The 288,358-nt window shown below is 44.8% G+C and overlaps 1 protein-coding gene and 1 pseudogene across 3 annotated transcripts; one reads left to right on the top strand and one right to left on the bottom strand.

The window, feature by feature from the left end:
• The first annotated feature begins 111,614 nt into the window (after positions 1-111,614).
• LOC144690806 (equilibrative nucleoside transporter 4-like) lies at positions 111,615-267,823 on the top strand. 3 transcript variants are annotated; one of them, XM_078558631.1, is made up of 12 exons: positions 111,615-111,734; positions 207,904-208,106; positions 214,150-214,278; positions 216,219-216,332; positions 221,559-221,687; positions 224,732-224,806; positions 229,216-229,487; positions 233,024-233,147; positions 251,243-251,430; positions 256,747-256,987; positions 264,350-264,522; positions 267,352-267,823. In XM_078558631.1, the coding sequence occupies exons 2-11, from the start codon at positions 207,938-207,940 to the stop codon at positions 264,490-264,492; spliced, it is 1,584 nt and encodes a 527-aa protein (XP_078414757.1). In that variant the 5' UTR covers positions 111,615-111,734; positions 207,904-207,937; the 3' UTR covers positions 264,493-264,522; positions 267,352-267,823. The 3 variants fall into 3 exon arrangements, with proteins under 3 accessions (XP_078414757.1, XP_078414758.1, XP_078414759.1); XM_078558632.1 differs by having other exon boundaries at positions 111,625-111,734; positions 229,216-229,478; XM_078558633.1 differs by having other exon boundaries at positions 111,625-111,734; positions 264,350-264,427.
• On the bottom strand, positions 131,521-131,667 carry LOC144691305 (U11 spliceosomal RNA; annotated as a pseudogene).
• Positions 267,824-288,358: the final 20,535 nt, after the last annotated feature.

The raw sequence follows: 288,358 nt of genomic DNA, 5'->3' as shown, positions 1-288,358 counted from the left end.
ATTCATATAGTGCCTTTAACTTAATAAAACACCCCAAGGCAATTTGCAGCAGCAAATTTTGACACCAAGCCACGTAATTTGATATTATGTCAGGTGACCGAAAGGTGGTCAAAATGATGGTTGATATGAAAGATGATCAGTCAGGGAAATACACCAGTGTCACATCCCTGATCAGAGATTTGGAATGGGAATTACTACAGCAAAGGAGGGACTGATCATGTTCTATAAAATATGGAATAGACTGGTGGGAATTGATAGAAACCTGTACCTGGTGCTCTCTGGCAATGACGAAACATGAGGTAGCCATCCACACAAACTACAAAGACCATTTGTTTCCAGGTCAATTTATTAACAATCTTTCTTCCCAAGGACAATTCCACAATGGAACAAGCTGCCAAAGGAAATAGTCACAGCCCCATCACTTGAAATCTTTAAGACACATCTTTAGGTTATTTCCATTTAAAAGGTTTCATTATCAGGACTATCATTTCAGCAGGTCATGCCTGATTTAGCCAGTGCTACCAATATAACTGTTGGTGGAACACAGATACTAGCCTGTGATGCCGACACAACTAAAGCAGAAGCAGAAGGGAATACGATATCGAGTGTGAAAATCAGAAGAAGCTTCAGCATGTCTGTCTGTGGTACTTTGAAAGCAACATCTTCTAATGTTGCTGCAGCTTTGGTGTTAAATTTATGGCAGTGGGCATGGTGCAGAGCTGCATGATGCAATCTCCATTGGAGTATTTAAAAGGACAATCCAAAGATGTGAAACTTGGAGGAGTTAGGCAATTACACCAAGCCTCAACATGGATCCAGGTCAAAGGCTGCACTTCAGTTTAATAATGTATGGATTGCTGCACTGAAGCATACAATGAGGAGTCAGAGAGAGATACTCTTCCACAACAGTGGAAGGAAGAAACCCGCTGCTGCAGCACGAGGCTGGAGGTGATTAAAAAGATCAGCAGCAGGAGTATTGTGACATGCTCCTGGATTCTGTGCATAAAGCACTTTGATCAGCTAACCAGTTCAGGAAAACTGAGCGCAGTTGCACATTCATCTACATCTTGCCATGCACATCAGCACCCTCCCAGCCCCAGGCTATCACTCTGCCTTCAAGCCTCCTCATCACATCACTTCTCACACTCACCTACCCAGCACACCAATTGTTCTCCCTCACAGCCCCAGATATCTGTCTACCACTGCCATTCACCCTGATCCTTATGCAGTTTCAGGCCTCTGGACCTGGAGTATTGTGTAACATTCTGGTCTCCTTACCGCAGGAGGGATAGACTTGCCATAGAGATAGTGCAATGATGGTTCACCAGACTGATTCCTGGGATGGCAGGATTGTCCTATGAGGAGAGATTGAGGAGACTGGGCTTGCGTTCACTAGAGTTTAGAAGAATGAGAGGTGACCTCACTGAAGCTCACAAAATTCTTACAGGGCTCAATAAGGTAGATGCAGGGAGGATGTTTCTTCCGGCTGGGCGTTCTAGAACCAGGGGACACTGTCTCAGAATAAGAGGTAGGCCATTTAGGACTGAGATGTGGAGGGACTTTTCACTCAGAGGGCTGTGGAGGCTCAGACATTGAGTATATTCAAGAAGGCGGTCAATAGATTTATGGGTATTAAAGATATCAAGGGCTATGGGGATAATGTGGGAAAATGGCAAGGAGGTAAGAGATCAGCCATGATCTAGTTGAATGACAGAGCAGATTCGAGGGGTCAAATGGCCTCTCCTGGTCCTACTTCTTATGCTCCTATGTTCTCCCTGATAGTTGCCCTCATCATTGCATCCATCATGTGAACACATGCCATCACACTCAGTCATAGGTCTGTTCATTCTTCCATTGCAGAAGGGGAGGGGAGAGGAAGAGAACAGAAAGTAGCCCTCCACAGATTTCAGAGCTGCAGAGGAGGAAGTGCTGTGGTGTTTCTGCATCCCTTACTATCAGAGATGGAGAGATTGGGACCTTTCAATTGCCTGGTGACAGACTTAAACATCAGCAGCCCACATGTCACACAACAATCAGTGATGTTCTCTTCTCTTCCGCAGTGGATGAAAGATGGTCATCTTCATAATGCAAAGTGGCAACGTGCTTACCTTGCTCGGACTAGTTTATAAGTGAATAATAGCAGACCGTGGTGGCTGGGACAGATGTAGAGAGCCTGTGTCGGAAGGCACAGCGCTCCCTGACCTCTGCTCAGCGAGGCACAGATTCCGTACCCTTGAGCCATCAATGAAAAGGAGACTCATTGAGGGGCAGCAGAAAATCTGCAGCACGCTAACAGCCTTGCACACACACTGACCATGACTGCAGGAGTCCGACTCAAGCACCAGTGGGTTGATGTCACGGGAGACCGTGAAGAGCTCTTCTTCCGTGGTTAGATTGGTCAATTCTGTGGACCATCAACTGCCGCATCAAATAGTTCTGTGCACTTCTTGACCACAGTTGTGCAGACTCCAAATGCCAACGTGCCTGGTGGGTTACATAGTACGACAGATACCTTAGCTGTGGCCTTACAGCACATCACTGATCTACACTGAGATACCAGCAGAGCGGTAGGACTGAAGTGCGACTGGCCCATGAGAGGGATGATAGCAAAAGGAGGTGGAAGTGTGAACTCCACTCAAAGTGCTGTGCTTCTCACCTCTTCTTTCCCCCGGCCCCTCAGCTAGTATCCGACATGCTGCTTCCTGGCCTGAGTCTGCCCCTGCACAAGAGCAGGAGGAGTAGACTTTGGCAGCACTCTCAAGGACTCTAAAACCCAGAGACCATTGGTCTAGAGCATCCCAGCAGTCACAGCAGGGATTTGAGCAGCCTCGCTGGACCCCTGGTCCGACCATAGGTTTTATACCACATAGGAACTGTAGGGAAAAGGAAGACGAAAGTAGTCCCATAAGAGTATATAAGTGGGTGATTGAAAAATTGCTGAGTTGTTAAGTTTCCGTTCTTTAATAGAATTATCTCAATTTTATTATTTTGCACCACTTCCCGTCTTATCCAGTCTTGGGTGCTGGGGGCTGGTGACCTTTTCATCCTTTACTTGCTTGATGACACATAGGGAGACGTGGATTGACAGTGACCAATAGGCAAATGTGCAATGGGTGGTTGGTTGGTTAGAGACCTGCTTTGTCTCAATGGAATTGGGGCAGCGTGGGGGGTGTGAGAGGACCCACTGGGTGTGAATGTTGCATCAGTCCTGTGGTGGTAACTAACTGAATCGTAAGGTAACCCCTGGCAGCCCGCGTGGCAAAATGAGCAGCTGGTGCTGCACTGCACTGCTCCTTCTGCTTCTCCTCCTCTGCAATGGATTTGTTAACAGATCATGTGTGCTCAGCGTCCATTTTTCCTGCAGCTCCAATCCTTGTTGCTGTACCTTATCCTGCAGAGTGCCGCACACCACAACCATTCCGTAGACTCTGGCTGATGGGTATCAAAGAGCATCTCCAGATCTGTCCAGATACCTGACAGGCATCTTCACCATGCCCATTACTTGCTCACTGACACAACTGGTGGTCATTTGGCTTCTGTTGTACTGCCCTTAGGCTTCATTGGTGGGGTTGCTCATGAGTGTCATCAACCATTATATCCTTTATCTCCTAGCAGCCAGCCTGTAAGTTTGTTTGACGGTCCAAGAGGTTGGGAAGCTTGGACTGCCCCATAATGAAAGCATCATGGTAGCTCCCTGGGATCTGGTGTACAGCTGAACACACATTTTCTTGAGGTTGCACATCAACTGACCGTGGATGGAATGGAAGCTTTTCAGTTTACAAATACGCTGTAATTTCTGACACTGATTGACCAGGTTCTAGAGGCGGATATACGTGTGCACTCAGTTCATACTGAGATCAAGGGCGTGCACCCGTTAGCTGATGCCAGTATCAGTTTGTGCCTGCCCCAGTGCTCATTTAGCCACTCTCTCCATCGTGTCCTGTCCATCATTGACCATCCCAAACCCTCTCCAGCCCTCTCCTGAACCCTCTCCCACGCCCTCACTGCGTCTTCCCCAAACCCTCCCTAGCCCTCTCCCAAAACTCCCTGGGGTCTCTCCCAAGCCATCGATGGCCCTCTCCTGAACCCACACTGACCCTCTCCCAAAACTCCCTGGGGTCTCTCCCAAGCCATCGATGGCCCTCTCCTGAACCCACACTGACCTTCTCCCAAAACTCCCTGGTGTCTCTCCCAAGCCATCAATGGCCCTCTCCCGAATCTCCACACTCAACCTCTCCAGAGCCTTGCCCCAAGTCCTCACCATGTGGTGCTCCCGTCTCTGGCCGTTGCAAGCTGTGGTCTATCTGCAGTGATGACGACCAGTTATTTCAGGATGCCAAAATAACACTGCATGGCGACCTCGATATCATTCATGCCACAATCAGGTTTTGCAAAATTGTAATGCAGGGAATTATATTGCATTAGCATATGTGAGCATGTTTGCAGGCTGGGAAATAATTTACAGCAAAGTGTAACCTTGTAAACATAGTTTACTAACTTGCATTTCTACTGGAGTTAAAATTTCACTCTAATCCAGAGTGAAATCCATAAGTCTGTTTAATCTTTTCTACAAATCTGCTGTACTTTAACAATCAGAGCTCTTCAGCTGCTGGCTTTGACATTACAGGCAGGGCAACGACATAAGCAGGAAGTGCGCCCTCTGCAGTTACACATCAACAAACTCAGCCTTACAAACACTCCTGGTTGATATGGGGTGGAGTGCACCGGGGTGGGGGTGTTGGTATGGATTATTTTTTATTCATTCATGAGATGTGGGCATCACTGGCTAGGCCAACATTTATTGCCCTTCCCTAATTGCCCGTGAGAAGTTGGTGGTGAGCTGCCTTCTTGAACCATTGCAGGCTGTGTGGTGTAGGTACACCCACAGTGCTGTTAGGAAGGGAGTTCCAGGATTTTGACCCAGCGGCAGTGAAGGAACAGCGATATATTTCCAAGTCAGGGTGGTGAGTGACTTAAAGAGGAATTTCCAGGTGGTGGTGTTCCCATGTGTCTGCTGCCCTTGTCCTTCTAGATGGTAGTGGTCGTGAGTTTGGAAGGTGCTGTCTATGGAGCCTTGGTGAGTTCTTGCAGTGCATCTTGTAGATGGCCTGCTCTGCTGCCACTCTGTGTTGATGGTGGAGGGAGTGAGTGTTTGTGGTTGGGTTTCCAATCAAGGAAGTTGCTTTGTCCTGGTTGGTGTCAAGTTTCTTGAGTGTTTTTGGAGCTGCACTCATCCAGGCAAGTGGAGAGTATTCCATCACACTCCTGACTTGTACCTTGTGGATGGTGGACAGGCTTTGGGGAGTCAGGAAGTGAGTTACTCGTCGCAGGATTTCTAGCCTCTGACCTACTCTTGTAACCATAGTGTTTTTATGGTTAGTCCAGTTCAGTTTCTGGTCAATGGTAATCCTCATTGAATGTCAAGGAGTGATGGTTAGGTTCTCTCTTGTTGGGGATGGTCATTGCCTGGCACTTATGTGGCCCGAATGTTACTTGCCACTTGTCAGCCCAAGCCTGGATATTGTCCAGGCCTTGCTGCATTCGGACATGGACTGCTTCAGCATCTGAGGATTGCCATATGTGTGACATCCTGCACCTGTGGAAAATCACCCAGAGTTGCAAGCCTGAATACCTGCTCAATCTGGCTAGTGCCAGCACAGGCAGATACGGGGACCTAGAAGCAGCGCTTGTCCAACAGGCCTAAGGTGCTTGCAGCCTGTGTGATTGTGAACAGGGACTGCAGGGTGGATGAGCAAACTGACCATGGCACCATGGTACAGGGGAACATTCAAGTTGGGGGAGTGAAAAGGAATGCATCAGTAGTAGGGGACAGTATAGCTAGAGGGATAGATGTTCTTTGCAACCGAAAACATGTCTCGAAGGCTAGGATTAAGGATACCTCCTAAGAGGGTCTTGGAGTGGGGGTAAGGGGAAGGACCCAGTATTTGTGGCCTATGTGGCTACCAATGACACAGGAAGGACCAAGACACAGGTTCTATAGAGTAAGTATGAGCAGCTAAGGCCTAAGTTAAAAAGCAGAATCACAAAGGTAATAACATCTGGATTACTACCTGAGCCTTGAGCAAACTGACATTGGGCAAATAAGATCAAAGAGTTCAATGTGTGGCTCAAAGACTGGTGTGGAAGAAATGGGCTTCTATTCATGGGGCACTGACACCAGTCTGGGGAAAGAGGGAGCTGTACTTTGGGACAGGCTTCACTTGAACCATGCTGGGATTAGTATCCTGTTGAATCAAATAACTGGAGCTGTAGAGAGGGCTTTAAACTGAATAGTGGGGGATGAAGGTTCAGGTATGGGGAGATTTAGAAAGCTAATGAGAAAGGACAAGACAATAGTGCAGGGCAACAATATGGGTAATGATAACCAGACAGGACAGGAAGGCACAGAGCATGCAAACATAAGAGTGCACCAGAAGATACGGTCAGAGTAGGGAATAAAGTAAAAAGACAGAATTAGAGGCTTTTTATCTGAAAGCATGAAGCATTTGTAATAAGATGGATGAATCAAACGCACAAATAGAAATAAATGAGTATGATATGACAGCCATTACAGAGATGTGGTTATAAAGTGACCAAAGCTGGGAATTGAATATTCAAGGGTTTTTGACATTTTGGAAGAATGAGAAAAAAGAAAAAAGAGGTGGGGGTGGCTCTGTTAATGAAGGATAAGATCAGGATCATGGTGAGAAATGATCTTGGTTTGGAAATCAAGATGTAGAATCAGTTTGGAAAGAATAGGAAATAAATAGGAAATAGCAAGGGAAAGGTTGGTGGGAATGGTTTATGGGCCTCTAACAGTAGCTACACTGTAAGACAGAATATAAATCAATAAATAAAGGGACTTGTAAGAAAGGTGCTACAATAAATGTGGGTGATTTTAATCTTCATATAGATGGGACAAATCAAATTGGCAAAGGTAGCCTTGAGGACGAGTTCATAGACTGTACTCAGGACAGTTTCTTAGAACAATGCTTTGTAGAACCAATCAGGGAACGGGCTATTTTAAACCTGGTATTTTGTAATGACACAGGATTAATTAATTAACTCGTAGTAAAGGATCCTGTAGGCAAGAGTGATCATAACATGTTGGAATTTCAAATCCATTTTGAGGGTGAGAAACTTGGGTCTGAAACTAGTAACTTAAACTTAAATAAAGGCAATTAAAAGGATGAAGACAGAGCTGGTTAAAGTAGACTGGGAAGATGAGTCAAATGGTAAGGTGGTAGAAAAGAAATGACAGACATTTAAGGAAATATTTCATAACTGTCAGTAAATGTATATGGCATTGAGAAAGAAAGACTCGATGAAAAGTATAAACCATCTGTGGCTAACGAAGGAAGTTATGGATGGTATCAAATTGAAAGAAAAGGCATACTGTGCTGTGGAGATTAGTGGTAGGCCAAAAGATTGGGAACATTTTAGAAACCAGCAAAGAATGACTAAAAAACAACAATAAAGTGGGAGAAATTATGATATGATAATAAACTAGCAAGAAATATAAAAACAGACAGTAAAAGCTTCTACAAGTTCTACAAGTATATAAAAAGGAAAAGAGTAGCTAACCAAAATGTTGGTCCTATAGAGGGTGAGACTGGGAAATTAATAATGGGAAAAAAGGAAATGGCAGAACATAAGAACACAATAACACAAGGATTAAGAGCAGGAGTAGGCCATTTGGTACCTCAAGCCTGCACTGCCATTCGATAAGATCATGACTGATCTGATCGTGGCCTCAGCTTCACTTTTCTGTCTGGCCCCCATAACCCTTGAGTGCTTTGATGATCAAAAATCAGCTATGAGTATATTCAATGACCCAGCCTCCACTGCTGTCTATGGAAGAGAACTCCATGGACTAATGACCCTCTGAGAGAAAAGATTTCTCTTTATCTTAGGCTTAAATGGGAGACCCCTATTGTTAAATTGTGTCTCCTAGTTCTAGGCTCCCTCACAAGGGGAAACATCCTCTCAGCATCCACCCTGTCAAGTCTCCTCAGAATCTTTTTATGTTACAATAAGGTCTCTCATTCTTCTAAACTCCAGTGGGTATGAGCCCAATGTGTTCAACCTTTCCTTAAAGGATAATCCCTTCATCCAAATAATCAGTTGCGTGAACCTTCTCTGAAGCATACACAGTACACCAGATGTGGTCTGACTAAGGCCCTGTACAGCTGCGGCAATACTTCCCTACTTTTATACTTGATTCCCTTTGCAATAAATACCAACATTCCATTTACCTTCCTAATCACTTGCTGTACTTGCATACTAACTTCTTGTGATTCATGTACCAGGCCTCCCAGATCCCTTTATACTGTGAAGTTCTGAAGTCTCTGTCTTAAATAGTATACTGTTTTTCTATTCTTCCTGGCAAGTGGACATGTTCACATTTTCCCACATTATATTCCATCGGCCAATTTTTTGCCCACTCACTCGATCTATCTAAATCCTTTTGTAGACTCTTCATGTCCTCTTGACAACTTACTTTCCTACCTATTTTTGTGTTGTTACGGCCAGGTGAGGATGGGCGAAAAAAACTTCCCTTCTTTTCCCTACTCCTCAGTTGATTGTAAGAGGTTTTGAAATCTATAAGGATGAGTTTGCCAATTCAATGTATGTACTGAACTGTTTACATGCAAAGAACTCAGTCAGACAGGTTTTCTTGAGCTCAAACAAGTAAGGGTTAGTTTTTATTGTACTAAAAACCCCCCAGGTAAATATATTTAAAAATATTAAAGTCCCGACTGCCACAACACACACAAATGCAAAAATGCAAGTTAATAAATAAAGGATGTTAATTTTTTGCTAAATTAAGATACAGAAAAGACTAATATATAAAGAGGTCACTTGTTGTAAGTGGCTGGCAGGTCTGATTGCAGCATTCCAAAAGCTTTGGTTGGCTAAGTTTAAAACTTTAGCTGTTGTTCCTTCTTTCCTGGAATGCTGCTGTGGAGATGAATATCTTCTTTAGAATTTCTCTCTCTGCTTCCCACAGTCTGATATAAGCAAATGGATGTCCATACTTAATTGAGATGGGGAGATGAGGCAAGAAGCTTTCTACCCTGTTGCTGGCCTAATCTGATAGAAAACAAACAGTGTCTTTCTTAAAAAGATATCTAAAGGTAGTGAGCAGCTTCAGTCACATTATGAGCGTCCACTGATACACAATGGAAGGCAATTAACAGTTTGTTTGTGGTGACGACATAGATTCCACCAGACATCCAAAACCATTGAAAATCAATAGAGGGCAATAAAGTGCTGGAAAAACTCAGCAAGTCTGGCAGCATCTGTGGAGAGAGAAACAGAGTTAACGTTTCAAGTCCAGTATGTCTCTTCTTTGGAACGGCATAATCGAGGGTATTAGTTGCTTTTAGCACTCTATTGTTCATTAACCAGTTTTGATAGCTCTCTTTGGTTACTGAACTTATTGTTCTTGTGTCCTTGAAGAAATCCTTGACATTAGCAGGTGTGAAGTTCCCCAGGAGGGTTGTCTAGGCCTGTCCATTTGTAATCCTCTTTAGAAGCTCCTGAAGCCTGACCAACTTGCAGCTGCAGAATGGTTAGGTGACCTCTCCTAAACATCTTAAGTCAGTGTCGTTGTTTCAACAGTTGAAACTGCCTTTTAAGAAAATTTCCATAAAGAATTCCAGCAATGGAATTAAAATTTAAAATTTGACATCAAAGCACCTCCATAACAGTGTCAAATCAGCAAATTTAGCTACCGTAAACTAGGTCCCTTCATCCAAGACATTGATACAGATCGTAGATAGTTGAGGCCTCAGCACTGATCCCTGTGGCACTCCAGTAGTAACAGCTTGCCTACCCAAAAATGACCCACTTATACCTACTCTCTGGTCCCTGTGAGCTAACCAATCCTCTATCCATTTTAATATGTTGCCCCCTACACCATGGGGCAGTATCTTCAGTTCGGTGAGCGGGGGTGGGGCCCGCTCACCAACACGTAAAATGACAAGTGGTGACATCGGGCGTGCGTCCCGACCTCACCACGCGTCATTCAGATCTTGAGTTTGGCGGGCACGCAGCCGGCTCCGGTGCACGCCCGCTGAACTGTCAAAGGCCTATTAAGGCCATTTAAATTCCAATTCAAATAATTAACATGGCTGCCCATCCAACCTTAAGGTTGGGGGGGCAGGCAAAGAGCCCAGGCAGCCTTCACATTTATCATGAAACCTCATTCACGGGCGGGATGAGGTTTCATGAAGGATTTTTAAACTTCCATAAAATTTTTCAAAAAAATTCATAGTCATGTCCCAGCTCATGTGACACTGTCACATGAGGGGACATGTCTTAAAAAATTTTTTCTTCCTTTATTTAAATTTTTACATGTTAAACTGATCTCCCTGAGGCAGCTCTGTGCCTCAGGGAGATTTCTGCGCTCTTTTGCGTGCATGCATGAAAGAGCGCAGGCCCTGACTCTGCCTACTCCCCCCACCCGCACAGGGAGTGCTCAGCGTTTCTGGGTGCGCATCACGCTGGACGGGCCTTAGTTGGCCCACCCACGCAAAATGGCTACGCGTGGCCAATCGCGGGCGGCAATTCTCCACCATGAGCTCGCATTTTGTGTATTAACCTTTGATATGGTCCCTTGTCAAATGCCTTTTGGAAATCCAAGTACACCACATCTACAGGTTCTTCTTTACCCACCTTGCTTTTTACTTCTTCAAAGAACTCTAATAAATTAGTCAAACACAATTTCCCATTCACAAAACCATGTGGACTCTGCCTAATCGTATTGCGATTTTTGAAATGTCCTGCTATTATTTCATTAATAATGGGTTCCAGCATTTTCCCTATGACAGACGTTAGGCTAACTGGCCTATAGCTTCCTATTTCCTATCTCCCCCCTTTCTTGAATAGAATTGTTACATTAACGATTTTCCAATCCACTGAGACCTTTCCAGAATCTGAGGAATGTTGGAAGATTACAACCAATGTATCTACACTCTCTACAGCCACTTCTTTTAAGACCCTAGGATGAAAGCTATCATGTCCTGGGGGCTTGTCAACCTTTAGTTCTAATAGTTTTTCCCATACATTTTCACTCGTGATTGTGATATAGTCCTCCCTCCCTTTTATCTCTTGATTTTCAAGTTTTCTATGTCTTCTACAGTGAGGACAGACGCAAAATACCTATTCAATGCTTCCACTATTTCATTGTTTCCTATTATTATTTCTCTAGTCTCGCCCTCTGAAAGGGACCAATACTCACTTTAGTTACTCCTTTACTTTTTAAATACTTGTTGAAACTCTTACTATCTGTTTTTATATTTCCAGCAGAGACTTTGAACAAGTATTTTGTACTTGTCTTCATGGTAAAGGACACAAAAACACCACAAGAATAGTAGAAAATCAAAGGTTAAAAGGGAAGGAGGGAGGAACTTAAAGTAATCATAATCACTAGCAAAAAATTACTAAGAAAGCTAATGGGACTAAAGGCTGACAAGTCTGCTGGACCTGATGATCTGCATCCTAGGGTCTTAAAAGAAGTGGCTGCAAAGAGAGTGGATGCTTTGATTGCAATCTTCCAAAATTCCCTAGACTCTGGAAGAGTCCCAGTGGATTGGAAAACTGCAAATGTAACATCTGTATTCAAGAAAGGAGGGAACCAGAAACTGTAGGCTAGTTAGCTTAACCTCTTTTCATTGCCAAGATGCTGAAATTCATTATTAAAGAAGTAGTAACAGGACATCTAGAAAATCATAAGATAATCAAGCAGAATCAACATGGTTTTATGAAAGGGAAATTGTGTTTGACAAATTTATTAGAGTTCTTTGAGGATGCAACAAGCAGGGTGGATAACGGGGAACCTGTAGATGTAGTATATTTGGATTTCCGAAAGGTATTTGATAAGGTGCCAGATAACAGCTCATTGCTCAGTATAAGAGCTCATGCTGTTGAGGGTAATATATTAGTATGGATGGAGGATTGGCTAACAGGAAGCGGAGAGTCAGCATAAATGTTTCATTTTCAGGTTGGTGACTTGTAACTCGTGGAGTGTCACAGGGATCAGTGCTGGGGTCTCAACTATTTGCAATCTATGTTAATGACTTGGGTAAAGTGGCAGAGTGTATTGTAGCCAAAAGGTAAGTAGGAAAGCAAGTTGTGAGGAGGACATAAAGGGTAATATTTTATGCTCTCCCCCACGGCTAGTCTAGTGGTGGGGAGGACACTTAATCGGGTGGGATGGTGGTGGGTGGGAATGCCGACACCTTCTCACCTCCATCCCAATTAAGTCCACAGTGGGAAGGTCCATGGGCAGCTTTCCCACCCCACAGTTAATTGATAAGACCATAAGACCATAAGACGTAGAAACAGAAGTAGGCCATTTCGCCCATTGAGTCTGCTCCGCCATTCAATGAGATCATGGCTGATCTCATAATGTTCAACTCCACTTTCCTGCCTTTTCTCCGCAACCCTTGTTTCCCTTACTGATTAAAAATCTGTCTATCTCAGCCTTGAATATACTTAACGACCCAGCCTCTACAGCCCTCTGTGGTAAAGATTCCACAGATTCACTACCCCCTGAGAGAAGAAATTCCTTCTCATATCTGTCTTAAATGGGCCACCCCTTACTCTGAGATTATACCCTCTGGTCCTTGACTGTCCGACAAGGGGAAACAACCTCTCAGCATCTACCCTCTCAAGCCCCCTAAGAATCTTATATGTTTCAATAAGGTCGCTTCTCATCCTTCTAAACTCCAGTGAGTACAGGCCCAACCTACCCAACCTCTCCTCATAAGAAAATCCCTCCATACCTGGGATCAACCTACTGAACCTTCTCTGGACTGCCTCCAATGCCAGTATATTTTTTCTTAGATAAGGGGACCAAAACTGTTCACAGTATTCTAGGTGTGGTCTAACCAGTGCCTTGTATAGTCTTAGCAAGACTTTCCTATTTTTATATTCCATTCCCTTTGAAATAAAGGTCAACATTTCATTTGCCTTCCTTATCACCTGCTGAACTTGTATGTTAGCTTTTTGTGATTCATGCACGAGGACCCCCAAATCCCTCTATGCTGCAGCTTTCTGCAGTCTTTCTCCATTTAAATAATATTCAGCTCTTCTATTCTTCCTGCCAAAGTGCATAACCTCACATTTTCCCACATTATATTCCATCTGCCAAGTTTTTGCCCATTCACTTAACCTGTCTACATCCTACTGTAGACTCTTTGTATCATCCTCTCCACTTGCCTTCCCACCTATTTTTGTGTCACCTGCAAACTTGACGATAGCACATTCACTTCCCTCATCCAAATCATTAATATATATTGTAAATAATTGTGGCCTCAGCACTGATTCCTGTGGCACTCCACTACTTACAGGTTGCCATCCTGAAAATGCCCCTCTTATCCCAACACTCTCTCTTCTATTAGTTAGCCAGCTCTCTATCCATGCTAATATACTACCCCCAACACAATGGGCTCTTATCTTATTAAGTAGCCTTATGTGCGGTACCATATTGAACGCCTTTTGTAAATCCAAATATATTACATCTTCTGGTTTCTTCCTTTATCTATCCTGCTTGCTGCCTCGTCAAAGAATTCTAATAAATTTGTCAGGCATAATTTCCCCTTCATGAAGCCATGCTGACTCTGCTTGATTATATTATGTATTTCTAAATGTTCTGCTATTACATCCTTTATAATAGACTCTAACATTTTCCCAATGACGCAAACTGGCCTTTGGTTAACTGTTTTTCACCTCCCTCCCTTTTTGAATAAGGGTGTTACATTGGGAGTTTTCCAATCCTCTGGGACTTTTCCAGGATCTAAGGATTCTTGGAAGATTACTGCCAGTGTATCCACTATCGCTGCAGCTACTTCCTTTAATATCCTCGGATGCAGCCCATCAGGTCCAGGGGACTCATCGGCCTTTGGCCCCATTAGTTTCCCTAGTGATTTTTCTCTAGTGATAGTTATTGTATTTATTTCCTCCCCACTTTTGCCCTTGATTATTTAGTATTTTTGAAATGTTATTAGTGTCTTCTACCGTGAAGACTGAAGCAGAGTAATTATTCAACTCCTTCTTTCATTTCCTGGTTCCCCATTATTATTTCCTCAGCCTCATTCTCTAAGGGGCCTCTGTTCACTTTGGCCTCTCGCTTCCTTTTTATATAATTAAAGAAGCTCTTACTGTCCATTTTTATATTACTTGCTAGTTTACCCTCAAAGTTTATTTTCTCTTTCTTTTTTCTTTTTTTGGTCATTTCTTGTTGGTTTTTAAAACTTTCCTGATCCTCTAGGTTACCACTAAACTTTGCCATATTGTATGTTTTTTTCTTTCAATTTGATACTACCCTCAACTTCCTTGGTTAACCGTGGTTAGTTTATCCCCTTCCTAGAACCCTTCTTCCTCACTGGGATATAAGTGCCCAATGAATGACTTCACCGTCACTGGTATTAAACCAATGGCAGGCAGGCCTGTCGCCACATGGGGCACATGACAAGCAAATCTGTGTGGGTTGTTTGATGTCTTCTGGGAGGTGAGGGTTGGGGGGCGAGGAGGAGAGCGGGGAAATTCCTCATTCAAAGGCACTCAATGTCTGACTGAGGGACCAGCAACGGGAAGGGGGAGCCACTGAGAATCACCTTGCTGCCAAACTCCCTACGCCTCATGACTACCCCGCAGAGCCTTCCTACCATGACTCCGCTGAGTCCCGGGATCCAGTGTTGATCTTGGCCTCAGGTGGGTATCTTTTCTGCAGCACCCATTGCTGCACTGGTGGCATAGCTGAGCAAAAGAGCTGCTGGCCTCTGATTGGCCGGCAGCTCGCGTGGGCGAGACACCCTGCCCCTGGGGTCCTAATCCCGTGGAAGACCTGCTGATGACCTCTCGGCTCCTGAGTGGCACATAATACTGGTGGGCCTTCCCAGGAGGAGGCAACATGGGTCCCTTGTCAGCTCTCCAGCTGGCAGCCGAAACCCCCATTGCCTCCATAAAATTCCCCCAAAGAATCTGCACAGGGATAAAGATAGGTTGAGTGAGTGGCCAAAATTTTGGCAGATGGAGTAAAATGTGGGAAAATGTTAGGTTGTTCACTTTGGTAGGAAGAATAGAAAAGCAGAATATTTTTTAAATAGAGAAGACTGCAGAATATTGCGATACACTGGGACCTGGGTCTTCAACAGGTATTTAGGGAGGAAAATGGAATGTTAGCCTTTATTGCAAGGGGAACGGAGTATAAAAGCAGGGAAGTCTTGCTACAACTGTATGGGGCTTTGGTGAGACTGCACTTGGAATAGTGTACATTTTTGGTCTCCTTATTTAAAGGGGGATATAATTGAATTGGAAACAGTTCAGAGACGATTCACTAGGTTGATTCCTGGCATGAAGAGGTTATCTTATGAAGAATGGTTGAGCAGGTTGGGCCTAGACTCATTGGAGTTTAGAAGAATGAGTGGTGAGATTACTGAAACATATAAGATACTGAGGGGACTTGACAGGGTAGATTCTGGGACGATATTTCCCATTGTGGGGTAATCTAGAGCTAGAAGGCATCATTTCAGAATAAGGCCTCCCCCCCATTTAAGATGGAGATGAGGAGGGATTTCTTCTTTCAGAGAGTTATTAATCTCTGGAATTCTCTACCCCAGAGAGCAGTGAAGACTGGAACATTGAGTAGTACTCAAGGCTGAGTAATTAGACAATTTTTTGATCTACAAGGGAGCCAAGGGTTATGGGGGCCAGGCAGGAAAGTGGAGTTAAGGCCACAATCAAATCAACCATAATCTTAATGGCTGGTGGAGCAGGCTTGAGGGGCTGTTTGGGTTTTGAAATGCAATAATTACTACATATCCTATTTGGCTTGCCATAGTCATGTGACCTCTGCCATGAGTGACTCCCTGCAGGCAGCCATCTTACATTCAGTTCAATAAGGACATTACACTAGAAAGACTGTAGTCTTTGAGCTCACGACATGGTGTCAGGAGTGGAGCTGCGATTGAGTTTTGAAAAGCTGGAAGAGAAGCCATAGCTACTGAAAGAGGAACACTTAAATGTTTCAACATGCTAAAGGCTGCTGAAAAAAGCACAAACAAGGAAAAGCTAACACAAGCTGAAGGCCACAAGTAAATTACTGGGTTAGACAAAAATGACCTTAAATTTTTCACTCCCAGCTCCTGTCAAAATAAAAGGAGATATGTGGAAAAACTGGCAATTTTTCCACTTGCAGTGGCAAAACTACGAGATTGCAATAGATCTAATTCACAAGTCAGAGCTGATATGAGTTGCAACACTTTTAACACTGCTGGGGAGAAACTGTTACAAATTGTATTCCACCCTAAATCTATCCAAAAAACAGACTGCAGAAATTTCGAAAGCTTTGAAGGCACGCTTTGGATGCCAAGTGAATGTAACTTATGAACAGTATTTGTTCAATATTAGGGCTCAAGGTGAAAAATAGTCCATTGATTAGTATGTGGCTGCAATAACACAGCTTGCAGAACCATGTGAATTTGGCAACTACAAGATGGCCTCATTAAAGATAGAATTTTCTTAGGCATAAGAGACCTAACAGCGAGAGCAAGTTTACTGAGATAGGAGAAACTTACTCTTAAGAAAGCGATAGACATGTACAGAAATGTGAAGGTTGTAAAATGTCAGCTAGAGTACATGTGTGGCAGAACAGATCAGGAGACACGTTATGCTGAGAGACATTCCAGGCCAAAAGAGCAGAACAATTGCAGACAGAAGGCAGGATGCAAATACTGCGGAGGACAGCGTACAAAGGAAAAGAAGGATTGTCCAGAATGAAGAAAGCAATGTTTTAACTGCAAGAAGCTGAATCATTTCGCACACAAATGTTTGGCTAGAAAGAAGAAAAGCAAGCTTATACAGATGGCCACTGGAGAAGTGTCAGAAGAAGAGTCTGATGAAGCTGCCATAAAACTATCATATTTTTCATAATATTAGTGGGGAATATTGTAAAGTAGGCTTACGATTATGTGTGTGGATGGTTCTGTCGGTGTGGCTGATTTAATTAAGTTAGAGAGGGATAGGCTGCAAGGTTGAAATTATCAAAAGAGTTAGGTGTAAAAGGGCATATGAAATGCTAATGAGTGAACCAGGGTAAAGTCTCAGCAGATAGGGTGTGAATGAAATTTGCATTTTAAGACAAATGAAGAGGTGTTTGATTTTCAAAGGGATGATATGATGTTTACAACTAACAAGATAAATAAGGCAGGTTATTACATTGATTTTTCCCAAAAGTGCTGGCCATAATGACAGCATAAAAGACTTTTATATTATGGAAACAGTAAATTCCAAAGACATTTGGGAACAATGGGATTTACAGATTAAAGAGGAAAAAATATATATTTAAAGAAGGATAGAAGGCCGTGTGTGGTGTGGCTGTGTAATGTCTGAAAGGTACACCATGTGAAACAGACTTGGGGAAAAGCCTTGAGCCGCTTTGCAGAAGTCTGCTGTTACAGTAACCAAAGTTGTGTTAAAAGTCTTTGGAATTCCACTGTTGAATGGGTGCTTGTGGTAACCTTGCTGGATTGTCTATATATTAAGATCTATTTTGGATTGTTGCCTTAAAGGAGGTGCATTGTTGGGAATCTGGTTAACTAGGAATTTTGGGAATTGTTATAATAGTAAGTAGCCATGTAAACTTGTGTATGTGTTTTATTCTTTTCTTTTGTTAATAAATGTTTTAGCTTAATGTTTAAAATCTCTAAAGGTGTTATTGGACTCCTTACTTCTGAATTCAGTGCACAAATCTTCTTGTTAGAAATATAAATTACTGTTATGATAGTGTGGCCAAGTTTCCCTTGTGGATTTGGTCAGCCTGGCAAATACCACCTGTTGTATCATAACAAAGCGTTATACAACATATAACAGGTTGGCTCCGTCAGGTCTTTCGGTGATAGATAGTTTGTGACTGTTACAATGATGACCACAGAAGGAGAGTTTCGAGCAAACAAGAAGGGTCAGACAGACAGTGGTGCATCGAGCAACATCATGGCCTTCACAGACCTGTGTGAAGTGGCTCAACATGGCGATCCAAAGATGAAGCCCTCGAAAGTAAGGTTGAGTCTATATGATATTGCGATACTCATACCGAGAGGACAAATTAGCCTGAGAGCCCAATGCAATGGCAAGACTGAAGACCTGGAGTTCCAGATCATAGATTGGATGCAACAGCCACTCATCTCAGCTGGAGCAAGTCTAAAGCTTGGGCTGGTAACCCTAAATGTGTCAATGGAGGTTCACAATATGTCACAGCACACAAAACCACTGGCTGCCGAACAGGTCCTGGAGAAGTACAAAGATGTGTTTAAAGGGTTGGGATATCTACCAAGAGAATATCATCTAGAAGTAAGTGAGAATGTAAGACTAATTCAGTATCTGCCAAGAAGAGTTCCAGCTGCCCACAGGTCAAGCTTAAAAGAAAAAATAGAAGAGCTGGAAAAGAAGGAAGTAATCAAGAAAGTGACAGCTCCTACAGACTGGATTAGCAGCATGGTAGCAGTGAAACAACCTGGACAGCTGAGAGCATGCTTAGACCCAAAGAATCTAAATAATGCCTGAAGAGATCTCACTACCCCATGCCAACCATCGAAGGTGGATGTAAAGAATGGTTACTGGCAAGTGAAGCTGGATGAAAGCAGCAGCTTTCTAATTACATTTTGGACGCTGTTCAGGAGATACAGGGAGTTGCACGAGCTGTTTGGCATTTCCACCGCTCCAGAAGAGTATCAACGCAGACAGCATGAGATAGTCAGTGATCTTCCTGGAGTGGGAGCCATAGTGGATGATCTGCTAGTCCATGAATGTGGAGACACGATCGAAGAAGCTATTGCTGACCATAGTCTGAATTTAATACGACTACTGAAGCTGAACAAGAAAAAAATTGAAATCGAAGATGCCTGAAGTCAAGTACATAGGTCACCTGGATCCTGACAAGGTGAGAACTTTAGCAACGATGCGGTGATCAACAGAGGTGAAAGCAATGCCACAATTTGTTGGATTCATGAACTATTTAGCAAAACTTTGTTGTCAGAGTGTGAGCCATTAAGCTAGCTCACTGCCAAAGAGGTGCAGTGGTATTGGGGTACAGAACAAGAAGCAGCATTCACTAAAATCAAACAACTAGTGATGACAATGCCAGTGCTGAAGTACTATGACGTTAATGTTGCAGTGTGACGCCAGCGGGACAGGTCTTGGCGCAACCCTAAAGCAGCAAGGACAACCAGTCGCATTTGCATCCAGGGTATTAATGCAAACTGAATGACGCTACGCTCAGATCGAGAAAGAGTGCCTGAATATTGTTTTTGCTTGTGAGCATTTTCGTCAATACCTGCTTGGAAGAGACAGAGTAACAGTGGAGTCCGACCACAAGCCCTTCAAAGCATTTTTCTCAAACCGCTTCCTATCTGCTCCAAAGTGTCTACAAAGAATGCTACTTTCTTTACAGAGATATCGAGCTGAATTTTCCCAGAATTGCACTAGGTGCAGTAGTGGGTGGGTAAAATGGAGTCCTACCTGCCAATGAAAATGGCGGGTTTTCACGCCATATCTTCCCGAGCCCAGCTCATTATATATTCACTACCGCGAAACACGCAGTTTCCATGGCGGGCGGGGTCTCATTCGCCCGCTCACCATCACCCCGCTGTTGTATCATACCGGCTGCCATCTTTAAAAGGCAGCCGCCAGCAAAGCACTCATCGCCACCAGCTCACCACCGCTGCCTGGGAGACTTGGTCAGCAAAGGCAAAAAGACTGCAGACCCTGCTTCAATGACGGGTCCCTTGAGCGACTGTCGAATGCCGTGAAGGCCCAACAAGATGTGCTCTACCCCTGCTCTGGCCGCAGGATGGGTGGCAATGTCACCAACCCGGCTTGGGAGGCAGTGGCAGCGGTGGTTTGCGCGAACCCCCTGCAGAGGAGGACAGCCACCCAGTGCCACAAAAGGATGAATGATCTCCTTTCGTTCGCCAGGGTAAGTCACTCTTTTCATCACTCCCAACTCACACACTCACAAACCCAACACACATCCACAGGGCCCTCGCTCACTGCCAGTGCAAGAGACATCACCATTTACTCTCTCACACTCACCGTCATTGTCCTCATCCCATCCATGGGATCACTCACCACCCACACAGGCCAGGCATACTCATCATCTGGCCCGGCAGGTGTCCTGATACACACTCCCCATCTTTATCCATGCAGGACAAGCTGGCTCACAACAGGAGAGAAAGGTCGCTGACAGGTGGAGGGATTCTGGGATTCAAAATTCTCACAGAATTTGAAAACAGAACCATCCAGCTGGCCGGCGATGACCGGGACTGGTCCTGTGCTAATGGTGAGGCCGGTGCTGCTCCACCAAGTGAGGATCCAGCAGTGCAACATCCATCAGATAACCATGCTGTGAGTGATGTGTCCTCTTTCACAGGCCACTGCCATGCGCTAATTATCTCCCCTTGCTTTTGCAGGCACATCTGGGAAGCAGCAGACGGAGTCCATGACCCAGAGCCTCCAACCAAACTCCGAAGAAACCTCCAAAGAGGAATCTGAAGGCACCCTCCCTGAAGTCCCGTCACAGCGCTCACCCACACCCTCCACCAGCGCAGAGACACACACCACGGTGGGACCTACTTTTACTCAGGACCACAATCTGGTGAGCACATCACACTTTCTGATCCACAAAAGGCAGAGGCAGGGACTTCCCAGGCCCCTGGCACTCGGAGGACTGCTGGAGGCCAGAACGTTGCTGAGTCCGAGTCAGATGACGAGCCTCTGGACTCGGTCATGTCACAGTTGCTGGAGCTGCAAAGGCAAGCTCGGGAACATCAGGAAGGGATGTCCGCTGCACTCTTCAGATTGTAAGGCACAATGGAGGAGTCCACCCACCTTCAGGCTGAGGTGATAGCGCCGGCATTGCAACGCACCGAGGTCAACACTGGCAGGATGGCGGCTGCCATGAAGACCTTGGTCCAGGACGTCGCTCCTGCACTGCTGCGTGGGCTCAACTTCATCGCTAATGCCATAGTTGCACGGTCCGGGGGCATCCACCCAGGTGACTCTGGGAGTGACCGGCCCATCTGCATCCCTGTGACCTCCGCAGATCTAGCTTCACAGGCCAAAGAGGGTGCCACTGCCACACAGCAGGACCCTGAAAGCAGGCCGGGGCCCTTCAAGTCTTGGCCCTCCAGAAGACGCCTGCCAAAGTCATCATAGACAGGGCGTCACAGTCAGCAGGCTGCCACCACCCCCGCTGTGGATGTCTGGGGAGCACCAAGATGTAATGGCAAAGTTAGGACTGTTGAGGAGCATTAGTTGCACAGCCTGGGCACGGGTGTTAATCACTTGTACATAATGTTCACTATTGTCAATAAACTCCCAAGAATGTCTCCCTGTCTATGGCTCCTTGTTCTGATGAGCAGTGCTCTTGTCACTCAGATGTGAAACCTTTCTGCACAAGATACAAGACAGGTGTCTCAGTCCAGGGCCTCTTCCCTGTGCTCTGTGCAGCCTTCAGACCAAAGTGATGGTCCGGCCTCACACTCCCTGGAAACATTACTGATGCCTGCACCACGGTGGCACTGGTCATTGCTGCCAGAATGCAGCGGGCAGGTGTCACAGAGTTCCCTCATTCTCTCTGTGTGCTCTCAGCACCTTTAAGATGGGGCTGGCCCCCATCTCAGTAGCATCTGCGACCAGTGATGCTGTGCACCAGCTCCTGAAGTGCTGAGGTGCTGAAGGTGGACACAGCATCAGGTGCATCTTAAGTTTCATGGTTGCGTCAATGAGATGACCCTGATCATGGAGCGTAAGTAAGCTGTCCTCGGCCAGACAGGAGCCAGATGTTCTCAGAGGCTGTGTGAAAATCTATAGATCTATATCTATCACTGCATGTTGTCATCATCCTCCTACAATCAAGCAACTATTATGGCCTCCGCTGCATCTCCATGACAGGAGCATTCTCTCAGAGGGTATTGGCGCTGAGATAAGCCAGACTGGAGTCAAACATTCACAACTGTGATGTGAGGATCTACGGAGACACCTCACTGCATATCGTCATCATCCTCCGCAAATCTGGCAGCTATGAGGGCCTCCTGAGTGCGCCTGCCTCATCTAGTCAGTGTGAGAGCCTCATCCCCGTCGTCGTCACCACCGAGGACCCCCTCATCCTCACCCCCATTGGCATCCTCCTCATCGGAGGAGACCTGCAGCTCCCCCATTTCCTCATCAGCCAGCTCCTCTCCCCGTTACAGCCCCAGTTTGTAAAGGGCGCAGCAGACGACGATGATGCATGACACCCTCTGCGTGACTGTATTGCAGGGCTCCACCAGACCAGTCCAGGCACTGGAACCGCTTCTTCAGCATCCCGATGGTCTACTCCACCAAGCTGCGAGCTGCTGCATGAGCCTCATTATACCATTGCTCTGCTGCAGTCTGAGGCCGCTGCACGGGTGTCATCAGCCACGGCCTCTATGGGTAGCCCTTGTCCCCGAGGAGCCAACCCTGCAGCCTCTGTGGACCTTGGAAGACAGCAGGAATCTGCGAGCAACTCAGGATGTAGGCATCATGTACACTCCATGGAAACCATGCGCACCCCTGCAGGGTGCGTTTCTGGTGGTCACACACCAGCTGCACATTCACTGAGTGGAAGCCCTTGCGGTTGATGAAGTCCACTGAGTGTAGCGATAGAGACCTGAGTGTCACATGAGTGCAGTCAAGCACACCCTGCTCCTGTAGGAATCCCGAGATCAGGGTGAATCCAATGTCCCTTGCATCCTGGCTGTCCCGGTCCTGGGCAAAATGCACAGAGCTGTGTGTCATGGAGAAGATGGTATCCGTGACCTCATGGATGCATTTGTGAGTGGTGGATTGTGAAGTCCCACAGAGGTCACCTGTGGAGCCCTGAAAGAAGCCACTGGCATAGAAATTGAGCGATGCAGTCACTTTCACAGCCACTGGCAGTGGATGCCCTCCATGTCCCCTTGGCACCAAGTCCTGCAGTAAGTGGCAGATGTGAGCCACCAGGTCCCTAGACATGCGCAGTCGTCGGCGACACTGGTTCTCAGTCGTCTGCAGGAATGGCAGACAGTGTCTATAGACCCTGGGTGTTGCTAGGCGGCGAGCAGCCACGGCTCACTGTCGCTCCTGGGCAGAGTGGGCGGGACCCCTGCTGCCCCTTCTTCATAAGGTTGCTGCTCCTGCCTTTGCGCGGCCAGGTGCCTAAGTCGTTCTCTCCTCCGTCTTCTATGGTCTCTGTAGGCCATCAGGCATTCAGCTAGGTCACCAGGATCCATGATCCTGACGTGGTCCTCCTGCAGCATGGAAGAGAGAGAGGCGTGGTTATCATGGCTGTACTCAGCACCTTTCCTGGCCCTGTGTGACCGCCCCTTAACGCTTCCCGGAGAGTGCTCGGATGACCAGAGATGAGTGCGCTGCATGGCTGCCCTGTCAACCTGTGACTTGGGGGACACCGGTCCAAACCAAGATGCTGAGGTTGCAGAGGACTGTGAGCACCTCCAGCAGTGACTGCTACATGGCCAGTGTTGGCCAGGAGATTGGACAATGTGTGCAGTCCAACTGCTCCACGGTCCAATAAAGTGGTGGCGGACTCAAAGTCTGTGCTGGGGAGTGGGGGGACGGTGGGGTGGGGGTTAGGGTATGGAGCGCTTGGTGGCCCTGTGGTGCCACCGCGTTGCTTGCATGGGCGGGCAGGCTAGGAGGCTGACCCCAATCATATCACTGTGGCTGTGCCTGATCTGTCTTAGTTGCAGAGGCCTGGTCAGTTTATACAGGTGCCCCTAATGCGTGGCCACTTCCCTCGCTCACCCTGCCACCCACCTCGATTGCCTGTGTGCGGGATGCAGCGCCAGGGCAGCACTTGCCCCCCCCCACTCTCTCCCCATCAGCAGTCGCCTCCAAGGTTGGCCAGCACTTGCCCCCAGACACACCCCCCCACCCCTCAGCAGTCACCTCCGGGGCCAGGCATCAGTTCCGCCCACCCCCCCGGTGCCCCTGAGGCCTGTAAACAACGGGCGAGCTGTGGAGAACACTGCTGCTCACTCACCTCCGTTCCCCCAAAGTGAAGGCCGGGTTCCAAAAGCCTGGTGGGATGGCCTTTTAATTATATGCTAGTGTTTTACAATTAGCTCCCCGCTGACCGATGGCGGGAAACGCGGCTCGCCATTGGCAGGCTGAGTGGAAGATCACGACCTGCCTTCACGCCGTTGTGAAGTGGGTCCCGCCATATTTTCCGTGCATGCCACCTATCATGCCCACCGCCAGCAGCGGGCTTGGAAAATTCTGCCCATCATCTGGACTTGACATACAAGCAAGGGAAGCAGGCGTACATTGCTGACATGCTGTTGAGAGCAGTCATCCCCATGAAGAAAGTTGAGGATGCTACAACAGGATGTGAAATCTTCCAGATTCAATGTGAAGAAGCAACTCAACATGCTCTGAAAGTCATCAATGCATACATTGAATCTGACAGTCAAGCTCCTTGTTCAAATCAAGTGAACTACCCAATAAAATGCAGCTCTCCAAGTGCTGAAAGCAGTGGTGATAAAAGGATGGCCTGAGAGCATGAAGGGCATGCCTGTTGTCACAAGACCATATTGGGCATAGTGAGATGAACCGAGAGCCCAAGATGGCATCTTGTATAAAGGGAATAGAGGAGAGATGCTGAAGCACATCCCTGCAAGCCATCAAGGAGTTGAATTGAGTTTGAGAAAGGCAAGAGAAGTGCTCTACTGGCCAAACATGAGCATTGAAATTAAAGATATTGGACAGTGCAATGCTTGTAATGAGTACCAAGCTAAACAAGCTGGAGAACTGTTGATGACACATGACATCCCAGACAGACTGTGGTGAAGCTGGGAGTAGACCTCTTTACAACATCAGGAACTGATTATCTTATCACTGTCGACTACTATTCTGACTACTGGGAGGTAGACCAGCTGAATTCAACAATGACAGGAGAAATAGCAGAATGCTTGAAAGCACACTTCAGTTGTTACGGCATTCCAGACATTGTGATGAGTGACAATGGCCCTCAGTTCACGAGTGAAGAATTCAGCCGTTTCACAAGGGATTGGGAAATTCAACGCTATACATCATCTCCACACTATCTCCAGTTGAATGGAAAGGCTGAGGCAGCAAAGTTGCCAAGGGAATCATCAAGAAATCAAGCGAATCTAGTACAGATGTATACAAGGCAATCCTTGAGTGGAGAAACACACTGACTGAAGGCATGGAAAGTTGTCCCGTCCAAAGACTGATGTCACGCTGCACCCAAACTACTCTTCCAATAGCAAAAAAATTACTGAAACAAGAAGTAGTAACAGGCGTGAGTGAAAAAATCAAGCTGAAACTGCAGAAAGGCAAATTTCATTTTGACAAGACTGCCAAACGATTACCAGAGTTGAGCATCGGAGAGCCAGTCAGAGTGCAAACCTTCAACACTCTCAATAGGAGTCAGCCCACCTGGCAACTTGGGATATGTGTAGAGCAGGTGTCACCTCAATCGTACATGGTGGAAGTGAACAACCAAAGATACTGATGCAACCGCAGGCAAATGTGAACAACTAGAGAAGCTGTTCCTTCATTGCAGGTGGCCAAACAGGAAGATGGAATCTCACCAGTTGCACAGAGTACAGAATGACCTTCACCCCCAATAACAGAAATGGAACAACAGCAACAGTTACCATGGCAACAAGTGCATGGGAATGACGCTTCCTGGAGGAGGAACATCACCCAGACAAACAGCCAATGACAATGCGCATGCATACTATTAGGAGACCTGCATGATTCAACAACTATGCATGCAATGCATGTGCAGTGACTGACGAGAATAACAAACAATTTGTTAATGCATGAGAACAATTGAGGTATAGTGGGTGACTTGGGTAACTCACAGTTACTCTTGATAGTGCATGCAAATTTGTCTTTTGTTTGTTAGGAAAGATGAGTGTTTGTGTCTTTTGTTCGTTATGAAAAGGGGGATGTTTGAGTTTTGAAACACAATCATTACTACATGACCCATCTGGCTTAACATAGTCATATGGCCTCTGCCATGAGGGACTTCCTGCAGGCAGCCATCTTATACTCAGTTCGATAAAGACATTACACTAGAAAGCCTTTGCCTTTGAGGTTGTAACAGGGGCCAAGTGGCCTACTCCTGCTTCGATTTCTTATGTTCTTATTGGAAGTTGACATAATTTCCTGGCAAATTACCAGCCTACACATTTAAGTGCAGCTGACTAGGAAATCCTGGATGATCTGGTAAACCCTAAAGGATGTGGAGGCAAAAATGACGAGAGCAGTGTTGACTTCCACAGCCACTATTAACGTGTGGCCCCTGGGCCCAGCACAGGGCAGGTCTTCTTCTAGGAAGCTGCAGATGTTTGCCACCAGCTGACGTGACAATTGGAGCCTGTAGATGCACTACTCTCCTGAGAGGTCAAGGAAGTCGACCCCATCTCTGTACATGCTGTCCTGTGCTTGTTGCCTCCTGCAAACCCGACCACTCAGCAGCTCCCCTCTCTGCTGACCACCTGCAGGTCTCTCCACAGTTGACTGCAGCTGCTGACGGTCATTTTGCTCCTCGTCCAAGCTCCAATCTAAGCCAGCCAAAGGCACCGTCCATCCTGATCTCGAGTTTCAATACTTTCAAAGTGGAGAAATCAGCCTGTCATGAGAAGTAGTGTCCTCTCTATGACTCCTTTCCTAGTGGGAGGGATGAGAGCAGCTTTGAGGATTGAGTATTTATTGCTGCCTTAGGCCCGGCCAATAAGCCACTTGTATTTCACCTTGGTGTCAATGGTGAGTTTCAGGAAGCCCAGGAAACCCATTCCTGTTAAAATATTGTTGAAATACACTCAATTAAATCGCTAGCCCATCTCCCTGTGGGGGCTATGCAAATGCAGCCAAGCTTGCCTGAGTTCAACCCGGATGTTCCCATACTGGAGCTGGCGCCCGGGCCCACTGACCATTTTTGCTGAATCGCCCACCCCAGCACTCTCACCCGCAACCAAACACACAGACTGTTCGACGTTAAAACTTCCTCCATGGGTTTCAAGACCTCAAGTAATGTTTAAGAGTTGAAGCTATCTGTTAGGTTTTGTGGGGGAACCAGGTTGCCATTTACATTAACAAGTTATTCTGTTGGTTAGAGAGGCTGGGAATTTCTGAAGCTGCTGTATTTCATTGTAATGAGCGAGATATTTAATAGAGTGCAGCTAAATCTAAGAATACGTTTACATACTATCTGAAAATCTGAATGTTCACTTGTCTGATGACTACTCCATTTGTACTGAACACATTACAAAAGCAGATGGCTTTCCATGGGCTCATTATCACTTCATTTTCACTTGTAATCACCTTTCCACTTGTGCGATTTTATGTGCTTTCCCATTTCCACAACCCTGCTGACTTTTCAAATTTTTCTTTCTCACATTAATTCTGTGTTTATGGGATTTGTCGAACTGCCATGTTAAAAGCTGAAGTATTCTAGTTCACCTTGGACAATACAGCCAGCCCTAACACCCACATTATTCAATGCCATTTAATCAGCTACAACCAGTGGCTTTTTCTGCTGATATTGAAAAGCTGCAGGAAACTAATTTCACTTGACATTGTGCAATGTTGCTATTTTCGTGCTGCCTCTTTTTTTGTAAACATTTTAAGGATGATTAAAGAAAATTATTCATGTGAGGGATATTAATATTAATTTCCAGTAAATTGATGCATAAATTATCCCATATATTTTGCTCAACTGGTTTGCTCGATGACTCTCTCATTTCCATTTTTGATGCCAATGTTGCCATCAGAAAAAAACGACCCTTTAATCTCTCTCATCTGGTTGTCACAATGGTCTGGCCCCATCTTTACTTCCTCAAACCCAGCAGGCATTGGCCTGAATTTTTCGGATGGCGGGCCTTGTTTCCTGCCATCCGAGGAGTTGGCAGGGAGCACATCGCCTCCGACTCTGACTGCCCCGCAGCCAATTTATACTCCAACAAGCATTAATTGGCTGCGGGCAGGACTTCTGCCTCACTCGGGAGGAAGCCCCACCTTAGAGAGCCTCCGGCCAATCCAATTGGCCAGCAGCTTACCAGTGCCTGCAGCGACAGTTCTGCAGTGGACAGAAGGGGAAGGAGGAGGCGATGGTGTAGTGGTATTGTCACTGGACTAGTATTCCAGAGACCTAGGATAATGCTCTGGCCCAGGTTCAAATCCCACCACGGCAGATGGTGAAATCTGAATCCAGTAAAAACCTAGAGTTAAAAGTATGCCAATTGTCATAAAAACCCATCTGGTTCACTGATGTCTTTTAGGGAAGGAAATCTGCTGTCCTTACCTGGACCGGCCTACATGTGACTCCAGACCCACAGCAATGTAGTTGACTCTTAAATGCCCTCTGAACAAGGGCAATTAGTGGGGGCAATAAATACTGGCCCAGTCAGTGATGCCCACATCCCATGAACTAATAAAACCAGAGGCCCAGGTAAATTCAGGGAGCCCGAGAGTGGGGAGGGTAGAGAAGGCCTGTGGGGGGTGGGGGGGGTGATCGGAGTCTCGGGGGTGAGGCTGGGGGAGACAGAGTTTTGGAGGCCACCGGACCTTAAGTGGGGAGGGGGCACCTGATTTCAGAAGAGGAACCCACCCTTCCCGCCTGAGATGTAACTTCATTGTATTTTGGGCTTCCCCTATGGGGGTTCAATCCTCCTGCCTAAAAATTGAGGCCACTTAAGGGCATCAATTAGGGCAAAGGCGGGATTCCCATCCCAGGCCTTGCCCACTCCAGTGTAAAGTTGCTGTGTGGTTGGGGCAGGTGGGAACCAGGAATTCCATCCTTTCAATTTCAGGCTTCCCCCGACACCCCCCTGCTTAAAAACCCACCAATGGGGGAGGGTGTAAAATTCTGGCCATTACCTTGTATAATTTTGGTACACACATTGATCACATTGTAATCTTTTATGCCTCACGTTCCTCTGCTAAAGCCATCCACTAATTTAGGTTCATCCTGCCGAGTAAAGATAACTTTCAATTTCTTTTCACACTATCAATCAGATCCTTAATCCCTCTTCCCCTCCCCAGATCCCTGCAGCTTAATCTCCAACATCAAGTGTGAGGGGCTCATGGACATTTTTTGAGATCATACTTTGAGCTGCTGCCACATTCTCCTCTTCCCCCTTGCTCTCCAAGGCAAACCCTTCCCCCAGGCACCTGCCTGCTCCAGCCCTGAACCCATGTCTCTCTTTAGCTTCTCTCCTATCTCCTCCCATCCTTCACTCCCTTGATCCCATTCCCTCTAAACTGCTTGCCACCCAACTTGACTTCCTGGCCCCATGCTACCTGATATGGTAAATGGTTGTTTTTTTTCCTTAGGTCATGTCACCCTCCCTCTAAAAATTCCTCTCATTAGCCCCATTCTCAAAAAGTCCTTTTTGGCCCCTAATATATCCCCCATTTCCCTTTCCTTTCCAAAGTTCTTGAACATGCTGTTGCCTCCCAAATCCATGTTCATCTTTCTCACTTTTCTCCAATATCATTTTCACCCCTGCAACAGCACCAACGTGGCCCTAATTAAAGTGACAAATAACATTTTATGTGACTGTAACTATGGTGCATTATCTGTTCTCCTGGCTTTGAGATGGTTGACTGCATTTGTCCTCATCCTTCAATGCCTCTCTGTTGTCTAGCTCAGTGGGACTGCCCTTGCTCGTTCCACTTTACCCAGCTGATCCTAGCTAAAGCATCTTTCATTAATAGTTTCTCTTCCAAGTTTGTACCATTACCTCCAGATCTCCCAAGGAATATCCCCCAATGTTTTCCTCCCCTTCATGTTGACCCTTGGTGACATGATCTGCAGGCATTGGATCAACTTCCATATTGATGGCATCCAGCTCTATCTTTTCACAGCTTCTCTGGACACCTCCATTGTCTTTATATACCTCCAGTCTTGGATATGCTGCAATTTCCTCCATACAATCTCCACCCTTGGCAATGATTCCGATCCCCTTCTCACTATCTCAGAGTGTCTCAGATCGAATCAAACTGTTTGCAACCTTGACATCCAATTAAATATCAACCTGAGCTCCTGACCCCATATCCTTTCCACAACAAAGGCTGCCCACTGTCGCCTCCATAACATTACCTGCTTCTGCCGCACCCTCATTATATCTGCTGCTGAAACCCTCATCTATGTCTTTGTCACTGCCAGACATAACTATAAAGGCCATTGACCTGAAACGTTGACTCTGTTTCTCTCTTCACAGACGTTGCCAAACCTGCTGAATATTTCCAGCATTTTCAGTTTTTATTTCAGATTTCCAGCATCTGTAGTGTTTTGCTTTTGCTGACTATCCCATTGTTCTCCTGAAAGACCTTGCATCCTCTGCCCACTGTAAACATCCACTCATCCAAAACACTCATCCAAATCCACAGCCTGCCCTTCTCCAACTTCCACGCGCCCTTCAGCCCTCATTGACCTACACCGCCTCCTTGGTCCCATCCCTATCTCTGTAGCCTCTTCCAGGGATACAATTGCACTCTCCAACTCTGTCTTTTTCTACCTCTGGCATCTTATAAATCTCACTCCCCACACATTCACCTCACCACCGGGAGCTACACATCTGTGAGATTTCCTATACTGAAGATGCATTGAAGATGCACGTTGCGGTTATAATACTAAAATGCAGTGCAAATGGCACAAATACATTTGTGAATATTACTCGAGGACTTGTGATTATGTTTATTTACCACTTCTGCATTCTAGTATATTATGAATTAGAAGAGAACATTTGTTAAAATCCAAAGCTTCCAGTCGGGGTCAATATGTTCCCAACTTTATCAACACAGCAAAATTGGGAAATTAACGAAATGCCAACAAGGTTTTGGATAGGATTGTCAAGGTGAACCCCGCCACTGTTCTCATCATCCAGATATCCCAGAAGCAATTTTAGAAAAACTGGGTAGGTGGGCAATTAAACTCACTCAAGCTCTTATCCAATGTGGAATTGCCAGGAGTTGAACAATTGCAATTTTAACCTGCTTGGCTGAGCAGGCGACAAGGACACCTGCCTAAAGCTGCCGGTGTCCTTTTTCACACATACATGTCGCTTTCTGAAGACGTCATTGAGTCTTAATGATGTCACTGAGACCTGACTGCAATTTTGACTTGGTGGCCTGAGTGGGAACAGCAGCGAATTTCCTGCCAGGGCAACCAAGGAAATCAGGGCCAGCCAACGCCCAATAAAGAACATAAGAACTAAGAGCAGGAGTAGACAATTCAGCCCCTCAAGTCTGCCCTGCCATTCAATACAATCAGGGCTGATCTCATTTTGGCCTCAACTCCAATTTCCCCGCCTCTCCCCATAACCTCTCAACCCGTTACTAATTAAAAATCTGTCTATCTCCTCCTTAAATTTATTCAGCGTTCCAGCATCTGAGGTAGTGAATTCCACAGATTCACGACCCTTTGGGAAAAGTAATTCCTCCTCATTTCTGATTTAAATCTACCACCCCTTAGCCTAAAACTATGACCTTTCATTCTAGAATGCCCCACAAGGGGAAACATCTGCTCCACGTCTACTTTGTCTATCCCCTTTAGCATCTTATATACCTCAATTAGATCTCCTCTCATTCTTCTAAACTCCAGCAAGTATAGGCCTAAACTGTTCAATCTGTCCTCATAAGACAAGCCTCGCATCTCTGGAATCAATCTAGCGAACCTCCTCTGAACCAACTATATCCAACGCAACTATATCCTTCCTCAAGTAAGGGGACCAAAACTGTGCACAGTACTCCAGGTGTACTGGAGTTGCAACAACACTTCCCTATTTTTATACTCTATTCCTTTAGCAATAAATGCCAAAATTCCATTTGCCTTCCTTATTACCTGCTGTACCTGCATACTAGCTTTCAGCGATTCATGCACGAGGACACCCAGATCCCTCCGCACTGAAGCATTCTGAAGTTTCTCTCCATTTAAATAATAAGTCGCCTTTTTATTCTTCCGACCAAAATGGATAATCTCACACTTATCCACGTTAAACGCCATCTGCCAAATTTTGGCCCATTCACCTAACCTGTCCATATCCATTTGTAAATTTCTCATTTCTTCATTGCAACTTCCTTTTATTTTACTCTCCTGGAGTGTTCCCCCAGCCCTACAAGGAAATCTTAGGCTCTCCCTGCCATAGATTGTCCCTTCTGAGCAGGGGACATCCTCCATGGGACAGCCTCAGAATCTGATCCTGCCACTCACCTGGCCTTGGCTGGCACTCCATGGGCTGCATGAATTCTTTTAAAAACCCTGAATGGTCCCGTAACCAGAAAGGCTCCTGCACTTAAAATGTTGGCACTTCTGTCAAATACAGTTTGCGGCATTATTTAAGCAATGTGCAATTCATAGAATTCAAATATTTTTCTATTGATAGTAGACGTTCACTAAATATGGCCTGAATGTTATCCTTGGCGGGTGCACATGATCAGCAGGCCTGCAACCAGTCAGGAAACCGGCCATTGCCTGCGATTGGCCCACGACTGCGATTTCACGTTGGCTGGCCAATTAAGGCCCACCCAGTGTGAAATGTATCTTCCTGATGGTTGGGAAGGGCTGGGCAGGGGTGGGTCCTATTGGCCACTGGGTCCAATGACGACCCGACGGGTGGTTTAAAAATGGCACAGGCAGCTCCTTGATAGCTGCCAGGGAAGAACGTGTCTTCTGTGTTCTGAAGGCCGAAGCCATGGCCTCAAATGTGGCTGGCGATGCCAGGTGGGACGGCAGGTCGGGTGGGCACTCGGCCCCCCCCCAGTTTTCGGACGAGTTCCTCACGGTCTTCCTGGAGGAGGTGGCTGCCAGGAGGGATGCCCATGTCCCCACATCTGAAAGAGGAGGCCACTGCACCTGACAAAAAGAGTTTGGGAGGAGTTGGCAACTCAGGTCAGCAGCCACGATGTTGTGCGGCGCAGGGTACAGTGCCACAAAAGGTTTAACAACCTGCTGTGCTTGGCAAGGGTGAGTACCGTGTTGGCATGGATCAGTGTGTTGAAGCATTAAGGGCTGGCCGGTCCCCCCGTGGAGTTCAGGGGTGTTAGAGTCTGAGTGCCAACTGTCAATGATGCCGGAGCTGGCCAAGGGGGTGAGCCCTGGCTGCTTGGGCTGAGTGCATTGTGGCTCGAGGGCCATGACTCGGATGAGACCTGCGAGGTGTTCCTCAGGCGGGGCTGGTCAGGCTGCAATGGCGCTGCATGTTATGTTGTTATGGCTCATCTTCACTTGAAAGGACTAATCCATGCTCTCGGTCCCCCCAAACCCCCTAATCCTAACCAGATATGAGTAGGATGCCTTGGAGCTGGAGAGGCGCCATGCACCTCGATCAGCCGCTCGCGGAGAGGCTGGGGTGTCAGACGAAGGTGAGAGTGCAGTGCATTGAAGTGAGAGTTTCAGATGGTGCAAACATTCTTGCGTAGTCTCATCGTTGATGGGAGCCTCAAAACTGGATTCCCCATTGATCATTGAAAGATGATGGCACCATGATACAAATCTGCATTGTCTCACCAGGGTGCCTGGCATGCACCTGCATCACACCCGCTCTCTGAACCAGGCACCAGTGCAGACACCAGCACCTCGGTGGGTGTTAGATCTTCAGCTAGAATGTCGGAGCACAGCGGTGAGGGCACTTCACACTCGCTTGAGGAGCAGGAGAAGACAGATAGTGCACAGGGCACCGGCAGTCGGAGGACTGCTGGAGACCAGGATGATGAGTTGAAGGCTGATGATGGGCCTCTGGAGTTGTCTATTAGGCGGCAGATGCTGGATGTCCAGCAGGATGTGCGGGAGGATCTGGCGGAGATCCATGAGGGTATGCATACCAAGGTCTCTGTTGTGGAGGAGTCCATAGGTTGACCCTCATGGCCGAGCACACTGCCTCCTCCATTGAGAGAGTGGTGACCCTCATGGAGAGGCAACCCCAGGGACAGAATCAGTGTGGTCAATGCCAGTGTGGGAGATAGATGAGGCACCCAGTATCCCAGCTAGGTGCCCATCCATCAATGGCGAGTAGGGAGGTCCAGAGCAACCTCATGTTGGTGCACGAGCTGCCTGTCGTTTCTGCAGGCTCTTCTCAGGTTGCTCTGGATGACGGCAGCAGCTCCTCCGCCCCTCTGCCAGTGACCTGATGAGGCTGTGATGACTGGGGAGATGCCAGCCGTGGTACTGGCCGCTCCCTCCCAGGCGGGGCCAGCACAGGCTCCACTGGCCAGAGGACAACCGCCAAGGTCATCAAGGCCAACAAGACACCCGAGACAGCAGGCTGTCTCCAATGCCAGTGAGGGAGAGCACCTAGACGTAGCACTTGCAAATGTAAGTTTAAGGCATCATGAGCATAGGATGGACTGGTCACGGGTGATCTTCTGTTCTGTAATGTTTTGCTTATGTTTACTGGTCTGGGAATGAAGACCAGAGAGGGTTATGTTAATTTTTTTGGAATGTGAAAATGATGTAAATTTTGTTTTTGTTGAAATGGCTTGAATATGCTTCATCTTTTTTTTTGGTGCAGGGTACGTCAGTATGTAATACTGGACTTGAATGACTCTAAACTTCATTGCGCAGGCACTGAATGGACTTTGGGTTCAAATGAAAGGATCATTTCCGACATCCGGGATGGAGGCAGCAGCCCTGGCATGAGGTGGAAGTGGATCTTTGGCAGCCTAGTTGGAGGAGGGTTGGATCAAGGCATCTCTGGTGTCCCTGCCTCCCTGGAGGTTACCAGGGTGTGCCTCAACGTCTCAACATTCTCCTCACCGTGCTCCTCTTCTGACTCACTACTGGATCTATCCTCTGTGGCCTGTGGAGCTGCGTCAAGATCCTCTTCCTCCAGTGGGTCCCCCCTTGCCAGTGCCAGATTGTGGAGAGCGCAGCATGCAACCACTATCAGTGACGCACGATCTGGGGGGTATTGCAGTGCGCCCCCTGAGCAGTCCATGTATCGGAAGTGCAGCTTCAGAAGGTTTATGGTTTTCTCTACCACTGCCCTTGTGGAGGCATGACTTCTATTATAACACTGCTCTGCTTCTGTTCTTGGGTGGCGGAGAGGTATCATAAGCCACCTTTTCAACAGATAGCCCTTGTCACCCAGCAGCCAACCATCCAGTCAGGATGGAGCACTGAAGAGTCATGGCACCTGGGGGTGACTCAAGATGTATGCATCATGGGAGCTATCTGCATGTTCATGGGGTGGACTCCCTTCCTGTTGATGAAGGCACCCGGCTGACCCACTGGCACCTTGATGGCCACATGTGTGCAGTTGATGGCACCCTGGAGGCGGGGGAAGCCAGCAATCACTGCAAACCCTCTGGCTCGCTCAGTCAGGCTGGCCTTGTCCGTACGGCCCGATGTCTTCTTGCACTATTTTACGCACGATCGGGTTGGGCGCGGCCTGCCCACGAGGCATAAAATTCTGGCCTATGTTGCAGTGGAAAGTTTACCCTGCTTGCGGCTATTTTGTTGCTGAGTCTCTGCCGGTTAGCAAACAAGTAATATTCATAAACTTGGCAGACCAACAAACTGGCAGTTAATAAGTAATCCAAATACATGAGGCTTCAGCTACTGTACATTACTCACTACAACAAACACACATTGATGATACTGATTGCAATACATACCACGCATTGCAGCACAAAGTGGTAGGCAACATTTCTTTCCTTTATATTTTCCTGGGATGTGGGTGTCACTGGCAAGACCAGAATTTGTTGCCCATCTCTAATTGCCCTTGAACTGAGTGGCTTGCTCTGCCTTTTCAGAGGACAGTTAAGAGTCACCGCATTACTGTGGGTCTGGAGTCACATGTAGTCCAAATCAAGTAAGGATGGCATATTTCCTTCCCTAAGGGACATTAGTGAACCAGATGGGTTTTTATAACAATCAATGATAGTTTCATGCTCTTCATTACTGAGACTAGCATTATATTCCAGATTTATTAATTGAATTTAAATTCCACCAGCTGCCATGGTGGGATTTGAACCCAGAGTATCCCCAGAGTATTTGCCTGGGCCTCTGGATAACTAGTCTAGTGACATTACCACTATACTGCTGTCTCCCCTCAACCTTGATAACTGTGAATTAGTTCCTCTTCACTCCTGAAGATATTATTGATGCTTTGACTAGATACAGTTCCACAAGCATGCACTGTCTCAGGTAGCCCACCAATATGGGCATTCTTCATTTGTGTGAGCTTCTACAATGAGGGCAGGCAGGTGGCATCACAGTCAAACCCCATCCTGTCCTTACCCACAGTCCTCACAAACAGAAGGACAGTAGGGGGTCGAAAGAATCAGGTAGTAGCTGCCACTTTGATGTAATAGCCATGAATATTACATTACAGCATTCAAACTTTCAAACAAATTGCAGCAGTAATAATGGTCTAAAACTTTCTGAGGTGGTTATTGCAGTTTGCATTCAGGACAAATACTTAAGCTTCCAAGTTTTACTGTGGGAAAGCTTGCTCAAATAAAGACACATTACCAGGGACTCTGTCCTAACTGCTGAAAGGCTGTGAGCAGAATTTTACATTCCGTGGGCGGGCACATGCCCAACCCGAACGGGCGTAACATTGCACAAGATGACGTCGGACGAGTATCTCAATGTCATTGTGCACTCGCGCAATATTTCGCTCGGTGTGCGAACACGGCAGTTGGAAGTGTGCCCGCCGACAATTAAGCGGGCAATCCAGCCCTTTAACGGTGCAATTGCCAGTGATTTTTCTTGGCCAGTCCAACCTTACGGTCAGCGGACGGGCAAATTGACCAGGCAGCCTTTACATTTTTGATGAAACCTCATCCAAGGGCGGGATGAAACCTCCATTAGGAAATAAAATTAAAATAAATACCTGGGGACAGCATTTTTATGAGATATGTTTTCAGGTGCTTGATTGTGCTGCATGGACATTTTTTTGCAGCTTTTTTGTGCTTTACTTCATTATTCACAGGCCTGCAGCTCCCTGAGGCAGCCATCCTCCTTCAGGAGGCTCGCTCGCAGCGCTCACCCGCGCCCGTGGTGACATCGTTGCCCACCCTCTTCCCGCCCCCACCCCAGCAGCGCTGAGCTTTACAGCGCATGTTTCGTGCTGGCCAGACGTTAATTGGCCAACCAGCGTGAAATCGTGTTTGGGGGCTGATTGGGGTCGGGGGCCTGTTTACCGCTCCCGGGCCCACGCGCTCGCCCAACGAGAGAAAAATTCAGGCCTGTGGTTAATGTTACAGCCAAAAGTATTTTCTAACATTAGTGTACAGCACTGTAACAGAAATAACGTGCAGGCACACACATAACTACAGAAGGATGCAGAAGCCCAAGGATCTCACAGGCTCACTGGGAACCCAGAACAACATTTCTGGGGATCAGTGGGCCCACTTTGAAAACCTATGGTGTTGGAAGGAGAACAGAAACTAGGTGAAAACCTGAAATCTCCCAAATTGAGTTATGCACCATAATGAAGGGTAACCCCTCTCCCAATGGGTTGGTGGAGCTGGCCAGATAATTGAAACTCCCCAAATATTGGTCTTATATATTTGGCACGGCAGCATGGACATGGATGTGACATAAACTGAATTTAACCTTTATTGGCTTTTGAGGCTGATTCATGTCAGACGGAAGGAGATCTTTGTCGGTGGGCTATACAATGAGGCAGCGAGGGTATGCTTATCAGTTTATGAAGTTAGTGGAAGCATCATCCATTGGTAGAGGTGAGCATAGTCTTGTTAAAGGACCTCTTATAACTGTCTTTTGTACTGTTTCATCCCACAAAAATTGGAGGGGATCTGACAGAAGTTTGACTGAGCTTTCATTTGACCAGCTGAGATTTTGCATTTGGCATTGGCACTCCTCAAATGATCCTCTTCCCATACTCATCACCATTGTCACTGGACTTCAACTAATCATCTGTTTTCATGGTGGTGGCTAGGGCAGCAATAAGATATTGGAGCAGCTATAATCTGGACCTTCACCCTGAGCTAACAGGTCCCTTACCTTCATCACCAGTACCTGGTTCCTCACTTTATGTATCCTAGGGCAGGATTTTTTGGCCCAGCCGGGGGTGGGAACGGAGGCTGAGGGGCCCTAAAGTGCCAGTGCTGGCCTGCATGCCAGTTTCCCAATGCCATTCCCAGTTCCAGCCATTTTAGAAGAGGATAGCCAATTGGGTTCAGTAGGAGCCTAGTTAAGGTCAATTAAATGAGTTTGGCTTGCATGTTCTGGTCAGCCTCCAGTTTCATGCACCAGTGGGAACCAGCTTAGGTGCCTGGAGGTGGGCACCTGGCAGCAGGCCTGGGAGCTTCACTCCCCTAGCAGGCCTAGAGGCCCACGCTAGCTGGGTGGTGGTGCAGCCACAGTCTGCCCTGTAGGGACCTCCAACATCCCCAAACAGTGATGGCCTGGCTTGTTTTTTTTAAATTTTGAAAGCAGTTGTGAGAGGGCAGCTCCATGGGCAGCATTCTCTCAGTTACCCACCATTCATTGCAGACAACTGATCCTTTCAAGCTGGAAGGCTCTGATTGCCCCTCCAGATTCAAGAGCCTGCCTGATATCCTTAATTGGACAGAGGGTTTGTCTCCATGCCGATTAAAGGTGTGGGGTGGGGGGGCATTGTGAAAATCCCACCGAGTGACTGTTTTATCCTGGGAGTAAGTTTGGGACATTAAACAGCCATGACCTTTGTTTCTTCTCCACCTCCATAGGGAAAATCCAGCCGCCTGTTCACAACACTATAATATTCTTCTACGACTGAATTAAATTGATAGTAAGAGTTGATGCTCAAGTAAATCGGGATGTTTAGGGAAGACAAAACAATCTTGTTCTGCAAAGAGAGCAGAGAGTATATTTTCAGAATTAACAAATTTGTATACCTGAAATGATCTATGAGTGTGTAGGACACATTGATGTACCATTTGTAAATCACAACATCAATATCATTTTAAATTTTATATTTAGCCCATGGCCATTGGGTCACAACAGTTTTCAAGCACTTCAGAGCATTGCTTCTCCAAAATGTCACATGCCTACAGAACAAAAATCAATTAGCTTAAATGACCAATTATCTGTTGTTACTAATCAAATGTCCGATTGACTAAAGGTCAGCAAATTAAAAGGTGGTTAAAAAATAACAATGAAAAATGAGTGCAAACTCCGCTGAGTGAATTCCTTAATTTTGCACCATTTATTAGCTGCTTGAAAAAGATAAAACAACGTTCTTGTAGGTGCTACATGGTTGACGTTTAGTTTTGCTCCAAACATTCAAAAGGAGGTTGGGGGCTGTTTCAACAACTAGAAGGCATCTCATATTACAGAAGATTAAGTGGGTTAATGGTTTGGTGAGTGCAAGACCTGGAGTGGGATATTAATCCATAACCTTCTCACATTGTTGCAAAGGTGCTGCCAATCAAGCCAGCCTGACACACACAAGCCATTGGACAGCAATTCTGTTGAAGGGTCACGAGGACTCGAAACGTCAACTGTGCTCTTCTCCGCCGATGCTGCCAGACCTGCTGAGTTTTTCCAGGTATTTCTGTTTTTGTTTTTGTTTTGGATTTCCAGCATCCGCAGTTCTTTGCTTTTACCCAAATAGGAAGTCTGACTCATATTTTTTCCTGCCAGCCAAATACGAGGAAGAAAAGATTGTACATATAACGAGAGTAATTTTGGCAAGTTGCGTATTAGGAATTCAGCACAATTTTCCACGATGGAAAACTATGAGGAGTGCATGCCTGAAATCCAGATATGTGCTCTTGGTGGGTGAAGCACTGCGCTGCAAGCGTGACTTCAGAAAATGATCCCTAATGATCCTGTTTACATAATATGCCATTTTCTGTTATCATTGTTTTTCTTTGTGGTATTTAAATACCAAGTGCCAATTGCTGTCGTGATGCAGGAGAATGCTCAGTTAATGCCTTATTGTATTTATAGAAAACATCCTCATTTAAATTATTTTTATTGATACCTATGTAGACATTGCACAATCACTGCTATTGTGAAGAAAATAAAAGCAGTTTTGTGACAACCCTCGGCAGCCTGTTGTTGCTAGGCAGCAGGCTGCTTATCTTTTGGTTTCCACAGCTACTCAAACAACAAAATATGGAGGACTGCATGCATATAAGGGAGCTGCATAATAATTGTGTACAAGGAGATTGTTTTTAACTGTCACATAGCCTAAAGAGAGGCACTGGTTTTCTTTTTATATTAAGGAGCAGCTGGGTCCGGGTGTTCAAACAGCAACAATCAGATGTCGTGCTGTTTTCTTGGAGTAGGACAATATGAATGCTCTTTACATGGCTCATTGGGAAACTCTGGTCTCAATTTATTGCTGCCTCCATTTATATGTCATGTTTTCTCCCCTGCACAGTACACTGGTGTCAGCCATGGCTCAGAGGGGTAGCACACTTGTCTTTTTGTCAGAAAGCAATGTATTCAAGTTCTATTCTAGAGACTCAAGTCCAAATTTGAGGCTGACCCACTTAGTGCAGTGCTGAATCACTAAAACAGACCACCTGACCATTATCACATTGCTCTTTGTGCAACCTTGCTGTGAATAAATTAACTGCCATATTTCCTACATTACGTGAGTGACTATGGCTTCAATTTTAATTCTGTTTTGCACTGGGTGGTTGGGTTCTGGTAGCACATAGCAAACCCAGATGTAAGTGCAATGTGCATGTCAGTGGCTTTTTAACCCAGCCATCTCATTATAATGATATTTCCAGTTTTCTAGTCCAATGAGCAACAGCGGGCGTGATGTGTGTTTGAGTATTGAAATGCAATCATTACTACATGTCCTATCTGGCTTGCTGTAGTCATGTGACTTCTGCCCTGCAGGCAGCCATCTTACAGTCAGTTCAATAAAGTCACTACACCAGAAAGACTCTAGTCTTTGAGCTCATAATAATGTGGTCTTAATTCCAGTATTTAAAGGGACAATCCTAACATACCATTTGAAGGAGTTTGAAGTTGGGAAGAATATGGATGTGACTGACAGAATGGAATTCAGATGGGCAAAGGCTGCTGATTTTAGTGATGCCTCACTGAGTGAGTTACTGGGGACTGTGAGGAGTTGGAGAGACATGCTGTTCCCTACCAATGGCAGGAAGGAGCTGCAGCTAAGACCAAAAATTTGTGGGACCATGTTCCTGTATTCAGTACAGAAACCTAATGACCTAAGTAGGTCAGGAAATGTGAGTACAAAGGTGGCACATTAATATACATTGAGCTGTACTCAAGAGCCCAACCTCTCAGTCTGCCTTGTCATGCCTATCTTGTCAAGCCATCACTCCGCACACCCACTGACCTTACAGGGATTTTTCAATCACTTCCTCACATCTCCATCTACTCATCCACCACTCACCCTCACCACAATATGCAATGTCAAAACCTCTTGCTCATGCCACCCTACCAAAATGCACTCTATCCATTGGATGAACACATACCATTACCCTCACTCCTAGGTCTCTTCTTTCTCACCTTGCAGGAAAGAGAATACAGAGTAGCAGGGAGTGTGAGAGAACAGGAGAGGTCCCTCCAAACATCATACTACTTACAAGTGGAAGCTTTGGAGATCAGTACAGATTCAGCATGCCAGGCTGTCCGAGATGGGGGGGACAGAGAGTTTCCATCTACCAGGTGATACAATTAAATAAGAAGCACTCACATGTCACTCAGTGCTCAGTCATGTTGACTTGATTTCAACAATGAGTGAAATATGATCATCTTCATGATACCTTGCAACTCATTCTTACCTTGCCAGGACTAATTCATGTCTTTTATCTCCCTCAGGGCCTTCACGTGTGCAGCAGAACTCAGTGGAGGTCACTGATGACAGTTCCTCAGAGGAGCTGAGTCCTTTTGAGGGTGTACAGTCACAGGACTCATGCAGATCTTGCAGCAGCTCTGATAATCACACTTCTGCGGGACCAGCAAGGCAGATAATTGGGTTTTCATCTGGTGACTCGCACTTCGGAGGAGATGGTGGAAACAGGGACAGTGGTGAAGAGTCCATGTCTAAGGGTTCAGACTTCTCTGAGCTCTGTTCAGCTAGACACAGATGCTGTACCTTGAGGGTCTTCAATGAAGAGGAGAATTATTGAACAGCAGCAGAGAATGTGTATTGCACTAACAGGCATTCAAAGTGCAATCAGCACTATTGTAGAGAGAACGGAGGAGTCCACATCAAGCATTAGAGAGGTGATGTCACAAGTCATTAACATTATATCTTCTTCCGTGGATAGAGCGGCCAGCGACATAGACCATCATTGCTCCAATCAAACAGTCCATGCACTTCTTGAACACAAGCGTGCAGATTCTGGATGCCAATATGTCTGCCACTTAGGCTGACAGATACTTTAGCCTGGGATTCACAGTGCCACACTGATCTGCAGCTCAGTGGTAGCAGTGAAGTGTGGCTGGGCCATGAGAAGGATGATGTTGAAAGGGATCATGGAAGTGGGGGGCTCTACTCAAAATGTTTTCACTTCTCACCCAAAGCCCACCTCAGTCAGTACCCGACTTGCTGCCTTATCTCCCAAGAGCCAATTCTACCCCTGCACAGATGGAGGTGGGACAGTCTTTGGCAGGGCCTTCACAGGCTCCAAAACCCAAAGGGTGTTGGTCAAGAGCATCTGAGCAGTCAGGCTAGGACCTGAACAGCCTGTCTCTAGCTCTGCTGAATCCACAGAGGTTGCACCATGTAGGAGTGGCAGGAAAAGGAAAATAAGACTTTCTAGTTACATAGGAGTACGTACATGGGCGTCTGCGAAAATGCATTTTGATAAGTTTTTGTTCTTTATTTAGCTTACATAAATATTATCCTTTTTCACCCCCTTCCTGTCTTTTCTACTCTTGGCTGCTTAATGGTTAGTAGCTTTCTAACTTGTTTGATGATGAATGTGAGGACTGAATTGATGGGGAGCAATGTGGGATTTTGAAGGGGTGGGTGGGTGGGTGGTTGCAGGATGAGTTTATGTCAGTGGTCAGGGGGGGTTGAGGTGGGGCGATGAGTGTATTTTCTGCTGACATGGGTCCAATGGTACAACCTAAGCGACCCTTGCATAAGGAAGGGCCTCTCTAACATTCCAGGCAACAATATGAGCTACTGGGAGGTGCATTGCCCTCATCATCACCCTCAAGCTCTTTTACTTCCTTCTCCCCCTCTGAAACATCTGAAGAAGATCTGAGCTTTTTGCCATGTTCCTCTTGCAGGTCCAAGCTTCGCTGTCATTCAGTGTTGTGCAGAGCACTGCAAACAACGACCATTCTGGAGACCCTGCATTATGATGGATGCCTCTAGACCTGTCCAGGCAGCTGAAGCACATTTTTAGCATCCTGATGGATTGTTTGATCAGACATCTGGGTGGCGATATGACATTCATTGTAGTTCTGTTAACTTACTGATCTCGGGTTTCTGATGGGTGTCCCTTAGCAACCAACTGGTAAGTCTGCTTCAAGTTGTGGAGAGATAAGAGAGAGTGGACTAGCGCAGAATGAAAGTATCATGATAGCTGCCTCGGAATCTTGCACACGCCTGCCCAAACATCTCTTTGTGCTTTCCGTGTGTACACCCTACACCTGTGGGAAACCAGCCAGAGGTACAAAGCCATGTTCTCACTCAACCTGACTGACATCATCTCGGCAAAGTTGACAGAATTTCTGGCCCTACCAAGGAACCCATCAGTCACCTGTCTTATGCATTTGTGCATAGCTGACTGGGAGGTGCTGAATATATCTGTGGTGCAGCCATGGAAGAATCTGGAGGCAAAAAGATAGAGGGTGGTGATGATTTTGACAGCCACTGGTAATTGATGGCCATCGGGTCCAGTTAGTATCAGGTCTTTTACCAGATTTCAGATTCCTACCACCACCACATCCTAAGATGACTGACTATGGTGTTCAGACATGTAAAGGAAACTGATCCCCTACTTGTAGACCCTGTTTCGTGGATATTGCCTCCTACGAGCTGCACCTTTCTGCTGGTTCCCTCTCTGCTGGTTCCGACTCTGTTGGTCTGCCCTGTTGGTCACCTCTCTGCTGCTCCTCTCTCTGTTGGTCTTCTCTCTTCTGGTGTGTAGCTACAGATCTGTGACCAGTAGACTGCAGGTGCTCTTGTTGGTGCTGTTGCTGGTCATCTTGCTCCTTGTCTGTAGTTTAATCTAAGGCAGCTTAAACAAATGCCGACATGATGTGATAGGACAAAACATCCAAAGTGTAAAAGGTAACTTCAAATTGTACAAAATAGCCTCTCAGCAAAAGCACTGTGAAAAAACCCTTTCCCACCAGCAGGTAAGAAAGCAGCTCTGAATACAGAGCATTCATTGACACCTATGCATTAGATTGTTTTTGCCCCTCAGTTGTCACTGTGTACTCTTGGCTTGGATTCACTTGGCTAAACTCTAAAAAGAGTGTCAATATCACTTTAATTGAGCAATTAGCATATGGAAATTGAAATCCAGAAGGGCTTGCACGTATGCGGCCTGTTGCTGTCCAGTTAAATGTGGGAATTGTCAGCTTCGAGCTGGCTTCCTGACACTGTCAGTTTTATAGTTTTAACCTCCCCACCCACTCTCAAACCCACACACCCTTCCATTTTAAAATTTAGCCCTACGTTTCAAAAAGTACTTTATTGACAGTAAAGCACTTTGAGCATCATATAAATACAAGTCTCTCTTTCTTACTTTGTTCATTAACAGCTGCCAAGGAAATATCCTTCTTCTGTGCTTTACAAGGCAGATGTACAGAGAGAGTGTGCTCTCAGATTTTCCTGCTCCCTTGGGGACAGACATATGAGAGCTAATCTTCTCTCCACATTCCCCAGTCCAAACAGCAGAGCAAAGCCAAAGTGTCATTTTGATTTCCTGCCTTTACAAACTCCTGGCCGAACGAGTAAATGTTACAATATTTTTTTTTAATTCATACGTGGGATGTGGGCATCGCTGGCTAGGCCTACACTTATTGCCCATCCCTAATTGCCCTTGAGAAAGTGGTGGTGAGCTGCCTTCTTGAACCGCTGCAGTCCATGTGGTGTAGGTACACCCACATTGCTGTTAGGGAGGGAGTTCCAGGATTTTGACCCAGCGATGGTGAAGGAACGACGATATATTGCCAAGATAGGATGGTGAGTGACTTGGAGAGAAACTTCCGGGTGATGGCATTCCCATAGGCAGAATTTTGCCCTCGTTGGGCGGGTGTGGCGGGTGGGTCCAGGAGCGGTGGAAAAAGCGACTGCCGCCCGCGATCGGGGCCCGACTGTGATTTTACGTTGGCAGGCCAATTAAGGCCCACCCAGCGTGAAACGCGCACTGCAGCGCTCAGCACTTAGTGCTGCCTGTGCTGGGGGAGGAGGGCAAGCGGAGAAGTTTGCGTGTGCATGTGGGTGTATGCAGGAAAAGTCCCTGAGGCACAGAGCTGCGTCAGGGAGATGAAGATTTTTGAAAATAAAAAAGAAAGATTTTAAAAATGTTCATAACATGGCCCTCATGTGACTCTGTCACATGAGCAGGGACATGTTAGAAATTACTTTGAAAATTTTTAAATTACTTTTTAATGGCTGATCCCGCCCGTGGATGAGGTTTCACAAAAAATCCAAAGACCGCTTGGCCATTTTGCCTGCCTGCCAACCGTAAGGTAGGACGGGCAATGAAAATTTTAATTTAATTAGAACTTTAATGGCATTAATAGGCCTGTTAATTGTCAGCGGGTGCGCTGCTGACTCCCACACGTGCCTGCCGATCAAAATATTGCGTGAGTGCGCGATGACGTCTGGATGTTGATAGTGGGGGATTCAGCGATGGTAATGCCATTGAATGTCAAGGGGTGATGGTTAGATTGTCTCCTGTTTGAGATGGTCATTGCCTGGTGCTTGTGTGGCACACATGTTACTTGTCACTTGTCAACCCAAGTTGCACTATCCTTTCAAGCCTTTTAATCTCTGGTTATTCTGAGCCTCAGAGTACAGTGTGATTTGTTGCTTATGGAAATAATCTGAATTTTGGAACAGTTTCCAAGTTTTGGTGTAAACCATTTTTAGCTGGTGACATTGGGGAGGTTGCTAACAAGCCTCCTTCTAGAAAGACTATCGTTGCTTTACCACTGATGTCGATTCTGAACTAAATTCAGATATGGTTCATTGACAATTTTAATTTCATAATTCCTGGTATATTTATTGACATGTTAGTTCTCAAAATGTAAAACTGACAGAACCCGGCTGCAACAGTTACATCAGGATAGTGAGATGCAAGGGGGTGGAGGGACTGTTATTCTTTTAATGTCTTTTTATATTGGGGATAATCTGGAATTGACAACTGTTCATTCTGATAGCTGTAGATTTCAATGTCTCGGTTGAGTGGACATATGGTATTAAAATAGGAATAGGGATAGGCATTGAGTTCTTTAAGTCTGTTCTACCAGACATGATGGTTTATCTGTACCTCAACTCCATTTACCCACCTTTGTTCCATATCCATTGATAACCATATCTAATAAAACTCTATCAACCTCAGTCTTGAAAATTTCAGTTTTGGTGGGAAGGAGTTCCAGATTTCTGCTAACCTCTGTATGGAAAAGACCTTCCAAACCCCATTCCCACCAAGGAGATTTGAGGGGGCATGGGGGGGGTGGGTGGGGTTGAGGTTTCAGGGGGTCATAAGAACAATATTGAGATCTGGGCTGGTGCCCCTGAGAACCCTGGTGGGCCTTCTAACCAGTCCATACACACTCCTCCTGCGCTGCATCACAGCTTGCAAAACCCGAGCCCTCCATGCCCACATCTCTCAGAGACAGAAATATTGGCGGGAATGGGGTTTGGAGTTGGGCTCGGGTTCTGGAAGTCGCAAAGGACCCGACTCACATTTCTAAAGATTGTGCCCCACACAAGGGGAAATAGTTTGACTGTATTTACTTTACCAAAGCCCTTTATTATTTTAAAGACCTTGGTTAGATCATCCTTCAACCTTCTAAAGCCAATGGAATGAAAAATAAGTTTATGCAACCTCTCCTCATACTTTAACCCTTTTATGCCCTGGTATCATTCTGGTGAATCTGTGCTGTGCTCCTTCCAAGGCCTATACACTTCACCCAGTGTACGGTGCCCAAAACTGAATAAAGTACTCCAGAAGGGATCAGAAGCTCTGTACAACTGAAGCATCATTTTCTCACTTTGGAATTCCTGCTCCCTTGTGACAAAGGCCAATATATGATGAGCCTTTTAATTGCCTTTATTTTGTACCTGAACACGAGTTTGAATCATTGCATATTAAATGAAACCGAGGGGTGGCGTGGCCGGGAGGTGACATTCTTCCTGTTGTTAGTTCCATTTCGTACTCAGGCTGAGCTTTTCTTTTCAGAGGACTTCCAACAGACGCAGACACAATCCCTTAGTCCAATATTGTAGTCAGACTGGGAGCAAGCTGTAGGTGTTCAGTGGAACTCACTGACTCTGCGGATCATAGACAGGTCTTCAACTCCTGCACAAAACATGTTGGAGAGGATGACTAGTATCATACTGTATACATCCTCACTATCATTCAGATGAAGCAACGGAATTATCGAATCATTTGAAACAAAAGAAAAAAGTGGAGAATTTTGTAGGAACACCAAATGTAAATTATTACTGCTGAAAGCAGAAAGTTAGAAGAAATGTTTTCATTCGGAGGGTTATGAAAATGTTAAAATATGTGGGGACAGTAAAAGGAAATGGAATTGTGGTAGATAGCTCCAGTCAGAGGGCTAGCAGCCGCACGTTGGGTTGAATAGCCTCCTGTGCTCGAAAGTTCTGCTTCCACGAATATTGTTTTTTGTCTGACAGCTGCAGGCTGAAAAAGAAATACATACAAATTACTAACCTTTCTGCCTTATATGAGAATAGAGATTGGGTCTTACTGGAGAGGTAGAGCTACTGAGGTTAAACTAATTGCTTTTAGCCCAAGTTACTGCATTACATAGGTCCAACACTGACTACACTTCAAGATTATTCATTGGCCATAATTTCATTGGATCTCCTGAGGTCGTGAAAGGCGCCTGTATAAATACAAGTCTTTCTTTTTTCTTCCTCAGACGAGGTGCAATGGAAGAATCCCTGGGGGGGCTTCTGTATTATTGTATACTAACAAAGAGAGACTTGCAAAATATTTGAGCTTAAATTAGTGTCTTTATTACAACTGTACTTCTTTAAATACAGGATTTCTAGTTATACTTTTACCAAAGACTTTAATAGACTCAAAACTTCTCACTCTGGAAAAAGCTACATAAAGTTGTCCAAGGGCTGAGTTTTCCCCCCATCGGAGCGGTTGTGTGGGGAGAGCGTGAACCTGATCGGCGCCCCCGATTGGGTGCACGCCGCCATTTTACGTGAGTGGGTCAATTAAGGCCCGCCCAGCTGTGCGCTCACTGTGCGGGTGGGGGTGATTCCCTGAGTCGGGGCCAGCGCCCTTTAGCGCATGCGTGCGAAAGAGCACAGAAATCTCCCTGAGGCACCTCCTTAGCTTAAGTTCTGAAAAATTTAATAAAGGTAAAAAAAAATTTTAAGGACATGTCCCCTCATGTGAAACTGTCACATGAGCTGGAACATGTCCATTAATTTTTTTCAAAAAATTTTAATTAATTAATAAATCCTTCATGAAACCTCATCCCACCCGTGGATGAGGTTTCATGAAAAATGTGAAGGCCGCCTGGGCTCTTCGCCTGCCCCCCAACCTTAAGGTTAGATGGGCAACATTCCTAACAGCTTTAATTACTTTGTTAATGGTCTTAATGGGCCTTTGGCAGTTCGGCGGGCATGCAGCTGATGCGGCTGCGCATCCGCCGAACTGACAATCTAAATGACGCACAGTGACATTGGGACATTCGCCCATCTTCACCGTGCATCATTTTACGTGCCGGTGAGCAGGCTCTGCCCCTGCTCGCCAACAGGAAAATTCTTCCCCCATGTGTAAAACAGGCCTGGAAATATAAGTGCAAATGCTGTCAGGAGTCTGGCTTTGTCACTTGTTTATAGTCGTAGAATGTGAAAGTCTAATTGGGAATTGTTTTCTCCTGAGTTGGAAAGGCAGGTTTACATCTGATGGGCTCAACATTATTTGAGGAATAAGCATTCTATGTCCTTGAAATCTGGTTGTTATAATTACAGCATCTAACACCGACAAAAACAGCTTCTCAACCATCAGTCTTTTTCCTTGACAAAGTCTTGTTTAGGAGTTTTGTAGCAGCATTACAACTGCTTCTTCCTTGAGTCTAAGTTTGTGTGATGGCATGCCCAGTGATGTTAGACTGTGTATAAACTCTGGAGGATACAGATTGTTATCATCTCCTTTATCTATAGAATCAATTTTTTTAATTAATTTAATTTATGGGGAGGTGCTGGTGTATTGGTATTGTCACTGGATTAGTAACCCAGAGACCCAGGGTAATGTTCTGAGGACCTGGGTTCAAATCCCATCATGGCAGAGATGGAATTTGAATTCAATAAAAATCTGGAATTAAAAGTCTGATGATGACCATTGTTGATCATTGATAAAAACCCATCTGGTTTGCTTATGTCCTTTAGGGAAGGAAATCTGTCATCCCTACCTGGTCTGGCCTACATGTGACTCCAGACCCACAGCAACAAGGGCAATTAGGGATTGGCAATAAATGCTGCCTTACCTTGTGATGCTGACATCCTGTGAATGAATTTTTAAAAAAAAAATCACCTGATAGCTTTTCCAAAACGTTTTCATTCAAATCTGGCGAATCTTCAATTTTAGCACAAAAAGTAGCTTTTGAATAATGAATTGTATCAATAAATTGTTGCTGCCACTTTACCACACTTAACCAATTCCATCATCCCATCTAGCCCTCTCCTATACCATCCCTATACAATTGCCATTCTCTTCAACTCCATACCTAACCCATCATTCCCATTAATTCCATCCCTCCCCTCACAGAAGCAATCTCCACAGTCGGGGTAACTTTGTCGTTGGGCTCCCTTTACCTTCTGCTGTTTTTGTTCTCCACCAACACCCCCCACTCCACCCTGTTGTTGCCACCAACCATTGAGAGCTACATGTGCTTCACGCCTCTAGTTCTCTGCGTGCCCCATGTGCCTCTGCATGCACCACGCACCATCCATCATAAAAACCCACCATCAGACAGCACCCCTTAAATTGGCCAATCAAAACAATCAGGACAGATACAAATTGAATATTATTCTTATGGATTTGTTGACATACAGGGATATTATTGCTGTTCCTGTAACCTAAGAAGAAATATTTTCAATGATGATAACACTAAGTTTATTTGGGTAGCTGAAGTTGTCTTTTACACAAGGGTCCCAGAAGATGACAACACTGGCTGGGAGTGGAAAATCCACTCTCTAAACCATTGAAATCCACTGCCATATTGTAGTTTTAAGTCGAACAGTAGCACCTTTTCGACTCTTCTGCACATTTTCCTGAAAGTGATCAATAAAGTTTGTTAAAATGTGGAGTCATTCATATGGTAATTCAACCTGTGACTGGCCTAGTGTGCTCTCAGATCCCATATAACGAATATGTAACTAATCCATAATTCCAAGAGGTCTTTCATCATTATGGGTGATTGCTTAATGCTAGCATTCAAACTGGGAGATAAATAGGGATAACATAAATTGGTGGATAGATGATAAACAATCAGGCAGTAATCTGATTCCTGATTAGGTAACAAAACAAAATATTTGCATTTTGCTGAGCCTTTTTCTTAAATTACCACTTTTCACATCCAGTATCCCTGCATAACGTGCTGGGTTCTTGAGCTGACTGGCTGACAATTACCTCATGCAATGCTAAATACACACAAAACTGTATGAACCGGATGTAGATCTATGGGGAAAGATTTTTCCTCTTCACTATTAGCAGTGCAATTGCAAACAGCACCTTCTAATTTTTTAATGTAACTACTGGACAACAGAGAAAACCTCTCCAGTTATAAAGCAATGGTTCTCACCTTCCACACCAGGTAACCAAGAATAGAAATACAATAATATACCTAATGTCAATTCAAAGAGTGCTGATATTTCTGTACCAAAACATCCAATAAAGACAACACAGAAATACAAAATTAGTAATTGGCCATCTCTTCATTTTTTTAAGTATGCAGTTGAAACATCTTGTTGCTGCACGGAAACAGACCCTGTCCTTACTGTTGGCCCAGAGTTAACTTGACAAAAGCCAGACCTCAGTCACAGTGGCAAGATGTGGGGAATTTAATGAGATTTGAAGTGAGTTCTGTTCTCTGTCTGTTGCTGCCCGGAGCTCATTATTCCTTTCTGGTTGAGACCTTTTCACAGAATTAAGCCTCATCAGTTTAGAGTCACCTCAATGTTCATGGCTGACACTCCAGTTAACATCTATTTTACTGCTTCTGAACAAGAATGATTCGTGGAGATTTGACTGACCCACAATTGATTATTTATTTTTCTCCCCACCACTCCCCCTGCCCACCCATCTTCCTCTCCTCAAAGAGGTGCCTTAGCTCCATGAGCACTGGCAAGCAAGTGTTACTTTATTCATGTAGTCATTCTTCCTGTCTTGAGTGTTCCCAGGCTGTTGAATCACCGATGCATCACAATCAAGTCTGGCTTTGTCCTCAATCGACATCCAAATTCGTCCTTTCCAGCTGGAATCACTGGATAGCAATCAGGAATAGGAGCTGTGGCTAATTGTTCCCTCCCTAGTCTGGTGCTGTGCCCAGTGGTGCCCTGAGACTTGCAAAGTCGACACAGATTGCAGACAAACTCGGGATATTGCTCATCTCTGTGTGGTGAGTTTAATCCTCAACGATCAGGAACCTGTTTCCGAAAAATACTTTAAAAAAATTCATCCACGGGATGTGGGCTTCGCTGGCTGGGCCAGCATGTATTTCCCATCCCTGGTTGGCCTTGAGAAGGTGGTGGTGAGCTGCCTTCTTGAACCGCTGCAGTCCATGTGGTGTAGGTACACCCACAGTACTGTTAGGAAGGGAGTTCCAGGACTTTGACCCAGTGACAGTGAAGGAACGGTGATATATTTTCAAGTCAGGATGGTGAGTGACCTGGAGGGGAACTTCCAGGTGGTGGTGTCTCCATCTATCTGCTGCCCTTGTCCTTCTAGATGGTAGTGGTCATGGGCATGTTTTCCCTAAAAGAATAATAATCTTTATTTCAGCTGTTTTTAGTCAGATAAACGCTGAAGTACTCTTATGCCTCTGGGTGCTAATCTTGAAGTGTGCTTTGAAGACTCCAGGTGTCTTACTTTCTTCTAGACTTCTTCCCTCGCTTGGCCTGAAAGAGACAGTGGTTTGTGAAGGTGAAGATTTGTATTCTGCATTGACAGATTCTGGGCTCCTCTGAAGTTGAAGTTCCACTTCAAATCTGTAGGGATGAAAAATGAAGAAGGTTGTAATAAATCATTCCTTGGTAGTACAGAACTTAAGTATTACTGAAAAAAGAGAGCTGCTATCATAGCTTTTCATCTTGTACTCATCACAAGTTGCAAAAATGCCAAATTTCAAAGGGGTAACAATTTAGATAGCATGAGAAAAGTGTGCTAATTGGTTGGCAAGTAGACTCTGATTGGTTGAGGTATTCCCATGGCAAATGCACCAGGGAACTCTTATGTTTAGTTCAAAAAGGTGCAAGCCTGGACATGTTCCTTTTGTCTGCAGATGACAGGTCCTTGTGTATGAATATATGCAGCTTCGAGCAAGTGTAAGTAAGTGGGTTACATTGCAAGCTCAACTGATAATCTTAAATTGGTTGTTAGTATAATTCTTAGCATAGTCAGGATTGTTCAGCAAGTGCTGTCCAATAGCAGAATCATATCTAATGTTGGACACTATGTTCTGAGTTTTGCAAGCATAGGCTGGTTGAGTGCGATCAGTATTCTGCCTATTGTGACCAGCCGAAGGGATGTGCTGTTTGATAGGATCCATCAGTCATTGGGATGTACCTAGGTACCTGGCATCACACCAACACCGAAATTCATATACCACATTACTCATTTGTGTGGTAGGCAGAACATCTTTTTGGCTTGACGGCATCATCCTGTTCGTGGAAAATACCACCTGTGTTGCTAACAATCAATTTAAGATTATCAGTTGGGCTCACAATATGACTCACTTCCCATTGACTTTAATTTTGCTAGGGGTCCTTGATGCCACGCTTGGTCAAATGCTTCCTTGATGTCAAGTGCAGTCACTCTCACCTCACTTCTGGAATTCAGCTTGTTTTGGCCAAGGCTGAAATAAGATCTGGAGCCAAGCGGCCCTGGCAGGATCCAAGCAAAACATCAGTGAGCAGGTTGTCGTTGGGTAAGTGCTGCTTGATGGCATTGTCAATGGCACCGCCCATCACTTTGCTGATAATTGACAGCAGACTGATGGGGTGGGAATTGGCCATATTGGATTGTGCTTTTTTTTGTGGACAGGACATACCTGGGAATTTTGCCACATTTTCAGGCGACTGCCTGTGTTATAGTTGTACTGGGGCAGCTTAGCTAACAGTGTGGTTAGTTCTGGGACACAAGTCTTCATTACTACAGCCGGGACATTGTCAGGGCCTATAGCCTTTGCTGTATTTGTGCCTTCAGCTTTCCCTTGATATCATATGGGCTGAATTGTACTGGCTGAAGGCTAGCATCTATAATGTAGGGGGCCTTAGGAGGAGGCTGAGATAAGAACATAAGAACATAAGAACTAGGAACAGGAGTAGGCAATTCAGGCCCTCGAGCCTGCCCCGCCATTCATTACGATCATGGTTGATCTCATTTCGGCCTCAAATCCAATTTCCCGCCCTCTCCCCATAACCTTTCAACCCATTACTAATTAAAAATCTATCTATCTCCTCCTTAAATTTATTCAGCGTCCCGGCATCCACTGCACTCTGAGGTAGTGAATTCCACAGATTCATGACCCTTTGAGAAAAGTAATTCCTCCTCATCTCTGATTTAAATCTACCACCCCTTGGCCTAAAACTATGGCCTCTTGTTCTAGAATGCTCCACAAGGGGAAACATCCGCTCCACGTCTACTTTGTCTATCCCCTTTACCATCTTATATACCTCAATTAGATCTCTTCTCATCCTTCTAAGCTCTAGCGAGTATAGGCCTAAACTGCTCAATCTCTCCTCATAATACAAGCCCCGCATCTCTGGAATCAATCTAGTGAACCTCCTCTGAACTGCCTCCAGTGCAACTACATCCTTCCTCAAGTAAGGGGACTAAAACTGTGCACAGTACCCCCAGGTGCGGTCTCACCAATGCCTTGTACAGTTGCAACAACACTTCCCTATTTTTATACTCTATTCCTTTAGCAATAAATGCCAAAATTCCATTTGCGTTCCTTATTACCTGCTGTACCTGCATACTAGCTTTCAGCGATTCATGCACGAGGACACCCAGATCCCTCTGCATTGAAGCATTCTGAAGTTTCTCTCCATTTAAGTAATAAGTCGCCTTTTTATTCTTCCGACCAAAATGGATAACCTCACACTTATCCACATTAAACTCCATCTGCCAAATTTTGGCCCATTCACCTAACCTGTCCATATCCATTTGTAAATTTCTCATTTCTTCATTGCAACTTCCTTTCCCACCTATTTTGGTGTCATCTGCAAATTTAGCTATAGTACCTTCTATTCCCGAATCCAAGTCATTAATATAGATTGTAAATAGTTGGGGCCCGAGGACTAAACCCTGTGGTACTCCATTAGTTACAGCTTGCCATCCAGAAAAAGACCCATTTATCCTGACTCTCTGCTTTCTGTTGGTTAGCCAATCCTCTATCCAAGCTAATATATTACCCCTAACTCCGTGTGATCTTATCTTGTGTATTAATCTTTTGTGTGGCACCTTATCAAAGGCCTTCTGGAAGTCCAGATATACCTCATCTACAGGATCCCCATTATCCACTTTGCTTGTCACATCTTCAAAGAACTCTAGCAAATTAGTCAAACATGATTTGCTCTTCATGCTGAATCTGATGGATTGCATTTTGACTTTCCAAATGGCCCATTACTACTTCCTTAACAATGGATTCCAACAATTTCCCAACGATAGACGTTAAACTAACTGGTCTATAGTTTCCTACTTTCTGCCTCCCCCCCTTTTTGAATAAGGGCGTTATATTACCATTTTTCCAATGCACTAAAACCTTTCCAGAATCCAGGGAATTTTGGAATATTATAGCCAATGCATCCACTATCTCCGCTGCCACTTCCTTTAAGACCCTGGGATGTAGGCCATCAGGTCCTGGGGACTTGTCACCCTTTAATCCCAATAGTTTGCTCAGTACTTTTTCTGTAGTGATGGTGATTGTTCTAAGTTCCTCCTTCTCTGTTTCCTCTGCACTAGCTGTTACTATTGGGGTGGTACCAGTGTCCTCCACTGTGAAAACTGAGGCAAAATATTGATTAAGCATCTGCCATTTCTGCGTTCCCCACTATTAACTCCCCAGTCTCATCCTCCAAGTGACCAACATTCACTTTAGCTACTCTCTTTCCTTTTATATACTTGTAGAAGCTTTTGCTATCAGTTTTTACATTTTGCGCTAGTTTTCTTTCATAATTTACCTTTGCTCTTTTTATTATGTTTTTAGTAACCCTTTGTTGATCTTTAAAAGTTTCCCAATCTTCCAGCCTGCCACTGACCTTTGCAATTTGGTATGCCTTAGTTTTTGCCTTTAAGTTATCTTTATCTTTCTTGCTTAGCCATGGATGGTTTTTCCCCCTCTTACCATCTTTCTTCCTCATTGGGATATATTTTACTTGGGAGGAATTGAATATCTCCTTAAATATCTGCCACCGTTCATCAACTGTCCTATCTTGTAGTCTTCCTGCCCAGTCCACTAGGGCCAAATCTGCCCTCATGCCTATGTAGTTACCTTTGTTTAACTCCAGAACACTGGTGTGGGACTCAAGTTTCTCGCTCTCAAACTGAACTTGAAATTCTATCAAGCTATGATCACTCTTCCCTAGAGGATCCTTTACTATGAGATCATTAATTAATCCCATCTCATTACACAAAACCAAATCCAGAATAGCCTGCTCCCTGCTTGGTTCCACAACATATTGCTCCAAGAAACAATCTCTAATACACTCTATGGACTCTCCCTCAAGGCTACCCTTGCCAATTTGATTAGTCCAGTCTATATGCATATTAAAATCACCCATGATTATTGCCGTGCATTTCTTACATGCTCCCAGTATTTCCTGGTTTATACTGTGCCCTACTGCTAAACTACTGTTTGGGGACCTATAGATTACTCCCACCAGGGACTTCTTTCCCTTGCTATTTCTTATTTCTACCCAGACTGACTCTACGTCTTGCCCTCCAGTACCTATATCATCCCTCACTATAGCACTGATCTCTTCCTTTACTAACAAAAATACACCACCTCTTTTTCCTTCCTGCCTATCCTTCTGAAACACTGAGTACCCTTGGACATTCAACTCCCAAACCTGTTCTCCCTGTAACCATGTGTCTGTAATCGCCACCAAATCGCACCTATTTATCTCTATTTGCGCTGTTAACTCACTAGTTTTGTTTCGAATGCTATGCACATTCAGATACAAAGCCTTTAAGTTTGCCCTATGGTCAATTTTCCCTACTCTGATATGATTCTTTGGTGCAATATGGCGTTCACACACTCTGTCCCTTCCTTTCACTTTTTGATAGCAATCAGCCTCGTCACTAACCTGCACTCTTACCCTCTCCTTAAACTTTGATTTTTTATATTTCCATGCAACTGAACCCCCCCCCCCCCCCCCACCCCCCTCCACTATTTAGTTTAAAGCCCTGTCTACTACCCTAGTTATGCGATTCGCCAGGACACTGGTCCCAGCTTGATTCAAGTGGAGCCCGTCCGAACGGAATAGCTCCCTCTTTCCCCAGCCAATGTCCCATGAATTCAAACTCACTTCTCCCACACAAATCTTTGAGCCACGCCTTTACCTCTTTAATCTTATTGACCCTGTGCCAATTAACTTGTGGCTGAGGTAGTAATTTGGAGATTATTACCTTTTTGGTTCTGCTTTTTAATTTAGCCCCTAGCTGCTCGTATTCCCTCAGCAGAACCTTTGTCCTTCTACCTATATCGTTGGTACCTATGTGGACCACGACAACTGGATCTTTCCCCTCCAACTCCAAGTTCCTCTGCAGCCCAGATGAGATCTCCTTAACCCTGGCATCAGGTAGGCAACACAGCCTTCGGGACTCTCGATCTTGGCTACAGAGAATAGCATCTATTCCCCTAACTATACTATCCCCGATTACAACTACATTTCTCTTTTCTCCCCCCACTTGAATGGCTCCCTGTACCACGGTGCTGTGGTCGGTTTGTTCACCCTCCCTACAGTCCCCGCTCTCGTCCACACAGGGAGCAAGAATCTCAAACCTGTCGGATAAGTGCAAGGGCTGAGACTCCTGCAGTGCTACTTCCTGGATCCCTCTACCTGCCTCACTCATAGCCTCGCCCTCCTGTCCCTGACCACTGGCCGAATTTAAGGTAGTTAATCTAAGGGGTGTGACTATCTCCTGAAACATAACGTCCAGGTAACTCTCCCCCTCCCTGATGTGTCGCAGTGTCCAAAGCTCAGACTCCAGCTCATCAACTCTAAGCCGGAGTTCCTCTAGCAACCAACATTTGCTATAGGCGTGGTCACTAGGAACCACAGTGGGGTCCACCAGCTCCCACATCATGCAGCTACAACACATCGCCTGGCCCTGCATCTCTATTTTATTTAATGACTTTTAAAATTTGTTTTTAAATTTCCTACTGGTCTTTAGTTTATCAATCTGTAAAATATTTCTCCTATTTACCTTTAATCTGAAAGCAAATTAGAATAGAGATTCAAAATACACTTTTTAAAATCAACTGGAACTCGCTCTCTCTGCTGAGCTGAAGCTGAAGTGTTAGGCCTCCGACCATGGGCCCCAGTAGTCACCCTTAATCTGAAATCAACTTAGAATAGGTAGTTCAAACTAGCAGTTACTTACCAACCAATGAACTTACGATTTTCCTGTGATGTCACTTTTTTTTCCACTCAGCGACGGTGACTGCAGAGGACACTCCTCTCGCAATCACCTCTAGCTGCTGCTGACTGCCTGTACCAGGGTCCTCCTCTCGCACTCTCCTCTAGGTGAAGCTGACTGCCTGTCCCAGAGTCCTCCTCTCGCACACTCCCCTAGGTGTTACTGACTGCCTGTCCCAGGGTCCTCCTCTCTCATCCAATTAGTATTTCAGGCTGAAGATGGTTGCAAATGTGTCAGTCTTATCTTTTGCACAGATGTGGTGGGCTCCCCCATCATTGAGGGAGGAGATGCTTTGGAGCCTTCTCCTCCCATTAGTTGATTAATTACTCACCACATTCATGACTAGATGTTGTAGTACTGCAGGACTTTGATCTGATGCATTAGTTACAGGATCGCTTATCTTTGTCTTCATACTTTTGCAGTTGTCTTTATTTATGTTTAAGACACTAGATTCAGACCACATTTCTCACTCTCAAATAGAATGTGAAATTCTATCATGTTATGGTCACTCTTCCCTAGAGGATCCTTTACTATAATCTCATTATAAATGACCAGATGCAAAGCAGCCTGTTCCTAGGTTGGTTCCACAACATATTGGTTTAGAAAATTGTCCCTGAATTCACTCTATGAACTCAACCTCAAGTTTGCCTATGCTATTTTGATTCATCCAATCTATATGAAAATTAAAGTCGCTCATGGATTGTAGTACCTTTCTTCCAAGCCCCATTATTTCTTGACTGATACATGGTCCAACAGTGGAGCTACAGTTAAGGAGCCCATAAACTAATCCCTTACTATTTCTTATCTCCACCCAAACTGATTCTACATCTTGATCTTCTAAGCCAAGATCATTCTCAGTATTGGACTGATCTCATCCTTCATTAACAGAGCTATCCCACCTCCTTTTCCATTCTTCCCATCCTTCCGAAATGTAAAGCACCCCTGAACATTCAGTTCTCAGCTATGGTCACCTTGCAACCATGGACGGAAATTCATGCCCTCCCCAGAGGTGAGTTTGGTGGTGGGGCGTATTTAATTGGGTGGATGGGGACCCAGCTGCCTTCCTGCCTCTGACCTGATTAAATCTGGTGTGGGGAAACTCATAGTGTTCATCCAGCGGCAGGCGGGGGAGTTGCCATATTGGAAGCCTAGAACGCGAACATTGTGGGGGTTTCTTGTGGGTTTTGGCCGGGAGGAGAGGGGGTGGGGGTGCTCGTTCAAAGGCAGTCAGTGCCAGATCAAGAGACCCGGCATTGGGAAAAGGTGGGGGACTGCTGAGAGCTAACCCCCTGCTCTTGTGGCTGAACAATCTCCCTTCCCATGGCCCCAACCCTGCAACTCCCATCCCACCATCAAGCACCTGTGGCCCGGGTCCCTTGGTGATTTTGGGTCTCTGGTAGGTGCATTACCAGCAGCAGCCATTGCTGCTAAGCAATGCACAGCTGCCATCCTCCGATTGGCAGGCAGCTCTCATAGGACGAGTTTTCACCTACAAGGTCCTTAATCCCAGGGAAGGCTCACTGCTGCCCAGTTAAGCGTCTGATTGGCACTTAATTCACTGGGCCTTCCCAAAATGAGGCGACACAGGGCTCTCACTTTCTCTCCAACTGACGGCAAACCCCCCTATCTCCTCTATTAAGTATTGCCGCATGTCTCTGTAATAGCTGTCAGATCACACCAGTTTATTTCTGTTGGTGCCATCATTTCCTCTACCTTGTTAGAAATGCTGGGCTGGATTGAACGCAACCTCCCTGACGGGTTTGAGCATGGCGGGGTGGGGGGGGGTTGGTGCTTGATAAATCCAGTGGGCAGCTCGTACCTGCCTCTATTGCAATTATACTGGTGGCAGGGATGACATTGGGCAGCCTGCCTGCCAGTGGGCCAATTGAGGTCCTTAAGTGGATAATTAATGCCCGCTTAATTGCCTCATTCTGCTGCCACTGGGATTTAATTGGTGGCAAGAGAGCCCACGCCAAGCGGCCAGCCTGACAGGTTTCCCTGTGGGGGCTTGTGGCTGGTGGGAGCTCTTAATTGGGCCCCCTGGGTTCATTTGAGGGCCCAGTAAGGTTTTACCACCCCCTCAAGGTTGCCCTCCCCCATGGCCTCTCAACCTCTAGCCCCTAACCCCTTCCCAGCTTGGTACTTGGCAAGAAGCCCTGACATACCTACATGTTCCAGCGCCACATGCCCAAAGTGCGGGAAACCTGCCAGCTTTTGATTGGCTGTCAGCTCTCTGAGGCGGGATTTCCCGATTGAGGAGTGTGGTAGTCCTGACTCCAGTATATTGAAGGCTGCTAAATGGCTGCTGTGTTCCTCTTGATGGGCTTCCCCTACTCCAACATTTTAGTTAGGGGGTGGAGGGGGTGGGTGTGGTTGGGGAATCTGGCACTTCATACAATTCGGCTCACTGTGTGCTTTCAGAAAGAGCCTTTAATTTAAACTATTAACATTTTTCCCTTCTCTGAAGGAGTTTGATTTTAACCTTTGTCGACTATTGCAGTACTCTTTTTTTTGCTGCAGCACAGGTGAAATGTATACAACTGAAGACAATTTTTCACCTCCTTAAAGAACAGTTTATCTAAGAAAAGCTCTGGACTCCCTCTAATTTTCATAGGCTATGGTACTAAAGTTACACAGAAAATTATTTATAGGTGCTATAAAGCAGCAGATGAGCATTCCTAAAACTTGCAATGGGAATCTTCCATAAACATGCATTTTCCAAACAAATGAAATTGATGATAGGGAAAAGAGCAGCTTGTCCCACACTCATGATTTCTAGGATGCCATAACCAAACAGTCCCCCCGCCCCCCCAACCCCCACACTCACACCCTGACCTCCCTTCAGCCATGTAATCCTCTGGGAAAGTCGGAATTTCTAAATGATGTAATCTCTGCCCCAGTCAAGGTCCAAAACAAAAGCAACGACAACTTACATTTATATAGCACCTTCAATGTCATCAGGAGTTTCAGAGCATCGTTATCAGACAAAGGCTGACATCAAGCCGTATGAGGAGATATTAAGCCAGGTGGCACAGAGGTAGGTTTAAGGAACACCTTCAAGGAGGGCAGCTCAGTAGAGATGTGGAGATGTTTAGGGAGGGAATTCTAGATCTCAGGATCAAGCAGCTGAAGACACGGTCACCAATGCTGGAATTAAGGAAATTGGGGATGTGCAAGAGACAGAATTGGAGGAACATAGCATTCCCTGAGAGTTGTAGGGCTGGAGGAGATTGCAAAGAGAGGGAGAGGCAACGCCATTGAGATATCTGAATGTAAGGTGAGAATTTCAAATTTAAGGCGATGCTAGACTTGAAGTCACTGTAAGTCAACCAGCAAAGGGTAATGAGTGAATGGGGCTTGTTGCAAATTAGGATACTGGCAGCAAAGAGTCACATCAGTAAGACACGAAGGAAATTAAAACTGTATATCAGACTTTATTCATTTTTTGCTATTTTTAAAATGGACTTTCTGCTGAACCAAAAAGATGGCTGCTACAAGTCACATGACCACAGGATTGGCTTTTTGCTCTGGAAGTTACCAAACAGGAGTGACAAGCACAAAAGAATCCTCCTCTCATCATTGTGGAATCTCACACCCAATTGAAAGGACATTATAATTACGAAACCAGGGAACCTGCAGATTGAAACTTGCTTTTCCTGCAGAATTGTCAACAGACTCATCTCACACCTGGGACTGTCCAGGTCCATTTCAAAAGGGAACCATTGAGGGGACAATGGACGTCATTTGCATCTTGATAAGCTTACCCCTGTAGCGGAGTAAGAGGGTCTGCCCAGAAAATGCCTGGCACAATATGGATGGTAACTCTTCAAAAGTTAATTGCTGGAACATTATCAGTCCTGAAACCAAAGCCAGTGCCAGACAATAGATAAATATCCCTTTTGGAATCATTGTGGAAGAAGAATGTCACATGACTCGAGTGACCATTTTCAAATCTCCATGGCCGAGATTTTAGGCCTGGTGGGGAAGCGCAATCGGTGTGAATGGAAGTGGATGTGAAATCCGCTCCCACCCACAGTCAGCTCCCAACAATCAAATACATGCTGGCTGGCCAATTAACTGCCGGCTAGCATGAAACATGTGCTGAGACAGGCCCAGTGCTGCTGGCGGGGGTGGGAAGAGGACAGGTGCCGCGAGGAATAAGGGTGCAGGTGGGGGATTTAAATGAGGCTCCCTGAAGGCTGACAATCATTGTTCAGCAGCCTTAGGGAGCTGCTTTGAATTTCCAGGGGTCTGACCAATTTTTTCAGTCATTGTGCTGTTAGTGTCTGCAATATGTCATCTGCACCCGGAGCCCATGCCAGGTGGGATGGAAATGCCCGGAGCCAGTCTGCCACTTGATTCTCTGATGCACACCTGTAGGTTCTGCTGGAGGCAGTTAATGCCCAAAGCAACATCTTGCTGACGTGAGGTGGAAAGAGGAGGCCATCTCACTTAACAAAGAAGGCCTAGACCTGGACCTGGAGGTGGTAGGTCAGTTCAGCGGACATAAATGCGAAGGACCTGGATCCAGTGCAGGAAAAGATCCAATGACCTTCTGCACTCTGCCAGGGCGAGTACTGAATCCAGCTGGAACCTTGGATAGATGTCTTTGTCGGTGACACTTGTTGGTGCTCACGGGTGTGAAATGCAGAGCATAAGTTGGCACATATTCCTGTGCCTTGTAGGACTACATGTGATTAGACTGGATGGCTGGCATGTATGTAAGGGTGAGGTGTAGCAATGTGAAGGGGACCTGAACCTTTGTCTTTCGGGGGAAGGCTGGTATGTTCTGGCAGATAGAGGGGGTGCTGATGAAAGCACCATTATCCTTACAGGAGAAGAAGAGTCACAATATGCAGGAGTGAACACAGGCAGGTGGTGATGTCCCAAACCTTCTGCTCTTATGCCAGGTGGAGGAGCAAATATTGGAGGTGACATGCGAACATGGAGCTAGGTCCACTATTCGTGGAGAGGCAGGGGTCTTGGAGGAGGATAAGAGTCCAGTTGATAGGGAAGAGACTGGTGGAAGGTATGAGAGATGTAGGGCAGTGGTTGTAAGATTGACATGTGAAATCCACTAATCCCCGTTGCTTGTCCATCCAAACGTCTTTGCTCAGGCAGATGTCCATTCTGAGAAGCAACCAGAATGCATGTACCCTGAGTTTGTAATGCTGTTTGAGACTGACATTTTTTCTTCCTCTCTCAGATGGAGCGTCCTCATTCCCCCAGTTGGTTTGGACGATCTGCAGCTCCATACATCTGGGGGCTCCTGATGGCAGCTGCTCCTCTGCCCCTCTGCCAGTGACCTTCACATCAGAGGACACTGCGATGACTGAGGAATGCCCAGCCATGGCGCTCGACTCTCCCACCCAGTTGGTGCCCACACAGACCCTGGCGACCAGAGAACGGTGGCCAAGGTCATCAAGCTCATCGACTTTGGAACTCTGCCTCAGGAGGTGGTGGAGGCGGGGTCATTGAATATTTTTAAGGCGGAGGTAGATAGATCCTTGTTAGGGAAGGGAATCAAAGGTTATCGGGGGTAGATGGGAATGTGGAAATCGAAATACAAGAAGATCAACCGTGATCTTATTGAATGGCGGAGCAGGCTCGAGGGGCCTAATGGTCTACTCCTGTTCCTATTTCTTATGTTCTAAGGCTGACAGGGCATCAGAGTCAGCAGTCTGCCTCCAATCCAGCTGCCAGCGAGGTGAAAGAAGCGAGACATAGCATTCACAAGCAGAAATTCACATAAGAGGTCTCACAGGAGATTATTTTTTCCTTGTCACGTGGGTAATGGTGAATGTATACCTCTCCCTTCAATAATTAAATGTTAGATCATCTGCAATGGCCTCAGTGTGCTTCATGCAATTGTTCGGGAAGAGGTCTGGGAGTCGTGTGTCACACGTATAATGGGCTGCAAAGTTTACTTCAGAGATCGAGACTTGAGTGGAAGGTGACAGGAGGGCCTCATCAGCAGTTTCCCTTGCCAACACCTTGACTCTTTGTTTTGGAGTGCTAACTGAAAGTCTTTTGAATCAAGGCCTCCCATTAGCACCCTCAGTTTGGAATCTTGCTCCTCACCCTAGGGCTATTCAGGCTTCTCCTCAAACTCAGCACTGGACTCGTCCTCTGCAGCCTCTGGAAGAGCATCACTGCCTTCATTCTCCAAAGGTTCCCCCTCGCCCTTGAGAGAGACAGATTGTGCAGGACACAGCAGACTGCTCCAGTAAGGGAGGCATGTTCCAAAGAATGGTACAATGATTGCCCTGAGTGGTCCAGACAACAAAATTTCACCTTGAATGGGCCTATGGTCCTCTCAATTATTGCCCTTGTGGAGGCAGCTCTCCTCGCCTGCAGTGCTTGGGTGTCTTAGCGGTGTCATCAGCCAAATTTTCAGTGAATAGCCTTTGTCTCCCAGTAGCCAGCCATCCAATTGTGCTGGAGCAATGAACAGCCTTGGCACCTGGGAGTTTCGCAGGATGTAGGCATCATGGCAGCTTTCTGAATAGCTGGCAGTATCTTAGTCGTGGTCACACACAATCTGGATATTTAGAGAGTAGAAGCCCTTTCTACTGACAAAGGTACCTGGCTCCTCTGCTGGTGCCTTTATGGGCACATGGGTGTTGTCAGTGCCTCCCTGAATTTGGGGGCATCCTGCAATTGCAGCAAATCCTCTGGCTCACTCTGCCTGGCTGGCCTTGTCTATCCTGAAGTGAATGAAGGTGGTGACTCTTCAGAACAGTGCATCTGTAACCAACTTGATGCAGCTGTGGGCAGCTGTTTGTGAGACTCCCCAGAGATCTCCCACTGACCTCTGGAACGGGCCTGAGGCATAAAAGTTCAGGGCCACTGTCACCTTCAAGAGCCATTGGCACAGTGTGGTCGCTTACACAGTTTGAGGCTATTTCGGGGCCAATGATCTCACAGATAAAGGTGACTGTTTCCCTGGAGAGGCAGAGCCTTCTTTGGCACTGAACCTCTGTAATGCCCAGGTGGCATGATTGCTGCCCGTACAGTCTGCATGCTGGGTAACAGTGCATACTCCAGACCCTTCTGTCTTGCAAATCCTGTGGCTCTCCACCCCTTCTGGCTGTGCCTCTCGGTCCATAGGGCAGACTTTGGGGAGGTGCTTTCAGGCAGCTCACCTTCTCTCCCTTCTGGTCCTCTCCAGCTGAGCACTCAATCCCAGTGTTTGTCCAGATGGTTGCACAGGTTTCTGCACTGAAGGGGTCTTTCTGCAGAAAGATTCTGCAAATGTTTAGCAATTAGAGAAAATGCCAAAATACCCCAAAAATGCCAGAAACGATCTCTAAACCAACTACAAACAACTCACAGCTAAACTCCAAATTCACCTTGCCAACACCCTGTGGGCCTTTTATCCCACCCTGTATGTATAAAGAATTAAAAACGTGAAGGCTACCTGGTCGATTGGCCTGTGCGCCAAGTGTAAAAGCACACGGGCTACTCAAAATTGCTGTCAATTGCTCTTTTAATGGCCTTAATTGGCCCTATAACTATCGGCGGGCGCTTGTCCAACTTCCGTACACGCCTGCTGACTGAAATATCACAAGGCAGCACGATGACATTGGGATGGTCTTCCAACATCATCGTGCCCCATTTCATGAACTTTTGTGTCTACCTTGCACCCACTCGGCAAACAAAAAATTCTGACATATATTCTATTGAGAACTGAGAAACCCCCTGTCTGCTGATTTAACACCAATCAAAAAGACATCCAGATCTCCTGGCTGACCAAGCAGCTAACAACCATCTTTCAACTCCTCAAACCTGCCTGATTTTTAAAAACCTCTTATCTTTTCCTGCCAAGCGGTCTAAGTACAGAAATCCCATCGTGCTGTGTCATCATTCATTTTAAGGACTTTTGTACTTCTGTCTCCAGCAAGGGACTCATCTGTATTGAACTCTGCCACAAAGGAAACACCCTTTCTGGACTGTGGAAATCACACGAACTAATGTTTATTTATGTGGTTCTTTTGCTGTTGTTACCCATAGTTGTAAAACTCCCTCTTTTCCATCTCCCTTACTCTGTGTGTTTTTGTGTATATGTGCGTGTGTGTGTGTGTGTGTGTGTGGTTGTGAACATCCTCCCAACACCCATGCATACCACCTCCCCCACCCCACCCTAGGTTTGAATATGAAGTAAACTAACCTTTTGAGTTAATCCTAAAGAGAGTTTGCTCTGTGGTACTCAGGCAGACTCTTTCCAAAACTCCCCCCAAAATCACTGGAAAGAGAGGAAGGGTGTCATGGATAGGAACTGGGCTACACCCAGAAAGGAAAATACAAATGAGGAGGTGAGAAGCCTTCCTCAAGCTCGAAAAGAGAACGCCTGGAGAACGGCGTGTTCCCACTGTAACAAGATAGGACACTCCAGACCTGAATGCTGGAGGTTAAAAGAGAAGCCTGTGGGTCTTCTAGGGCTCCATAAGAGCAGTCCTCAGAAAGATGTCCCAGTAGGTAGCGCAGCAGAGCAGGCAGGGACCCTCGCTCCAGAAACATGTTCCCTTGATGGCCTGACCCTATCTGTGGTTGATCCAGGACAAACTCACAGAGAGCTTTCAGAGTTTTGTCCTTCCGGGAACCGTGTCCCCAAACCCGTCCCAGGATGTGAGCAAACCCGTTGTACTGCTCTGTGATACAGGGGCCACTCAGTCCTTAATGTTGGAGGGAAACATAAGCCTACACACAAGTCCACCCTGAAAGTCAAGGCACTTATCAACGGAGTGGGAGGAGGGTTCACGTCTGTCCCCCTCCATCGGCTTCACCTGCAGTGTGACCTAGTCTCAGGGCTAGTGATGGTAGGAATTGTCCCTGAGCTGCTGGTAGCAGGGATAGATTTCCTACTCAGAAATGATTTGGCATGCAGTGAAGTGTTTCACAACTGTACATAAAGGACGTGCACCTGGTGAGCTGTGCTTCAAGGTTTGTTTGTCTACCTTGCTTTGGGGAGCACTCGTGGTCATCAGTGCCAGACTTTGCAGGCAGCGCCACATCACTTTTAGGGGGGCTCTGGGCAGGTCTCTATCTACCAGACCAGCCGTAAGGTAGGGCTGGCTTTTCAACAGTTTTTGGGCTAGGGCTTGCTTGAGAAAGGGGGAGAAGAGGCCTCAGGCAAGAGAAGAGGGTGCTGGGCAAGGGCTCTATGGGTATCCCAGGGTGTGTGTGGGGACACATGTTGATCTGTGCAAGTGGCCTCAAGATAGTGAGGGCTGAGGAGGCAGCTTCCAGAGGATGGAGATGGAGATGTGAGGTTGTGTGTGAGAGAGTGAGTGGTGATGTCCCTTGAGCTGGCAGTGAGTCAGATGCCAGTGAATGTGGGATGGACTTGCGAATGATGCATTTTGAGAAAGCTTTTAGGGAGGATTAGAGCCAAGGCAGTTGAATCCTTTGCAAATTAAAAGTGGACAGTTGAAAATATAATGAAAAGAACAATATATCATATAATGCACCGTGTTTGATAGGAAGTTCCAAGGCATGAGTGAGGTTGAATACTTTATGAATGTTAGCTGGATCCTAGGATTCATTTATTGCCATTAACTCTTGACGAGAAATGTATTTGACTTTGTAATTCATAGTTAATAGTTTATTTTAAAATAAGTACTGATCTCCCATAATGTTGCTCATAGTGAATCAGAATTCACTCAGCTTGATCTTGTGTAACTATAGATATTCAGGGCCATTTAGGTGACTGAATAAGTAAAATAACATTTTATTATAGTGTTAATGAAGTGTCAGTAATATATTTGCATTCAAATTATATGCCAATATCCACATTTTCAAAAACTGTAAATCAACGGCCTTGATTATGGTTATCATTTTGTGTTTTTGTTTTGCACTCAATTTTACATCATGCTTTATTTTAAAGGTCATTGATCAAGGGAAAAGTGGTTTGGGATGCAGGTAGGCAGGAGGAGTGTAGTAGCTTACAGGGGGTGGTCTAGGGCAGGGGACCAATGGGTTGCGAAGCATGGAAGGATATTGGCTGGAATCATTAGGCACGAAATTGGCCTCTGTAGTGCCCGTTGTTTGGGTGCTACAGCTGTTTTTGGGGACCAAAATGGCATCTGATGCGCATACCCATTCTTTTGCTATGAATCGTGCCCGATGCCAACCAAGTGAGGAGATTATCATGCACAGTGAATGCCCCACCAGAAATATTCAGAGCAGACAGATGGTGATGTTAACCAGCATTATAATTCTGATTTGAGCAGCGGTGACATTTGGGACCTCCACTCTCATGGCCAATGCCCTCTGTTAATCTTAAGGACCCTCACCTGCTCTATTTAAAAGGATCATCAATGTTATGACATGGCAGATGACCAATTCCACAAGAAAAATCTGGTTATGCTATCACAATGGTTTTGCAATTTGTATTTATTACAAGAAAATGTGTGTACTGAATTTCAGAAGTAATGAATCCACCAAGGCTTTTAGAGATTTTTAAAAAATTAAACTAAAATATTTATTAACAAAATAAAAGATTTCAAGCACATATATACGACTACAATTACTTGTTACTATAACTGACCTGACTCCAAGTTGTACTCCAAGATTTTAGATTTAAAACAAAATCAGCAAGTTAACACAATACCCACTTGACAGTGGAATTCAAAATGGCTTTCCCAAGTTCAGTTGCTTTGCATAGCAGACGTATACACAAATGGCTTTCTGAAGGCTGTTTCACACATTCCTGTTTGATCTTACTTGGCCTTCCCCCACATAGCCTCTCATTCTCCTTTATATATGTTTTTCTCTTTTTAATATGTAAATTATATTGTTCCATATGTCTCTGAAACCGTACCTTCCTCATAACATAAAAACTTTCATGTTGCCAATATTATCGGTAACTTTTGGGAAAAATAAACACACTCCTTAGCCTTGCTTATCTGGTTGTTGTAAACAGACTAGGACCCCTTTGAAATCCAACAATCCCTTCATTTGTCTAAAAATGCAAATTCCCTTCACACCTTACATGCTAAGCCAACATCCATGTTTACTCATTAGCATGTCAAGCGTTTTTCTACACCTAGCTTCTTTTGATGATTTCAAGCTTGCAGTTTACTTGACTCCAAACGTAATTAAATCACACAGGCAGACCCAACTATAATCACACCCATAAAACTACTTCACATTAAACCAGAAAAATATTATGAAAATTATTACACTTTCATCACATCAATTACTTGCAGATTAGGTACTAATTGATTTCTTCTGGCTGTTGCTATGATTGCAAAAAGGTTTGGTGATTTGCATAGTTCCTTCAAGTTGCAATAGTCTACAGGGTGTTGCCTGGCAGGTAGTGAAGGATTTTTTTCCTGGTCTTCAAGGCTTCTGCACAACCCAGTTGCTCCCAGACATGGCTGCAGTATTCCTCTTGGAATACAGGGGAGGAAAATTGAGGTGAAAGCAAAGAGTTGGCAGTCAGCCTTACTGCCCTGTTTTCTTGCTGCTATTCCATCTCTTTGCTGGAGGGTGGTGGGTATCGTGGAGGAAAGTTATCTCTACAGATGTGTGTTTAGAATATTATTCTGCCCTCACACCCAAAATTTTTTTACCACATGAAAACTAGCTTTTAGTTTCCGGGAATCCAAATTTAGATTTGTCATCATTTTACTGCAAGCCCCTTCTCATCGTGACCCCAGCCAGGAACGGCTGGAGCTTGGCACCAGAGTGATTGACAGGTTTGAGTGACAGGGACCACTGTAATTCAAACCCATTGGCACGAGATAGTGGAACAAGTTCAACTGTAGGGCCAAAAATAGACTTACAGTAAGTCAAGCAATCATGTGCAAAGAGCAGCCACGTATAATATTACAGCCAGACCCCAGGAAGAGTTGACCTGTTTTCAGTCAATAGGATCAAGCAATGATTGCTGGATGAGGCTTGCCAAGTACAGCAATAAATTGTCCATGTAAACCAAATAATGAGATAGCAGCTTGGTTCCATCTGATCAGCTGCTGTGATACAATCCTTCTGTTTGATTTAAAATCCAGAGAGCAGCTTTTAGATTCTATTCAATTGTCTTATGGTGTTCAAAGTTATGAGAGGTTTTGATAGATTGTACAATGAGAAAATGTTTCCATCGACAGGAGGGCCAGTAACCAGAGGAAATGGTTTTACAGGAATTGGTAAAGGAACTGCAGAGGGGTGGTGGTAGGGACAGGTGAGGGGAGATGAGATAAAGTTTATTTACGCGGTGAGTTGATATGATCTACAATGCACTGCCTGAAGGGGCGATGGAAGAAGATGCAATGTTAACTTTCGAAAGGAAATTAGATAAAAACTTGAAAAGGAAAAATTTGCAGGGCTATAGGGACAAAGGGAGTGGTACTAAGTGGATAGCTCTTTCAAAGGACCAGCACAGGCATGATGGGCTGAATGGACTCCTTCTGTGTTGTATGATTTGTATAATGGCCTTAAATTCTCCTAAGTGATGGGGTTTGACAGTTCAGTGGCAGATTGACCAGTAAATTTGGATCTTTTACATCTCAAAAGATTTGTGGAATATAGTTCACCTGTAGCTTCCTTTTATTTGGACACTTCTGTCCTCACTTCCAATTCACTAAGCATCAAGTATCAATATTTGCTTAGGCGAGAACACGTGTACAATAGTAACAAAACCAGGAAATGTAATTATATGCGGCTGCAAGTCACTTAACAAGTGACTATTTTATGCCTTTAACTTATTGAATAGATTGCCACTGGGCATACTGAATGGAGGCTCCAATGGAAAAATTCAGCAAAGGGATGGGCATGTTCTCGACTCAGCAGGGAAGACAGAGGTTCAGGCTCAATTTCAAAGCATGGGGGACATACCCTTGTCAATTGCATAGGTTACAGGGCAACCAAGATGATCGATTGGTCTTTTCTTTTGTTACTTTGATTCTGCATTAGATATCTTGATCTCTCACTCACCCACTCACTTTTCCAGAATCGCTTCATCCAATTCAGCGTCGCGGGGAGTTGGAGCCTATCCCGACAGGGAATGGGCGCTAGGTGGGGTACACCCAGGATGGGATGCTAGTCCATCGATATCTTGATCTTTATAAGCAAATACAGAAGGACTATGATGTGGGCAACAGCAGGATACTTCACTTGTACAAAAGAATGCCGAGAAAATAGTTCATAACCCACAAATGATATTCAGAAGAAATGAAAAGGTTGGTATAACACCTACTTTGTGCCAACTGACATTGTGCAGGAGTACCTTCCTGAGCAACTGTCTCTTTATGTCAGGAGTCAACATTCCTAACTTTTTATTGCTAATTAGTTGTTCAATCGCCGGGACAGATGCTCAACATTCAGCCCTAAACAGGGGATTACTTATCTTCCCAATCCCAGTTCCTTGCAGGGGATCTACACCAGGATTGTTAACCTAAATTTTGCACTTTTCAGATACTGCAAGAGCTACTGTGCGTTGGCAGGATTGTCTGAGGTACCTTTAGTCTCCATAGACAGTAATTACTTCAGTTTTTAATAAAATGTTAGGTTTCTCTCATTCTCCCCTGACTGACCTTGAGAGCATGGACCCTGTCCGCAATCCTCACCATGTATTGCGCACATTAGCTTTTTTTCCCTAAACTGCTTGCCCAGTTGTCCAAAGATCATTTCAAAGAAACACTCCTTTAGTTAACATGAATGCTGCTCTTGTACATGGCCAGCCTGCAAAAGATAAGTGAATAAGTGAACCTTTGCCACTCTGAAACGTTCTAGCTGAAGAAATGCCCTACTGATTGGAATGGGATCCCAGAAGCATTCGGGGCTGATGGTAAAATGTTCACAATAGGGACACGACAGAAACCTTTTTCCAGTAATGGAAATTTCAGAACCTTTCCATTAAAGCAGACCGTGGGATTGCAGGTTAAAGTTCTGATGTTTTACTGTAAAGGAAAATGTACAATACATTACCAATGCCTGAAGCAGTAGATCTGGAAGCTGTTTCATAAGCAGTATTCTGCATCTGGTATTGTGGGCATAAAACAGCAGATGTTCGATAATGCATTTACTTACTATTTATGGGACGGTTTTTCTATGGTAGCGAGCATTTTCCTAGCAATTTAAATGCTCAAAAGATAGGTAATAGTGAAGCAAATGCATGTGACCTGTCATACAAGTCCATGTGACGCCCAAGGCAATGCTTTTGCCAAAAATGAAAAATGAGCAATAGTTAAAATCTCTACTGCTATCAAATGTAAAACCAACCCTCCATCTTGATTTTAATTGCCTTTGGTGAGCACTCGTTTGAGCCAGGGTGCCTGGCTGCTTTTATTTGCTTCTTTGTTTTATTCCCTCTCAGGCCATGACCATTCATCTCGACATAACGTTCCTTCTGGCGGGTTGGGTTTGTCAGAGTTTATGATTTGTAACACCAAGGCACATTTTGTCCTTTGATGTGGGAGGTTGCCGTGGAGAGTTGATTTTGTTTTCCTCTGATGCTCTGATTATTTTGAACTTTAGCACCCAGGGGCTCTGCTTACAGCTGTCCGAGACAACAACAACTTGCATTTGAATAGCACCTATGGTGCCGTAAAATGTCCCAAGGTGCTTCACAGGAGCCTTATCAAATAAAACTTAACACTGTGGCCAAAAGCTTGGACAGAGAACTATGCTTTAAGAACTGTCTTAAAGGTGGGGAGCGAGGTTGAAAGTGGAGAGATTTAGTTCCAGAACTTCAGAGCTAAATTCCAAAGGAGAGTCATATTGGACTCGAAACGTTAACTCTGTTTTTCCTCTGTCCAAAGATGCTGCCAGGCCTGCTCAGTTTTTCCACTGCTTTCTGTTTTTATTCTAGAGCTCGGGCCAAGGCAGCTAAAAGCACAGCCACCAATGTCAGATGATGAAAATCAGGGATGTGCAAATGGCCAGAATTAGAGACCCACATGTCTCAGAGGGATGTAGTTCTAGGGAGGAGGTTATAAATAAGCCATTCCACTCACTTTGCACCTCCATGTCTGTCTGTTCCAACCTCCAAACTGTTGAAGGAGTTGGCCCCTATGCTCATTGTGGTCCTTGAACCAACATAATTTATTTATTAAGTCTACAATTTTGTTAGCTAATACCCTCCATGGGCAATAGACAGGGTGCCAATCCTGCCACATTGCCCAGAGGTCTCCAGAAATGAAAGACTAACTTCCAGGACGCTTTTGCGACTTTCACAGGAGAAAAACTGGAGAGACATTAAAACATTTTTTGTGTGTCCTTTTCATTTTAAATTATCAGTTATAAAGATAGTGTAGAAGGATAAAATAAAACAGGCTTTTTAACTGGGTGGGGCAGTTGGAGGCGGGAGGCCATATGATGAAACCTCCTGGAATAGGCCCAGCCAGGGTTGGCAAGCTTTGGCTTAAATGGCCTCTCATATTTTTCCTCGCTCTCTCTTCTCATTGGCAGCTACCCCAAAACTTGATGGCAGCGTAGGGGACGGTGAGCTTATGCCCATCTCTTCAAAATATAATACCACCTGTGCAATGTGCTGCTGACTTTATACTATTTTCTTATCATTAATGTGATTCTTTGATATCTATCTATACATATATATATATATATAGGGGGGAAAACACTTGAAGAAAGTCTCATGAAGTGAAATTATTTCCCTGACTGCACAGAGACAAGCAGAAACCATAAAAACTTCATTGACAGTAAAAGACTTGTTTGAACTAGTGACGTATGAATCCCCTTGCTGCATGTTTTACATGAGGAGTGAAGTGTAGCTGACCTGGAAAAAATATTCTTCGCAAATTATTTTGTTTAATGTCACAGAACTGAAAACTGCTTTTTTAAACTTAATTAAATAGCAAGCTGTGAGCTCTTTTAAGGTCAAAGATCAAAGTGGTTTTATTCCTTGATTGGTTGATTCAGCGGAGACATGGGAATCGCTTTCACCTCTTCACAGGCTGGCGTGTGGAATTTGCCATATTGTTTGAATTCTAGCTGGCTGCATTCTGATTAAATGTATTTGGTTTCCCATTATTTTAGAAACAGGCCTGGAAACCTGGGATCTCCTCTCCGGGCAAAGCCCGGAAATTCGACCTGAGCATTATTGTGCTTGAATTTCCTGCCAGTTTTACCAGAATACGCTCAAATATACAATGGGTGCAAATCAGTAGAAGCAATCAGGGCCCAAGGGGAAGTAGCAAACTCATGGAATATTCTAATTAAAGTATAGAAATTAAAGTTTCAACACATTCACCCAGCATTCTTACACATTTCAAATCTGCAATTGAGGGAGGTTTTCAATTTTTGATGTGATTTATACTTAAGCCATATACCGAAAATACAGAGCTTGCAGGTTTCAGTGAGGATAATGTTTCTTTTTAAAAATACCTCAAAAGACTGCAATGGAACACCAGCAAAATGACTTTTCTTGTTCCTTCATCTGAAAAACTAGTTGTAATTTGAGAAGAGCAATTGCTGGAAACTGTGTATGAGACTCTGCAACGTGTAGTGGTGGAGGGGGGTGGTTGGGGTGAGGGGAGTGACACCCCTTTCATGCGTTGATATGCACTTGGGCAGAGCGATGACGAGATGGCCATGAAGTATTGAAGTATTCACTGACATCCAAAATTCATCAATCTTTTAAGCTGTATATTTAATTTGCACCTGGATTGCACACGGAACTGGCCACAACTACAGGGGAAATTCAGGGTCAGAATATCTACACTATTTACAGTGTAATTTACAGGAAATTCAGTTGGGACAGGTGTCTTTTTTGGGTGGTAAAATGGAATGGGAGCCATTTCCACAGGTTAGCCACCCCAAAGTCAATATCCCAAATTTCCTTCTTCAGTTCTGCCCACTGACTCTCAGGGCAGCACATTCACATATATTTTAATGAGGGTCAGAGTGCTGCAAGTTTCCAGCTTTTACATTCACAAAGCACTTGGGGCCAGTTAGACTATAGAGATCATCTGAGACAGGCTGAAGTGAAACATTTTTGAGTCCAAATAATATGGGGGGGCTGGTTTCAGCAGCAAGACTTGCAGCAATTTCCTTTTGCCTATATAGACCTGGTCTAGCCTTCCATAGCTTCTGATTGTGTGAGATCAGTGGGAAATATTGGAGCAAAGAACAGTCAGGCAGCATTTAAAGAGGATGGACCCTACTAGATATTATTCCCCCCCACTAGAGCATTTAGGTGACAATGTTCAATACCATTCCCAACTCTGCAGATACTGAAGCCATTCGGTTGTGCAAGATTTGGGCAATATTCAAGCTTGGGCTGATAAGTGGCAAGTAAGATTTGTGCCACACAAGTGCCAGCTCGCCAACAATCCAATCCAACAAGACAGAATCTAACCATCTCCCTTTGGCATTCAGTGTTGTTACCATCATTTAAAACCCCACATCAACATCCTAGGGGTCACCATTGACTAGAAACTTAACTTTCCCAGACGTAGAACAAATCCACAAGAACAGATCAGAGGCAGGGAATTCTGCGGTGAGTAACTCGCCTCCTGGCTCCACAGAATCTGTCCATCTACAAGACACAAGTCAGGAGTGTGATGGAATACTCTCCACTTGCCTGGATGAATGCAGCTTCAACAACACTCAAGAAACTCGACACCATCCAGGACAAAGCAGCCTGTTTGATTGGCGCCCCATCCACCACCTTAAACATTCAATCCCTCCGCCACTGACATTAGTGGCAGCCAGTGCCTGCCATCTACAAGAAGCATTGCAACAACTCACCAAGGCTTCCTTGGCAGGAGTTCCCAAACCTGTGACCTCCACTACCTAGAAGGACAAGGACAATAAGTGCATGGGAACATCACCATCTGTTCTCCTCCAAGTCACTCACCATCCTGACTTGGAAATATATCTCTGTTCTTTCACTGTTGCTGGGTCAAAATCCTGGAACTTCCTTCCTAAAAGCACCATGGGTGTACCAACACCACATGGACTGCAGTGGTTCAAGAAGGTGTCTCACATCTTCTCAACGCCAATGAGGAATGGTCAATGAATGCTGGCCTTGCCAGCAATGCCCACATTCTGTGAATTAATAGAAAAAAAGATGAGATTTATCTTTAAAAAATTAGAATGATGTAATTGGTGGCAACTTATGCATTTGGATAGGAAATTGTTTAGGAGGTAGAAGACTGAGTAGACATAATAGTTATGTACTGAAACGGGCAAGATGTGACTAGTGGGCTCTCCCAGGGATCTGTACTAGCACCTCATCTTTCTACTAGGTTTAAATTATGAGGACAGGTTTCGTAGACTAGTCTTATATTCTCTTTAGGTTAAATTGTTACCTAAATGAGGTGTTTAAGATGATTAGAGAAGTTGATAGAAATCATTTCCTTTGGTGCGGGAGTTCAGAACAAGGGCATTTCCTCTTCTTCAGTTCTCTGCTCACAGGCAGCTCTGACTCACAGTGCTACAACCTCCACCATGAGTGGGGACAAGGAGGCAGGTCCTGAATCCACCCCAGCCAGGACAGGGATTGAACCCCGTGCTGTTGGCTGATGGAAGACTCCAGGGATCTGTGACCGACTGAGGATGTAGGCGTTGTGCACACTCCCTGGAAACGATGTGCAGACCTGCAGGATGCGTTTCTAGTGGTCACATACCAGCTGCACATTTACTGAGTGGAAGCCCTTGCTGTTGATGAAGTCCACCGAGTGTAGCAATGGAGACCTGAGAACCACATGAGTGCAGTCAATTGCACCCCGCACCTATGGGAATCCCAAAATCAGGGTGAATCCAATGGCTCTTGCATCCTGGCTGTCCCAGTCCTGGGCGAAATGCACAAAGTTGGGTGCCATGGAGAAGGTGGCATCCATGACCTCATGGATGCATTTGTGGGAGGCGGATTGTGAAATCCCACAGAGGTCACCTGTGGAGCCCTGAAAGGAGCCACTGGCATAGAAATTGAGCACTGCGGTCACTTTAACAGCCACTGGCAGTGGATGCCCTCCATTGGCGTCAAGTCCTGCAGTAAGTGGCAGATGTGAACCACCAGGTCCCTAGACATGCGCAGTTGTTGGCGACACTGGTTCTCAGTCATCTGCAGGAATGACAGTCAGCATCTAAAGACCCTGGGTGTCTCTAGGCGCTGGCCAGCCATGGCTCGCTGTTGCTCCTGGGCAGCATGTGCGGGACTCCTGCTGCACCCTCTTCATTGTTGCTCCTGCCTTTGTGCAGCCAGGAGCCTCAGTCACTCTCTCCCCCATCTTCTACGGTCTCTGTAGGCCATCAGACATACAGCTAGGTCACCAGGATCCATGATCCTGATGTGGTCCTCCTGCAGCGTGAAAGAGAGAGAGAGATGTGGTTATCATGGCTGTACTCAGCACCTTTCCTGGCCCTGTGTGACCGCCCCTTAACGCTTCCCGGAGAGTGCTGGTCACCCCTCGGATGGCCAGAGATGAGTGCGCTGCATGGCTGCCCTGTCAACCTGCAACATGGGGGACACTGGTCCAGACCAGGATGCTGAGATTGCAAGGGGCTTGAGCACCTCCAGCAGTGACTGCTACATGGCCACGGTCGGTGAGGAGATTGGACAACGTGTGCAGTCTAACTGATCCACGGCCCAATAAAGTGGTGGCAGACTCGAATTCTGTGCTGGGGAGTGGGGGGATGGTGGGGTGGGGGTTAGGGTATGGAGCGCTTGGTGGCCCTGTGGTGCCACCGCGTTGCTTGCATGGGTGGGCAGGCTAGGAGCCTGACCCCAATCATATCACTGTGGCTGCGCCTGATCTGTCTTAGCTGCAGAGGCCTGGTCATTTTATGCAGGTGTCCCTAATGCGTGGCCACTCCCCTCGCTTACCCTGCCCCCCAACTCAATTGCCTGTGTGCGGGATGCAGCGCCAGGGCAGCACTTGACTTCCTCCGATATCGACAATGGACACTCTCCCACCAACCCCTGCCCCGAGCAGTCAGCTCCGAGGCTGGCCAGCACTTAGCCCCGGACATCCCCACCACCTCCCCCCTCAGCAGTCGCCTCTGGGGCCAGGCCCCTGCCCCTGAGGCCTGTAAACAATGGGTGAGCAGTGGTGAATGCTGCTGCTCACTCACCTCAGTTCCCCCGAAGTGAAGGACGCCAAGTGCGCGTCGCTGGAGTGCTGCTGTGAAACACATCAGCGTGCTTTCCCGCCAACGTGGACGGACGATACGAGGGGTTCCGAGAGCCTGGTGGGATGGCCTTTTAATTATATGCTAATGTATTACAATTAGCTCCCCGCCGACCGATGGCGGGAAACGCGGCTCGCCATCGGCAGGCGGAGCAGAAGATCGCGACCCGCCTTCACGCCGTCGTGCCATACTTTCCACGCATGCCACCTATCACAGCCGCTACCAGCGGGCTTGGAAAACTCAGCCCCTGGAGTGGGACTTGAACTCAGAGCTTCTGGCTCAGAGGCAGGGACACTGTCCACTGTGTCACGAGACCTCCAAAAAACGGACATTATCTTAAAATTAGTGCTAGACAATTCAGAGCTAATGTCTGAAAGCACTACTTTACACATAGGGAACTGAAAATCTAGAATTCTCTCTCCTCCCCGCAAAAAAAACTGTTGAGGCTGGGGTTCAATTGAAAGTTTCAAAACTGAGATTGATAGATTGATAGATTTTTTGCTCGGAAAGAGAATTAGAGATTACAAAACCAGCCAGGGTAGATGGAGTTAAGATACAGATCTGCAATGATCTAATTGAATCGTGGAACAGGCTCAAGAGCTGAATGGCTTACTACTGTTTCCAAGTAAGTGCTTTTATTATTTCTCGCTCGGTTGTTGCTACTGGTTGTTGTAGTACTGTACCATATGTACCAGGAGTGTCCTGAGTTTCAATCCTGTTCTGTACTGTTTTGTGTTGGGGAAGTAGTAGTAGCTCCAAAGTGTGCCTCAGTATCTTTAGGCTGGACGGGGGAGTAAGCCTGTGTTTCTGCTCTTGCTCGCTCTGCAGTAATTAGTGACCTCTACTGGGAAGCTTTTTTTTATTCATTCATGGGACATGGGCGTCGCTGGCTGGACCAGCATTTATCACCCATCCCTAATTGCCCTTGAGAAGGTGGTGAGTTGCCTTCTTGAACCGCTGCAGTCCATGTTGTGTAGGTACACCCACAGTGCTGTCAGGGAGGGAGTTCCAGGATTTTGACCCGGCGACGGTGAAGTGTATAGGGACATTAAATGAAGGTTGCACTGGGTTTGACTGCAATGCTCACCAAAATGCATAGCCAATGATGCTCATTCTCTGTCTAGGCTCACATATGTGGAACTAAGGTACCAAAAGATGGCCAATGCTTGTGCAATGTACTTCAACTGGAGAGAAGTACAGGACAAAATTGGAATATGGCGGGGAAGTGGATAATTGAAGAAATGAATTTCTCTTCTGAGTGAAAGGATAAGTGGATGAGTTTGGACAATTCTGGCTTCCTTCTCAGTGAATTTGGATTAACAAGACAAAATGGCCATAAATTCTTACAAGTGTTGTCAACTTGTCTAGTGTGTGTGTCTACTATGTTTTATATCATGATATACTTGTCAGATTTATGTATAATCCAGGAATGCCACTCTGCCAATTCAGCCCTTCCAAATGTATTTGGTTAGCTAGCCACAGTGTTTAAATAATTGAATGGATTCACACACCATGAGGTACTTACTGATTCCTTTGACATTTCTGTTTCCTTCTGAGCTATCAATTTCTGCCAGTCTGATTGATGTTGTACTGCATATTGGGTTGTGAAGGATTTCATTGACTATACAATGAACAGTGATTGAAATTGGCATTTGTAATACAGCAAGTACATGCTGTGCATCCCTGAGGAGCCTGCAATTAAATGACTGTTGACGATGGAACCACTAGCCTATAGATACTTTGTATACTGTCAGGCAGGGGCTGAATGCCTCTATTCAGAGCATTGTCAGGAGATTGTTTGTTCTGTAAAACAGGTTTATTGTTCTGAACTTTTTTATGGGTGATGGGAGGCAGGAATGAGGGAAGTAAGATGAAAAAGAGCAGCTCAATTTGGAATAGATAACATTAAACAGATTGCTTAAGAATAATGAAATATAAACAGAAAATGGTGGAAATACTCAGCGAATGCAGGCAGCATCTGTGGAGCAAGAAGCAGAGTTGACGGGTTGGATTTTACCAGCAGCATCGTGGTCCGCTAAGAACCATCCCCATGTCCCAACCCCACTCAAGGTCATTGTGCAACATCTGGCAAAATTTTGCAGGAGGCGGCCAATTAGTGGCTTGCCTCCATGGTTGCCGTCCAATTAGGGACAGTGGGTGTGTACAGCAGTGGGAGATAGGTGTTGTGGGTTCCATTTGAAAGATGCCCATCAGCCACCCATGTGTCAGCAGCCAGACAGTATCCTTACAGAGTGTGTAAGAGTTCAGTGCAGCAACCTGGAAGGCAGTTATGGAAGGGGTGGCCCCATGATTCAGCGACGTTTCCCTGGAGACTCTGATAGAGATAGTGAGAGCCTCGAGGAAAGTTATATTTCCTGAGAGTGGCAGGAGGAGACCTGCCAGCAAGACTGAGCAGGCATAGCTGGCGGCCACTCAGGAGGTCAACATCCACAGTGTGGTGAGCAGGACATGGGTCCAGTGCAGGAAGTGCTACAATGATCTTCTGAGGTCTGGCAAGGTGAGTAAGAGGCAACGCCAAGCTGACAGGCATGAAGTAGGTCCATGATGAGCCCACCTCTGAGCAGAACAGCCTCAATGCAGGCATCACCCAGGGAAACTAAGGACATGTGTGCTCATGTTGACCTGATACATTACAGTATTTGAGCAATAGTTTACAAGGTGCAATAATGAGTTATATTACCTCTCATGTCCTGGGGAAAAGATTGTGGTCTTCAAGCTGGTCTATGCTCTAGGCGACTTCATTTGGTTAATGTGATGCATGTAGGATAGCTCTGGAAGCCTGTTCCTTCCTTGGATTCTGCTGAATGGTCCCAGACCCCTGGCCAAATGCCTCTACAGCCTCTGTGCTAGGGGAGTTCCTTCTTATACTTGCTTTGCAAAGCAAGGACTACAGAGATCAGTTTACCCCAATCATCGCTGTACACTATGACTTAACCTAACCAACTACAAAGCCATGTACTCATCACTGTCCACTCAGGCCAGGTCAGTCTCTCAAGAGCCCTTGTTTCTTGTACACTCCCGGACTGTTATCAGTACAGCAATTGCAATACAAAATGAACTTTTTCCCAAAAATTTGCTTGTAATAATACATTACAAAACATTTCAAATTGAAAATTACAGAAAGTGCAATAAAATTCAACTTTTCTCCACACAGCACGTTCCACTCTGAGATGTTTCAATACAATTACAATACTGTTGATATTAACAATATATATTCCATATCAGGCATACAACCCAAGGTGCTCTATACAGTTTCCAACCCCTCAGTGTACTATGGCTGTAAGGCCTCAGACAGTGACCTTTGCCTCTTTTACATTATAGACATGCAGTGTCCTTGACAGCCTGAATGATTCCTTTGAGGGGTTCCCTCCCTTTACTGATAATCACATTTCAATTATGCTGCCTAGTCTTTGCTCTATGGGAACATAGCTGCCTTTGCTTGCTGCTCTATTTCTGCTGTCCTTTTAATTTAATTTGATCAGTCATATTACTCGTTACTTCTCTTCTTTTTGTCCCACTCTCCTATTACTCCTTGCCTAATGTTATTCACACCTTCAAGGGTTTCTTAGGTTAATGCAAGGATAAAACAAAACATATACATGTGTATAGATATTCTTGGGATTACATGATAGTTAACAGTCCTTTTTGCTGATGAGGGCTTTTAGCAAAGCAGGTGAACCTTGCAATTTTTGAGTATTGGTCCCAGCCAGTTTTACTTATACCTCTTCTGCATGGTTCTTAAATTTGCAGGTCCCAATTTAAAAGGATTTCCTGAAGTTGTTTATCTTGGAGGTCATTTTGAATGATTTTTTTTCTTCCATTTTCTGTTTTGAACCATGGTTTCTGTAATGTCAGCAGCAGCAGAAGAATTGATATCTACATAACCAAGAAACGGACAGAAACATAAGAGTCCAGCAGACCAGGAAGATCTTCAAAGAAGATGGGATCTATAAGCTGTCTCCTACAATCCATGCTTTTGTTCCATACCACAGTTTCTAACTGGAAGAGACTAAGTCTAGGGCTCTTTGGCAAGTATTTACCTTAATGTTGCAGGTTGCTAAGAGTTGAGGTACTTTGCTGGGGCCAACTTAACGGGAACTCTGCAGTGCAACTCAACTGACCAGTGCCTAATGTGTGAGTGGATGTGAAGAGATTGCTATTCCTCACCTTGGTGAGCACAGGTCAAAATCAAAATACTTACCCAGGCCAACCATGCAAATGGAAGTTGTGAAACCTAAAGGATAAGAACATGACATATCTGGGTGGCTTCAGTTGTTGGCCACTTTGCTTACCATTTAGGTAATGCAGCTTAATCTCCCTTCTCAACACTGTCGAAGGGGTTAAGCACTGAAGCATATTCTAAATATGAATTTGGCCCTATTTCGGCAAACATCTGGATATTAGTAAATATCAAACTTTGGCCCAACTTGTGTCACTTGGGTTTCATATTTCCCAATGGTACACGTTATATGGGTTAATCCTTAGACGTGAGAGGTGAAAAAGGGGACAATTATATTAATGGGGTTAAAATATAGGCTTCCTAACTGTAGGTCGGAAAGAGATGAAAAAAAATCTATAGATAAATTACAGTAAATGGAGAAAAGGTAATGGTGTTTAATTTTTAAAAATTCATTCATGGGATGTGGGCTTCGCTGGCTGGGCCAGCATTTATTGCTCATCCCTAACTGCCCTTGGGAAGGTAGTGTTGAGCTGCCTTCTTGAACTGCTGCAGTCTATGTGGTATAGGTACACCCACAGTGCTGTTAGGGAGGGAGTTGTGGGATTTTGACCCAGCGACAGTGAACAGGATGGTGTGTGGCTTAAAGGGGAATTTGCAGGTGGTGGTGCTCCCATGTGTCTGCTGCCCTTGTCCTTCTAGATGGTAGCAGTCGTGCTGTCTAAGGAACCTTGGTAAGTTCCTACACTGCATCTTGTAGATGATACATGCTGGTGCTACTGTGAGTCGATCGTGGAGGGAGTGAATGGAAGAGAATGGGGTGCCAATCAAGCGAGTTGCTTTGTCCTGGATGATGTCGACTTCTTGACTATTGCTGGAGCTGCACTCATCCAGGCCAGTGGGGAGTATTCCATTACACTCCTGACTTGTGCCTTGTAGATGGTGGACAGGCTTTGGGGAGTCAGGAGGTAAGTTATTCACTGCCGGATTCCTAGCCTCTGACCTGCTCTTGTAGCCACAGTATTTATATGGTTAGTCCAGTTCAGTTTCTGGACAATGTTAACCCCCAGGATGTTGAAAGTGGGGGATTCAGCGATGGCAATGCCATTGAATGTCAAGGGGCAATGGTTAGATTCTCTCTTGTGGGAGATGGGCATTGCCTGGCACTTGTGTGGCATGAATGTTACTTACCACTTGTCAGCCCAAGCCTGGATATTGTCCAGGCCTTCTGCATTTGGACATGGACTGCTTCAGTATCTGAGAAATCACAAATGGTGCTGAACATTGTGTAATCATCAGCGAACATCCCTACTTCTGACCTTATGATGGAAGGAAGGCCATTGATGAAGCAGCTGAAGATGGTTGGGCCGAGGACACTACCCTGGGAACTCCTGCAGTGATGTCCTGGTGCCGAGATGACTGACGTCCAACAATCACAACCATCTTCCTCTGTGCTAGTTATGACTTCAACCAGCAGAGAGTTTTTCCCCTGCTCGCATTGACTCCAATTTTGCTAGGGCTCCTTGATGCCACACTTAGTCAAATGCTGCCTTGATGTCAAGGCCGGTCACTCTCACCTCACCTCAGGAGTTCAGCTCTTTTGTCCATGTTTGAACCAAGGCTGTAATGTGGTCAGGAGCTGAGTGTCTCTGGCGGAACCCAAACTGAGCATCAGTGAGCAGGTTATTGCTAAGCTAGTGCTGCTTGATAGCACTGTTGTTGACCCCTTCCATCACTTTACTGAGCATCGAGAGTAGACTGATGAAATGGTAATTGGGCAGGGTTGGATTTGTCCTGCTTTTCATGTATAGGGCATACCTGGGCAATTTTCCACATTGCTGGGTGGATGCCAGTGTTGTAGCTGTATTGGAACAGCTTGGCTAGTGGCGCAGCAAGTTCTGGAGCACAAGCCTCCAGTACTATTGCTGGAATATTGTCAGGGCCCATAGCCTTTGCAGTATCCAGTGCCTCCAGCCGCTTCTGGGTATCACTGTAGAGTGAATTGAATTGGCTGAAGACTGGCATCTGTGATGCTGGGGACCTCCGGAGGATGCATGCAAGATATCTTCACTATGCACTATGTAGAATATCAATGAAGGGAGAGGTATTGTTGGATCTAGTTATACCCAATGAAATGGATATGAATCAAGTGTGGGTAAGCATCTCAGGAGTAGCGACCATAATATTCTGTGGGTAAGTAACAATGTTAGAAACATCGAAGAAGACGGCTTCTGGAACTTACAGGCGTGATAGAAATAAGAGAAAACAAAATAAAAGAAGTTAAGGGAAGGATAGGGAAAGCAAGGAGGGAGTATGAGGAGACAATCTCAAAAATAAATTAATAAGAACAGAAAAGTATTCTACAAATATCTCAGTTAAAAAAAGAATTGTTCAATGTGAGCTCGGACCTCTGAGAGGAGAGAGCAATCAGAAATTTGCCAGAACTTCATTTCAGTGCTAATAAGAGAGGGAGGAATTCTGAATTGGTTAAAAATGAAATGACAGAAATTAGGGTAAATGAGAGTATTGGAGAAGTTAGTTAAGCTAAAGAAAGACAAAATACCATTCTACACTGTTTCATGTATAATAACAGCAGTCATCTTCAGTGTCTGTCTCAGTGACAGGTTTATTGTACTGACCTAGGATGTCTGCCTCTAGCGGCTGTCTCATGACTTAGTCACATGACTATGGAAATCCAGATGTGACAATCACATTGGTTACATTTCAAAACCCAAACCTCCTCCTTTTCATATCGGACAAAAGATACAAGCATCCCCTTTTTCCTGGCGAACAAAAGATACCTTTGCGTATACAATCTCTGTGTGAGTTACCCAAGTTACCCACTATACTCCCACTGTTCTCAAGCATTAACCACTGTTTGTTCTCTTTGTTGGTCATTGCACACAAAGGACAGGATTTTACTTTTTGTCTGGAGGGCGCCCACCCAACCTGATCGGGCGCAAAATCACACGCAATATGTCGGGCGAACATCCCGACGTCATCACGCATTCAAGATCATTTGGTCGGTGGGCACGCATGAGAGTCAACAGCGCGCCCGCTGACAATTAAGAGGCCTACCTTAAGCAGGTAATTAATTTGTATTTTTCACTGCCCGCTCAACTGTTCGGTTGCCGGGTGGGCGAATAGGCCAGGCAGCCTTTACATTTTTGACGAAATCTCATCCACGGGCGGGATGATGTTTCCAATGGCAAATAAAAAAGTGGGAAAAAATTTTCTACTTCATTTCAAACATATCCCTTTTCATGTGACTGATTCACACGTGGGGACATATTTATATCATCTTTTAAATCATATTTCTCCAATTACTCAGCTCCCTGAGGCAGCTCTGTGCCCTCAGGGAGCTTTCAGCGTTCGCTCCGATGTGCATGCGCAGGCTTTTGCGTTCGTCCTCCTCCCCCGCCCCCATCCCAGCAGCGTTGAGTGTAGCAGCGCGCGCTTCACACTGGCTGGCTGTTAATTGGCCAGCCAGCATGAATTTGCAGTCGGGGGCCGATCGCTGGCAGCAGACCTTTTCCCGGTTGCTCCCGGGCCCGCCCACCGTGCCCAGCCAACGAACGGAAAATCCTGGCCATAGTCTTTAAACTGTGCAGGTCTCTTAATGGTGCATGTGTGCGTTAACATTGGCTGTTTGTCTGGGTAATGTTCTTTGTTCGGACAGTGTTGTTCCCATGGCCCTTGTTGCCTTGGTGACTGCTGTTGTTCCAATGGGGTTGTTGGGGACATGGGGACCTCTGGGATTGATGGCAGTTCTGTACTCAGTACAGCTGGTGAAATCCCTTCTCCCTGACTGGCTGATTGCGGTGAAGGAATATCTTCACTCCCAAGTTTACATGTGGGCTGACTCCTGTGGAGAGCTTTGAGGATTTGTACCCTGACTGGCTCCTCGTGTTTTCCTGTGGCTACATATTGATTCTTCAAGGGGTCTTTCAAGGTCGTAACTTCTTTGCGTGCCTTTCCTGCCTGCTGTTTTGCCTGGCTGCATATCTGGTTGAGTTTTTTCAACTCACGCTTTGAGTTGCCAACTGTGGAATTGTGGGTCATTTTCTTCTCCTAGAACCTTTGTGTTGTCTCTGAAATGTGTTTGTTCTGATCTTGCACAGCTTTGTTCATTGTAGACTTCAATTTATCAGCTAGAATCTTGTCCTTCCAATCTCCCTCTATGGTGTACATTTTCCTGTAGAACTGCTTCACTTACCTTCTGCTCATGCATTTCATTGCACTGACCTGGTTAGCAACAATCTTGTGGTTTACTTAAATATTGTTTCTCTCACTCTGGAATATTTTGTTTCCCTTTCTCTGGCATGTTTAGGGTTATCAGTCCAAGCTTTAGACTTGCTTCAGCTGAGATGGGTGGCTGTTATGCCCATCTATGATTTGGAACTCCAGATCTTCCTTCTTGCCATTGTATTAGTTTGTCAAACTAATTCATTCTCTCGGTATGAGCATCATGCCATCACATAGCCTCAATCTTACTTTTAAGGGCTTCATTTTTGGACTGACAAGTTGAGCCACTTCACACAGATCGTGAAGATCATTATGTTGTATGACACACCCGTGTCTACCTGACACTTCTTGTTCACCTGATACTCTCTCTTTGTGGTTATCATGGTAACAGTCACGAACCATTTGTTGCCTATAGATTTGACTGAACCAATATGTTTTATGGAATATAGTTCTTCATCAGACTCATCTTCTGATATCTCTCCAGTGACCATCTGTATAGGCTTGTGTTGCTTCTTTCTGGTCAAGCACTTGTGTGTGAAATGATTCTGCTTCTTGCAGTTAAAATGCTGATTTCCCCATGCTGGACAATCTTTCTTTTCTTGTGCATGCGTCCTCCACATATTTGCATCCTGCCCTTTGTCCGCGAATGCTCTGCTCTTTTGGCTTGGACTGTCTCTCAGCATAACGTATCTCCAGGTCTGCTCTGCCATACATATGCTCTATCTGACGTTTCACAACTTCCGCATTTTGACACACATCTATCGTCTTCTTTAGCATCAGTTTCTCATCTTTCAATCGACTTTGATTGTGCTTCAGGGCAATCCACCTGAAACAGGCATAACCACTGCAAAATTCTGCGGAATTTTAAGTGCAAATTGCATTAGCTGGGAAGAGTTTCCTGCAGTCAGCATTGTGGTGAAGCAGCCTGGGAAGAGTGTCCTGCAGTCAGCATCGCAGTGAAGCAGCCTGGGAAAAGTGTCCTGCAGTCAGCATCGTGGTGAAGCAGCCTGGGAAGAGTGTCCTGCAGACAGCATCACGGTGAAGCAGTCTGGGAAGAGTGTCTAGCAGTCAGCATCGCGGTGAAGCAGCCTGGGAAGAGTGTCCTACAGTCAGCATCGCAGTGAAGCAGCCTGGGAAGAGTGTCCTGCAGTTAGCATCGCGGTGAAGCAGTCACTTCAAAAATTGACGTCAGCACAAAGGTGAGAGCTGATTGGTGAGTAGTAGGTAAGTGTTTTTCAGCAGTTTTTTTCTCCAGTTTTTCTCTAGTTTAAAAGGATTAAGCGAAGGAAAGGTAAGGGTTCTAGTTTTTATTTAAAGTACATAAATAATTTAACTTTTTTTTACTGTATTTAACTTAAAGTAAGGGTTTTTTTTCAACGAGAGGCATGGTAGGGCAGCTCAGTCCCGTGTTATGTGTCTGCAACATGTGGGAGGCCGTAGGTGCTCCTTGCGCTCTGACCGACCATGTGTGCAGGAAGTGCCATCAGCTGAAGCTACTTGAGCTCCGAGTTTTGGAGCTTGAGCGGCAGCTGGAGTCACTGAGGCGCATTCATGGGGCTGAGAGTTTCGTGGATAGCATGTTTTTAGACGTGGTCACCCCACTGCTTACGGAAGTGCAGACAGAGAGGGAATGGGTGACCATCAGTCAGAAGAAAGGTATCAGGCAGGTAGTCAGGAAATCCCCAGGGTGCATCTCTCTCGAGATGTGTTGGAAAACGGTGAGAGTGACAGTTCCTCTGGGGAGTGCAGCCACGTGCATGGCACTGTGAGTGGCTCAGCTGCACGGGGGGAGGGAGGAAAAAGAGAGGAAGAGCAATAATGGTAGGAGACGTGATAGTAAGGGGAACAGACAGGTGTTTCTGTGGCCGTAGATGTGACTCCAGGATAATATGTTGCCTCCTTGGTGCCAGGGTCAAGGATGTCACTGAATGCAGGGCATTCTAAAGGGGGAGGGCAAATAGACAGAGATCGTGGTACATATTGGTACCAACAACATAGGTAGAAAGAGGGATGAGGTCCTGCAAGCAGAATTTAGGGAGCTAGGAAACAGATTACAAAACAGGACCTCAAAGGTAGTAATCTCTGGATTACTTCCAGTGCCACACGCTAGTGAGTATAGATATAGGAGGTTAGTCCAGATGAATGTGTGGCTGGACAGATGGTGCAAGTGGGCGGGCTTTAGATTTCTGGGACATTGGGACCATTTCTGGGAGTGATGGGACCTGTACAAGGTGAATGGGTTGCACCTGAACTGGAACGGGACCAATATCCTTGCAAGGAGGTTTGTTAATGCTGTTGGGGAGGGTTTAAACTGACTTGGCAGGGGGATGGGATCCTGAGAAGAGGTTCAGCAGGGGGAGATGCACAGCCAAAATTAGAAGAGAGAGCAAGTGAGTCTGGAGGGCATAGAAATTTTAGGCCAGTTAAGGCACAAGGGAAACAGAATTACCTGGAAAAACTCAGCAGATCTGGCAGCATCGGCGGAGAAGAAAAGAGTTGACATTTCAAGTCCTCATGACCCTTCAGCAGAACTGAGTAAAGTTAGGAGAGGGGTGAAATATAAGCTGGTTTAAGGTGGGGGGGAGGGAGAGAGAAGTTGGGGGGCTGGGTGGTTGTAGGGACAAGCAAGCAGTGATAGGAGCAGATAATCAAAAGATGTCACAGACAAAAGAACAAAGACGTGTAAAAGATGGTGATATTATCTAAGAGAATGTGCTAATTAAGAATGGATGGCAGGACACTCAAGGTACAGCTCTAGTGGGGGTGGGGTGGAAAGACTGACAGGGCATTACAGTTATAGATTTAAAAATAATGGAAATAGGTGGGAAAAGAAAAATCTATATAAATTATTGGAAAAAACAAAAGGGAGGGGGAAGAAACGGAAATGGGGGTGGGGATGGGGGAGGGAGTTCAAGATCTAAAGTTGTTGAATTCTATATTCAGTCCGGAAGGCTGTAAAGTGCCTAGTCGGAAGATGAGGTGCTGTTCCTCCAGTTTGCGTTGGGCTTCACTGGAACAATGCAGCAAGCCCAGGACAGACATGTGGGCAAGAGAGCAGGGTGGAGTGTTAAAATGGCAAGCGACAGGGAGGTTTGGATCTTTCTTGCGGACAGACCGCAGGTGTTCTGCAAAGCGGTTGCCCAGTTTACGTTTGGTCTCTCCAATATAGAGGAGACCGCATTGGGAGCAACGAATGCAGTAGACTAAGTTGAAGGAAATGCAAGTGAAATGCTGCTTCACTTGAAAGGAGTGTTTGGGCCCTTGGACGGTGAGGAGAGAGGAAGTGAAGGGGCAGGTGTTGCATCTTCTGCGTGGGCATGGGGAGGTGCCATAGGTGGGGGTTGAGGAGTAGGGGGTGATGGAGGAGTGGACCAGGGTGTCCCGGAGGGAACGATCCCTACGGAATGCCGCCGGGGGGGTGAAGGGAAGATGTGTTTGGTGGTGGCATCATGCTGGAGTTGGCGGAAATGGCGGAGGATGATCCTTTGAATGCGGAGGCTGGTGGGGTGATAAGTGAGGACAAGGGGGACCCTATCATGTTTCTGGGAGGGAGGAGAAGGCGTGAGGGTGGATGCGTGGGAGATGGGCTGGACACGGTTGAGGGCCCTATCAACGACCGTGGGTGGAAAACCTCGGTTAAGGAAGAAGGAGGACATGTCAGAGGAACTGTTTATGAAGGTAGCATCCCTCCCTCCCCCATCCCCACCCCCTTTCCGTTTCTTCCCCCTCCCTTTTGTTTTTTCCAATAATTTATATAAATTTTTCTTTTCCCACCTATTTCCATTATTTTTAAATCTATAACTGTAATGCCCTGTCAGTCTTTCCACCCCACCCCCACTAGAGCTGTACTTTGAGTGTCCTGCCATCCATTCTTAATTAGCACATTCTCTTAGATAATATCACCACCTTTTACATGTCTTTGTTCTTTTGTCTGTGACATCTTTTGATTATCTGCTCCTATCACTGCTTGCTTGTCCCTACAACCACCCACCCCCCCAACTTCTCTCCCCCCACCAACCCCCCCCCCCCCACCTTAAACCAGCTTATATTTCACCCCTCTCTTAACTTTACTCAGTTCTGCTGAAGGGTCATGAGGACTTGAAATGTCAACTCTTTTCTTCTCCGCCGATGCTGCCAGACCTGCTGAGTTCTTCCAGGTAATTCTGTTTTTATTTTGGATTTCCAGCATCCGCAGTAGTTTTTTGTTTTTAAGGCACAAGGGAGTTTGGCAAGGTTGGATGGTATTTATTTTAATGCAAGGAATCTGATGAATAAGGCAGATGAGTTGAGGGCACAAATTAACACATGGAAGTATAATGTAATTGCTGTCACAGAGACATGGTTGACAGAGGGGCAGGATTGATAGCTCAATATTCCAGGATATAGGGTCTTCGGGAGAGACAGGGAAGGAGGTAAAAGATGAGACGGTATCGCAATATTGATCAAGGAATCAATTACAGCAGTAAGGAGGGATGATATCTTAGAAGACTCCTCAAATGAAGCCATATGGGTAGAACTGAAAAACAAAAAAGGAGCAATCACATTGCTGGGAGTGTACTATAGGCCCCCAAACAGTCAAGGAGAAATAAAAGAGCAGATATATAGGCAAATTTCAGAGAAGTGTAAAAATAATAGGGTAGTAATAGTGGGGGATTTCAGCTTCCTCAACATTAACTGGGTAAGTCATAGTGTGATAGGTTTAGAGGGAGCGCAATTCTTAAAATGCATCCAGGAGAGCTTTTTAAGCCAGTATGTAGAAAGAGTGGGGGCGGCCCTGGACTTAATTTTAGGGAATGAAGCCAGGCAAATGGTAGAGGTATCAGTGGGGGAGCATTTTGCAGATAGTGATCATAACTCCGTTAGATTCAAGATCTCTCAAGATTTTAAGAGCCCATGAGTTCCAAGGCAATTTGGCAAAGTGGATCCAGAATTGACTGAGTGGCAGGAAGCAGTGGGTGATGGCCGAGGGGTGTCTTTGTGACTGGATGCCTGTGTCCGGTGGGGTTCCACAGGGATCGGTCTTGGGTCCCTTGCTGTTTGTGGTATATATAAACGATGTGGACTTGAATGTAGGAGGGTTGATCAGTAAGTTCGCGGATGACACGAAAATTGGTGGGGTGGTAAGTAGTGAGGAGGGTAGCCTTAGATTACAGGAGGATATAGATGGGCTGGTCAGATGGGCTGATCAGTGGCAAATGGAATCTAATCTGGATAAGTGTGAGGTGATGCACTTGGGCAGGACAAACAAAGCACGGGAATACATGATGAATGGTAGGACCCTGGGAAGTACCGAGGATCAGAGGGACCTTGGTGTGCATGTCCACTGGTCCCTCAAGGTAGCGGGACAGGTAGGTAAGGTGGTTAAGAAGGCATATGGGATACTTGCCTTTATTAGCTGAGGCATAGAATATAAAAGCAGGGAGGTTATGCTGGAACTGTATAAAACGCTGCTTAGGCCACAGCTAGAACATTGCGTGCAGTTCTGGAATCTGCATTATAGGAAGGATGTGATTGCACTAGAGAGAATGCAGAGGAGATTTACCAGGATGTTGCCTGGGCTAGAGAGTTTAGTTATGAGGAGAGATTGGATAGACTGGGGTTATTTTCCCTGGAGCAGAGGAGATTGAGGGAGGACATGATTGAGGTGTATAAAATTATGAGGGGCATAGATAGGGTAGACAGGAGGGAACTTTTCCCCTCGGTGGAGGGATTAATAACCAGGGGGCATAGATTCAAGGTAAGGGACAGGAGGTTCAGAGGGGATGTGAAGAAAAATTTTTTCACCCAGAGGGTGGTGGGAATTTGGAACTCACTGCCTGAAAGGGGGGTAGAGGCAGAAACCCTCATAGCATTTAAGAAGTATTTGGATGTGCATTTGTGATGCCATGGAATACAAGGCTATGGGCCTAGTGCTGGAAAATGGGATTAGAATAGTTAGGTACTTGTTTGACCGGCACAGACTCGATGGGTCGAAGGGCCTTTTTCTGTGCTGTAGACCTCTATGACTCTATGACTCTCTGACATTCAGTGCGAATAAAATTTATGCGACCTTTTTGTCCCTTTGGGTTTTGCTTATCTAATGTCCCCATGTTGAAGAGTAGAATAGTCTTGTACTAGATCTATAGGTACAGATGTAAGAACAGCGATGTTTCTGCTAGATTTGGATGGTCACCAAAAGTATCTAATTACTACTTTACAGCGGCAAAAAATCAAGCAAGGTTGACCAGCTTTGGAAAATATTTTCACAGGCATTCATTTGACAAATAAAATGGGATAGACATCGTCTAGGCCTGTATTCATGCCCAGATTTGACTGTGTTCAAACAGCAAGTGCCCCATTTGGATCAAAATTGGGCCTTGGGCCCAGTTAACATTTTGTGGAGGCATTGAAGGTGCCAAATGTCAGCCAGCTTGCATTACTGGCAGCAGTCTGAAGTCCCAGGATGGGGGGTTGATGCAGACAAAAATGGCAGGGGGGGGGGGGGGGGGCTGCAGGAGGGGGTTGCAACAACTGTGTAGTTGGGGGCTTCACGCTTCATTTTATTTTCACAGGGAGTCACACTGAAGAACGCTGAGCAGAGCAAAGCCAGCCCTGGAATCTGTTCTGTTCATCGATAATAACATTTCTCAGTTTCTGCAGTCAGGTGTCAGGTATGCAAAGGGCCTAATGCATGTTTTAGGCAGCTACCCGTGACTCTGAAAATATAAGTCTGATGAATTTAGCAGCGGTCCAAAAAACAGAGGTAATGCACAGCAATTTTCAGCCCTAAGCTTTTTGCTACGACTTTGTAGAATGAAAGTGAACATGCTGTAGGGCGAAAGATGTAAGCTGGAAAGTTTGGTAAGGAAAGTGACTGAAGAAAATGACACTGTAATGGCAGGATGTTGCATTAACCTCAAGGTCGCTTAGCTATTTCTCTAGCCCATGTCCCAGGGTTATATTACCTTGTGAATCTTATGATGTATGACATTGTAGATGGGATCAATATCTGCAAACTGTATGCCCGAGAAGAAGCAATGTAAAGCCCTTTTGGAGTTAATTTGGAGTGAGCAGTATTATTGAGCAGTGAGACAGGAGTGCACTGCGGCCATCCGATGGAATTGTTATGGGATCAGTGTCTTTTTGTGACAAACCTAATTTAAATCAATTCGGCAAGCTGGCAGCCCAGAATGTACTCCCTAAAAGCTGCTCACCAACGGGGAAAGGAATCTGGTGAAGCTGCTGAACTTGACAGGCTTAAAAGTATATGTCAACAATGATAGGCACCAGGAAAACTCTTTGCAGTAGCTACAAGAGCAAGGACATTAAATGTGCAAGCCTTTAAGCCTCAAAATCCATGGGCAACTGGCATAAAATGTTATAGCTTTCGCTGGCTCCAGTTGACCAACCCTTTAACGGACACTCAAAATGGCCACCCACTGTCTGCAGGCAGGCGGGCACAGGAAGTGGCAGCGACCTGGCGTAAAAGAAAATGGCATTTGTGGTCATAACTATGTAATCTTTCCCTTTAAGCATATATTCATGAGATTCCTTCCTGTTTTGAGGGAGGTGGAGCTGCCTGGATTCCCAAAGTTAGAATGAGTTTAGGAATTCGGCAATAAGCTGGCATTTCCTTTTCATCCTCTATTTTGTTCCCAGTTTTTAGGTTCAATGGAGCCAGTAGAGACATGAAAATGATTCACTTAGAGCTTGAAATTCAAATTCTTAAAAAGAATTATGAATAACTTTGACATTTTTTCTCCCTGGATATTATTGGTTTCCTTTTTGCAAACTATCTACTCCTCTTTAATTGAAAGTCAGTTAAGCCAAATTATCTGATCAGTCAAATGTATTTTTGTGCTCAATTCACACCTTTTCAGTATTTCAGCAACTAAATTTAAATTATTCGATAATTAGATTTTTTTTTATTGTAACAAAACAGCCTTGAATTTATCAGGAGTGGACTGTATTATTCTTTAAAATAGTGCTGATTACATTGAAGGATTGACAATGGAGTTGAATTAAATCTTGTGAAGCTATCAGTGTCAGCTATTGAATCATTCCATTTCTGATTCTCCAGTCAACCGACTGCTAGAGTTGGATTCAGTGACTTCCCCCAGTTAGACCAATATCACTCTTTAAAGCCAATGAAAACACACAGTAAACAAAACAAACTAAACATATACTAAAGTTATTGGAAACATTGTCTTTCCCATTACTTTTTTTTGTTGCACTTTCCTCAGCAATTTTCAGTATTTGCTTAAAGGGCACTTTTTTATTTGTTTTTTTCTTCCTCAAGATCTTCCTTCTTTCCTGAGTTATTTAGCTGATTCTAAAGGGTTTGATTTTTCCTCATTTTCTCTTGGTGGTTGGGTACTTCTTGATCATTGATTTAGCATTAGCAGTGGCAAGGGAGGTTCTGGGGTGTCGGTTGGCTAGATGGCTAGTGTGTGGTGTAGGATAACACAATAGTGTGGGTTCAATCTCCATACTGGCTGAGGTAGTTCTTGGCGCTTGCCTCCTTGCCTTGACCCATAGTGATATCTTGGCATGAGCCATGAGTAGCAACTCTCAAAAAACAAGGATACTGTGATGACTGTCACTTTAAGATCAGGTCAATTGAATAAGGGGCACGTGATTTGTTCAACCAATGTGCGATTAGCGCAGGGGGAATAACTTCTAGGGAGGGGTTTCCTAGGAAAAGAAGATGGATGTATGAAGTGCTGGCTGGATACAAGCAGCCACAGAAGCTCTCGTGCAAATAAAATCTGTTTTGTTTTGTTTGATTAAGAGTACTCCCAGAGTGTGTTTCTACAGATACTATAAAGAGGGAGAAGGAAGGTTACTCCCACTGCTAAAGGCTCAAATGCATAGTCCCAAACCAGGATATAGTCTTTCAAGGAAGGGCTTGGCCTTGAGTAGGGTTGGAAACTCTAGTTGGATGTATTCTTGGAGGTTTCATAATGTGACCTCACGTCATCCACAGCCCCATCCCACACTTTCACCATTGGTTGTCTAAAAGATCAATCCTAATGTCATATCACTTTCCCATTGGAAGGCAAATGGATTCTTATAGAACAGACTATGAGACAGCCCACTCCCCTCCTTTATAAAGCTCATAAATAGTATGTAGATGATTGAGAATTTAATAAACTCAACCAGGTAACATATGATTTATGGACTTTAATACGAAATGCAGAGTGCAGTAGGTCTTCTGTAAATTAAGGAGACATGCATTTTGCAATGTATTACAATTATTTGTATAGTTAAATGTTCATAAATGTGTAATCCTTTTAATATTTTAGACTTTTAAGAAATAATTGTCTCGAACTATGTTATGAATAATGGTTACTTGTTATATTTGTATCATCATCACAATTTGGCACCTGCCACCATGATGGTTTTTTCAATAAACCAATTCTCTATCTCTACTGTCTGCCAAATTACCTTTGTTCCAGTCTCCAATATTTTTATAATAAATAAATTCAACTCTTCAAAGAAACAATCCTGCTTTTTCAAAACTCCAGTATCGAAGCAAATTCCTGGATATCCACAATAGTCCTACAGAGGTTTTTTTCAGTCCATTCCTGGGATGTGAGCATCGTTAGGCCAGAATTTATTGCCCATCCCTAATTTCCCTTGAGGAGTTGGTGATGCCTTCTTGAACCGTTGCAGTCCAACTGGTGTAGGTACCCCCACAATGCAGTTAGGGAGGGAGTTCCAGGATTTTGACCCAGCGACAGTGAAGGATCAGTGATATATTCCCAAATCAGGATGGTGAATGGCTTGGAGAAGAACTTCCAGGTGGTGGTGTTCCCATTGCTAATTGGCAACGCTAGTCTTTTTTGGGGGGTGGAGAGGACTCCCTGTTGCCTCAACACTAATTCCAAACCCTCGCAGCAACAGAAATACATTTCATACAAACACCATTTTTAACTCAGACGTTTTATGTAAAAGCTGAAAACAGGGAACTATTTTAATTCAAAACAAAAACAGAATTACCTGGAAAAACTCAGCAGGTCTGGCAGCATCGGCGGAGAAGAAAAGAGTTGACGTTTCGAGTCCTCATGACCCTTCAGCAGAACTGAGTGAAGTTAGGAGAGGGGTGAAATATAAGCTGGTTTAAGGTGGGAGGTGGGGGGGGGGGGGGGGGGGGTTAGAAGTTGATGGGGGGGTGGTTGTAGGGACAAGCAAGCAGTGATAGGAGCAGATAATCAAAAGATGTTACAGACAAAGGAACAGAGAGGTGTTAAAGGTGGTGATTTTATCTAAGAGAATGTGTTAATTAAGAATGGATGGCAGGACACTCAAGGTACAGCTCTAGTGGTGGTGGGGTGGAAAGACTGAAAGGGTATTATAGTTATAGATTTAAAAATAATGGAAATAGATGGGAAAAGAAAAATCTATATAAATTATTGGAAAAAACAAAAGGGAGGGGGAAGAAATGGAAATGGGGGTGGGGATGGGGGAGGGAGTTTAAGATCTAAAGTTGTTGAATTCAATATTCAGCCCGGAATGCTGTAAAGTGCCTAGTCGGAAGATGAGGTGCTGTTCCTCCAGTTTGCGTTGGGCTTCACTGGAACAATGCAGCAAGCCAAGGACAGACATGTGGGCAAGAGAGCAGGGTGGAGTGTTAAAATGGCAAGTGACAGGGAGGTTTGGGTCTTTCTTGCGGACAGACCGCAGGTGTTCTGCAAAGCGGTTGCCCAGTTTGTGTTTGGTCTCTCCAATGTAGAGGAGACCGCATTGGGAGCAACGAATGCAGTAGACTAAGTTAGGGGAAATGCAAGTGAAATGCTGCTTCACTTGAAAGGAGTGTTTGGGCCCTTGTTTTTGTTTTGGATTTCCAGCATCCGCAGTAGTTTTTTGTTTTTATAACTATTTTAATTCCATCCCCCATTAATGTCTCAAATTGGTTACTTGTAAATTTTCTGGTTGGTCATAGTAAACTGTGGGTATTGTGGGAGCAAAGAGGTGAGAGCGTAATTCCCATCATCCCTCTCAATTTCTCTCTCCTATGCACATGACAGATAAAATGCTCCGCTTCAAGCTGTATGGGATATGGCTTGTCCTGGTGCACTGTGGGTTTTGTAGTTCTACAGGGGCAAAGTGAAAATAACTCCTTGGATGTATTTTAATGTTGTATACATGCATTCTGCTAATAGTAAGTGGAACTCTCGAATGAAATTTTCAGCTCAAGTCCAAATGAAAATTCCCCCAACATCTAGCAGATTGTCCGTCTTGAGGGAAACTGGTTGCAGGCATGTCTCACATAGTTACTCAATATCATGCATTTTTTATTTGGAGCAAAACAAATGTTCTTATGTGATTAGAGCAAAACTGTAGGAAAAGTTATTTGGGCAAAGTGATTGATTACTGCTGAAGGAATGGTACCTTTTGGGAGAAAATAACGATTTTAATTGCTCAGTTTTCTCTTGTTAACTTGTTCGTTGTTGATAGTTACTGACTTAATTGAACTGCTTTTTATTCATTTGCGTTTAGTCAATTGGATATTTAATTGCCAATTTAGCAGATAAGCAGCTGTGGAAACGTGACACCTGAAGTATGACACTTTGGAAATGTGACATTCTGGATGTAGGGCTTAATTAGAGAGATGGATTTGGCACAAAGAAGGAATTAACACGCCAATTCATAAAAACATGTAGGTTAACATATTTCTTAGGAAATTAACATTCCACAAATGTAATGGAAATTAATGGTATCTATTTAATATTTATGAAACATTATCCTGTCCTGACCCAAGCTTTCCGATTTAAGTCTTATTTTTTAAGCAGTCATATAAGAGCAAATTATGCAAAACAATTAGGGAGTCACTGAGTTCTGAACATTGGGTGACATTAATGAATGTATCATGGAAATGGCCAACACAGTCATGATGGAGCACTCAGTCTTTCTGCTCTGTTCCTCAGACCCTTCCTTATAGAACAACTGACATAAAGAAGACACTGGAGTAAGTCTTTGGATTAATAAATAGGCAAATAGTGTGCATTGGATTCAAAATCATGACATTGTTCCTTACTGGCTCAGTTAATGCACTAGCCAATGTGGAATTGAGGCAAATAAGCCAAGTTAAATTGCTGTTTAGCATCCATGTATGAATGTCAAGTGAGGATAGTGGGCTCAGCCCATGTAACCCCCACATGGTCATTGTCTAACCTTAAAACGGAAGAATAGCCACATGAGTGAAATATTGGGCAGCTGACAATCTTCTGTCTGCCCCCAAGAAAAAGTCAAGGCTTCAAATGAGGAGTGAAAAGAATTAGATGAATAAGGCGAGATGCTCATTAATGATTAGCTAAATTAAACCCTGGTAACAATTGAGGACTAATGGGTTTGAGATGAATTCAGGAGGGGAAAACAGGATTTGGAATTGGGAGGAAAGGGAGGCAGGATGGCTGAGTGGGTCAGTATACTGTTTTTTCCTGGGACTTATGGTTAAATTAGTGTGATAGATTCTGTAAGGCCCTTTGTGAAATGGGGTTTAGACAGCAGTCTCAGTCCAGCTGTCAAGAACAGGAATCAGTTCTAATTAGGCAATGAATTAAAAATCACATTCAAACAGACCACATTAATGGCTGGGAAATGAGAAAATGTTACACAGGTGCAGGCGGAGCTGCTCAGGAAATTTGGGATAGGGTGGGGAGAACTTTACTGCATGCTAGGGGTGTCCAATCTCTGTGTTAGGCGTGACCAATCGCCATGCTAGGAGTGACCAATCTCTGTGCTGGGAGTGCCCAATGCCTGAACGTGAGCTACACAATTCCCTCGCACTAATATTGTCACTCACTCTGATGAACAGAAACAATTTACCGCAGTATAGAAGGTTAGAAGTTGGTCCTCATTGCACCCATTTTCCAGGCAAAAAGCGGGACAAAAATTTCGGGATGCTATGCCAGGCAACCATTCAGTGACTGCATTACAGGTGTCGCCATATTGGTAAAGGCAGCTTTGCACGCTTTAAACAGGTGTCAGACTTCTTAACCATGTAAATGAGGGGCCTATTGCCTGGTTCAGGACCCCAGGCAAACAGTGGATTGGAATTAACTGGAGGAGTAGCCTCTACCTGGGATTCTTAAACAATCACAAAAGCCTAGACAGCATTCACCGCCAAACATTGTGCATTTTTTTTCAGGAGGAGTGTCCTGATTGCATGTCCCACCTCCCTGACTGCTGCTTCATCCTGCCTCCTGGAACATATCATTGGGACGCACCCCCCTCCAGAGAGTCAAGCGGGATGACTTTCATCTTTGGAGAAGGGGGTGAGCTGCCTGTGGCGATGTGACAGGTAGACCTGGCTCTCCCCCAGAATGACCAAGAAAATGAGGCCTCAAGCAGGGCTAATTTAGGGACAGCACTGGGGCTCCCACTTGTATGGCGCGCTGTAGGTGTACTGTAGGCTGCCAACTGAAAAACAATCCATGGCCAATTTCCATCCTGTGATGTAAAGAGAAAATAGGGAGCGAAAATACTTTCCAGTGAATCAATATCATATATTAGATCAGTACAACTTCATCACATGTTATAAGTACAATAAATCACAGTAAGCCATGATAAATCTCTCCACTCGCAAGTTATCTAGCCAGCCTCACTTGTGTAGATATTTATCATACATCATGTCATAATATGTGGGAAAAGACAACAACTGTTCACAGAATAGATTTATTTATACAGCTATCGTACCTCTATTTATCTGGTTGTGGTAGGTAAGGAAAACAGGACCTCCCTGAAATTCCAGGGACCGGAGAGTATGGGGAGTTAGTGCATCGCCTCGTGGGGGTTGGGATTTGAGATGGAGCCAGATCCACTGGGAGGCTCCCACTTGTAACCAGTAAATTCCAGTGGGAGGAGCGAGAGAATTTTCACTCACCCGTGAAGGGGAACTGCTGTTGGGTTCTCAAGATGTCCTGGACCTCCCACTCATGGCATCTCTTCAAGCACTAACAAAAAGGCTCAGATTTGGTGCAACTTCTATTGAAGGCCTTAAGGCACCAGCGCTGATCTTCAGTTTTTTCCTGGGCCTCAGGTCTACACCCTCCAATGTGGTTTAACTATAGAAACAGTGCTTGATGGATGCCTTTGAGATTTGTAGGGGAAATGCCCTCAAATATATGTTAGCTTGAAAACTGTCCACACAAAATAGAGCTCAGCTATTAGACTGATGGTGGATAAAGGCCTTTTTTCTAAACACAAGGAGCAAGAAATTGGGCTTGGTAACATTCATTTTTTCGGTGCTACGAGTCCCATTAGGGACACCCAAAATGGAGTCTGCAGCACTGGCACATTTCTGGTATGATGTGCAATGGATACCATCTTGGTAAAGGTGTTAGCGCAAAGTCAAGCAGCCGGAAGTATAGAGAGCAGACAGATCATGATGTCAATTGCCAGTACTGCCATTTTGAACCTCCACAGTTGAGTTGATGCCCTCAATCTTGTACAGTTAAACAGGGCTTAGCAGCAAGAAGGGCTCACCACAAACGCTATTTGATGGGATCAGAAACTGCTTATAGGTTAGTTGTTGTTTGATTTCCAGGATTGCAGACATTTTTGGTGCTTACTATAGTTGGCTCCTTCCAGGTTGGAGCTGCCGATATTGGCAATATCTTGCAGTTTGCATAAGGGAGGTCACTGGGCTACCTAGGAAAAGAGATATAACTTCATTTAATTCCCTCTCACCAGAGAAAAGCAGGCAGTGAGTGAGCTCAATGATTTGTAAGAATTACAGGCTTCCCCATGGTGCAGGGTGCTATTGACTAGCTGCACACATATATAAGCTGTCCACATGAAATGGGGTTCAACTATTAGACCGATGGTGGATAAAGGCCTTCTTTTCTAAACACAAGGAGGAAGTTGGTGGCGTAGTGGTAATGTCACTGGGCTAGTAATCCCGAGACCCAAGCTAATGCTCTGGGGACATGGGTTCTAATCCTGCCACAGCAGCTGGTGGATCTAAATTCAATTAATACAAAAAGCTGGAGTTGAAACTAGCCTCAGTAATGGTGACTATGTAATCATTGTTGACAGTCATAAAAACCCATCTGGTTCACTAATGTCCTTTAGGGAAGAAAATCTGCTGTCCTTACCTGGTCTAGCCTACATGTGACTCCAGACCCACAGCAATACAGTTGACTCTTAACTGCCCTTTGAAATGGCTGAGCAAGCCATTCAGCTCAATGGGAAATTAGGGATGAGCAACAAATTCTGGCGTTGACTGCCAGCCACACCCACACTGCATAGAAGAATTTGTAAAAAATGGTTATACAGGCACCACATGTCACATAATAGGACAAAAAAGATTCCACTTCCTCAACCTCCAGCTGGCGCGTGACCCCGAGGTAACAGATCATGCAGCTCAATACCCATGATCCTTGGCAACAGTTATAATGCCTTCATTCTGAAGCAGTTGACTGTGCCAGCTCTATTTCAGCCACCACAGCAAGTCAAAGGATGATGACTGGAGGATCTGCTGACGACATGACTCGATTTCAGTTCACAACGCACAGGCATGTGCGCAGCAATGGGTACAGTGAAAGCCGCGTTGCTGCAAGAAACGTGATGGGACAGACCACTTGGTGCTGACACAATTATTCTGCTGTCTAGGCTACACTGGAGGAGCTCCGCAGTACTCAGTTGATCAGGTCTCAAGATTAATGGTGGTCTGCTGCATGCTGCGCAAGCTTTCCATCATGAGGGAACAGCCTTTGCCGTCTCCAATCAGGTGAGAAGCTGAGGAGCAGGAAGAGGAGGAGGCGGAAGGGAAACCCAGGTTGTACAGAAAGAGCTAATTCAAGGGTGATGCCAGTAACCACAACCCTAATTCCCCATTCACCAACAACCCTACACTAACTTCCCTCTGTTACTGACCATCATGTCATTCCCTGGAATACAAAGCAAAAAAAAAAGCACAAAACAAATACTCCAAATCAAATTTTGGAGATTTGGAGAGAACGCTTTGGAAAGAGTGCAGAAAAGATTCACAAGAATGGTTCCAGGGATGATGAACTTTAGCTACATATTGGAGAGGTTGGGACTGTTTTCTTCGGAGAAGAGAAAGCTGAGAGGAGGTTTGATAGAGGAATTCAAAATCGTGAGGGGTCTGGACAGAGTAATTAAGGAGAACCTGTTCCCACTGGTGGTAGGATTGAGAATGAGGGGGCACAGATTTAAAGTAATTGGTTAAAAAAAGGCAAAAACGGCATGAGAAAAATCTTTTTCACACAGTGAGTGGTTAGAGTTTGGAATACACTGTCAGAAGTGTGGTGGAGGCAGGTTCAGGTTGAAGCATTCAAAAGGGAATTAGACGGTTATCTGAAAGGGAAGAATGTGCAGGGTTATGGGGAGAAGGCAGGAAAATAGTGCAAAGTGGAATGCTCATTTGGAGAGCTGGTGCAGACATGATGGGCCAAATAGCTTCATTCTGGATCCAAACAATTCTGTGATTCTATGAAATTTAAATGAAATCATGATAAATATGCAATCCAATTACCCTTGTACATTCCCTGAAGTGTCTGTCCTGTGCAGTGTTCTATGCAGTGCTACCCCAGTCGCTGCAGCATGACCGATTCAAGGCTGTTGGATTTCCATGGAGGAGACTGCAGAAGACCTCAGAGGATGGCCTTGAGCAGCTCATGGCTTGAGCAGCAGTCTGGGCTGGAAGGCTGACAGGCAACAGCAAGGGCACTGGTGGAGCAGCAGGGCAGGGATGACTAATGCTGACTTACTGCGACAGGACAGCAGGTTCCTGCTGCATGGAGCCACTGCCACTCTCCTGCGATGGCACCTCAGCAAGCCTAGTAATCAGTTGGAGCATGGATTGCTGAACCTCTGGGGGGCTCTACAACACCCCTTTCAACACTGGTATTCACAGCCACGTTGGCAGCAGTCTGCAGCCCTCAGTTTTTTGTTGGAATGGAAGCTGAGATGAGGTTGGGTCCTTGAGTGGGCTGATGGAGTTGGCCATCACTTCCACACTTGAAAGGATGGGCTTCAACCTTTGCCCAAAGCTCCATGCTAAATTGATGCTGGACTCTTCCATGTTCCTTGACATTTAACACAGGCATTTTGGTTAGGCTTCCCAAATTACCAAACACCTATCCGTCTTCTTCTGTAGCCTGGTCCTTTGCCTTCTCACTGTGTATCTGGACAACCACCTGGCCCCCTGTGGATATAGGACATATCTTCCATCCACCTCCTTCACCAAGACCTCAAGTGAAATGTCCAAAAACCGTTGGTGCACATTCTGTCCCATGGTCAGCCATTGTTTTTTTGCCATTCTTAGGACTATTCAGCAGCCACATTCACTTTCCTTTTAAGATATGCAGCCAATAACCATATAGTGCAGCCAATGAACAGCATGGTTAGTGTTGGCTGCGCACAAATCTTAATAACCAGCAGGCAGCATTAAAATGCAATGCTGCCTGTGATATATTGAAAGGGCGCAGGATAATCATGCATTGTAACCCCTATGCCATCCAATTTAGCTTCCAAGTCTTTAGCTAGTTCAAACCATGGAATAGCCATAAACTAATTAAAGCCAAAGAACCTCCGTTAAATGCTCCAGAAATGATTGTGTTTATACTACAGGCATTCATTACTATTAATGGCCATCCTTCCTTCAAGTCACTTATGAAATATAAAGATGTCATACCTCTCCATTTGTATGAAAAGCCCTAGAGAAATGCAAGACTGTTAGGGAAAAAAACCCATAAAATTGCAGCTACAAAGTTGGTGGCACTAAGGTTAAAGCCATGTCCAAGTGAACTCAATGACTATTACAGAACCTTTTAGCTATCATGTCTGATTGACAGAAAGGGTTATGGAGAACTTCTGGCACATGTATCACTCTGATTGGTTAATGGAATATAGGGAAACCTTACTTTGAAATTAAGAGATACAAATAAGAAAGTTCTGCATTGCTCACAAAATCAACATCAGTAGACAGTATGTAGCCATCTTTCCTAGTAGTTCAGTGGCTGAGAGAACAAGCTGTTTCTCTATTTGGGCCGAATCCTCTGAGGAGTAGCAATCACCTTCAGATTGCCACTCTGCTCCTACTTACCTGCCTTGCACTGGAGCTCCAAATTTCTCACCTGGACTTCCGAATCGGAAATGTGCAGCGTTCCTCCTGGAGTCCTTCCTTCATAGTGCAGGATCATTGGGGGAAACCAAGCCACGCGCCCGGGACTAGCTGCTGTATTCTGGTAAGTTTAGTTGTCCCAAGGCCACTTTAACAATCTATGGAGAGAAAGTAAGTGCGTGAGGTGGGTGAGGGGGTAGGGTGGGTCAGGGTGGTGGGCATTAGAGGGGGTAGTCAGGGGTCCAGCTGGGGAGTTTGGGAGGTCGGGTGGTATAGTTACCTAGGAGTTAGAACTGGTTTTAATCCTTCTAACTTTTCCAGGGTAACTATTCTGCTAAGTGAGTCAGAACCATCCGAAGCCTCCGACTTTAACTCAGAGGTTTGGAGGGTTCCAGATGCAAGGGAATTGCCCAATGGAAGTTGAAACTTCCCGGGCAATTCCAGTGTTGTCAGTGCATGGGGGCTTCCAAGAGGTCCCCCAGCGCATCTCCCAGGGTTGCTCCAAGGTACAACCATCCGGAGACTGAAAAACCTGGGCCAATGTCTTTGTAGAAGTAGCAGTCTGTTAGTTCACCCAGGCTCTCTTGGTTCTGCAGGGGGCCTTTAGAGGCAGTGCTTATTAGTACAGAGGGTAAAATGGAGATTTAGTTTATGAGGCTGTACCACCATTTACAGGTGGAGAAAAGTGTCACTTGACTTTATAAGCATCCAAGATCAGAGAAAGGTGTGGTTAAAGCCAGCTCAAATATCATCACTCATGCATAAGGCAGGTTCAGCCTGAACTAGAGAACAAATTGGAACAGATACTGTAATTCCCTCGTCAACTGGGGCTTATTGACTCAACACTCCAGGAACGAATGTCTGTATCCGAGGGAAAGAAGGAGATTGACTCAACTACATTATTCATAAAGATGAGGTTATGTAAGCTCTGATGCATTGCTAACCACCAGTATCTAATTGATAATCTGTTCAATAAATTGGCTATCAATGCTGTTAACTTGTCAACTCTCTAAGGTTTTAACCCCAACATAACTTCACCAATTTCAATTATCTCAAGCCCTGATCACTGCTGAAGTTAATACTCGGCACTCTTTAATGCTGATTTATAGTGATACTCTGAATTGCCTCTGTAATGTTAGCTACCCATTATATTAAGTAACTCTGTACAATAGAGATCTGCTATTCAGACTGCTAGATAACTATTCGCAAAATTCACAAAATTTTAACAGCACAGAAGGAGGCCATTTGGCCCATCGTGTCTGCACTGGCTCTCCTAATGAGCATTATGACCTAGTGCCATTGCCCTGCCTTTTCCCCACACCCCTGCACATTGTTTCTATTGAAATAGTCATCTAATGCCCTCTTGAATGCCTTGAGTGAACCTGCCTCCAGCACACTTCCAGGCAGTGCATTCCAGACTTGAACCACTCGCTGTGTGAAAAAGTTCTTTTCACTAATTTAACTAATTAATTTATTACCTCACTAATTTATTTAACTAATTTATCTAATAATTAAAAACTAAGAATAATGAAGACTTCAACCAGTTATACACAATAAGACTTTCTATTGATCACAAAATCACAACTGAAAGTTGAATGTACAAGCAAATGATAAATATGTATAACTGGTTGTCTGACGTCTTCCTTGTTGATATGATAAGATAGGGTTAATTCATTATCTGAGTAGCTTGCGTGTATCCTAATTGAGCATTTGGCTAAAATTTAAATTTAATCTGAACTGGTTAATATAAAGACACCATGGTGAGCTGTCTCATGTATTGCCCCTACACCAAGAGTTAAACCCCAAACAATTCCTAGTGAGGGTGTTATGGATTAAACTAGACTGGCTCCTCATCTTATTCAGTGCATTAGCTCAATTTGTAGCATTTTTGCCTCAGAGACAATATGTTGAAGTTGCTAATCCCATTCCAGAACTTAACCTAGGGTGACACTTCATTACAGTACTGGAACTTTGGAGGTGATGTCACTTGTTATTCGTTTGAACTGTCTGTCTTGGTGGTTTGGTAGATTCAAAAGATCCCATGGCGCTTTTTCAAGAAAGCCTGGAGTTCATGCGATGTCCTGGTCAAAGTTTCTTCCTTTGTGCAACACTCCTGGAAACAGATTAACTGATATTTTATTTAATTGCTGTTTGTGAGACTTTGCTATGTGAACATTGCGTTCCACATTTTTCGACATAATAACGATTGGTCTTCAAAACAATTTCATTGGATGTGGAGTATTTTGGGACATCCTGGTTTAGGATCAAAATCCCCTCCAACTGGGAAATTTATGGAACTGTAAATTTCAAAAAAAGATAAGCTTCAGTCAGCAGTACAGTGTTGGGCAGCAAGGGGGTTAATTCGGACATTTAGTGAAAACACAGTGACTCATCAAAAGGGTTTGGACATTGACTGACTGCTATCAGGGAACAATGGTACCAGGTAAATGCCATTACCTGCCATCAACTAATACAATGAAGAAGCCTGATTACCCAATACAATGGCACAAAGAACATATCATCAATACAATACACTCAAGGAATTATTCAACCACCACAGACAATAGTACTGGAACAGGGTCATTCAAACCCTCATTAACTTAGGAGCCAGCTGCTGTTACTGTGCCCCCTCAAACAGCAGGAGAATTGCTCATACAATTACAACTGATAATATTTGTCTGGATACATCTTCCATAGAAAATCGTGTATTGTTTCAACCAGCAGGAGCTGATGACATTTGTCTGGACTTTGCGTGGAATCAACTAAATGGACATTGGAACAAAAGGAAATATGTTTTGACATTTCTGAGTTAAATTATTATAAAAGCAGAGCAGATCTGAGCATTTGGGCTGCAGTCAAGAAGGAGGGTCAGGAAGGGTCAACCTGGCTCACGGATCTACAGTTCTCACCAGAGGGACCATCCGTGTTGGGGATTGTAAGTGTTTTCAGCCATATCGTGGTGATACTGGCCTGAAGGTTTTGGGCTGCAGTCGGAAGAAGGGTTGAGTTTGGTCACCTTGACCCAGGCCTACAGTCAACACTGGACAAGCCAGCCTTGTTGGGGATTGTGAGTTTCAGCCAAATCATAGTGATATTGGTCTGAGGGTTTTGTGAAGGTTTGGGGTGAAAACTTGGTGTTTTTTTGCCGGTGCCTTGTAACTTGTTTCAGCCATACCTGGGTGATATTGGACTGAGGGATTTTTTTCTTAAGGTTTCAGGACTGGACGCAGCATTTTGCCTGTGTTTTTTGTAAGTTTTAACCAAGTCGTGACTTTGTGTCGGGTACTGGGAACAGGTTGTTTTAAATTTTGGGGTTTTGTACTGTGGGGTTGTGGGTGATTCAATAAAGCGATTGTGAATTATCAGAAGAAACTTGTCTCGCTGGTCATTCTCTTCAAGTCATATACATGTGAATCTGGTGTCATGAACTTGAGTGCGGGGAGGGTCTCTGAGGGAAAAGGGGAGCCCCCTACACTGGGAACATGATACAAAGGTTCTTTCTTTCTATGAGTAAAAGAGCAAAATAATAATCAAACACACTAATTTCCAACTTTCACTGTAAAATAAACACCTCTATGGAACTTTATCTCCAAAAGATCAGCAAGAATCCTGGAATATCCTGGAATAATAATGATGATAATGATTGTACTGGAGAACGTACAAAGGAGATTTACATGGATGTTGCCAGGAATGGAGAAGTTCAGCTCAGAGGGAAAAATGGATAAACTGGGTTGCTTTCTTTGGAACAGAGGAAGCTAGGGGCTGAGGTAGAGTAGATAGAAAGGACTTATTTCCCTTAGCAGAGAGGTCAATAACCAGGGGGCATAGATTGAAAGTAATTGGTAAAGGATTAGAGGGGAGTTGAGGAGAATTTTTTTTCACCCAGACAGCATTGGTCTGGAACTCAACCTGAGTTGGGCCAAATGTCCTCCTTCTGTGCCATAAATTTTCTGTATTTCTATGTTTTTATACTTTTATAAAGGTGCAATTTGAATTTTCCAGTCATCCTAAATTTACTAGTGCTGATAATAGTGTCTGCCCCGTGTCCTGTTATAATTGAGTACATCCTCCAATTCACTCTTGCCAATGCCATGGGAAAGCTGTTGCTCTATAACTAATGGAATAAAAAGAAAGAGTTGCATTTATGTAGTGCCTTTCACAACAATCAGGTGCCTCAAAACGCTTTACAGCCAATGAAGTACTTTTTTGTGTGAAGTGTAGTCACATGTTGGGAGGTCTTGTGGTGCAGTTGTGGTGTCCCTAACCCTGGGTTCAAGTCTCACTTCAGGACTTGATGGCCATGGAAGGTGTGTTCATAATATGGTTAAACAGGTTGATTCTCAGCCTGTAAATCCATCCAATACATCTGATGGCAGGCAGTAAGAGCGGGAGAGTTTCCTGTCAGCCATACCTCAGAAGGCAACAGAAGATCACTGCAGTAATTTGCCAAGCATCATCATGGACCAATCTAATGGAAGCCCATGGTTGCCAACGCCATCTTAGGGAATGGTACCTGAAGGAGGAGGAGTCAAAAGTTGTAATGTAGGAAACACGGCAGCCAATTTGTGCACAGCAATCGCTCACACACAGGAATATGATAATCTGTTTTTCTGTGACATTGATTGAGGGATAAATTTTGGCCAGGACACTGGGAATAACTCCCCTGATCTTCCTTGAAACAGTGCCTTAGGATCACCTACATCCACCTGGGGGGGCAGACAGTGCCTCAGCTTAATGTCTCAACCAAAAGATGGCACCTCTGACAGAGCAGGACTCCCCCAGTACTGCACTGGAATGTCAGCCTAGATTGTGCTCAAGCACTGGAGTGGTTTTGATTGCACAGCATGTCTGTCACACTCCATATATCACACTTAGTTACAGGTGCTAAGCAATCTTTTAAAAGAGGAAACAAAAACAAAGCACTTCATTGAGGGGCTTGAAATTATAATGAAATGTACTGATCCCTAATTGAGCGGAGATCTGTGCACACACTTATAATTACCTGCAATCTCACAGGGAGCACTTGCACACTAGCCTTAAAGGAACTGGCCTGGTTAGCAACTAAGCTTCACCCCTGAGCTTCAAGCAGAAGACTACCCAGGAGCAGTTTCATTAATAAATCTCCAATTCTCTTCCTCTTATTTATAATACTAGTTCATTTTATTAGATTGTTTTGAAACTGCCTTTACAATATTATTCTATTATTGTGTGGTGATGTGCCCTGCCACAAAGCTCATGCAATGGACATTTTCTGTACATTGGTGTGATGGTGGTTGAAGAACTCAGTAATGAGACAGCCTGGCTGATTTACATGGTCCCTTCATCCCTGCTTGACATCACGTTTGCTAGCTTCAGGTAGCAATGAGGATGCTACAATTCTCTATGTTAGAGGGAAAAAAAATCAATTTGGACTCCAATTCCTGATTACTATCCACTAAGTCTTGCTGGAAAATGCATGTGCGTTGGCAGGGTCAAGCTTTACTGACAAGCCTGTGTAGTGAATAGCACCCCTGGCACTCATTAGTCAAGGTGATGTGCTGGAGGACTGTCAGGCATTTGTGGATCTGTATCCCAGCGCAAGTCAACACTTTCATGAGAGGGATAAGGAGAATCAGTGAGAGCAAGGAGAAACCTACCACTCTCGTATGCCCGTGCCACAGTATTGTAGTAATTCTTGAAATGTTACAATGCCTTATATTTGCCAAAACTACATGTCAGGTGAATTTACTTTTTCGGGTACATTGACATATTATGAAGTCTGCAGACATTCTGAAGGAGGGCTTGCTAATTGTTTTTTTTGGTAGTATTGGTTGGGGGAGAATTGCTGGCTATGGTAGTCGTGAGACAAAATCCATGGGATCTTTAACATTCATCTACACCATCAAAGCAGGCTGGGGGGGTGTTGATATGGGTTCACTCGATACGGCAAGCCTGAAGAAAAGGAGCCCTGCATTGGATGCCAGTCTAGATTAGGTTTGGCTGTAAGATTCCATAAAGATTCGGAGTCAGAACACTGCAAATAAACCATTGGTATCCAAGGCACGTGTGTGGCTTATTCTGTCTAAATATTCCTTCCACTAAACAAAGTAAATACTGTCCTGAATATACTTCTAACCTCTGATGCTCCCTCTTTTATGAAGACTTGAATGTTTATTTAAACATCATTGACAGAATATCTGAGGGGATAAAAGTAGGCAACTGGTCGACCCTTTGTTAACAGTTCATTTGGTTTTAACTGGTCTGGGTTATTACCATCGGCTGGGTCCTTCTATGGGCATCAAGCATGTCACTATGAAACGTGCAGCCAATAAAGGGTCAAGCACTTTGGAAAGTAGCTGCGTTCCCACAGTCTATTGCTAACACAGCTCACAATCCAACCTTTTCTTGAACTTTAGTATTCTGCTGCAGTTAAAAACAATCGATTTTCCTCATCTCTCGAAACGGGTGTCTTTATTTTGAAAACCTCCCTTCATTCAGGGTCCAGCAACTCGAATTAGGAAAAATACAATTGTGGCCTGAAGGTTTTAAGGGACACCACCCCATCCCCATCCCCTCCCCCAATACAACCAGCACGGATTTGTGATAATTCGATTGTTATATTTAAGGGATGGTAAAATATGTAACGGGCAAATTAGTTTTAGGCACATTTTTTTTTTGTTGCTTACAGTCACCTGCTGGCACACATGATCCCTGCTTTATTGGGAAGGAGGGGGGTTTTTGTGAGCGGAATAGCTCGCGGTGGGAGAGACTGTCTTCATCCGTGTCCAGATCCCATTCTGGAGGCTATGACAGGAGAAGCTGGAAGGCGGCAGCCTGCCTGGGAATGAGGCAACAATGAGAGTGAGCGCCTTGCTTTGCGAGGGAGGGCAAAACACAAACAAAAAAGGTGGAAGCTGAAAGAAGGGTCTCCCCCCCCCCCCCCTCCCTTTTTGTTACTGTATCAGTGCTGCAGAGTGAGGTGAGCAACCTGTTGTTATATTAGGTCGGCTGACTAGGTAAAGAAAGCTACAGAGAGACACATTCACACGGGACAGGCGGAGAGGGCAGATGGATGAACCGAGATAGAAGGTAAGGTTTTATTGGGGGGTGAGCTGTCCCGAGCGGGCGACCGATTAAACAGAGGGGAGTGCAATATCAGGCAAATGCAACATCTTAAACGATACATCAAGCAGAGTAGGAATGGGCAAACAAGGAGGCAAGCACACTGACATTTTGAGACGCTGACATTTTGTTTCCAGCATTTCTTTTTGTATTTCGGTGGCAACATTTAACAAACTGCCCTGGACACCACCTTGCAATGGATGTATCAATCACCACATCGGATTTAATGAAGTGTTTCATATTCATTTGTTTGTTGCACTTTGCACTCCCCAAACCTCGGCATCCTCTGATTTATAATAAATATTATCGCGGAATAAGTATTTTGTAAGAGAAAAAAAAACTCAGTGTAGAACATTTTAATAGCAATTGCATTGAGTTATGGGCAGGTTGGCGATGTGCTAAGGGAAATACACTTTCCAACAATTTGGAACGTATCTTTCCCATAAATCAAACATTTATTTTGAACATACCTCTGAATATAAAACAGAGATGGGTGGAATTATTTTTTCTGCAAATAATAGAAGTTAAACCTTTATATGTTTGATTCATTTTCTGATTTTACTATTCTTTTGGGGATGTTAGTTACGTAGAAGGGGCCCCAAAGACCATGTAACAGTGACACCTGCTGTCTGTCTCTGGGATCAGCCTCTGTCGCTTTTATCGGCTGCTCTTAGATGGGCAAGGGGTTCAAAACAGCAACTTTTCCATTCCCTTCCTCCCTTCCCACGCAGTGAAGAGACCAGTGATCCCTTCAGAGTTATAATGGTGCAGATAAAGTTAAATGCAATGCGAGAAGATTGAGAAAACACGCATATGGAAAGGTTCACTGAATGAGTTTCAAGGTACAGTTTAAGAACAGAAGGAACCAGCTTTTGTGGTCGATGTCAGTGGGGATGGGATGTCGTAAATTCGTTTTTATTTCCTGAGGGCAGGCGTTTTGTAAAGAATAATGGGAGGTGGTCATAACTCCACCTCCCTCTTCCTCTCCCTCTTCCCTTGACCCCCATCCCGTTCTTGCCTGTTTGTTCACTGCAGTTTCTCCCTGAACCTCTTCATTGAGAATGTGTTCAGGCTCCGTCCCATCCCCATCCCCATTCCCATCCCAGTCCAGTCCAGCTGGAACATTGGCGGTGAGAAGTTTAAGAGGAAGACTAGGAAATGTGATTCGGGTAAACCCTGGTTCGAATGGACCTGGCAGCAAACATTAGCGAAGTTCCAGCAGCAACAACAGAAAGAGTACAATGTTTGTATTTCTGGAGCTGTGAGTTTTGTCTCCAGCTGACAGCTTCCAGGCTGAAATAACTGCAGAGAGGTAGCGCGGTGCTTGCAAATACTGTAAACCTTTTTTTTCAAAAGCCACAGTAACAGCTAACAAAATATATAATGGCAAAGACGCCCTCTAGCCACTTGGAATAATCATGGCAAGAAATGTTGAAGCCTCGCTATATTTCTCTTTTAAATTGGTACTAAAATATTCTATTAAAGGGAGTGAGGCTCAGGTTTTACAAATGAAGCTTGAGATGAGGCAAGCGGCGAATGTCATATTGTTTACGGGAGAGACTCTATGGATCAGCTTCTTGGGGCAGTTAGGAAAATCGAGGCCACTCAAAATTGTCGACATTATCAAGGATAGTCAGAGTACAGTGTAGGGGCTTCCAACACGTTTGATTTAGAAAGCCTTGTGTTTTTCACATTGTCACTTTTAATCTCTGTCTTTGTGGACATTTCCAGACCTGTTGAGTATGTTTAAATTATATCACTGCATATCTGTTTTACTATTCCTGGCCAATATTTATCCTTCGACCAACATAACTAAAACAGAACAAAAACAGAATTACCTGGAAAAACTCAGCAAGTCTGGCAGCATCGGCGGAGAAGAAATCAGTTAACGTTTCGAGCCTTCATGGCCCTTCGGCAGAACTGCAGCATAGTTTCAACAAGGGAGAAATATAAATTGGTTTAAGGTGGGTGGGGGGAGGGGAAGAGACACATTGAGGGTGTGGTGTGAGCAGATAATCAAAAGATGTCACAGACAAAAGGGTCAAAGAGGTGTTGAAGGTGGTGGTCTTTGTCTGAGAAAAGTGCTAATTAAGAATGGAAAACAGGATATTCAAAGTACAGCTCTAGTGGGGGTGGGGTGGAAAGACTAAAGGTTTTAGTTTTAGATTTAAAAATAATGGAAATAGGTGGGGAAAGAAGAATCTATATAAATTATTGAAAAAAAAGCGGGTGGGGGGGGAAAAGAAACGGGTGGGGATGGGGGGAGGGGGAGTTTAAGATCTAAAGTTGTTGAATTCAATATTCAGCCCAGAGGGCTGTAAAGTGCCTAGTCGGAAGATGAGGTGCTGTTCCTCCAGTTTGCATTGGGCTTCACTGGAACAATGCAGCAAGCCAAGGACAGACATGTTGGCAAGAGAACAGGGTGGAGTGTTAAAATGGCAAGCGACAGGGAGGTTTGGGTCTTTCTTGCGGACAGACCGCAGGTGTTCCGCAAAACGGTCGCCCAGTTTGCGTTTGGTCTCTCCAATGTAGAGGAGACCGCATTGGGAGCAACGAATGCAGTAGACTAAGTTAGGGGAAATGCAAGTGAAATGCTGCTTCACTTGAAAGGAGTGTTTGGGCCCTTGGACGGTGAGGAGAGAGGAAGTGAAGGGGCAGGTGTTGCATCTTCTGCGTGGGCAGAAGAATAACTAAAACAGATTATCCGGTCATTATCACTTTGCTGTTTGTGGGAGCTTGCAGTGTGAAAATTGGATGTTGTTTATATTACAACAGTGGCTACACTTCAAAAGTACTTCATTTGCTGTAAAATGTTTTGGGACTTCCTGCGGTCATGAAAGACATTGTATAAATGCACATTCTTTCTTCAGTGATTACTCTGCTTAGAAGTGAGCTAAGATGGGTTCTTTGGGATAAAGTTAGTTCCAAGGTGACATCATGGTTGACTTAAAAACAGAAGGTGCCGGAGGGGCCCGGCAGCTCTGGCAGCACCAGTAAAGAGCGAAACAGAGTTGATATTTCGAGTCCAACGTGACTTTTTCAGAGCTTGGTATGAACTCATATTGGACTCGATGTTAACTCTGTTTCTCTCTCTCTCCATAGGCGCTGCCAGACCTGCTGAGTTTTTCCAGCATCTTTTGTTTCTGTTTCACATTTCCAGCGTCTGCAGCGTTTTTCTTTTATCCAAGCCTATGTTATGTCTGTTTAGGTAAGTGGAGTATGTCTTCACAGTAGTGACTTTCAAACCTTTTTTCTTATGGGGGCTCGCGTTCGTATCGACATTAACAGGGACCACTTTCCTAACTTTTGAGAGTATGTGTGAGGTCCCCAATGGAAAATGGTGCTGTTGTTGCATAAAACGTTTTTAATTAGCTGCCAGAGTCAGAGACAACCTGTTGGTCAACAAACAGAGAACAATAAAGAAATCTGACAAGGGGCATTAACATTGCTATCCAGGGATCCAGTTTGAAAAACAGTGCCCTACAGAGGGAAAATGGAGACTCCTATTAGGGAAAGATCAGATTGACTTGGGCAGAAAGATGCTGAGGAAGGTTCACCGTGTGTGTCAGGCAGCCACTGACCAACCAGAGAAAAGGAAATCTGTTAGCCTTTATATTCTTCTGGAGCTGTGGGGAGGCAGAAAATGATTAGTGTAACTGTACTACTGCCCAATAAATGCAATGAGTTCAGAGAAGCTCCAGGAAGGGGAAATTAAACAAGTTAATCGTACAGCAGCTCAGTAAATACAGGACCAAAATGAACTGTTCCAAATCAGCAATAAAACCAGCAAATGCTGGAGACACGAAACAGGTTCATTGACACCAGTAAAGGGGAAAGATGGATTAATGTATTGGCTGGAGCCTCTTCATCAGAGTGGGCAGATAGTTACTGCTTTATACGGCTGGAGGGGAATGGCTGGACTGAGCAGTCAAAGACAGCGTTCATCCTGACACAGGAGGAGTTATTGGCCAACAAACAGGTCTTATAAAAAGACAGAGGCTTAGGGTCATGAGGACTCGAAACGTCAACTCTTTTCTTCTCCGCCGATGCTGCCAGACCTGCTGAGTTTTTCCAGGTAATTCTGTTTTTGCTTAAACAGCTGCTTGGCTTAAAAAGGATCACCTTTGTGATGTTATCTAATGTTTTTGAAAGTAAATTGAACAAAGTAAGGCAGTGAGAAGTTATAGGATCAGCACAGCACAAGTAACCTCCAGGATGGGGTGGGGGGGTTGGGGGAAGGGGGGTGGTGCAGGTGGTAGTGTGAATTGGCAGGTAGGTGAGAGAAAATCTAAGGTTGGTTGCTAAAGTTGCTGTTCAGATTTGAAGGCAGCAGAGCAGTTAGGAGAAAGATCTCATGCCACTTCTGAAGTTTGAGTGAGCTTTGTTGGACCAATGGAGAGGCTATAATGGAAGAGAGGAGAGTTGAAGTTGTGATAAAATGTCAGTCAGTGAGGTCACCCAGTCTATGCTCTGTCTCATCAATGTGAAGGACGCTGCACCAGCTATACTAGGCTGGATTTATGACAGTACATGCAAGTTACTGTGTCAGATGGAGTGCTCAGGACCCAAGGTTAGAGTGTGGCAAGAGGTGAACAAATTGGTGTTTCTTCTGTTGCACAGAAAGATGCACGAGGAAGGGCAGCCAGAAGTCAGGTTGGCAGAAGAATGTCTCTGAGATGGATATCACTGGGGGAAGGGCTGCTCTGGAATGTAGAGAGGGGAAGGGAAAAGAAAATGGGATTGGTGATTGGATCATATTACAGGAGGCAGAGTTGATCTGGCCAACAAGTAAGATGGAAGATGAGAAAGGAAGGGCAAGGGGAAGTTTGTAAATGGCTGAGGACAAGGTCAGGGGGTCTTCCAGTTGATATTAAGGCTGGTATGTTTACTGAGCAACCTGAGGCCTTGTTTTCCTCTGCTTGCTAACTTTAGTGAAGAGCTAGATATGCATGTACACAACTTCAACATTGGTGGATGTCCCTTCCTCTTTTATTTTGTGCTGCTGTATGGATGACTATCCACTATCTGTTCCAAAAGAAGTAACAGAAGTGAGAGAAATTGCAGCTTTTCACTTCTAAAGCCTTGTTGATGTCAATCGTGAAAAACTTGCTCAGAGTTAAGTGGTTAAGGAGATAATGGAAAGAAAGTATTCACTCCAAGCCACAGCTGTCATCCATAACCAGTGTTGTACCAGTGCGATATTGGCTTGGACTGCATGAGTCTGACTGTGAGCCAGCTCCCAACTTTCACAACTAAACTTGGCTGCCATAGCCCAGTAACCAAATCAATTCACTTTTGCTTGATCCAGCTACTGGAATAAAGGGGGCTGGATTTAGCAGTGAAAGCTCGGGGAACCAACTCAAGGACACTGGTCACCTGTGATCTGAGCTGCAGCAGCACCAGGATAGTGGTGGCTCATGAACTTGACAAAAGGGAAGGATCTGATGTATCTTCACCACGACTGGAGTGATAACTCAGAAATGACATAGTAAATCCAGAGTCAGGGAACTACAGAATAACTTTAACTAACAGTGCTGCTGTGCAAAATGGTGTTGTCATTTGTAAACACTGCGCCGTCCACACATGAATTGCCTGTACAGCACAAGTCGGAGGGAGCGGAAGTACCTGGGCATCCGGCCACTTCACTTCAGTGCAACTGATGCCAAGTTTCCATATCCTGCTTCTCAATGTTTAGTTTGTTGTTCTTCATCATTCACTGCATCCAATCCTAGCCGTTACTTCTTGTTTCCATTTTGAGCTCATTTGCATTTTCTTCCTTTTCGAATACCTCAGCAGCTCTGTACAAATACTTGATCTTTTTGCAGCCTCCAGCTTGATTTTTCAGCTAGTATTTCTTTACTATAAAGTAGGTAATTTTACCTCTTCCATAAATTCGGAGACAGGAAATTACCATTGACACAATCTTGCACAAAATCCAACAACTTTATTGAGAATTTTAAACAAAAGAGTTTCAATTAAACCATATGGTTACCCGCAGGTGGTCAATATGACATGACTATAGGTGGCTTAGGAATGATCGTTGACCGAGATCTTCCTGCTTGGTTTACCAGGACTCTTCCCTTTGCCACATCTTTCTGCAGCGCTGCCTGTTGACACATATCTTCTGTCTTCCTTCTCAGGGTGCTTCTGTGTGGGTTTTTTTCAGGAGTTTACATACAGAATACCGTTTTTGAAAGAGTTCGTACACAATCCTCTTCTGGGTGCAGATTGGTTAGTTTAGTGCATGATTGACTGTTTGATTAATGTATTCCCAAATTGTCTTCCATAGGACTTTTTCCTTTCCTGCTGTGATTACCTGTCCGGCTTTGATCAGTTTGCTGTAATGAACTATTCTATTTCAATGTAAATTGGCCTATTCAGTTCAGCAGTATCAGTGCAGTTAACGAGTATTGATGTAATTAGCAGGTATTGCACCCATTCGGTTTCCACATAATAAACACTGCTCTGACTTAATAGCCAGTCTGTTAACCCTTTCTTTACAAAAACATACATCTGTAATACATTAAAATGTCTTGCATTATATTGTTGGTTTAATCTTTTGTTCCCAGATATTAGTCATGTTAATTTGTGTTGAAAAAACTTCAGCCAAAATGTTTGTTCCTGTCTTCCATCATTTTGTTCTAGAGCTTTAATTGTCCTTTAAGTTCTTATGTAACACACTGGGTTTCAAGGAATTTACTTCCTATCAAGCTTCAAATCTCGCACTCTATCATGCCTTGTGGCTCACCATCAGGAATATCATAGGCTATGAGAGAGAGTTCTTTTTTGTTCTTTTTATGAAATGTGACACAAAGTTGAGTGTGACAGAGATGTGATAGGTGGCAAATGCACGTTAAACATATTGTTTTATATAAAGGCACAGGTATTGTGTGATGGGAAATTATTACAGTGCAGGAGGTCTCCTGTGTATCCTTAGCTTTTCCCAATCGATGCCAGTGGCAAGAAGAAGTACGCAGCAAACAGTGAGAGAACCCTCACATCAATGGAGTCAATGGCTGTTATTTAATGTTTACACTGTTTCTCCATGAGAGGTAGGTTTCCACCAATCATCTGTCAGTGGATCCCCTGCAAAATTCCAGTTGATTAGCTTTTTATTATTTCGCTAGTCTTGAAATTTTAGAACTGACATTGTTAATCCAAAGATGATCTGGCAACCCTTCGATTTCAAAAATCTTCATCCTTGTGCTCAAATCTCCCATGTCTCTGAAATCTCTTCTATCACTCCTGAGATATCTGCAGTTCTCTAATTCTGGACTCTTGCATATCCCTGATTTAAGATGCTCGTCTGGATTTTCATAAGGATGAATGGAGAGCCTCTCTGTTGTGGAAATGGCGGAGGAAGCTGAAATCCGGAAATCCCGCCCCTGAACATGGCATCTACCATTTTCACGGGGGGTAGGGATGGGGCTGGGTCAGGCTTTGCGCATGTGCATTTTGTGGAACCAGCTGCCCATATAAAACAGCAGCTGCCTCTAATCACGTATGATTTTCGTTAGCCAGGAGTGGGAAACAGTGCACAGATTAGACCTGGTAAGAGGGTCTAAACTTTGTGGAGCCCTTTGGAGAGACGCCGTACCCTTTTGGACAGGTCCCAGAACATCTTTTGGGGGAGGTCAGGTGCCCTTTGGGTTTGTTAAAAGTGGGCATGAATGTGCAAACAAAGTGCATAAACTCATTGGAACTGTCAAGAGACCTGTTAAAAGGAACTGTCAAAAATGTCAAAAGCAATTGTCAAGCTGTCAAGGCATTTACAACTTCAGCTCTTTGAAAAAACTGAAGTTTTTTAAAAAACATTGTCAACAGACAGAGTGAAATAGTAAGCATAAGCCTGAAGGCTATCATTACTGGATTTGTGCTGCATGACTGATTTCACAATCTTTCATTATCACAGTAGGGTGCCATCCATTTCACTGTTTGATTGATAGCTGCAAGTGGTTACTCTTTGAAGTGGGACTATGAATTCCAATGCTTGTTTTTATATGGGATTAAGCACTTGAATGAAATGTTTGTTTAGAAGGGATTATGTAGTTGAAGGAATGTAGATGTAGTGAATAGGTTTTTATGAATGAGATTTTTAAAAAAAAAGTAAAGTCTGCAATAGATATAATAAAATAGATGAAATAAAATAATCTCAACATCACTCCTGATGTCTGCCCACGGTGGATACTGGGCAAGTTAGCATGGTAGATATAAGGTCAAAGAGTGGTGAGTGGGGGGGCATGAGTTGGCACTAAGTTGGCATAGGGGCTGTAAAGGGCCATGGGGGTGTAGGTGGAGGGCATAGTTTGATTTGGAGGGCATGAGGGGCCATGGGGGATGTGGAAGACATGAGGTGACATGGATGGCGCATGGCAAATATATGGGGGGATGAGGGGCTGTGTTTTGCTTTATTGCTTTTCAAAAATCTTGGACACAGTGCCGGAGCACAGAGACGGCTTCTGCCAGCCCACCTCCACACCTGGCAGCCTCACACTAGTTCTGGGGCTGCCCAGCCCGACTCCCAGAGAACCCCGCCAACCCATAACGAAAATCCCAACTTCTGGGGCACTTTCTCCCCAGTTGGGTTTGTGGAGCTGGGAAATGTCACGACTCTGTGCTCCCGACCTGGGAGCAAAGTTTCAGGCCGCTGCTTACAACTTACTTCTCTGAAGCTTTTGGTCATCTGACCCAGTGGGCAGGGTTTTCTCATAAGTCCCAGAGTGGCTTCCTGGCATTTTACTGGTCTCTTAGCCTGCCACCTGGTTACCAGTAAAACCTAATGCAATATCACCTTATGTAACTCGGTGTCATATTTTGTTTATAACACTTCTGTGAAGTACCTTGGGACATTTTATTACGTTAAAGGTGCTATATAAATGCAAGTTGCTGTGGTTAAATTATTCCACCTTTGGTAGCCATGCTTTCAGCTGCCTAGGCCCTAAGCTATGGAATCCCCTCCCTAAAACCTCTCTGCCTCTCTACTTTGCACTCTTCCTCCAAATTCACCAAGGCTTCTTAGGCAGCACCTTCCAAACCCATGACCACTACCATCTAGAAGGACAAAGGCAGCAGATACATGGGAACACCACCACCTGGAAATTCCCCTCCAAGCCACTCACTATCCTGACTTGGAAATATATCGCTGTTCCTTCAATGTCGCTGGGTCAAAATCCTGGATCTCCCTCCCTAGCAGCACTGTGGATGTACCTACACCACACGGACAGCAGCGGTTCAAGAAGGCAGCTCACCAGCGCCATCTCAAGGGCAATTGGGGATGGACAATAAATGCTGGCCTAGCCAGCGATGCCCACATCCCGTAAATTAATTAAGAAAAAAATTATCTCAAGGGTGGTCCATTCTCGCCTCACTCCTGTGACTCTGTCCTTTTTGTCCATGTTTGGACAAAGGATGCAATGAGATTTGGAGCTCAGTGCTCCTGGCAGAACCCAAATTGAGCAGTAAGCAGGGTATTGGTAAGTGCTGCTTGATAGTACTGTCGCCATCATCTTGCTGACGATTGAGAGTGGACTATTTGGCTGAATTGGATTTGTCCTGCATTTTGTACACAGTAATTTACTACTTTGTCGGTTAGATGGCCGTAATGTAGCTGTGCTGGAACAGCCTGGCTAGATGAACAGCTAGATCTGGAGCACAAGTCTTCAACAGTATACCTGGATGTTGTCAGGGTCCACAGTCTTTGCTGTATCCGCTGCATTTAGTTGTTTCTTGATATCACGTGGAGTGAAATGAATTGGCTGAAGAGTGGCTTCTGTGATGGTGTGGTCTTCAGGAGGAGGATCATCCATTCAGCACTTCTGGCTGAATATGGTTGCAAAAGCTTCAACCTTGCCTTTTGCACTGAGGTGCTAGGCTGCCCTTTCAATGAGGTTGGGGATGTTCATGGAGACACTCTCTCTTGTTAACTATTTAATCCACCACCATTTATGAATGGATGTGTCAAATTGGTTTAGTCAACTACTAAAGCCGACCTTGTAGTGAAAGGATGTGTTATCCTGTTGCTACCCAAAGTAAAAGAGGATCACTTGAAAACATATGGTAAAGTTAGAAGCTGAACTAAACTTCTTTATCCCTGAACTAAATTATAAATTTACCTAAATAAGTGGGCTAATGGAAACAGTCTTTGACATCGAAGGAGCTCGGGTCAATGTGCAAGAGCAGTCTGTTATATGGAAGCAAAAGAAAATCTAGAATTTTTGAAGAGTGATGAAACACCAAAAATGGAGAATCACTCCAGTGCATTAGTGAGGGAGAACTGTGGTATGAGAGGTTTAGTCCTCTGGATAAAGCATCAAATTCCAGTTGTCTAGGTGAACATTGAAGATCCCGTTATACCATTCAAACAAAGGTAGGAAGCTTTCCCAGTACCTTGGCCAACATACTTCCCTTAGCAAACATCACCAAAACAGATCAAGTGGCCATCCACCTGATTGCTATTTGTGAGATCTTGCTGTGCAAGATCTGGGATCTTCTGGGATTGGGACAGGATAAGAATCACCGCATTCCAAAAAAATAACTCATTGTAGATGAAGCATGTGGGGATGCTTTAAAGCAATGAGTTAAGGCACTTCTAAAAGTACAAGTCTTTCTTTTGCAACTGCACTCCAAATTATGTAAACAAATTGACCTGCCCTGTAGCTACTAGTAGGGTTATTTTTAAAATACATAGCCCATCTCTTTAACTTTTGTAGGGCAGATGAATGAGCCATTAGTGGGCTTCCATTCTCTGATGAATGCTAATAGTCTTTAGTTAGCTGAGATTGGTGGTCCCAATCCGGATCCCACAGGGCACTAACAATACAAAATGACACGTAAGACTGACAGATTTATTGGAATTTCTGAAGGATGTAAAAAATATAATGACATTCAATAGTGTGGGAAGTATACAAACTTGATTTTCAGATCATATTTTATCAAGACTTCTGTTCAAAGTGAAATCTCTTGGGTAAATTGGACAATAAATTATTCAATAACCGGAAACAAAAGCCATTGATTATGGTATCAATTCTAATGTACAACTATATTAAGAACCACCTTAAAGATTAGTTCCAGAGTCCATGCTATCAACTATTTTTAAATGTTTTTATTGAGAGTATTAAGAATGGAGTGTCTAAATTTGCAGATGACACCATGTGTGGGAAAATAGGATAACTGGATAGGTGTTCTGCCTTTAACTTGGGATGATGCAAAAATATTAACCCAGTTCAGGGAAGACAGGTGACTCTACTGCGACAGTTTGTCCCCGGGTGTAGACTGTCAGAAATATCCAAATTGCAGGGCACACACTGTGATAACGTTAACTAACCTATGGGCTGTACCCAGAACTATGTATCAGGCATATACGTTAACCTAGAAAACTACCACCAGTTGACTTGTAGCTTCAAAATGCTTTTGCAGCATTTTCCCTTCCACAAACATCAGTGAACTGAAAAATAGCCCCACAAATGCCATGTGAAATCAATTAATTGTACTGAAAGTGCAGTGGGACACAGCCTTGTAGCTTAAGCTGTAAATGTACTCGTCACTTTTTTGTAAAAACACTGAGCACTCTGAAGCCTGAAGAGGGATGCAAGTGGCAGGGTCATGGAGTATGAACCCTCAGGCAGAATATTTTGATTCTTAATACTTTATTTGATGCATTTTCCAATATTTTGAAGTCTATATTAAACATGAGTTTTGCAATCTCTTTAAATCCAAAAACAACATTTGTTTAGTTTTATTGGGAGTGACTGTCTATTTGTCATTTGAAAATCATTCTTCTTTATTCTAGCTGCAGCTGATAATTACTGGGAGCAAAAATGTTTCTATTTTTAAATTAGGTAATAGGTGATTCAAACCTTAATGTATTTTCCACAAAATCATCCCAGTCAGAGTTCTAGGAAACACGTTTAACATTGTATACATTACTTGAAAATGTTGTTTCCCCTCCCCCTCCCATCAGCTGGTGGAGCATTTAGAAGAGGCACTGTGGGCATGTTTACCTGGAAAATAATGATTTTATTTTTACATTTAAAGTGATGGATTCTGGTTCATTTTGTGTACTTTTATGGTTAATAATGGAAAGATTTTTCACCTACAGAAACATAGAATAATTGGCACTTGGGCTTTTAACAGTCAAAGCAGATCATATAGTTCCCCCACAGTCACTCCCCTCATTAAACCCTCTAACTCTAACCCTAATCCTCTACAGACATGTTATGCCCTTTTCCCCTCCAATCCGCCCAGTTCAATGATGTTGTGATATCCCTTTAAGGCATTGCAGCATGACATCACTAGAAAGGGCCTGTGTCATGCAATCCAGTTTTCGTTTCACTTTTTACTTTTCAACTGAGTGCACCCTCACCGCTCTGCAGCTCTGATGTGTCTTCAAGCTTTATATCTTTGTATGCCTGTTCTCATGTGGTAGTCTTAATAAGTGAACCATAGTGTGTTTACCCAATCCCTTATCAGTGATTGGTGTCTTTTATATCATTATAAAAACACAACGCATGCTGGCACTCCCCTTCAATTCAGCCTGGCCTTCTGCCCCCTTTCTCTCAGTTCAGGTGTACACTCTCCTTGACCCCACCATCAGTCTGAGCTGACAGTTTTCCCTTTTCCAAAGCTGGCGTCAGCTTTCACACCCACCACCATTAAAACTGGCACTTTCAGATTAGGCTGGTGCTTTCCTTTCTGAGCTCTCCCCCCCCACCACAGTTCATACTACCGTAATGCTGCCATCCCTGTAATACACACAACCAATATCTTTCTCCCAAACCCAGCTAATTTCCTTTTCCCCACCTCCTACCCCACCCCAACAACTTGTCTTTATATAGCCCCTTTAATGCAGTAATGCATTCCAAGGTGCTTCGCAGGAGTGTCACCAGAAGAAAAGTTGACATTGAGTCACATGGAGATCCTGTGATAAGTGATTAGAAACTGGATGAAAGAGGCAGTTTTAAGGAACATCTTCAATGGAAAAAGGGAGGTAAAACGGTGAAGGGGTTTAGAGAGGGAATTCCAGAGCTTCGGGCTCAGGTAGCTGAAGGCACAGCTGCTAATGTTGGACTGATGAAAATCAGGGATGGACAAGAGGTCAGAATTGGATGAGTGCAGAATTCATGGAGGATTATAGGGCGAGGAGGAGGTTACAGTGATAGGGAGGGGTGAGGCCATGGAGCAATTTGAACTCCACGATTAAACTTTTAAAATTGTGTTGCTGGTCTAGGAGCCACTGTAGGTCATAGAGCAAGGGGCAATAGGTGAAGGGAACTTGGTGCAAGTTAGGATAAGGGCAGCAAAGTTTTGGATTAGCTCAGGTTTGGGGAATTCACATAAACATTCTCTCCTCCCTCACAGTTCATACTGGAAACATCTATCTCTCTCAAAACCCAGTGGAGGGAGCACTGAGGACACAGAACATACTCTGACCAGAATTCATGGGATTTGGGCATCTGACAAAACCAACACTTGTTTCCCATCGCTAAATGCCCTTAACTGAGTGGCTCGCTAGGCCAATTCAGAGGCAACCTCATTGTTGTGGACCTGAAGTCGCATATGGGCCAGACTGGGTAAGGAGGGAAATTTTCTTCCCTAAGGAACCACATGTGATTTCAACACAATGTGGTAGTTTTATGCCTGACGTTACTGATAATAGCTTTTATTATTCCAGATTTATTTAAACTGAATTTAAATTTCCCAGATGTCATACTAGGATTTGAGTCATGTTTCTGGATCATTAGTCCAAGCTGCTGGTTTATTTGTAATTTAACTGTGCTACCAATCCCTACAATATCTATTACCAAGAGTGGTTTGGTGGAATCACTATGACTGAGCTGGCCAAGTCACGAGCGGAATAGCTACCAGACTGAGCCTGTGGCAGGTGGTGAGAGAACCAACATGAGGGAAAAAGATGCTTGACCTCCTCTCCACTAACTTACCTGCTGGAGATGCATCTGCCCACAACAGATTTTAGCCAGCCTTCTAATCTAATGAATTAATAGGTCCAAGAGTCTTGTCGCAGCAACTTTAAGACTTTTTAAAGAAATACAACTTCTGCCTTAGACTGTATTGATACATCTATCATGCAAGTCCTGCATATCCACAGTCCTTACATCAGGTCAGTTCACTGGATGGAATTTTAGGTGTCCCTCGAGGCTGATCTCTAGTGTACACGTAAACCAGTGTACTCTCACTTGTACCTGGTCGAGATCCATCTACGCAGCTGACTCCTTTGTTTTTTCTGAGGAGTTTTGGCGGGAGCCTAACAATTGCAGCTGGAACTTTTCTAATCTATGGTTTACAAAGAAACACTCCTTGGTTCCAAAGAGCCTTCAGCTGCTTTTCTTCAGTAATTCCCTCATTATCCCTTGACTAACTTGTATAATGTTAATGATGTTATTTCTTCTAGTGTCAGAAATATATTAGCCATTTTGTGTCAATAAATGATATCCCTAAAACCTACATGACACTTAACTATGTCCCTGCGTAAGCAGAAAATAATAGTTTGCAAGTGAAATGCTAAATTATGATGCAAGTAATATTCTTATGTCATGGTCGCTTGTATTTTTTGTCACCACAGACGAAAGTTACCTGGGGTGATAATCTTTCTCAGAAAGCTTCAAACACACTCCCTGGTTTGAACAGCGCAGCTTGATAAATACCTTCAAAAAGAGAGACCAAACAGATCCAAATAAATTGGGAAAAAAAGGCTGCCATTCAAACAGATATTTGAACAAATCCCACAAGATGTTTTTGTTTGCAAAGATCTATCCATTTAATTCAATAACATCAGTCAGAGGAAAGCTGAGGAATCTTTCGATAATTGAATACATTTAAGCTGATATTTTTTTATATAAGTAAAGCAATTTATTTAATGCCTTGTGTATTGCACCAGAGATCAGGACCGTGCTAAATTTTAGACACAAATGCCTCAGCTTGTTTATGTGCACAATGGTGACAGGTGACAGGGATATTGGAGGTTCTCCTACTTTGCACCACATGTTCTCAAATCGGATGTTGCACTGATCAATGCCGCCTATGCATTCCCTAACTAAACTGACAGACTGATCACATTTAGTTCTGCATTTTACATACGAACATAGTAAGATACAAATTAGGAGCAGGAATAGGCCACTTGGCCCTTCAAGCCTGCTCTGCCATTCATTATGATCATGGCTGATCTGATTGTAACCTCAACTCCACAGTCCCACTTACCCCTGATAACCTTGCTTATCAAGAATCCATCTAGCCCTGCCTTAAAAATATTCAAAGTCTCCTCTTCCACTACTTTTTGAGGAAGAGAGAGAGTTCCAAAGAGTTTTGGCCCTTTGAGAGAATTTTTTTTTCCTCATCTCTGTCTTAAATGAGCGACCCCTTATTTTTAAACAGTGACCCTTAGTGCTAGATTCTCCCACAAGAGGAAACATCCTCTCCTTATCCACCCTGTCAAGGGCCCTCAGTATCTTATATGTTTCAATCAAGTCACCTCTTGCTCTTCTAAACTCCAGCTGATACAAGCCTAGCCTGTTCAACCTTTTCTCATAAGACAGTCCTCCCATACCAGGTATACTAAACCTTCTCTGAGCTGCTCACAGGTCTTGTATTGAGTGGAAGTTAGTTTGAGGCTCTCTAAACTTAGGGCTTTTGAAAACATGAACCTCAGAACCATAGATTACTAAGGTGGTTAGAGCCAGTTAGCTGTTGCAACGTCTTTAGTGTGGATGATTGAGTGATCCTGGAACAGCAGGCAGGGCCTGACCTGTCATGGAATAATTTTGTGAAAACCACATTCAATTGTTTCCCTCCGATACCTAATGACATAAAATGGAAACTTTGCGATAGCAATATAACGCAGTCATCAACTGTAGTGACCAAGGCATTGATGGTTCCCTTGTAGCTATTTTCAATATTGTATTAATATATTTTTTCTATCCTTTTATCTTTAATTCTTTAAGTGTAAGACTGCCTATTTAATGTACTTTCTCTTCATCTTTGGTGAAGAATTGACCTTCTCCCACCTTGGGGTTTAATTTGGATGTTAGTGGCCTGGGAACTGTGCAACTCTTTTGGGTGGGTATTAGTTCTTAGGCTGGAAGCCTGGGCTGACCTCATTAACATTCCACCAGCCTGTTCTCTTGGCCACCCAAGGTTATGGGATGCTGAAATTGAGCAGGGCAGTAAGTCTTTGCACCGTTATTAGATGTGTGCCTGCCCCACTCTTGTGAGGTGGAGTGAGTTAAAATCCTCCTCTTTGTCTCGTTACCTCCTGATTTAGTTGAGAAGTGTCAGGCTGATAGTCCTCTGAAATATATCAGGGTTTCAGTTAAAACGTGTTTTTCACTCTTCCTGTAGATTAGTGCTTAAGGGTTTGTGTGGGTGGTTCCGCAGAGGCTGAGTTTCACTCAGCACAGCCCAATGATGTAACTGTGGTGGTGTGCTCAGACATTTTGTGGGCTGTGATGAAAGGAGAGCTACATCAGTTTGGAACTGGCTTTCCAGATCCCAAAGCTGTGTTATAAGAGTAGTGATATCGCACTAATTCTGATCACTGCATCTGTGCAACCACTGGAAAAAGGGTCATGTCTCCCCCTTCCTCCCAATTTCTTGTTGTGGGTTAGGTCCCCTTCTGCTCCAAAACCCATAATTGTTCCTGATGTTGCTGCCCTTATTTTGGTAGGTTGTGTATCTCTGGATGAATCCACCCCTATGATGCATATAAATGGCCAATTTGGCCCTCAGATTATGCTTATTCACTTATTGAAATTTGTTGGGGAACTTGTCTTCTCAGTGTGGAACCTCCTGAATTCACAGTACATTTGTTTCCAAATTGGGATCCGCCCAGAGGGCCACATAAGGATCTGGAGGCCCTGTGGTCATAACCAATGCTGTCAAATTTGTGGGTTTTTCTAACTTTTTCTGACATCCAGACAAGTTATTTTTAACATTGTAGAATATCCCTTTAAGAAAGTCCTGTCAAAATGATATTATCCGATGCTTAAGTGCTGTCACATTCATGAGTACATGGATATATTGAGTGTGTCCAACTTATACCTACAGAAGGAGAAGAACCTTTTCTCCCATGCATGGAAGTGATTGAAAAATGGTCATTTGATTCCCTTTCTATTGCTGTCAAACAATGCAAAATGAACATTGCTTGCCAGCTTTTACTGGACAAATTGATAGTTAAATTTAATTTAATCACAAAATATGAAAGAAAAATCAGTGTTAACTCCAGGTCTTTCAAAATTTCTTTCTTGCTGTTTAAAAGGGTCTGATCGAATGAGGGTTTTAATAAAAGAAACCATAAACTGTAGGTAGAATGGCACACTAGTAATATTTCTGTTTACTTGATTCTCAATCACATTTTCGAAGAAAAGCAAAGCACTTGAATGTACCAGGACACACACACAACAAAATTGAATAAGTAAATATTTAATGATAACTTATTTATTTTCCACTGCAGTGCACCAGCTGGATGAGTGCCATTGACAAATAAGGAAAGGGATTGAAAGAAGCATCCAAACTGTCAGCCCTAAGCAAACGTGTGGCAATGACGAATAGGGGCCAGAGATTTTTCTGAACACAAAGTCAAACAGGCATAGTGAGGTATTTAAAAGCAAGTTCTTGCTACTGCTCACTTTAACCTACAAGGCATGACACATTGAGTCAGAAGGCCTATCTGTTTTTGTCTCTTTTCCCTCCCCTTTCCAGGGCACTAGTTTCTGCTGGGGGAAAGTCCATTGTCCAGTACCTTGTACTGACCAGTCAAAAATGCAATAGCTTACTCGAATGTTACTCAAATGCTACTGATAGTGAAAAACAAGACAGTGACACATTTCGACAACATTTTTAAAGGTTTTACAAAAAAAAGTTGTTAATTGAATGACACTTTCTCACAAGTACAATGTTAATAAACATTTTTCTTAAAATGAAATAAGTCATTTAATTACCATCAGAATGGGTTCAATCGATCAAGGTTGAGATCTGCACGAGTCCTCGATGAGCCACACGCGGCTCTGGAGCTGCAGGGTGCCGACCTTTGGCCTTGGCGGTGAGCTTTGGCAAATCCAGTCCTATTTTCAGCAGGTGTCTAGAAACTGGGCATTTATCAGGGCCCTGGGTTAACAATCAGGAATGTGAGACCTAGTGAGTTTTTCTCCTATTGGCATTGAGGCTACATCTTGCTGCCCAGCTCTGATCTGCCAACAGCACAAACTGAATCTGAGATCTTCTGGATCCACCTGGCAATGCCTCGCCTTTAAAATTCTCAGAGGTTGGTTCCCTCTGTGGCCTCGTCCCTCCCTCCCTCTAATCTCTTCCACCCCTGTAACCCTCCACGATCTCTGCACTCCTTGAATTCTGGCCCCACCGGCATTCCCGATTTTCTTCGCCCCCCGACCATTGGTGACTGTGCCTTCAGCTGTCTAGACTTTAAACTTTGGAAGTTCCCCTCTCAGCCTTTTTGATTCTATACTAGCTTCTTTAAGAGGTTCCGTAAAATCTGCTTTAACCAAACATTTGGTCATCTGCCTGATATCTCTCTATGTGGCTTGTTGTTGAATTTTACTCGATAGTGCTGCTGTGAAGTGGTTTGGGATGGTTTACAATAAGGTGCTATATAAATACAAATAGTTGTTGCATGCAATAGCATTGTACTACGTGGTACCTTTGTTGACTAGGGCCAGGGGAGTGCTCAGAGCTACTGAAATAAAGGTCAATGGTGGAGAACTTGCCTAAAAGCAATTCAGATTGTAAATGCACACATACATTCAAATGTGGAAGAATAAGATCCCATTTCTGCCCATCTGTCTGTATAGCATTGGGCCTTTTTGCAAGCTGCTTTTTACTGTTGTTGTCTACCCACCCACAAATCCCCACAGACAAATAATGGATTGCAAGAATATTTAACCAATTATGTTGTCTTCCAGCTTTTTGTTTTGTTCTCCCTTTGAGGTTCACTTCCCTCCCTTTACATACAAAGCGATATTCCTTAACCATTAAAGAGGCAGGCAGAGCTGGTGGGGCGGAGTGGGGGGAGGGAGGATGAGAGAGGGAAACATTAAGTATTGAAATAAAAACAATAACTAGGTGTGGCAGAGAGGCTGAGGCAAGGAGGAGTTGTTTTGTATACTGGTTGTGTGACCTACCTTATCTTAGATAACTATGGTCTGACTCAGGTAGTTATCTCAAACTGGTTTATTTACACTATGTACACTATATACATGATGAGCTACAGGTAGGCACATCTCTCATAAGCACAGAGTATTCCATCTGCTGCACAGTCTCTAGCATATGACTGATGATGTCACTGTTGCATCATGATCTACATCACTATCTCATTACCATAACTATTCTGTTAACCCATTACACTACTGGAGTGAGAGAGAGAGAATGGGAGAGGAAGCAAGAGACTGAGGAGAAACAGAGAAAGAGAATGAGAGGCTAGAAAGACGTTGGGGAGATGGTGAAAGTCCTGGGGAAGGTGAGGGGGTAAAGTGACTGGGGGAGAGAGAGAGAGATTGAGGGTACAAGTGAGCTATTCCAAGTCTGAGTTGATGCAGTTCTTTCACCAGCTATTGGAAGAACTATATCCACTGACTTGTCCACTCAAATTTCTGCTCGGTGCCTCGCTGTGAATTAGTGCCCACTCTCTGATCTGTGCCACCTCTGGCTCTGATTGCAAATTGCTCACTGTGTAATGAAGGAGAAGCTGCCTCCTAGCATTATGTTGCTCAGTGTACTTTTTTTCTTTTTTCGGAGCTCAGAGGCAAATGATCACCAGCAGCTCCAAGAAACAAAAATTGTGCTTCTGAAATCTCTTGATATCGATTCCGCACGGATAAAGTGCAGGTGTGATTCACAGCAGTGCACACAATTGTTGTGTCGTGAGATGAACCTTCTCCTTTGCAGGTTAAGATCTCAGTTGGTTGAAGGCTGGGCTATCAGCTCTTCATGGTGACAGGGTTTCAGCCTTTCCACTGTTCAAAAATGGGCAAAGTTAGTGTCTTATCTTCAGATCTGGAGAGAAATGCAGGAGGCTGCAATGATATTTGGGTAATGAAATTGAAGATCAGCTCCGCACTCAGTAGTCATTTCATAGCTGATGGAAGTCATTTTCTACTGTTCATCTCTCTCTCTCTCTCTCAATCTCCTCCCTTGTAGTCAAAGATTCAGCAACCGTTTGGCTATTGTCTACTGATTGTTTACTTCTAATATTTTATGTTTCGCTCCATTCCTTCCTCCATCCCCCACTCCCTCAGATTGCCTGTTAGTCAGATACCATAATCAAGCAAACCAGTAGAATTAGATACTAGATACACAGAGGTCTTCGTTAAAATGGATTTTACTTCTCTAAACTTGCCTTTTGTTGTTTGTTTTCTTTTATCAACCAGCAAGCAGTCAGGACTTTTGGTAACATTCTGCATTCAAATTCTGTGGCTGTTCAAACCACTGCTGTTGCTAGGCAGCACCTCAGCTCACTCAGCTGATGGTTTTGGAGTTGCACTCCTGAATACTGCTCTTTGTCGGCATCCTGAGTCTTTTTATTCCAGGAGTCCTTGTGCGGGGATTCAATTCAGCATCCTGACGGTTACATTCGAACATACAAATTAGGAGCAGAAGTAGGCCACTCAGCCCCTCATGGCTGATCTGATTGTAATCTCCACTCCACATACATGCCTACCCCCGATAACCTTTCACCCCCTTTATCAAGAATCTACCCAGCTCTGCCTTAAAAATATTCAAAGACTCTGCTTCCACTGCCTTTTAAGGAAGAGGACTCGAAAGACTCACGACCCTCAGAGAGAAAAAAATTCTCCTCATCTCTGTCTTAAATGAGTGACCCCTTATTTTTAAACAGTGACCCCTAGTTCTAGATTCTCCCGCAAGAGGAAACACCCTCTCCACATCTGCCCTGTCAAGACCCCTCAGGATTTCAAACGTTTCAATCAAGTCAGCTCTTACTCTTCTAAACTCCAGTAGATACAAACCTACCCTGTCTAACCTTTCCTCAAAAGGCAACCCGCCCATTCCAGGTATTAGTCTAGTAAACCTTCTCTGAACTGCTTTAACGCATTTGCATCCTTCCTTAAATAAGGAGACCAATACTGTGCACAGTACTCCAGATGTGGTATCACCAGTGCCCTGTACAACTGAAGCATAGTCTCCCTACTTTTGTGTTCAATTCCCCTCACAATAAACAATAACATTCTATTAGCTTTCCTAATTACCTGCTGTCCCTGCACACTAACCGTTTGTGATTCATGCACTAGGACACCCAGATCCCTCTGAATTTCAGAGCTCTGCAATCTCTCACCATTTAGATAAACCTTTTTTTTATTCCTCCTGCCAAAATGAACAATTTCACATTTGCCCACATTATACTGCATTTGCCAGATCTTTGCCCACTCACTTAACCTATCTATGTCACTTTGTAGCCTCCTTATTTCCTCTTCACAACCTACTCTCCTACCTATCTGTGTTGTCAGCAAATTTAGCAACCATTCAGCACCCTTCATCCAAGTCATTTATATAAATTGTAAAAAGTTGAGGCCCCAGCACTGATCCCTGTGGCACACCACTCATCACATCCCACCAACCAGAAAAAAGACCTGTTTATGGCTACCCTTTGCTTCCTGTTAGCCTGCCAACCTTCTATCTGTGCCAATGTGTTGCCCCTTACACCATGAGCTTTGATGTGGCACCTTTATCAAATGCCTCCTGGATATCCAAGTACAGTACATCCATCAATTCCCCTTTATCCCCAGCACATGTGACTGCATCAAAGAACTGTAATAAATTGATTAAACATGATTTTCCCTTTCACAAAACCATGTTGACTCTGCCTGATTACCTTGAATTTTTCTAAGTGCCCTGCTATAACATCTTTAATAATAGCTTCTAACATTTTCCCTAAGGCTGATGTTAAGCTGACTGGCCTGTAGTTTCCTGTCTCTCTGCAAAAAGACAAATCTCCTGATGTTTAAGTAGCCTCTGTGCCTCTGATCTGGCAAGAGGAAATGCCGTCTGGCAGCCATCAACATCCTGGGGGGGGTTACCATTGACCAGAAAATGAACTGGACTAGCCATATAAATACTGTGGCTACAAGAGAAGGTCAGAGGTGGGGAATTCTATGGTGAGTAACTCACGTCCTAATTTCCAAATCCTGTCCACCATCTACAAGGCACAAGTTAGGAGTGTGATGGAATACTCTCCACTTGCCTGGGTGAGTGCTGCTCCAACAACGCTTAAAAGCTTGACACCATTCAGGACAAAGCACCCCGCTTGATTGGCACTCCGTCCACAAACATTCACTCCCTCCACCACCGATGCACAGTAGCAGCAGTGTGTATCATCTACAAGATGCACTGCAGGAATTCACCAAGGCTCCTTAGACAGCACCTTCCAAACCCACGGTCTCTATCATCTAGAAGGACAAGGGCAGCAGACACATGGGAACACCATCACCTGGAAGTTCCCCTCCAAGTCACTCACCTTCCTGACTTGGAAATATATCGCCGTTCCTTCCCTGTCGTTGGGTCAAAATCCTGGAACTCCCTTCCTGACAGTACTGTGGATGTTTCCACAACACAGACTGCAGCGGTTCAGGAAAGTGGCTCACCACCCTCTGAAGGGCAATTATCGATAAGCAACAAATGTTGGCCTTGCCAGTGCTCGCTCACTCATGCCATGAAAGGATAAAAATCCTGCTCAACATCTTGTGACCCCTGCTGGAAACCATCCCTCATATCTCAATGTCAGGTGTGGACGAGATCAGTCTTGGTTAACAATGCCTACCAGCATTGACTACAAACATACAAAAATAACAACAACAGCTGGCCCATCGAGCCTTTGCCATGCAGTCATGTTACAACATGCTCCCCCTGCCACCCCCACCACCACCAGCCATGGTGTCTCCAACATGAAGCAAAAAAAAAAGATTAAAAAAATCCTGGGCCAATTCAGTGAAAAGTAATTATGACCCTTTCCTTCTCTGGAACCTGAAGTCGATCAAATAAGTTCCACAGAAACTACAGTGAATGTGAGGCAGATCACTCAATACCCTATCGTCTTTTGTGCACTGTGATATAGCCTTAACTAAGAATTTGTCTGTATCCTTTTTGCTTGGAGAAAACTCACTGTCTGCATGAGCCTTTTGATTCATGTTGCATTGTCTTAACAATATATCCCAACACCGCATTTGATTTTGCTATAGTCTTGCGACACTGGTAGTGAACCTTTAGAAATTCATGAAATATGATGCTTAGGTCTCTTCCCAGCTCAGTAGAATTTTTTTTTGGAATCCTACTCTACACATCCCGTCTGCGTTCGCTATCTAGAATCCCACAAGAACAATGACCAGGAGGATGAGGTATTGAAGGACTGCAGTATCCATGGATATTAGAGCTGAGAGACTAAAGCTATCGGGAAACATTAAGCAGGTTGGGTCTCTCTTCTATGGAATAAAAAGCTCAGGGATGACCCTAATACCGCAGAGGTCTTTAAAATTATGACAGAACTTGCTATGAGTAGGTGTAGAGAAAACGTTTCCATTTACGGAGCAACATAATGTTAATAGGATCCAAACTGGTTGGTAGAGCAGAAATCAAGACACAAAGCTTTTCTTTATTGAGAGAGTTTCTCAACTTGTTCAGTCCTACAGCTCTCCCTTATTTATATGTGCTCAATTAATACCCATCACCTGTTTCTCTTAACCTTAATTGTAATGTAATTAATTGTAAATGTAATTAACAAACCATGACAATGTAATTTGACAAGACATTAACATACAAAATCAGGGGTCCTAAATATAAGAGTCTCTAATAATCCAATAATGAATTCAGGAGGAACTTCCTTCCGTAGGGAGTGATTAGAATGTGGAACTTGCTACCCCATGGAGTAGTTGAGGTCAAGCATAAGAGGGACTTAAGGGGAAGCTAGAGATGAAAATGAAGTAGAAAGGACAAGACGGATAACGTGATAAACTTAGATGAGGTAGGGGTGGGAAGACACTTAGGTGGAGCGTAAACACCAGCATGGACTTGTTGGGCCTAAAAGCCTGTTGCTGTGTCGTAAATGCTATGTAATTCTATAAAGTGATTCCATCTTCCCAGCAGAGAAGCTCACATAAAGTGTGGGCCAGATATGGGCTACAGTATTGCATCTCCAAATCTCCATGCTGCACCCCTGCTCCTTCAGGAAGCACTGGGATTAAGGAAGCACCTTTTATAGATCAGTATGAGCCAAAGGGACAAGGAGAAAATTTTTTTAAAAAATGTCATCAATGTGCTGTGTGTGAAGCTGCCAACAAAAGTGTGAATGTATTTTTATATCATCAGAAATACCTTATAAAAACCACATACTTTCCAATAATATGGTTAAAAATACGTTTCCCTCCATTGATAACCTTGATACAACCTGTATTGTCTAAACCGGAGCTCAGTGGTGTAGGTGTTGTCATTGTTTAAGGTGTCAAGTTTTTTTGGACATGAGGTAAAATGAAAGCTGAGAATAAAAGAGATATTTGTTACCCCATTACTGCAGTTTAGATAGACTCACTCTGTAGTGAGTCACAGGCAGACTACATGTCCATTATATCACACTTACAGAAAATTAAGAACATGATGGCATAGAAATGAGTCAGTCATTAAGTCTGTCTACGTAGCTCTGTCATTCTGAACTCCTGTTTGGCTCCATAATTTGAAACTTGGATCAAATTTTTGACCACCTCTGGATGCCTTCCACTGCCTCAATATTTTAGACCAATCCAGTGACCGTGTGCTGCAAGAATTGCCTCACTAACACCTTTCAGAGTTTAGGTTTACTTTGACAGAGTGCATTTATTCACTTCATATTGTCCATGCCTATATAACTTGCACGATGACTTTGATTTTTTTCCAATGTCATCTGCCAAAAACATAATTATGAATTCCTAATGTGTTCTCTCAAGGGGCAAAAATTTCCACCTGGAATGCGAAGGCTGAGAATTCAACCTGCAGAGAAAGTAGATGTTTACAAACCGGGGAGAGAGATCAGTAGAAGGTGGTTAACAGATATACATCATCTATACTAACACTCTGGGTCTGTCCTTCCTTTCTAAAATAAGAACATAGGAACAGGGTCAGGCCATTTAGCTCCCTTAAGTCTGTTCTGGCATTGTGAGATCACAGTGATCTGTGACCTAACTCCATTTACCTGCCTTTTCGCCGTATCCCTTAATACCTTTGACTAAGAAAACTCTATTGATTGGGTTTAAGATTAACAATTGATCTAGCATCAATTACCATTTATGGAAGAGTGTTTCCAAATCATTCTTTTGTGTGTAGTGTTTCTTAACTTTATTCCTGAAAGGGTTGGTTTTAATTTTTTGCCCCCTAGTTTTATGTCCCCTAGTTTTAGACTTTCCAACCGATGGAAATAGTTTTTCCTTATCAACCCTATCTGATCCCCTTAATATTTTGAAAACTTCAATCAAATCACCCCTTAATCTTTGAAATTCCAGTGAATACAGCATCAGTTTGTGTAATCTCTTCCTTGTAATTTAACCCTTTAAGAGCCCAGGTATCATTCTGGTAGATCTACATTGCACTCCCACCAATGCCAAAAATTCTTCCTAAATTGTTCATTGCCCTCCTGTGTGCCTTAATCAGGACTTTGCATATCTGAAGTATTCTACCTCCTTGTATTCTAGTCCTCTAGATATGAAGACCAGCATTCCATTAACCTTTTTGATTATTTGCTGTACCTGTTTATTTTAATGATCTGTGTGCCCGAACACCCGAGTCTCTTTGGGCTTCGACTGTTTCCAGTTTTTCACCATTTAGAAAGTACCCTGTTCTGTCCTTTTTAAGTCCAAAGTGGACGACCTCACATTTGCCTACATTGAAATCCATTTGCCACACTTTGCCCCTTCACTTAATCTGTTAATACATTTGGAATTTTATGCTTCTATCAACATTGTTACAATTGTGAGATTTAGAAGATTATTATGTTTTGGGACTGTGTGTCTTTAAATTTAGGGAAAGTGAAGGGGTCACGTGATCTGTTCTGCAGTGTGCCTGACAGTAAGCCTGGATGGTTTGATTGTTGAAGATCAAAGGAAGGTTTAGATTGTTTTACTGGGAAGAAGGTGGAAGGTGTTTGCATTTGGAGACAATGGCCACAGTCTCTGAGTTTACAATGGGTAGGCTGAAGCCCATTTGTTCACGGAGACGGAAGGGTTCTGTACCATATCAAAATGAAGCCAGAGCCTGGAATCTGGAAGTCCCGCCCTTGTAGCCAGACCCACCATTTTTTACGGGGGTGGGGGGGGGCGTGGTTGGTGGTGGTGGAGGGGTGTGTGGGAATGAGGTACGGAAACGGGGGCATGTTACATGACGAGTGGGCTTTACAAATTTGGTTGAAAGGCCTAAACCTACCGGAGTTTTTTGGAGAGGTCAGGTACCCCTTTGGGAGAGATCAGGTACACTTTTGGTATTGTTAACAGTAAACATGAATGTGTGTAAAAAGTGGATAAGGTCTGTGGAGCTGTCGAGCTGCCAAGTTATTTAAATTCCCTGCTCTTTAAAACAAAAATAACAGCCTAGGATTGAAAAACAAAATCAGTGCTTACAATTTCAATTGATTTTGTTAATATAGGCCTGAGTGCTATTACTATATTATTTCTGCTTGACTGCTTCCACAACCTCTATCATAGTGGGGCCTGCAAGCTCAGTTTGATTGACAGCTCCAAGTGGTCATAAAGAGATTAGCTGTCTTTGATGCAGGGCTATATTGCTTTTATAAGGGATTAAGTGCTTGAGGGGATTTAAACATATTGAATGGACTTTTATCAATGAGAGTATTTGTTTTAATATAGTGAAGTTTGTAGTCGATACTTAGAATTTTATTTTATTTCATCTCGGCATGGCTCCTGAGGTCTGCCCATGGTGGATACTGGGTGAGTTGGCATGGGAGGGTGTAAGGGCAAAGGGTGGGTGGGGGGCATGAGTTGGCACTAAGTTGTCATGGATGGGGCATGGAGAGTCTGTGGGGCGAGGGCCATAGGGCTGTTTTTTGTTTTATTGTTTGTATTACAATTGGGACAAAGTCCCAGAGCACTGAGAGGAGCCTTTTAAACAGCTCGCCTTGGCACCTGGCAGCCCATGCAGCTGCCTCCGCAATGTTTCCAGGGTTGGCGGGTGGCGGGCCTGATTTTGGTTATTACCCACCCCCGTAACAAAAATCTGACAATTTGGGGCCACTTACTCCCAAGCCGGGTCTGCAAAGTCAGGAAATTGCTTGACTATATTTACCCGACTTGGGACCGAAAATTCGGGCCTAACTCTCCAAAGTCCCAGAAAGGTGTTAAATGTATGTGGTTGTAAACTGTCCATTTACTTCTAAGATGGAAGAGAGTTGGGGTCAAGAATAGTTAATCAACATTTCTACTTAGTTACGAGGTTAGTGTAAAAGCAAAATACTGCAGATGCTGGAAATGTGAAACAAAAACAAAAATTGCTGGAAAAACTCAGCAGGTCTGACAGCATCAGTGGAGTGAAAGACAGAGTTAACGTTTCGAGTCCGTATGATGCTTGTTCAGAACTGCAAGGTTAATGTGTTTCATGTTGCCTTGGGGAAGAGTGCAGAGGAAGCCATTTTTGAGGTCCAGTTACAGGCCTCCCTACAAATGAATGAAAACCACAAGCACGAGGCAGTCTTGTATGGTCAGCGGAGAGAAGAGGGTATTTTGGGTTTGCAAGCTACCACAGCCAGGTGCAGGGGTAGGAGACGGTCTCTGGTCGAAGAGACGCATCCCACGACCACTAAGGATTCTGGGAGGTTTGTTCCGGCACGGCCAGAGGGGAAGAATCATTGAGACAGACTTTACCGATTGTAGTGGATTTAGGGAACTCTGAAAACTAAGGGAAGCTCCTGGAGGCAGTCACTCAAAGTCACTACTTGGTGAAATGACGAAATGAGAACCCTTTGAAAGCTGGGAGCAACTGTGGATTGTGTGCTATAAGGACTATAATTATGTGGAGAGTGCGATGTGTGATGAGTATAAAATGGGAATGTTCTTTTCTGTAGTTTAAAGTGTAAGTTTTCTACAAAAATAGTTTTAAGTCAATAGTGTTAGTCATTTGTTACAGTAAACATGTTAAAACGTTCTTTCACCTATTAGCTGGAAGTTCAAGAAATTATCAGTCTCTACGTACAACATTCTTATAATGTGGCCTATTTTAGCACCATTGGCAAACTTGGATATGTGGTTTTCCATTCCATGGCCTGAATTTTGCGCTTGTTGGATGTGCTTGATTGACAGGCCGGAAGCGGCCGTGATTTGACCCTGAATGCAATTTCACACTGACTGGCTATTGAGCCCAGATATTGGCGATGCGCTGGCCACAGGGAGTGTGGCGGGCACAGGGTCCAATGGGGACCCGGCGAGACATTTAAAAACCACAGAGGCAGCGCCCTGAAAGCTGCCAAGAAGTTTTGAGGAGCCTCAGGCAGTTGTCTTGGAGAGACTTTTAAAATTTGTGGGTGTTATGGCCTCAGCACCCACTTGGCATGCAAGATGGGAGGGAAATGCCAGTGGACACTCCCCCCCACCCCCCCACCCCGGATTCTCGGATGAGTGCTTGTGCACTCTAGTGGAGGCAGTGAATGCCACATGGGACATTCTGATGCCGCGAGATGGCAAGAGAGGCCACCACACCAGACAAAGCCTGGTCAGAGGTGGCAGCCCCGGTCATGATGTGCATCGCTCCTGGATCAAGTGGTTTGATGATTTTCTGCGCTCAGCAAGGGTGCGTTGGCATGGCACTGTCTAGAGGTGTTGTGAAGGGTGGCTGTCCTAGGTAGTGCTTAGCGGTGTAAGAATCAGAGTGACAAAGAGGAACATATGCCTGTGCCGGCCAAGGCTGGGAGACGTGGCTGCTAGATTTGGGGGCATTGAAGGGTGAGATGTGCAAATTTGACAGGCTCCTCAAACTGGTCCTCTGGGGTCGGGGGTGGGGTGAGGCTGGTATGGTGTTGAAGGGAGAGGGTGGACTAATGAACGTGCTGTGTTCCAAACAGGAGAAGAGAAGCCACAATGCTGTGGAGTGCAGACAAAGAGTGGTGGGACGGCCAACCAGCTTATACTGACCAAATTTGAGATGGACGCCCTTGAGCTAGAGTGCCAGCGAGGCACAAGGGGTGTCGGTAGAAGGTAAGAGTCCAATGGGCAGGTGTGAGACTGGCAGAGAGTGCAAACAATGTAGGGTTGTCTCATCTCAAATTAGAACTTCTAAGCAAGAGTCCCCAGCGATCCAGCAATCAGGATGCCGCCATGATGCAGTTGTCTATCCTAGCATGCACATTGACTATGTGATGATTGACAATACTGACACATTGTCTTTCTCCCTCAGATGAGCCATTGTCCTGAGGCTGCCGGGAGCCTGAGGGCCCTCCCTTGACACCTGAGGAGGAGCCGCAGACAGATCCACCAGCGCCACACCCTGTCTCGCTACCAGGCACCAGTGCAAATACAAGCACATCGGTGGGCATTAGTTCGTCGGCTCAGAGGGTAGTGCACTGTAGGGAGGGCATGGCACACACACATGAGGAACTAGTGGAGGCAGAGTGTGCCCAGGGTGCCAGCTGTCAGACGACTGCTGCAGACCAGGACAACGCCGAGTCCGGACAGATGACGAACCTCTGGAGTTGCCCATCAGACAGCAGATGCTGGATGTCCAGTGGGAAGAATGGGAAGATCTGGCGGAGATCCCTGAGGGTTTGCGTGCCATGGTCTCTGTCATGGAAGAGTCCATGAGGAGGTTGAGCACTGAGCACACAGCCGCTTCCATTGAGAGAGTGGCGACTCTCATGGAAAGTCATCTCCAGGAACAGGATCTGGGGTTCCTGCAGTCGTGTTTGGATCTGCAGGCCCACACACCGGCTGTGACCTCAGGAGGCCACTGCCAGTGTGACAGATGGATGAGGCACCTAGTCTCTCTGCTAGGTGTCCGTCCATCAATGGATAGCAGGGAGGTCCAGACATACCTCACGCTGGCGGGCGAGCTGCCTGTCATCTCTTTGGGCTCCTCTCACGGCGCTCCGGGTGAGGGCAGCAGCTCCTCCGCCCCTCTTCCAATGACTGGCATCTGATAAAGCTGCGATAACTGAAGAGTGCCCAGCCATGTCGCTGGCAAAGCCTGCTCAGGCCCCGCTGGCCAGAGGACAACAGCCAAGGTCATCTGGCCCACATGACAGCAGAGTCAGCAATCTGTCTCCTATGCTGCTGCCAGCGAGGGTGGGGGCAGGGGCCGGGCACCAAGACGCAGCACTTGCAAGCGCAGGTTTAAGGCACTGTGAGCACAGCACGTGCTTTTCATGGGTGACATTCTTTCATTTCATCAGAGTTATGTATTGTTTTTGTGGGACAGTAGCAACAAAATTATGTTATGTTCTGTTTTTTTGCAACTCTGGAAAAGAGAGAAATCCAGATTTTGTTTCAATGCCCGGAGTGTCCTTTATGTTTTCTGTAGACGCATGGCTCATCGGTGCCTCCTGATAGACACGGGCAGCAAACTTTATTAGAGGTTGTGAAGTGACACTGGGGTCATGGGATTGCCTCCTCAGAAATATATGTGAAGGAGGCGGTGCCCTTGCCATGAGATTGAGGTCATGCCTTGGCAACCTAGCTGAAGGTGCGTTGAATCAAAGCCTCCCTGGGGCCCCTGCCTCCATGAAGGTTCCTCATGTTTGCCTCCACATCCTCACCCTGTGCCTGCCAGGGCTCCTCGTCCCATCCATCAGTAGAGTCATCCTCCTGAGGCCTGTAGAGCTGCCTCGCTATCTTCATCCTCCATAGGTCCCTCTTTGCCAGTGCCAGATTGTGCAGAGCACAGCATACAATGACTATAAGTGACACCTGCTCTGGAGGATATTGCTGTGCACCCCCTGATCGGCCCAGGCAGCGGTACCTCATCTTCAGCAGCCCAAGGGTCCTCTCAACCACTGCTCTTGTGGAGGCATGACTCCTATTGTACCTCTCTTCTGCTTCTGTCCTTGGGTGCCTGAGTGGTGTCATGAGCCACCTTTGAGGGATAGCCTTTGTCACCCAGGAGCCAACCATCCAGCTGAGCTGGAGCCACGAACAGCCTTGGCACCTGGGAGTGTTGTAGGATGTAGGCATCATGGGAGCTGCCAGGGTACCTTGCACAGACTTGCAGAATCTGTGCCTTGTGATTGCAAACTACCTGCATGTTCATGGAGGCACCCGGCTCACCTACTGGCGCCTTGAAGGCTACATGAGTGTAGTCTATTGCACCCTGGATGCAGGGAACCCAGCAATGGCTGTGAATCCTCTGGCTCGCTCAGCCTGGCTGGCTTCGTCCATCCGGAAATGAATGAATGTCATGACCTGCCTGAAGAGAGGGTCAGTTAACAGCTTGACCTAAGTGTAGACTGCTGATTGGGACACTCCACACAGATCCCCCACTGACCCCTGGAAAGTTTCAGATGCAAAAAAAAGACGAAGGCTACTGTGACCTTCAGAGACACTGGCATTGGGTGCGCACCCACAAAGTTGGAGATGATCTCCGGCCCAATCACCTGGCATACTGATGTCATGGTGCCCCTAGCGAGGTGGAGTCTCCTGTGGCACCGGAGCTCAGACATGTTGAGGTAGCTGGACCGCTGCCTGTACACTCTGGTAGCAAGATAGTGGCATCTTCTGCAGTGGCATCTTCCGCCTTACTCTCTCTGCTGGCCCTGCACCCCCTTTGCCTGCGCCTCTTCTCGCACAGGTCTCTCCCTGGGATGTTGCCTGTGGAAACCTGGCCTCCTCTCCTTCTGTCCCTCTCTTCCTCTTCAGAGGAGGTCCTACGAGTGGAGTAAACAATCCCTATCTGCTGAGATGCAGATGGCACTGTCTCGTGCACTGAAGGGTGCACTTGGCAGAAATCCTCCAAGAAAGTTGACAAAACAAAAGAGTCTTCAAAACTATGCTAACAAAAGTAAACACTTCAGCAGAAACCACAGGAAAACGTATGAAATCTTAGCACTAAAGCAGCAGCAAACTCTCACCTGAACTCCTATCAACTCACACAGCCAGTGCTCCAGTCCCCTTTTATCCCACCCTTGGGTGAGAAATGAGAAAAAATGGGTTGGCCACCTGCCCATATGACGAGTGCTAAATTGCGCGGGCAACATAAACTTGGGTTGTTAATGGGCTTAATTGCCCATTTAATTGTTGGAGGACATGCTTCCAACTCCTTCGTGCGCCCACTGATCGTAATGTTGTGTGCGAGTGCAAAGACGTCAGGATGTGCACCCAATGTCTTCTCACACTATTTCGTGTGATTTCGGGCGAGCACCTGCTCGTTCAACGTAAAATTCTGGCCCATATCTAAGTTGTTAATGAAAACAGTGAATTGTTGAGGCCCCAACACAGATCCTTGCGGGACACTGCAAGTCACATCCTGCCAACTAGAGTGCCTTCCCATTGTCCTTACTTTTTGTCTCTTGCCTTGTTAACCAGGTCAATAATTTATCTTCCATCTGTGGGTTTCAACTTTAGCCAACAGTCTCTTATGAGGGACTTTATCAAAATGGCAATGGAGCTTTGAAAAAAATGTGTCACAGACTGTTCAGACTTCATTAACAGTATATGATGGAGGTCTTGTGGTGCAGTGGTAGTGTTCCCTACCTCTGGGTTCAAGTCCCTACCAGGACTTATTGGCCACAGAAGGAGTGTTCATGACGTGATTCAACAGGCTGATAATTAGCCTGTGAATCCTTCCACCACTTCTCCACTATATCCCAAAGGGGAAAAAAGTGTGAGAGAAGAAGTAGCACATCCTCTGACATTTAGGCACATTAGTTTGAAAATTCCATTTAAGTTTATGAATTTTCACAGCTTCTTATGGCTATTCATCCATCTAAATGCACAGATTTTCACTTTATCTCCCCCATATTTTTCTCTCTTCCTTCCCCTATGTTTTGTGTTCTCCTTCTCATGTCTCTTTTCTCCCCCTCTCTTCCTCACCATCTGTCTTCCTCTCGTGCCTCTCTCGTTCACCCCATGTATTTCTCTTTTTGCTCTAAGGCTCCATCTACCCTCTTGGGTAGATATAATAGATCCCATTGTACTATTTGAAGAAGAGGATAGACTTCCCCCGGTGTCCTGGCCAATATTTACCCTTTAATGAAGACGACTAAAAAACATTTATTCCTTTGCTGTTTGTGGAACCTTGCTGTGCATAAATTGGCTGCTGTGTTTCTCTACACTATAAGTGACTACTCATCAAAAGTACTTCATTGTGAAGTGTTTTGGAGCATCCTCAGCTCCAATGGTACAATTTAAATGCAAGTTCTTTATTGCTCCATGGAGACACAAATACTTCTTACATTTTAACAAAAAGTTAGTCGCTGCTGATTTGCTGAGCATGACTAGGATGATTAATCCATCGCAATGCTTTTGGACTATTGCTTGAGACGTCAAAGGCTACACCAGCAGCCTACTTTAAATGATAAATTCTAGAGTGTATAGATCAACAAATAGGTTATTGCTATTTTAAATCCAATTACTAAACCTGTCCTTCAAGGTCAATTGACTTTACACCTGAGACGCTGGCTCTTAGGTACATTTAACTTTATCTCCATGTCAGAGAGCCAAGTTTCTTCAAGCCAGATGATCTGGTCCACTTGGTTAACTCTGCTCTCTTCCTCCATCTCCTAGCACTGATACTTCTGCTTCAAAACAACAGAACAGATTGAGAAATCACCTTCTCAACATTGAACTGGAAATTCCCCTGGAAAGAATCTTCACAATGGATTAACTTAACCTTGGAAGTTTGGGAGAGTGAACAGCCCTCCTGGGCCTTCTATGGATCCTTTGTTGAAGAAAATAAAGAAGACTCTTCCTGGCTTCTTGCATCCCCACACTACATCTCTCCCCATGAGTCTCTCTTGATATTCCTTTTGCTGAAGAGTCTCTTGGGCTCCGATATGTCCACTTGCCAAAAGGGCAGTGACACTGGAGTCGCCTGGCTTTTACTTTTAGAAAACAAGAAATACTAACTGACTATCAACCAGTCAGCGCTCTCTTCTCATGCAGTATAAATTGTTGTTACCCCATTACGGTTGGAAAATTCTTAAGCTGCCCAGATGAGGGCAAGATGAAAAGCTTTGATAGCATGCCTGGAATTTTCCAGCCCCATTGTGGCGGGACCTGCTGTGGGAAATTTGCTGGCCCAACCAAAAGTCCATTGGCTTTTGGCGGGACCGATGACCCCAGTAGCAGGCAGGGCCGGAAAATCCCTCCCCATGTCTCTGGTTTTTTAGCAACACTAAAGTTCGATACTACCAAATGACTACTAACTGACCATTTCTTCCTCTTCATTTTAATCACGGCCAAAGCTGAATACTCGTGGAATTGTACCACACTGGGAATTAATAATGCTTTCAGGAGGCCAGAAAATTGACTAAAGTATCCCCAATAGCTCTTTTGCTCCATACAAAAAATGAAAAATTAGGATTTAGTTGGGGAGGTTTGAAAAAGAAAGATATGGTAGCACCTTCATAGTAATATTTAATTTGACTCCTACAGCTTCCTTCATTTAAATGGATCATTTTATCGGCAGTTAACTAATGCTGAATTTTTTGTTTTGTTTTGGGGAATTCACCAGCTTATCTTTCAAGGTGGCCTGTCCAGACATAAGAGAGAATTTTTCAAATTCAACCTGCTGACATATCGGAAAATGCCCCTACAGTGTTCAAGGATGAATAGATGTGTCATAAGCTGGCCTTTGCTGCCTGCCACTATAAATCACTCTGATAAATGACAGTGCAAAGATACCACTCTCAGGAGAACAATCCTGTCCACTGGACTAAATGCACTCGGAAGGGCAGGTACTGGTTACAGACAGCAGAGATTAAAGATATTGTTGGCTCTGAATGTCTCTTTTTAAAAAAAGAAGAATTGTCTGTCACAAATTGTGTGGCTCTTTCTAATATTCAGATTGGCACTGGAAAACTTTCTAGCTGGCCTTAGCCTGGATGTAGGTTTGAATAAATAACCGTTATATTTTCCTACAGCTTTCTGCTACTTTTATGTTTTGCCTTTACTTAAGGTTAACAGCTGCCTATAAAAGCACAGAAGACATGAAAGAACTCGATCGTGAAGAGGATAGTTTTCAGCAAGAGTCCTGTACAGACTTAAAAAAAACCAAAATGAACCCTAAATCGGTTTGTCTTCAGTCAACACATGTCAGTCGACTGATTGACAATTAAGAGTTGAATTTTTTTTTCCATTGAGAAACCAAGTTGAAACTACAATCAAGGCCTGTAGAGTTACCAAGGTGCAGATAAGATAAATCCAGAAGTAGTGTTGAGGAATACCAAACTTTGGTTTTAAAGGACTTGGAGATAGCGGGCTGGATTTTCATCTGAGAGGCGGGTAGCGGCATTTCGGAAATTTCCCAGCTTGGTGTGCCTGCCTCAGGAGAAAGTGCCTGCAAAGGTGGAATTTTCATTCCAGGGGTGCGGGTGATAACTGGAGTTAGGATCAGAGGCAGGGGCTGCTGGGTGCTGAGATGAGCTGGTTAGAAAGCTTGCCTCGGTCCTCTGGTTGCAATAACAATTAAACAAAAAACAGCCCTCTAGCCATCACCCCTTGCTCCCCCACACATTCCCCATTGCCTCTCATACACTGCATGCCAACCTATGCCCCTCCACCCAACCCGATGCCAATCTACGGTACTTCCATGCCCTTTCATTCAGTATACACTCTGTACAAAACCAGAGAACCTTATAGTAACAATGGCATGTATGGAAAAGCTTTTAAGAAAACTGTCATACCCCCATGCCAATCTATGGTACTTCCATGGCCATTCATTCAGTATACACTCTGTACAGAATCACTGAACCTTATAGTAACAATGGCAGTGGAATGATTTGTGGAAAAGCTTTTAAGAAACTGTAATTCATTCATAACTTTATAATTTCTTTTAAAAAAGTGCTTTTAACACAGCCCTATAAAAGTGTGAATCAAGTATCAATAGCTGAAACTACAAGCACTTGATGCCTCTTAATTTTGTGTAAATAAATATTGTGCAATTGACAGAATGGATCACGGAGAAAGAGCTGTCAATCAAGCATTGTTTTCCCTTGTGTGCAGTTGTTTCAACAGACTAATGGATGTCTGGACTCTCTGCCAAGCCTCCTTACATGTTCTTGGCTGACAGCCCAGACATCCATTAGTCTGTTGAAACAACTGCACCCAAGGGAAAACAATGCTTGATCGACAGCTCTTTCTCAAGTGAGGAAGTTGGGTTGGGTTGGGAAGATAGTCAAATTGGGGGTTAGTCGGTTGGGGGAGTTAGCTGGGTTGGGTCGGTAGGGTGACCGGGGTTAGTCAGGTTTGGTCAAGAGAGGGTTGGTTCAGAGGGGTAGTGGAGTGGCTGGGGTTAGTTGGGTCAGGTCGGGGGGTTGTTGGGTGGTCAAGGGTAATAGTCAAGAGTAGTCAGGTCGGGGGGAGGATGAGTTGGACAAGGGGTCAGTTGTGCAGTTACCCAGATGTTAGACTAGTTTTTTTCTGCCTAACATTTCCTGGGTAACTATCTAGCTAAGTGCATTGGAACTGTCCCAAGTCTCTGACTCTAACTCAGAGTTGGAGACATTGCGAAAGGTCCAAGTGAGCAGGAGAATTGCCTATCGGAAGTTTAAACTTCCCAGGCAATTCTCACGTAGGTCTGTGCGTCAGGACTTCCGCAGGGTCCTGATGTACACCATCAGTCAGTCATATGCTCCGGAGACCAGGAGATTTGGCCAGATATATATCTCATAATAGTCACTAAATTCAGCTGATTTGTGCAGGAAAATAATAGAAAGCTCAGCTGTGCTAAACTAGCGTATAAATAATATCCTTACAAAGTTTTTTTTTTCCTTTTCCCATCCACAGACTTAATCTGTGCTGACTATCTCTCTTTGCGGGTGACAGAATCTCTCATTGGCAAAAGACAGACAGATAAATACCTTCAGAAAAGTGACATATTTGATCAAATCCTAAAATATGATCGTACTTAACATGAAAGCCTTGCTTACTCACTCACTTGGGAATTAGTTGCAAACAAATGGATTAATTGCAGTAATGATTTTTTATCATGTTGAGATGACATACAATTTCTATGAGTGAAACCAGGTTTTAACCTCTTGTGAACACTGGCCAAATCAATGCCAGGCTAAATTTTAGACAGCGAAACTACATTTATGGCATCGGAGCTAAAAATTTCTATTGTTTTGTGATCCTGGGAAGAATTATGAGAGTAGGAGCCAACAATAACAACATGTGCATTTATACAGCACCTTTAACATAGTAAAAACATCCTTAGGCACTTCGCAGGGGTGTTAGTGAACACAGTTTGATGCTGAGTCCCATAAGCAGATATTAAAACAGGTGGCCAAAAGCTCAGTAAAGAGTTAAGCTTTTAGCAGCATCTTAGGGAGAGAGAGGTGGAGAGGTTTAGGGAAGGGATTCCAAAGTTTGGACCGAGGTGACTGAAGACGTATGTCCCCAGTGGTGGAGTGGAGGAAATCCTGGATGTGCCATAGTCTGGAATTGGAGATGTGCGGAGATCTTGTGGGGCTGGAGGAGATTACAGAGGTAGGGAGGGGCGAGGCCATGGAGGGATTTGAAATCAAGGATGAAAATTGTAAAATCGAGGCATTGCTGGACAGTAGGCAATGTCAGTCAATGAACACGGGTAATGGTCAAACAGAACCTGACGTGAGTTAAGATACAGGCAGTAGTTTTGGATGAGCCCAAGTTTATGGAGGGATGAAGGTGAGTCTGCAGAAATGGGGTGGAAGGCAGCTATGGAAAGTTACATTGTGCATGGAGATTGGAGTAACAAGAAAGGAAAATGTGGAATAACACTAACACAGCAATATCAATAAAAGAAAGGCAAGGATCACTACTATTGATTCTGGAGGATGCATGCATATGGATGTTGGGCGAGAATGCTATTAGGTTTGACTGAGGCTGAACTACCTGCAGAGAGTTCATTAATGAAGGATGAGAACCTATTTGAGACACTGGAGAGCAGCCAGCATTTGTGTAGCCCTAGCAAGAATCACTTTCTTCTAGAAAAGAAAAAAACAAATGGCAGGAGGTAGACATTTGTGGTTGAGGCTTGTAAATAATACATACTGTATGTGCTTTAAACTATTCAATGCCTCTTAGAATTTTAAGTTATTGCAATGTACAAAGTTACAAATGTAACAGAAGTTCATAGCTCTGCTTATGTTGAAAGGCACTCACATCTAAATTGCAATTTTAAGAATTCTTTCATGGGATGTGGGCGTCGCTGGCCAGGCCAGCAATTATTGCCCATCCCTTATTGCCCCTGAGAAGATGGTGGTGAGCTGCTGCCTTGAACCGCTGCAGTCCATGTGGTGTAGGTACACCCACAGTGCTGTTAGGAAGGGAGTTCCAGGATTTTGACCCAGCGATAGTGAAGGAACAGCGATATATTTCCAAGTCAGGATGGTGAGTGACTTGGAGGAGAACTTGCAGATGATGGTGTTCCCGTCCATCTGCTGCCCTTGACCTTTTAGGTGGTAGAAGTTGCAGGTTTGGAAGGTGCTGTCTAAGGAGCCCTGGTGAGTTCCTGCGGTGCATTTTGTAGACTTCTATGAATCACCCAATGTGCTAAAGGTTGAGGGCCTGTGTTAATGTGAAGAAGTGGTAAGTGAGCTTGCTTTTTAAGGCACCCAGGTTTTTTAGGGCAATTGTATCGAAAGAACAAAATGCTGTTATTGCTAAAATCATTGGCATGTGGACAACATCCAACCTCACCAGTGATGCAAACATGAGCTCAAGTAAAGGCTTTTAGGGACCTGGTCACTCAGTGTTAGCTAGCGGTGGAGATAGCTTAATGCACAATAATAAAAAAATAAATTTTCACCTGGTTCCAACTATACGCATGAATGGTGATAGAGAGTCAATAGCTTGCTTTATTTCCCCCTTCATTTTATTTCCGTTGAACTCAATCGAAATAAAAATTGGGAGAGATGTAAAAACGGGGTGATAACTTTGGGACAGTATTGCACAACGTCCCTACCTACCGACTCTCCTCAAAATACTGCAGATTTTCAGCTAATTTACATGATTGTTTTCTTCCCCCTCGGCTAATCCCAAAGCTCTTTTACCAGCACCACAGGTTAAAATTACTGTTTCAAATCAACTCCACTTCTTCACCACATGCGATCTATTTATTGTGGAATCAGCATCATTTATTTAATCACTAAAGAAAAATCCTGAAAAATCATGGACCACCTTAAATGCTCCAACATGTAGGTCCAGTGTTTTCAAACTCTCAAATACTTAATGACATTGGTGTCACCCACCCACTGAAAATTAGCTTGGCAGAACAGTTTGTACAAAATAATTAAATATTACAAACATGTAAAGTCAATGGCATTTATTATCTAACTCTGTATTTTTCAGTAACCATTCCATTAAGTATAGAAGATTAAGGGGTGATCTAATGGAGTTATGTAAGATGATTATAGGATTTCATAGGGAGAAACTATTTTCTATGGTGGGAGAGTCCGGAACATGAGCCAGATCATTAGGCTGTCATCCTGAGTGTGTGGTCAGGAAACATTTCTTCATGCACACAGGGTAATGGAATTCTGGGACTCTGTAATTTTCAAAACTGAGATTGATAGGTTTCTGTTAGGCAAGGGTATTAAGGGTTATGGGAAGGCTGGTGGCACAGCAGGTGACGTCCCTACTTCTAGGCCAGAAGCTCTGGGTTCGATGGCCACTGAAGGTGCATTCATCAAGTGGCCAAACAGGTTGATTAACAGCCTGTCAATCCTTCCAATGTGCCTGATGCAGGTGGTAAGAGCGGGAGAGTTTCCCGGTCAGCCATACTGCAGAAGGCAAAGGAAAACCACTGTAGTACTTTGCAAAGCATAATCATGGACCAATCCAGTTGCAGTCCATGGTCACCAAAATACTCTGAGGCATGGTACCTGAAGAAGGAGGATTAAGGGTTATGGAATCAAGCAGCATTCGACAGAGTGTGGCATCAAGGAGCCCTAGCAAAACTGGAGTCAATGAGAACAAGGGGGAAAACTCTCCACTGGTTGGAGTCATACCTAGCACAAAGGAAGATGGTTGTGGTTGTTGGAGCTCAGGCATCTCAGCTCCAGGACATCACTGCAGGAGTTCCCCCGGGTAGTGTCCTCGGCCCAACCATCTTCAGCTGCTTCATGAATGACCTTCCTTCTATCATAAGGTCAGAAGTGGGGATGTTTGATGATGATTGCACAATATTCAGCACCATTCGCGGCTCCTCAGATACTGAAGCAGTCCATGTCCAAATGTAGCAAGACCTGGACAATATGCAGGCTTGGGCTGACAAGTGGCAAGTAACATTCACACCACACAAGTGCCAAGCAATGAACATCTCCAACAAGAGAGAATCCAACCATCGCCCCTTGACATTCAATGGCATTGCCATCATTGAATTCCCCACTATCAACATCCTGGGGGTTACCATTGACCAGAAATTGAACTGGACTAGCCATATAAGTACTGTGGCTACAGGGGCATGTCAGAGGTTAGGAATCTTGCGGCGAGTAACTCACCTCCTGACTCCCCAAAGCCTGTCTACCATCTACAAGGCACAAGTCAGGAGTGTGCTGGAATACTCCCCACTTGCCTGGATGAGTGCAGCTCCAACAACACTCAGGAAGCTTGACACCATCTAGGATGAAGCAGTCTACTTGATTGGCACCACATCCACAAACATTCACTCCCTCCACCACCGACGCACAGTAGCGTGTAGATGGTACACACCCTAACAGTGTGTACCATCTACAAGATGCATTGCAGGAACTCACTAAGACTCTTTAGACAGCAGCTTCCAAATCCATGACCCCTACCATCTAGAAGGACAAGAGCAGCAGACAAATGGGAACACCGTCACCTGGAAGTTCCACTCCAAGCCACTCACCATCCTGACTTGGAAATGTATCACTGTTCCTTCGTTGTGACTGGGTCAAAATCCTGGAACTCCCTCCCTAACAGGTGTACCTATACCACATGCACCGCAGTGGTTCAAGAAGGCAGCTCACCACCACCTTCTCAAAGACAATCAGGGATGGGCAATAAATGCTGGTCTAGCCAGCAATGCCCACATCCCATGAATGAATAAAAGAAAGCAGGTAGATGGAGTTGAGATACAGATCAACCATGATCTAATTGAATGGTGGAACAGGCTTGAGGAGCTGAATGGCCTACTAATGTTTCTATAGTGACAGTCAGAATTTCACACAGTGTCTTGTTCAACAGTCATTCTCAGAATCGCTCCAAGCCAATGACCAGGTCCTCTGATGTGATCCTACACAAGTCCTGATATCAGAAGTGCTGAGTAAAGGTTACAAAAGAGTCGCAGAATTGTAATGGAGGCTTTTTATTTTGCTTTATAACGGCTGAAACAACCTTGCCTGATAACACTCACTCTCACTGAGCAGCAAGAGGAGTTGGAAGGGACATGAAAGGAGAGCCAAGGACACCTAGAAGAGTGGCCTTCCAAGGGCCTCAACTGATTGGGCGGAAGACAATGTGTGGTCCTTCAAGCAATAACTCTGACAAATCTATTAATATTATTTTATTAACCAAAAAAATACAATGGACAGTCTACATCCAGCATCTGTTAGTGCATCCGTTCCTATTCAATCCTTTCTGGCTGTCGCTAGGTTTGTCTCATTTAATGACAGGATCATTACCCAAAGTCTATAAATCCATCGGCGACATTTCATGAGTTAAGAATTTCTAGAGGTCAGCAGACCTAACCATTAAAAAAGAACACAAATTGACGTCATGTGGCCTGCCTTGTTTTAAATGGAAAATCCTTATCTCCATTTACATGCCTGGTCTCCCTCGGTTTGACTATGTTTCACATAGTAATGTAACTCAATTTATTGAATCTTTAAGTGGATCTGCTGCCCTCTGGTGACCCATCTGACTTGGCCAGTAGCTTCTGATGACTGCACTTGGGTTATGGAAGCAGGTGGAGAGCTGGCTCTCTGTTTACAGTTACCTTGCTCTGTGTGAGTCTAATGCCAATTTGTAAAGGTAGATTGAACAGAGAGATTTGCTACTTGTCTAATGTTTGGAAAGCTTGCAATAGTTTAAGTCATTCAGGGTGGAGAGCTAATTTTCTGCAAACTGCTGCATTATTACATCTTGTAACGTAGCGATTCCTAATACTGCCAGTATTACAGACTTGAAATCAATTGATGTAGAGTAAGATATAAAAAGCTGGGAGTGTGCTGTGTAAAGAAAATGGAATTGGCAGATTGTAATTCAGGGATCATGATATTGTTTTAGGGTTTACTCAATAAAATGATGGATTTAGAATCATGAAATTGTAGAATTCTACAGCTCAGGCAGAGGCCATTTAGCCCATTGGATCTATTGAAGAGCAGTCCAGTTAATGCCGCTCCCTCCTTTCCACACATTCTTGCAAACTTTCTCCAACAACTATTTACCCAATTACCTTTTGAAGGATTGCATCTGTATCCACCACTTTTTCCATTTTTGTACTATGTAAAATACTCAATCATGCAATTTATCTCGAATTTGCTGTGTGTATTGCACACTGCTTAATTAGATGTCAACACTGTAACAGACTCCTGTCCCAATAATCGTAATCCCCACAAATCTGCAGATTCACGGCAGCCGCAGAAGGTGCAACACCTGCCCCTTTACTTCCCCTCTCCTCATCGTCCAAGGGCCCAAACACTCCTTTCAAGTGAAGCAGCATTTCACTTGCACTTCCCTCAATTTAGTCTACTTCGTTGCACTCAATGCTGTTTCCTCTACATTGGAGAGACCAAATGCAGACTGGGTGACCGCTTTGCAGAACACCTTTGGTCTGTCCGCAAGCATGACCCAGACCCCCCTGTCGCTTGCCATTTCAACACTCCACCCTGCTCTCATGCCCACATGTCTGTCCTTGGCCTGCTGCATTGTTCCAGTGAAGCTCAACGCAAACTGGAGGAACAGCACCTCATCTTCCGACTAGGCACTTTACAGCCTTCCGGACTGAATACTGAGTTCAACAACTTTAGATCATGAACTCTCTCCTCCATCCCCACCCCCTTTCCGATCCCCCCCCTTTTTTTTCCCAATAATTTATATAGATTTTTCTTTTCCCACCTATTTCCATTATTTTTAAATGTATTTCCATCCATTGTTTTATCTCTACCTTTTAGCCTATTTCGATCCCTTCCCTTCACCCCACCCCACCCCACCCCCACTAGGGCTATCTGTACCTTGCTTGTCCTGCTTTCTACCCTTAATTAGCACATTCCTTGGATAATATCACCACCTTCAACGCCTCTTTGTCCTTTTGTCTATGACATCTTTTGGCTATCTCCACCTATCACTGGCCCCAGTTCTACCCCGCCCCCCCTTAAACCAGCTTATATTTCACCTCTCTTCTATTTTTACTTAGTTTTGTTGAAGAGTCATACGGACTCGAAACGTTAACTGTGCTCCTCTCCGCAGATGCTGCCAGACCTGCTGAGTTTTTCCAGCTATTTTTATTTTTGTTCTGCAGATTCTCATGTGCCTAAACCTACAGCAAAACACCACTGTCTGATGGCTGGTATTGAATGTATGAAGAGTTCCAAGAAGGAAGGTTGTACTCACATGAAGTGCTTGCTAATTGTAAGACTGTAGGGAACCAAAATCAGCATGGTAGCACATTTTTTAGGTGCTAACCAGTCAACTAAAAATGGCATCTGGAACATGCATTCATTTTCCAATAGGAAGTGTGTCGGATGGCTGAACACCATGAGTCAACAGAGTCATGTGAAGTCTTGGATTCTCTGAGTTTTAGCCCAGTTAAAATCTCTAAGCTTGGCCTGCCTGGTATACTAGGCCGCTTGATCCAAAGTAAAATCATCTTTGGTCTGCAGAAAGTCGGAAAGTTTTTCATCCTGGATGGCCATGATCATGTGATCACGGATTAGCTTGTCCCTCAGCGCCCTGTATCCACAAGAACTAGCTAGGCAATTATAGGATGGCAAGAAATAATTAAATCGATTCCCCAAGTCCTTGTGACCGCTGGTTCAAACGTGCTTGTTTGATTATAAAGTTTTGCTTCAGGCTAAACTAAGTGTCAAAGGCTTTAAGAATGATCTCAAAGTCCACAGTGGACTCCCCCTCCCCCAAAACCCTCTGACCCCCACTCCACCCCACCTTAGAAAAATGTTGTTTGCTACTGGACCTGCACCATAGAGTAAAGAACTAACTTGAAGTTTTTGCTCCTTTTCATGAAGGCCTGACGCTGCTCGGTACCGGAGGAAATTACATTTCCATAACTCCCACTGCTCAGAGTATCCCCTTGAGGCAGTCAAATGGGTGGGGTAGGGGCAGGGACTGCTCACCAGAGATGGTCATTGTTACCTCTGTCCAATGTGTGCCCTTCCATCGATTTGTTATGAGCTGCTATCAAGGTGTTCTTCATTCCATAGTTTCTTTGATAACACCAATGTGTTTTTCACATAAATATCCCCATGGCTGTCACCATGTTCTTTAAGCATTTCTCCTATCTTGGACTCTAGACATGGGACTTGGTTACCAGACAGACAGCAGACATACTCTGGTATCTGGACTCTAGACATGGGACTTGGTTACCAGACAGACAGCAGACATACTCTGGTATCTGGACTCTAGACATGGGACTTGGTTACCAGACAGACAGCAGACATACTCTGGTATCTGGACTCTAGACATGGGGCTTGGTTACTAGACAGACAGCAGACATACTCTGGTATCTGGACTCTAGACATGGGACTTGGTTACCAGACAGACAGCAGACATACTCTGGTATCTGGATTCTAGACATGGGACTTGGTTACTAGACAGACAGCAGACATACACTGGTATCTGCTAACCTGTCCAACCTTTCCTCATAAGACAACATGCCCATTCTGGGTATTAGTCTAGTAAACCTTCTCTGAGCTGCTTCTACTGCATTAACATCTTTCCTTAAATAAGGAAACCAGTATTGTACACAATACTCCAGATGTGGTCTTATCAGTGCCCTGAAGCATAACCTCCCTACTTTTGTATTCAACTTCTCTCACAATAATGATAACATTCTATTAGCTTTCCTAATTGCCTGCTGTCCCTGCATACTAGCCTTTTGTGATTCATGCACTAGGACATCCAGATCCCTCTGAATCTCAGAGTTCTGCAACCTCTCACCATTTAGATAATATGCCTCTTTTTTTATTCTTCCTGCCAAAATGGACAATTTCACATTTGCCCACATTAAACTTCATTTGCCAGATCTTTGCCCACTCACTTAACCTATCTATGTCACTTTGTAGCCTCCTTAAGTCCTCTTCACAACTGACTTTCCTACCTATCTTTGCATCGTCAACAAATTTAGCAACCATTACCATCTGCCCCTTCATCCAAGTCATTTACACAAATTTTAAAAAGTTGAACCCCAGCACTGATCCCTGTGGCACACCACTCGTTACATCTTGCCAACCAGGAAAAGACCCATTTATGCTACTCCCTGTTGGCTAACCAATCTTCTATCCATGCCAATATGTTACCCCCTACACAATGAGCTTTTTTTTTCTGTAATAACTTTGATGTGGCACCTTATCAAATGCCTTGTCGAAATCTAAGTACAGTACCACTGGTTCCCCTTTATTCACAGCACATGTGACTCCTTCAAAGAACTACAATAACTTGGTTAAATATGATTTCCCTTTCACAAAACCATGTTGTCTCCACCTGATTGCCATAAACTTTTCTAAGTGCCCTGCTATAACATCTTTAATAATAGCTTCTAACATTTTCCCTATGACAGATATTAAGCTAACTGGCCTGTAGTTTTCTGCTTTCTGTCTCCGTTTTTGAATAAAGGAGCTACATTTGCTATTTTCCAATCTAATGGAACCTTTCCTGAGTCTAGGGAATTATGGAAAATTAAACCCAATGTATCAACTATCTCACTAGCTACTTCTTTCAAGACCCTAGGATGAAGTCCATCAGGACCCGGGATTTGTCAGCCCGCAGATCTAACAATTTGCTCAATATCACTTCTCTGGAGATTGTAATTTTCCCCAGTTCCTCTCTCCCTTTCATTTCCTGAATTAATCTATTTCTGGGATGTCACTTGTATCCTCTATATTGAAGACCAATGCAAAACACTGGTTCAATTCATCTGCCATCTCCTTATTTTCCATTATTAATTCCCCAGACTCACTTTCTATAGGGCCAACGCTCACTTTATTAACTCTTTTCTTATTTAAATATCTATAGAGACATTTACTATCCATCTTTATAGTTCTAGCCAGCTTTCTCTTGTACTCTGATTTTTCCCTCCTTATTAACACTTGTTTATTAGTATTTATTCTAAAGAGGTTACAGGGTAGGCATGTTGCTCCTAGGCATGATGTTTCAACCTTTCTGTCTTCAGTGGTCAGGGACAGGAGGGTGTGGCTGCGAGTGATGCAGGTAAGGGGACCCAGAGGGCAGAAGTGTGAGCCTCTGCAGTAGCCCAACAGGTTTGAGGTTCTCTCAGCTTGTTTGGACGAGAGTGGGAGCTGCAGGGTGGATGAGCTAACTGACCATAGCACCGTGGTACAGGAAGCCATTAAATTGGGGGGAGCAAAAAGGAATGTAGTATTAGTAGGGGACAGTATATTGAGGGGGATTGACATTGTTTTCTGCAGCAAAGAGAGAGAGTCCAGGCAGCTATGTTGCCTGCCCGGTGCCAGTGTTCGGGACACCTGCTCAGGGCTGGAGAGGAACTTGCAGTGAGCGGGGTAGGATCCAGTTGCCGTGGTCCATGTAGGTACCAATGACATAGGCAGAACTAGGAAAGAGGTTCTGCATAGACAGTATGAGGAGCTAAGTACTAAATTGAAAAGCAGAACCTCAAAGGTTAGAATCTCTGGATTATTACCTGAGCCACGTGCAAATTGGCATAGGGTACATAAAATTAGAGATGGATACGTGACTCAAAGACTGGTGTGGGAGAAGTGGGTTCCGGTTTGTGGGGCACTGGCACCAGTACTGGGGAAAGTGGGGGATGGACAATAAATGCTGGCCTAGCCAGTGACGCCCACATCCATGAATGAATTTTTTAAAAGTTTGTGACACCACGGGTGGCACAGCTGTACAGGAGGGAAGAAGAAGAGGGGAAGAGCAGTAGTGATAGGGGATTCATCAGTTAGGGGAACAGGCAGGCACTTCTGTGGTTGCAGACGTGATTCCAGGATGGTACAATTGGTGCAAGGGTCATGGATATCACCGAGTGGCTAGAGTGCATTCCAGAGGGTGAGGGCGCGCAGCCAGAGGTCGTGGTCCACATTGCCACCCGCAACATAGGTAGAAAAATGGATGAGGTCCTGCAGGTTGAATTTAGGGTGGAGGAAAAGCGAGCAGGACCTCCAAACGTAGTAATGTCCGGATTACTCCCAAGGCCAGGTGCTAGTGAGCATGGAAATAAGAATAGGAGAATACACCAGATGAATGCGTGGCTGGAGAGAGAGTGCAGGAGGGAGGGCTTCAGATTTCTGGGGCTTTGGGACCGGCCCAGGGGAAGGTGGAATCTGTACTAGCCAGATGGTTTACATCTGAACAGGACCAGGACAAATGTCCTTGCAGGGAGACTTGTTAGTGTTGTTGGGGAGGGTTTAAACTAGATTGGCAGGGGGATGGGAACCTGAGGGCAGATTCAGATAGGACAAATTCAGAACAGGGAGCAGGAGACAAAAAAGGCAGAAGGAGCAAAGGTTAAAAAGTGTACAGCACAGGAATTTGGCAGTGTTAAAAGGTATACATTTAAATGCAAGGACCCCATGAGCTGAGGGCACAGATAGACACATGGCAGCATGATATCATTGCTATAATGGAAACTTGGCTTAAAGAGGGGCAGAATTGGCCTATCGAATTGGCCTATCACTGTACAGCATGGGCTACTAGTTAACTATAAGTCTAGAGCTGGAGGTGGTTGTGGGAGCATGTAAGGATTTAGTGCTCTGCCTCCTGTTGCAATAAACAATCACAGTTTGTTCTTATGTCAGTTTCTCTCCATTATTGATAGCAAGCATCAGCTAACATGTGTATATGAAGGTGTGCAATTGGAGTTTACTTGACTAGTGAACTCAGACTCAAGACATAAAAGGGGTTGAGGCAGAAACCCTGAACTCATTTAAAAGGTACCTGGATCTGCACCTGAAGTGCTGTAACCTGCAAGGTTATGGACCAGGTACTGGAAGGTGGAAGTAGAATGGTCAGATAGTTTTTTCGGCCAGCACAGACACGATGGGCTGAATGGCCTCTTTCTGTGCCATAACGTTTCCATGATTTCTATCATCATCTATGTCATACATTAGTATATCCCATCTGTTAACCCTTTACACTACAGCATTTGAGATACACATGCAGATTCCGATAGGAGGTATGTTGTATGTCATTTTGTACAGGGGCAGCTAAACACTCAATGGAATGAAGGTTCTCTCATCTGTTATTTAAAAGGATCACAAAACTCTTACTGGTTAGTTGCTGGATTATTTCTTTCTGCTGCTCGTGCAATTGTCTCTGTTTTTGGAGGTTTCCTATACTTGACTCTCTCGTTTATTCAGTCACTCTGCAATATATTACGTCACAGATTCAGTCCACAAAGACACTCCTTCCATTACTCACAGCCACAATGCATCTCCCCTTTAAGTGGTGGAGGCTGCCATTAAGTAGCACTATCAGGCCCCCTGCTGATCCCTGTGGGCAATCGCGTGGGTGGTACTAGCTGCTCGCAGCAATCATACGAAATCGCAGGCAGCTCAGATTTAGACACTCCTTACAAAGCAATGACTGGTTACGGGTTAATCGCATATCGCACTCCCCCCATGTCCGTTTTTTGGGGACGGTGGGGGGTTCACTAATCTTTTAATGTGCCAACCCTTGTCTTAGTTGGTAGCACTCTCAGCTCTAAATAAGAAGATTGTGACTTCAAAACCCACTCCAGAGACTTGAACATAATCCAGGCTAACACCCCAGTCTAACGAGATTGCCGCACTGCCTTTTGAACAAGCTATTAAATTGAGCCCCTGTCTGATTCCTCAGCTGGATAACAGGTCTCATGCACCTTTTTAAAAGATTAGCAGGTGGTCCTTCTGGCATCTTGCCCGATATGTATCTCAATCGTCACCAATAAAGGAAACTAATTATCTGGTTATTTATCTCACTGCTGTTTGTGGGATCGTCCTGTACACATGCAGCAGTACATTAAACATACTCCATGATAGCCATGGAGTCTGCTATCAAAGCTGTACCCCTGAGACTGCATTTCTGCCTTAAATGCCCTTTTTAGAATGCAGTACGTAGGAGATAACATTTTCCGATGAATTTCTTTTCCTACTGCCAGGCCAGTTTTCTTTGGTGTCTTTTGCTTTGAAGATGAAAGCTATGCAGATAATGGGTTTGGAACAGCATTCTCAATTTATTTTGGATAGTGGTTAGCAGAAGGACTTATGGTCTGCCACTTATTAAAAAAACTACAAGCAGAATTCCCACGGCATTGCTCTTAGTAACTTTGAAGTTTTACAGTCTGTTGTACCAAGCGTTGTCGGGGCAAAATATTGCTGATGCTGCAATTCTGAAAAAAGAAGAGAAAATGTTGGAAGCTCAGCAGCATTGGAGAGGGAAATAGAGTTAACCTTCCGGTGAAAAGTCATTGACATGAAACGTTAGCTCTGTTTCTCTCTCCACATACCCCGCCAGACCTCCTGAATATTGAGAACATTTTCTGTTTTTATTCAAGCATTATCTGAGCACTGATTCATCACAAGTCTGGGTGGCATTTAGACCTGGGGTGGTAGGAGGAGAGCGATGGAGTAGGGGTGGGGGGGGTGGTTGTGGCGGTGAATGCTATGTTAAACAGAAGGCCCAATATCCTAACAGTGCTTGGATGGGGTCTTAGGGTTGAGTGTCTCGCAGGGAAAGATTGAGGTTTTTTTTCATATTTTGAGAAAACCAGGATATTTAGATCGGCAAGTGGGGGGCAGGGCACGCTCACCGACGCGTAAAATGACATCGGGAGTTCTGCTTAACGTCATCCCGCGTCATTTTACGTGGGATGACGTTAAGCGGAACTCCCGACGTCATTTCAATTTTCGGGTTGGCGGAGGCTCAGCCAAATCAGCTGTGCACCCACCACCCTGTCAACGGCCAATTGAGGTCATTTAAAAAGTAATTCAAGTAATTAATGGACCTGCCCGTCCAACCTTAAGGTTGGCGGGCAGGCCGGGAGCCCTGGCGGGCTTCAGAAAAAGCGTGAAACCTCATCCACGGGTGGGATGAAGTTTCATGAGGGTTTTTAAAAATTTAATAAAAGTTTGATTAAAAGTGATGGACAGGTCCCAACTCATGTGACAGTGTCACATGAGGGGACATGTCAGGGAAATTTTATTTTTGCCCCCTCACCATTTTAAAATTTGGCGCCGATATCCCCGAGGCAGCACTTAGCCTCAGGAAGATGAGTGCGCTCTTTTGCGCACATGAGCGAAAGAGCGCACTCTCGGCTGAGGGATTCCAACCCCTTCCCCCGCCCGCAAGGGGAACGCATAGTGCTTCCTGGCGGACGTCACGCTGGGCAGGCCTTAACTGGCCCACCCACAAAAAGTGGCGACACGGCCCTGATTGGGGGTGCCAATCGGAGGCGCGCCCACTCCTGAACTTCACCCCCGACAGGGAAAATTCTTCCCCGGGTCTTAGAATCTGGGGTCATTGGGTAAGGGCTTTGGGGATCTGGGAGCATTAGTGACAGAGGTCTTGGGATCTGGGAGCTTTGTATGTGGTTCTGGGACCTACAAACATAGTGTTTACTGCATGTGGGCTTGGTGTTTGGCAAGGGGGAGAAGATCTGGTGACAGGGGCTGTGGGGCCAGGCTTCAAATAGTGAGGAACCTGCCTGTCTGTCCCTGAGATGTCCCCCGTAAACAAATAGAGCTTACCTCCTAAACACTCGAAGTTCATTGTTCATGTGGTTTCTAATTTTTTTTCTCTTGGATAGTACCCTTGCCTCTGAGTCAGATGATTGGGGGTTAAAGTACCTAATTGTTTGTCGACACGCCAATGGAATACTGAAAGATTGCTGTGTTAATGGAGATAGGGCTGGTCGGCTCAGTTGGTTAAGAGTGTGGTGCTTCATAATCCCGTTTTGTGCGTGCATTCGGTCCCTGTACTGGGTGAGGTAGTTCTTGGGGCCTTCCTCTTTTGCTTGTCCCTTTGTGATATCAGGGCATCTTGGAAAGACTGCTAGGGATGAAGGTGTGTGGACAGCCATGAATGGGACAATCGAGGGTGCTACATGACCTGAGGGAGAGATTTTAGGAGGTGCTGTCATTTAGGTGAATTGTTAAATCAAGGCCCAGTGCATCTGTTCAGATGGATTTGAAAAATCTCTCAGCACAATTTGCAAGAGACCAGTGCAGTTCTCCCATTGTCTTAGCCCAGCATGTATCCCTCAATCAATCATCAGGTCTGGCAACATTGCCGATGCTGCCAGACCTGCTGAGTTTTTCCAGGTATTTCTGTTTCTGTTTTTGTTTTGGATTTCCAGCATCCGCAGTTTTTTGCTTTCACCTCAATCAATCATTGCTGTTTGTGGGACTTTCTATGTTCAATTTGGATCATCCATTTGCCTAAATAACAACAGCGGCGACTCTCAAAGTAATACATTAGCCGTGAAGTAATTTGCGTTGTTTTGAGGATGGGGAAGGTGCAGTACAAACAAAAGCTCTCACACCTCAATAAAGGAACAATGATCACAGGTGTTGGTAATTGCAAGTTCTACTCTCACCGGTACTACAGCTCCTAGTTGTTATTTATCTGAACACTTCATAGCAGAAAACATTATTTCTTAATAAATATCATCACTTGCCTGAAATAACACTGTTGAGAGTTCTTTGAGTGGCTCGATGGCAAATTTTCCCTGATAACACTTCTGCGAAGCAACTTGTGACATTTTTACTAGCTTCAATGTGTTATACAAATGCAAGCTGTTGTCAGAATTTTTAGCGCTTTAGATAGAGATCCCCGTTATAATTCAATGTTAAATGGTGATGGACAAAGCAAGACTCAAATGGATGACACAGGAAATAAGGTTTGTAGTCAGGATTTACATGTCATGTTAGAATTTGACCATAATATAGGTGTGTATATACAGGATTTATCGAGAGCATGCTCATCGGAGCTTAGTCTCGCTTGATTGGGCTTACGGTTCACATGGAGGATTCCTGCATATGTAAGGCTGTATTCTACAGCCAGCTGTGCATGGGAACTGCACCACAGGACATCCCAAATTCAGATACAAAGACATTTTAAAAGCTAATCTCAGAGCCTGTAAATTGGACTCCACCACATGGGGAATAAAAAAAAAGCTGGACATATTCAAATGGAACAGTCTCTGTCATCAAACAATCTCAACATTTGAGGAGAACAGAGTCAGGTCCCCACAGGACAAGTGAGCATGCCACAAAGCCAGTGCCGTCACCCACCCCTCCAACAGCAACTTCATATGTAATATTTGCAATTGGATCCGCAAATCAAGATTTGGTTTAACACCAAAAATGAAACAACACCAATCCAGATGCTGAACGATTGGTCTCCTTGCTGAATACTCATTCCTTGAAGTGATGGGAGAGTCCATCATGTACAGGATTTATACCATGCAATGCAGTGCCATGATTGTGACATGGGCATTAGCCCTTCAACCGTAATGCGTTTTCTGAAGTGGACATGAACAGAAGCTAGCGGGAGTCGCAGTAAAAATCTATTAGTCACAACTAGAAACCGGCTGAAGCACCAAACTGTTGCAACTGCTGCCCTATATAAAGTTATAAAGTAGAAAACATTGGAGTGACTTCTAGATTGTAATTTCATTTTGGGGTTTAGATAATAGTTTTATTGATATATTTTCAAAAAAGCACTTGGAGTTCAAATGATTGTTGCCCTCATTGTCTATAAAATTACCTGAACCCTCAATGAGATGAAACATTTTGTAATTACTCCCAAATATCTGAGCCATTCTCTACATATCCCATAAGAGCGTTCAGTTCATTTCATAACCTGATCTTCCCCATACATCACGATTGATCTCAAGGCCTTGGGGAAGGCACAGGGGAGGGTGATCAGGATAATGTCAAACAGTGATAAGTGTTAAACTTCTGACAGCCAGCTGGTAAAGGAAGAGACCAAAACTCAATCTTGTTCAGTTTTAGATGTATTCACAAAGTGAAACATTACAACTGTATACCTCCTAACTGTACAACCCAGTTAACAGTGTCAATGAGGCTCTCTTTGTATACTCTTTTAAACAAACAAACCAATGAAATAAATGAATTAACAATTAACAAAGTGACAAGCCCTTTAAAGGGACACTGTAACAAAGGACAAAAACTTTAAAGGAAACTTAAATAAATTAAAAATGTCATTCCTGGGGCTGACGATGCACTCCAGTCCCCACGATGCCCACCGGTCACAGAACGCCTCAAGTGTGCCAGTGGACACTGCGTGTTCCCTCTCCAGAACACCTGGGCACAAACACAGCTGCAGAATAGGAGCAGTCAGGTCTGACAACCCCCTCTATGGCCTGCTGCCTGGGCCTGAGTCTCTTTATACTCTTTTGAGTAGCAGTAAATGAAATTTAACAAATTAACCAATAGAAAAAAAAAACAAAGGGCAGAATTTTCTGCCTGTCGGGCGGGCGGGCCCGACCCAATCTCCAGCGGGCGGGGAGCCGATCCCCACTGGAGAAGCGGGCCCCGCCGCCATTTTACGTGGGTGGGCCAATTAAGGCCCGCCCAGCGTGACGTCCGGCGGGAAGCACTATGCGCTTCCTGTGTGGGCGGGGGGATTCCCCAAAAGCGAGAGTGCGCTCTTTCGCACATGCACACGAAAGAGCGCACATCTCCCTGAGGCTAAGTGCAGCCTCAGGGAGATCGCTTACACTTTTAAAAATATGAAAAATAGAAAAAAAAAATTCCCTAACATGTCCCCCTCATGTGACAAGTTCATAATTTACAGAATAAGTTTATTAAACTTTTTAAAACCCTACATGAAACCTCATCCCACCACTGGATGAGGTTTCATGTTTTCTCTATTCCCCACCGGGGCTCCTGGCCTGCCCGCCAGCCTTAAGGTTGGACGGGCAGGTCCTTTAATTGTTTAAATGATCCTGTCAATGGCCTCAATTGGCCATTGACAGGTCGGTGGGCACACAGCTGATTTTGCTGCGGGCCCACCTTCCTGAAAATTTAAATGGGGCGCGGTGACGCCGGGAGTTCCGCCCGACGTCATCCCGCGTCATTTTACGTGTCGGCGAGCGGGCCCCGGCCCTGCTCACCGACGGCAAAATTCTGCCCAAAGTCTCTCTTTATACTCTTTTGAGCAAAACAAATGGGCAAATTAACAAATTAAAGTGATAACCTCTTAAAAGGGCACTGTAACAGAAACAAAACTCCAAAGGAAACTTATCTAACTAAAGCAAAATGTTGTTTTGGAGGATAATGATGCGCTCCAGCCCCCACAGTGCACACTGGTCACAGAAGGCCTCAAGCCTGCCAGTGGACACCACATGTTCCCACTCCAGGAAGACCCAGCTGTGAACATAGGCATGAAATAAGGGTAGAAAGTCAAGTCCAACAACTCCTCCATGGCCTGCTGACTGGGCCTGTTAGGGTGTCTCTTTATATGTGCTCAAGTAATAATCTAATGAATATCCTCCACCTGTATATTCTTAACTTTCATTTATACAATTAACAATGATAGGCGCTCATGAATTAGAGCTATTCTGAGAATCCCATGGTTTGGAAGGGATGTGTTTTGATATTTTAAAAATGATGGTGGAATTGGATTCAGTTTGTTTGGCGTGATTATCTGAAGTGGATAAATTGACTAGTGGGTTAAAATGGATGGCCCTGAATTAACATGGACTGTAACCCAATAGGTAACACAGGCTGATCTTGGGTACTTGCTAGCCATAAACGGCTGGAAATCCTAGAGTCTGCTGCCTTCTGTGTGGGGAGGATACCTGTTTCCTACCCCCTCCCCCCAGAGAAACCAAATGAGGGGTTCTCTCCAAAAGCTGACCTTTTATTTGGTGCAAGTCACCTTCCTGGTCTAGATACTTCCCCTCCACTCCCTACCTGTGTGAAGTCCACTTGCATTCTTCTGCAGGCTATTAGGCTTCATTTGACTTGCTGAGGTAGACCTCTAAGCATATGTTGGGCCCTGTTAAGGCTGAGGAAGCAGGAACTCTTAACATATAGGTAGAGTCTTCCTTTAACCATGCCCTCTCCAAATCAGTGGAGTGTTTGGGGTGGAGACAGCAGAGCTGTGTCAGGGTTGGGGTTGGGATTGGGGGGGTGGAGGTGGGGGTATGCCACTATCTTAAAGCGGCAGCATGCGAATGAGTGAAAATGAAGGGGTCAAGAGTGAAACCTCAGGGTTCTCTGGAATTACTGTGAGGTGATGAGAGGTGAAACTGATGCTGGACAGGCAGAAGTAGAATGAGATGGGGACAGATACCTGATTGTGTTATTGATTTGTGCATCACTACCAGCCATCTGTTGGCCTGTATGTACCTTTTTTGCTTGTGATGTATTTCCTTATTGGTGATGTTGAGGTGAGAGTGGAGATCTTTATCTGTTTTATTCCCTGCTTGATTTGATATGTTGAAATTGGGAAGGCTTGGGCTAGCTGATCAAGGTCCAGTGGTGGACATTATGTGAGTTGGCAGCATGCACACACTGCAAAATAAGAATGTTATGCTCAACCTGTATTACCGAGTTTAGTTAAACAGCAAAGACATCAGACGTTATTACGATGATACAAGACTGTAGTCTGTGTTAGCTTACTAAATGCCATATTGTTCCAGGTTGTTATCATGTTGCTGTGTATCTTTACTCTGGCATTTCTCTGTCATGTGAGTTTTAAAACCAGTCTTATGGTCTGAAATATTTAATTTAACTGTGAGCTATCAGCCCATCCCTGATTGGCTGAGCAGTGAAATTTAAGATCTGGACCTCCTAGTATTCTCTAGGATGGACTTCCATCTGAAGCCAGCAGGAATGATGAGGGGGCCTCCAGGAGCCTGAGAAAACTTGTAAACTGAAATAAGGAGGCCCACTTACCTTTGGGTCCATCTTCAGCTTGCTACTGGTGAAGGAATGGGCAAAAATGTACAAGTCGGGATGTGACTTGAAAGGCAACTTTCCATGCACCTGTTGCCCTCTGTCTTCTAGGTGGTGAAGGTCATGGATTTGAGAGGGGGCTTAACTGAATGCTGCCTTGATGTCAAGAAAAGTCACTCTTGGCTCACCTTTCGGAGTGAGGGTTCCCCCTGAAGGGACAGGAGCAACAATAGAATGAAACCTGGTCTTTGACCATTGCTGGGATATGGGAACCACGTTTAACACAGGTGATGAGGGGGCTTGCAGATGTTGGTCTCCACAATCCTTTTTTTTTAAAAAAGAGCACCCATGTAAAATTTTCTGAACAAAAAACGTGGGCAGCATTGGTTAGTCAAGATTTGAATAAAAATAAAGGGTCATTGTGTCCTCTGGTTCAGAGTGAGCCTTTGATCAGTTGTTGAAAAGGAATTTACAGTCTTTGTTCCTGTAGCGGTGTGGTGTGCCACTGATCTTGAGATTCTTTTGTTGCATTTTAAAATATATTGCTCAGGGATTCATAATATTGTATTAAATTAGACTAATGTTACATTGCATCTTTCCCAATTGTTGTCTGGGCCGCTTTCTCGCTCATCTTCCAGTGTCATTGGCAGTAATAATTTAATCTGTTAGCCTCTTGTAATGCAGAGCTGAAAGGTTTATTATGTAGATGCCTATGCAATTTGGGTGACGTCATAAAACGCTACAGCATAGGGGCAGGCCATTTGGTCCATCGTGCCTGTACTGTCCCCTTTGAAAGAGCTATCCAATTAGTTCTACTTGCCCTATTCTTTCCCCATAGCCCTGCAGATATTTTGCCCTTCAAATATCCATTGAATTGCTTCCACCACCCTTTCAGGGAGTGTGTTCCAGATCACAACAACTCATTGTATAATTGTTTTTCCCTCGCGTCACCCTTAGTTCTTTTACCAATTATTTTAAAAGTGCCCTGGGAGGGAATCCAAATGATAATGCTGCAGAATGTCATTTACGTGATTTAAATTGACAAGAGGCTCTTGCTCTCCTGGAGTTTTGTAGGATGAATACCCTCTGGAGAGGGTGAATTAGCCTCTTATAATTTTTGCGAAGCACTTGTATGACAGATTATTATGCTGTGCAGTATGTGTTTATGCTTCTATTTAAATTGGAGTAAATACTATTGTTCATGTTTGTGAAAGTTTGGTAATGTTCAGTGCACTGAAGTAACTGAGAAATCAAAGCCAGCGCAGCTTAAATTCCAATATGCGCTTTACTAGATTTGGGGTTGATTGCTAGACCTGTGTCACAGACCAAGAGTAAGAGCAACAATAATAATTAAATACAGATTCCTGCATCTCGGGAGGTCAGGTCAGCTTGGTAAGAATTGCTGTGAAACAATTCAAAAGGAAAATGATGCTTTAAAAATACCCTTACATGACGATAAGGATGGCAGGGTACTGCACACTAGGCACTTGCGCCAATTCTAACAATAAGGCAGACTGTACACAGGGTTTAAAACAAACCTTGGTTTTACAGGTTGCCAGAGCTTGCTATGCCAGCATGCCGGACAATATTGTATTTTTGATTCTTTTCAACAAATTCTGCCAGTTCCTTCTAAACTGCAGCCTTTGTGTGTGGCTAAGAATCGGTTTGTAGCAGTAATATACTCTGACTAATATGTGCTGTGACCTTTTTCGAATCCTGCCAGCAACAAGCAGTCTCATTTCTTTAAGTGCTCTAATTGTCGTCTGTTTGTGAAGCAAATGTCGCTAGAGCAGTGGAGCCTGGGCTTGACATAGAATCGGGGAGGTGCTGCTGAGGTTTGGCGCATTTCAGTGGGTCAGGTTTTAATGGGCTGTCAGTGCTTCAAGTCTGACCCAAACCATTTTGCTCTTAACCACGAAGGTGACATACAAAAGAGGGGCGGGTTTGGATGGCGATGCGGATCTTTTGTTGCAAAGGGGGCGCTGAGAGGCCCAATGCTGAAGTGTTTGGAGCTGGCAATCTACTTGCTCCCACTTGAACTGCCCTGAGAGGAGTATATCTAACTGAGTTATTGGGGTGGGGGGGTGAGGTGATGGTGTGCACTGTGAAAGCTCTGGATTTGCCACGCCCTAGCATAATTGGGTGTGCTGAGGCCTGTCATGGCTTTCACTGGCACAGTTAGATAAAGAGAGGAGCAGGGTAGGTCCTTCTGAACAGCCTGAGCATACAGCTTTCACTGGGAGGAGTGACTTCGAAATGTCTTCAATCTATGCAAGCCCTGAGCTTAACTGTGTTCTGCCCGCCCGCTTCTTCATCTCTCGCAACACCAATGGCCCCATTTCTAGGACTTGTAGGGTTATTTCTGCAAGTGCCTACACCCAGCCCATGGTAGATGTGATAACCCATACGGTGTAGGCACAATATTTGTCAGCATTACACAGGAGGAGTCTTTTGGGCTGTGTATAAGGCTGTGAGTGAAGGAATGTACACACAGGCTTCACCTGGAAACAGTGCACCCTGTATCATTCAGGATGTTTGTGGTAAAGTTTATAGGTACATAACACTGAGAGGCAGGCACTATAACAGAATGTGCCACGTATCTTTAGTAGTGGATAGTAACAGTAGATTCTCTTTGGCTGACCACATAAGGTCATTAAAATTCTCTTGGCACTGCTCCATGGACATTGTTTTGAGATGTACTTCCCACCAGTTGCTGCCACCTCCCGTTGTGCCTGGGTGGCTCCTCTAGGGGTCTTGGGTTAATCAGTGCAGAAGAGATCTCCCTTCTTTAGCCTCAATTCTTGCAGAGCAGGTCCAATGGTTCATTTGTTGTCACCATAGCCTTAGTGAGACCATTGGCATCATCTTGCTTCTACTCTGGCTTTCTTCAAGCCTCCGCCACTCCATGTCTCACTGGTATCCCCCCTCCAATTATTATTTTATCTTCCTCTTCTGTTTTTACCCGCAGTTTCTCCTTTATTTGTTGCTGGGGCAAGGCTGTCGTATTTTCATTTTCAATGCCTGTGCCTGTACTTGGCTACCTTTCTCTCTCCAACTGTACTTAGAACCCTTTTGCTTCCTGAAACGCTACTCTTGATCTAACCCACTTGTTTTGTCTTACTGTGTATCCAGCCAGTTCTGAGCATCCTCCGCCATGCCTACATTTCAAAAGCTGATCTCCTCCTCTCATTCTCTTTCTTTAGAGTCCGACTCTCACATCCACAGAGTGCAACACTCCACTCTCGTGACGGGACTAGATGTTTTTTCAGCTGCATGCTGATGCTTTTGGACTTCCAGACGCTACTTAAGACACTGGTCGCACCTTTTGCTGTAGCTAATCTAGCCTGGATTTTATTCTTGGATATTACTTTGGTATTTATCGTCGAGCCAAGGTCCTTGAATTTGTCCACTGCCTCTGTCTCGGTGCTTCCAATCTTGACTATGCCATTACCATTTAGAGCCGTACCGTTGGTCTTTGGTTCGTTTATATTAGTCTAAAAGTTATGGATCTAAATGGTAATGGATAATGGATAAGTCAAGATTGGAAGTAGCGGGATAGAGGCAGTGGACAAATTCCATTATCTTGGTTTGATGACAAAAAGCAAAGTTACATCCAAGGTTAGATTAGCTATGGTCCAATGGTAGAATTCAAGGAACAAGGAGTTGGCTGACCTTCTGCAGCCCTTACCACCACTCCTGCCTGTTCAGTGGTGATAGGCCGATGTAAAATGGGTCAGGGCCTTGGCACACACAGGACCCCTGTTGAACTTTTTGCTATAATCATATTTTACTTCAGAAGTGCTCACCCAGATATGAACAGATTAATTTAAATATATCACAATCTTAAATAATTAAATAAGTTAAGTATGTCTCAATTCTCATATCAACCCCTTAGCTGTGCTGAGGAATGCTGGACAGTCCGGCCTTGTTTAACATGGTGTATATAGAGGTTGCCAACCCTCCAGGAGTGCCCTGTAGTCTCCATGAATTAAAAATAAATCTCCAGGTCCCTGTATTATTCGTTCGTTGTGCACGTGTGTTCGATGGGCACGGAAGCGGACAGGAACGGGGCCTTTGGCCACAACCGGCCCCCTCACTGCGCTTTCACACTGGCTGGCCAATTGACAGCCAGCCAGCATGAAACGTGTGCTGAGAAATGCTCAGCGCTGCCAGGGTGGGGGCAAGAAGAGGACGGGCGCCGACCTAACTGAGGGTGCGGGTGAGCGCTTCTAGTGAGCTGCCTGAAGGCAGACAGCTGCCCCAGGGAGCTGCAGGCCTCCACAGAATAAACGAAACGACAAAAATGCTGTAAAACACATCCATGCAGGACAATCAAGCAGCTGAAAGCATACCTCATTTAAAAAAAAAACCAGTCCCCAGATATCTCTCTTTATTTCCCCATGGAGATTCATCCCGCCCTGGATCAAAGTTTAAGCAAAACTGTGAATGTCACCTGGGAGAATGGCCCGTTCACCGATTGTATTTGTGGGCGGTCCAGGTAAAATTGTTGTTAATTGCATTGTTAATGGGCTTAATTGCCTACTTAATTGTCGGCAGGCGCGTGCGGACCCACCGAGCATAATATCGCCCGAGTGCGCAATGACGTCAGTGCGCTCACCCGACGTCATCTCGCGCTATTTCACGTCCGTTTGGGTTGGGCGCCACATCCGCCTCCGGAATGTAAAGTTCTGGCCCAGAACTCTGCTGAGTGACCCGGGATGAAAACTCATAGAGACAGTAGACTATATCGTGTTTTTAAAAATAATTCTTTGAACGTTTTGCTAACTAGTTATAAAAACATTGGACATGGGTAAAATGTTGGCCGACAGTCAAGAAACACCAATCAGGTGATGAGGCTACTTGCCTTCCAGTTGGTGAGGAAGTTGGTTAGCTCTGAAGATGGATATATCGAGTGGCCAATGGTAGGAGTGCGGGATCAAGTGATTGGAGCCAGGAGGTCATGTGATGGAACCTCCAGAAATGCCCAAAGAAACACTTGCATTTATATGGCGCCTTTCAAAACTTCTGTTGTTCCAAAGTGCTGCACAGCCAATGACGTGCTTTTGAAGTCACTATTGTTGGAAATGCAACAACCAATATGTGCACAGCAAGCACCCAAAAACAACAATGACCAAATAATCTGTTTTTTGATGTTGATTGATGGATAAATATTGGCCATGACATGGTGGGTAACTCACCTGCCCTTCAAAACAGTGCAGTGAAATCTTTTCTATCAACCTGAGAGAGCAGGATGGGCCTCAGTTTAACTTCCTATCCGAAAGACAGTACCTACGACGGTGTAGCACTTCCTCAGTATTGCACTGGAGTGTAAGTTTCTAGATTTTTGTGCTCGAGACTCTGGAGTTGGACTTAAGGGAGCTCAGAACGTTCTGAATCAGAGATGAGTATGCTATGTACTGACATTCGCTCAACCAGCATTAATGACTCTAGGTGCAAAGCTAATGGCAGTTAGTGCAATCGATATCCGGGGATCGGTGCATAGATCTACAGCAACACAGTTCCTGTTCGCTATGGGAGGTAACATTTTTTGACTCCTCTGAGGCTGCCTGCCCCTTTAAGCTGCTGCAGATGTTCAGCTTCCCTTCCGCCCCCTAGTAGCTTGCTCCCAAACACAGACAGGAACCCAATTAAACAATGGAAGTGAGGCCTATGTTGGTAGCTTCAACTTAGGTGGAAATCCCACTCCACCACATCAAAGCCATGATTTGTGCTGAGGAGTAAGATCATGGCTTGGGTTGAAGAAACAGACTGACTTAATTTGCAAAACACCTGCCCCTTTAAATTCTGCAGCAGTATCTGACTTCCAGACCGCCAACAGGCAAATTGGCAACAGCAGCTGACATCTCCAGCCTTTCATGCAAAGTATGCGTTAAAGTGCTTCACAGATCTTGAACCAGGTAGGGAGACATTAAAGCCTGGACAAAGAGATGGATTTTGGGAAGGTTTGCAAAGGAAGGTGGGGAAAAGCAGAGAGGTTTAGGGAATGAATTTCAGAGAATAGTATTGTGGACATTTTCCAAGTTGGAAGCTTGCCCCCATCAGCTGTCCTTGCAAATGTACATGGGATTAGTGCATTAATAATCAGTGCCTTCCCAGTTCTGCCCGACCTCTGGTTGACCTCACACCTGAATGAAAATTCTGCCGGAATTCAAAAACTAACGATATTAGATATAAGATAGCCCCTCAGGATTCCAGGAAAACCACCTTTAGGTTGGTTGGAATGTGGATCTCACTACCACAAGGAATAGCTGAAACAAATAGTATTGATGCATTCAAGGGGAAGCTAGATGACCTAGCACAAAGGAAGATGGTTGTGGTTGTCGGAGGTCAGTCATCTCAGTTCCAGGACATCACTGCAGGAGTTCCTCAGGGTAGTATCCTCGGCCCAACCATCTCCAGCTGCTTCATCAATGACCTTCCACCATAAGGTCAGAAGTGGGGATGTTCGCTTATGATTGCACAATGTTCAGCACCATTTGCAACTCCTCAAATGCTGAAGCAGTCCATGTCTAAATGCAGCAAGACCTGGACAATATCCAAGCTTGGGCTGACAAGTGACAAGTAACATTTGCGCCACACAAGTGTCAGGCAATGACCATCTCCAACAATAGAGAATCCAACCATCGACCCTTGAGGTTCAATGGCATTACCATCACTGAATCCCCCACTATCAACATCCTGGGGGTTACCATTGTCCAGAAACTGAACTGGTCTAGCCATATAAATACTGTGGCTACAAGAGCAGGTCAGAGGCTAGGAGTCATGTGGTGAGTAACTCACCTCTTGACTCCCCAAAGTCTGTCTACTATCTACAAGGCACAAGTCAGGAGTGTGATGGAATGCTCCCACTTGCCTGGATGAGTGTAGCTCCCACAACACTCAAGAAGCTTGACACCATCCAGGACAAAGCAGCCTGCTTGATTGGCACCGCATCCACAAATATTCACTCCCTCCACCACTGACACACAGCAGCAGCAGTGTGTACCATTTACAAGATGCACTGCAGGAATTCACCAAGGACCCTTCACAGCACCTTCCAAACCCACAACCACTGCCATCTAGAAGGACAAGGACAACAGATAGATGGGAACATCACCACCTGAAAGTTCCCCTCCAAGTCACTCACCATCCTGTGTTGGGGATATATCGCTGTTCCTTCACTGTCACTGGGTCAAAATCCTGGAACTCCCTTCCTAACAGCACTGTGGGTGTACCTACACCACATGGACTGCAGCGGTTCAAGAAGGCAGCTCACCACCACCTTCTCAAGGGCAACTAGGGATGGGCAATAAATGCTGGCCCAGCCAGTGAAGCCCACATCCCGTGAATGAATAAAAAAAAATAACCATATGACAGACAAAGGACTAGAAGTAGGGTTGCCAACTGTGATTAAGTGTATTCCTGGAAGTTCCATCATGTGACTTTCCCCCATGCCCCAGCCATTAGTCGGCCAACACATCCACCCTTTGATGCAAGGGCCTTCCTGCGCCAATTGGAAAGCAAAAAGACTCATTACCCAGTTGGATGATGCTTGACTGTCAGCCAAACAGCCTTTTTCTATTAACTGCAGTTTCAGTATGTTTATACCTGGTAAGGAAAAATGTTCAAAGAAAATGGCAAAAAAAAACAATCTTTTTTAACGTCTTGATGATTTTTCTCCGGGATTGCACATAGCAGTGTCCTGGGGATTGATCTTCAATTCCTGGAGACTTCAGCACAACCCTGGAGGGTTGGCAACCCTAGATAGAAGGTTATGCTGGTAGGATTATGTGCAGAGGGGTGGGAGCATCCTATTTCTCATCTACTTCATCCAAACACACTGTCAGTTTTCACTTGTGCGCTAACAAGGCCCAGCTCTAACCTCACCACCACCTCTCTCGGCCTCCTCCGCTCTATCTAAATTGTCAGACTGTCTATCCAACATCCGGTACTGGATGAGCAGAAATTTCTTCCAAATAAATATTGGGAAGACCAAAGCCATTGTTTCCAGTCTCTGCCACAAACTGCATTCCCTAACCACCAACTTCATCCCTCTCCCTGGCAACCGTCTGAGGTTGAACCAATTCACCCTCTTGGAGTTAGATTTGACTCTAGGTCACCTTCTGACCACATATCTACGCCATTACTGAGATTGTCTATTTCTACCTCCATAACATCACCTGAGTCCACCCCTGCCTCAGTTCATCTGCTGCTGAAACCATTAAAGAGGCCTTTGTTATCTTCAAATTTGACTATTTTAATGGGCTCCTGTGAGTCCTCCCATATTCTACCTTCCATAAACTTGATGTCATTCAAAACTCCGCTGCCCACACCCTCACTCGAACCAAGTCCCATTCACCCATCACCTCTGTGCTCACAGACCCACGCTGACTCCCGATTAAGCAACGCCTCAATTTTAAAATTCCCATCCTTGTTTTCAAAAACTCCAAAATGGCCTGCGCCCTCCCACCTTCTGTAATCTCCTCCTGCACCACAATCTCACGAGATATCTGCGTTCATCTAATTCTAGCCTCTGGCGCGTCGCTGATTTTTATCCCTCCATCACTGGTGACCATGCCTTCAGGTGTCTAGGACCTAAGCTCAGCAATTCCCTCCTTAAACCTCCCCTCTCTTTCCTCTTTTTAAGATGCTTCTTAAAACAAAATTCAAGATTGAGCTTTTGCTCACCACTCTCCAAATATTTCCTTTTAGCTGGTTTGGTGTTGAATTTGTTTGATGATACTTCTGTGAAGCATGTTGGAAGACTTTACTACTTTAAAGCTGCTAGCTAAATACAAGTTGTTGTTGTTGTGTAGAGTATAAACATTGGTATAGGCCACTTGGGCTAGATGGCATGTTTCTGTGTTGTGCATTCTATGTAATTGTATTCAGGGAGGACTGGGAATTCAGCAATTCTAGAAAAAAAAGACTTGCATTTCTTTCGCACCTTTCACAAACACAGGATGTCCCAAAGCATTTTGCAACTAATGAAATACTTGTGGAGCATAGTTATTGTCATAAGGTAGAAAGCACAGCTGCCAATTTCTGCACAGCAAGATCCCACAAATATCAATGTGTCAATAAACTGATAATCTATTTTTAAGGAATTAATACTGTTCGGGACACCAGGGCGAACTCTTCTTCAGGTAGTGTCATGAGATCTTTTGCCTCCACCTTAGAGGGCAGAAGAGGCCTTGCTTTGATGTCTCATTTGAAGGGTTGTGATTCTGACACTGCGGCACTCCCTCAGTACTGCACTGGAGTGTCAGCCAGGATTATTTGCTCAAGTCTGTAAAGATACTTGAACCTACAACAGCTTCTTGACTCAGAGGTGAGAGTGCTACAAACTGAGCCATGACCGACACCACAGTTGGTCATTTCGATGGCCAGTGCAGAGTTGTTTGAAAGGTGATTCCTAACCTAATTATAATTGTGCCGACATCCTGGCTATCTGATAAAAAGGCACCCTTCTCCCATCCTCTCTGGTGACATTGCTTACACTCATTCCAGGGGTAGCGTTGCCAACTGTGATTAAATGTATTCCTGGAGGTTTCATCACATGATTATCCTCTATGCTCCAGCCATTAGTCGGCCAACACACCCATCCTTGTGACGTACGGCCTTCCTACGTCAATTGGAAAGCAAAAAGACTCGTCACCCAATTGGATGATGTTCGACTGTCAGCCAAACAGCACTTCACCCCCACCACCATTTTCAATATTTTTATGTCTGGTAGAGAGAAAGATTTAAAGAAAATGACAAAAAAAAAATTCTTTTTTAATGTCCTGATGATTTTTTTTCTCCAGGATTGCACATAGCAGTGTCCTGGAGAACGAGCTTCAATTCCTGGAGACTCCAGACCAATCCTGGAGGGTTGGCAACCCTATCTTGGGAGCAGAGCTGCAACATTTAGGCAGACCTTGTGTTATTGTTCCATTTAGCACTTGCACAACACACCTCGCCTGCATTCACTCATTAACACAACACCTCTCTTGCTGCCAACCCTACATAAAGCCATTTAAAGTCTATTTTACAGCTTGTTGTAAATCTGTTGTCACTGTGCCTTTGTACCACACTAAGGAGGCAGCATCAGGATCATTCATATCATGATATTGCAGCAAATAAATAGAACTCAAATCACCTCCCTTCGTGCTATGCTTATTGATTTTCGGCTTGGGATGTGTCACATCCTTGCAGCAGAGTGATATATCCCAAAATGTTGCTTCTGTCTTTCATCTGTCCTTGTTCCGAGGGTTGGCCGCATTATGAACAATCTTTCTCTACTGATTTCTATTTTCTGCTACTGTCACTGTGCGTCCCATCAAGAGGCCAGTCCATCCGTTGCCATTGGGTCTCGCTTGTGCACATTTTCCAGGTGTTTTGCCTCACATTACCTCTTTTCCCAAACTCTCCTCTCCTCCTGCTCGTATCACGTGTCCAAAGTATGTGAGCTTCCTTCAAAATCTGACCCGCACCTCAACGTGGTGAAGGGGTGAACAAGTAGAAATGGAGGATTGCTTGTCGACACGACACTATCAGCAGTGAAAGGCTTGACTGAGATACCACCTAGGAAGTCCCACTTGGGCAGCAGCGGGTTCTTCTGGCTCTTGGCTGGATGACCAGAACCAGAGAATGGCTTCCTCACTGTGAGGTGGAAACACTAGGGGCCCTACCATCTCTTACTTAACCCAAACAGCACTATGGACAACCAACTGCAAAATATTAAAGTCATGAAAATCCTATTTGGGAGTTGAAGGTATGATGACTGTAGGCCAAGTTGATGTGCATCAGTCCTGTCAGCATCTGAAGGAAAAAGACAGGCTATTGTCATTATTTTTAACACTCCAAACCTTATTTAAATGTAGGTTGGGAAGAAAACTGGGGAGCAGCGGGTTGGGCTTCAGGTGATGGGTGCCCAGGGAAGGGGAGGTTGCTCAGATACAGAGTGCAGTCAAGTACAAAGTTGGAGACAAATGCAGCAATATTGACACTGTGAAAACACACAGATACAGATCTGGGACAAAGCTTGTAGTGGCCAATTTTTGTTTTTTAAAGGGTCATTGTTAGCCTTGCCCTTGAATGGGAATGTGACTGGCGGGTGGTTAAAGGGTCTTTGTGGGCCTCGCTCTCTCTTCATCTCACACACCTACAACCACATTGGCAACAGGCTGAACAATGTGATTTAAAATGAGGAGCGTTCCCGAGCTGTGCTGATGTTATCAGGTGTGATGATGTCAAGCCCCGTTCCCGATGTCATCGTGCCAGTTTCGAATAGGACCGCAGGTGGGTGGGATTAAAAAGCGGGAGCCTGCTCGCATTATTCAAATTTAATTAGAGTAGGTACTTAAGATTGTTTAACGACCCAATCGTCTGCAATAATATGTTTGCAGAGCCTGTTTGATGCCATGTTTTTTTCCTGTTTTTTATGAGGCGGCTTGTCAGGGTGAGTTTAAGTGGTTGTGCTGAGTCTTGAGCTTCATTATAGCAGTTCAGAGTTCTGTAACTGCTGGGAGTGTTTCATTCAAGGAGCAGAGTTTCCATTTAAAACTTATCTTAATTAGAGGCCATTTTCCTCCTCCTGAGTGCTCCATTTAGCCCTTGTCCATCACCTCAGGCTTTAAATTAGCCAACAAAAATGGGCATTGTGGTCTCTGTGGGAGACATAACCTCCAGTTGAGGAGGAGGAAAGTGAGAGGAAGAAGGGCACAGCAGGAGGTCCAGGATGACTGATGGTGCATGAAGGGGCCAGAGCTGCGCCAGACCCAGAGGGTAATGAAGCCGTCATACATTCTCAGTGGAGGTGTAGAAGGACTTGTGCAGCCCCTCGAGTACACAGGCAGAGATTGAGCTATCTGCAGATGTCAGAGACACAATGGAAGTGAAGGCTCAGGCTATCAAGAGCCACAGTCACGTCACTCTGTGACATGCTCACAGGGGAGATCTCCTCCAACTGCATTAGGGGTCACCTGATGCCTGTAACTCTGAAGGTCACTGTCACACTCAACTTCTTTGTGACAGGCTCCTTTCAGGCAGCCTGTGGAGACTTTAGTGGCATAACGCAGCCTGCTGCACACCACTGCATCAAGGTCTTCACTGATGCTATGTTTCGAATGACAGAGAATTACATCTCCTTCACACTGGACAAGCAGAGTCAGCTTGAGAGAGCCAGAGGTTTTGCAGCAATTACAGGTTTCCCCAGGGTTCAGGGACCTTGATTGTATGGACGTCGCCATAATGGCTCCTGCTGGCCGGCCCTGTACCTTCATCAACCGGAAGAAATTCCACTCGCTAAACATCCAGCTGCTCTGTGATCACCATCGGCAGATCATGCAGGTATATGCCAGGTACCCGGGCAGCAGCCTCGACTCCTTCGTTCTTCGAAACTCACAGGTGCCAGACCTGTTCAGTGGCCCTGATTCCCCAGATGGATGGCTTCTGGGTGACAAGGGGTTACCTATTGAAGAGATGGCTCATGACGCCTGTGAGGGCCCCCAGAACAGAAGCGGACAGGAGGTACAGTGACAGCCACGGATGCAGCAGGGCCATCGTCCAGCAGACCACCAGCCTCTTGAAAATGAGGTTCAGATGCCTTGACAGATCAGGAGGGGCACTGCAGTACTCTCCTTCGCATGTCTCTCTGATGGTCATGGTGTACTGCGCCCTCCATACCCTCGCTATCCAAGGAGGAGATGCCTTTGAGGATGAGAGCATGGCAGATAGAGGCCATTCATCAGAGGATGAGGGTGAGGATGAGGTGAGGGAACATGGCGGCATTCTGGTGGAAGGCCCTGGCTTTGATCACGTGGATGACTGTGACACCAGGGATACCTTTAATAAGGCAGAAGTTTCAATAGATCAAGATGTGGGCGTGCCATCTGTCCAAACTTTTGTCCATGTTCAATGTGAGACTCATGTCACCATCCTGTCAACGCACTTACCCTTTCTAAACATTGACAGTTGAAGCATCCTGCCCTGCATCAAACTATTAAAGCGATCGTCCCTCCTGAAAGTGGTTCCGCAGCCACAACATCTTACAAGATCATCAGCATGAGGGACTATGGGATCTTTATTTACAAGCTTAATAAGCTTATTTACAAGCTTATTATGGCCAGTACCATTCATATCTGTAAGCTTCTCACCCACGTGACCCACTTGATGATTACTGTGGAGTTTTTTTGATGTGTTTACGAGAGCTCCAGTGCAGTGCTCCCCCCTCCCCTCCCCCGCACCTCCCTTGCAGCTGCACTGGAGAGAGACGGCTGATCTGCCACCTCCCTTGCCCTGGTAGACTTTGGACGTCCTCCCTGGGGCTCCAGCTGAGAGGCTGGGGGATCTTCTGTCGTTGTGGCATTACTCGAGCACTGTGTCAATGGTGGGTGAACGGAGGAGATGCTACCCCATCAGAAGTGCCCTGCGAGGTGCTTCCAGATGGAGGCAGCTGCTGCTCATCCTCTGCCACGGGGACCTGCTGGTCCACCCTGCCAATCAGTGAGGACCTAGGAGCTGGGTGGGTCCCCAAACTCCCAGTCCCCCTGTCACCCTACTCTGGGCCCCTGAGCTTAGAACCAGGCTGATGGTGTGCAGGGCGGAGCACATCCTGACGATTGCATCTGCAATGCGCACAGTTTGCCCCTGCCAGTCTGTCCATGGGGGTAGCCTGGCACTCCAAAGAGTGGGTGAGCACAGTCCACATGGCCTGGATGGACACCTCCACAGTCTGGGCCAGAGCACGAAACCCCTTTGCTATATCCGCCACATCTTCACGGACCTCGTGCTGGACATCCAGCATCTGCCACCTTACGGGTGACTCCAGAGTCTCATCATCTGACTCGTAATCAGTCTCTGGATCACCCTGGACGCTCCTCTGACTGCCCGAGGCCTGCTCCACCCTACTTTCCGGTAGCTGCATACGAAACTATGAGGTGCCCTCACCACACAGTGCATGCCCCCGTTCCGACACGCAAATCCCTGCCTAGGTGCCAGTATCTGTGCTGGTGCATGGGACAGAGAGAGGATGTGACGCTGTATCCTCCAAGGGTCCTTCCTCCTCCTTGGAGGAGAGTGTGTCACCCGGCATCCAGAGGGGGGTCGCGGAAGAGGCTTCACCTGTGACAGAGAGACAAAAGTAAGGGGGTTAGTAAGGGGGTTAGTACATCACAAACCTTTCCACATCTGCACTAAATCACGAAGCTCATCAACATCAATCACGTCCAACATGAGAGATGAGAGTACGCAGACACTATACAAACACTTGTACCAACATCTAAAGGCTCTGAGTATGAATCTTCCCAGGGTTTTGATGTTGGAACGAGATTTTTGAGTTTCATTGCATCGTACTTAACCTCCCGCCCACCTCGCACTTGCCCTCTCTCCTTTTGTATTGACGTGTGCTTTTTGCCATCTCACCAGACCCAGGCCTTCCTTCCTCCGATCCTGCCTCTGCCAATGGATCTGGATGACCCTGACTCAGACAGCGTCAAAACCTCCTCCTTAAATGGAGTCAGCGCCATGAGGTTTGGTGCACCCCTGCCAGTCTGGCCTCACTGTCGGGCACTGTGGGCACACTTCTCCTGGAAAAATGTGTAAGATTGCACTCACTAGCACTGCCAACGTATTATTAGCAGAGTGCTTGGCAGCCTAGATGCTGTGTACATTCCTCATCTGCGCAGGCTGAAACTCCCTGCCCTCTAACTGGACCAAAGCTATATAGGCGCACACTGACATCATGGCTAACACCGATGCCTTTGCTGCATCACGCTGTCTTGGAGCTCCAGCCAACCACACATTCCTCCTGCGCTCACGATGTAGAATACCCTGTAGCATACTGAGGACGAACTAAACCTGGCCGCCTTCCTGAGGTCATTGAGTCTCTTCTGGCATTGAGACCTGGTTCTGCTCACCAGCCCAATGCTGCTGACCTCCGCAGCTACCTCCTCCGAGGCGACGTGTGTTTTGATTGGGTTTCTCCTCTTTCTGCCAGGTGACCTGAGCTGATCACATCGGTTTGACACTGCATGGAGGAGGGCTCTCGGAGTCACCGTTAAATCGAGGGGCCGGTTTGGCCCTTTGCCCCTGCCTCTCCCCTCGCTCCAATTGCTCTGACATATCTGGAAGGAAACATGCAACACGTAGACAACTCCTCTTTGTAAAGATGTGAAAAACGTATTCCGGTTCAAAAAGAATGCCACTTGAGCTCATTGGAAAAATTTGGACACACCAAGTCTCACAAAAATGCACACTCACCTTTCAAAGCCTGCAAATCTCTGAAGTTCCAAAGAGTTGCATGTCTCTGACCAGTCCTGACATTTGCCGGGTGCCCTCACACTGCTCCCTGCTAGGGGACCTTTTACATTACTGGCTGTGACCTCATTCTGGGTCACTGCCACGACATCGGAGGCCGGACAACCTGCTCTCCAATATGGATTGGGCAGGATGCTCATCACCTGTAGGCCTTAAACCCGCACTCCTAACTCAGTTGGTCCAATTTGCGCTTTATTGGGCACATATCAATGGCGGCGGGCCTGGAAGTCAGAAGACTGCCCATTTCCAGGTGCGCATCCCACGCCGGAGCGTATTATTCAGGCCCAACATGGGGGTTTGTTAGCATATAAGCCTCAGGAACTGCCGCAACACTTATGGACGATCGTGGCAGTTGTGTGCGGTACCGCACTGACAGTTGCCAATGAGCAGGAGTGTGACCAGAAGAATCCTGTGAAAGGTGAGTTTTTTTTAAAGAAAGAATCTCATGGGCCAGGAAGGACAGGACTGCTCTTCTAAAGGGAATCTCAGACCTCTCTTTCCCAGGGCACACCTTCCCCCAACTGTGATTGTTACCAGACCACTCTCATTAATTACCTTATGCTGGGATCGTTCCCTCACTCCCAGGGCAGCCTCTGGCCCCCACCCACTCACCAGCTAGGGCTTCCTGCCAAGTTTGGGTAGGAGGGGCATGACCAGCGTGTAACTCCAGCCCAGGAATCGGAAATCTCTTGGGCCCTCGCGCTGTGCGAGTCCGGTTTGTTTGCCGCTGCTTTGGCCCCACCCGTACACCCCCACCCAAAGTTAATACTCGTGCTTTAAAAGTCTGCATCACAAATCATGATGGCTGGGGGAGGTGGGGGAGGACACGAGTAAAATCCTAAATTTGGGAATTTCATGCTCATTCTTCAAATTAAATAAAACAAACTCCCTCACCGCCGCCCCCTCCCCTGCCACCTCACTTTCCATCAGTTTCCAAACCCAGATAACCATGTAAGTGATACGGCTGCTCAAGGAGCAACTGTGAATTTCCACAGGGATTTGCCTGTCAGTGGCCACAATTCTGTCGGAAAGTCGGCAGAATTCCCCGGACAAGTGGCCGAAAGGCAGTTGACGCCATTTCTGCAGTTCACATCTCTTCAATAGAGATGATGCTGGATGGTTAAGAGAATCCCTCACATGAATTTAACCTCCAGCATGCGCCCCCTGCTTAATACATTTGCTTCAGGAAACATTTCTTATGCTTAAATTAAGTTATTGTGCTCAATCTTGAAGAGAAGCAAACAGTTGCACTAGGTTCCAGAAAGTTCCTTTTGAGGAAAGTTGGGTGGACTGTAAAACTGGCAGCTGGTTTGCGGTCGCCCAAAACCAACTTCACTCCCAACAATTTTTGAGGAACAATATTAAATAAACACAACTGTGCCCCCCACAAGAAGCCATCAGCTCATGTTGATGCTGCTCTGCCTCTCATGCATGAACTTTGAATCGTTGGAGAATGTTGCGTCCAGTTTGGTTTTGACAAACTTGAATCCTGTTCTTGAAGCGATCTGATTGGTTTGATAGGCTCAGTTCTAGCCTTGACGTTAATCTCTACCTTCATTGCCTCACGGATCAACTTTTCAAATGGTCTTTCAGCTGACCTCTCCACATCCACCTTCCATAAGCTACAGCTCAGCCAGAGTGCTGCAGTTCATGTTGTTCAAAGCTTAGCACTCCTATTGTACCAGTGCTATCCAGGGTCCAGTAACTCCCCCTTCCCCAGCAGATCATTTCAAGATCCTTAACCTCGCCTTCAGATGTCGCCCCATTTTTTTTCTCAGTGACCACCATCCACCAAACATCCTGCTTGCCATCATTACCTCATCTGACCTCATTCTCATCCTCTTTACTCCACCACTTCATGCCAACATCTCGCTCTTCCCTTTTGCAGCCCATTTCCTAAACCTCATCAATGCCTGGCTTATCAAGTGGATGGAAAAGACCCCACAGCATTACCTGAAGTGAAGTAGGTGAGTTTTTAAAAATTCATTCATGGGATGCGGGCTTCACTGGCTGGGCCAGCATTTATTGCCCATCCCTAATTGCCCTTGAGAAGGTGGTGAGCTGCCTTCTTAAACCACTGCAGTCCATGTGGTGTAGGTACACTCACAGTGCTGTTAGGGAGGGAGTTCCAGGATTTTGACCTAGCGACAGTGAAGGAATGGTGATATATTTCCAAGTCAGGAGGGTGTGTGGCTTGGAGGGGACCTTCCTGGTGGTGGTGTTTCCATCTATCTGCTGTCCTTGTTCTTCTAGATGGTAGTGGTTGTGGGTTTGGAAGGTGCTTCCTAAGGAGCCTTAGTGAATTCCTGCAATGCATCTTGTGGATGGTACTCACTGCTGCTACTGTGTGTCGGTGGTGGAGGGAGTGAATGTTTGTGGATGTGGTGTCAATCACTACTTTGTCCTGGATGGTGTCAAGCTTCTTGAGTGTTGTGGGAGCTGCACTCATCCAGGCAAGTGGGGAGTATTCTATCACACTCCTGACTTGTGCCTTGTAGATGGTGGACAGGCTTTGGGGAATCAGGAGGTGAGTCACTCACTGCAGGATTCCCAGCCTCTGACCTGCCCTTGAGGCCACAGTATTTATATGGCTAGTCCAGTTCAGTTTCTGGTCAATGGTAACCCCCAGGATGTTGATAGTTGAAAGTTCTTCCCAGTGTCCTGGCCAATATTTACCCCTCAATCAAAAAACCTGTTATCACGTTGCTATTTGTGGGAGCTTGCTGTGCATATATTGGCTGCCACGTTTCCTGCATTTCAAATGTTGACTATACTTCAAAAGTATGTCATTGGCTGTAAAACAATTAGCAGATCCCAGAGGTCACGAAAGGTGCTATAATGACCTACAAATCTTGTTTAATTTAGACCAAAGCATCAGGGAACACAGGGCCCTCAAACTGGCAGGACCCTCCTCAGGACTAGCAGGTGGGAACAAGAATTGAGTCTGGAATGTTGGGAAGCAGGGGACAGAAGGAATGGTCTTGGCATCTAGTCCGTGCTGGGAAGGGGCTTTGACAGCTAATGCTGGCACTGAGGAGCAAGGCCGGGTTTTTGGAGAGCCCCATGGCCTGGTTGCAGGGGAGCACTCCATTGACTTCACGGGAACTAAATGTTAGGAGGGTGTAAAGCTGGCTGCCAACCCGTTTGCACTATTGTACAGAGTCAGAATCTACCCCATGGTAATTTAGCTCCTTAAACACATACAGACATTTCCCTGCGGGCTCAGTTTTCAGGAGATTTCAGTGATTAATGATTTCCTCGGTATTGTGAACATTCATTCATGTGTTAATTATTTTAAATGATTATTATTAAACCATTTAAAAAGTCAGCTAAATGCCTCCATGCAATTAACATTGAACCATTTACAAAATCAGTGAGGAGTCGGGAGCCATCTGTTGAAGGTTTCAGTCAAAGTGAATGACTGAGTGCTTAACTTGTAGAAAGTGACGCTTGGGAAATTGTGGAGAGACAACATGTTCTTAATATGCTCAGGGGCAGAAACTGCTGTATATTTCGTACTGAAATTCCTACGGTGCTGGATGTACAGGAGATCTCAGTGCTCCTTTCCATTCCAACATTACTCAGAGGCATACAGGGAATTCTGCAGTGAGTGACTCATCTCCTGATTCCCCGAAGCCTGTCCTTCATCTACAATGCACAAGTCAGGAGTGTGATGGAATACTCCCCACTTGCCTGGATGAGTACAGCACCAACAACACTCAAGAAGCTTGACACCATCCAGGGCAAAGCAGCCTGCTTGATTGGCACCTCACCCACCACCTTAAACATTCACTCCCCCACCACCAACGCACAGTAGCAGCAGTGTGTACCATCCACAAGATGCACTGCAGCAACTCACCAAGGCTCCTCCAACTGCACCTTCCAAACCTGTGACCTCTACCATCTAGAAAGACAAGGGCAGCAGATGAGAACACCACCTGCAAGTTAATCTCTAAGCCACTCACCATCCTTACTTGGAACTATATCACCATTCCTTCACTGTCATTGGGTCAAAATCCTGGAATTCCCTCCCTAATAGCACTGTGGTTGTATCTACACCTCATGGGCTGCAACATTTCAAGAAGGCAGCTCACCGCCACCTTCTCAAGGGCAATTAGGGATGGGTAATAAATGCTGGCCTGGCTAGTGACATCTGTGAAAGAATAAATTTTAAAAAATGTTTACCTGAAAGGGCAGTAACCAGGGTCTTGACTTAATGGCTCATCCCAAAGCACCTCCAACAGTGCAGCACTCCCTCAGTACTGCACTGGAGTGTCACCCTAGGATTATGTATTCATTTCTTTGGCGTGGTGTTTGAATCCACAATTGGAATGAGGAGTGCTAGCACTGAACCACTGCTGAAAGCTGCCCACTCGCGCAACGATTAAAAAGTATGCATTGTAAACATTTTTTTGCCAGAGCACAGATTTCACTCATTTGCCGACATGGCTGTCCTTCAGGTGCCAGTTGTTAATGTCAGAAAGCCCTAGCCATTGGCATTACTGTTATTTGGGGCGACGGTGCAAGCAGGCAGCAAAGTAAGCTATTATCTACAAATGAAGGACATAGGCAACAGATGTGAGCCGGGAAACATTTGAACTGAATGAACATTGTTTTGAAAGAAGCCATTTGAGGAACAAAATGGGAAGCTAAAACCTGGTGTTCTGAAAGGCTGGCATCAGTGCTGCACTAACAGCTGCTCAGTTTCCATAATGGGCCAGTGTAGGCTTGATCTGGCTGGGAAGGCTAATTACATTCGTTTGGAAGAAAAAGTCAGGAATAGGCGTTCCTGTTTAAGCTTTAAGAAAAAGAGCATGCTGTAATCAGCTATCTTGAGGACCTCAGTAACCCCTTCCTTCACTAGCTTTGTTGATCATTAGTGGCACACAGGATGAAGCTGTTTCCACGGTACTAATATGTCGGTGTCCCACCTGTATAGTGTGTTCATGATGACCCTGCCTCTGCGCATCCCAGAACAAGGTGGGCAAGCTGACTTCTGAGGTTCTGAGGATAGAACATGAGAAAATAAAATGGCCAACATCGACAATGATGTAGAACAGCAGTAAGAAACACTTAACAAGGTAGCTGCTTGTTAGTACAGAACTTGAGTATCGCTGAAAAAAGAGACATGTTGTTGAGGCTTTTCCTCTTCCACACATCAGGACAGATTCACAAGAATACCAATTATAAAGGGAACAGCAATTTACACAGCATGAGAAAGACAGTGCTGATTGGTTTGCGAGTGCACTCTGGTAGAGGTGTTTGCGTGGAGAATGCACCAAGGAACAGTTAACTGCCAAGCTTTTGTTTAAATTCAAATCAGGCAGCTCCACTCTGATTAGTCAAGGCATTGCCATGGGAAAGAACCAGGGAATGGAAGCTTTTGTTTAGTTGGAAAAGGTGCAATGTGTGGACACGTTCCTTCTGTCTGCAAAGGACAGGCCCCTGTGCATGTGAATATATGTAGCTTCTGGCATGTGTACATGAGCCACATTGTGAGCCCAACTGATAATCTTAAATTGGTTGTCAGTGTAATTCTTAACCATGCTAGAAGGTATCTATATTCACACACATGGCCCTGCCCTTTGTAGACAGAAGGAGTATGTCCACACATTGCATTTTTTCAACTAAACGAAAGCTTAAGGGACAGCCATTTACTGGTTCATTCCCCATGGCAATGCTGTGACCAATCAGAGTTGACCTGCCTGGATTGAATAAACAAAAACTTGGCAGTTAACTGCTCCCTAGTGTTTTCTATATGGCAATGCCTCTACCAATCAGAGTCCACTTGCCAACCAATCAGCAGTCTCTTCTCATGCTGTATAAATTGTTGTTCCCTACAAACCTGTCCTGATGGGCGGAATTTTTTGTGGCCGCCAGCGTCGGATGTGATCAGTGGCATTAGTGGACAATATGGTGCGATCAGTTTCACAATGGCGTGAAACCAGTTTGCAATTGTCCGCTCAGCCAGCCGACTTGCGAGCTGCGTTTCCTGCCTTCAGACATCGGGAACCTCGTAATACATCAGCCTATAATTATCAGGACAGCCTGCCGGAATTATCCCCCACCCACCCTTGCTGGATAGTCCATCCAAGCTGACGGGAAAGCATGCCGACGTGTTTCACAACAGTACACAAAAAGCATGCACTTGGCAGCCTGCACTTTGAGGGGAACTCAGAGGTGGTTACACAGTAGCGTTGGGCAACGCTTGCCAGGGTCGCCTGTTGGACTTCAAACTTGAGGAGCATTGGGGGGTTCGGGGTTAAGGAATGTCCAGCCGTTGAATATAGTGCACTAGCATTCAGGGTGGGGTAGGGTGGGTGGGGGAAGCAGCTATGCATTAAGGAAATCTGTATAAAGTGACCATTCCTCTGCAGCTGAGACAGTTCAGGCACAACCACATTGATGTTTTTGGAGTCGGGCTTCAAGCTTATCTGCCCACTCAAGCAAAGCAGAGACATCAAAGTGCCACCAAGTACTCCAAAGCTTTTCAACCCCCTGCCTCAACCTTCCACCCCCAGCACAGACTGCAAAGTCATCAGCATTTTAGTGGACTGCAGAACAGTTGGATGACTGCACATGTTGTACAATCTCCTTGCTAAAGCTGGCCGTGGTGCAGTCACTGGTAGAGGTGCTCACAGCCCCTTGCAATGTCAGCATGTCGGTTTGAACCAGTCTCCCTCATGGTTCAAGCTAACAGTGCAGCCTTGCATTGCGGGTTAGGAGAATGCCTGTGCCTGAGCTGAGAGCACAGAATGCAGTCCAATGGGCAAAGCTGCCACCAATCAGTCGGGTGGAGTGGGTCGGAGGTGGTGGGGTTTCGGGCAGCCATGCAGCGCACTAATCTCTGGCCATCCAAGTAGTGGCCAGCACTCTCCGGGATGCGTTAAGGGGCCTTCACACTTAACCAGGGCAGGTTCTTAGTACACCCATACTAACCACGTATCTCTCCCTTTCATCCTGTAGGAGGAGTACATCAGGATCATGGAGCCTGGTGAACTAGCTGTATGCCTGATGGCCTACAGAGCATGAAGAAGAGAGAGGAGAGAGTGACTGAGACTTCTGGCTGCACAGAGGCAGGAGCAACAACCTCAGGAAGAAGGGGCAGCTGGGCTCCCACACGGCACCGAAGAGCCACAGCGAGTCGTGTAGGGTCTATAGACTCTGCCTTTCATTCCTGTAGATGACTGAGAACCAGTGTCGCCGAAGACTGCGCATGTCTAGGGAACTGGTCACCACATCTGCCAGCTACTGCAGGATTTGGCGCCAAGGGAACATGGAGGGCACCCAGTGCCAGTGGCTGTGAAAGTGACCATGGCGCTCAATTTCTATGCCAGTGGCTCCTTTCAGGGCTCCACAGGTAACCTCTGTGGGATCTCACAAGCCTCCACCCACAAATGCATCCATGAGGTCATGGATGCCATCTTCACAAGGGCAACAACTTTGTGCATTTTACCCGGGACCAGGAGAGCCAGGATACAAGAGCGATTGGATTCACTCAGATCTCAGGTTTCTCACAGGTGCAGGGTGTGATTGACTGCACGCATGTGGCGCTTAGATCTCCATCACAACACGCGGTGAAGTACATCAACCACAAGGGGTTTCACTCGCTGAATGTGCAGCTGGTGTGCAACCACCAAAAATGCATCCTACAGGTGTGCGCATGGTTTCCAGGGAGTGTGCACGATTCCTATATCCTCAGTCGGTCACAGATCCCTGAAGTCTTCCAGGGTCCACAGAGGCTGCAGGGTTGGCTCCTCGGGGACAAGGGCTACCCACAGAGGCCGTGGCTGATGACACCCCTGCGGCGGCCTCAGACTGCAGCAGAGTGACGGTATATCAAGGCTCATGCTGTAGCTTGCATCTTGGTGGAGTAGACCATCGGGATGCTGAAGATGAGGTTCTGGTGCCTGGACCCCAGTCTGGTGGAGCCCTGCAATACAGTCTGCAGAGGGTGTCACGCATCGTCGTCGTCTGCTGCGCCCTTTACAACCTGACGTTACAATGAGGAGATAATCTGGCTGGGAAGGAGATGGAGGAGCTGGAAGTCTCCTCCAATGAGGAGGATACCGACAGGGATGAGGCTGATGAGGTCCTCGAAGGCGGCGATGACAGGGATGAGGCCCTCGCACTGGCTAGACGAGGCAGGCATGCCTGGGAGGCCCTCATAGCTGCTAGATTTGTGGAGGATGATGATGACATGCAGTGAGGACACTCCATAGATCTTTACAAAGCCTCTGTGAATGTCTGACTCCTGTCTGGCTGAGGGCAGCTCACTTGCGCTCTGTGATCAGGGTCATATCATAGAGACACACCATGAAACTTTAAAAGCATCTGATCCTTTGTCCACCTTCAGCACCTGACCCCTTCAGGAGCACAGCGTCACTGGTCAGAGATGCTGGTGAGATGGGGGCCAGCCCCACCTTAAAGGTGCTGAGAACACACAGAGAGAATGAGAGAACTCTGTGGTGCCTGCCCACTGCATTGTGGCAGCAATGACCAGCACCACTGTGGTGCAGGCATCAGTAATGTCTTCAGGCACGGACCATCACTGTGGTCTGAAGACTGCACAGAGCACAGGGAAGAGGCCCTGGACTGAGACACCTGCCTTTATCTTGTGCGGAAAGGTTTCACATCTGAGTGACAAGAACACTGCTCATCAGAACAAGGAGCCATAGGCAGGGAGACAGTCTTGGGAGTTTATTGACAATAGTGAACAGTATGTACAAGTGATTAACACCCGTGCCCGGGCTGTGCAACCAATTCTCCTTAACTGTCCTAACCCTGCTGCTACGTCTTGTTGCTCCCCAGACATCCACAGTGGAGGTGGAGGCAGCCTGCTGACTGTGACGCCCTGTCTGTGGTGACCTTGGCAGGCATCCTCTGGCTTTCCCGGCCTGCTTTCGGGGTCCTGCTGTGTGGCAGTGGCGCCCTCCTCGGTTTGTGGAGCTGGATTTGCTGGGGTCACAGGAAGAGGGGATTCGGATGGGCCGGATACTCTCGGAGTCACCTGGGTGGATGGCACTGGAGCACGCACCTGCTGATCCTCCTCCCTATTGGTGCTTGAGGGCCCCAGTCTGACTCCTTGAGGAGAAGGGGTATTTGGAGTGAGACCGAGCTGCCCAGCACCTCTCTCGCATACACACTGTTTGAGGCCAACTATGGCATCAGCGATGGAGTTGAGCCCGTGCAGCAGTGCAGGAGCGATGTCCTGGACCAAGGTCTCCATGGCGGCCGCTATCCTTCCAGTGTTGACCTCAGTGTGTTGGCATGTCGGCACTATCACCTCAGCCTGAACGCGGACGGACTCCTCCATTGTGCCTTGCAATCTGAGGAGTGCAGCGGACATCCCTTCCTGATATTCCCGAGCTTGCCTTTGGAGCTCCAGCAACTGTGACATGACCGAGTCCAGAAGCTCATCATCTGACTCGGACTCAGCAACGTTCTGGCCTCCAGCTGCCCTCCGAGTGCCAGGGACCTGGGAAGTCCCTGCTGCCGCCTGCTGTAGATCAGAAAGTGCGATGTGCTCACCAGATTGTGATCCCGAAGCTACTCTAAAGCTAGGTCCCACCGAGGTGTGTGTCTCTGCGCTGGTGGAGGGTGTGGGTGAGCGCTGTGACGGGACTTCAGGGAGGGTGCCTTCAGATTCCTCTTCAGAAGTTTCTTCGAGGCTTGATTGGAGGCCCTGGGTCATGGACTCCATCGGCAGTTTCCCAGGTGCGCCTGCAGAAGCAAGGGGAGATAATTAGTGCATGGCAGTGGCCTGTGAAAGAGGACATATCACTCACAGCATGGTTATCTGATGGATGTTGCACTGCTGGACCCTCACTTGGCAGAGCACCACCGACCTCACTGTCAGCACAGGACCAGTCCAGATCCTCGCCGGCCAGCTGGATGGCTCTGTTTGCAAAGTTTGAGAGTTCCTTGACTTCAGGCATTCCTCTACCAGTCTGCAACCTCTCCCACTTGTTGTGTGCCAGCTTGTCCTGCATGGATAGAGATGGAGAAAGTGTGAGCAGTACGCCTGCCAGGCCAGATGATAGGTAAGCCTGGCATGTGTGATTGGTGAGTGGGCCCCATGGATGGGATGAGGACAATGATGGTGAGTGTGAGAGAGTGAATGGTGATGTCCCTTGAACTGACAGTGAGTGAGGGCCCTATGGATGTGCTATGGGTTTGTGATTGTGTGAGTTGAGAGTGATGAGAAGAGTGACTTACCCTGGCGGAACGGAGGAGATCATTCATCCTCTTGCTGCACTGGGTGGCTGACCTCTTTTGAAGTGCGTTGGTGCTGCCCACCGCCTCCCAAGCCGGATTAGTGCTGTTGCTGCCTATCCTGTGGCCAGAGCAGGGGTAGAGGACATCCTGGCGGGACTCCACTGCATCCAAAAGGAACTCGAGGGATGCGTCGCTGAACTGTGGGACTGCAGTCTTTTTGCCTTTCAGGGCCATGTCTTCTTTGCAGCAGTGGTGGTCTGGAAGCCCTGAGAGGTGTGTGTGCGGCTGGACTTTAAATATGGCGCCCGGCGTGATGCAGCGGCGAGGTGATGGCCGGCGAGTGAATGACGGCCGCTTGAGATGGAAACAGCGTGTTTCTAGATAGCGCATAAATAATCTGGCGGGTTTGAGATGAAACATGGTTTTACCCGCCCGCTATCGCACTTAGTGCAAATCTGGGAAAATTGCGCCCGATGAGTGCAAGACGAAAAGATCCAACAGCATGGCGTCTATCAGCAATATTTAACAAGGTGCCCAACAGAGTCACAGAAAAATATATTTTGCCAAAAACAAGAACAAATGAAACATTATTGAGACACCGTAAATGAATAAAGGCATAAAGGAAAAATTGAGGGGAGGGAAAGAGGTGAACATGAATTAAATGGACAGAGCATTGAGAAGGGGAAATATGAGGAGATTAGGAGAGTGTTGTCAGGTTTTATGTTGTCACATGAAGAGGTCTGGAAGCTTAGATAGTTGAACAATAACTCTGTACACATAACTATATACCTATGTACAGGATACAGCCCTGACAGGGGCTATCTTTGTGCTGAAATTCAACCAGACTCATTAGTACACTCTACCACTCCCATGAGACTCTCTACATCATAACGTGGATGGTACTGTTTCCCCAGTCCCACATTAACCCTTAAAGCCCTGAACACCCTCAGACTACAGAGAGAATTCCAAATCAATTAGGAAGGCAAAGAGGAAATATGAACCTAAATTATCAAAGAACATAAAAAAAAAGGTAAAACATTACACAGGCAAATCAATAAAAGAAAGGAAAGTCAGGCTGGGAATAGGGCCATGAGCAGATGAACAGGTTAAAGTCACAGGCAGCTATAGCAAAGTGGCAGAAACATTAAATAATTACTTTGCTTCAGTATTTACTAGGGCGGCAAATCTGGTGGGCATGGCATCAGAAGATGAGATCAGAAACGATATCAACATACTTAAAATCAAACAAGGAGAAATATTAAATAAATAAAATGAATAAGAGGATAAAACTGCTGGTCCACACATTCCATCCATGCATTTTAAAATAATCTCAGGAAGAGATAGCAGAGGCACTATTATACATATTTAATAATTCATTAGAAAAAAACTGCAGTCCCAGAAAACTGGTGGATATCTAACGTGAGACCTATATTGAGAAAAGAAGCTGGCACATGTTTTTTTTAATTTCTCCTTGGAATGTTGCCAAGGCCAGCATTTATTACCCTTGAGAAGGTGGTCTGACTTCTTGAATCGCTGCAGTGCATGTGGTGTAGGTACACCCACAGTGCTGTTAGGGAGTGAGTTCCAAGATTTTGACCCAGCGACAGTGAAGGAACGGCGATATATTTCTAAGTCAGGATGGTGTGTGGCTTGTAGGTGAATTTGCAACTGGTGGTGTTCCCATACATCTGTTGCCCTTGTTCTTCTAGGTGGTAGAGGTGGCGGGTTTGGAAGGTAATGTTGAAGGAGCCTTTGTCAGTTACTACAGTGCATCTTGTAGATGGTACACACTGTGCGTCGGTGGTGGAGGGAATGAATATTTGTGGATGGGTGCCAATCAAGCGGCCTGCTTTGCCTTCAATGATGTCAAATTTCTTGAGTGTTGTTGGGGCTGTACTCATCCAGGAAAGTGGAGAGTATTCCATTACATTCCTGACTTGTACCTTGTAGAGAGTGGGCAGGTTTTGGAGAGTCAAGAGGTGAGTTACTTGCGGCAGAATTCCAAGCCCCTGCTCTTGTAACCACAGTATTTATATGGCTGGTCCAGTTAAGTTCCTGGTCAATGGTAATGCCCGGGATGTTGATAGTGGGGGATTTAGCGATGGTAATGCTCCCCAGAGGGAGGCTGGTTAGATACTCTCTTGTTGGAGATGGTCATTGCCTCACACTTGTGTGGTGTGAACGTTACTTGCCTCTAATCAACCCCAGCCTGAATGTTGTCCAGGTCTTCTTGTTTGCAGGCACAGACTGCCTCAGTACTTGAGTTGTGAACGGTACTGAACATTGTGCAATCATCCGTGATCATCCCCACTTTGACTTTATATTAAAGATAAGGTCATTGATGGTTCAGCTGAAGGCGTTTGGGCCTAGGAATCTACCATGAGGCCCTACTGCACTGATATCCTTGGGCTGAGATGATTGGCCTCCAACCACCAAAACCATCTTCCTAGGTGTTAGGTTTGATTCCAACCTGTGGAGAGATTTCCCCCTGATTCTTACTAACTTCAATTTTGCTAGAGCTCCTTCCCCAGACCAATCAGCTGAATCCTGGTGGGGAAAAAAGATAATGGAATTCCTTCTAAAGGAGAAAATAGAAAAACATAAAAAAATCAATAAGTATACAAATGAATAGTCAACATGAATTCCAAAAGGGAAAGTCTTGTTTGACCAGCTTCCTTGAATCCTTTGAAGAGGTAACACAGAGAGTAGACAATAGTAGATGTCTACTAGATGACAATAGGAGAGTAGATGTAACTTAGAACCATAGAAAAGTTACAGCACAGAAGGAAGCCATTCAGCCCATCTTGTCCATCTAATCTCATCTTATCTAGATCTTCAAAAGGCCTTTGACAATTTGTCACATAGTAGACTAATGAATAAGCTCCGAGGATGTGGAGGCCGGGACAAGCAGCAGAAAGGATAGTTAGCTGGCTTCAAGACAGAAAGCAGAGTGTAGGTGTAAAGGGTAGCTATTCAGAATGGCAGAAAGTGGAAAGTAGGGTCCGATAAAGAAGAGTAAAGAGACCACAGTTGTTTGCAATTTATATTAACATTTCAGACCAAATGCAGGGTTGGATTTAATGATCACAATGTTGGACCTGTACATCAGCTGGAAATCCGGTGGCAACCCCATTCCAGCCATTTGTGGGCTTCCCAACATGATAAAAAGCCAATCAGACTCCTATCTGGTCAACATTGGACTTCCCAGGTCCTGCAGCGTGGATGTCTTACCTCTGAGAGCTGCCAACTCATCAGAGGCCTGGTAGCTCTCCTGTACTGGCAGCACCATTGGGAGCGGTGGCCTCTGCCAATACTAGAGTAGGCACCAAGATGAAGGCACCTGGAACTCAGGTAAGTGGAGTAGGCTCTCCTGGGCCAGTCATGACCTCAGGATGTTCCAAAGCACTTTGTAATCAGTGAATTACTTTTTGAAAGGTAGTTATGTTGTTATGGTGATAAGGGGGTGGACTTCTGTGGAGTCAGGAGTCTCCGCAGATTTTTTAAAATGGCGTGCAGGATCCGATGTGGAAGTCCCGCCCCTATTTCCGACAAATCCCATTTTTGTCAGTAGGAGGTGGACTGTGACTCACCCACAAGAGAAACACAAACTCAGCAGAGCCATTTGAACTCAGTGCTGAGTTCTTACAGAGCCTATCTTGGTTGTAGCAAGGGACTTAACCTGCAGTGTAGGGGTCATGAATTTATGGACTAGAGATAAAGGTTCTTGAAGGATGGATAAGGTCTGTTTCATTATAATGATCTTAAGTTTTTCAAACCTCCAGCCCTTTAAACCATAGAAAGAAAAACTGGTGGATGTTGTCAGTAATTTTTAAAAAGTCTGCTGGATTGCTTTGATTGACAGGCCAGCTGGTGTAGCATCCTGTTCATGCAGTATTTGTTGACATTTCCCTAAAGGCTATTTCATTGTCATTTTGCAAGCTTGGCTGAATTTCCAAAGCTACAATTAATTTAGCAGGAGGCTCTGAGTTCACAGTTTGATTGACAGCTTAAGGAGTATTAAAGGATCAGCCGTTTTTGATGTGGGCTCTAAATAGAAGTTTGTTTCTATAAGAGATTAACCACTTGAGATTTAAAAGGTTGAATGAGCTTCATGAATGGGAGCTTTTTTCACTATCAAGTGCGCAAAGTGGGAGTGCTCTCATATTTTTAGAAGTTTATTTTATTTCATCTGCACATGGCCCCTGAGGTCTGCCCATGGTGGATACGGGGTGAGTTGGCAAGGGGGTGGGTGGGGGGGCATGAGTCAATATTGGGTTGACATGGAGGATATGGAGGAGGCATGGGGAATGGATGGGAGTGTAAGGTGGTGCGAGGGGTGAGGGCTAGAAGGCCTAACTGCTTTCACTACACCTGGGAAGAGGCCACAGAAAACTAACATGGCCTCTTCTTCCGGGGCCAACAGGACCAACTCTATCCTGCAGCTATCACCCCCCACTTCCCCTGCTCCCCTGAGTTAAAATTGTGTGTGGTTGGGCGCTTTAAACTGAAGCGGGTCTGCTGAGTCGGGATATTTCCTGACTTGAGCTACTCGGTTTGGTAGCAAAAATCCAGCTCATAATCTAGACTCACAGGCAAAGAATTACCATTGGGACAAGGTACCAGAGGTTCACCACTGGCCTGAAAACTATATCCTTTCAGAATAGGAGAGAAAAACACAGGGAAGTTAGAACCCTTTCAGCTGGATTGTGTGGGAGGACAGCGAGGTGGGCACCCAGAATGCCTGCACTCCATCAAGGAGTAAGTTTTTTAAAAAAAGATTCTCACAGAAGTAAAAAACAGAATGCTGGAAATACTCAGCAGGTCTGGCAGCTTCTGTGGAGAGAGGGGGGGTGGTTAGCTCAGTTGGCTAGGTGACTAGCTTATGGTTCAGAAAGACGCCAGCAGCTCGGGTTTGATTCCTGGTCTGTCTGAGGTAGATTTGGGACCTGCCTCCTCACCCTGTCCCTGAGGGCGGAAGGCAATGGCAAACCATCAGTGATGAAAGCGGCTCGGGAATGAAGCTCCAGCAGACAATGAGCCAAGGAGCTGCCTTTGGGCAGAGCACTCGTGAATGAATGAAAGAAAGGTTTAACAATTTAGCTAAGCAAGAACAGAGGCAGTGGTGCCGGCTGGGGTGGGGAAGAGAGAGCAAACCTCTGTGATTGGGTGGAAAATAGAAGAGATTTAATGACAAAAGCATTAACGATGGAAAGCAAAAGGAGCTGGTAATGGGACAAGTAAAGAAACAAAAGATGAGTCTAGAGATGGCATAAATGGTGACAGCAGGGTCTGAAGGAATGGGAGCAGAGTTATGATCGAAAACTGTTGAACTCGATGTTGAACCTGGAAGGTTATAAAGTGCCTAATTGAAAGATGAAGTACTGTTCCTTGAGCTTCATTGGAACAGTGTTGGAGGACAAGAACAGGAGGGCCAGTCACTAGTACGCTGCTGTCTGATAATATCTCTGGGATCATACTTTGACAGGCGCCTGTGTGTCTCCAATTCCTCTCCAGGAATGTCAAAACCCAGATTAGAACGTCCTTGTAACCTCCTCATTCCAATCCATTTTCCAAAGATGCTTGTGGAAAAATAAAGCACAGTTTGGACAAATCATTGCCTGGAGAGCAATAAGCAGTCTGTAGTGGTGATGATACTGCAGCCATTTATGTTTGCTATGCAATCATTTTGTTGTGTTAAGTTTGTGGGGTAATTAAAGTCAAACTGCGAGCTGAAAGTGACTTTTTTTAACCTCGTACTTATCCACTGTGTACAAAAATTGAAAGGTTAAAAAATACATAAAAATAAAGTACTGTGGATGTTGGAAATCTAAAGTAAAAACAGGAAATGCTGGAAAAACTCAGCAGGTCTGACAGCATTTGTGGAGAGAGAAACAGAGTTAATGTTTCGAGTCCGTATGACTTCAGAGCTGAAGAAGAGTCGTCATATGGGCTCAACGTTAACTCTGTTTCTCTCTCCACAGATGCTGTCAGACCTGCTGAGTTTTTACAGCATTTCCTGTTTTTATTATTACTCTTTCTTAACCATAAATAAATAATATTGGCTGAGGGTTTGGGGGTTGGGGAAGGGAGAGTTGCTGCGGGGCTGCAGCTTGGAGAGCTACTGGTCTGGCCTAGTGACTGAAGCACTTGTCCACTACAGCACTACGCCACATACACGACAAGTTCCCAGGTTCGATCGCCAGCCTTTACTGAGTTAACTGGGCCGAACCAAGGCAACAGCAGGCGGCGTAGTAATTGGCTGAAATATCACTGAGTTAGGGACACAGGAAAAGCAGCCAATGCTCCTCATTATTAACCTGTGCACGTGTGTGGTCACTGAGTGAAATCAGGACTGTAATGCCTCCCATGATCAAAAAACTTATCACACTTGCTTTCTCTGGCCCACAAGTTCTCCTAGACAAAATATCAGAAGATAGATTACATTTGTACCCCAGAAAGAGTTTCGTCTTTCCAGTTTGAGGGTTCAAGCCTGACGCCAGAGACACAAACGGAAAAATCCAGAATGAGATCGTGTCAGTGTATCAAATATAAAGGATTAAAGGGGGAAGAAAAGGAAGAATATTGTACATGATTGTGAGGGGCAGGGGCACAGGTATGGTGCAATAAAGCATTTGTAGAAATTCCCCCAGTCGACCCATCGCAGATATCTGATACAAAGATTCCGACCTCACCACCAACTCCATTGACTGCCAGAGAACTCACTTCCATTTCCTCCTTCCCATGAGACAGTCTGTTCATCTCCTCACTCGATAACAGCCATTAGATGGATTCTGATGTACAAAGCTGATGTTTGGGGTTAATTCAGGCTCTAGAGGGCTGGGAATTGAGACCGATGCAAAGAAATGTTAATCCTTTATAGTTGATGCGTTGTTACTATCTCAGGCTGGATTTTTGTGTTCAAGTTTCGAGAGTCAGGTTGAACCCTCAAACACGTGACACAGGGGTGACAGAGCTATCAACTGGGCCGCAGCTGATGATAGCAAGAAGCTAAGGAAGAAGAGTTACCCCATTTACATCTACAAGGTGATGAAGCAGGTTCACTCTGACACTGGTATCTCCTCCAAGGCCATGAGCATCAACTCCTTCATGGACTATGTTTTTGAGGGCATTGCGGTCGAGGCTCCTGTCTGCCCAAGCACAACAAGTGCCACACTGTCCACTCCAGCGATGTCCAGATGGCCGGGCACCTGTTGTTGCCTGGGCTAGGTGGCTGAGGGAACTGTGTTGGAGGGACAAACACCATGAGTAAGAACGCCAGCTCCAAATAAAACTCCACAATGTACTGGGGGCAGAAAAAACACCCAAACATCCCTTGGATAACTCTCCATAAAACTGGTGTCCACTGTTAAAGAGAGCATACAGCTCCTACTCGAGGAGACTGTATTTAACTGAAATGAGAATGTTTTTCTAAGATGTCACAGGCGTAGTGGATGTGGGATATGCAGTTGATTCTATACTTGGATTCCAGAAAACTTTTGGCAATGTTCCACACCAATGGTTCACAATAAAATAGGGAGTCACAGGTGGGGGAATTAAAATGTGGTGCTGAATGGACATTTTGTTCTGAAAAAAGGAAAGCTGCCTCGGATAAGTCTCAGGAATTAAAATGGCACGAGCACTGGAATTGAAACCTCTGAGGTCACTGTTGACACCACAAAACAGGAGGCAGACTAAAAGCAACTCGAGTCAAATGAAGTATTCCACCAGTCAGTCTTTGTCACTGCTGTTATCTCTGATTCTGTGACTGAGCGCACACTCCGCCCAGGTCTATACAGAAAAGGATAGAAGTGCTTACTCTATCCCAGCAAATCTTCAACCTCGGTTATCACTTACGTAACCAGGATCCACTTGAGTGCTTGAATCCGAGATTTCTTCGTACTGATTGAACCCAACGCAGAAGCACATTCATCACCATGGATACCTGGCCACCTCGAAATATTACAGGAATTGCTTGAATGTTAACAAGTACGATTGCATTAGTCTGCCGTACTGTTGGCGGTGAAATATTGTGTGTTGGGATGGTAAATCCCAGGGCGCATCCCCACATGTCAGGCTTAAACGTCTATGCAAGGCTGTTCACCCAGATAGAGTGGGAAAAAAATTAAGGGGAATTTCTTCAGCTGCTCTTGCACAATTTCCAGGAACAACTCTTCATAAGGCATCGCTAGAATAATGGGAACAATGTCTTTCAGCCAAGAAAAGCAGGGGAAACTTGAATAACTATTTTCCTGGGCTGAGGATATAGAAGAAATGAAGTGGGCTTGAGAAGGAACAGATACAATACCTTCTGACCTTGAACCGAGGTCAGCAGCACTTTAACAATTAACCAGGTTTTATAAATTTTAAGTGTACCACTGGTGGCTATAAAAGCAACACCCTTCTATCTTTTACACTGGAGCTGCCGGTATTGAGGTACCCTATAAGTTGGAGACGGGCTTCAAAACAGTACATGAAGCAACAATGACAAAGTGCATTTATATAGCACCTTTAATATTTAAAAATGCTCCAAGGCTCTTTACAGGAGTCAATTATCAAACAAAATTTGACACCGAGCCACACAAGGAAATATCAAGGTAGATGACTAAAGGCTTGATCAACAAGGTAGCTTTTGAGGGATTTCTTAAAGGAGGAGAGAGCGAGAGAGAGAGAGAGAGAGAGGTGTAGGGCGGATTTCGAGAGTTTAGGGTCCAGGCAGGTGAACACACCCTTGCTAATGGTGCAGCAATGAAAATCAGAGATGCATTAAAAGCTAGAATTGAAGGAGCGCAGAGATCTCAGTGTGTTGTAAGGCTGGAAGATATTACAGAGATAGATTGGGGCAAGGTTATGTTGAATTTTGAAATCAAGAATGAGAATTTTGAGCAGCTCCTTGACCCTGTTCCAGGGACAAGTTAAAAGAGAATAAAATTAGCCTGTCTCTGATGAGGAGCAGCTTTCAATCACAAACTTCAAGAGATAATTCTTTTATTAAAAAAAGCACTCCCAAAAATAAAAAATGCTATTCTACAAATAAAGCAGTGGTTAATGAGTTAATCATTTGTAAAAAAGAGTTGAGATTACAACAAAAAGGTCAAGGTTCACTTGCCCTGAACACCTGACCTTGCATGCCACTATGAATAACCTGATGTAAGAATGCAATATTGGTTCCAAATTAGTCCTCATAGAATCTTACAGCACAGAGGAGATTATCTGGGCCATCGTGCCTGTGCTTGCTGTTTGAAAGACCTTTCTTCCTCGGAACTAGAGGAAGAGTCATATTGGACCCAAAATTCATATTCCTCTGAAGAAGAGTCATATTGAATTCGAGACTCTTCACAGATGCCGTCAGACTTGCCGAGTTTTTCCAGTGTATTCTGTTTTTATTTAGATCTCCAACACCCACAGTATTTTGCTTTCCAAATAATAATACAAATTGGGGTTAGCCATCTTGGACTCTGAGTTCAAGTCACTTTAGTCTCTGGGTGGAATTTTCCCAAATTTTCACTAAGTGCGGTAGCGGGCGAGTAAAATGACGTTTTACCTGCAGGCTGCAATAGCGGGTTCTCATACCGTTTCGTCCTGAACCCGCCTCATTATTTATGCACTCCCGGGAAGTACGCCGTTTCCATGGCGATCAGGCTATCATTTGTCCACCCGTCATCACACCAGGCGCATGTTTAAAGTCCAGCCACAAGCGCACATCTCAGTGCTTCCAGCTCACCATGACTGCACAGACGACATGGCCCTGAAACTGAAGAAGACTGCAGCCCCAAGGTTCAGCAACACATCTCTCGAGCTACAATTGGATGCCTTGGAGGCCCTCCAGGATGTCCTCTACCCCCACTCTGGCCGTAGGATGGACAGCAACAGCACTAACCTGGCTTGGGAGGCAGTGGCAGTGGTGATCAGTGCCAACGTCCTGCAAAAGAGGACAGTCACCCAGTGCTGCAAGAAGATGAATGATCTCCTCCGTTCCGCTAGGGTAAGTCACTCATCTCATCACTCGACTCACACACGCGTCCACAGGGCCCACACTCACTGCCAATTCAAGGGACACCACCATTCAATCTCTCACACTCATTGTCATTGTCCTCATTCTGTACATGGGACCTCTGTATACCAACACATGCCAGGCATGCTTGTCATCTGGCCTGGCAGGTGTCCTGCTTATACTTTCTCCATCTCTATTCATGCAGGACAAGCTGGCACACAACAACAGGGAGAGGCCGCAGACTGGTGGAGGGATGCCCGAAATCAAGGCCCTCATGGACTTTGAAAACAGAGCCATCCAGCTGGCCGGCGAGGATCTGGACCGGTCCTGTGCTGACAGTGAGGTCAGCATTGCTCTACCAAGTGAGGATCCAGTAGTGCAACATCCATCAGACAACCATGCTGGGGGTGATGTGTCCTGTTTCACAGGCCATTGCCACACACTAATTATCTCCCCTCGCTTCCGCAGGCACATCTGGGAAACAGCCGACAGAGTCCATGAGCCAGGGCCTCCAATCAAGCTCCAAACAAACCTCTGAAGAGGAATCTGAAGGCACCCTCCTGAAGTCCCGTCACAGGGCTCACCCACACCCTTCACCCTGAATGCTTGTGTGCTATATTCAACGGCAAGGCTTCACCCTCCCCCTGCTCCCCTCACCCTCAAAAGTCACCTCAGAGGCAGGGCTGCACCTGCCCCCTGACCTCCCACCCCCCCCCCCCCCCCCCCCGCCCCCCGCCCCCCGCCCCCCGGCCACCAGTTAGGCAGGGTGGCACTTAACCCCAACCCTCCCGGCGCCCCTAAAGCCCCCAAAGCAACAGGCGACCCTGGCGAGCTCTGCACAACGTTGCTGCTCACTCACTTCCTCACTTCCCGTTCACCCAAAATGCAGGCCTCCGAGTGGCCGACGCCTGCGCGCTGTTGTGAAACACGTCGGCGTGCTTTCCCACCGACGTGGACGGACCATCCAGCGAGGGTGCAACAGCCTGGAGGAATGGCCTGATAATGAGATGCTGATGTATGACAATGAGGGCGGAGCGGACAATCGCGACCTGCCTTCCCGCCATCATGAAACCGGTCGCGCCATATTGTCCGCTCACGCCACCTATCACACCCGCCGCCAGCGGGCACGGAAAATTCCGCCCTCTTGTGTTTTTGAAAAGCCTGTTATTGAAAGTTCAATTCCGGTTTCCGTCTGGTGGATTAAAAATCATTATTTGGCATAAAACGCATCTTCATGGCAAAGAGTAAAACACACTGTTCTTGAGAAAAATGGGTGCATCGTTTCTCAGATCCCAGAATCCGATGTGATATTTTGTTGCTGATCCTTAATGCCTCAGTAAAGGCCACTTTTAATAGTTTTCAACACTTGCAAACTACAGGCTGCATGTATTTATGTATTTAGAAGTATGGAGGCAGCTGATTTTCTCATACTTGTTCCACACTAGTTGTTCTGATATACCATCACCACAGGATATCAATAAATAATTATTTAGGTCCAACATTAGGAACTCACTAAATTCATTAAAATGAATAAAGGACTCCCACTTGCTAATTAACAGTGGGGGAAGCTGTTGCAAACAGCTGTTCTCCATGCATATTTTATGTTACAATTAGGAAGAGCAGCTATGCCTTCATTTTAATTATGTAAAAGTAAACATTTCAGGATAAATCTGCATGACTGTCTACAATTAGTGTAGAAAGTGCAACACTTAACCGTATGTTTGCATGAATCTGTTATATATAGATGGCAAAATTAAACTTTGAGAATGACATGCTTGCTTGCACTTCATTTCAACTTTATTGTATCCCAACTTGCCTTTAAATATTTTTTTATTTGCTTTTTAGTTGCTGTGTATGTGTTTGCATGGTACTTAGGTGAGGTGGTGGTGTAGTGGTATTATCACTGGTCTAGTAATCCAAAGACTCTGGGGACCTGGGTTCAAATCCCATCATAGCAGATGGTTGGAATTTAAATTCAATAAAAAGCTGGAATGGAAAGTCTGATGATGGCCATCAACCAATTGTTAAAACCACCTGGTTCACTAATGCCCCTTAGGTAAGGAAGTCTGCCATCCATACCTGGTCTGGCTTGTGACTCTCCATACCCACAAAAGTGTGGGATGACTTTGAAATGGCCTAGGGATGAGCAATAAATGCTGGCTTTGCCTATGATGCCCACATTCCAAGTAAAAAAAAACTATAATCCTCTTGCTGTGTGTTTACATTTGCCACACACTGAATTTCCAGTAATAGGAAATATTTTGCATTTAAACTGAAAGAGGTTCAATTGTTACTATTTGTTGGTGAAACCACATCTGGAGTACCATGTGTACAGTATTAGTCTCCTTATTTAAGAAAGGGTATAAATTCTTTAGAAGCAGTTCAGAGAAAGTTCACTTGATTGATTCCTGGGATGGGGTTGGAGGTAGTTATCTTAGGAAAGGTTGGGCAGGTTGGGCCTGTATCCATTGGAGTTTAGAAGAATGAGAGGTGATCTTAGTGAAACATGTAAGATCCTGAGGGGGCTTGACAGGGTGGATGATGAAAAGATGTTTCCCCTTGTGGGAGAGACTAGAACTAGGGGACACGGTTTAAAAATAGCCAGTGAGAAAGGAATATGGGAAAGGCACATGAGGTTTTCAATCCTCATCAGTGTTGAATTTGCAAAACCTGTCAATACAGTACATTTAAATTTAACAAACCTGGAGCTGTTCATTGGATCCGCTTGGGCCCCTGGTTTGCATATTGTTGTTGGTGCTCCTGGTTATGTGCCATGGTCTGAATAGCAAGGAGAACGTATTATTGCCTTTAAGCTGTTTTCCATCGTCAGGATGTGGGCATCGCTGGCTAGGCCAGCATTTGTTTGCCAATCCCTAACTTCCCTTGAGACATGGCGGTAAGTTGCCTTCTTGAACCATTGGAATCTGTGTAGTGTAGGTACAGCGCTGTTAGGGGGAGTTCCAAGATTTTGATCTAGCAACAATGAAGGAACAGTGATTACAGTTCCGGGTCAGGATGGTGAGTGATGTGCAGGGGAACTTACAGGTGGTGGTGCTCTCTTGTCTTTCTAGAAGGTGCAGATCATGGGTTTGGGAAATGCTGTCGAACAGCAGCCCCTGGGAGATGAATTTTCTATTTGGATAATCCGGGAGAGAATTTCCTATAGAATAATTCCAAAAAATTAGCATGAAATTTAGCATGAATCTTAAAATGCTAACCTTGCTTTCAAGTCCAGCGTAGTGGGTTTTGAGGTTGAGGACTCTCTCATGGCTTCTCCACTCTGCTATTGCAACTTTGACTGGAACCCCTTTCATGCAGAGAAAACAAAGAACCTGCATTCCTATAGCACCTTTCATGATCTTAGGCTGTAGCAAAGCATTTTACAGCAAATGAAGAAATGTAGTCACTGATATGATGTAGGAAAGGCAGCAGCTAATTTATACACAACAAACTCCTACAAACACCAATGAGATAAGGACCAAATAATCTGATTTAGATGTTAGGTGAAGGATAAATGTTGACCAGGACACCAGGAACAACTTCTTCAAATAGTGCCACGGTGTCTTTTACACTCATCTGAGAGAGCAAATGGGGCCTTTGTTTCATATCTTAACTGAAAGATGGCACCTCTGATTGTGTAGCGCTCCCTCAGTAATGTACTCAAAGTGTCAACCCCCACCAGAAACTGAAGATGCTAGATTGGGCTTGAATCCACAACCTTCTGACTCAAGTAGTGAACTGAACTACGGCTGCTGCCTATTCACAGTGATGGGACAGGGAAGGGGAGAGGGGGGAAACCTTGAAGAAATTCCCAGTATACGCCAACATTGAGGTATAGGTTAAGTAGGTGATTGAAGAGGGGTTGGGGTCATGGCTGTGAAAGGGATATTGGACACGGTGGGGCAGGGTGGGGTGCAGGATTGCTGATCATGTGGATGATGCACTGGACTGGTTAGGCCAAACATCCTGCCCTGTTTTAACATTTGTAATTGCTACCTCCCCGTCATTTATCTGGAATGAGTAGAAAGACTCATGCCACATGAAACAAGTTCCTCTCCTTTTTCAGATAGGTATATTTCCACCCACTGCTCTCTGTCCATTGAACATACCATGATTAACTGTGAATTTCTTAGTAAATCTGACTTTTATGTTTGACTGCAAGTTTAATATTTGACCTGATTTACTTGCAGCTAATTTCATTTCAACCCTTGGATCGGGAATTAAGGAAGAAATAAAAGCTTGAAAATTTTAGGAGACCACCCACAGAAATTCCCAGCAGGCTTTAGAGCTTTAGCCATCAGGCCTGCTGGACCAGATTATCCATTCGCCAAAGGTGCTTGTATGAACACAGTAGTAGCTGATTTTAAAAGAGCTGACTGAAGAATTGTATTTTTTTTTTGTTTTGGAACCAGAAAGTTTTTGCCTTTCTGGTGAAGAAGGTCAAGGATGGCAACCCTGGGCACGGAGAGTTTCAGGAGTGGCACTCCGACCCAGACACCAGAGGGGAATGTGGTGATGAACTTCAGCTTTGATGGCTACCCACTAGAGGAGGAAGAGCCACAGACTAAAGGGCGGCAGAGACAGGACAGTGGGATGTCCATAATCAATGAACCAGGTGATACCCGTTCTGTGTGTGTGATCATGTGTACACTGTTTTTATTCATTCTTGGGATGTGGGTGTCACTGGCAAGACCAATATTTATTGTCTGTCCCTGTTGTCTTCAAGAAGACGGTGAGCCACCTTCTTACTCTCCTGAAGGGCATTAGTGAACTAGATATGTTTTTGCGATAATCCAGTAGTTTCATGATTATTAATAAGACTATCATTTTATTCCAGATTTTTTATTAAATTTAAATTTCTCCCAACTGCCATGGTGGGATGCTTTTTATGTCTTCGACCATGAAGATACAGAATAATTGTTCAAAATCTTTGCCATTTTCTTGTTTCGCATTATTAATTCCTCATTCTCACCCTCTAAGGGATCAACACTCATTTTAGCTACTCTCTTTTTATATACTCGTAGAAGCTCTTGCTCTGTCTTTTTATGTTTCTTGCTAGTTTTGTCTTATAATTTAATTTCTCCCTCTTCGTTTTTTTGTCATCCTTTGCTATTTGTCAATTTTTTCCAATCTTCTGGACTACCACTAATCTTTGCAACATTATATGTCTTTTTTTTCAATTTGATACCATCCTTAACTTCCTCAGTTATCCAGGGATGGTGCATCCTTCTCATAGAGTCTTTCTTTCTCAATGGAATTTATCTTTGTTTCAGTTATGAATATCACCTTAAATATCTGCCACTGCATCTCTACGGTCTCACCTTTTAACTTATTTTCCCATTCCACTTTAGCTAACTCTGTCTTCATACCTTTGTCATTGCTTTTGTTTAAGTTTAAGGCTTCAATTTTGGATACACATTACTCACCCTCAAACTGAATGTGAAATTCTATATTGTTATGATCACTCTTACCTCGGGGATTCATTACCATGAGGTCATTAATTAATCCTGTTTCATTACACACTGTTTGTTTTCTTGTATTCTCTGCCCGAAGGCAGGTCCCTAGCAATTATTCACCAAGCCACAGCAAAGTGCTGTGATTTTTGCTATGGGTAGGGTGAGAAGGCAGGTCCTGAATCTACCCCAGCCAGAACGGGGATCAAACCCCGTGCTATTGGCACTAATCTGATCCACACGCTAGCTGCCTGACTAACTGAGTTAACTGCCTTCCCCCCACCACCCTCCCCCTACCCCCATGACACATTATCAGCTTGAAAACCTGTTCCCTGGTCGTTTCAGAGCCCATTGTTCTAAGAAACTATCCCAAATACACTTTATGAACTCATTCTTTGGGTTACCTTTGCCAATTTGATTCATCCAATCCATATGAAGATTTAAATTCCCCACTATTATTGCAGTACCTTTTTTACATGCCCCATAATTTCTTGATTTATACACTGCCCTAGAGTGTCTGGGGATGGGGGGCTATGACTACTACTACACTACTGTGTTCTTGCCTTTGTTTTTCTTTATCTCCAATCAAACTGATTCTACATCTTTATCCTCTGAACCAAGATAATTTCTCGCTACTGTATTGGTCTCATCATTTCTTAACACAGCCACCCCACTTCCTTTTCCTTTCTTCCTGTCCTTCCGAAATACCAAAGACCCTTGAATATTCGGGTCCAAGCTGTGGTCACTTTGTAAACATGCCTCTGTAATGGCCATCATATCATACTCATGAATTTCTATTTGTACAATCAATTAATCTACCTTGTTATGAATGCTGCATACAGATAAAGAGTCTTTAACTGTGTCTTTTAACCTATTTCCCAAATCTGACCATACTTGCTGGTGCACTATTATATTTGTACACTCTGTCCCTTCCTGTCACACTCTGGTTATCATTACCCATATTGCTACCCTGCATTATTACCTTGTCCCTTCTCTTTAGCTTTACAAATCTTCACTCATGTGAACCCTTCCCCGCACCCCCCACCCATTATTTAGTTTAAAGTCTTCCTAAGCTCTACTTACATAAACTTCATTTTACAAGAACAGGTGTAGGCCATTCAGCCCCTTCAATTATAACATGGCTGATCTGTACCTCAATTCCATTTACCCACCATTGTTCTATATCCCTATATACCCTTCCCTCACAAAATTCTATCTGTCTCAGTCTTGAAAGTTCCAATTGTCCCGGCATCCACAACCTTTTAAGGAAGAGAGTTTCAGATTTCTACTATCTTTTGTGTGAAAAATTGCTTCCTAATTTTGCCTTGACTGGCCTAGCTCTGATTTTAAGATTATGTTCTCCCACCAAAGAAAATAATTTCTCTCTATCTACACTATCAAATCCTTTTAAACACCTCAATCAAATCACTTCTCCATCTTCTACACTCTAGGGAATACAAGCCAATTAATGCATCTCATTTGGAACCCATACTTACAATCTTAGAGATCTTCCTCTCTTGGCCTTGCCACGCTTCATTGGTTCTTCTTCCCCCAATGCATCATCCTCAAAATCTTTATTCACATTTTCAAATCTCTCCGTGGCCTCTTTCCATCCTCTAGCCCAATCACCCTTTCCTTTTCAGACTCTGGTCTGGTCTCCACACCTCTCCCCACTGCTCCATTACCAAGAGCAATGCATTCAGCACCTTTTGTTTAACCTCTCCACCTTTCTCCTCACCTGAAAGCGCTTTGTCACAATCCACTTAGTGATCACACCTTCCATTTTCACTATTTCTGATGTCCTGTGGAGCACTTGGGTATCTCATTATGTGAACGGTGCTGATGGATAAGCCCTTTACCCTTTTTAACAAATTCAAAAAGCTGGAGACTGTAATATGTTTGATAATTCACCTCATTTATTACCACTAAATATTAATCAACAGAACCTTCCAAACCCATGACCTCTCCCACCTTGAAGGACAAGGGCAGCAGATGCAAGGGAACACCACCCACCTGGAAGTTCCCCTCCAAGCTACTTACCATCCCGACCTATAAATATATCATCGTTCCTTCACTGTCACTGGGTCAAAATCCTGGAACTCCCTTCCTAACAGCATTGTGGGTGTACCTACACCACATAGACTGCAGCAATTCAAGAAGGCGGCTCACCACCATCTTCTCAAGGAATGCTGGCCTATCCAGCGATGTCCACACCCCATGGGAGAATAAATTTTTTAAAAAATCTTAAACACCCAGAGCAGCACACCTCAGCCTTATATCTAACCCCCAAGTGCATAGATTTAATGAGGAACTATAAAAATGACTTCTCCGAGCCTTTTCTTGAATGCAGCAAGAAGGTCTTTCTTTATGATTTAAACATTGTGTTATTTCTTCCACCATTTTTTTTTATGGTTTGCATCCTGCGATGCAACATTGTCTGGTGTTTTATGACCACCCAATTATTCAAACAGATTGCCAAACAGCTGAAGGCCTCATGCCTTTTCACACCGTACTGCTGCTTCCTATCACCGCTTTTCCCGACCTGCAGCTTTACTTTAGTGTCTAAACATGTTCTATAGCAACATATTACACCCTTTTATTTTGAAGCACTGTTTTTTCTTTTACACTGTCCCCTGCTGTGATGAAAAGCCAGTGTTTTAAAGGTGTTTTAATGTTAACAACCGTTTCAGCTCAGTACGTCCACGTGCCTATCTTTACAGTGGCCGGAAGTTTACAGCCCACGTTGCGATGTGAAATGCGGCGAGCCACTCTAAACTCCATTGACCTCAGCGGGAACGTAAAATCCCGCCCAACGTCCTTGATCCTAAAATTCATGCTCCTTCAAAATTCTCATGACTGACCTCAGAGGCAGGCTTCTCAAGAACACGATTTAAAACAATTTAAAGCGTTACTGCTGTTCTGTGTTTGATGAGAAATATAAGTAGCGTAAAAACATATCAATATTCTTGCAAGCTTCGTGGCAGGATAAGCCGAATGGAAGTTGAGCGCCATCCTGTCCTCCAGTTGTGGGGAGAGGGAGGCCACTGTGTGTTTCTTTCCACCTGCTGGGTCCAGCTGCTGACCCAGGAAGTCCCTCGGCTCAACACAAATCAGGGATCAATCCTAGGACCAGCTAATCTGGATGGCTGTTGTCACACCACATGGTGCATTAACCTACAAAGCCACCAGCACATCAAGGCACAGGATGATATTATAGGAACATTTTCCCCTTCCACCAGGTGGTAGTCATGGTGCAGCCTGGTCTAGATATTAATGAAATGTTCCTTCTATAAAACTTTGCCACTCTGTCTAAAGGGCACCCTCAGAAAGGAGCCCAGCAGCTTCACTGTGATCGTCCCATTCAGCACATTCAAGCCTTCACTTCTTGCTGAACTATCTGAATTATTGATGTGAGTCACTGCTGTCAAGAGAGTGGAGATTCCTTTTGTTGCCCATTTGTTTGATGGACATAAGCCCTGGTGCTCCAGCAGTGAAGTGTCTGAGACCTCTCTCAGCAGTCAGTCAATAACACCACATTAGTCCATTAGACCTGGGCAGAAAGGTTGGAATCTACTTCTAAAGAAAATCCATCAGCACTATTTATATGTGCGTGTTTTTATAATGGGTTTCCTTGATTTAAAGCAAACAGCACATGCAGGTCACTGTACAGGCTAGACCACAATGCTTAGCATCAGATAGAATGCTCCGTATACGTTCTGGGAACAATATGCTGGAAACAATGTGCTGTTTGAGATAATTTGGTGAATCATTGGACCAGGAGGCATCGAGTCCATTGATGGCCCTTGTAGGTTTGGAGCATTGTTCTTTGTGGCACATTAAGAAGTATTTGTTTGTTTGCAGCTTTCAAGGGCATTTGTCTGGGCTTTGTGCAGGGCCCACAAGTGAGATACCAGACTGCCTGGTACTCCCACTTGCCCTGGGCTGCCATCGGTCTACAGATGTTTCACCCAGATGTTTGCCTTGTGGAGGTTGCTGGAGGCACAGGGGCATGGGGATGCACTGTCTTGCAACAAGCAGTGAGCGTGTGCTGGCCTGTACACCACAGAGGGGATTCCTTCCTGGTGAGTGTTTCTGAAAGCACAGGTCTGACTAGAAGCACCATAAACAGCAAATGGGCAATCTTCCCTCCTGGTTTACCAGGCGGAAGCTGTCAGGACAATTCCCAAGTGCTGTCGGGGGATGATCGGGATCTCCCAGTGGGGAGTGGGACTCACTGGGAACACATTCCTGGGTTCAGCAGGAGCACATCCTATAATGTCTGTGTGGGCTGAAACTCTCAAACTGTGTTCCGTGTACATCCCAGATACACTCCCTGCTGACACTACTTTCCACTTATGTGGAATTAATCCAAACTCACAAACAATCTATCCTTGGAAGATGCAGCAGCTGCCTCCATGAGTGAATGTGCCACTGGCTGTAGTGTTGAGCCACATGAATCAGGAAGGTCTCAGGTTAATCCCCAGTCTAAGCTGAGTTAGTTGTTGTAGGGTGGGAGTGTTATAGTCGGCTGCGGAAAGGCTGCCAAACTGTTACCAATCCAACTGAATCCAGATCTGAATTTGGCTATGACAATAGGTCACGTGCGTATCTTCCTTATGACCAGGTGGTGCCTGGGCTCAACCTCCCCATGAATAAGCAGTTGGGAATTACAGGTACAACTCTGCACCCTCCCACTCCATGCCTGGTTAGGGAACAAACAAGATGTAGCAGCCATAGGGTTGCCAACTGTGATTAAAAGTATTCCTGTAGATTTTGTCACATGACTTGCCCCCACACTCCAGCCATTAGTCGGCCAACACATTCATCCCTGTGATGCACTGGCCTCCCTACACCAATTAGAAAGCAAAAGAATTCATCACCCAATTGGATGATGCTTGACTGTCAGTCTAACAGCCATTTTTTTTTAACCATTTTCAATATGTTTATATCGGGTAAGGAGAAATGTTCAAAGAAAATGACAAAAAAAACTATCTTTTTTATCTTATCTTTTTTAATGTTCTGATAATTTTTCCACAGCAATGTCCTGGAAATTGATCTTCAATTCCTGGAGACTCCAGGCCAACCCTGGATGGTTGGCAACCCTAAGCAGCCATCTCGAGTCAGGATTTCTGAAGAATAGAGTTTGCTTTGGAAACCTTTCATGATTGTGTTTTAATCGTTTTTTGTGATGTCTTTACGTTGCAGACATTGAGTCACAGCCCAAGGACAGCTATCATGGCATTTACTTTGCGATGCTTCTGGCTGGAGTCGGATTCCTACTGCCTTACAACAGCTTCATTACAGATGTGGACTATCTACACCAAAAATATCCAGGTACATTCTTGTGAGGAACTGGGAGAGAGATCATTTTTCTCTTTTTTCATGGGATTTGGTGTTGCTGGCAAGGCCAGCATTTATTGCTCATCCCTAATTACCCTTGAACTGAGTGGCTTGCTAGTCCATTTCAGGGGGCAGCTAAGAGCCAACCACATTGCGTGGGTCTGGAGTCACATGTAGGCCAGGCCAGGTAAGGGTGGCAGATTTTCTCCCCTGAAGGGCATTAGTAAACCAGATGGGTTTTTATAACAATAGACAATTGTTTCATGGTCACCATTATTGAGACTAGCTTTATATTCCAGATTTATTAATTGAATTCAAATTCCACCAAGGAAGAGCTACATAATTGTAATAATGTTGAGTGAATGGTGGAGGTATGTGCCCTACTGAGTGCCCTCTTCACTTGGATTAATTTTAATCAGAGATGCTCAGCCATGTGGGATTTGAACCGATTCCCAGAGCATTAGCCTGGGCCTCTGGATTACTAGTCCAGTGACATTACCAACACACCACTGTCTCCCCCAGATGATAAGCACGTGCACAGATAGGGTATGGCTCAAGGAAGAATTGATTAATTTTTGACGATGATCTGGATCCTGGGACATGTCAAGGAAATTTTTTTTATCATTTGTATTAAAAATTTTAATTCTGAGCCGATTTTCCTGAGGCAGCACTTTGCCTCGGGGAGATGCGCGAAAGGGTGCACCCCTGGCTGAGGGAATTCCCCCTCCCCGCCTGCACAGGGAGCGCATAGCGCTTCCGAGCAGACGTCATGCTGGGTGGACCTTAATTGGCCCGCCCACGTAAAATGGCGGCGCTCCTCCGATTGCGGGCGCCAATTGGAGGCACGCCTGCCGGCGCCCGCTCCCGCATTCCCCCCCCCTCCAATGGGGGGAAACATTTTCCCCTGGAATTTTTTAAAGGACCCATTAAGGATGGGAGATAGGGCGAATTGACATCTTTTTTTATAATGTTGTTGATTGTTTTAGAATGCTGTGGGTTACCTTAGCTGCTGTGGTGGAATTTGTCACAGCTGTCAAAATGTGAGCGGAATTTTCAGAGCAGGTTGTTGGATGTGGATTGGCCTGAAGCCACCTCAGTGAGATGGAAGCTCTTAATGAAAATATTTCTTTTTCCAGCTTTGTAGTTACAGAACATTGACCAGGCAGGGAAAAGCCTCAAGAAAGAGTTACGCAATTGTAATAATGTTGAGAGAATGATGGAGGTGTGTGCTCTACTGAGTGCCCTCTTCACTTGGATTAGTTTTAATCAGAGATGCTCAGCCATGTGTCCATAAGATGGTGTTTTGTTTTTCATGATGCTGGGGATGAAAGTATATGCAAGAGATTTTCTTCCTCAGCACTGCTACCGGAAGCGATATCAGTGAATCGTGTACCTAGCCATGATTTTCAATAATCCCATTCTAATTTCATGAGGTATGTTCCTACTGTGCATGATTCCACAATCAGAACCTCTTAGTGTTCCCAATATTGGTAAAGTAATCAGATTAGCATTGCATTAGTGCTATCAATTTTCCAAATACAACGCTGTTTTTATACTTAATATCTTTTTCTCTTCCCTTTCTCCATCTTTTTCTTCTCGCTTTCTCTCTTGTACATTTTTCTCTCACTTCCTATTTTTCTCTTTCTTTCCATCTCTCTTTTTCACTCACCTTTCTGCTTTCCTCTCCCTCTCTATCCTTTCCATTTCTCTCTCCTTTCTCGTCTCTTTCCCCTCCCCTCCATTCTCTGAACCACCTTCTAGAAGTATAAACTTTGGGAAGAAGAATGATCGAGTTTAAAATTGATCTCAATCGTCCTCAGATTTCACCCCACAGCAGCAAAACGTTCCACCATCCGCCTTGTGATTGTTTTATGATTTGTTGGGGAGTTGCAGATGAAAGGTTTTACAGCTGCTGCTTTTTCATTCTGTTGCAGGGACATCCATTGTGTTTGACATGAGTCTCACATATATCCTTGTCGCTTTGGCTGCTGTGATTTTAAACAATGCTTTGGTGGAGCTGCTCAGCTTGCACACCCGCATCACTGTCGGTAAGTGCAGAAACTCTATCGCACATAACGGCTGCAAACTTGTAGCACTGAGCTGGATGCTTGCTAGATGCTCAGGCGTTTCCATTATTTTACAGTAGAGGGCAGACAATTATGAGGTACTTTTAGCAGGACAATGATGAATAACAATCAATGCGTTTCACTGGGACCAACCAGTGTGAGTGAAGACATTGAGTAGGTCAGAGAGCTCGGAGACGTAGAAGGGTGCAAACCTTCCTTCATACATGAGCCATTACACAACATGTATGTTTTTCACTCCACTTAGAGTCGTAGTCAACAGGACTGCAAATTTCCTTTGGGCCATGGGGAGGGGGTGGCGGTGTTTGTGGTAGTGCAATAAAAACTTCTTACAGCGTATTAGGAGCTTAGTTTGGGATAATCATCTATTTATATATAATATATGTTATTATATAATAAATGAGTTGGAGGAGCCTCTATCCCACTTTAAATGAATCGGCTGCACTGAAACATTTTGTCACAGTCTTTCTGATGGGCTCCTGGGAAATTTCAGCCAATCGCGAAACAATTTAGCTCCCATGTTTCTGGCCCCCATTGAATTCTTTCCAATTCCCAGCTCAGCGTTACCTCCTCTGATCCCTTTTAGCTTTGTGTTGGACATAGAAGGAACTAATATGGTATCCAGTGACACATTGGGCAGAATTTAATGTCCTCACCACCACCCCCCCCCCCCCACCTCCGCCCTGTGCCAGCAAGCAGGCTGAGGGGCAGGGGGCTGTATAATCAGGTGGAAAGGCATAGGATGAAGAACCTGTCACCTACCTGATTTCCATTACCCCCGCCACCGCACCCCCTCCCCTCCCTGGCATTTAAAACAGGGGTGGTGAAGGTGGAGATTGACCTTCCCTCTCGTAGGCCAATTAAGGCCATTTTGGCAAATTAAGGACCTCATCCCGCCTCCACTAGTATTGTGGGTTGTGAGGCTGCAATTAAAATGAGAATTTCAAAATTGAGATTGGTAGGGTTTTGTTAGACAAGGGTGTAAGGTGTTACAGAAGTGAGGCAGGGAAATGGAGTTAAGATACAGATCAGCCATGATCTAATTGTATGACAGAATACACTGTATGATCTGTTAAGGTGGGGTTGCCAGGCTAGAATTAGTTGTGTCCTGCTGTTGCCTTTACTGGTGCTGGCCTCACCTTCAATAATATTGTCATCCTTCAGATTGTAGCAATAAAACATCAAGGAGACATGCTCTGCATCTCTTCCTTCACTGATACTTTGACTGGCATCAACAATACCACCTACACCCTCATCATGAGAAAACACACCTCTACTGTAAAGGATTTCCATTGTGTTAGTGCACAGGCAATATTTGATACCAGGAGTATCATGGATGTGACTTCCAATTGCCAAGCCAACGCAAGTTTTGATATGGATAAGATCAATAAGGGGGGAATTAACAGGTGGTTGGTTGCTTGGTTGGTCTACAAATCAGAGTGGTTGTTTTAGATTAGGTGTTCTTTCATTTCTGCTGTCCTCTTCTGAAATAACTTGTGCTGGGATATTAGTTCCACAGCTCTTTTCCAAGTTACTGTCCTTTGTGCGATGGCTTCTGAATGTGATTATTGGCAGGGCTTTTTGGCTGAGCAGGACAATATGCTCCATCCAATCCTGATCTCACCTCCATACATACAAACTTTCCACTTGGAGGAGTAGCAGGTAGTCAGGATAATATGAATGGCCTATAGCATGACAAAGCTAGCAGAACAGGGCGACAAGTAGCAGATGGAATTTAATTGAGAAGTGAGATGATGCTTCTTGGCAATAGCATAACTTCAAATTGACATTTTCAGGCATACATTTTCTTCCCCCTCAATGAAGGTCATTAAAATTATCAGTGCTGTGATTTCCCCCTCAAGAAGTTCATGTTCATAAAGCCACAAACTTTAGTGTTTATAGTTGCTCCATAAAATCACCAGCACAATGAACCCCTCCCCCTCCGTCGGACCTTTGCATGGAGTCTTTGCAGTGCCACTTGCCTGGATGAGTGCAGCTTCAGCAACATTCAAGAAGCTTGAAGCCATCCAGGTCAAAGCAGCCCACTTGATTGGCACCCCATCGACAAACATTCACACCCTCCACCACCGACACATAATGGCAGCAGTGTGTACCATCTACAAGATGCACTGCAGGAACTCACCAAGCCTCCTTAGACAGCACCTTCCAAACCTATGATCTCTACCATCTAGAAGGACAAAGGCAGCAGATACATGGGAACACCGCCACCCGGAAGTTCCCCTCCAAGTCACTCACCAACCTGACTTGGAAATATATCGCTGTTCCTTCACTGTCACTGGGTCAAAATCCTGGAACTCCCTCCCTAACAGCACTGTGGGTGTATTTACACCACATGGACTGCAGCAGTTCAAGAAGGCAGCTCACCACCACCTTCTCAAGGTAGGGATGGGCAATAAATGCTGATCTAGCCAGCAAAGTCCACATCCCGTGAATGAATAAAGAAAAACCCAAGAACCAATCCAATCGGGTGAATTCTTTGTTGCATTCAAAAAAATGCCCCGGAGGTGTGCCCTCCAAAAGTTATCACCAGCACCATTACCCCCGATTTATTTCATATTCCAAGTCCCATCAGATGGATACAGTTTGGTACAGCCAGTGATTTCTTTTTAACTCCAATCCATCGCGTGTGTCCCTGGAATCCCTGATTATCCAATTATTCTGACTAAATGGCCAATAAGGGCACTGAAAGGTGAGCCAATTCGGGGAGCAGAAAGCTGCCCAGTGCCAAACTAATTTGGGAAATAAAAATTGACAGGCGGGACAGCATTAGGAAGCTATCTGACTGGATTGCCTTCAACTTCCCATGCTCACCACCTCCAAGCCTGTCTCCTGTTATGGCACAGCGGATGGTAAATGCTGAGCTGCTCAAATCCCAGAGGGAAACTTGAAACAGCTGCCACAACTGTTTTGCAATTTGTAATTTTATTTCGAGATGCATGCCTTGAATTCAGTAGCAATAGGTCCACCGAGTCTTAGAGGTTTTTTTTACAAAACTAAATTAAACATTTATAAATAAAAGAAATGATTTTAAGTACATACATAGGTCTACACATTACTACTATACTAACTCCTAAATCTCCTAATTAACCTAGCTCCCAGTTACACCTCCGTGAAGGCAATAGTAAAACAACATAGATTTCCACAGACCCAGGCAAAGCACACAATACCCTGGATCAGGGATATTCAATGTGAATTCTCTTAGCCTCAGTTCCTGTAGACAGCAGCTTGGTACGTAGAGGCTGGAGGTTTTTCACACTTGTTAGATCTTATAATTCCTTCTGCTTACACATAAGCTCAGCTCCGTTATACATGTTTCTTCCTTTTTAATATAAATTTCATTGTTCCAATATGTCTTTGCAACTTTACTTTTTCCATAATATAAATCTTCCATAGTACTCATATTATCAATATAAACACTCTGTTTGGCTTAGCCTCTGTTGGTTAGGTGTAACACCTTACCATCTCTTTGAAATTCATGACTCTGGTTTATCTAAAATGCAAATGTTTCTGACCTCACATCCTGAAGTTTCGGCTATGTTTACGTATTTAGCATTTCAAACCTAGCTTCTCTTTGGATAACTCAGAAGCTCCAGACTAGCGGTCTGCAATTCAATTAATCCCCGCCCCTACACACACAACCTCACACAGAGAAACTATTCCAAACCCCACTATTAACCTACCTTTACAATAAATCACAATAATGTTATGAAAATTATTATATTTTCATGACACTCCAGGGTACGGGAAAATTCAACCCCGATTTAGACACCTGGTATGACTGGATCTGCTCTTAAGATAAGAGCTTCAGTGCATTCAGAGAGTGTAGGAGGTTCCATTGAGGCTGGATGCTGTCTTGTTGCATCTGCTGACTCTTTCCCTCTCTCACTTGTCACTTCTCTCAATTCCTTAGTTTACTTTGAAATCTTCTTATAGTTCCCAAGTGCTACAGAAATGTGAAATTTCTCTTACAGGTTCAGGATATCTCTCTCAGATTGTCTCTCACCTGTTGATCACAGTGACTGTTATTTCGGAGTGAAGCAGCCACCATCATTGGAGTGTGACTTGAAAAAACAAAGTGGCATAGCAGCCACGGACTGGTTTCCATAGACTGGAGGCTGTTCCTCTCCCCACGGAATATAAAATAAAAGGCTTGAGTTAGACTGGCAATAGTTATTACTGAAAAAAATGGAAAAGTGTAAAATGGTCACTTGTGAATGCATCTTTTACAATTGGAGGAGAGGCATTTTTGACAATTTTTAGGTGGCTTGGATGTTTCTTTAGCTGACTGTGTTGTACCTGACACATTTAGTTGAAGAGAAAGGGCTTGAATTTATATAGAGCTGCTGAAGGACACGTTAACTGATGGATCACTGCTCAGGCCCAGTCAATGTTATGTTTTGCTACATTATAACAGTGACTACATGTGCCTCCTTGATTGCAAAACATTTTGGGATGCCCGAAAGGCATTATATAAATGAAAGTTCCTTTCATGCTGTTATCAACTGTGCATTTTGAGAAATAAAAACCAAAGATGCAAAAAGTATTTAAGAATAAACAAATTTTATTGTTGTGAAAGGGGTCACAATGATGGGACCGAAAGCCGAGGGCCCCCCACCTTGGCTCTCAGTGGAACCCACAGCCGCATTTTAACTAATTGGTTGCCATTGGGTCTGCTGTCCCTATTAAGGATGGCTGCTCATCCCCAGGAACTGCTGGCCAATCGGAGAATCAGCAGCTCAGCAGAGCCACTGAGGGCGGTGGCCACTGCTGGGACTGCAGCTGGCAGAAGAGGACACCATGGAAGGGCGTAATGGGTAAGTGGGGTTTGGGGGCACTGGGGCCAACCAGGCAGGGGGTGGGGTGTTGGTGAGGGCGGGCAGCACATTGCTGCGGGGGCCAGCCATTGTCACCTGGGGCTGAGGGTGGGGGTGGGGGAGGGGCCACTCCGTGAGCCAAAGAGTGCCTGAAGAGTACCCAGGGTGAAATGTCTGGCCGGTTTCTATTCACTTTTTAACCAGGCAAGTTTCTATTTCAGCATCCGGGTGCAGAGCTTTAGCCACTGTAGAAACCATTGTGAGAAAAATAGAAAATGCACTAATTTCCAACATTAACGGGTAGCGATGGGGTCGTCGGATTGCAACTGAGTTTCATTTGTTTGATTGGTGACAGGTTACCTGTTTGCTTTGGGACCCCTTATGTTTGTGAGTATCTGCGATGTTTGGCTGGAGCTTTTTACAGTACAGCAGGCATATGCCATCAACCTGGCAGCAGTGGGGACGGTGGCTTTTGGCTGCACAGGTAAGGCTGCACTTTAGTAAATGTTTGCCTGTCACCGCATTTGCAACCAATTTCCCTCTTTCTTGTTTGTAATTTCTCCACCTCCTTTAGATTGTTACAAGACCCTAAGTGAGTGAAACTGGAAATGACAGGCAGCCAGTGCTAATTCTAAGTGACCACGAGGTGCAAGACAAAATTTGAAATAGCGTGACCCCTGGTTCTCATTGCCTCAAGCCCTCCTGCCCTCGCTCTCCCTCCATCCTTCCCTCTCCTCCTATCCACTCCTTCTCCTCTGAACACCCCCATTCCCCCAACCCCTGCTTCACCCTCTCTTTCTTCCCGTCTCTTCCCCTGTATAGACACCTCTCCTAATCTTGTGCACACATCATAGAAATCCAGTGAAGAAGCATGGGGCCAGTATTGCCATTCCATGCAATGGAAAGCCAGTGCACAGTCCCGCAGGCCTCTACAATATTCCACATATTTTATTTCTTCTCATTTCTTTTGCTTGTCATCTCTTTTCATTCTGGTTTTGTCTGAGACCTCAGGCTACATTATGGCTGTCATTCATTTTAACCTGTGCAATGTGAGTTGTGGCATTGTGCTGTGCAATGCTATTATGGAACTAAACGGACCCTCAACCCTGTGCAGAAATTATATTTTTCTAGGGCGCTTCATGGTAGGAAAATGGAAAGTTTTTTTTAAAAAGTAAGAGGCGTGGAGTGAATAAGGGAATGACTTGTGCTGCTGCAGCTCTCCTCATGCACACGAACACTTCACTGAGCAGAGAACAAAGATGTATGGCTAGGGGAACAGTAAGGCTGCTGGTGGAGTGAAACCACAGTGTGCAAAGAGAGATTTTTTCTGGAGGGCTTTTGGAAGTAGAGAAGGGGGTGTTTAGGGGGGAAGGGGCAAAGATTGAAGGTATAGTGACTGAAAGAATAGCTGCCGATGATACCAGAGAGTGTAGGGAGAAAGTAGGATAGTGCTTGAGGGAAGATTGTATGTGGAGCTATATGGCTGGAGGAGATTATTGAGATAGGGTGGGCAGGCTATTGAGGGATTTGAAAGTGAGAGCAAGGATCTTTAAATGTTTATAAAGGTAGAAGAAATCCAGAACTTGCTTCCTGGGAAGATAGGCTGATAATTTCAAAACTGAGGTTGATAGGACTTTGTTAGGCAAGGGCATTTAAGGGTTACAGAGCCAAGCCAGGTTATGGAGTTAAGATACAGAGCAACCATAATCTATGGCAAAATAGCTCAGAGGGCTGAATGGCCTCTTCCTGTCCCTATGAATCACTAAAATCACGAGCCAGTGGGGTGTTCCAAGGACCATGGTGATTGGAGTGCAGGATTCAGTGTGGACTGTGACACTCTGAATGATCTTGACTCTACACTGTGGAACCTGGAGGTGAGATTGCCAGTGAAGAGAGTGCTGGGGAAATGGAGACTCATTGATAAAGGCAAGGCTCAACGACTCAGCAGCAAGGAAGAAGTGTAGGGCTGGAGGGAGACAATATCTTGGAGGCAGAATGAATCAGAGAACGTATCGGACAATGTGCTGATTTTAGGAACTGGTAAATGAATAAACTAACAACGCAAGTACAGGAACCTCTTACTATAGCACAGTGGTGCAACACTTTGCAACACTTTATTAATAGGGTATACCATCCCTGTGGTATTACCCTTATTATTAGACACTTTGTTATTCCATGAACGTGAATAAAATAGCGCACGTTAAAGAAAGTTTAACGGCGCAGGGAAAAGGAGAGGGAGTGGGACTGGGTAAGTTGCTTTTTATAGAGAGCCGGAGTGAACATAATGGGCAGAATGGCCTCCTTCTGTGCTGTAATCATTCCAAGAACCTGCGATCTTGTTCTCTGTAACTTTTACAAGTTTCCCCTGAGCAGTACCATGGGACCTGGCATAAATAGAAGTTGTGCTTGTAGAAAATAGACATGTTGAATAATCAAAGTCAATATTTGAAACTGGCAGTGAGTAAGGGAAGTTTATTAGACTGATTATGTACGACCTTGCCTAAAGATGGCAGCTTAATTGATTTGGTAATTTACTCTGGTAATTTGGTAGTTTGGTAACTTTTGGCTTTTATTGCAAAGCGATTGGAGTACAAGAATAAAGGAATCTTGCTACAGTTGTACAGGATTTTGGTGAGACTACATCTGGAATACTGTGTGCTGTTTTGGTCTCCACCTTTAAGAAAGGGTTTACTTGCGTTGGAGGCAGTGCAGTGAAGGTTCACTAAATTGATACCTGTGATAAGGGGGTTGTCCTATGATGAGAGGCTGAGTAGATTGGGCTTATATTCTCTGGAGTTTAGAAGAATGAGAGGGAAACCTACAAAATGATAGTGTGGAAACTGAGAGATTGTTTCCACGGGTCGGGGAATCTAAAACACGGGGGCACAGCCTCAGGAAAAGGGGCCGATCATTTAGGACTGAGATAAGGAGAAATTACTTCACTGAAAGGGTTGTGAATATTTGGAATACTCTGCCCAGAGGGTTGTGAATGGTCCATTGTTGAATACATTTAAGGCTGGGATAGACAGATTTTTGGTCTCTCAGGGAATTAAGGGATATGGGAGACAGGTGGGTAAATGGAGTTGAAGGAAGAGATCAGCCATGATCATATTGAATGGCAGAGCAGGCTCGATGGGCCGTATGGTCTACTTCTGCTCCTATTTCTTATGATTTATGTTCTTACTCACATTTGTTGCAATCATGTCCTGCCCCACTCCCTCCTCTGACCATTTAGATGTTATTTTTTGTCTCCTCCCCTGTTTTAGGAGCCTCTCTCCCAATCACCTTGGCTTAACTAAGAGGATATGTCTTGACCCCAGGCCTCTGCTTATGCTGTGTTGGAGCCCACCCTGTAAAAAGTACAGATTGATCTGAGTTACTCAGCCTCTAGTTAACCTTTGTCACTTAATGAGCAAGAACCTCACCATTGCCGAATGCCTCCCTAGAGTATGATTGGGAACTTGTTTGGAGAATCTGGCTGTTTAAATTGACAACTAATTTTGTGCATTTTCTTTCTTTCCTATGAAGTGCAGCAATCGAGTTTCTATGGTTACACAGGGATGTTGCCCAAACGCTACACACAAGGGGTGATGACGGGTGAAAGTGAGTACTTGCTCCAAACAATTCCGATGGACAGGCTTTTATAGAAATGCCAAAACTTACAGACTTTGAAAATATTTATAAGAACACAATTCTTTTTTCAAAAAGTTGCTTATCAACTGCTTCCAGTGCCTGTGATACCATATTCCTTGTTTTAACTATGTTTAGCGTATAATATACTTGGAAGTAATTAGTTTCTGTCACCATCTGGTAGAGTTGTCAACTCTGGTGGGACTTAATCCTGGAGGTTTATCACATGACCTCCCGTCTCCGACTGCCCTTTTCCAGGTCAAGCAATCCTTCCCCACTCCCCCCACCCCTCCAATATTCTGATAGCTAACAAGAAAATGTTCAAAGAAAATGAAAAACCCACAAAAAAATTGTGTGTGGCTATGAATTTCCTGCCTAGTTGTTCCTAGTGGTATCCAGGAGATTTATCATCAATTCCTGGAGACAGCAGAACAACCCTGGAGGATTGGCAACACTACCATTTGTTCCAGCTGACCTACTGGAATCTAAGGTCAGGTTCAGTTCTGCCTGTCAAGTTGCATCAAATCATTTTCAATTGGGTTGGAGGTTCAGCTCAAAGGCAGGGCTGGCTTTGTGATGCACAAGGCCAAAAGCAAAACTTCACTATTTCCTGTTAACACTTTCAGGCACAATGGCTGCCATGAATGGGTAAGAATTGTCCTTGAAGGGGAAAGTTTATTGGGTAAATGGACTTCCTGATGTGGTCCTGAGCCATATTGGCAAGGAAGGCCTGAATTTCAATGCCATCCCATCCAGGGCAACATTTGGAAAGCAATGCTTGTCCTCAGGGATCTGGGCTGGCCAAAGGAATAATCGAGGTGGCCAAGATGCCTGTTTGAAAATACTATCCAATTAATTAGTTTCTCTTACCTTCCTGAAAAATTTGTATATGTGGACAGGATTGGGCTCAGCTATAAATCCCTTCACTAGGCCCATACATAAAGAATGTGTTCTTGGCCAAGGTACAGGAAACCCACTGGTGCCCACAGAACCATTTGTAGTAGAGTTAACATATCATAAGATTGAGTTTCTTCAGTTATCCGAGGAATTAGCCCTCTGGCTCTTCCCTGAACTGCCCCAGGGCTTGAAAGACTCAGCATAATACTGAGTGGTGTGGTCTGCCTGGAACACTTCAGCATTAGTTCAGCATTATATTCTACTAGCTCTACTGTTACATACTCTCACACAGAATAGGTCCCCCATATCTTCGTAAAGAAATAGGGCCAATGCAATTGCTGCCAATGGATTTGAGACTAACCAATCAGATTCTGCACACCAATGGGGAAAATGCAGGGGAGTGGAACTAGTCTTTTGAAAAAGCTGGCATTGGCACGATGGGCTGAATGGCTATCTATTATATGATTCTATACCGTTTTGCTTTCATACTTAAGCATTCTATTTGCTATGCAGTGCTTGAATGTTTTACAGCTGATTACATAGGATATATGGAACAGAAACAACTCAACCAGTCCCTGCAGTATTTATACTCCACTCGAGCCACCTCCCAACTTTTCTCATTTAAATCTACCATTGTAACCCTTTGTTCCCTTCTTCCACATACCTAGTTTGCATCAATACATAGAAACATAGAAACTGGGAGCAGGAGGAGGCCATTCGGCCCTTTGAGCCTGCTCCGCCATTCAATATGATCATGGCTGATCATCCAACTCAATAGCCTGCTCCCGCTTTCTCTCCATATCCTTTGATCCCTTTCGCCACAAGAGCTATATCTAATTCCTTCTTCAAAACATACAATGTTTTGGCCTCAACTACTTTCTGTGGTAGCAAATTCCACAGGCTCACCACTCTCTGGGTGAAGAAATTTCTCCTCATCTCAGTCCTAAATGGTCTACCGCGCATCCTCAGACTGTGACCCCTGGTTCTGGACTCCCCCACCCATCAGGAACATCCTTCCTGCAACTACCCTGTCTAGTCCTGTTAGAATTTTATAGGTTTCTATGAGATCCTCCCTCATTCTTCTGAACTCCAGCGAATATAATCCTAACTGACTCAATCTCTCCTCATATGTCAGTCCTGCCATCCCAGGAATCAGTCTGGTAAACCTTTGCTGCACTCCCTCTATAGCAAGAACATCCTTCCTCAGATAAGGAGACCAAAGCTACACAAAATATTCCAGGTGTGGTCTCACCAAGGCCCTGAATAATTGCAGCAAGACACCCCTGCACCTGTACTCGAATCCTCTGGCTATGAAGGCCAACATACCATTTGCCTTCTTTACTGCCTGCTGCATTTCATGCTTACCTTCAGCGACTGGTGTATGAGGACATCCAGGTCTCGTTGCACATTCCCTGCTCTCAAGTTATAGCCATTCAGATAATAATCTGTCTTCCTGTTTTTGCTACCAAAATGGATAATCTCACATTTATCCACATCTGCCATGCATTTGCCCACTCACTCAGCTTGTCCAAATCACACGAAGCATCTCTGCATCCTCCTCACAGCTCACCCTCCCATCCAACTTTGTGTCATCTGCAAATTTGGAGATATTACATTTAGTTCCCTCATCTAAATCATTGATATATATTGTGAATAGCTGGGGTCCCAACACCGATCCCTGCAGTACCTCACCAGTCACTGCCTGCCATTCGGAAAAAGACCCGTTTATTCCTACTCTTTGTTTCCTGTCTGCCAACCAGTTTTCTATCCATCCAATACACTACCCCCAATCCCATGCGCTTTAATTTTGCACGCCAATCTCTTATGCGGGACTTTGTCGAAAGACTTCTGAAAGTCCAAATAAACCACATCCACTGGCTCCCCCTCATCAACTCTACTAGTTACATTCTCGAAAAATTCCAGTAGATTTATCAAGCATGAATTCCCTTTCGTAAATCCATGCTGACTCTGTCTAATTCTGCCACTGTTTTCCAAGTGCTCAGCTATTAAATCTTTTATAATGAACTCTAGAATTTTCCCCACTATCAATGTCAGGCTGACTGGTCTATAATTCCCTGTTTTCTCTCTACCTCCCTTTTTAAATAGTGGGGTTGCATTAGCTACCGTCCAATCTGTAGGAACTGTTCCAGAGTCTATAGAATCTCGGAAGATGACCACCAATGCATCCACTATTTCTAGGGCCACTTCCTCAAGTACTCTGGGATGTAGACTATCAGGCCCTGGGAATTTATCGGCCTTCAATCCCATTAATTTCTCCAACACCATTTCCCTACTAATACTGATTTCTTTCAGTTCCTCCCTCTCACTAAACCCTGTGTCCCCCAGCATTTCTGATATGTTATTTGTGTCCTCCTTTGTGAAGACAGAACCAATGTATGTGTTTAGTTGGCCAGCCATTTCTTTGTTCCCCATTATAAATTCCCCTGTTTCTGACTGTAAGGGACCTACATTTGTCTTCACCATACGTGTCACTTCATCCACTCCCTGTGGTAGTGAGTTCCCCATTCTTGCCATTCTTTGGATAAAGAAGTTTCTTCTGAATTCCTTTTTGGATTTTTTGGTGACTATCTTATATTGATAGCCTATGGTTATGCTCTTCCCCAGAAGAGGAAGCATTTTCTCTTTTTCCACCCCATCAAAACACTTCATAATTTTAAATACCTCTATTAGGTCACCCCTCAGCCTTCTTTTTTCAAGAGAAAAGAGACCCAGCCTGTCAATCCTTTCCTGATGTGTATACTCATGCATTTTTGGCATCATCCTCATAAATCTTCTCTGCACCTCCTTCAGTGCCTCCATATCAGTGATGACAACCTAGGCTAGTGAGTGGGCCGCATGAGTGGCCCTCCTTCATCTCAGTGGGTCGCAAGACTGAAATCGGGCATGTGCACTAACCATGAACCCATGAGTAAGAATTGGCAGGGCGTGCCAATTGAACCGGTATCAGTGCTTTGATTGGACGCAGAGGGAGTGCACGGCTTTCACAGTTAATGTTGTGTGTAATCAGCATGCACCTCACTTCACGTGCCCTTGCTTTGCATATGTATCATTTTAGTAATACCGGCAGAAAAAAAAATGACGCAAAACCAGCAGAATCTGCCAACCCTGTGCATGGGCAACGGTCAACAAAATACCTTGCGGGCTGCACACAGAACCCTGAAGTCGCAGGTTACCCACCACTGCTCCATATCCTTTTTATAATATGGTGACTAGGACTGCATGAAGTACTGTAAATCTGGTCTAACCAAAGTTCGATACAGATTAAGCATATGTTCCTATACTTTTCAATTCTATCCCTCTAGAACTAAAACCAATTGTTTTGAGTGTTGAATGACCATTTCCTGTAAATATTTGGAAGAAGGTAGAAAACTGGGGGTGAGTGGGAAAGACCACCTCATGGAAGGATGTGCTTCTTCACTGTCATTAACAATGAACACTTAGAGATTTTTCTTCCTCCATTTCAGGCACTGCTGGTGTGATCATTTCCCTCAGCAGAATTTTCACCAAGCTCCTGCTTTCTGACGAAAGGAAAAACACCATTGTCTTCTTCTTCATTTCAATCGGAATGGAGATGATGTGCTTCGTCTTGCATTTGCTGGTGAAAAGAACACAGTTTGTGCGATACTATACCTCCCATAGTAGCAGGGGCCATGAACGTCTAAAGGGCAAAGGTCATGTGGATCAGGGCCCAGGCTACCGCGTCCATCATAATGTCAATACAGAGGAAGTAAGATTCGTAAGTTTTTACTTCACGTTGTAAGAGTGAAACTGCTGATAGACAAGATATCTCTCAGGACACCTGGCAACTTGAAGAAGGCTTCCCATGATTGTATATAACTTCTTCTTGTTTCAGTCATGTTCCAGATAGCCCCTTTTAGGCCGGGAGGAAATGTGGCTGTCCCCATTAAAGATTCCCTGACACCTGTTTGTTTGTGGAGGGAAAAGAAGTCCATGTCCTTTTTGATGAAAGGGCATCGCCTTTGGCTGGAAGAGAATTTATTTTGTTGCACTTTATAGCGGTAAACACACTGATCAACGTTTGATAACTTCTTTTAAAAATAAATTGCCTTTTTTAATTATTTCATTTATCATTGTATGGCTAGGCCTAGACAAATGCATTTGCAAATGAACCATTTGTGTTCACCAGGGGGAACAGGTACAACAGATTTTAACTGATTTTTGCACGTTTGGTTAAGATGATACAGATTAAGACAGGAATGTAAGTACAGGACATTACTAGAGAGAAGTTCAACTTAAGTTTAAGTGAAATCTTGATCTTAGCCATGTTTTTAACTCTGGTCGACCCATGTAGAAATAATTTAATACTGTTTTGCATTATTGTTTTCATATGAGTGATACATGCAGGCACAAGGTAAATGGCTAACTTAAATTAGGTGTGTCCTTGTAAATAAAATAATAAGAAGAGTAACCACACTGACCCCTTTAACAAAAACAGTTGCTTTTCTCAGCTTTTCTACAGTATTAACATTCTGAAGGGTTTAGATCAACGAGAAATTGTTTCCAATGGCTGCAGGGTTGATAACCAGAGGGCACAGATTGGAGGTGATTGGCAAAAGAACTAGAGGCGGCATTAGCAAAGACTTGTTGAAGCAATGAATAGTTAGGAAATGTGTAATGCACTGTCTCATGAGGCGACAGAAACAGATTCACTTGTAAACTTTTCAAAAGGAAATTCAATAAATACTTGAAAGAGAAGAAATAAGCTAGAGGGTGTGGGGCGAACTGGATTGCTCTACAAAAGAGCTGGCACAGACTCAATGGGCTGAATGGCCTGCTTCTGTTCCTATTCAACGATTCTGTGGTTCTTGGATGTTTTTCTTTGAAACCTGATCAGCTATCTAAGGCTAGACCAGCATTCATCTTAAAGGACACTTGTCTCCTCCTTGCCTCACTTTGGTTAAACTAACCCTGGAAATTGCTTTTACCTTTAAGAAAACTACAAAATGTTGGAAACCCTCAGCAGTTCAGACAACATCAATGGAGAGATAAAATAAAGTTAACATTTCAGCTTGATGACCTTACATCAAAACTTTCTTTTATTCTCTGTGTTCACAGAAAGTTGGGAGAGGGGCTTGGCCTCTACCCCAATAGCTCTCCAGGGTTAGTCATTACCAATTAAACTGGCCACTGCCCACCCCAAGTGGAGACATGGCCAAAGACCACCTCATGTCATGCATGCATAACTTCCGTTCCTCTCAACATAAAGTGTGAATGCCTACTGAAAACTACTGAAATGAGATAATGAGCTCCCTATCGGCTCAAAAGCAAAATACTGCGGATACTAAGAAAATGCTGGAAGTAAATACACAGCAGGTCAGGCAGCATCTTTGGAGGCAGAAACAGAGTTAACGTTTTAGGCCAATGAACGCACTGGTGCAAGATTGTCGACCTGAAATGTTGACCTAGATTTTCAAAGGAGTCAGGGGCTAGCGCAAGCAGCCTTTGGAAATTGTAGTCTGGATTCCGAGGCCTTCAGGACAGTCTTGCGTTTTTAATTGGCCATCAGGGGTTGGGGGGGGGGGGAGGGGTGGGGGGGGGGGGGGGAGGAGTGGGAAGGTGCTCTCCTCCAATTAACAGCTTAACACTCCTTAAGGAACTTGTTAAGGGGCCTGTCAGAAACAGACTGAGATTTTGAAAATTTTTCCTGGCAACACCGCATCGTTTTGTAGTGCACAGCTGTCAAGTTCACCGTGTAGCTCGGATAACTTCCTTTGCAGAACCTTTTGTGTAATTGGTAGGTCCAACAAGCGCCAGCAGGAATGCTACTCCTACTTGTCCTGTTCATGGCCGCTTGCAACTGCGTTCCACCTCAAGGAGCTGCCTGTTCCAATCAGCAAGGCAGCAGCAGCCCCCAACATGGCTGCCACTTGCCATTGTCGATGGCATCAGCCAGACAGCTCCCCCATCCTGGAGGCACTTAGCACATCTGATTGGGCACTAAGTTCGCCTCCGGGCCAAATAGGCTATTTGTATTTGAAGATCACCTCATGAGCGTGACGCAGCTCGGGCGTGGGGTCAGCACCTGGAAATTCATCCAGTGTTGAGTTCCCGACCCCACAATAAAAATCCAGCCTGATAACTCTGCTTCTGTCTTTACAGATGTTGCCTATCTGCTGAGTATTTCCAGCACTTTCTATTCTTATCCCTATTGCCTCAGATTATAGTTTTGACAGCTGCCTTTTTTCTGTCATTAAGTACCAATGTTCTCTCAGTTCCAGCAGTTCCAGCCTTTACTTGTGGGTGTGAATTCACAATAACATAAAAGCACCTTTCATCATTTAGTCATATGCCAAAAATAATGGTTAGAAACCATTAGGTCAGCAGTAGGTCTGAAAATCAGGACTAAAGTGTTCTAGCTAGATCTCTGCTCTCACGTTCCTCGGGGTAAGGCTTTGCACTGGGAATGGGACCTCAAAATTGCATCCAAGCAGCACAAGGTTATTTAAAGAAGTATGGAACCACTTAGAGATGAAAGGAACCATCTTGTTCTTGAGGGGAAGGGAATGGTGGAGATGATTAATAAATGTTTTAGATCTGATTTTTACAAAGGAAGTTGAAAGTAGGACTCTAGGGGTACCAAGGGAGGATGTGAAAGAATCACTAATGGAGAAAAATATTCAAGTGGACAGTGTATTAAAAAAAAATCCAATGAGACTAAAGCGGAAAATCACTGGGCTAGATCACTGAAGACGATTAGGAATTAGAGATCAGAAATTTCCAAAGCTCCTTGGAGTGGATCTTGACTTTGTGCAATAATGTAAAATGGATGATAGTGAGGTAACAGTTCATTTTACATATCGCCCCATTTTTTATTTCTATTGGAGTGATGGATGTAAAACTCAGGGGGTTTGTATAACAGACTGCAGACTCGCTATCATCTGTATGCACCATCACACACCTAACCCTAACCTTAATTCCCTTGAAATCAGGAATTGTGCCAAGCAGCCGCACAGTAGAAAATGTTACACTCTGTTTAAGAAAAGGTAAAAGCTAAAGACAGGAAACAATAGACCAATTAGTCTTTGCTCTGTTTGAATAAACTTCAAAGGGCCAATTTTAGAAAGCATGCTCCTGGTGGCAAGTTTCACCAGCTAAGAAATGATGGACTAGGTGCCCGCAATGACTATGATAATTCCTGGGCTTGTACTGGTGAGAGCTCTGCTCCTTCACTACCAGGGTTGACTAGCCCAAACAGAAAATCCATCCTAGTTTTTGGAATGACAGCTGCATTTCCTGCCATTATTCCCCAAGGAAAACGGTATAGTGGAAAGCCCCCAATCCGACGGAGCAGAGCAGGATATTCCAGCGACTGCAGCTTACATGAGGTTTGATGCACCAAAGTCGAAGTTGAGGAGAAACTGGCCGGGATTCAGAGGTAATCTTACATTTTGATTCTCTCCTTTTGTGTTATGAATGGCTGAGTCAATATAATTACCTGTCTGTAATGCAGCGCTCAGTCATTACTCATCCAATCTCCATGGTGCTAATATTCAGACTGGGATCGTGCTAGTGCATTATCATTTACATTCATGCTGAGAGGGAAGGGTATGAAGGGTCAGGAAATGGTGTAGATTGTACAGCATTCAGGAACAGACTATTCCAGCCCAACATTTATGGTCCACTTGAGCCTTTTCCCGTTGTTTCTCATCTAACGCTTATCAGCATAACCCTCCATTCCTTTCCCCTTCATATGTTATCTAGCTTCCCCTTAAATACATCCATACCATTCACTTCAACCATTCCTAGGGTGGGAGAAGGTTTCACATTCTCATCATTCTCTGGGTAAAGAAGTTTTTTCTGAATTCTTTATTTGAGCTTTTGGTGACTAGTTTGGCTCTAGTCAGACGTACTTCCAGGGGTAAAAATTAGGGGCAAGAACATAACAAACTTATGGTATGCTGAGGACATTGCACTCCTTTCAGAATCAAATAAAGGCCGTACAAAATATCATAGATCAAGTAGAAAGTTTAGAATATGGATTGAATATCAAAAAGACAAAAGCAATGGTAGTTGGAAGGAATACATTAGAAGAAAGAATGAAGATTATTGAAGTGGACGATGTCACACTGGAACAAATAGATAAGTTTGTCTATTTAGGACAAATGATAATAGAAGATGGCAGATGTGATGCAGGAGTCAGAAGAAGGATAGCAATAGCCAGAAGTGACTTTGTGAGGATGAGGGATGTGTTAGCAGCAAGAAAACCTGAGCATATAACAAGGAAAAAACTCAAGTTGCTGCATTCTATCCACTTTCCTGAATGTCTCAGACACCTGGACAATAGGTAAAGATCTGTGGAAGGAAATCAAGGCCTTTGAAATGTGGATGTTAAGACGTATGTTTAAAATTCCATATACGGACCATACGACAAGTGAAGAGATGCTTGAAATTGCAAGAGTAACAAGGATTCTAAAAAGTGACATCCAGAAAAGAAAATGTCAGTATTTCAGCCATTTGATCAGAGCTGGAAAGCTACAGAGATCTCTTCTAGAGGGAAAATTACAGTAGGACGTGACCGAGGCAGAGTTGACGGATATCACAAAGCAGTTGTCGAGCTACAGTGGACGGGTGAGGATGGCGCGAGACAGACAAGTGTAATATACCATGACAGCAGATACCTCGGTAGGAGAAGCTACAAGCAGGACAGGGCAGGAGGATTTACTCTCTTCCCCACAAGTGCAAACAGTCTCTCTGTCTCTACTGTATCAAAAGCTTTCAGAGACCCAACCTGTTCATCCTTTTCTGATGGATATAAGCACACGGTCCTGGTTTCATCCTTGTAGGTCTTTTTTGCAGCGCCTCTACATCCACTTAATAAAACATTGACTAGAACTGTACACAGTACTCCAGGTGTGGCTCCAACAAGGTTCAATTCAAGTTTAATACAACTTCGTTATTTTTCAATTCTATCCCTTTTTAAATAACCCCAAGGCCTGGATTTTCACTCCCGGGTCAGGTGCACAGAGCCCGGAGAATTCCCGGCTCCACAAAGTTGACCTTTCAAAATGGCTGCCTGGACTTTGGACTTTCGCTCTGGGGAAGCAGGTTAGACTAGAAGTCAGGGTAGGCGACCTCAGAAGAAGTGAGGAGGCTGTCGGGTGTGGAGGCGGGCTGGGCAGAAGGCCTGCCTTGGAAATCCAGCACTGTGTCCAAAAATGAAACAAAGGATAAAACATAAAACCTTCCTCCAGCCCTCTCACGCCCCATCCATGCCAGTCCATGCCACCTCATGCCCTATACCCACCCCATAACCCCCATACCCTTCATGCCAACCTATGCTCCTCCACCTAGCCCTGTGCCTTTTATTTCCCTATGCCAACTTAGTGCCAATTCATGTCAGCCCATGCCCCCTTTGCCTTTACACCCATGATGCCATCTCACCCAGTATCCAGCATGGGAGGACCTCAAGACCCATGTAGGGATGGGATAAAATAAAGTTTTAAGTGTCCATTACAGGCTTCGCCATCTACAAGATGCACTACTGGAACTCACTAAGGCTCCTGAGGCAGCATCTTCCAAACCCAAGTCTGTTACCATCGAGAAGGACAAGGGGCAGCAGATACATGGGAATACCACCTGCTGGAAGTTTCACTCCAGGCCACTCACCATTCTGACTTGGACGTATATCACTGTTCCTTCAATGTCACTGGGTCAAAATCCTGGAACTCCCTCCCTAACAGCATTGTGGGTGTATCTACATCACGTGGACTGCAATGGTTCAAGAAGGCAGCTCACCATCACCTTCTCAAGGGCAATTAGGGATGGGCAATAAATGCTGGTCTAGCCAGTGACTCCCATCACCCATGAATGAATAAAAAAAACTATACTGAGAAAAAAAGCATTTACTACATTTACATTCCTTCAACTAAATAAAGCTTTATAACAATAAACGTTTCATTCAAGTGCACAATCCCACATAACAACAAGCATTGGAATTCAGAGTCCCACTTCAAAGAGTCTGGAACCACTTGTAGCTGTTAATCAAACTGTGAAATGGCAGGCACCCTACTGTGATAATGGATGGTTGTGAAATCAGTCACACAGCACTAATCCAGTAATAAATAGTCGTTTGGGGAAAACAGCAATTTATACTGTATGAGAAGGGAGTGCTGATTGGCTGGCAAGTAGATTCTGATTGGTAGAGGTGTTGTGATAGAGAATGCACCAGTGATGGTGACTGACAGTTAACTGCCAAGCATTGTTTGAAATTTAAACCAGGCAGCTGACCCTGATTGTCAAAGCATTGCCCTAAGGAATGAGTCAGCGAACGGCTGTCACTTATTTTGTTTAGCTGAAGCAGGTGCAATGTGTGTACATGTTCTTTCTGTCTGCAAAGAACAGGGCCCTGTGTAATAACCAATGTAGCTTCCAGTACATGCAAATGTGTCACACTGTGAGCCCGACTGACAATGGTTGTCGGCATAATTCTTAGCACACTGAGGATTATTTAGCAAATGTTGACCACTGTGTTTTGAGTTTTGAAAGCACAGGCTGGTCAGGCACGGTGTGTACTTTGCCCATTGTGGACAGCAGCTGGGACATGCTGTTTGATACGATCCTCCAGTCTTTGAGATGTACAGCCTACATACCTAGCATCACACTGGCACTGAAATCCATATACCACATTACTTATTTGTATGATAGGCAGAACGTCTTTTTGGCTTGACGGCAGCATCCTGTTAGTGGCAAAAACCACTTTTGATGTTACTGCATAGTAGCAGTGTGAAACAGCTAGCTTCACCTGTTGCTCAAAGTTTTGAGATACCTTGGCCCTCCAGGGCAATCTGAGGTAGACTGGGCACTTTTGAGGGCCATAAGTGATGGCCTTAGGCAGGTACATGCTATGAGATTGGTCTTATTGGCAACCTTGTAAATAGGGCCTAAGTCATTTGCTCACCATGCAAGCTTGATGCTGAACTAGAGCACATCACAGGCATCCTGTGGGATAATGGCTACCCTGATCAGATCATTTCGCACCATACATCATGCTCATTGTGCCTGTTCAGCTGGACAATATAAGTGACAGCCATTCACTTACTCATTACTGTCAAGAAGATATAATAATTCTCATAATGTTATTGAAATTTATTGTAAGAGTATATGTGTCTATGTGTCCAGGTGTGTGTGTGTGTGTGTGTGTGACTTAATTGAATTAGTCTTGGGTGCGTTGATCTTAGAAGAGAGGTTAGGTTTGAAATGTTGATTCGGTAAACATGGGGAAGTTTAGAAACATAGGTGTCAAGGGAACATTTGCATTTTTAAATAAACCAGATAGATTGTTTTCAAAGGAGGGGTGAAATGTGTCAATGAAGTTTAGAAACAGTCAGCAGGGGTTTTTCAGATGGCGTGCGGGGGGCGGGCTCGACATGCTGATGCGTCAAATGACGTCGGCCGTGCGTCCCGACATGATCGCGCAGTCCCGCGATATTTTGTTTGGCGGGCGCGTGCCAGAATCGGCTGCATGCCCGCCGATATGTAAACAGCCTATTAAACCCATTAAGAAAATAATTGATCTAATTGTTAATGCTGCCTGTCCAACCTTAAGGTTGGCAGGCAGGCAAAAAGGACAAGTGGCCTTCGCGTTTTTCAGGAAATTTCATCCACGAGCGGGATGAGGTCCCCTCAAGCTTCTATTAAATAAATAAAAAATTGTACCTAAATATAAAAACATGTCCCATCTCATTTGACACAGTCGCATGAGGGGGGACATGTTTAATTAAATTTTTAAACCATTTATTTAATTATTTCAACATCGACTCAATCTTCCTGAGGCAGCTCTGTGCCTCAGGGAGATTGAATCGCTTTTGCGCATGCCCAGACTCACCCTCCTCCCCCCGCCCGCACAGGTAGCGCTGAGCGCTACGGCTCACGCATTACGCTGGGCGGGCCTTAATTGGCCCGCCCTCGTAAAATGACGGCACGGAGCCGATCACGGACAGCGATTGACTCTGCGACCGTCCCCGTCTGCTCCCGACGAGCCCGCCCGCCACCTGAAAAATTCAGGCCAGTGTGTTTATTTTTCCCAAAGATTACTGGTAAAACTTAGTGCTATGAGAGGGTTTTATTATCAGGGAGATAAAGCCCAAAGATATAGTGAAACAATGGGTATTTGCATTCAAAGAGGAAGATATGCATAAAGAGGAGAAGACTGTTTTTAAGGGAAGGCATTTTTTTTTAAGATCTTACAAATGTGTTAAAAGCCTTCAGATTCTATGCCTCAAGCTGCTGTCCTCAAAGGACTGAAGTTAAGAAAACTCACTTGGAATTCGACTTGTTCAGGGTATCATGTTTCTTTGCCTGGGTCTTTTAAAAATCTATGTGCCTTACTGTTGCCTTAATGAAAACGTAACTCTGAGTTAATTTGATTAGGGGATTTAGAAGTTATCATAGTAGTAATTTGTAGATCTACATGTATATTTAAAATCATTTCTCTTATTAATAAATGTTTAATCTAGTTTTATAAAAACCTATAAGACTTGGTGATCTTATTACTACTGAATTCAAGGCATGCATCTTGAAATTTATACAAATTGAAAATTAGTTGTGACAGTTGTTCCAAGTTTCCCTCTGGAATTTGAGCTGCTCAGCATTTACCATCGGCTGTGTCATAACATTACCCAGGGCAAAGCCTTGACCAATCAGGGTCAAGCTGCCTGGTTTAAATTTCAAACAATGTGTGGTAGCTAACTGTCACCATCGCTGGTGCATTCTCCATTGCAACACCTCTACCAATCAGAGTCAACTTGCCAACCAATCAGCACTCTTCTCGTACAGTATAAATTGTTGTTTTCCCCTTATATTGGTATTCTTGCGAAGTGTCCTGATGAGTGCAAGATGAAAAGCTTTGACATGTCTCTTTTTCTAGCAGTAATCCAGTAGTAGAAGCTCTTAGGCTTATGTCAACAGACAGAGTGAAATAGCACACGGTTGTTTTTCTTAACGCTCTAGGCATTTTGTTCAAAGATTTAAAGGGCAGGACTTTTAAATTCCTTGACAGCTTGATAGCTCACTTTGACAGGTGCTTTTGACATTCCTCTTGATACTTTTGACAGGTCCTTTTGACAGGTGCTTCTGACATTCTTGACAGTTGATTTTGAGAGATCTGTTGAAAGTTTCAATGAGCTTGACCATAATAGTTTATGCATTTTTAATGCATATTTATGCTTACTTTTAACAATTCCAAAGGGCATTTTGCCTCCACCAAAGGGCACCTTAACTCCATCAAAGGTGTCCCAGCACCAGATCCAAAGGGGTACCTTACCTCTCCAAAGAAGTACCCTGGCTATCCAAATGAATCCACCAAGTTCAGACCTGCTCTTATCAGGTCTAATCTGCACACTTTGGGTTTCATACTCCAGGTCTACTAAAATCCTTCTTGAGTGGAGGCAGCTGATGATTTAAATGAGCTGCCCTTGTGAAACGCGCATGGGAATTTCTGTGTTCAGCGATGGAGAGGCTCTATGTTGTGGCAAAAATCTGGGCCTGAGCATTTGATTTGCTTATTTATGGCCCTTTTACTTTTAGTGATCTGTGTGTTTGTATTTCTGACACCATTTTGCTCCTCTACCCCATTTAGCTTCTTTCTTTCCAAGTAAAATGCGACCTCCTTATTTTCCTTACCAATACCTCACACTTGCCTGTGCCCCTTCTGCAAATTTCTGAATGTCTTCTTGCAATTTGTTGCAGTATTGACTGCCCCCCCTCCTTCTGCTGTCCAGAAATTTGGAAATTATGGGCAGAATTTTGCCCTTGCTGGGCGGGTGGGCAGCCGATCGCTGCCACCAAAATGGGCCCCGCCGCCATTTTGAGTAGGCAGACCAATTAAGGCCCGCCCAGCGGGCTGCCCAACAGGAAGTGCTATGCGCTTCCTGTGCGGGGGGGGTGGGGGAGGGATTCCCCAACTGTCAAAGTGCGCTCTTTCGCACATGCGTGCAAAAGAGCACACTGCGCCCTGAGACTAAGTGCTGTCTCAGGGAGAGCGCTGAAAGTTTTATAAACTTAAAAAATAGAAAAATAAAAAAATTATTAACATGTCCCCCCCATGTGACAATGTCACACGAGATGGGACATGTTAATAAATATCACATAAAGTTTATTAACGTTTTTTAAAACAGACATGAAACCTCATCCCGCCAGTGGATGAGGTTTCATGTTTTTTCAGAAGCCCGCCGGGGTTCCTGACCTGCCCGCCAGCCTTAAGGTTGGACAGGCAGGGTCTTTAATTGGCTTAATTATCCTGTCAATGGCCTCAATTGGCCATTGACAGGTCAGCGGGCGGACAGCTGATTGCGCTGTCCCCCCGCCTTCCTGAATATTTAAATGGGGCGCGATGATGTCGGGGTTCCTCCCAACGTCATCACGTGTCATTTTCGCGTCGGCGAGTGGGCCCCGCCCCCAACTCGCCGATGGAAAAATTCTGGCCTATGACTCTGATTTTAAGGTCTAAATCGTTGACATAAATTATGAACAGCAGTGGTCCTAGCATTTTCCTCGTGGGACTACTCTTTCTAGCTGCTGCCACTCTGAACAGCTACCCTTTACCTCTACCCTCTGCTCTCTGTCTTGCATCCAGCGAGCTATTTGTCCCCTGATTCTGCACGCTCTGATTTTATTCTTTAGTCTGTTACATGGTACTTTATTAAAGGCATTTGTAAAGCTAGATTTATTAAATCTACTACAATGCCTACTCTCTCTGAAGTGAGTGTAGGGTTAACAGGTAGCAGAGGACTTTTAAAACTTCTTTCATGGGATATGGGTGTCGCTGGCCAGCACTTGTTGGCTGAGTGACTTGCTCGGCTATTTCAGAGTCAGCCACATAGGAGTCACATATAGGCCAGGCCAGGTAAGGACCGCAGATTTCCTTCCCTAAAAATAAATTATTGAACCAGATAGGTTTCAATGACATTTGTCATGGTCACCATTACTGAAATTATCTTTATATTATGGATTTAGTAATTGAATTTATATTCCACCAGCTGCTATAGTTGGATCTGAACCATACCCCCGGAGCATTACCAGTCTAGTGACATAACCACTACACTACCATCTCCTTCCTATATTGACATAAGTTCCTTTACTTACTTTGGCTATTCTTGTGAGGACATTGACCCTTTGTAAGGCAGCGTTTCAACTGCCTCTACACCTTCCCCTCGACAACATGTAACACCCTCTGAATGGGACTTCCTGCTCTCAATGCCCATTGGATGGCCCCTCGTGACTTCTGCTGGCAGCACCTCCACAAAGACATCTGAAAACTTGAGTGCCCTTGTTACTGCTGCTATGCTCTCTCAGCCATTTTGCTGTGTCTGGAGCTCTCAGTGTAAGCCCCTGCCAACCCCCCATTTAAGCTGGCTACTGCCTTCTAAAGACTGTACCAGAACTGTATCATCCAGGGCAATGAAGAGCAGATTTTCTGCCTTCCAGTTCACCTGGTGTGACCAGTGAGGGTTCTGGCAGCAAAATACATAGAACAGAACCCAGTCCGACTGGTCTGTGTTAGTATTTGAGCTCTGAACGAACACAGCAGTGAGCAGATGCAAGGACCATTCTATCACACACCCATCAACAGGTGGAGAACCCGTGGAGCCACCACCAACACTGGATAATAATTCTCGGGGTTTGGAGATGGTCTTGTTGCCAGTTGTTGCCATTCGTCTGTTGAAAGCGCTCAATATTTAGGTCACTTTATTCGTGAAATTATCTGCGTTGCCATTCAGCACTTTGATGTAAGCATCACAAAGGCACTTCAAACATTTAATTTAGCACAAATAGGACCCTGCGGACTGATATCAGTTTGTTTACACATGGGAAGCAATCCAACTTGAGGCCCTTCACTTCTGTGTTTGTCTCTTTAGATCTTTAAAAACCAGTTTAATTACATTTTGAGAAAGAGCAAATGGTTTGGGGGAGGGGAGGGTGGGGTGGGGTGGGTTGTGGGGCGGAAGTGCTCCTGATCAAAAGGAATTTGTTGGGAAAGAGGCTTTAATAAAGATCAATGAACTGAACAAGAAATTTAACCTGGTTGTTGGCAGCCCCAATTCTCCAGGGCACCAGGTCGCAAAGCAGTTCATAAATGATAAAGTGTCGTGGGAGTTGGGATTTCCACCCTGCTTTCCTGAGCTTGTGCTGAGATTTTGAAAAATGGCACAGTAACACCTAATAAGTAAAATTTTAAAAAGTGTAAGTCACCTACAAGGATCAACACCTGTCCTTGCCTCAGGAGTTATGAATGATTAAAGTGACTAACATCATTTCAGGTCTCACTTGTACAATTCAATAAAAATCACAAGGCTGTAAAATGTACTGCAGCTTCAGAACCAAGAAGAGCATGAAATAATACGGGCGCTGAATGCATAACTATATAAGAGAAGAGTTCCTTAGCACTTTGGTTTATGTTAGGGTGGGAATCACAGTATAAGTTAGTTTTAATTTGGTCAAGTTGATTGCGCACATCAGAACAGACTTTTATACGCATCTTACTTTTAATCGTATGCTGAAGTAAAAGTCTTGGCTGAATGGAAATCTGGTTCAGATCAGCCCAGCAGTCTTTGTTGGGTTTGTTTTATCATTATGAATCTATCGCTTTCCTCTGCATGAAGCTTGAAATCGAGACAATGTGACCTGCTGCCATTGAGCTCAATACTCAAAAATAGCAGCTTAGAGGTCAAAAACATCATCAAGGTAAGTTCGGCTGAAGGAGCTCCATTTAGCTCATCCTGTGATGCTAAATGGGCCAGTGCTCTCCTCCCAGGACAAGATTTCATCTTGACCCACTGACTCTGCCAGAACCCAGTCCCAATTTCTTGGTTCAGGATTCATCCCATATGCAGAATGAATTGCCGGAGGAATTCCCAATGCCAAGAGGGAGCCGGCCAATGAAATCCCAGCACCACAAAAGGTGGTAAAGGGTAGAAGGGTGGAGGGAGTTACAATTGGCTCCATTTTGGGTGGTGCTATGGGAAGTGGAATTTGCATTTAATTTGATCCTCCATAGTTCTGCCCAATTGCTCACATTGTCTAAATTTTTACTGTAATTTCTTGGATGCTAGATAATTGCATCCCTCAAACCCTACCCAATTTACTATCATCCACCAATTTGACAAATTCGACAAGTTTACATTGCAATCTGAATCTAGGTCATTTTTGTTGATCAGGAATAGAAGTGGCTCCTGTCCTGGAGATTCCTGGGACATTTCACTCAGTGTCTCTCCCCAGCTTGACATCACTTCCTGAACTAGCACTCACTGTTACCTCTCTGTTAACCAATTCCTCCTCCACCTTTAGGTTTTGCCCAGCCTTAAGATTATGTACAGTCTTTCACATGGTACATTATTGATGCCTTTCTGGAAGTCTAGGTAGACTATATTTGAGGCTTTTCAGTATCCAGTTTGACGGGTAGGATCTGAGGATCTGCCCCTTTTGAAACCACATTTACTCCCACTTACCTCTATTTTTATATTTTCATTGAGGTAATCCTGCACTCAGAACCAAATGATTAATTCTATTCTTTTGTTGGTTGCTCATTTATAATAGGCCTATAGTTACCTGGTTTTGATTTATCACCTTTCTTGAAAAAGGACACTGTTTCCAATCCAGTGCAACCACCCTTATATTTCTGACTCTCCCACGAGGATGGGCAGCACTTTATAGATCTTCCCCCTTCCATCACTTGACATCCTTGGGTATAATTCTTTTTGCGGCCTGCAGTAATGTTGGAGCCTCATTCACACCCAGCAGGTTAGAAAATAATAGTTCATTGACAGCTATGTTGGGCCCAGGCAAGTACTGGAGTGCAAAAATCTAGGCCATTCGATTTCATTGTTGACCCTGCCATGTTGGCTGGCACGCTACACGTGTTTAACCTAGTGAGTGTTTCCAAGAGCCAATCATTTAATATACATTAATTATTTTTCCTTCAACCTCAGTTTTGGCTGTAGGTTTGATAGAGGTGTTCAAAATCATGAGGGGTCTGGACAGAGTAGATAGGGAAAAACTGTTCCCATTGGTGGAAGGTTAGAGAACCAGAGGGCAAAGATTTAAGGTAACTGGCCAAAGAAGCAATGCCGACATGAGGAAGTGCAGCAAGTGGTTAGGACTGGAGGCAAGATCAATGGAAGCATTTAAGAGGGAATTGGATTATTATCTGAAAATGAAGAATGTTCAAGGAGAAGGCGGGAGAATGGCACTAAGTGAATTACTCCTTCAGAGAGCCAACACAGACACGATGGGCTGAATGGCCTCCTACTGTACTATAACCATTCTGTGATTCTGTACCCTGAAGGGTTCCCAATTCTCCCTTGATGACCCTGTTTTTTGTTGCAGTAATGAGAGCACTTTCCATTGTTGCAATAAGCCTTCAGAGTAACACTCAATTCTAGTTCTTTCTTTGACCTTCTGACTGTCATTTTATATTCTTCCCTGCGGAGTCTTCATCTTTTCTCCCGACACTATTTGCAATGTGTATTTTTCTCATTTGAGTCCTCTTTGAATTATCTTAACCCATAGAGGATCATGTTACCTTGACCTGCATTTACAAGTCCTTGGTATGGACTTAGTCTGCTGCTCAGCAAGTGCTCCTTAAAGGTTTCCAATTCTCAACTGAGTTTTCTTGGTATTACCATAGCCAAATTTAGTTCTCCCCATATTTTATTGAAAGCTGTACATCTGTATATTGACTTCTGGTTTAATGTCAATGTTGGTTATGTTGCCACTCATTCCGTTCCCAATACCATATCTAATAATCCACTTGGCTAGGCAGTAGTCATTACTGATGTTCAGTAATTCAGATTCGAGACACTTGGGCACTACCAGTTTATATCTTTTTATTCACTTTTGAGATGTGAGCAGCACTAGCAAGGTCAGCACTTAATGCTGATTGGCTAAAGTTATGTAGCTTACTGTTTACACAAACCTTTCTTACCTCTTGGAACAATCGAATGGTCTGTAGAAACCCCAAGACTTACCCATGTTCCCTTTGCACGACATACAGGTATCCCCTCATTAAAACCCATTCTAATAGCGCATTTATGTTATAGCATGGTTTCTAAGTTAGGGTGTTCCTTGAAAAGCGCTGCCTCCATTTCCGTTTCAGCTCGGTTACTGAACAGGCTAAGCCCTTCTAAAAAAAAAGGCCACCCCATTGCTTCCTTCCCTGACTCCCGCTCGCTGCCTCCCTCCCCTGACCCTCCTGTTCACCACCTCCCTGCTTTGACCCTCCCGCTCACGGCTTCTCTCCCCTGAGCACCCACTCGCAGCCTCCTTCACCCACCCTTTCCGCTCATCACTTCCCTCCCTCCCCTGACTCTCCTGCTCACCACCTCCCCTCCCTCCCTGACCCTCCCGTTTGCTGCTTCCCTCCCCCAGCCCTCCCACCTGCCTCTTCCCTCGCCAACCCTCCCACTCCCCCACCTTCCTACTCGCCATCCCTCCCGCTCCCCACCCCTCCCACTCACTGCCCCTCCTGCCTACCGCTTCCTGCCATCTCCCTCCTGCTCACAGCTTCTCTCGCTTGCTTCCTCCCTTGTGCAGCCTCTCTCCCAAGTTCTCGCTTACCGGACAGCTGGGGCTTGGGAGAGGGAGGTGGTGAATGCGAGGGTTGGCGAGCAGAAGAGGTGGTGAGTGTAGGATCGGGGAGGGAAGCTGCGAGTGGGAGGGTCAGGGGAGGTGACAAGTGGGAGGGGACGGGGAGGAAAGCAACGAGCAGAAGAGTTGGTGAGCGGGGAGGCAGTAATCAGGAGGGTTGGAAGCAGGAAGCAGCAAAAGGGAGAAATGGTGAGCCAGAGGTAGGTAGCGATCGGGAGGATTGGCAATCGAGAAGATGGCAGGCAGGAGGGTGGGGGCTAGCGGGAGAATGGGCGAGCGGGAGGGTCGGGGTGCGGGGAGGTGGGAGAGCGGGAGAATGGGCGAATGGGCAAGCGGGAGGGTCAGCGAGTGGGAGGTTCGGGGTATGGGGAGGTGGGAGAGCGGGAGGGTCAGCGAGTGGGAAGGTCGGGGTGTGGGGAGGTGGGAGAGCGGGAGGGTGGGAGAGTGGGAGGGTCAGCGAGTGGGAAGATCGGGGTGTGGGGAGATGGGAGAGTGGGAGAATGGTCGAGCGGGAGGGTCAGCGAGTGGGAGGGTCGGGGTGTGGGGAGGTGGGAGAGCAGGAGAATGGGCGAGCAGGAGGGTCAGCGAGTGGGAGGTTCGGGGTGTGGGGAGGTGGAAGAGCGGGAGGGTGGGAGAGCGGGAGGGTCAGCGAGTGGGAGGGTCGGGGTGTGGGGAGGTGGGAGAGCAGGAGAATGGGCGAGCGGGAGGGTCAGCGAGTGGGAAGGTCGGGGTGTGGGGGGGTGGGAGAGCGGGAGGGTGGGAGAGTGGGAGGGTCAGCGAGTGGGAAGGTCGGGGTGTGGGGAGGTGGGAGAGTGGGAGAATGGTCGAGCGGGAGGGTCAGCGAGTGGGAGGGTTGGGGTGTGGGGAGGTGGGAGAGCGGGAGGGTGGGAGAGTGGGAGGGTTGGCAAGGGAAGCCGTGAGTAGGAAGTGATAATTGACAAGCTGGAAGTGGGAAGTGGCGAGCAGGAGTTACACGGAAAGAGTTAGTGAGTTGTTAAGGATTAGTAAGTGATGAAGGCCGAGATTTTGTGTTTGCAAATCGGGACTGCTGCGAGTTTGCGTAAAATCCAGTATGATAATGTCAGGTCATGAGCCCGGCGTTAACACGCCAGTTTCCCACAATATGGCAAGCAAGCTGGCACCGAAATTCGCAGCCTGCCCACCATTTTAAAAAAAAAATCACTAACGGCAACCTGAGCTTGTTAATAAGCTAATTGAGCTGAATATTACACTGCCCACGCCATAATACAGCTAGCATGGGCAGGGGTGGGGGGGCGAAAGTGAGAACCTGCTATTTCATTGCCTGATGTGGGAAGGGGGTACATCTTTTGGGAGGTGCTCTGTGCACAAAACAATACCTCCACTTTGTGCCTCCCCGCCTGGCCTCCCAAAACCTGTTCCCCCTACCCCACCCCCTTCCCACTTAAGTACCCCGGAGTTACCTGTGTCTGGGATCTATTGCTCTTCATCCTGAGACCTATTCACTGTGTCTCCTGCCAACGCAAGGTGGGCTCCGGTACCTGTCTGCACACGTGCACTTGGCCACAGATGTGCAGAATCCTATGTCATCGTTTGCAGGAGACACAGTGCTGGCTAGAAGCTGTTCACCCACGTTCCTGAGCCCCGCAGTAGGCGGGCAGTCAGGGCACGGCCTCCCCCGGCAGAGGAGGGAGGGGAGAGATAGGGACGGGGCAGGAGGGGGAGCGATGTGGATGGGGAGGGAGGGGGAGCGATGGGGACGGGGAGGGAGGGGGAACGATGGGGACGGGGAGACAGGGGGAGCGATGGGGACGGGGAGGCAGGGGGAGTGATGGGGACGGGGAGGGAGGGGGAGCGATGGGGACGGGGAGGGAGGGAGAGCGATGGGGACGGGGAGGGAGGGAGGAGTTGGGGACGGGGAGGGAGGGGGGATGATGGGGACGTGGCGGGTTCTCGTCCACCCGGTGACGGCCGCAATTCCATTTGCAACCGCGGGGCTGGTTCCTCCCAGCGCAGCACATTCAAGCACCAACAGGGCAGGCTGATGATGGAATACAGGCTCAATTACACACCATCCCTTCCACACCACTGATACCTGCAACTACAACAAGATGGTTTATTGGAAGCAAGGTGCCTTTCCAAAAGAAGGGGGAGAGAAAGCGATTCTGCTGCCGGTGCTGTAATATTTGCAATTCCAGGGCCAGTGGTCATTGCGCATGTGCCCTGCTGCACATTGCCCCCCCATAAAGATGGCGGCTGCACATGCACGGTGTTGGCAGCAAATGCAGCTGGGCCTACTTGTAGTCCCAGCAGTGCCCACTACTGAGTTCTGGCGCTGCTGGGACCGCTAGATTTGTCAGCCAATCAGATTTGCCTACAGCTCTGGAGGGCGGGGCTCCCTCCCACTGAGGGGTGGGAAGTCCCATCCTGTTCATTTAGGCTGGCCTCTGTGTTATCACTGTGGTGTCGCCTTTTTTAAAGCCGGTCAGTTCACGACCCACTTTTCCAACAGTTGGGGGTTGAGCAATATGCCCCACCACCCCACCCCATTATAAAATCCAGCCCTAACAGTTAGTCAGAGGGTTTTTGGGCTGCTTAGGTTCAAGGCTGCCAATAGCTTTTTAATGTAAAAGCTACAGGTCAGAAACCTGGGAACTGCACCTCCCTCCCCTCTCTTATTAGATGGCTTCTTATGAGAAAGTGATTTTTATTTAGCATGTTTTTGTTTAGCACGCTTTTTTAGGAGCACATTAGGAGTGCTAAACAAGGGATAGCTGCACTTCAAGAGAAACCATCTTATTGAAAAGCTTGTACTGTGACAGTTAATCCACTTTCTTTATGTCATTAGCATATACTCCATCCCCTTTACTGTCTGGCCTGTTCTTCCTGAACACATTTAATCCAAGTTCTTATCTCCATCTTTGTTTTGTGTCTTCCACTGCCCTACATACCCAATGTGCAGGAATGCTGGTAACAATCTAGTTGAAGTGAAGCCTGTCCCATTTGAATGCCTTCTCCTTCCCAGAATTTTGTCCCATTGTTTGACAAGTCTAAACCCTATCTACAGTCTGCCTTCATCCATCTAATTTCTTTCTGCCTGATTGTCCACGTGGGTCAAAGTGAGAATAATCCTGAGATTACTAGGCTTGTAGTCTTGAAGGTTAGTCTAAAACCAAACTCCTTGAACTCTGTACGCAGGACCCCCATCCTTCTTTCTTGTTAACTTCGGATTCGTTTCTCTTCATTTCCAGAAGTTTTTTCATCCGCTCCCTTCTTTTCCAAGACCCTGACGCCAGAAAGACAGCCTAATCAAACTATTTTCCCTCTTTAGTTATGAAACCCCGCACTTCTAAAGTACTTATTCTCACCGATAGTGTTGCCGTTTCTCTTGTGGGTAATCTTTTGCTGCATGGTGTTGTGGTGAATGAAATGACTCAATGGAGTCCTGATGATTGATGGCAGTTGTGACTGATTAAGGCACTATGAAGAGAAATGAGAAGCAAGACAAGTAATGCCAGTGGATATCAGCATTCTGATGAACTCGTTCATCAGATTTGAAGGGTCAGAAAATGAGGCTGCCTGATCCTCGAGCCTGAAAGCAGCACAACGGCTTTTGACAACTGCTGAGGAGCTCTGACACCCGTGTGCTCTCAAGAGGCAGCATGGTGAACTCGGATATATTCCTATATGCCTATGACCGCTCTGCAATTTTGTGGTGGGAGGGGCGAGGCCTAGGCCAGCCCGCCCACTCTTCCCCCCAATTGAGGCCTTAAGTGACCATTTAATGATCGTTTAAGAGCTGTTTCCTGCCCAGCCTCAATTTTCAGGCGGGTGAGAGGAGTTCAGGGGCAGGGGAGAAGCCTGGAAAAGTGACCCTGCTCAGGCCTTGGGGAGGAAGTTGGGGGCTTGCCACCATCAACAGCCTCCTTTCAACATTGGGCACCTCCCACCCCCACCACAAGGTCTTCCCTCCTCCCAGGTGCTTTCTCCCTCTTGGCCTCTCCACCAACACCTCAACCCTCCTCTGGCCATACCCCTACCACCCCCCCGGGGCCTCACCTCCCGTCCCTGCCCTGAGACCCCCACACTTACCTGTTCCTGGACACCCGGGACTTGGACTCTGGGGACTGTCTGCCACCCCAGTCCTGTCCACTCCAGCTTCTAGCACTGCTGGGCCTCGAGAGCTGCCGGCCAATCTGCAGGGCAGCCGGTATTGGCAGCGATGAGTTCTCTGCCAACTCTTTGGATGGCGAGGTTGACCCCACCATCCTAAAAATCATGAATACTTAATACACTTTTCCCTTCTATTCCAATTTCATCTCTAATTTTCTCTCCTAACTTCCTTCCTAACGTCATGACACCTGCTGGGATTCAGTTGCACTGATGTCACAAATACATAGGAACACCGGAATTATGAGCAGGAGTAGGCCATTCGGCCCCTTGAGCCTGCTCCGCCATTCAACTAGATCATTGCTGATCTTCTACCTCAACGCCATTTGCTGCACTATCTCCATATCCCCTGATATATTCAGTATCTAGAAATCTATTGATTGCTGTCTTGAATATACTCAACAAATGAGTCTCCACAGTTCCCTGGGATCGAAAATTCCAAAGATTCACCACTGTCTGAGTGAAGAAATTTCTCCTCATCTCAGTCCTAAATGACCTACCCATTATTCTGAGATGGAGACCCCTGGTTCTAGACCACCCTGGGTGTGGAGGGGGGAGGGGTGGGTGATGGGAGAGTTGGGGGACCCAGCCATGGGCAACACCCTTCCTGCAACTATCCTGTCAAGTCCTATAAGAATTTTGTATGTCTCTCATCCTTCTAAACTCTAGAGAATAAAGGCCCAGTCTCCTCAATCTCTCCTCATGCGACAATCTTGCCATCTCAGGAATCAGTCTGGTAAACCTTTGTTGCACACTCTCTATGGCAAGTATATCCTTGCCTAGGTAAGGAGACCAAAATTGTACACAATACTCCAGGTGTGGTCTCACCAAGACTCTATATAATTGCAGCAAGACATCTTTACTCCTGTACTTAATTCCTCTTGCAATAAAGGCCAACAAACCATTTGCCTTCCTAATTGCTTGCTGTACCTGCATGTTAACTTTCAGTGACTCATGAACAAATGCACCCAGGTCCCTTTGAACATTAACACTTCCTAATCCCTCACCATTTAAGAAATACTCTACATTTCAGTTTTTCTTACCAAAGTGGATAAACTGACATTTTTCCATATCATATTCCATCTTCCAAGTTCTCACCCACTCACTTAGCCTGTCTAAGTCTCTTTGAAGCCTCTTTGCATCCCCCTCACATTATCTTGCCTGGAAAGTGAATTTTGTTTGGTTGTGGAAGATACTGTCCTAGTTCTATCCTACCTGGTCATGAATACGGGCTCAGATCAAACAGAAATCATGGGTGAATGATAGAAACCCTAACTGAATTTACTCACTCCCTCAACCAAGGATGCTGAGGTCAATTGTGGTGCTACCACTGTTGCCCTGGTTGATGTTGGCTCTACCATAAACACAGTGTACACCCACCCTCTGAGACAATACGAGAGCCCAGTTGATGCACTGTTGGGAGTAAAAACCTCTAGAACAAGAAGAAATGATATTGCTTGTAACCAGAATGCGTTAACTGTGACTTGCACCAACGTGATGAATGGTGGCAGTTAAGCAAAGGGATGGACATTTCCAAACTTGTAAAGGTCTGAAGATGACCAATCTGGATTTTTCTGAATAAACTGGTTTCAGCCCAAGTCAGACCATTTTGGAATTTAACTCTGGTTCCATATCTGTTCTTAAATGATCGTGTTAAATGCATTGGAATATTTTCTGTTTTAGTAACACATTTCTTAAAGGATGTCCTTTGTGAATAACAAGTCATTTGTTCTCTTGTAGATATCGTTCTACACCGATACACTGTGGCCCGTGTTATTTGGCCATTCATGCTTTCCATAGCTCTAACGTACTTCATCACACTCTGCCTGTTTCCTGGACTGGAATCTGAAATTCGGAACTGCACTTTGGGAGAGTGGCTGCCGATTCTCATCATGGCCATTTTTAACCTGTCTGATTTTGTGGGAAAGGTAAGAGCTTTGAACTCTTAATACTGTCCTTCCACATTAGTTTTGCCAATGGTACCTATACTGAACATTTAAAAAACACTGCTCATGTGGACATCATCATATTGCTGTTTGTGGGAGCTTTCTTGAGTGAACTGGCTTTCTACATTACAACAGTGACGACACTTCGAAAGTACTTCTATGTAAAGAGCTTTGTGATGTCCTGAGGTAATGATAGGTGCTAAATAAATGAAAGTTTTTATTTTTCAGCAGATCAAGAATGCTGCTTCCTAACTACAAATAACAATCTTAGTCACACGTTGGCATAATAAGCTCTCCTGTATTTCAGCCACTGTCGTTACACTAACTTTCAGATGGCGCCCATTAGCCATTGAAGCTTTGCTCACATTATTTGTGAACAAATCGCTTTTTAAATTGCAGCTTATTATTCTTTATTGATCATCTGTAGATCTGTATAGATTTTTAAAAATTCATTTACGGGCTGTAGGCATCGCTGGCATTTATTGCTCATTCCTAATTGCCCTTGAGGAGGTGGTGGTGAGCTGCCTTCTTGAACCGCTGCAGTCCCTGTGGTGTAGGTATGCGCACTGTATTGTCAGGGAGGGAGTTCCAGGATTTTTGACCCAGCGACAGTGAAAAAACGGCAATATATTTCCAGGTCAGGACGGTGAGTGGCTTGAAGGAGAACTTCCAGGTGGTGGTGTTCCCATGTGTCTGCTGCCCTTGTCCTTCAAGATGGTAGCGGTCATGGGTTTGGAAGGTGTTGTTGAAGGAGCCTTGGTGAATTCCTGCCGTGCATCTTGTAGATGGTACACACTGCTGCTACTGCGCTTCGGTGGTGGAGGGAGTGAATGTTTGTGGATGTGGTGCCAATCAAGCGGACTGCTTTGTCCTGGATGGTATCAAGTTTCCTGAGTGTTGGAGCTGCACTTGTCCAGGCACATGGGGAGTATTCCATCACATTTCTGACTTGTGCCTTGTAGATGGTGGACAGGCTTTGGGGAGTCAAGAGAATAGTCAGAGAATGTATGCAAAGCATTGAAATTCTTAATGTCCAACAATTCAATTCCCATTGATTTCTCCAGTGTCTAAGAATTTCCAGTCAGTTAGAACACCATAAGTTTTACAAGTGGATATAAATATACTTTAAAATCAAAAAATAGATACCAAGGATATAAAGTATTTCAGAACTTTAAAGGCTGTTGATAAACCGCTGAAGGTACTCTCAATGCTTTAACACATTTTAATTATTATTCTTTTTTTTTTGCCTACAAAAGAACTGTGATTGCACTTCAAAAATGTCATCCATTGGTTGTGAAATCTTCCTGGGGACATGATAATGTGCTACGTAAATGCAAATTCTTCCTTCCTCCCTCTCTCCCCGCTTCTCCAGAGCAGTGCTGTTGCATATCACAGTACCCTGTTGTTGCTGCTTACAGTTAAGCTGCGTGTTGTGAAGAGAGCAGCCCGACAACTTGTGAATGTGGAACTGAGCCACAGACTATGCAACATCTCCTGCAATGCCTATCGCTAGAGGAACCCTGCACTGTTGCAGATCATGCCGAATTCAACAACAAGGCGCAAAAATGTGTCCGGTTCTGGCTGGGCTATGTATAGACTGTCCGTGGACACGATAAGAAGAAGAAGTGAAGAGAGCAGCTACTGGTGACATTAACCTAATCCAAGATTTAAGTGGATGAAATTCTCCTTGCTGATAATTTTAGCAAAAGAATCGGGGTAAAGAGGCCTCCAGCAATGAGTGGCAGCTTCAGCAATGCAGCACTGTTTCAGTACTGCACTGGGGTGTCAGCTTAGATTCTGTGCTGAAGTCCTGGGGTGGGCTGTCAACCTGCAACCTACTTAGCTAGAAGCAAGTTCACCAACTGAGCCAATCTGTCACCAAGCTGGCATGAACATGAAGGGCCAAATGGCCCCCTGTGCATTAAACATTCAATGATTCGATGGTAATGTAGGAGGGTATAATGAATAATTATTATGAAGTATTACCATTATCAGTCCCAGTCTGCCACTCTAACAATGGCAGAGTTGAAACTCAACGTGCCAGTGGAGCCAATAGTAGATTTTTGATTTTTTTTGTAAAAGTGCTCAGTTTCCAAAATGTCCATCTTTGTTACGTTACAGCACGATGGATGGTAAACGCCGAGCTGCTCAAATCCTAGAGGGAAACTTGAAACAGCTGCCAAAATGGTTTTTGAAATTTGTATAGTATGAGGAGCGATTCTGAAATCAGGAAGTGATGTCCCCGACTACTTGTGATGATTTTATCATAAACATTTATTAAAAGAATAAAGAAAAAACAGATAAAACACAATTACACTGACACACACGAATGGCTTCACACAGTAAACAGTACTTTAAAAAAAGAGTTCCACAAATCTTAACTTAACTACCCTCAGAGCTAACCTTCCCCTTTTCTGTTCAGCAAATGTTCTTATAGATTTTAGAAACTATGGAAGTCCAGTTATTTTTACCACACAGTGCTTCTTCCTTGGGGTGTCATCTGAGGCTGGCAGCAACTGCTTCTTTCTGTCTGGCCTTATTCACACTGTCTTCTGAGAGCTCTCACCAGCTACCCTTCTGTGTCTTGGGAGATCTAAGCAGCTACCCCCTCACATAGGCTTCGTAATTTCCTTAAATGCATTCCTTCCCTTTAGTCTCTCTGTTATCTCAGTCAGTCTCTTCAGAAATGCTTTCCTCCCAGAATCAATGAAATCGATCTTTACTTTAGCTCAGACTTGTAAAAACAAACTTATCTTATCTTTACCTTATTTCCTCGCACTTTTTTGCAACTTGCATCTATCCCCTTTGTAATGAAACAAGTCGATTCAAAATTATTCCTGTTATTGTTTTATGTAAACTCTGATTGAAGTTCATCTTGGTTCATTAACATATTGTCATGAAAATATAATAATTTTCATAATATTATTGTGATTTATTGTAAAGGTAGGTTAATAGTGGGGTTTGGATTAGTTTCTCTATTTGGATGTGTGTGTGGGGATTTAATTGAATTGATGGTCTGAAGCTTTTGAGTAATCAAGTTTGAAATGCTAAATACGTAAACATGGCAGAAGTTTTAGAATGTGAGGTGTGAGAAACATTTGCATTTTTAGATAAATTAGGTTAGTTTGAATTTCAAAGAGATGGCAAGGTATTACACCTAGCCATAGGAGGCTAAACCAAACAGTATGTTTATTTTCCCCAAAGGTTACTGATAATATGAGTACTGTGAAAGATTTATATTATGAGAAAAGTAAAGTTGCAAAGACATATTGGAATAATGGAATTTACATTAAAAGGGAGAAACATATATAAAGGAGATGAGGTTATGAGTAAAGGGGAAGACATTCTAAGATCTAAAAGATCTGGAAAAGCCTCCAGCCTCTTCAAATTGCTGTCTACAGGAACCGAAGTTCACAAAACTCACTTTGAATCTCCCTGTCCAGGGTATTGGGTGCTTTGCCTGGGTCTGTTGAAATCTATGTTGTTTTACTGTTGCCTTAACGGGGGTATAACTGGGAGCCAGATTAATTAGGGGATTTAGGAGTTATTATAGTAGTAATTTGTAGACCTATGTATGTGCTTAAAATATTTTCTTTTATTAATAAATGTTTCATTTAGTTTTGGGAAAAAAACCCCTAAGCCTCAGTGGACTTATTATTACTGAATTCAAGACACGCATCTCGAAATAAAATACAAATTGCAAAACAGTTGTGGCAGCTGTTTCCCATTGGGATTTGAGCAGCTCAGCATTGACCATCCGCTGTGCCATAACAATATCAAAAACACTGTTGGCTTTAGACCTTTGCCATTACTCTAGCTCTTAGTCCAATTACAGCCTGACTTCCAGTACATAAGAAAATATGCCAGGGTTATTACCAGAATTAAAGATTATAATTTCTTGTTTTCTTGACAGTTACATCAATCAAATGTGAACCCTGCCTCTGCCAGAGTGAGGTCTTAGCATTGCTAATGTGCCTGTTGCATGGAATATGGAGCACTGGGACAAGTTGGGGAGTTATTAGGAATTGTAGCAGATCCCATCAGTCCCTCCTTCCTTACATCTATGTGTCGTGTGACTGAAGCACCACAGACAAGGAATGAGACAAAGCCCTGGCAGAACCAGGACACACCTCAGCTCTGACTCCTTCGTATCCCTGTCCATACTGTATTATGATGCTGACTTGGCCACAAATGTTTTTAACTTATCCTGCTCCTTCATTAACCCCTCTCACACCTGTTCTTCCTGAATTTGTTTGAGGTCAAATGCAGGGTTTGTATTAATGTCCATCTTCTTCTAATACTCAATGGTACAAAGTCAAAATATTTCTGCTTTTGTTTTCTTCATTCACGAGACGGGGGCATCTTTGGTAAGGCCAACATTTATTGTCTGTCTGCCCTTGAGAAGGTGCTGGTGAGCTGCCGCCTTTATCCCATGCCAGTTTTGATTAGCAGAAAGCAAAGAAGGATTGCCATTATATCTAACAAACATACACCAAAGTAATTTGGTACTGGCTCGAGATAGGGCCACCAACTCCCCCAGAAGGACCCAGGAGAAAAATCAGAGAGGCATTAAGAAGAGTGGTATTTTTTGTTTTAATTTTCTTTGAACACTTCTGTTTATTAATTGTAAAATTATTGGAGAAAGGGGAGAAAAGGCTCTGTGACTGATAGTCAAGCACCATCCAACTGGGGAGCAAAGAGGCTTTTCTCTTTCCAGTTGGCCAAGGAAAGTATTCAGCTATGTGGATGGACATCTTGAGTGAGCGGTGGTAGGAGTATGGGTTCGGGACAGTTGGCAGCTGGAGGTCATGTGATGAAACCTCCAGGAATACTATCAAGCAGAGTTGGCAACCCCAAGGTAATGTATAAACGAACATCCGATCCTCATGTAGTGTACATACTAATTCATTTTACATTATATTGTGAATGAGATTGCGATGGACTCAATGGGCCGAATTTTTGGTCCTGAATCGGGAGCGGAGAGTCTGCAAACCTGACTTGGATCTGTGCCCCGGATCTTTGGATTTTCATTCTGGGGGGCAGTGTTAAATAGGGGTCAGGCCTACAGTACCTGGAAACAGTGCAGAGGCAGCCACAGGCACGGAGCCCTCTGGCTTTGCGTAAATTAGGGCTAATCAGTCCTACACAAGGCCTTGGATAGTCAGTACTGAAGCTGTGCCCCTGAGCATTGTTACTTGACCCTTAAGGACTCACAACTGAAATAACATTTCTCTGCTTTGGAGTATGAAAGTGCAATCTGCTCATTTCTCAATACCTCTTTTTTGTTTGTTGTTGTAGATACTCGCAGCTTTACCTTATGACTGGAAGGGAATTCATCTCCTCATCTGTTCCTGCACCCGGGTTATCTTCATCCCACTCTTCCTCCTGTGCGTGCTCCCAAGTGACCGGCCTGGTTTCAATCATCCTGCCTGGCCTTGTGTTTTCTCTCTGCTAATGGGGATTTCAAATGGCTATTTTGGCAGTGTGCCAATGATCTTAGCAGCGGGCAAAGTCAGCCCAGAACAGAGAGAGCTGGCAGGTAAGCAGCAGCAACAGTTTGACTTACACTGGGTTTCTCTGGGGAATCAGTGAAATGAGGACATTGTGGTTGCCGTAGGCAATTACTGTGATTGCCATGGTGATCTCCATGGGTCTCATCAGCAATAGCTAATTGACTTCCTGGTCAACTTGTGCTGTTCTCAACTGGTAGGATTGATCAATTTATTGATTGTTGTTTTCTGCAAGTCTTGTATTATTCACTCTGTCCCACTTGCCCAGAACAAACCAATTCCTAGCACTCTGATTCATAGACAGGACACTGCTCTTAAAAGGGGAAAGAGAGTCAAGAGGAGTCATTTCAGATTTAAGTAGCCACTAACATCCATGAGAAGAAAATGTAATCAGAAATATATCCGTTAATATTTTTGCAAAACAACCTTTCAAATCTGTTGTCTGTCAGAGATGGGCTGTCCCAGTTCTTCACTCTAGAGTTGATTTGTTGATATCACTGACTGTAGGGAGCCCCCTAGAGCATTTGAAAAGGGGCCGCAGGTCTGAAGCAGCCAGAGACTGAACCAGGTGCTGTCCAAACCCAAGTGAAATGTCCCCACAGTAAGGCAGGGTCCCAGGGTAGGGTTGCCAACTGTGATTAAACGTATTCCACGAGGTTTCATCACATGACTTGCCCCTGTGCTCTGGCCATTATTCGATCAACATGTCCATCCTTGTGACGCATGGCCTTCCTATGCCAATTGGAAAGCAAAAAGACTCATTACCCAATTGGATGATGCTTGACTGTCAGCCAAACAACTTTCTTCCCCTCTATTTTCATTATTTTTAATCTCTGGTAAAGAGAAATGTTCGAAGAAAATGACAAAACAAACAACCTTTTTTAATTTCCCAATGATATTTCTCCAGGGTTGCACACAGCAGTGTTCTGGAAATTGATCTTCAACTCCTGGAGACTCCAGACCAATCCTGGAGGGGTGGCAACCCTACCCCAGGGCGACCACCAGGCAGAGAAATCGGAATGTTGTTTTTGGGGATGAAATGATTTTCAGTGCCCAGAAAATCACAGGCCGTGCGCTCGCACTTAGCCTGTATCATGCTGGCTACTTGCAAGGCTCCACTTGCCTTGCAAATTTGCCCTTCAATATAAGTTTTGCAATATTACTGGGACAGGAGTTTGCACTACAACAACTTACATTTATATAGTACCTTTAATATATGTCAACTTCCCAAGGCACTTCACAGGAATATTAGCAAACCAACTTTATCACTGAGCCACATAAGGAGGTATTAGGACAGGCGACCAAAAGGTTGGTCGAGGTAGGTTTTAAGGAGCATCTTAAAGGAGATAAGAGAGTCGGAGAGGTCTAGTGAGAGAATTCTGGAGCTTAGGGCCCAGCATATGAGGCAGAGCCACCAATGGTGGTGCAATTAAAGTTGAGGATGCTTAAAAGGCCAGAATTAGAGTTGCACAGATATCTTGGAGAGTTGTGGGACTGAAGGAGATTACAGGAATAGGGATGGGTGAGGCATGGAGGGATTTGAAAACAAGAATGAGAATTTTAAAATTGAGGTGTAGCTTAATTAAGCAGGAGACAATGTAAGTTCAGTGAGCACAGGGTGATGTGTGAAAAAAGTATCCCCGTTCCCCACTAGAGCCATTCCACAACCAACGGATCAGATCTAAGCCCTGCAGAGTTGCCACATCCAGTCATGAATGGTGATGGACATTTAAACAACTAACTGGAGGAGGAGGCTCCACAAATATCCCCATCCTCAATGGTGGCGGAATACAGCATGTCAGTGCAAAAAACAAAGCTGAGCATTTGCAACCATCTTCAGCCAGAAGTGCCGATTGGGTGATCCATCTCGGTCTCCTCTGGAAGTCCCCAGCATCGCAGATACCAGTCTTCAGCCAATTTGATTCACTCCGTATGATATCAAGAAACAGCTGAAGGCACTGGATACTCCAAAGGCTGTGGGCCCTGACAATATTCCGGCAATAGTACTGAAGACGTGCTCCAGAACTTGCTGCACCCCTAGCCAAGCTGCTCTAGTACAGCTACAACACTGGCATCTACCCAGCAATGTGGAAAATTGCCCAGATATGTCCTGTACACAAAAGGGAGGACAAATCCAACCTGGCCAATTACCATCCCATCAGTCTACTCTCGATTATCAGTAAAGAGGTGGAAGGGGTCATCAACAGTGCCATCAAGCAGCACTTGCTTAGCAATAACCTGCTCACTTACACTCAGTTTGGGTTCAGCCAGGGTCACTCAGCTCCTGAACTCCTGAACCATTGATTCAAACTGAAATGGGGATGTTTGCTGATGATTGCAGTGTTCAGCACCATTCACGACTCCTCAGATACTGAAGCAGTCCATGTCCAAATGCAGCAAGAGCTGGACAATATCCAGGCTTGGGCTGACAAGTGGCAAGTAACATTCGCACCACAGTAGTCCAGGCAATGAGCATCTCCAACAAGAGAGAATCTAACCATCGGCCCTTGACATTCAATGGCAATACCATCACTGAGTCCCCCACTATCAATATCCTGGGGGTTACCATTGACCAGAAACTGAACAGGACTAGCCATATAAATACTGTGCCTACAAAACCAGGTCAGAGGTTGGGAATTCTGCGGCGAGTAACTCATTTCCTGACTCCCAAAAGCCTGTCCATGATCTACAAGGCTCGAGTCAGGAGTGTGATGAGTGCAACTGTAACAACACTCAAGAAGCTCAACATCATCCAGGACAAAGCAATCCGCTTGATTGGCAACCCATCCACCACCTTAAATAATACTCCCTCCACCACTGTGCACACTGGCAACAGTATGTACCATCTACATGATGTACTGCAGCAACTCACCAAGACTCCTTCGACAGCACCTGCAGCGACTCACCAAGACTCCTTAGACGGCACTTTCCAAACCCATGGTTCCCATCTAGAAGGATAAGGGCAGCAGATAGATGGGAACACCACCACCTGGAAGTTCCCCTCTTAGTCACTCACCATCCTCATTTGGAAATATATCGCCGTTCCTTCATTGTCGCTGGGTCAAAATCCTGGAACTCCCTCCCTAACAGCACTGTGGGTGTACCTACACCACATGGACTGCCGCGGTTCAAAAAGGCAGCTCACCACCACCATTTTTAACATTCTTTCATGGGATCTGGGCTTTACTGGCTGGGCCAGCATTTATTGCCCATCCCTGTTGCCCTTGAGAAGGTGGTGATGAGCAGCACTGTGGGTGTACCTACATCACATGAACTGCAGCGGCACAATGAGCCGCTGCAGTCCATGTGGTGTAGGTACACCCACAATGCTGTTAGGGAGGGAGTTCAAGGATTTTGACCCAGCGACAGTGAAGGAACGGCAATATATTTCCAAGTGAGGATGGTGAGTGACTTGGAGGGGAACTTCCAGGCAGTGGTGTTCCCATCTATCTGCTGCCCTTATCCTTCCAGATGGGAACCATGGGTTTGGAAGGTGCTGTCTAAGGAGCTTTGGTGAGTCGCTGCAGTGCATCTTGTAGATGGTACACACTGCTGGCACAGTGGGTCAGTGGTGGAGAGAATGAATATTTGTGGAACATCATCAGGGCCCACAGCCTTTGCATCTATGATGCTGGGGAGCTCCAGAGGAGGCTGAGATGGGTCATTTATTTGGTACTTGTGGCTGAAAATTGTTGCAAATGCTTCAGCCTTATCTTTTTGCACTGATGTGCTGGGCTGCCCCATCATTGTGGATGGGGATACTTGTGGAGCCTCCCCCTCTAGTACGTTGTTTAATTGTCCACCACCATTCACGACTGGATGTGGCAGGACTGCAGAGTTTAGATCTGATCTGTTGGTTGTGGAATCGCTTACCTCCGTCAATTGCTTGCTGCTTATGCTGTTTGGCACACAAGTAGTCCTGTGCTGTAGCTTCACCAGGTTGATACCTCAATTTTAGATATGTCGGGTGCTGCTCCTGCCATGCCCTCCTGCACTCTTATTGAACCAGGGTTGATCCCTTGGCTTTGTGGTAATGGTAGAGTGGGGGATATCTGGGCCATGAGGTTATAGATTGTGGTTGAGTACAATTCTGCTGCTGCTGATAGCCCACAGCACCTCATGGATATCCAGTCTTGAGTTGCTGGATCTGTTTGAAATCTATCCCATTTAGCACGATGGTAGTGCCACACAACACGATGGAGGGTATCCTCAATGTGAAGATGGAACTTTGTCTCCACAAAGACTGTGCCGTGGTCACACCTATCGATACTGTCATGGACAAATGCATCTGCAGCAGGCAGGTTAGTGAGGATGAGGTCAAGTATGTTTTTTCCCTCATGTTGGTTCCCTCACTACCTACTGCAGATCCAATCTAGCAGCTATGTCCTGTGGGACTTGACCAGCTTGTAGTAGTGTTACCGAGCCAGTCTTGGTGATGGACATTGAAGTCCCTCACCCAGAGCACAGTCCGCACCCTCGCCATCTTCAATGCTTCCTCCGAGTGGTGTTCAACATGGAGGAGCACTGATTCATCAGCTGAGGGGGGGTGTGCGGTACGTGATAATAAGCAAGAAGTTTCCTTGCTCATGTTTGACCTGATGCTATGAGACTTCAAGGGGTACAGAGTCGATGTTGAGAACTCCCAGGGCAACTCCCTCCCGACTGCATACCACTGTGCCTCCACCTCTGCCGGTGGGACAGGACATACCCAGGGATGGTGATGGTGGTGTCTGGGACATTATCTGTAAGGTATGATACCGTGAGGATGACTATGTCAGGCTGTTGCTTGACTAGTCTGTGAGACAGCTCTCCCAATTTTGGCACAAGCCCCCAGATGTTAGTAAGGAGGACTTTGCAGGGTCGACAGGGCTTGGTATGTTGTCGTTTCCAGTGCCTAGGTCGATGCCGGGTGGGCCATCTGGTTTCATTCCTTATTGACCTTTTAGTGATTTGATACAACAATAAACAATGGTTTCATGGTCATCGTTAGACTTTCAGTTCCCAATTTTTATTGATTGAGTTCAAATTTCACCATCTGCCGTGGTGGGATTTGAACCCAGGTCCCCAGAGCATTATCTTGGGTCTCTGGATTACTAGTCCAGTCGCTTCTGAAGGACAATTAGTGATTGGCAATAAATGCTGGCAACATCAGTAAAATAGATTATTTGTTCATTATTACATTGCTATTTGTGGGATCTTGTTGTGTTCAAATTGGCTGCCTCACTTCCTATGTTAGAACAGTGACTTTACATTAAAATATATTTTATTAACAGTAAAGACGCTTTGGGATATTCTGTGATTGTGAAAAGCACTGGATAAATGCAGGATTGTCTTTCTTTTCCTCGCCTCCATAATCCTCTAAATTTGTGCCATGTAATCACTCCATTCTTTTACTGTCCTGCAAATTAGGGGGCAACTTTCATTTCATTAACCTATATATATATAAAAATTCAATGTCCTTGGATTAGTGAGGGAAAAATCAGCTAAGAATCCTGCCTGATTTGTGCCATCCATTGACCTCTGCTGCTAGTGTGTCTTTGGGTGAGGTGATAGGACCTGGATTGACTCTGATGCTCCACCGAGTTGAACAGTCCGTCACTGTTCACCCTCAAATCTTACATCAGAATAACCCCCTTACATTTATTGGGCCAGTAACATGTGGCACCATTATCAATGACTGCTCGCAAGGCCCACTCAATTCTTGGCCTGCAATGATGCTGGGGTCAGGAGCTTCACATTTGACTGACAATCGAAGTGTGTGCGCCTGGCCTCAGTGACGCGTTCTCACGGTGGAAGTACTCTGGAGGGAACCCTGGTTTCCTGAGGATTTGCTTTGGAGAGGGTTTGCTGCCATTTCCTTTGGAGCTGCCATTCTTTGGAGAGCCAGCAACATGATGGGAGCCTGTGCAGGTTCACAGAATGAGCCCAAAGCACTGCCCTGGGACTAGAATGAATGATTATTTCTACAAGGAACAGCAAAAGGTCAAACCAGTGTCCTAAAAAGGCCCAATGTTGACGATTGTCCCCTCTTGCAAATGACATCATCCACCCCTTACATGTCACCATAACAAGCACCTCTAGAGTTTTTTTAAAGTTCTTTGATGGGATGTGGGAGTCACTGGCAAGGCCAGCATTTGTTGCCCATCCCTAATTGCTGTTGAACTGAGTGGCTGGCTAGGCCATTTCAGAGGGCAGTTTAGAGTCAACCACATTGCTGTGTGTCACATGTGGGCCAGATCAGGTAAGGACAGCAGATTTCCTTCCCCGAAGGACATCAGTGAGCCAGGTGGGTTTTAACGACTATCGATAATAATTTCATGGTCACCATTACTGAGACTAGCTTTCAATTGCAGATTTTATTAATTGAATTTAAATTCCACCAGCTGCCGTGCCCCATATATAAAGGTAGGTCTGCGGCCTAGCAACCATCTCCAGGTGGTTCATACATCTGCTGAAAATATCCATTCCAAATTGCAGGGCTGCGAAGATTGTAAATATCGATCTTAACAGTTTGCCAATCAGTTAGAGTGATGCAGTTTACAAACCTGTAACTACGAATTTGAAGCCGTGTTTATTTTGAGAATGATATATGCATCAAAATGGAATGAAGTAAGTTTGGCAGAATGAGTGACTGATGTCAATGCGAAAGACTGACATTTGTCAGGTCTGATTGACAGGGTGGAAACATAGCTTTTGTTATAGTTTAGATGAAAGCTGCACTCGTTCCTGAAGATTGTGACAGAACAGATTTCAACCCAAACAGAACCCAAAACAAGACTTGAGTTTTAAGTTAGCATTTGTTGGTTACTTTCTTGCCCACTCCAGCTTTTTATGGTGAATGCAAATTAAAGACTCGGGAGCCTCGGCTACTTTCCTATTTAATTGTACAGTAAAACATTCTGGGATCACAGCTGAACGACCATATCTTGTTCTGATGGTCACTATCATGCTGAAGTAACGTTAGAATCGGCTCCACTGTCAACTATGAACATTGGTGGACCAAACAGCAATTGCTGCCATTTTATCGGCATGACTACGGGCCAGTGATGCTGGTTCCCAGAGCTAGGCCCTATCCAATCAAGGGGGAAGGTCTCTGATCAGGAAAAAAACTGCCAAGTGCTCTTATTTTGTGTTGAGATGGTGCCTTGAAATCTGCTCAGGAAAATACGCAAGGAATACAAAGGATCGAAGCCATAGAGGGATTTGAAAATTAGACTGAGAATTTTAACATCAAGGCATTGTTTGACTAGGAGCTAATGTGGGTCAACAAGCTTACGGGGTAATCAATGAGCAGGACTTGGTGCAAGTTAAGATAAGGGCAGCAGAGTTTTGGATGACCTGAAGTGCTAAAGTATCCTGCTCGAGAGCTTTCACTGCCTCTTTCTTTACAGGTAACACCATGACTGTATCCTACATGTCGGGACTAACTTTAGGATCTGCAGTGGCCTACGTCACGTACAGCCTGACCAGTATGTCTCATACTTCATGTATTCACACTGAAACAATCAACGCTTCTTTCACCACAGGATTCTAAGCAAAGACTCTCTTCACATTCTCACTAGGGGTGAGCAGAATCTCCAGAATTTCAGTTCAATAGGCCAAGTGGCTTGAATAAAACATCCAAAAGTTTTTTTCTCTGCCCGCCACCAAGCTGTTACCCCGCTGTGGGGGAGGGTTGTGATGTTACTTCCTCTGCCCATAGTGCTGAACTTGTACAGTCACGTTTAAACAAGAGCTGTTGAATTTGAATCTATCCCTTTATTGTTTAATCATTTCTTTGTCTTCACTGATCAGTTTGATATTCAGGTCCTTCAGCCAAATGTAGGATGGTTCAAGTATCTCCTCCTGAGGCCCAAATTGAGGCTAAATGCCTCCCCTGGCTAAACCCAGATATATAAATGCACGTTGTTTTGTAAATGAGTAGAGGTTAAATTTGCCCTGTTACATTAGTGATGAATTTCTTGATTTATATAACATTCCTTTGTTCTCTATTTAACCTGTTTAAAATAAATCGTTAACCCACTGAAGAATCTCATATAACACAACTTAGTGTTTGTCACAAATGTGCCTCAGGACAATTTTAGCCCTCTGATTTGATATTCAACATTACTCACAACATTTGTGCTCAAAACACGTGAAGGATTTTGAAATAGTAAACAAAAAGGAGAAACTGTTTCCAATAGTAGAAGGGTTGGTAACCAGATTTAAAGCTCATTGACAAAAAAAATCAGAGATGGTATGAAGAAAAAAATTACATGGCGAGTTGTTACGATCCAGAATGGATTGCCTGAAAGGGTGGTGGAAGCAGATTCAGTAGGCAATTGGATAAATACTTGAAGGGAAATGATTTGCAGGACTATAGGGAGAAAGCAGGGGAGTAGGACTAACCAGAAAGTTCTTTCAGATAACCAGCACAGGCACAATGGGCCAAATGGCCTCCTTCTGTGCTCTGTGCTTAAGTATTTGAATGATTTTAGATTTCTGAGATTGACACAGCAATAACATCTTAAAATATTAACAGGTAACTTAGAACTTTACTAGCTTAAAATATTGCTTCCTTTGTTTCTACCTAACAGATCATTTTTATTCAAGTTGTTTGTGGTGGGTATAGACCTCTCATAAGATCTGACTGATATACATACATAATATATATAGATAGTCCTCCTTTATGGATTGCTTGAGGAATGTCTCTGTATTTTCTCTATTCTGTTTCTACCTCCATTGACCTCATGGCCAGAATTTTACGTTTGGCGTGTGGGCACGCGCTCAACACGCCCGAGTGTAATATGACGTCGGGCGTGCGTCCTGACATCATCACGCACTCACGCGATATTTCATTCAGAGAGTGGGTGCCAGAGGCAGCTGCGTGCCCACCGATAATTGAAAGGCCTATTAAGGCCATTGACAAGATAACTAACTTGAAATTCACACTGCCCGTCCAACCCAACGGTTGGCGGGCAGGCGAAAAGGCCAAGCGGCCTTTACATTTTTTAGGAAACCTCATCCATGAACGGGATGAGGTTTCCTAAAGCTAATGCACATTAAATAAAAACTTTATTTTGAAATTAAAAACATGTCCATCTCAGGTGGCACAGTCACATGAGGGGACATACTATCTTTATTCAGTTTTTAAAAAAGCACTTCAACCTCCCTGAGGCTGCTCCGTGCCTCGGGGAGGTTGAAGCGCTCTTTCGCGTGCATGTGTGACCCCCCTCCCCCTGTCCGCACAGGTAGCACTGAGCGCTGCCGCTCACAATCCACACAGGGTCAGCTTCCCGACTGCCCCCACCCTCTCCCGCCGAGCCTGCCTGACAAGGGAAAAACTCTGGCCCATGCCTTCTGAAGGTGTTAACTTTTGCTGAGGTACAGTTCCAGCTCCCTGCTACTAAGAGTTGCCAACTCGGGTTGGACATATCCCTGGAGGTTTCATCACATGACCATCTACCTCCAATTGCCCTTTGCCACACTCTCGCCATTGGTCGCCCGACATATCCACCCTCATGGAGCACCACCTTCCTACACCAATCGGAAAGTCAATATACTCTTTATTACCCAATTGGATGATTCTTGACTGTCACAACCACAGCGAGCCACTAGCCCATTGATTAGCGACTATGTTACCTGTTAAACTGAAGACCAAAAATAAGTCTTTCCTCCTCTATTAAAATAACAAAGTGAGCAATGACATCTTTGTGTTAGCCATAGAGTTGGGGCAGGAGTTACAGCTGGACTTATAACAGACAGTCCATTTTACAGAAAACAGAGTATATTTAAAGAATCTCCATGAACTTTAGCAAACAGAACTCATGGTTGAAACTACAGCAAAGTCTTCCAAAAGATAAGATTGTTTCTTCAGAAAAACGCAGTGAGTGGAGGATAGTTACGTAATACCGATTATGTGTGTGGAATCAATCCTGCTTATTTACAGAGGCATGATTGATGGGGAAACATCCCAATCATCTCCATTCTGATCGGGACTTGTGATGCCACTATTTTTTTACAAAGTTGTGCTGTCACCATCTGAAAGCTGATTTGATAGAGAATTAGATAAATACTTAAAGGAAAATATTACAGTGCTATGGGAAAAAAAGCAGGGAAATGGGATTAATTGGAAAGGTCTACCAATGAGCCAGCCTGGAGACAATGGGCTAAACAGCCTCTTTCTTTGCTGTTCCATTCTATTATTTGATATAGCCTTAAAATAAATAAGACCTTGCCTCCTACCGATATAAGTGGCTCCTATGAGTGCGTAATTCTCTTCCTTTGTTTACTACACAATTCTTCATGGAAATGCTTGGTAGCTCAAACTTGAAAGAACAAGTCATAAAACAGCATGTGCAAGAATTCTCCTTTGATTGACGCTGCATTAAGATGTCCTTTATTTTCCTTGCAGGGTAAATGGAGAAATGCTAAAGGGTATTTATATCATCCTATGGAAACATTGCTTGGTGCGCATCATCTCAGACACATTAACTAGTATCCCCAACCTGTCTGGGACTTGGTTCCTGTTCTGCCCGTCCTACAGGATTGGATGGGATCATCTACATGGACACGAAAAGCTTCTGAAGAAGCTGCAAGAGGAAGTGTTGCCCACCAGAATCATGGACATGCCTTTCTCTCGACTTTACTTAACACTTTAAAGAGTCCTGAAATTTCATCTAAGAGTGCCTGCTCATTGTTTTGTCTGCCAATGCCAACTGTTTATAATTGTGTTTTTCCATTTACAGAGGGGATTTACAGTGTTGTCCCCTTGAGTGCAGCTTTCTTAAGCAGCATGGAAGAAGTGGGTGTGGGGGCCTGTAATTCTATGGTTTAATATTCTGTAGCATTTTTCAGATAAAAATCTGAATGTGAATTTGTTTAAACCGCTAGTTTCCCGAACTGTGGTGTTTTATTCTCTGAGGACTCCATCGGCATGTTTGCACCAGGTTTCAAGAAAAGGCCACCAAAAATTATGCTTTTATACATTTCTCACAGTGTACCTGAATGTGGCTTTAATCTTCTTCCCTGCATTTTGTTTGATTATAATGCAGTGGAAACCATTGATAGTGAGTGAGATTATTTAATGTGAACAGCTGTGCAGCTGAACACAGCAGCATTGTGGTTTGCTTAGAACCGGAGTGCTGATGTTTCCTTGCTTAAAAGACAATGGAACATACCTCCCACATCAAACAAAAGTTATGTGTCTGTCCACAAAAGTAATCTATCTCTGTCTGAATTCATTAATTACACTTTGTAAAGACCTTCATTGCAATTCATCTTCGAGATAGGGTCAGTCTCAGATTAGAAAGCTTTGATGAAGGATACCATTTCACATCAGGATCCTGTTTAAAGTTAGCCATGTTTGTTAATCAGAAGGCTTTTTTAAAAAGGGGAAGCTAGATAAACACAAGAGAGAGAAAGGAACAGAAGGTTATGGTGATAGGGTGAGATGAAGAGCGGTGGGAGGAGGCTCATGTAGAACATAAACACCAACATGGACCAGTTGGGCTGAGTGACCTGTTTCTGTGCAGTAAATACAATCCTGAAGCTTCATTTTAAGACTTCCTGCAAATTCAATGACCTGCTGGTGATGAGCCCCATTAACTGACTAGCAATGTGGTGAAACTTTGACACAGGAAGCAGGATTTTTGGAACAGGATTCTGCTGTACATATAATTAAAAACTGTTAAGTGCCAATAAGAAACCCAACGTGAGAAAAGGTGTAATCATTGCCCTCAAACATAGATCTGAACAGTATGTATAATACTTGGTAGGAGTGAGTGTAGGTTTCCATGTAGCTGTGTGACGTTAGAATGAGAATTAAAACAGCCTCACAGCACTTCTTTGCTTCAAAGTACCTTTTACTAGTTGACTTATTATCAGCGAGACTCAAAAAAAAATCCCAAAATACTGAAGCCAAACTAGAAACAGAACTCTTTAACAGAATCCAATCTAATAGTTATTGTTACAATGAAACTGAAGTGTAGGTGTGGCAGTCTAAATGATTGGCTGCTGAAAAGCCCCAGACACTATATTCTTATCGTAGAGACTCACTCCACCTGACAGGAATGTGCCACATGTCTTCTATCTGACCTACTAGGGTTGCACTTAATAATGAAAAAGTATATATCACAGCAAGATGAGGTAATCTTGTTTGGTTTCTGTGCACTGGTAGACCATCATTTTTGAACAAGTGTGCTGGAAGATTGGGTCAAATGAACCATGGAGACAGTTTTATTTTGTCCCATGGGGGCCTTATGTTGTGCAACATTGCCTTAGAGGACCTGCCACATCCACTAATGTCTGTGGAGACCAATGGGAGAAACCTTTAATTTTAAGTGCATCTGCCAGCTGTTACTGTTGTGTGTCAAGTGCTGTCTTCTCTTGTAATCTTTCCTTGTGCCTTGAAAGCTATTCCAGTTTTAAGAAGTAACAAGTATGAATTACGAAGCCAGAACCGCAATACTGTCCAACACTGCAAAGGTGATTAACATGTTTGTCCCGGTGTCAGTTGCAAATCTTCATGTGGAACTGGCAACCTCATGGAGTGGGTGCAGTAAATGGAGCAGATGCAGTCAAGGGGAAGCTAGATAAGTACATGAGGGAGAAAAGAAGGTTATGCCAATAGGGTTAGATGAAGTAAGTTGGAAGGATGTAGAGCATAAACACCAGAATAGACCAGCTGGGCCTACAGGCCTGTTTCTGTGCTGTAAATACTATATAAATTTATAGCATTTGTGTCCAAATGTAGAAAACGGTGTTATTGTTGTCAGTTTCAGATAGTGTTAATCTGCCAGGTCTGATCCTAGAGCTCAAATATGAGCAGTAGAGGCCATTCGCTCCCAACTGGAGTAAGAAACCTCACTCCTTACCCTCCAGTAAAGATACAATGATCACCAGAACAACAACCATAATAATATTGTTAAAAAGAAATAAAGAAAGTACTTGTACAAATAGAGAATATACAGAGCTTACATGTTTAGATATCGTAAAGATGATGCCACACTGATTATTCCAAAATGCTTATTTTCCTCTGTCTGTTACATAATTTATAGATGAATTTAATACTGACACAAAATGGAGTGTATCTGCTCTGATTTTATCATAAGCTATATCAATACATGGGCATTTGAAAAATTCAATAGCAGTATCAATGATGATTCTCCTACTGAGTTCATTCAAATTATAATTTTTTTTTACATAATAGCAACTTATTGCATCTGATTACTGCTGCCTTTAATAGTGTGTCCTTTGCATTGGGGTGGGGTACAGTGCTAACAAAATGGGGGCACAAGTTCATTGTCAATGGGTGTGTTGATGACCAGCAGGATGATATATGGCAGTCATTGGTGTTGAAATTTGTCTTGGGTGGCAGCAGATTAAAATAGGCGGGATCGCATTGACTGCCTGCTACATGCTTTGTTCAAAATGCAGTTCCATTGAATTTCTACTCCATTGTCCACTACAAGGCTCACATAACCTTTCCTTGGTGCTCTCCTGTTAATCCTTCTGATGTTTCCAATCCTCCCATCTCGCTTCTCTTGCCTCCACAATGGCATTCAGACAGTTTTCCAAAGGCCACACTTGCTGTCTGATGCCAGGCATCACTTCCTCATCGATCCTTGCGTCAGCATTTGGCCCTTCCCTAACCTAATGAACTCCTTGACATCATTCAATTCATTTTGGCCAATGATGATGGATATGGCTTCCCAGGAGTCTTTTTATACATTACTTCAGCCTTCTTTAGACTAACTTAAGCACATAGCAGCGAATCCATCCATCATCAGCTGATCATTATGCTCATCTTGTTTGGAATTCACCACATGCACACAGTCCTCAGCATACAAAAGTTCTTGTATAAGCCATTTGACGAGCTTAGTCAATACTCAGAGTCGTGATAGATCAAATAGTTACCCAGTAAAGCAAATTCAGATCCCTGTTCTAATGTGACGATCCCTAGTTGCATTATCCAGCATACCAGTGTGAAGGAGTGTGAATAGAACAGGGTATTGTACATATCTTTTGTTTCGCATCATTCGAATCAGACAGCAGCTTGCACAAAGTTCTTTCTTCCATGCATTGCATCATGGAGCTACTTCAGAACCAGCAAAAACCTCCCCTGGACAACCAAATATCCTGATAAATCTCCAAAGACTGACCATGTTGATATATTTTCTCAAAATCAACAAAGGCCGCATATATAGCTCTTTTTTTTTGTTCCCTGCACTTTTCCTGAACTTGGTGAGCAACAAAGTTGAAGTCCATGGTCTTCAGATAGCTGTGAAGCTGCTATGTGGTTCCAGAAGCCTCCTTGCCCATTGTCCACTCTATTTAGGACCAAGGAATCAAAGAGAATCTGATGCACAATCTTGCTAGCTATAGGCAGAAGTCAGATGGCCTGACAGCCAACCCTGCCAGCCATCTCTCCTTTGTTCTTGCATATCTTGATGACGGTTGCATCTTCTTGGCCTTGTGAGACCTTGGGTTGAATTTTACAGCCACCCGGGAGGGGGTTGGCAGGCGGTGGGGTCCATAAAATTGGGCACCATGCCATGGCCGCTGTTCCAGCTGCCTACCTGCATATCCCTGCCACAATGTTACCAGCGGTGGGAGAGGCATAGGAAGGCCTACCCATCTATGGGCCAATTAAAGCCTTTAATGGCCTCCTTACGCCGCCACTGGGATTTTCTCCATGGCAATGGGAGGAGGCCACCACCAAGGGTCTAACCAAACTGGTTTCACTATATTGGGCTGATAGCTGGGGGGGAGGGGGGGCCAGTGGGGGTGGGGGGTGCCTCCTTTATGGGTCTTTGTGTCCATCAGAGGCCTTCCCCTCCATAAGGCCTTCCCACCCTTGAATTTCCCCTCCCAACCCACCCCCCCTCCCCAACCCAGTCAATCCTAGCCCCCCTCGTCCCTCGCCAGGTTACCCCAACCTGGCCCAGCAACACCCTGGACTTACCTTGAAGTCTGGCTCCATCGCAGCACACTGCCCTCTGGGACTCGCTGCTGTCCCAGCAGTGGCCATCGATTCCAGTGGCGCTGCACGGACCAGGAGGCTGCCGGCAATTTGATTGGTTAGCAGATCTAGGAGGTGGGACTTCCTCCCCGTTGGGGGTGAAAGGCCTGACTGAAGTCAATTAATGGCCCAATAGCTGTTAAATGGCTGGGGGGCTCACCCTTGCCATTTATGCCTGGTCCCTGGCCTCCCTTGTGTAAAATCCTGCCCCTTCTCCCGGTTAGGCAGAACATTTTGGACAGATACTCAGCAAGAGCTCTACAACCTAATTGTCAATCTGTAACTACTGAAAGTTAAATATACTGAAAGAAACTAGATAGGACCCGACTCCTAGCTTGTTCATCAGCCCTAGGCCTGAAGGAATATCTCACTGGATCAGCTGCCTAAACATTGAGCTCTGACTAAACAGGATGATTTCAATCAAAAATAATCTCTCTTTCTGAAAACTTTACTATTTCGTTGTTGTTTTGGTAAAAGTAGACAGAAAATAAAGTGCAGGTCAAACTGACTGCTCCATTTCTCCTCAGCTAGCGCCTGTTTTAGACAATCTGCTAGTCTCTCATTCTGCATTGCTTTGTCACTGCGCCTGCCTGTTCTCATGACCAATCTGTCTTTTTCTTTTGCACCTTTTCTGCGACCTTCTCTCTTAACAAAGTAAATGTCTCCTTTCTGGTTTGCTATCATCCGTCCTCCTCTCCCTCAAGTTCCTGCATTCTCCATTCTTTCACTTCTATTTTCTCGTGCGCTTACAGTTCCTTTTTCCACTGACCTTTTCCCCTGTCTCCACAAAAATACTTCCCACAGGACTCTCCGGGTTGGCTTTTTCCTGCTCTTTTTCTTCCTCCCTTTTCTCCTTTCCAGTTTTCCACCTTTGACTCCCCTTCTCTGGCCTTTGACTGCTTTCCTCTCTCCTCGCCAATGGTACGAGGTGAGCTGCTCATTCAGGGAGCCGGTGCAGAAACGATGGGCCGAATGGCTTGCTTCTCCACTGTAACAATTCCCTCCTTCCAGCTTGCCTGCTAATAATTAACGCCAACCACCCTCTCTTACTCTCCTCCTCCTCCCCCCCACCCCCGAGTGAGGTGGTCAGCCAACTGATTCTGTGCATCCGCCTCTCATTCTGCCTTGGCACTCAGTTCACAGCAAGCCATTAGAGGTTTGCAGCACTTCAGATTACAGAGCCATACAGGGAGAGATGGGGAGGAGCTTCGGCAACATTTAATGCATGGACGATTTTAACATGTCAACCCACTGCCCACCTCTCAGACCGATGAGGTGAATACGTGGCCAGGGTTGTAAGCCATAAAAACCAGGAGGTCCATGATTGATGCCCAAACTGAGCTGAGCAAGTTGTCCTCGGTCAGGGCAACACTTGGAACCCTTCCCATTGAGTCCTGCTGGAAGGAGAACTTTGGGGAGGATTGGGTTGGGCAGCGATGCCCCTCACAGTCGAATAGCCAACTGGCATTCACCTTCTAGGCTCACCCATAAAGAGTGGTGACTCGTGTCAGGTATCTGAGAGCTCACAGCATCACTGGGACCCTACCTGAGCAAGCATCACTGCCATTGGGAGAGCAGAGAAGATTAAGAGCTGGTGGGTGGGGGCATTATTACAAAAGCATTTTAAGTTTAGATAGGTTCTGCAAATAGGTGATATGGGGATTTTAAAATGAGTGCCATTTTGGTGAAAATTCTCCTGTTGAGGGCAAAGAGTTGCCATTATTCTGAATCAATCATACAAACATTGTCCATTCTGCTCCTGTATTCAATGCTTAGCACGCTGAGTTTTTCCAGCCATCTGCCTAACTTCATAAAAAAAAAGCATTTTAGAAGTCTCACCTTTCACACAGTAACACAGCAAAAGTTAATTTAATCAATATGGTTTTAAAAGAATATTTTATTATGTTGTGCAGTTTGATTCTAGATCCAGCTGTGGAATTAATGATTATAAGAGGCCAAAGGTTGCAGAAATTGTTATTCAGTCATTTTTTCATACATGGTCCATAGAAATTCTGAACCAGACTTTATTATGATGAATGCCCAACATTTCTTAGCATCCTTGTTAAGCATTTGTCATAACTTAGCTGTGTTTCATGGTCATATCCTCCTTACAATTGGACACAGGGTTAAAAGGCAAAAGGTGAATACAATGTTCTGATGGAGCAAAGCATGGGCACAAACTGGTGAGTGTGGAATGCTTGGGAGGAACAGATGAGTTTGGACCTGTGGTTCCCAAAGCTTTCCATCATTTGGTGTCTTCGGCACCTCATGCCTGTATTTGTTGTAGACTCATTGATTGAAAATGATAGCCGGGATAAGTCAACCACTCTTATCTACGTATTATACATTGATCAGAATGGTAAAAGGTAAACAAACTGGACTTTTGCCTTTCTTCGTCCAGTGATTCCTATTTACCTGACACAATTGCAAGGCCTAGAAACCAAAACCATAGTTACTGGGGAATGAAAGCTTTTGTTTCAGTAGTTCTTCATCCTTGTATTCCGTCATTTACCAATACATAGGGTTGCCAACACGCCAGGATTGGCCTTGGGTCTCCAGGGATTGAAGATCAATCTCTGGAGGAAAGTCATCGGGACATTAAAAAAAAATTTTTTTTTGTCATTTTCTTTGAACATTTTTCTTTATGGGGGCAAAAAAAGGCTTTTTGGCTGATAGTCAAGAATCATCCAATTAAGTAATGAGTCTTTTTGCTTTCCAATTGGCATCGGAAGGCCGTGCGTCACAATGATGTTTGCCGACTAATGGCTGGAGTGTGGGGATACACTTAATCACAGTTGGCAACCTTACCAGTACATACTAACATGGCACTGCATTTTGTTGGGTAAAGCTTGTCAGAGTATTAGTTTGGACTAATTTTTAAAACAATTTTAAAATCTCCTTGATTCCAAGTTTTTCTTTATTAAACCCTGTGTTGCTGTGAGAAAAGTTGAACAGTGGAAAGGTTGAAGAGGACCCTCAACCTTTTGTTACTGGGTTAAAAGGTGAGGCCAGTTCATTCTGTTCACAACTGAGCTGCTGTATTTCTTAATCCTTACCACTGACCATTGCTGTCACAATTAGAAAGTACACTAGCAACACCTAGTGGGACAAATCTCAAACTAACACACCAAAATGCGACTTCTTCCACAAGCTGATTGGATATCAAAGGAGGAATTAATAACAACGACAATTTATATTTATATAGCCGGTAGCTTTGTCCAATAATCAAGAGCCTGGTTAGGGAATCTCTCCGACCCTGGGTTTATTCAATTTAGAAGATATTTTGTTTAAAGCTGACATGGTGGAGGGATTAATAGAAACAACAATACAATGGTAAAAGTAGATTGAATGTTTTCATGATAAGAGTGTTGACATTGGGTAAGACTACTATATGATTACACCAGGTAACATTTTGCCCTAAAAAGATCAGTTACCCTAAAAGATCTGGTAGGCCTTGATATTTTTAGAGCAAAAATGTATCTAAAACGGTCTTATTTAAAGAGTACGATGGTAATTGTAGGATTTGTCTATCCATTTCATGCATTGTTTTGCAGATAATGAATTCAGTGCAATGTTAGAAAAGTTAGATTTACTTATAATTCAGAGCCGACATTTTGCGCACCTGAATTTGGGTTCTTCAGGAAGTGACCTCTCACTGTACTGGCCTATCATTCAATAACTGTTAATTGGTGACAATTGGTCGATACTAATTGTTTTAATGACTGTTGCAATCCTTTGACGTTTTGTGCCTGTTCTGTCTGTTGTCATAGCAACCAGTGCATGTACATCATTGTGCTGAAAGAATGATTCAGTTGCTCTTGATCTGAGAAATAAAGAGCCCCACTACCATGGGACACAGCTGTATCGTCCTTACTTGACATCCAGTCTACCTGTGATATGTTCCTTGTTCAAGAGAATCACCCCGTGCTACAATGGAGTCTTCTTGTTACCGTTAGTCAGATTGCTGTTCAAAGGCACATCTTTAGATCCACTAGTAAACTGATCAACCCTTTGGGTACTGGTTCATCTTAAAGCAGTAACCAGGTCACTTTGTAAAAACTTAAATGTGCCTAAAAGTTTTTCTTCGAATTACATCAACAAACATAAAACTAAACTCTAATTATGCAGAGGAACGGTGGGAAGGAAGAATATAGGCCTGTTCAGACTGACAGTTCCGTTTATTCTATGGCCTGCGAATATTGAAGGAGGCTGGAGAAGGAGAATAGGAGCATAGGGAAGATAGTGAAATGAGAAGGAAGCTTGCAGGAATGTTACAACGTGTGTGAGAAGCAATTAGAAGTGACAAGTGGATGAGATAATATTTTATCTAATCAAACTGAATGTCATTCCTACCTCATTCCTGTCAATTTATGGGCTATGTAAACTGGATGAGATTCCATTTCACGTCTGTGGGATTATGCAATCTAATACAACATAAAACAGCATCTGTTATCTAGTAAAACAGGCTGCAATAAAGTACAGGGATTAATAAAACTAGTCTGCTATCTTGTAAAGTTCAGATAGTCAGTGGATTGTGAATTAGATAGTTCGATAAGGGAGCTTCACATTAAAAGTTATTGACTGCAGTGTTTCAGAATTAAGGGTACACATTCTCAATCACAGGCTGTTGATCTTAACACATTCCTTTTCCGATGGGGAAGAGTAGAGCTTGAAGGTTTTCAGTGACTGCCCATCGATCCTAAGAGGACATTCTGTCCGTCACATCAAAATAGTTAACTTCTGAACTGTGCTGCAGGTGCAAGGCCACATATGAAGTATTTGTCTGGTTGCCCCTCCACAAGTCAAGTCAGTGGAAAGGCTGTGAGGGACAGATAAAGGCCCTTTTCCTGCCCAGGTTATAGGATGCCCTGAAACCATAGCTTGCAGTCTGATCAAGAACTGGCAGCAGTTTTCATGTGTCAGAGATTTGGGAATGGTCAGACTTAGACATGTGACCATGACAAAATGAACATTTTAATTATAATACTAAGTTACACACTTTTTAAATTATATTCCTCACTCTGACTAACTCTCTAGACTCCTACTCATGGGCTATTCACTACTTCCCAGGTGAATGGTGGATGTACAACGTTCCTTCCAACCTTTGCCAAAGTGGACTTTCAGGTGCTGCACAAAAGCTCTTTGTGTGATAAACTATACCCACTCCATGAAGTGTGTTCTTTATAACTGAGTAAGTATGGTGCTAATAGGAGGTCCTGTGGCGCAGTGGTAGTGGCTCTACCTTTGGGCCAGAAGCTCTGGGTTCATGTCCCACTGCATGACTTGATGGCCATGGAAGGTGTGTTAAAAATGTGGCCACCCAACAGGTTGATTAACAGCCTGTTAATCCTTCCAATATGCCTGACAGCAAGCAGTAAGAGTGGAAGTTTCCTGGTCAGCCATACTGCGGAAGGCAATGGCAAACCACTGCAGTACCTTGCCAAGCATGATTGTGGACCAATCCAATGGAAGTCTCTGCTCACCAATACCCACGTAGGGCTTGGTACCAGGATGAGGAGGAAGCATGGTGCTAGGATGATCATCTCCCAAAATCATGATGTTATTTGGTTGAACTCAAAAATGATATTCCTGCTAGCTTCCTTTAGCCTCTCTGCTGTCTCCTGCTCTCTGTTGATCCTTCCAACCCACCAAGATCTCTGTGTTTCTCCAATTCCGGCCTCTTGCGCATCCCCAACTTGCATTGCTCCACCGTTGTCAGCTGTGCCTTCAGCTGTCTAATTTCTAAGCTCTGGAATTCCGTCTCTAACTTCTCCTCCTCCCTCTACTTCAAGGTACCCTGGAAACCTACTTCTTTGAGCAAGCTTTTGGTCACTTCTCCTAATATCACTTTATGTGGCTCTGTGTCAAAATTTTGTCTGATAGCACTCCTATGAAGCACCTTGGAACATTTTCACTGCATTAAGGTGCCATATAAATGCACCTCCTTTCATGTTACCCCATTCATTTGCAATTAAAATTAATGCAACCACACTATTTATTTAATCCAATTGTTTACCCATAGATTTTGTAGGTGTCTAGTTTCACAAGCACACCGAGGATTGTTAATAAGAGGAAATAAGTGCCCTGATAATCGAAAGAAACAGTGGAAGCAGCACTTATTTACTTATTGGAAACAGAGTAGCACACAATCCTGGTAAAACAAGTGAAGAAGATTGAGGGGTGGAACCATTGAGGTGTTTAAAATCTTAAAAGGCTTTGAAAGAATAGGTACAAAGAGACTTTGATTGAATCCAGAACAGTAAAGTATAATCTTAATGTTAAGAAAGGGTATTGAGAGATATTGAGCTAAAGCTGATAAATGGAGTTAGATATAGGTCAGCTCTGAACTAATTGAATGGTGCAGCACTCTTGAAGGACTGAAAGGCCTACCCCCTGTACCTATGAGGTATAGTTGCCATGGCTATTCTGGTCAAATATTGGGCTGGATTTTACAGGGGGACGTATTCCCCAGCCCCCCTGACTGAAAAGTCCGTGGTCAGCCTGCCCACCCAAAACCTGGATGCCTCACAGCAATGTTGTGCTGGGGGCAGCCTTAATTGAGTCAGAGTGGGACTTCTGCTCCCATCTGGGAGGAAGCCCTACCCTCAAGAGCTGCTGGCCAACCTGTAGTCCCAGCAGCGCCAGAATCGAGTAGTGGCCATTGCTGGAACTACAAGCAATTCCCGAGAAAGAAGTGCCGTGGATCCCAGAATTCAGGTAAGTTCGGGGATTTTGGTCAGGACTGCCTGGCAGCCCCCAGCGAGGGGAGGGGCTGGGGACTGTGTTTTAGAAGCAGTTGGGAGGGCCGAAGGGGAAAGTACAATCTTGGAGGTTGGGTGCTTTGGGGAGCAGGCTCGTATGGCAGAATAGCCTATCCTTCCCTATGTTCCTACGGGTGCAGGTGACATCTTCCACCCACCAACCCCTCTAAAAGGAGGTACCCAACCTTCCTGCCCGACAGCAGCCTGCGCAATGAAAGCTGCCAGGCCTTGCCTCCACCTTCCCCTGTTGCATGTAATCTAGCGGTGGAGGCAGAATGAGACCCTTGAGTGGCCATTCATTTAAAAGCCTCAATAGGCCCAAGGACAGGGAAGCTACCTGATGCCTTCCCTGCCAACATTAATATAGGAGTGTAGTAATTATGGTTTTATTTAGTGTGTAATGTATCTTTAAGAATAATACTTGTTAAGCAAGATTACATGATCTGTAGTAACCAATAGGCCTGAACAATCCCCATCCACCACCACTCACCTCCATCTGGCTGAACTTGTTCTCTCACTGAACAATTTCTCCTTAAACTTGTCTCACTTCCTCCAAATAAAAGGTATGGCAATGGGTACCTGCATGAGCCCCAGTTATACCTGTCTCTTTATGGGGTATGTTGGAACATTCCTTGTTCCAGTCCTACTCAGGCCCCCTCCCACAACTCTTCTTTCGGTACATCGATGACTGTTTCTGTGCCGCTTCATGTTCTCATCTGGACCTGGAAAAATTGATCAATTTTACTTCCAATTTCCACCCCTTTATCACCTTCACATGGGAGACTCAGCCACTGAATTCAGACAAGTTGAGCTTGCATCTGAGAGAATTCTGGCCAATAGTGAAGTCAAAAAGAAGACCGAGATTAAAGTCCATGCTAGAAAGAAGGTGGCACGTAGAAAGAAGATATGGAAATACCAGTAGGGCCTCCACCCGGTTGGGGAGAAAGTGAGAGCCGTAAGAGAGGCATCTGTGTCAAAGAATGCCTCAGAGCTCATATCATTCCTAGGAATGATCAACTATTATGGGCGGTTCTTACCAAATTTGTCTACAGTGCTGGCCCCCCTGCATTCTCTACTCAAAAAGAACCAACGTTGGTATTGGGAGGTGCCCCAGAAAGAAGCTTTCATAAAGATGAAACGAGTTGCACTCGTTCACTTTATTAGTGCATAATGAGCAGACAAAAGAATTGGTGATGACATGTGGCATATCTCCCTAAGGAGTGGGAGCAGTGCTCTCTCATTGGATGGACGACAGCATGGAATAGCCAATAGGTCACCACAGCGGAAAAGGGATACTCGCAGATGGAAAATGGCCTGTCCATCATCTTTGGTGTTAAGAAATTTCACCAGTACGTACACGGCCGCCATTTTACAATCGTTTCAGACCACAAATCATTGCTAGGGTTGTCTAGTGAGGACAAGGCTACATCACCCATAGCATCAGCAAGAATACAACAATGGGCTTTAATTCTTGCATCATACGAATAGATTTTCGTACATAGGCCTGGGAATCAAATCGCAAACGCTGACGCCCTTAGTCGTTTTCCTTTACAAGAAAATGATGAGCACATCCCAATTCCACAGGAACTTGTCTTACTGTTAAATTTCTTGGATTCCTCGCCGGTATGTGCTCGACAGATCAGAGGTTGGGTAAGTCAGGACCCAGTCCTATCTCGGGTACGAGAACAAGTGCTACACGGTTGGTCACAGGAACCCGTATCTGACGAAATGAAACTGTACTGCAGCAGAAGACGTGAAATAACCAGCCAGGATGGCATCGAGTGATAGTTCCTCCAAATGGAAGGGAGCCACTTCGAATTGAACTACACAGTGCCTATCCAGGAATTTCCCGAATGAAGACCATTGCACGAAGCTATCTATGGTGACCTGGGATGGATGGCGAAATAGAGAGTTTAGTAAAGCATTGTGTGAAATGTCAACAACTGCAAAAGTTGCCAGTGACAGCTTCGTTACACCCTTGGGAATGGCCAGGTAGACCCTGGATGCAGTTACACATTGACTATGTTGGACCTTTCCTGGGAACAATGTTTCTGCTCATTGTCGATGCCTATTCAAAATGGTTGGACATGTCTGAGGTGAAGTCACCAATGTCGGCCGCTACAATTGAGAAACTACATCAGAATTTTGCCATTCACAGACTACCAGAAGTAGTCATTTCCGATAATGGCACGGCATTTACGAGTGCTAAGTTTCAACAGTTGAACAGGCTCAACAGTATCACTCATGTGAAAACTGCACTGTACCACCCTTCCTCAAACTGGCCAAAAGGGCAGTTCAAATGTTCAAGGCAGGCATGAAAAATCTAACTGGCGATTCCTTGGTAACCAAGCTAGCACACTTTCTTTTTCATTATAGGACCACCCCTCACACAACAACAGGTGTCACATCTGCGGAATTATTGTTGAAACACCGTCTCAGGACAAGATTGAGCTTACTATGCTGAATTTAGAGGGGAAGATGGAAAGAAGTCTGGGAAGCCAGGAAACTAGATATGACTGGCATAATAGTGAGAGGAAATTTACCATGGGAGAGATGGTACATGTGAAAAATTTTGGGGAAGGACTAAATTGGTTACCAGATGAAATAAGTGTGGTGACTGGACCTCTATCTTACCACGTGGAGGTGGAAGGCCGGATCATAAGTAAACATGTGGACCATTTAAGGAAGAGAGAGACAAATAACCAAGATTTGGTTCCACCAGTGATCACGACTGGGTCTGTGTTTCCTATTGAAGATACTCAACCCAGGACTGACATGTCTGATGTTCCTGTAAGAGTTGAGGATACAGAACTGCAAGTGCCCACCGAAGCACCTGATGCTTAAGCAACTCCGGAAAAGGAGATTCCTGACAAAGAATCTGAAGCTGTGGAGCTGCGACATTCCACACGGACCAGGAAACCACCTGAAATACCGAACTTGTAAATTCCTTAGCCAGTGTAAATATTATGTTGCCTTGAAAAATATGTACTTGTAAATATAATATGTATAACCCAGTTAAAGGGGGAGGAATGTAATAATTATGGTTGTATTTAGTGTGTAATGTATCTTTAAGAATAATACTTGTTAGGCAAGATCACATGATCTGTAGTAACCATTAGGTGACTAGCTCAGGCTACCTCAGCAGACAGTGTAAGGATAGAGTTGGAGTTGAAAGCACACGTGTAGTTGTTGCTCAGTATATTGTGAATAAACATAACGTTTCCACCCAAGAAGTGCCTGCAGGTCAACTCTATCACTAATAGTATAACTTGGCCATCCTTCAACAAGGAGAGAGGCCGTAAATGGGTGGGAAGGCAGAAGGCAGGCCACCTGTTTTATTTTTTAAGAGGCCCCCCCCCCCCCCCCCCCCCCACCCACCCCGTCTTTAAATATGCCGGCGGGGAGCCTTAAAACCCAGTTTATTGAGTGAGGACAGGATGGGGGAGGAACATCACAACATATCAACAATAAGATAATGATCAGGAGCAGGATCGCAGGCTGATTTCTCTTTCACTTTGTATGATTACAGCCTTGTTTAAATGAAGCTGGGAATTTCAGCCACATTAATGATTCACCAGATTCAGTATAAGTGAATAAAGCTACCCAGGCCCACTCAGCTTATCCATCTACAAGGAACAAATGTTTCAATCAGTGGATCACTCTGTGATTCCAAGATTTTTGCCTTACTACCTCCTCGCCTCCCGACTACCCCCTCACCCTCCAACTGCCCTCCCCAGCCCCCAACAACCTCCCTACCACCCAACTACACGCTCACCCAGTGACTGCCTTCCTCACACCCCTGACTGCCTCTGCACACCCCCGACCACCCCCTACCCCCTCAACTGCCTCCCCACACTCCCCGACTACCCCCTACCCCACGACTGCACTTCCCAACCACGACTACACCCCCACCCACCCACTGACCACCTGAGCCCACCCCCCACTGACCACCCCGCTACTGACCACCCTTCCACTGACCACCCTATCCCCCTACCCCTATCCTGCCCACTTACCTTCTCCCTAGCTTCCTAAAGTGACTGGAACTTTAAACCTATCTGCTTTACGGCAGCTAGTGTCTTCCTTACCTCCGACTCAGCTGCCCTCGACAGAAGTCCTCAGGAATTCACTGCATTGTTCTTGCCTGGCCTGAGCCGGAAGGTCAGGCAAGTCAGGAGCAGCTTCATTTTAAGATAAGTAACTAGGAGCAGGGTGGCAATCCAACTCTGATCGCCACTCCACAGATGTTCAGGAAATCTTTGCATTTATATGGAGTCAAAGGTAATGGGGCAGGAAAGTGGAGCTGAGACCACAATCAGATCAGCCATGATCTTATTGAATGGCAGAGCAGGCTTGAAGGGCTGAATGGCCTACTCCTGCTCCTTGGCAGCAATTGTTTTGTCAATGTGCTATCATCTTCTCGGTGCAATAGCAAGTGCAACATTTGCATCATCTGAATCCCCTCAATCCCATCCTTCTGTAACATAATGCCAGGATGCCCACTCTCAAACAGCAGCATCAGTTTAAACATGGAAGAAAGAAAGAAAGAATGTGCATTTATATAGCCCATTCCATGAATTCAGGATGTTCCAAAGTGCTTTATAGCCATTGGAATACCTTTTGAAGTGTAGACACTATTTTGTGTAGAAAATGTGGCAGCCAATTTATGCACAGCAAGCTCCCACAAACAGCAATGAAATAAATGACCAGACAATCTGTTTTAGTGATGTTGGTTTGGGTATAAATGTTGGCTAGGTCGCTGGGAGAAATCCTCTGGCCTTCTTCAAATACTGCCATGGGATCTTTCGTATCATCCTGCAAAGGTAAACTAAGATTTCATATCCCATTTGAAGGCAAGTGCCTCCGATAATGTAGCATTTTCTCAGTAGTGCCAGCCTAGATTACTGCTGGAGTGCAGTTTGTACCCATGTCTTTCTGACCCCAAGGTCAGAGAACTGCCACTGAGCCAAGGTTGGTCTCCAGGTGAACTTAGGTGAAATGAGTTTTGCCTATATTACATTGCTGCCCACAACTGATGCTGTCAAGGTTTGTCAGGAGGGGTGATACTGAAATCACTGAGGTCCGCCTGAAGTGTTGGCTTCCCAGATGTGTCAGGAGATGGTTGCAAGAGAACTGATGCCATCAGAGACATAAGGTGCTATTTTTACTTATCTAGCAACAGACTGATGCCTCAGCATCTACAAAGCAATCATATCAGGCCTGATTTTGGGTCACCCGTGTCCCCACATTATACATTCTGCTCAAATTTTCTCTTTATTGACATTAATAGAATGGAAAATCCAGGGGAGTGAAATATTGGTGGGACAACCCACCACCAGCCATTTTCGGCCAACAGGGAAGGTTAAATTAAACCTTACAGATTATTTTCTGTGAGCAACCAAGGTAGGACTGGCAGCCAAAAGAAAAAAGACATGGACCCGTCTTTCTAGTAACTTTGACTTGAAGCGGCTCTGTAATATATCCACTCTCTGGTGGCATGGTTCAACAGTCTGATACTTGGCAATAATTCCCCACTTGCGGAAAATCATCTGACAGCCTCACTCAGATAGACTTCTGAGGTGGCTGCTGTCAACAATGGAACATTGCTCTCTGAGGAGGGTTGCCATCTCTGGGTTGGACATATTTCAGGAAGTTTTGTCACATGACTGCCCACCTCTTACCACTCCACCTCCACACTTCAGCTTTTGCCAGCGTCACAAAGTCCCATTTTCCCATGCCAAGTGAACAGTGAACAGACCCGGTTAGATGATCCCTGACTGTCAATCAGAGAGACCTTTCCCCATCTCCAGTGCTACTAATAAACAAAAGTAATCAAAGAAAGTAAAAAAAAACACAACTTTTGCGAATGTCCATATGATTTTCCTTCTGGGTTACTCACAATCGCGTCCTGGAGATTAATCTTTAATTTCTAGAGAGTGCTAGAATTGGGGGTGACGGGGAAATATAGATTTTTCAAAAAAACAATTACAGAAGAAACATTGACAGTAACTACTTTCCCAGAGAATTGTTTCTAATCACTTCTACTAGTCTAGAAGGATACCTCCTCACTCAATAAAACCCTCCGGGACAAAGCAGCCCACTTGACTAACACCCCATCCACCACCTTCAGCATTCACTCCCTCCACCACCAATACACAGTGACAGCAGTGTGTACCATTTACAAGATGCACTGCAGCAACTCTCCAAGGCTCCTTCGACAGCACCTTCCAAACCCACAATGTATACAACCTAGAAGGACAAAGGCAGCAGACACATGGGAATGCCTGTTATGGCAGGGAGATGGTAAATGCCAAGCTGCCCAAATCCCAGAGGGAAACTTGAAGCAGCTGCCACAACTATTTTTGCAGTTTGTACTTATTTCAAAATGCAGGCTTTGAATTCATAAAAAGGTCACCAAGTCTTATAGGTTTCTTACAGAACTAAATTAAACATTTATTAATAGAAGAAATGAATTGGAGCACATACATAGATTTATAAATTACTACTGTGGTAACTTCTAAATCCCCTAATTAATCTAAACCTAAGTTACACCTCCATTAAGGCAACAGTGAGACACATCGATTTTAAAAGACCCGGGTAAAGTAACACACAATACCCTGAACACTCAAATTCAAAGTGAGTTTTTCTCAGCTTCAGTTCCTTGTCGACAGCAGCTTGAGGGTTAGATGCTGGAGGCTTTCCACACTTGTGTTAGATCTTAGACTGCCTCTTACAACACAGCCTTTGCTCCTTTATACATATTTTTGCTTTTGAATGCAAATTCCCATTGTTTCACTATGTCTTTGGACTTTTACCTCTCTAATAATATCTATAATAGTACCAATTTTACCAGTAATCTTTGGGAAAAATAAACACACTGTTTCTTAAGTTCCCCTGGCTAGGTGTAACATTTCACTCCCTCTTTTGAATTCAAGCTAGATTGGCTTTTTAAAAATGCAAATTTTCCCTTTACACCTATGTTTACCTACTTAACATTTCAAACCTAGCTTATCTTCTGTTACATCAAGGCCTCCAGACCAGCTGCCTTTAATTCAAAACAAAAACAAAAATACCTGGAAAAACTCAGCAGGTCTGACAGCATCTGCAGAGAGGAACACAGTTAACATTTCGAGTCCATATGACTCTTCAACAGAACTAAGTAAAAATAGAGAAGAGGTGAAATATAAGCTGGTTTAAGGTGGGGGGGGTGGGACAGGTAGAGCTGGATAGAGGGCCAGTGATAGGTGGAAATAACCAAAAGATGTCACAGACAAAAGGACAAAGAGGTGTTAATAGTGGTGATATTATCTAAGGAATGTGATAATAGGTGACATTAAGTGTAGAAAGCAGGATGAGCAAGGTACAGATAGCCCTAGTGGGGGTGGGGTGGGGGGGAAGGGATCGAAATAGGCTAACAGGTAGAGATAAAACAATGGATGGAAATACATTTAAAAATCATGGAAATAGGTGGGAAAAGAAAAATCTACATAAGTTATTGGAAAAGGGGGGATCGGAAAGGGGGTGGGGATGGAGGAGAGAGTTCATGATCTAAAATTGTTGAACTCAATGTTCAGTCCGGAAGGCTGTAAAGTGCCTAGTCGGAAGATGAGGTGCTGTTCCTCCAGTTTGCGTTGAGCTTCACTGGAACAATGCAGCAGGCCAAGGACGGACATGTGGGCATGAGAGCAGGGTGGAGCGTTGAAATGGAAAGTGACAGGGAGGTCTGGGTCATGCTTGCGGACAGGCCGAAGGTGTTCCGCAAAGCGGTCACCCAGTCTGCGTTTGGTCTCTCCAATGTAGAGCAAACCGCATTGGGAGCAGCGAATGCAATAGAATAAATTGAGGGAAGTGCAAGTGAAATGCTGCTTCACTTGAAAGGAGTGTTTGGGCCCTTGGACAGTGAGGAGAGGGGAAGTAAAGGGGCAGGTGTTGCACCTTCTGCGGCTGCATGGGAATGTGCCGTGGGAGGGGGTTGAGGTGTAGGGGGTGATGGAGGAATGGACCAGGGTGTCCCGGAGGGAACGATGCCTGTGGAATGCCGCCAGGGGGCGTGAAGGGAAGATGTGTTTGGTGATGGCATCATGTTGGAGTTGGCGGAAATGGCGGAGGATGATCTTTTGAATGCGGAGGCTGGTGGGGTGATAAGTGAGGACAAGGGGGACCCTATCATGGTTCTGGGAGGGAGAGGAAGGTGTGAGGGCGGATGTGCGGGAGATGGGCCGGACATGGTTGAGGGCCCTGTCAACCACCGTGGGTGGAAAACCTCGGTTAAGGAAGAAGGAAGACATCTCTATGACATCTTTTGGTTATCTCCACCTATCATTGGCCCTCTATCCAGCTCTACCTGTCCCACCCCCCCTTAAACCAGCTTATATTTCACCTCTTTTCTATTTTTCCTTAGTTCTGTTGAAGAGTCATACGGACTCGAAATGTTAACTGTGTTCCTCTCCGCAGATGCTGTCAGACCTGCTGAGTTTTTCCAGGTATTTTTGTTTTTGTTTTGGATTTCCAGCATGCGCAGTTTTTTGCTTTTATCTTAGCCTTTAATTCAATTAAGTCCCGCACACACACCCATAGACATAGGCCCCACTATTACTCTACAATAAATTCCAATAACATTATGAAAATTATTATATCTTCCTGACACACCACCACCTGGAAGTTGCTCTCCAAGTCACTCACCAACCTGAATTGGAAATATATCGCTGTTCCTTCATTGTTGCTAGGCCAAAATCCTGGAACTCCCTCCCTAACAGCACTGTGGATGTACCTACACCACAGGGCCTGCAGCGGTTCAAGAAAGCTGCTCACTGCCACCTTCTCAAAGGCGATAAATGTTGGGCAATAAATGCTGGCCTAGCCAGTGACCGCCCACATCCCATGAACAAATTTTAAAAATTCACTAACCCACAATCAAAATGATGAAGCTTGTGGTTCTGAGCACACACAACTTGACACATTTAAAATAGGACAAGATTACAGCTCTCACAGACCCGTGGAAGTAAAAACTGAAAATCTGAATTAAAAGCAGAAATAATTGAAAATGCACAACCCCTGATAGAGAATGGACGGCACTCTTTGACATGTATGACCTTTCATTTGACCAAGGCCCCATCTCAAATACCTAACCTCTGTCTTCCAGGAACTGGCTGCTACAAACCCCAACATTTTCTCTCATTGCTACAGACCTGCTATGTTCACAAAATTGTGCAAGGTATATTCATTACATTGTAAACATTACATTGTGGAAGATGTAATCATTATATTCACCTGTAATGTTTAACTCTGTCAGCCGATTCTGGACTGAATGCAGCAATCGAAGACCAAGGCTAACCTTGTGCCTGCCAATCATTAAACACATCTAATCAGGGGCTCGAAAAGGAGTATGAGGCTTTACTAGTCAACTGAAGTGGGTGGTTAATAGTATGTCTGTCTTGCTGACTAATGTTTCATTTTATCAAGTGATCTCAATCCCCATTGGCAGAGATTCTTTATTCATGGTTGAAGGTTGTACCTGAAGTATTTAGAGCTATTGTTCATAAAGTCTCCAAAACCTGTTTTGTCTTTTAAGTAACACTCCCTGGGAGGGAAACACACGAGCCATCTTAATTAATTTATACCTGATGGTGACTTTATTGATA

The sequence above is a fragment of the Cetorhinus maximus genome, chromosome 15, assembly GCF_964194155.1.
Source record: "Cetorhinus maximus chromosome 15, sCetMax3.hap1.1, whole genome shotgun sequence".
NCBI classification, from domain to species: domain Eukaryota; kingdom Metazoa; phylum Chordata; class Chondrichthyes; order Lamniformes; family Cetorhinidae; genus Cetorhinus; species Cetorhinus maximus.
Note: the sequence above shows the minus strand (reverse complement) of the source record. Positions and strands in the feature narration are given on the sequence as shown.

What these genes read in the sequence shown, in the direction of transcription:
- LOC144690806 (XM_078558631.1), top strand. Translation starts at nt 207,938, where the DNA reads ATGGCAACCCTGGGCACGGAGAGTTTCAGGAGTGGCACTCCGACCCAG. An exon ending in ATACAGAGGAAGTAAGATTC is followed by an intron (nt 229,488 to 233,023) that starts GTAAGTTTTTAC and finishes TTATTCCCCAAG; the next exon opens with GAAAACGGTATAGTGGAAAG. An exon ending in AAACTGGCCGGGATTCAGAG is followed by an intron (nt 233,148 to 251,242) that starts GTAATCTTACAT and finishes GTTCTCTTGTAG; the next exon opens with ATATCGTTCTACACCGATAC.